The sequence below is a fragment of the Rhinolophus hipposideros genome, assembly GCF_964194185.1.
Source record: "Rhinolophus hipposideros genome assembly, chromosome: 10".
NCBI lineage: Eukaryota > Metazoa > Chordata > Mammalia > Chiroptera > Rhinolophidae > Rhinolophus > Rhinolophus hipposideros.
Window position 1 is genome coordinate 50910528 of NC_138056.1, and position 248087 is coordinate 51158614.

A 248087-nucleotide genomic window follows, 5' to 3' on the forward strand; every position below is an offset into this window, starting at 1 on the left:
CCAGCACTTGGTAACCCATTTCTGTTCTGGGCCACCTACTTGAGTGGAAATAATCCTGAAGGGGAATTCAGACTGGGTTCTCACCTGACCTTGACCACTTAAATGACATTTAATTCCGTTTCAGAAATATTAGTTATGGGCCTACTATGTGCCAGGCATTATACTTACATGCAGTGTGGTCTCAGGCAAATAATTTCTCCTCTCTGAACCTTAGTGTCCTCATCTATATATTAAAAAAAAAAATCCCTCATGTGTAGGTTAAAGAGGAAAAGGGACACCAAGTGCTTTGTAAACTGTAAAGTGGTGTGCACATTGAGTGTATTGCTACAGCTGGCTACCCCATCTTTGTGGTCTACTCCACCTGGAGCATACTTCCACCATTTGGAATTTGCTTCCTGTCTCTCTCTCCCACCACAATCCCCGAGGGAGGAATGTGCAGGGTTCATCTTTGATTATCCAGAGCCCAGCCCCAGGGGTTGGCATATGCCAGGTGGTTAACAGAGTCTGTGAATAAACAGAACACGGGATGAAATCTGATTTTCAGACCTGTGGAGACGCCAAACAGATGGGCACTGGAGGACCAGAGGAGGGAAGGGCTCCGTGAGAAGGGTGGAGAGTGAGCAAGGGTGTCCACTGTGGATGGACAGCATTTAGGTCACTGAAGAGGCAAGGGTGGAACACTCCAAGCAGTGTGAGCGGCCTGGGCACAGGTCAGGAGATGGCACTCCACGATGATTATGTAGGGACACTGGGAAAGTGGCAAGTAAGACCACAGTGAAAGGTAACGAAATAATAGTAACAATAGTAATAATAACGGTAGCACTTACTACACTCCAGGCACTGTTCAAAACGCTATAGATATATTATCTCATCAAACCCTTGCAATACTTGACGAGGTGGGTACTATTATCTCCACTTTCCAGACAAGGAAACGGACGTTAAGCAACTTGCCCAAGGTCACATAGCCATGAAGTGGCAAAGATGGGATTTGATTCCAGGCAGTCTGACTCCAGAATCTGTGCTCTTCAAGTACCGTGTTTCCCCGAAAATAAGACCTAACCAGAAAATAAGCCCTAGCATGATTTTTCAGGATGACATCACCTGAACATAAGCCCTAATGCGTCTTTTGGAGCAAAAATTAATATAAAACCCGGTCTTATTTTCGGGGAAACATGGTGGAAAGTGAAGCCTTTCTTTAAGAGCTAGGAACTTGGACTTTTCCTTGTGCTACAGTTTCAGCACCGTGGCTGCGGCTGGCTCACTCTGGCTCCCTGGAGCCCATTGTGTGCCTTTCTGCCCGGATGATCAGTGATGTCACATTGGTAGCTTGAAATTGACCGTGGTGAGAGTATTTATAGCATGGAAACTGGCCAAATACAAATTAGGGCTTTTCCTGAAGAGGGGGGCAGGGAGGATCAGATACACCTGGCCGGGCATGCACTTCCTGCTCAGACATCAGAGCCAGACAGTGGTAGCGCAGAGATCTGAGTCCGGTGGGGTCCTGGGTGCTCCTCTGATCTCCACGGACCCACTTTCGTTCTTAGGGCCTCCTTGGTGTCTGTGCCCCCACTGGGGGGAGCGTGTCTCAGACTGTCACCTCAGCTCTGCGTGGTGCCACAGTGTCCTGAAGGCGCTGAAGGACACTGAGGTCATTGGGCTGTCAGGGCAGACAGAGCTGCCAGAGCCAGGACCCTGCGGAGCCTGGAACAAGCCCCGGCCGCTCCCCTGGGAGGGGGGTGGCCTGTTATCAAAGTCATTTTGCTCTGCAGATGATCACGGGCCTCGTTTCCCTGCCAGCTGCCCCCACCAGCCCCGAGCTGTCTGGGACACAGGCAGACATAGGCGCTCAGCGTGAAGACTGCAGTTCAGGAAAGGGGTGGGTGGGCGCTCTGGCCCCGGGAGCCAGCGCATCGGTCTGAGGCTGACCTCGGCCAATCCCCCACTCATAGGAGCCTGTGTTAGGAGCCATTTGTGAAAGAAAGCTGCGAGTTTGGGGTGAACAAGGGGGCAGTTACACGAGTGCTAGGCTTTTGGCCACGTAGCCATTTACAAAGCAGAGTCACCACATCCTGGCCCTCAGGGCCGTGTTGGTCATTGATGTGTGGCCAAGGGACATAGCCACCTCTGCATAGGGAGCTCTGGCCTGAAGGCACAACAGAGGGTCACAAGGCTTTGCCCTGCATAAAACGGCAGAGAGCTTTAGGTGGTCCTAAGGGTATGAGGTAACAGGGCATCGCCTGAGGTGGGGGGTCCCTGCTGGCCCCCCACAAAATGGCCACACCATGGTGCCTCATGTCCCTCTGCGTGCCTGGAGCCACGCCTCGGGCAAACAGAAAGCTGACAAACTCACGTGTCCCCAGAACTGCCCTTCACTTGGGGCAAAGCTCTCAGCTGTGAGAAAGGCTAAATACATGGTGTCCGGTTGAGCTCCCTGGTCACCGTGGGCTTGCTCAGGGCAGTGGGGGGCTCACGCAGCAGCACATCCCTGCGTGCCAGTCTGCACTCCCTCCGGCTCAGGGGTCCCCCAGCCGGTGCTGCCTGCATCGCTGTGAGCACTGCTGTGTTTTCTCAGTTATGCGCGGCTGCACGCACCTAAATAAGATGCTGCTGAATGGCACTGTCGCTCCCCTGGTGCTGTGGCGCTGTGTGAAGGCTCACCCTTCCTCAGTCACCCACCCCGCCTGGCTGCTGGGCCTCTGCTCCAGCTATTTCCCGTCCAACTGTGCCCTCTTTAGTTCATTCTGTCACAATCCAACCGACCCTTAAAGGCCCAGCTCCACCATCTGTTAAGCCCTTCCTGAGAATTAAGCTCTCTTTCCCCAAGTTGCCACAGCACATTGTGTGAACCTCCAGGCTTTTCCCAGACTGACCGTATCGTGTCTGTGGCTGTTCCCATCCCCGGGGCCCACCAAGCACTCTGCAGGGTTTGTGAAAGGGGACTCAGGGTGACCCCTGCATGACAGTCCGTCATTCTCACCTCCTGAAAGAGCAAACATGGACTGACCTCCTGTGTACCAGGCCTAGTGAGGCATTTTCACACGCACTTCATTTAAGTTACGTAACACTGGGAGGTGGGCTTGTTTTCTGAGGAGGAAACAAACCAGAGCGGTCTAGGTGACACAGCAAGTGCTGAAGCCAGAATTGAAACCCAGGCTTAGTCTGACTCCAAGGCCAGGCTTTTCCCTGTAAAGCAGACACGAAGTAGTAACAACTGTGTATCGTTTATATGGTATTCTCACATACATTATTTCATTTGCTCCTCACAACAGCCCTGTGAGGTAGGTAGGGTTATGTATTACTGTTATGCCCATTTCACAGATGAAGAAATGGAGGTGGCTCAGTGAGGTGAGTGACTTGCATAAAGTCATACAGCACATTAGTGGCTTCATAGGTCCTGTAGTTCCTCTAAAGTCAAGCTGCTTGAATTAAGAAGCACCGAAAAAATGGAGAAAGGGAATTTTATGGAGAGGAAGAAAGGGCAGTGGTAATTTACAAGATTTCTTCCTTAAACTGTTTGGTTGTGGTCACAGCTTCAAGTACCATTGGCCTGGTGGCCTGGGACAGCTGTCAGAGACTCGGGTCCCACTGTAGGCAGAACAGGCCTTTGTTACCTAAGGGATGTGGCCTTCCCCACGGCCCAGTGTACAAGCTCCATACTCACAGGGCACAACTATGGGGAGCCCCATCCTTGGCCTGTCTCCCATGGGTGCCTGTGTCACCAGGCTTTCCTGGCTCTGTCTGAGGGTTCCTGCCCAATGGGGAGGACCTGGAGACTCCCAGGGCGTCCACACTCTGGGGACGAATCATACTGTACAAGTGTGTGACCTGCACTGCTCATCACACCCTGGGAAGAAAGTGGTGGCTTGGGGTGTCTTGCCCTGGATCTCACCCCACGTAGGTCCATGCTTATGAGCTTATGAGCAGAAACAGCACTCCAGGGGAAGGGCACCTCCTTCAGAGCAGTGTCTTAGCGTCTGGACACCTACTCCAAGGAAAGCGCTATGGTTTAGACCACTCCTGAGCTCCTCGCTGCATCTGCCCTTTGAGACCCTGGTCTGCTTCCTCTGGCAGCACTTCCTTGGGGGTGGCAAATCTTCATCCTCCAACAGAAGATGGTCATAGAGTTGTGACTGTTGAAGAAGGTGGGGGTGACAAAGGAGGTGAAGTCATAATAAAATGGGGTTGGAAGAAGGCCAACCTTGGTTCTGAAGACAGATCCCAAGCGGGAATCCTAATAATATTTTCAGACTGAGTGTGGTCTCCCAAGGTGACTATTTTGAAAAGGAAAATACACATTGGGGTGAGAAGAACCAGACCAGAAAATGGGAATGGAAGGACAGATTTCGGCTCAATATAAGAAAGAACTTTCTAACAGCCAACACCAGCCATCCATGGCAAGGGCTGCCTTGGGGGTGATGAGCTTCCTGTCACTGGAGGTATGCAGGCAGGGAGAGGTGATCGCTTAGAGGTACTGGGGACAGGCACTCATCCCCAGGTGCACTGGGGTATGCTGGGGTGGGGGAGGACTAAGTGACCATTGAATTATTTTCCAACCCTGAGAATCCATAATGTTTAAAATGACTTGTTTCAATGATATCTTCAATTCTTGGCGAAAGGATTACAAAAGTCAGGTAACAGGCCACCATATGAAGTGCCTCTCATTGCACTGGCTCCAGATTTTCAAACCTTCACAGGCACAGCAGCCATTTCTGAAGCCAGAAATTCCCAAATGCTTAACTTTGACCTACTCAAGAGGAACAGCGCCATCTTCTGAACCCTGCCTGGACGCTCACTCCCCTAGGCCATGCCGCAAGTCAAATCTGTCCCCCAAAGGGGCCAGTAACACAGTTCTAGGACATACTGCATTTCCAAGCCAGTCAAACATGGTCGCCCTCGGGCAAACAAGTCCAAGGTCCTGGCCACATCCTCTGGACAGAAGAGCAGGCGTGATGGAAATCTCTGGGTACCTTCTGTCCTGGGAAACCGAAGGGAGCATCTTGTTCTCACTCCATCCCCTCCACCAGGGCATCTTATGACAGATGGCTGAGTGAGGCACTGCCTAGTGGTACAGAGCGAGAAGGAGCCCATGACAAAACCGCTGCTCCTCTGTCCAGCCAGAAAAGTCCTCCTGTGGCCTCTTTTAGGACACATCAGCAGACTCTTCACTTGCCATACAGACTGCCCATCTCTAGCTCAAAATGGCAAGAAAAAAGGTCGCTCTGTTGAGAGGACACATGGATTCCTACAGGTGGACTGCATCATGGGGGGTGGGGGTCAAGTCCTGCTGCAATTCCTACAGATTAGTTTCGTGCCCTGCCTTAGGCCACCGGTGAGACACGCTGACATGGAGCTTCTTGGAAGCCCCCCTCCAATGTGGCGGGGGTTCTTTTTACCTGTACCGTATTAATCGAATAATCTTATTGTTCATAAAATCCAGAGCGTGGGGGTGAGAAGAATCAATGCAGAAGCCGTCGCTCAGGGCGATTTTCAGCACCTCCTCCACGAAGACCTGGAAGCTGTTGATCTGCTTGTTGGCTGGCACCACCCAGAGCCTCTTGAGGTTCTGCTTGGTATACTCCTCCTCTGGGAGCCCCTCCACATTGGCCACCCAGTCCAGAGTCAGGTGGTTGGGGTCCTGCAAGTGGCTGGTGATGGAGGAGAGATTGCCATTGGAGCAGTAGAAGAGCTTGGAGCCGAGGAGCTTGAGGAAGAGGCAGGAGGTGCTGAAGATATTGGCGTTGAAGACCTCCATGCTGGAGGAGGAGAGGCTGTATATCTGCGGGGCCTCCCGCACGGTGAAGTGCACCGTCTGCACGCGCTGATTCAGCGTGATGTTGAGCATGGCATTCTTCTCGGCCTTGGAGAGCTCCACCTCCTTCTCCTGCAGCGCCTCAATCAGGGGCTGCACCTGGTAGAAGTCAGCCTCCCTGCGGAGCAGGCCCATCTCCTGGAAGTCCTCGGGCAAGTCCAGATGGGATGTCCGCAGGAAGTTGAGGATGTAGCGAAACACTTTGCCGTCACGGTCAATGAAGCAGTTACCCTGGCTGTCCCTCTTGGTGGGCATCTTCCCGCTGAACATGGCACCCAGCATGGAGTCGGGGAAGCTGGTCAGGGTTGCCAGTGAGGTTGTGTAGAGCTTTCCCCCGACATTCAGTGTGATGGGGTCGGACATGGCAGGAGGCTGGGGTGCTGGGCAGTAGTCCTGCAGAGGGAGAGAAATGAGAAACGACCGTCACCCAGCCATAGCCGGTGTTGGAGCTGCTACAGCAGAATACCACAGACTGGACAGCTCAGTAACAAGTGTGTTCTGGAGGCTGCGAAGTCCAAGACCACGGTGTGGGCAGATCTAGTGTCTGGCAGCGGCTGTCTTCCTGCTATTTCCTGACACACTGTGTTTCCCTGAAAATAAGACCTAGCTGGACCATTAGCTCTAATGCGTCTTTTGGAGCAAAAATTAGTATAAGACTGGGTATAATATAATAAATACCAGGTCTTATGCTAATTTTTGTTCCAAAAGACGCATTAGAGCTGATGGTTTGACTAGGTCTTACTTTCAGGGAAACACGGTAGGAGGAGGAAAGAGAGCTCTGTGCAGTCTCTCTCTCTTTTTTTTTTGAAAGATTTTATTGGTGAAGGGAAACAGGACTTTACTGGGGAACAGTGTGTACTTCCAGGACTTTTTTCCAAGTCAAGTTGTTGTCCTTTCATTCTTAGTTGTGGAGGGCGCAGCTCAGCTCCAGGTCCAGTTGCCGTTGCTAGTTGCAGGGGGCGCAGCCCACCATCCCTTCGGGACTCGAGGAATCGAACCGGCAACCTTGTGGTTGAGAGCCCACTGGCCCATGTGGGAACTGAACCGGCAGCCTTAGGAGTTAGGAGCATGGAGCTCTAACCGCCTGAACCACCGGGCCGGCCCCAGTCTCTTTTATAAGGTCACTAATCCTGTTCATGACAGCTCTACACTCATGACCTAATCACCCCCAAAGGCCCCACCTCCTTATATCATCACATTGGAGGTTAAGATTTCATCATGAATTCTGGGGGACACAGACATTCAGTCCATACCATCTGGGTTGTCACAGTTCTTAACTTCTTATTGTAGGTAGGTCAAATCTATAGTCCTTGGGGTCAAAATGAATTAATATTTGATGAACAAATGGATGGGTGGTAATTGCTACACTGTCTAATGTGTATTAGGTTCACTAGGGAGTTAAAAGGGAAAAGAAAAAGAAAACAAAGCCTGGGTCCCACCCTCCAGAAATTGTTTTAATTGGTCTGGAAGGTGGCCCCAGCACTGGTATTTTTAAAACGTGCTGTCAGTGATTCTAAATGTTCAGTTGGGACAGAGAACCACTGGTCTAAGGAAAGAGAGGAAATGTGCCTGGATTGAATACTGTGTTACCTGCTCTTCCATAACGGTCATGTATCTTTTGACACAGACAATACCACCACCCGTCTGTCGTGTTCAGATGAGGAAAACTGTGCCTGGCTTCATTCCCCATGCTCAGAGAGGGGACGGGCCATGCCTGGATTCAAATCCAGGTCCCTTTACATGAGAGGGAAAAATGGGCACACTCTGGTACACTCGAAGGACCCAACAAATGCTCTGAGATTGCTCCAAGCCCAGTGTTACCTTCTTATTCATTTTCCATCCCAAAGAATTTTCAACAGTTGGCTGTGGTCAGTGCCATTTCCGTCTATGTGCCAGGCCCACAGTGGGTTCCTTAGCCCTCTGGATTCGAAATGACACCTTTTCTGAACTCTCCTCCTCCTGTAACAACTTGCTTTGCCATGAAGATGCTCCTGGCTCCTGGTGGCCTGCCCGTTCCCATCGCGATGGCACACGCGCCTCCTCTGGAACTTGCTTCAAGGTCAGTGCCAATGTGGAGTCTGCCACCGAGCACCCTTTACCCTCTCCTTAACGGAGCCTCTCCGCCCCTCACCCCCCCACAGACCTCACAGCCTCGTGTCTAGGGATGGTGTGTCTCCTTCAATCTGAAGTCTTGCGTTCTAACTTCTCTTTAATGTTCTAGAAAGCAGGAGATGTACCATCTCCGCTTCCAACATGGTACTTTCCCAACAGCCCACCTATGGGACGGACTCAGCAGTCTTTCCTTGATGCTGGTGTGGGTGGTACAGAGAAGAACTGACTTCAGAGCTGCCCTTAAGAGCTCAGCTCAGCGCTTGGTGGGGAGAAGGACAAGGGGAGTGATGGGCAATGTCCCAGGCGCTGGCGGGGGGTGAGGGGGAGGACTGGGAGTGAATCCTTGGCATGCTTACTATCCATATGGGAAAACAGAGGTCCCGGGGGGACACCCCCAAAACCACCCAGTGAGGGTGGCGAGCCGGCCAGAGTCCTCTCACAGCGTCTGCCCTCTGAGGAGGCTGCTGCACTGAGACCCCCTTACTCCAGAGGCTGGAGGCCATGCTCAGCTGCCCCACCCCACTGTCTGGTGGGGGGGGTCCCCTCGTGATTGCGTCCCTGTCTAATGGAGCACTTTGATACTGCAGAAGGGCATTAACCATCTGGAGTGTCTGAAGAGAAACAAGCTGATGATGAAGGTACAAAATCAGCAGCAGCCTGAAGCAGATGGGCTGCGAGACAGTGGGGAGGTCCAGTAGAGAAGGGGCGGGGAGGGGCCCGCGGCAGGGGGGGCTGCCGGGTGGAGACCTGCGGCTGGGGAGGGTGCGTGGCCTCGGGGCTCAGTCTGGCCAGTTGTCTCTCTGGAGTAGGCCACATCTCCCTCACTTCAGAACCTCCTTTTCTGTCTAGATAGTATTGTGCCTATTCTAGTTTTCAGTCTCTCCCTCTCCTTGATTTAAAGCCCAGGCTCAGATGTGGCTCAGCTCCATGGAAAGAGTGGGCTCAGGTGTCAGAGAGGCTGGGCTGTCTTTCCTGACAGTTCTGTGGGCTGCAGACCCTGTATCTCCTGTGTGCATTCGTGCTGAAGAGCTCAGCACTGGGGCTCGAGGAGACAGGAGCCACAGGGCATACCTGGAGGCTCTTGGGTGGGCACCCCAATTATTTCTCTGCTTGTAAAAGCAGCAGAGCACCCACCTTCCTGTCCCCAGACCCCCCAGCTTGTGGCTCCCGGTCATCTGTCCAGGGAGAGCAGCAGAGAGAGCTGCACAGTCAGTAGGGGCACAGGCTGGCTGGGAGGCAGGTCTCCTAGGGTGTCCTCTGTGGTAGTCTCCCCACACCCATGAGTCACAGAGCCCAGTCCTTCCAGCCCGTTTTCTAGTGGCAGCAGCATGGTGCCACCATCACAGATGCACAGGCCTCACTGTAAAAAGCACGATGACAGAAGGGGGCAGGAACTGGCACTTCTGGGGGGCTGAGGAGCTTTATGAATGTGGCAGAGGGTTTGTGGTCGGGGGGTGGTGAACTAACATCACTGAGCTGCAGCCCGTGGTGTGCACCCAGCTGCCTCCTAGACATCTCCCCCTGGATATCCCGTGGGTACCAGGAGCCCAACACAGAATTCCTCTTCCCCCAAACCTGCTGTGGACTCTTCTCAGCCACCCAGCTGTCTGAGCCCGAGACCCAGGAGGCAGTCCTGACTCATCCCTAAGTTTTTTCTCAACTCCGTCCCCCTGAACCCATCACTTAGCTACTCCTGGCGCTCAGGCCTCAGCCACACTCCCCTTACATCCTCACTTGGCTCCTACCATCTTTCTCTCTACCTTCCATTGCAGTCTGCAGGCTGTTCTTCCTGAAGCATACTGCCGGCCCAAAGCACCTTGCGTTTCCAATCTCACCTCCAACCTCTTCCCTCCTCACACGTTACATGCTGGCAGTCTAGACACACTGCACACACCCTCACAGTCACCTGCCATGCCCTCTGCTCTCCTTCTACCACATTCTTCACCTTTCCTGTCATCAGTCAGCCTTTCAGGCACTGCCTCTCCGTAAGGCTACCCCAAATCACTAGGTTAACAGCTCTCCTCCTGGGGCTTCCAGGTCCCTTGCACAGCCTTCTCCAGCCGTGTCCACCATTCCCTCATGTTATGACCTGCTTTGCACATGGCCCTCCTCTCCGATTTATCAACATGCAGATCTCTGGACATCCATATGCAAAAAGAGAAGCTTGACCCATACCTTGCACCATATGTGAACAGTTAAAACAGATCATGGACCTAAATGTAAAATCTTTTTAAAACTATGAAACTTCTAGGAGAAAATCTTTGTGACTTTGGGTTAGGCAGAGAGTTCTTGGACAGGTACAAACTGTAAAAAATTTGACAGGGCCGGCCTGGTGGCTCAGGCGGTTGGAGCTCCGTGCTCCTAACTCCGAAGGCTACAGGTTCGATTCCCACATGGGCCAGTGGGCTCTCAACTACAAGGTTGCCAGTTCAATTCCTCGAGTCCCGCAAGGGATGGTGGGCAGCGCCCCCTGCAACTAAAATTGAACATGGCACCTTGAGCTGAGCTGCTGCTGAGCTCTCGGATGGCTCAGTTGGTTGGAGTTTGTCCTCTCAACCACAAGGTTGCCGGTTTGACTCCCGCAAGGGATGGTGGGCTGCACCCCCTGCAACTAGCAATGGCAACTGGACCTGGAGCTGAGCTGCGCCCTCCACAGCTAAGATTGAAAGGATAACAACTTGACTTGGGACAAAGTCCTGAAAGTACACTGTTCCCCAAAAAAGTCCCGTTCCCCTTCCCCTAAAAAAAAAAAGAAAAAAAATTGACACACTGGACTTCATCCAAACCAAAAAAACCTCTTTGAAAGACACTTAAGAAAATGAAAATAAGACAAAGACTAGGAGAAAATACTTGTAAAACATATATCCAATAAAGGATGATTAACCAGAATATATAAAGAACTCTTAAAACTCAGTAAGAAGAAAACGCAACCCAATTAAAAAGTGAGCAAAAGATCTGTTTGTTCACCAAAAAAGAAATATGGATGACAATACGTGAAAAGATACCTGACATCATTAGTCATTAGGGACATGAAAATGAAAACCACGATTATTTACCATTACACACCTATTAAAATGGCTCAAGTAAGAAATCTGATAATACCAAATGCTGATGAGTACACAGACCAACAGAAACTCTCTCTCATACATTACCGGTGAGAATGCAAAATGGTACAACCACTGTGGAAAACAGTTCGGCATGCAGCTTCCAAGAGACCCAGCAGTCCCACTCATTCTTTATCCCAGACAAATGAAAACATATGTCCTTGCAAAATCCTGTATGTGAATGATTACAGCAACTTTATTCATAATTGCCCAAACTTGGAGACAACTACGATACAAGTGGATAAACAAATGGTGGTATATCCATACAATGGAATAAGACTCAGCAATATAGAAGAACTAGCTACTGACACACACTACAACATTGAAGAATCTCAAAAGCATTATGTTAAGTGTAAAAAGTCAGCCTCAAAAGGTTACGTGGTGTGTGATTCTACTTATATGACATCCTGGAAAGGGCAAAACTAAAGAGACAGAAATCAGATCAGTGATTTCTGGGGGATGGGTTGGGGAGAAGGCTGGCTTTGTAAAGGCACTGTTACCGAACTCAAGGAGTTTGCCTCTTAGCTGCTTGGGGTGTTCTAGTCAACAACTAGACGGGGTTGCTGTGAGGTAGTTTTATTTACTTGCAGCAAGTAAAGGAGATAGGATTCACATACAAAGCTCTGTCTCCCTAGAGGGAGGCATAGCCATTACTTACACAGTGGTACCTCGGTTTTCGAACGTCTCTGTTGACGAACATTTTGGTTTATGAACGCCATAAATTTTATGGATCTATATTATTAGATAGTAAAATTCATGCTAAATTTGCAGTTGTAGGTGTTGATTTTAAAGGTCTGGAACGGATTAATCTATTTTGCATTACTTTCTATGGGGAAGCCATGCCTTGGTTTTCAAACGTTTCAGAACTTGAAAGGTCTTCTGGAACGGATTACGTCCGAAAACCGAGGTACCACTGTATACACTGTTTGGTTAATTAGATGTTGATTTCTTCTTTGCAGTTAGCTAAACGTATCTGATTGGGTTCCCCTTCAAGCTCATCTGGTTACAGCTGCTTCTGCAAAATAGTGTGTTACAAGTTAACGCTTAGCAAGAATAGCATTTATCAATAGTAAGAACCGTCCATACCTTTTGATCCTGTCCTATCTAGCAGCACAAGGAAATAGCTTGGATAGAAACAGTCTGTCTTGACGTGGTGATGGTCAAATGACTGTATAAAGATTATAAAAAGCCATAACTGCCAACCTAAAAAAGGTGAATTTTACTGTATATAAATTATGCTTTCCTCAACTTGAAAAAAATCAAGATTGTGATAGTGTCATGATATCCATACAGTGGCTTATGCACCAGTTATATACATACTATATTGTTGTGAAACTTTTGTTTCAGTAGTGTGTGTGTACTGAATTGTGATACAAAGTGTATCTTCAGACTTTGGGTTGTGATAAAATTGTTTTCGCAAACCACTGCCTAGTTTGTGATCTCCTTGAGGGCAATGACACCATCTCCTGTCCCTGCATATTCACTTCCTAGCACACGCTGGGTGCTGGTGGCAGTGTGGTGGCAGAGGTGGGCAGCAGGCCCTGGGAGGGAGGGGATGAACATTTCCTGAGGGTATTCCTGCATCCAAGGCCTTTCCACTTACCAGCCCTTTTAATTCTCACAGCACACTTACAAAGCAGGCACCATTCTCCCTGGTAGCAGATAGGAAGCTGAGACTCAGACAGACTGGTGACTTGCTCAGGACACACAGCCAGCGAGCCGAAAGCCAATTCTCTTCCTACTGCACAGGCCACTAGAGTGCTAACGGTAACAAAAGGCTGTGTCATAGCTTCGACCAGTTTGAGAATGCCCAAAGCAGCCTTTAAAAAATACTGCTCTGCAGCCTGCTTGGCAAGACAACAGCCACCACTTGCTGAATACACGACTCCTGTTTTTACAATGTGAGGAGGCTCACATAACACTTGGTAGCATTTTATTTATTTAATAAAAATACATAGAAAAGTACAAAGCATGATACTATTGTGCTAACTGCTTTACATACATCCCTGCATTCGATGTCTTTCTAAGCACCCTGTGAGACAGATACTGTCATTATCTCCATTTTACAGATGAGGAAACTGATGTCAGAAAGCGGAAGAGCTGGGATTTGAATGCAGGCCCACACCTCTGGTCGTTTCCACTCCCACTGCAAGGTCCCAGTGGAGTGAGAGACGCACTAGTCTAGACCAGACGAGGGCACAGTCGGGTCTACACTGCACCAAGCTAGTCCACTGCCAGCTGCGGCTCTGCCCACTCACCTCTGAGGACATGGGGACCGGAGGGCGGATGGCCCCGAGCCCCTCCACAGCGGACACAGGGCAAGGCCACCGACAGGTCTAAACCCTTCTGTTTCAACAGCAACTCGACACCTAGTGATAAAGCAGCGGAACACAAAATGCCATGTTTCTGAAAGCCAGATTAAAAACGATGAATGGAAACTCAAACTGAACCAGGAAGTAGGAGATGAAGCCACCTCACCACTGTGTCTGAATGAATAATTTTCTTAAGTAGGAGCCTTTTCAAATTCGCCTCTCGACTTGAAAAGAACCAAGAAAAAGGCCAGCCGTGTCTCCCTCTCTGAGAAAACCACTGGTGTCAAACCAGGAAATCATGACTATGCTGATCACTGGACCATCTGACCAGGCAGGAAAGGCCAGGGGCCTGAGAACTTGGACTTGTGGCAGGAATTCTGAGGTGGGTCTGTGGCCCAAATGAGAAGAGGTCTTAAGGCCCAGCCTTGCACCACGTAAAGGGCAATTCCAGCCTGAAAATCACCTGATGACAACCTCTAATTGTGACACAGAAAATAGAATTCTTTGAGAGACGTCCCCTAAGGAAGGCAAGCCAAGACATCGCTCTAGAGAGTCCTATTTTAGAACTCTGTCCTGATACCCAGGTCCCCACAGGCCTCTCGCGGGACATAGCTTATGCTTGGTGAGTACTTATCATGTACCATACCTGTGCTAAATGCATTATATACATGTTGACTCATTTAAGCCCCAAACAAGGAAAGTACTATCTCTACTTGACAAATGGGAACCCGTGGCTCGGAGATGGTAGGTAACTTGCCCAGAGCAGTGGCAGAGCTTGGATTCATGCCTAGGGCTGCCTGACCGCAAAGTCTGTGCTCTGAGCGATAACACTTCTCCTTGGGCATTCGGCAGCCAAGACCCTTGCAGAGGTCTGTCACTTGTCCCCCTACTATCTCTTACCAGGTCTTCTCACACTTGCCATCTCAATTTGATTCTGACCTACACAAAGACCAGGGCACAGAGAATCAACCTTTCCTGAATACCTAGGACATAACCGGAGCTATGTGAGACATTTTCCTCTAGATTATTTCATTAAAGTATCACACTGATGCTGTGAGATAGGTACAATTATCCCAATTGTTAGGATTTTAAAACTGAAGCATAGAGTAGTGAAGACAGCTGCTTAAGATCACACAGCTAGAGCCTGCAGAGCTAGAATTCTAAGTGAGGTCTCCCTCCAAAGCCTGTGCTACTTTAAGTACATAGGCTGTATGACATTTTACTAAGAAGCATAAATAGGATTTGAAGAGAGACCTGTAATGTTCCTGAGAGGGAGACAAAATATCTTAAAATTGTTCTTCTAAAATTAGTTATAGTTGTTTTGCTCTCCTAATCCAAATCCTAATAATATTTTTTCAAAAGATAAAAAAAAAAGATTAAAATCTTAGTTTGGAAAAATTGATGCATGATAACCTGAAAGAATATTTGAAAAAGGGTAGTGATGTTAGTATAAGGCATTAAATTAGATTATAAATTTATATAATCTATAAAGCAACAGCATTTCTAACTGGTATTAAAACAAGGAAAAAGAGAAGGAATTTTGTAATACATGTGTCAAAAAGACTGGAGAGCAATCGAAACACACACACATACACACACACACACAAACACATGATTCTGGGACCCTGGCAGGACAAGTCACATTATCTTTATTTCACAAACTTAGGATGAATTCTTGGCTCAGGGCATTGTGTGCATTCTTGACCTCTGAGTCATGGCTTCTGGGAGATTCTGGGTTTGGACACTGCTCAGAGAGCAGTCCTTTGGAGACAGCCCGCGTCAGGGTCTTCTCTAATTTGGGTCTTGAACAAGAGACTAAACCCAGCCACAGAGGTCCCAGCCAATAGCTTGTACACTCCTGGTGCCCTAGAATAGGACCTGGAACAGGATCGGGCTCTTTCTGTGCAATTTCCTGCATTACTGCCCACTGAGTTTCCATAATGAAACTACCTTCCATGAAATCTACTCTTTTTACACATTGAGGACCAGTTGTGACAACAATGAATCTGCTAAGCAGTGTATCCATCCATCCATCCATCCATCCATTTCCATCATTTATTAGCTGTGTTGACTCAAAGAGCCCAGAAATGATACTCTAGTAATAATGAGCACACTTAACTGCAAATCTCGGTTTCTAAATGTTACCTCCTACAAAAAGAAGTCAGGGCTTCCTGGAGAGATTGATGATTCCAGAACTTTGACAGGAAAAGTTCAAGGTGAGCTTGGAACATCTTTTGCCAGGTAGCAAAGAAGCAATCAAAGATTAATAAATGAGCTCATATAAAAAAAGAGAGATCTTAAAAGTTCTCATCAAAAGAAGAAAACATCCGGTAACTACCTTAGTGTGTTGATGGATGTTAATGAAATGTATTGTGGTCATCAGTCAAAAAATACATATGTCAAATCATTATGTTGTACGCCTAAAACTAATACAATATTATATGGCCCAAAGGGACTCTTCACTGGCCAAATTTGGGATAGTTTGAGTACCAAAAATATTAATGATGATAATGGGTCATAACACATTTAATTCTTAAAAAATCATGAGTCTATGTTACTCCAAAAAGGAAAAAAAAAGGAAAGGAGAGGGTGTGAGAAAGACACAGAGGAAAAAGTTATTCTATAACAAAGAATACCAACTAATATAGAAAAAGAATGGCATAATTAGAACATCACCATTTTGCGACCCTCAATGTTGCAATTCAGGCAAGGATCATCAATGGATATGGAATGAAAGGTTATTGCAAACACACAATTCCAAATGTCTTAAAGAATCACGCCACAAACTACTTATTAATTACAAAAAGGAGAAATTTACCCTTGTACGGAGAGATCAGGCTGTCATAACCTTAACCAATAACCAGGTTTAGCATTCATGGATAGTAGGACCCTGACAGCACATGCTTCCTCATGTGATGCAATAAATACTGTATACAACATTATCAGAAAGAAATCTAATCATTGATAAAATAATCAAATTAAATAGGTAGAAGGGCTCTATCCAGATCAAGTGAGTTGCTTAAAAATATAACCAGATGCAGTGCATGAATCTTCACTGCATCTGATTAAAAACCTAAGGTTTTCTTTTTGGCCATTGGAGATATCTGAATATCAACAATATTGACTTCTTGCTAATTATCTTATGTCTGATCATGGTATTATGGTTATGTAGGAGAATTATATAATTAAATACATGCTGAAGAATTTAGAGATCAAGTGTCAAGAGGTCTATAACTTTTTAATAGTTTAGCAAAAAGTGAGTGTGAAAGCAAAACCATCAAAATGAGTTGTTACATGTAGGTGAAAGGCTATTCTTTAAACCTTTCTGTAGGCTTGAAAATTGTAAAAATATTTTGATTTTGGAAGAAGAGGGAATAAAAAACACTTCCCTCATGTTCAGTTCCAGTCAGAGTGCCCTTTTGACCCCAATAAATAGGACATTTGTTATTACTACTACTAAGAAGCATTGATATCCTAATTTTCCTCTCCAGCTGTGATTGTGGTATGGAGGATGAGGAAGCTAACCAGGGCGAAGCTAAAATAGCCCACAGTTGGTGGAGGAGTTAGAATTTAAACCTGAGTGGTCTCCCTACACAGACCCCACTACTCACAGAAACCATAACACTAGCCCTGCCTGCCTCTCTGCTGGGATCCAGGCTGGGAGAAGATGGCTATTCAGGCCTTATTTCCCGTGTCCTGAACCCAGAGACTGCTACTACAGGAGGAAAGAAACTGCTGTCATGGTTCACGGAAAATGTTCACAAATGGGGGCCACTTCTGGGCATCACAAATGTTGTGGATGGGCAGAAAGAACTGGAGGGGCTTTGTGGGGGAGAAAAAAGTGCGTGGGCTTTGACATCACCTGGGTCTGCCTTTGAATCAAGACTCTGCCACTGAACTGGCTGTGTGGGCCGAGGCCAATTCCTGGACAGATGATGTCACCACCATCATAACAACAGCAGCAATAATAATGAGAGCTGATGTTTATTGGGCAGCTATTTCTGTGCTAGGCACTTTACGCATGTTGATATCATAAATGAAGTAGATACAGACGTACGTTTTATGGAGCTTCATAGGTGTTGAGTTTTTTACAAAGGAAAGGCAAGACCCTCCACCTGCAAAAAGATGACTTGCTTTACTGTGATACTCGCTTTACTGTGGTGGCCTGGAACGGAACCTGCACTATGTCCAAGGTACGCTTGTACTATTATTATCCCTACTTTTATAGCAGGCTCTCTCCTACCTCTGTAATTTGGTACCTGCTCTCCCCTCTGCTGGCACTGTGAAGGCAAATCCCATTCATCTGCCAGGCTCTCAGCTGGAATTCACTCCTTTCTCTTCTGCATCTCCAGGGAGTTGTGCTCTCACCCCCTACCCAGGTCCATTTCACTTAAGTAGGTGGGTACCTGGCCACCCTGTTGGCCCGGGGATCTCCCCTCTCTGTACCCACAGAAACAGGTAGGGGGAGGGGAAGAAATTCTTCCCCTGTGTAGTCAGATCCATTTTCCTCATCCCAGACTGATTGTCACGTACCAATAGGGAGGTTTATCACCCTCTCCTGAATTTTCAATTTGGAATCTAAGACAACAGGGCAAGGCCCAGGTGACCACCTGGAAATAAATGCAAGAACTCCCATGGTGTAGGAGACGACAGAACATGGTTGGGTAAATCTCAAGGATGACAGTGCTCAGAGTCAGTTGTGTCTCCCAGTAAAGCAGATGCAACTTCCCCACCTACTCAGCCCACCAGGTTAAAGACTGGCTCACGGTCCTGGGGGCTGGATGGGGGCACCCCCTTCACCTCCCCTTCCTGGCCTCCCTGTACCCAACAGCTGCCTACCTTTAGCCGTTTTGCCCAGTTCATCTCTAAGAAGTTCACAGGCTGCTCCATTATCCCCACAGCCCACCCAGTAGGGGCAAAAGGTGTCACACATGCGCCCTGGAGTCAGCTGCCCTATAATAGCCCAAAGGACAGGGAAAGGTGGGCTGGAGGAGGGAAGCCACTGACCTGGCAACCTGACTTCCCCATTTGCACAGCAAAGTATTTTCTCACCTGTTACAGAGTCCCAACAACCATTTTCATCCCCCATCCTGTTCCAGAATGTTCTTTCATTCTCTCAGCTCACTCTCAGGCTTCATCTTGGAATTTTCCTCAGGCAGAAGCACCCTATTTCAACACTCTCTTCCTTATGGTTTTCCTGCTCCTAACAATTATAATTTATGAACAAAGGTCTTTTCAATCCACCTCATTTCATCCTCACAACCACAGAAGCATTGCCTTACAGGTTGGCATTCAGACGGGCTGAGGAAGCTGGTCCAGTCACACAAACTGAGAAGGGCAGGGCATCAACTTCTTTTTCTTCCCTGCCACCCATTCCAGACTAAACCTCTGCCTCCCTGCAGTGCAGGAAAAAAAGCAGGGTCTTCGGAGGAAGGAGGCCTGGGTGGTTTTGGGCAAGTCACTTCACTTCTCTGAGCATTTTCCTCACCTGTAAACAGGTACGGTGACGCCTTTACAGGGTGCAAGAGTTAAATGAGATCAACTCAGTGTGTGACGCATGGAGTTCAAGGGTTGGGCTGTTTATTTCTAGCCAGAAGGACAGGAAGGCGTTCTGTGCATCCCAAGGTATTTGCCCACTGTGGCACCCCCTTGCCCACATTACACCAGCGCTGCCGGCACCGGGCTTTCCAGGGCTGGGAGGCGTCCTTTTCATATTTTTGTCTCCGCCCCTCCGTCCTCAATGCTTTTCGGCCCATTCCACCCAGTCCAATCCAGGCCCGCCGCACCGGCTTTCTCAGCACCCACTCCCCACCCCGGGAGGGCCCCGCCGACCTCACGCACAGTCTCCCGCATTCACCTTGAGACTCCGCCTCTCTTGCCCCACCTACCAGACACTCCTCCCAACTGTCTCGACCCTCGTTATCCGGGCTCTTCCCTATCATCACCATCCATTCCAGCTCCTTCCACCAGCTCCGCCCTCTCTCCTCGATAAGCGCGCCCTCCCCTGCTGCCACAAGCGTCACCATGCCCATCGCACAGATGAGAATGGCGAGGCTAGGGTAGGCTAGATGACCTCTCATGGTAGGACAGGTACCCGGGTGGGCGCGCGCCCCCGCACCGGCCGGCCCTAAGCCCCGCGACCCCGGCCACGCCGCACCCACCTCCTGCCCTGGCTCTGCAGCCTCCCCTCCGCGGGCGGCCAGCGCAGCTTTTGCGAGGGGGGTGGAGGGCTGGAGCCCAGCTGAGGGGCGTGGCGGCGCGGGACCCGCGCGGGGCGCTCCCGGACTTGTAGTTCTCTCCGGGTTCTGCGTGGCTAGGTGCCCCGAGCGCGAACTCCATCTCCCAGGAGGCGTTGCGGTGGGCCGTCCAGCTCCCCACCCCGCCCCCGCCAGCGCTCTCGCCGGCTGGCCTTAAAGTGGACGCGGCTTCACTGGCGGTTCGCGGGGTGGCCCCCTCTCGGGCTCCGCCCTATTTCCCGCACCTCGCCCCTCCCCCCTCTTCGTCCCGCAGCCCCGCGGCTGCGCCTGTGATGTACAGACTTGTGCAGAGAGGGGTGGGGAGGTTGGACTTCGCAGTGGAAGGAGCATCCCTGCGGTCTGGGACCTGGCGGAGGGCGTCCTCACTCCGGGGGGAGCTGAGGACCCGCCCTGCCCTGGCCTGGCCTGTTCCTGCCCTGCCCAGGAGCCGGGTCTGAGGCAGGGGCCACTGGGGTCCCAGAGGTAAGCGAGCTAGGAGGCATGTGTGCGGACTGGGGGGAAGGAGTATCTGCACCCTGGATGTCCGAGAGCTCTGGACACCGGCATAGGGCTCTGAGGGCTCGGGGCTGGGAAGCGAACGGTCTGGGTGCACCCTGGGCCTCGCTGTGTGACCTTGGGTGAGTAGCTGCCCCTCTCTGGGCCTCAGACACCTTCATCAAGTGTCAAGGAGGTGATCCTGCTCCCGCTCCCCTCACGGCTGAGGGCACCAGTGCCCAGTGATACCAAGAAGCTCACCTGCCTCTCTCGGGTCCCGCAGCCTCAGCCTGGGTTAGGAGCAGGTGCACTGGTAAAACTGGAGGGAGGGGTGGCTTGGAGCCCGGACACAAGCTGGGGCCCAAGAGTCCGCCTCTGCTTGGAATGGGCTTCTGCTATTCTCAGCCTCCGGCTCAGGCGTACTCCCCTCTATGAGAGCTCAGTGAACAGGAGCCCCTGATGTGTCAGCCCGGTGCCCGCCCTTCCAGAAAACCGGGGGTGTGGGTGGGGACTCAGCCATCAGAGGTATGTGAGGGTGGCTCCCAGCGGAGATGCACGAGTGGTGGGTTTCTGCAAAGGGCATATATGCTCCCATCCTCTTCCCCTCTCGCCCTCCCCCCATACCTCTTCATTAAAAGAGCAGTTTTGTGTTTTTTGTTGTTGTTGTTTTTAACCAGTAAAACCCCTTTTTACCTTTTTTTCCAGGAGATAGTTTGGTGGCTCAGATGAGGGCCTCACAGTAGTAGGGCAAGGGGCTCCTTCTCAGGGCTGCCTTGGGTAGAAGTTTGGTTAAAAAATACACAGAGATGCTGCTGCTCAGAGACTTGGGGGGCCAGGGATGGAGGGACTTCTGGTTGTGGGGAGAGACAGCTTGGTGACCCACAGGGAGTCAAAGGAGGGAAAGTGGGTATGAGGGTCAGAGAGGGCGGAAATGGGCTGCGTAACTCCTAGGTGCTGAGCTGGGCTTGGAGGGGCTGCTGTGCTCTGGGGGAGGGAGGGGGAGTGAGACCTTGAAGCCCCCTCACCTGTCCCTTGAAATTCTGTGAGCTTTTGACCTGAGGGTTAACAGGGAAGTTTTGTTTTTCCTTCAGCTTTGGTTTGAGTCATTTCTAGAATGGCTAGAGCCTCACTCAGCCCCTCCCAGTGACCTCTGGAGGGGCGTTTTGGCTGGTGTTTAAGAGTCTCAGAGTTGTGGCTATACGAGACCAGATCTGGGCAGATGTGGGGGCAGTGACTGGACAAAGGGTTAGGCCAGTCCCTAGAAGGTGCTTTTTTGGTCATAATCTTGGTTTTATCTCATTTTACTATCACATGTGTCTTGTTGGTCATTTGGCACTCCTTCGCCTGTGCCTGGTCCTGTGTTGGGCACTGGGCACAGATAGGGCGATTGGACCTATTTCCTACCAGAGGAAGGTGGGGGAGGTAGACATGCAGTCCAACGACACAGCTGAGGGATGAGAGAAGAGGGCCTTGGGAAGCCAGAACTCAGAGACTTGGACTGCAAGGAGATTAAGCTAGGCTTCCCAGAGGAGGGGGCACGTGACTTGAGCAGTGAAGGAGTCGGAATTAACCAGGAGAGAGGAGGGGGAAGCCCTCTCTCAGCAGAGAGGACATCACCAAAGTTGGCCAGCAGGAAAAGCCCAAATTCCTGTAGATTCATCACTGAACAGTGTTTGTCAAGTTCCTCTCCACCCCAGCCCCACGTCAGCTAAGTGTCCCAGAAAGGGCTTGAATGCCAAGCTCCGGAGTTGGGACCTTTACCTGAAGGTGCTGGGAGCCTTGAGAGTTCCCAGCAGGGGCATGGCAAGATGAAGCTTACAGTCTAATGAGATTAATCTGATGATATTTGCAGGGTCGGCCAGACAGACCAGGAAAGGACGAGGAAGCTTAGGGCATGGGGGCAGGGCCAGGCATTGTGTACACACACACACACGATGCTTTGGGGGTGATGGAAATGAGTCATGCTCCACCACACAGGAACAGAGACCAATCAATACTCAGCAGAAATGCAGAGGTCATCTGAGAGGGACAGATAACGGGATCTGGGCATCTAGGGGCGGTAGCGTAATTTTGCTGTGTGCATACTGTGTGCCCTGTGGAGGACTGGGTGCTCCAGGGACTCGGAGACCGTCACGCCAGCAGTGAGAGGTGTAAGCCTAGGGCTTGGGAAGGAGCAGCAGCATTGGCTGGGAGTGGCTGGGGCTGTCATCTCCCGTTTTGGGGTTCAGAGGCTCAGAGAGGTGAAAGAGTACCAACCTTGTGTTTGGGGCCACCGTGGAGAATAGTGGCTGGGCTAGAGGCAAAGCCTGGACTGTTCTCTTGCAGGAAACGTGCCTCTATTGGAGGACGGATTGTGGGAGGGAATGAGGAGACTGGTGTGGAGACTAGTCCAGGAAAGAAGTAAAGAGCAGCTGATCTTGGGTGGGCCTGGGGCTCGGGGAGACGGTGGAAACGAAAGTTGGCAGTGAGGGCTAATGGGTGAAATTCTTTATGGAATCAGCAAGATCAGGAGTGTGTCTCCTTGTCTCCTTCCCTGACAGTGTCTGTTTCACCCCTCAGTGCCAGATGACCCAGGAATAGATTTGTGACTGCCCCAGCCTTTATCTTCTTTATACCTTGTCCCAGCCCTGTCAGTGGCAGGTGGAATGGTCCCCATTTTCCAGGTGAGAAGGCTGAGGAGCCTGGCAGGGACTCGCCCAAGGTCACCTGGTGATTCTGAAGCAGAGAACCTGGGTCTCATGCTTTTAAGTCAGGCTCAGCTGAGGGAGGACATGGCTGCCATTTGCTGCTGTGTTTGGCGTGGGGCAGCTGTCTCTTGGGTCAGAGCCAGCATCCACAGGCCACGTCTCCTGGTCCAGCACCCAGAGGGGTAATCCAACCTCCCTTGAAGAACGCTGGGTGTCTGCTTCTCCTGCCCCAGGGAGGCCAAGTGCAGGTTCTAACCCCACTCTGCTGAGGCTGTGTTCTTCTCCCTCAGGGATGCTTGGCTTCCCCATTCATGCCACAGGGAGAACAGGCCTTGTCCTGTCTCACTTCTGTGGCCCGTGATGACGTCAGGTGAGCTTTGGGCCTCTAAAACCCTTTGCATGAATGCATGGAAGATATTATTGAGTGGGTTTGTTGGTAACTATGGTGACCACTGACCTCAGCCTGTCTGTGTGGGAGTGGGGGCAGGGAGGCAGGGCTTGCCTGGAGTGGCCAGGCCATGGACTACCCAGGCCATGGACTACCCAGAGGCTGCAGGGTGGCTTCGGAGATCAGAGCTTCATGAAATGGCTCTCCTGACTAAGCCCCCAGCGGCTGGCACAAGGCATCTTATATGGTAGAAATCAGGTAGAACGATATGAAATCTGATCCTTCACTTTCATGTGGTTCAACCTGGAATCATTTATCCCCATTTTACAGAAAAGAGGCTCCTGATGTGATTTGCTCAAGGACACACAATGAGCTGCAGGAGTAGAGTAAGATTTGCTCAAGGTCACAGTGAAATGCAGGATTCCTTGTTCTTCGTCTTTCTTTCCACTTCCAGGGTCTGCCCTCGTTCCAGACCTCTGCTTCTGCCTGCCCCAGGTCTTCTTCCTCCACCTCTCTCTGATTAGGGTTTCTCCTTAGCTCCCTGAGTACAGACATACCTTGGAGATATTGTGGGCTTGGTTCCAGACCACCGCAAGAAAGCCAGTATTGCAGTAAAGCAAGTTGTAATCTTTTTGCTGGTGGAGAGTCTTGCCTTCAATTTGTAAAATACACAACATCTATGAAGTGCGATAAAGCAAAGTGCAACAAAACGGGTATGCCTGTACCTGGGTAACTTGGTTGAAAGCATATGAAATCCACTAGTACAGAGGGCATGGGTAGGGGTTTGGGCAGATGGTCTGCAGGGGAGGTGGAGCACTGCCTAGGAAAGAGAGGAGCAGGGCTGAAGGGAGATGTTTTTAAAAGCACATTGAAAGGCCTTTTGAGATTACGCATTGCCTCGGCACTCTTTGCGAACACCTCTGCCTCCACGGTCATACCGGAAGCTGCCTAGAGCAAGGACTTTGCTTCTGACATGAGGACACTGATGTTTTCTGAGCACTTCCTTGTGCCCAACAGCATGGCAAGGACTTTATATTTGTCTTCACAACAATCCTGCAGCGGGGAAACAGTCTCAGAAAACATAAGTAACCTGGATGGCAAGCAGAATGCATCCCAAGTGAATCTCATTCAGAGTAAGAAATGCGGAATCGAACACACGACTTCAGGAGGCTTGGAGAGGGCCCTGGGCCCATGAATTTATAAGGCTAGGCCGGGGCACCACTGACCTGTACCCTGGCCACACCTACAGTAATCTCTTCAGAGGCACTCAGGCTGCAGTGATTGGCATAGGAGACGCTGGCCGCTGAGAAATCAGCCTCAATCCCCGCCCAGCGGAGCTCACAGCCTGTTAAGAAGGAGACCTAAACCAATGGGCCGGTGCATTGTAACACAGGCAGTGGTGGCCAAGAGCTAGGACAGAGGAGAGAGAGTGTCTGCATAGGGCACATAGCTGGGGTGCCACAGTATCTGGTTCTGAATGAAAGTTTCTGGCCCCTCCTCTAGGAAAGTTCTTGCTTATGTTCCCACCAACTCTAGGTCTCAATCATAGTTCTTATTTTACTGAGTCTATAAGTTTAAGTGCCTACTGTGTGTTGAGCCTTATATCTGGGCCTTGCCTAGAGTGGGATTATACAGAGAAGCAAAGAAATGGCCCTGCCTTCTAGGAGCTGAAAGTTGGCTACTACGAGAGCAAGCTGTAGCCATGTGAAGTAGCATGAGAATCAGGATTCAAGTGTGTCAGTGGAAGAAGGCTTCCAGGAAACAGCCCACAGGGAGGGGAGGGCAGAGGGAAAGCTGTTATGGCTCAGGAATAAGACGGCAGTAACTCATGCTGTAGTCTCCATTGGCTCATTTAACAAATGCCTCCTGTGTGCCAGGCACTGGGCTAGGTGCTGGGGACACCGTCACCGTGGTGAACAAAACCTGATGTGGTTCCTGCCCTCAGGGATCTGTAGGCATACCTCGGAGATACCTGCAGATTTGGCTCCAGACCACTGCAACAAAGCGAGTCGTAAGCTTTTTGCTGGTGGAGGGGGTCTTGCCTTCCCTTTGCAAAAGCCAGATCTGTGAAGCGCACTTAAGTGAAGCACGATACAGGCGTGCCTGCATACTTGTCTAGTAGAGGAGGAGGCCGACTCCAGTCAAGTCATCATGATAAAGGCTAGGAAGGGGGATGGGATGCTTTGAAGCTGTTAACAGGCATTGGACCCAGGCAGGAAGGTCAGGCCAGGCTTCCTGGAGGAAGTGAGTTTGAGCTGAGGTCTGCAGGGTGAGCCCAGCTAGGAGGGGATGGCAGAACACATGCAAAGGGCCCAGTGGCAGGGAGAACACAGGGAAGGAAGATAGAAGGGCTGGTGTGGGCTGAGGCTGGGGAGGCAGGCGCGGCCCTGTGTGTGCAGAGCAGAGACCGGCTGCTGCTCCCAGGAGGGGATTTGGACGCATACGGCCCCCGGCACTATGTGAGTCCAGCTATGAGGGAGGCAGAGACTGCAGGCGGCTCTGGGAATCCAGGGTGAGGGATGAAGTGGTGCCTGGAGGTCCAAGGCTGCTCTCACTGAGGACAGCGTGTTTGAGGTGGGCTTTGAAGGAAAACAGTTTGCCTGGTTGTGTGTGTGGTGGTGGTGGAGGTCTTGGGAGAGAGGACGTTTCAGGCAAAGGCACCGCATACGCACAGAAGGGCAGTCTTGGAAAGCTGTAGGTCATTTGAGAAAGAGCGAGAAGCCAATTGGGGGCAGAATAAAGTGTGCAAGGGGTCTTGGGAAGACCTGTTGGCCCTCCCTTGGGGCCCTAAGTCCTCCTTCCCTGGAAGTGTGGGGTGTGTGGGTGTGTGTGTGTCCTATTTCATCTCTACCCCAGGACATGACTTGGCCAGAACTCTGGACAGCAGCGCCTAGATCTAGCGCTTACCTGCCCCAAGAGTGGGTGAGGTCAGCAGGGAGGCCTGGGGAGAGAAGGGCAAAGGGGTGGGAGGTGGAGGAGAGCTCAGGGGTTGCCTTTGGGAGATTAAAGGGGCACATCAGGCATAAGTACAACACACTAGGGCTTTTCATATGCCAGGCATTGTGCTTTACCTCGTTCTGACCCTTCCCAGCGAGGGAGGTATCCTGCCACATCTCGCAGACGAGCAGACGGAGGCCCAGAGAGGTTGAGTCCCTTGCCCAGCACGCGGAGGGACGCATGGGTGACGGAGCTGCGCGGCCGCGTGTGACCCTGCGCCCCGTTCCCCGCAGCGCGGCGCCATGGACAAGATTCTGGAGGCGGTGGTGACGTCGTCCTACCCGGCGAGCGTGAAGCAGGGGCTGGTGCGGCGCGTGCTGGAGGCGGCGCGGCAGCCGCTGGAGCGGGAGCAGTGCCTGGCGCTCCTGGCGCTGGGCACGCGCCTCTACGTGGGCGGCGCCGACGAGCTGCCGCGCCGCGTGGGCTGCCAGCTGCTGCACGTGGCCGGCCGGCACCACCCGGAAGTCTTCGCCGAGTTCTTCAGCGCGCGCCGCGTGCTGCGCCTGCTGCAGGGTGGCGCCGGCCCGCCGGGGCCCCGCGCGCTCGCCTGCGTGCAGCTCGGGCTGCAGCTGTTGCCGGCGGGGCCCGCGGCCGAGGAGGTGTTCGCGCTGCTGCGGCGCGAGGTGCTGCGCACCGTCTGCGAGCGCCCGGGGCCCGCCGTCTGCGCGCAGGTGGCCCGGCTGCTGGCGCGGCACCCGCGCTGCCTGCCCGACGGCCCGCACCGCCTGCTCTTCTGCCAGCAGCTGGTGCGCTGCCTCGGCCGCTTCCGCTGTCCCGCCGAGGGCGAGGAGGGCGCCGTGGAGTTCCTGGAGCAGGCCCAGCAAGTGAGCGCGCTGCTGGCGCAGCTGTGGCGTGCGCAGCCGGCAGCCATCGTGCCCTGCCTCAAGGAGCTGTTCGCCGTCATCTCCTGCGCAGGTGCGTGGGCTCCGGGGCCCCCGGGGGCGGGAGCCTGCGCGCCGAGGTCCTGGCTGCACGCCGGGGCAGGGGCTGCTCGTGCACGTTCTTCTGCGTGGCGCGCTCGCGGAGGCGTGGTGTGTGCGAGCCAGGGGCGCGTGCACAGGTGGGAGACGCTCCGTCCCAACTTCTGGTCAGCAAGCCCGTGCGGGTGCTGGGCGTGCAGGGAGCGGCGGACTGCTCGGTGTGGGGAAGGACGAACCCCATGCATCGGGCCAGAAGGAGGACCTGGACGCTGAGCGAGACAACGGGAGGCGGGGCGGGGCGGTCATCGTGCCCGGAGTCAGGTGGGCTTCTTAGCAGTGCTGACTTTTGAGCCCGATCGTGGAGAGCTGGGCAGCGGTTGGGGACAAGGTGCTCTGGGCAGGCAGACGGAAGGTCTGGAGACACAGTGCAGCCTGCCCTGTAGGTGTCACCTCTGCCGTGTAACAGTTTGGTCCTGCATTGACAACCGGAACTTGGACGATAGTATAAATCACTGAAGATGGTCCTGCGCCTTCCCTCACAGGGGAAAGGAAGGTAATGGACCTGGTGGCAGGAAGAACCAAGGCCCAGTGTGTAAGGGCCGGGCTCCTTAGACAACTGGACAACCGGTTTTTATAACTAAATGCTCTTTCTCACCTTTAGGCCTTTGTCTTTGTGGTTGCACCTGGAATGTCCTCCGTCCCCCCAAGTCCGCACAGGCCTCCTACCTGCTCATGTCAGCCCCAGTGTTACCCCTTCTAAAGGCCTTGCCTGTTCACCCGCAGTTGGGGGTCAGTGCGTGGCTGTGTGTGTGTGTGTGTGTGTGTGTGTGCGCGCGCCTAGCACACGGCTAGGCCCAAAACAGTGTCAGTGGAGGTTTGATGAGTGAATGCGTTAGTTAAGATGGACTCAGAGGCGGTGATGCTGAGGGGGTGAGGACGTGGTCCTGATGTGCTCTTTGCAGAGGCCCAGCCCAGTTCTCTGGCAGCAGGAGGGCACGGGATGATGGGAGGTGGGGGCGCGTGTGCCTTGCGAAGCTCAGCCCAGCCCCCTGTTCCAGAGGAGGAGCCCCCGTCCAGTGCGCTGGCCAGCGTGGTCCAGCACCTCCCACTGGAGCTCATGGATGGCGTCGTCCGGAACCTCAGCAATGATGACAGTGTGACGGACTCCCAGATGCTGACCGCCATCAGCAGGTGGGCTGAGGGCGGGGCGTTGGTCAGGCCCCTCTCCCTTCTAGAAGCCCCGGCCTCTGGGTGGGGGCTGGGTTAGATTTAATGTCAGAGGGCCCAGGCCCTCATGCTTCTTCATTCATCAGTCCTTTCTTGAGCCTTGCTTTGTGCCTGGCCCAGGGCTGGATGTGGGAGACACAGAGCGCCCTGCCCTAGGATTCTGTCAGGCAGGGTGTCAGCTGTGAGGCCCTGGACAGGTCAGTGAACTCTCTGAGCCTCAGTTTCCCATTCTGTAATAGCAAATGCGGGTGGTGGTGAAAGTTGTCAGGCTGCCATGGGGTAATATTAGAAGGTGAAGGTACTTAGTAATTGCTTTCTGAGTTCGACAAGCATGACAAACAGTTTGGCTGCTTTTTAGCTCACAGAGCTCTCGCGTGTCCCCCATCTCACGTGGACATCATTGAGCCTGTGATCGAGCCACACTTGCTCATTCAGCGATCCCGGAATCTGCTGCCTCCCCTCCTGCCTGCAGGCTTTTGGCTCTGCACACCCCCTTCGCCTGGCATGCCGCCCCTTGCCATTTTTTTCATACCCACGTGCAGATCCACTGTCTCCATTGGGCCGTCCTAGGTTCTTTGTCTTTAGTGGGTATATATCTTATATGATTGTTTTGAGGATTAAATTAGATAAAATCGGATAATACATGTAAAATGCCTGGAAGCTATTATATTATAGTTACTGTTACTTTGCTCTGCATTGTTTTACCTCGTTAATAGTATGGTGTACCGAGTATAAAAATAATCGTGACATTTTCGTGAGCACCTACTAGGTGGCAGCATCAAACTCTGTGTATACAGATACTACGTTGTGGGGGTCAGACGGGTTAATATGTGTAAGGCAGTGCCTGGCACAGAGTGAATGCTACAGAAGTGTTAGCTGTCGTTATCTCTTTTAATCCATACAACAACCCTGCTGTTGGTAGGCATTGTTCCCATGTTACACAGGAAGAAACGGGGGCTCAGAGAGTAAGCGACTTGTTCCAGGTCACAAGCCATGGTTTGGGGAGCCAGAGCTTTTGGCCCGGGGACAGTGCTCCTCCTGCCGTTGGGGTCTAGGCAGAGGCACCCCCCAAACCCCGTTCTTCTACTGCAGCCAGCGTATATGGGGGTGAGGTTTGGGGTGCTGAGAGGGCTTGGCTCCCCTCCTGTTGGACTTGGAGCGCTCGTCTCTGCCAGGTGCCTTACTGGGCTCAGTGGATATTCCCGAGGTGTCTTGTTCATTCCAGGGACCCCGAGGCTGCCCTGTGCAGGTGTGAGCAGTGTAGGGCCTCGGGACGTGGTGGCCAGTCCCCGGGCTGTCCCCACCCAGGCATCGGGGCCTCGATGGCTCCTGTGTCATTGTCACTCGCTTCACCAGGATGATCGACTGGGTGTCCTGGCCCCTGGGGAGGAACATTGACCAGTGGATCATTGCATTGCTGAAGGGTCTGGCTGCTGTTAAGAAGTTCAGCATCTTGATCGAGGTTTCACTCTCCAAAATTGAGAAGGTTGGTGGGCCCCTGTCCTGGCCCCTGCTATGGCTTTGCCCACTAGCCTCTTGCCAGGGGCAGTGCAGTTCTGAGGGCAGAGCACTGGCACCCCACCCAAGCGCACTGTGACCTGGGACAATTCACTGCCTCTCTTTGGGCCTCAGGTTCCCCCATTCATTCCTCTGACTACTCATTCAAGCATGTGTATGTTACTTTTGGTGTGTGTGTCCATCCCTTAGATATCTAAGTATCTAGCTGTCCATTTCACCATCTGTCTGTCCACCCAGGCGTGTGAGCACCTCTATTCTTGCTCAGGCCTGGGTCTGCTGCTTCAGCTTTAGCCGGTGGCCTTGGGTGGGCTACTCGGCCTTGGGTGGGCTAGGCCTGGAGCACTCCTGACCAGGGACTCTCTTTCAGGTGTTTTCCAAGCTTCTGTACCCCATTGTCCGGGGAGCCGCTTTGTCTGTCCTCAAGTACATGCTCCTGACTTTCCAGCACTCCCACGAGGCCTTCCACCTGGTAAGGGCCCATCCCACTGCACCCCCAATGGTTTGGCTGGAGGCCAGACGTGCTGTTTCTATTGGGGGTTAAGGGGTTGGGGCTTGAAGGCCAAGCCTTCGAAGCCCTGGATGTCAGGACTGCAGGATTCTTGGGACCCCGATTTACAGATAAGAAGCTGAGGCCAGAGAATTTGTATGGCCTCAACACGGGCCGGTAGTGGAGCGGCAGGCCTAGAATGATGGCAGTGTATGTTCCCTGGGTGCTAGCTTGTGTGCCAGTCACAATGCTAAAGGCAGTACATGTGTTCATTCATTCAACTCCCAGAGCAACTCCTCCCAAGAAGGAGGTTCTGTCATTTTCTCCATTTTTCACTTGAGGAAACTGCAGGAGGTTAAGCCACTTGTCCCGGACCATAGCTGGTGAGAAGTACAGGGAGGATTCTACCCATGTTGATCTAACTTCTGACCCAGTGCCCTTCCTGTACCCTGCTGCTTGCCAGCACCCAGGTGGCCTGGCCTCCAGCTCAGGCCCCTTTCTGCTGGCTTCCGGACCCTCCCTTGGGAAGGACAGCCTGTGGCCCTGGGGGACTGCCTTCTGAGGACCTGAGATGGGGCCCTTGATTCTGATGGCCCCTGGTCAGGGCAGAAACTCCCTGCTTCCCTATTTGCTGCAGTGGGAGAAGCACAGACCCAGCGATTGAGGTACTTAGGGTTGAGTCCCGGCTCTGCTGTTTGCCACATGTGGTGACCTTGGGGCGAGCCCTTATCTTTCAGAGCCCAAACAGGGGTGTAATCCATAGGATGGTGGGTGGGGGTCAGATGAGGTAATATTTGTCAAGAGCCTGCCACGTCCTAGGGACTTGACAGATAGTGGTTTCTTTCCATCTGTCTCCTGGGCGCCCCTGCTCCCGGTTCCTGTGGCCTCTGTCCATCCCTGGGACGTTGTGGTGTGGCACCCCCATGGGTTTGAAACTTAACTCTCCGTAGCACAGAGGAAGGAAACAGGCTTTGGATTCAGACCGACCTTATTCATGCCCCAGCTTCTCCCGTGACCCATGGTGAACTCCTTGGCAGGTTCTGGAACCTCACGAACTTTAACATCTTCGTGTAGAAAATGGGGATAATATCTCTGCCCCATAAAGTCACTGGAGGGTGACGTGCTTGACATGTATGTTTGCTGAGAGAATGATGGTGTTTGTCCCCGTGCGGCCGCCCGTGCTCCATCAGGCTGCCCGCTGGCTGGCCACTCTGCGACCCCAGCATGACTCCTGGGTGGGCAGGGGAGCCCTGCTCATTCAGGCCTTCGGGCAGGGCCGGTTGTGAAGCGTAACAGTTGGGGCTTGGGCTCAGGCCTTCCCTGTGGTGAGGAGGGAATTATAGATCCCATTTTATGGGTGAAGAGACTGAGGCAGGGCATCCAAGGTCACAGATCTTGTAAGGAGAGTCACTGCTTGAGAGCTCAGAGCCCCATGTGATCAGGGGAGCAGACGTGCCAGGGAGCTCTGGGTGTCTTCAGCAGTGACCACCTTCCCACGTCTCAGCCTAACCCCACTCTGCTCTCACAGCTTCTCCCTCACATCCCCCCCATGGTGGCCTCTCTGCTCAAGGAGGACTCCAACTCTGGGACCAGCTGCCTGGAGCAGCTGGCAGAGCTGGTCCACTGCATGGTGTTCCGGTTCCCGGGCTTCCCGGACCTGTATGAGCCTGTCATGGAGGCCATCAAGGTGAGTGACAGCCCTCTACGGCTCCCTTGCCCCACTCTGACGAGAGTGTCTGTTGGGGCCTTGCTCAGGGCCATGCCACGGGTTGGGGAGCCCCCATCATTGGTCCCTGGCTATCTCCATTACTTCCCCTGGTCCATCCTTTGCTTCAGGAACACTGAGCCATCTGCCGTTCCCTGGACTGCTCGTCCTCTCTCATGACTGCTCTCAGCTTTTGCATATGCCATTCTCTCTAACTAAACCCTTGTTTTGCCTGGATCGTTCCTACAAATTCTTTAAGGCTCTGCTCAAGTGTTACCTCCCTCAGGAAGCCTTCCCGGGTAACTCTCAATACCTTCCTCCCCCCAGCAGGCTGGGTCAAGGTCTCTCTGGGTTCCTACAGCCCTGGGGCCTTCCTCTGTCACATGTTGTCACTCACTGTGTGTCTGTGGCTCCCACCACGATGAGCACACCACAGCAGGGATTGTTTATAATTAATTGTTCACATGATTTTACTGATTCTGCTCTGTGCCAGGCCCAGCCTAGGAACTGGGGACACAGGCATTAGTCACCTCCATTGAGGAGCTTTCAGCCTGGGGGAGGAGGTGACACACTTGTATAAAAGTAACTGATCTAAGCAGCGTATGAATTGCCCGAGAGGGTTAGCCACAAGCAGTGAGGAACCAGAGGAGGGAAAGCTCGTCTCCAGTAAGAGAAGGAGGCTACAGGGAGAAAGGCTTCTGAATTAGGTGGCTGGGTTGCCAGGACAGTAGCCAACCCCTGTCGACAGTGCCACATCTAGCAGCATTTTCCCGTATATTTTCTCTTCTCATGCTCACAAGAAGCCTGTCGAGCAGATACTATTGTTACTTCAGTTTCATAGATGAGGAAAATGAGATTTGGAGCGATTTGGTGACTTGTACAAAATCATGGAGCTAGTGAGAGAGAGCAGGACGGGATTGCCTGATGCTGAGGGCAGGGCCAAGCATGCGTGGAAGATGTGTGGGTAGGTAGAGGCCCTTTCAGAGCCTCTCATGTGACTCCCATTTTTGTAGCCGGGCAGAGAGGTCACCTGAAAAGTGTCCCACTTACAAAATACCGGAAATGCTTGTTAAGATATAACAAACATCTTTTTAAATACATAGCTGAACTTGCAAGAAAGTAAGGGGGAATCCCCAGGGGCCAAAAAGGGAAACTGAGTTCCAGAATGGTAAGTGAGAGGTGATGCTTTCGCCCTGGGATGTGGAGGGAGGGTGGGTACGACAGCTGACCTCCGTCACGGAGTGGCTTGAGCTGATGGGCACATGTGGTGAGGCTTAGGGCCCGCCCCTAGAAGGGGGTTAGCACTACGAGCCCACATAAGCCAGGACCCAAGAAAGGCTTGCCCGTTCGCAGGAGTTGATCTAGAAAAAATATACACATGGTCCTAAATAGACATCAAGGGAACTTTTCTGGCTTGGTCTGGGCTCTGGATTGGAAAAAAAGAAATTTGCGATCAGTGGCCTGCTCTCATGTCAGTTTAAGGGTTCAAATTCATACCATCTTTGGGGTTGTGGGACCCCTAGGCTCAGAAACTAACATTAAAAGTGATCCTAAGCTTGTAATACCCAGGGTTGCTTAGTAGAAATGGAAATGAAACTGCTTTCAAGCCACAAAGATAAGATTCTACTGAAGATGAGTTTTTAATACAAAAATTACAAAACATACAAGGGAACAATCTACTGTGAGTGAAAGTTGGTAACAACACACAAAACCTCTGGCATTGACTTGGATCGCCTCAGTTTTTCAACTTGACATGAAAAAGTGTTTTTTAATAGTCAGTGTGCACCTACAACAGCAGGGGCTTCCTGGCTAGGTATTCAGTTCCCTGTCACGAGGTGGATGAGCAGAGGAGACGGGACTTCCACGTACTGGACGTGACTGTTACTGTTTCCTGCTAATTGTGAGCTTCTGGTGGGCAAGGGACCCCGTCATTTTGGTCTCTGTGCCCAGTAAATGTCACAGCACGTGACTGTGGTGTGAAGCCTGCTGTCATGGAAGTGTGAACCGGAGGAGGGAGCAGGGCGCTCGGTGGGCACTGGGGGAAACCCACGCTGAGTGAGGCCCAGGCTTTGAACACCAGGGGCTGTGGTCTAGTCCAGGGGACAAGGTGAGTCTGCCAATACCTGTACCACTCGATGCAGGCTTTAGGCTTTATAACACAGGCATAGGTAGTGTGAGGACCCCATTTGAGAAGATCCAGGAAACCCTGCTAGAGAGAGGACAGAGGACCTTGAAGGCTGGGGACTGGCAGAGGGCTGGGTGGGGGTGGGAACATGCAAATCCCGTTTGGCGGTAACGTGGTGGAGCAGAGTGGAGATCAGTAAGATCAGCAGAGCAGAGGGCCTTGAAAAACCAGAGCAGATCTGGGCTTTTCAAATGCTTCCGCCAAAGGACTTGACGTCAGAGGAAGGACGGGACTTACCCCCAGTAGCCTGACGCAAGCTTAGAGTTTCTCTAATATCTCATTTTATCTCAGAGACTGAAGGATGTAGTTCATAATTATATTTGTTTTAATATAAACATACATTTCTTCCTTGAATATTAGAGCATATATGTCCAGGAAAGGTTGCTACTTTTGCCCCAAGGCTTTGAATACCCACTGGTACAAGCCAGTTTGAGAGGCAAGACAGCAAATTTTCTGCAGGATTTTGTTTATAAAATTTTCACATGCATTTATTCTAGGAGTACAGAATACATATATTCTGTTTTTGTATACAGGCTCCTTTATAAATTAATTCTGGAAAGTTCTCTTAAGTAGGCAGTTGTATCAGGTAATGGCAGTTTCTCTGGGAGCTGTGGTCCTTGCTAAGGGAGACATTGTAAATTTCCAGTAACATTAGGAGCTTGAGAGCGATTTGGACGTTCTTGTTTTCCTAAGAGGACAAAGTTACCTGCTTTAGGAAGATGACATTTAATGTTTTTTTTTTTAGTGTGGATATTTTTGCGTCTTCTGTGTGTGTGTGTGTGTGTGTGTGTGTGCGTGCATGTGTGGGGTTCTCTCTGCTTTTTCATCCCTATTTGTTCATGTTGTGTGGAGTGGGGATTGGAGAGGGAATAATACGAAGATAAAAGAATGGTCTAAGAGAGATGACACTGAGCCGTATCGTCTTATCTCCCCTCTGGCAGCTCCTACATTTTTTTTATTATCTGTGAGAGATGTCTGACGACTCTGGTAAATGATCCTGAGAAATGAATGAGAAGAAGGGTTAAACTACTGCTGGAGCCAGGCCTGCAGTGGCCAGAGCATGTGCACTGGGGAGCCGTGTGCTGTCGGTGCTAAGCTGATTTGAAGCTCTGGAGCCTTGGACAAACGTAGGGACTGTTCAGGGTCTGGAATTAGGAGCAGGGCTAGAGGAACTGGCAAGAATGTTGCCTAAGTCTATGAAGTAACTCTAATCGTGCTTAGGTACATTTCTTTAAAATGTATCATCATTAGAACCAGTGCTAATATTCTTTTAGGTGCAGCTATTTAATGTGAAAAAGGATAAAGAGTGGGAAAGTGTGTCATCCCTGAGCCTGTGACTGGGGACCGGTACTTCAGACCCCTGGACCTCCCACCGTTCTGACTGTAGGATTAAGTTCTGGGGTGAGGGTGGGGTGTGGCTAATTCCAAAAGGCTGACTCTGCAAACCTGGAAGTAGGAGTGTCATTGTGTGCAAGAATAGTCCGCCAAACTGACATCAGGTGGGCGTGTCCTCATTTGCTAAAGGAGGAAACTGAGGCCCAGGGAGGTTAACCGACTGAGTCACAGAGGTGCATGGACCACCACAGCCAGAGAGCTCATGAGGGTCATAGTCGTACTAGGACTGAGATGTGGACACCACTGGATGTAGCCTGGGGGCCAGTGCTGTCATGGCTCAGAGTCTGTCAGACCCTGGGCTCTTCTAAGAACCTACAGATTCTTCTCTGACTGCCTGTATGTCCCTGGGAAATTCTTTATCTTAGTCTCAGTTTTTTCATCTATCAAATGGGGATTTTACCACCTTCTTAAGGCAATTTGACATTAATCATGTAGAATGCCCACATGTCAAGGTGAGAACCTAGAATAAGTTTGAAAGCCGGTGGCTATTCATACCCATTTCTAGAACTTTTGTGGGGGAATGTGCTTGGGTGCGTGTGGGATAGGCTGTAGTCCAGGAAGGCTTCCTGGATGAGGTGACATTTTTAGAGCTGACCCTGGTGCCCACTCTCCTGCTGACTTGTTCTCTCCTCAGGACCTCCACGTTCCCAATGAGGACCGCATCAAGCAGCTGCTGGGGCAGGATGCCTGGACCTCACAAAAGAGCGAGCTGGCTGGCTTCTACCCCAGGCTCATGGCCAAGTCAGACACGGGCAAGATTGGTTTAATCAATCTGGGCAACACGTGCTATGTGAACAGTGTCCTTCAGGCTTTGTTCATGGCTTCTGAGTAGGTGCTGCTTTTGAACTTTCTGGGTACCTCTGCTTTTCTCCTTTGGGCTCCCTGGCGTGTGAAGGTGGGGATGGGGGTTTGGAGAAACTGAATCGTGCTTTGCATTGTTGGCATAATTCCCTGAGGAAGTGTGGGTACATGAAGGACAGGAGAGCGGCCCCAGAGGTCTCCAGCCTCCCCCCAAGGCAGTGGGTCAAGACTGGATGGGAACTCGGGAGGGGGCTGCAGACGCTGGGCGGGTAAACATCACTGACTTCTGGAGTCTGTGGGGTGGGTCGTGTCTTCCAGAGTAGAACTCCCCCTCACTCTGGTATTAACCCCCCCTCTGCCCCGCCCTTTTGCTAAAACAAAATCTTCATTGTCAATGGCTACCTAACTTACGGCTTACTTAAAAATCAGTCAGGGTTTCAGCCACAGAAGTAGACATCTTTTTTTCCCCTCCGATTGTGTGTGTGTTAAAATGCACATAACATAAAATTTACCATACCATCTGAAACATGTTTAAGTGTACAATTCAGTGGTATTCAATACATTCGCTTTGCTGTGCAACCATCACCACCATCCATCCCATAACTCTTCATCTTGTAAATCTGAAATTCTGTACCTATTAAACAATAACTTCCCAGATTTCCATTCTGCCCTCCCCACCAGCCTCTGGCAACGACCATTATACTTTCTGGCACTGATTCTACCTCTATTCTAAGTACTTCATATAAGTGGAATCCTACAGTCTTGTGAATGGGTTTGTTCACTTAGCGGATGTCCTCCAGGTTCATCCATATTGTAGCGTGTTGCAGAATTTCTTCTAAAGGCCGAATAATATTCTGTTGTATACATAAACCACATTTTGGTCATCTGTTCATCCATTGATGGACACTTAAATGGCTTCCATGTTTTAGCTGTTGTGAATAATGATGATCTGAACATGGGAGTACAAACATCTCTTCGAGACCCAGCTTTAGATTCTTTGGAGTGTATATCCAGAAATGGAATTGCTGGATCATATGGTAGTTCTATTTTTAACTTTTTCCTGAACCTCCATACTGTTTTCTACAGTGACTGCACCAGTTTACATTTCCACCAACAATGCAATGTTCCAGTTTCTCCACATCCTCGGAAACACTTATTTTCTGGGTTTTTTTTTTTGATAGTAGCCATTCTAATGGGTGTGAGGTGGTATCATTGTAGTTTTAATTTGCATTTCCGATGATTAGTGATGTTGAACGTCTTCTCATTTGTTTATTGGCCATTTGCATGTCTTCTTTGGGGAACTGTCTATTTAAGTCCACTGCCCATTTTTGAATCAGGTTGTTTGTTTTTTTGTTGAATTTGAGTTTTCCATATAAAGAGAATTCAATCCCTTATCAGATAAGGGATTTCTATTTGCAAATATTTTCTCCCATTCTGTGGGTTGGGTTGCCTTTTTATTCTCTGGATAGTCTTTTTTTTTTTTTTTTTTGCTATTGAAAGAGGTTGCTTTTTATTTATTATTTTATAATTGACATTAATATATTAATTTCAGGTGTACAATATAGTGACATCCCCAGGACTTACGTTTGTTATAACTGGAAGTTTGTACCTTTTGAGCACTTGTACTGATTTTGTCCACTTACCACCCTCCACTTCTGGCAAACAATAATCTGTTTTCTATATAAGTTTGGTGGGTTTTGTTGTTGTTGTTTTTAGATTCAACATATAATTTGATCATACGTTATTTATCTTTTTCTCTCATTATTATATCTTATTATCTTATTATATCTCTGTCTTATTTCACTTCACGTCATGTTCTCCACGTTTATTCAGTTGTCACAAATGACAGGATTTCCTTTTTTCTCACGACTGAATAATATTCCTCTCTCTCTCTCTCTCCACACACACACACACACACACACACACACACACACACACACACACCACATTTTCTTTATCCATTTATCTCTCAGTGGACACTTAGGTTGTTTCCATATCTTGGCTATTATAAATAATGCTGCAAAGAACATGGGGTACATTTATCTTTTTTTTTTTTTTTTACATCTTTTCTTTGTTAAACTTTATTTATTTAAGTGTGTTTTTCCAGGACCCATCAGCTCCAAGTCAAATAGTTGTTTTAATCTAGGGGTGGAGGGCGCAGCTCACGGTGGCCCATGTGGGGATCAAACCGGCAACATTGTTGTTAGGAGCACTGCGCTCTAACCAACTGAGCTAACCTGCTGCCCCTATCTTTTCAAGTTAGTTTTTCATTTTCTTTGGATCAATACACAGAAGTGGAATTGCTGGGTCATAAGGTATTATTTTTAATTTTTTAAGGAACCTCCATACTATTTTCCATAGCGGCTGCACAGATTTGCAATCCTACAAACAGTGCAGGAGGGTTCCCTTTTCTCCACCTCCTCGCCAACCCTTATTTCTTGTCTTTGTGATAAGAGCCATTCTAACATGTATGAGGTGGTAGCTCATTGTGGTTTTGATTTACATTTCCCCGATGTCATCGATCAACTTCTCATGTACCTGCTAGCCATATGTATGTCTTCTTTGGAAACATGTCTATTTAGATCCCATGCCTATTTTTTAATTGAATTATTTTTTGCTATTGAGTTCTATACGTTTTTTATATATTTTGGACATTAACCCCTTATCAGATACATGGCTTGGCAAATGTTTTCTCTCATTCCATTGGTTGCCTTTTCATTTTGTTGGTGGTTTCCTTTGCTGTGTAGAAGCTTTTTAGTTTAATGTAGTCCCACTTGTTTAGTTTTGCTTTTGTTACCTCTGCTTTTGCTATCAAATTAAAAAAAAATCGTCACCAAGACTTATGTCAAGGAGCTTATAGCCTATGTTTTCTTACAGGAGTCAGATGGCTTCAGGTCTTACATTCAATCTTAATTCATTTTGAATTGATTCTTTTGTATGGTGTCAGAGTGTGGTCATTCTCTAGCATGTGACTGTCCAGTTTTTTTCAGCACCATTTATTGAAGAGACTGCGCTTCCCCATTGAATATTCTTGGCTCTTTTGTTGTATGTTAATTGACCATATATGGGTAGGTTTATTTCTGGGCACTCTATTCGATTTCATTGATCTGTGTGTATGTTTCTATGCCAATACCGTACTGTTTTGATTATGATAGCTCTGTAATATAGTCTGAAACCAGGAAGTGTAATGTTCCTCTATTTTTGTTCTTCTTTCTTAAGATTGCTTTGGCTATTCAGGGTTTTTGTGGTTCCTTACAAATTTTAGGATTGTTTCTTCTATTTCTGTGAGAAATGACATTGGAATGTTGATAGGGATTTCATTGAATCTGTAGGTTGCTTTGGGTAGTATGGATATTTTCACAATGTTAATTCTTCCTATCCTTCCATTTATTTCTATCTTCTTCAGTTTCTTTCTTCAGTGTCTTAGAGTTTTCTGAGTAGGGGTCTTTTTATCTCTTTGGTTAATTTCCTCCTAGGTATTTTATTTTTTTGATGCAATTATAAATGGGATTATTCTCTTAATTTATTTCTGGTAATTCACTGTTGGTGTATAAAAACGCACTGATTTCTGAATATTAATTTTGTATCCTGCCACTTTACTGAAGTAGGTGTCCTGTGGGGCCTAGTGGCACAGTCTTTCTGGTCTCCTTTATTGGGTGTCCCTTGTGTGGGTTGTGTGTGCCTTTCTGTTGTAATTGAGCCTTGATTGCTGTTGGTACATCAGTGAGTGGGATTGACCATCAGGCTGACTGGTTGTGAGGAATGGCCACGACTACAGCAGATGAGCTCTTGTGCAGGTGCTGACCCCACTGAGCACAATTCACTTTAGCAGGGCTCTAGTGCCTGCCAAGTTCACCCTTTGGGTATGTTGTTTGTGGAACTTGTTGGGTGGTGCTCTGTTGTGATCTGAAGCTGGCCGCCATGTATGTTGGTTCTGGGGCCTCTTGGTAGGGCTCTGGTGTAGGTCAAGTTCAGCTGCTGCCTGTGCCTAGCCTGGAGCCACTTTATAGGAGCTACAAAGTTATCTGCAGATGGTTGCTGCCTGTGCTGGCCTTGGAGATGCCTCAAAGAGGCTAAGCTGCAAACCAAGGCCAGCTGCCACTAGTGCCAGGCTTGCGGCCACTTAGCAAGAGGTATGTGGCATGCTGAGGCCAGATGCTGCTTGTTAGGGGTTTGTGGACCTTTGAGAGATTTTAGGTTAGTCTGCAGCATGAGGTGAGACAGGCCATTTGTGTAGAAAAGCCACTGGAAGAGGTTCTGGCCACACACTTGGGTTGGGTGAGGTGGGTTCTCAGGGAATCACCAGTGCAGGGTGAATGGTGTTAGGTTGATGGAGAGCTCAGATTTGGCACCTGCCTGTGCCTGCTGGCTGGATGGGCAGAGAGCTCAACAAAGGAACAGTGGCATCTGCTGGCACTGCTGTCCCCAGACTGAGCTGCCCTGACCCCTGCCCCTCCAGCCCTCGTCCTCAGCCAGATAGTTCAGTTCCTCCTCCTATATCCATGGCACTTTTTGAGCTGCTGCCCCAGCACTCGAGCTCAGAGCAAGTGAGTCTGTCAGTGGGTAAGTTCGTGCATGGGCCCTTTAAGAGGACACCTGGGCCTCCAAATCTGTCCCCCACCCCCTCACTCAGCCACAATCTCCACGGGCTTTCTCAGCCAGAAATTAGGGGGACTTCTCTTCCCAGCGCTGGATCCCAGAGCTGGGGATCCTGGTGTGGGGCTGGGACCCCTTGCTCCTCTGGGGGAACCTCCACAGCTGAGATATCCCTTCTATTTCTTAACCACCACATGTAGGTGTGGGGTCAGCCTTTTTCATGTTTCTGCTTCTCCTACCAGTCTCGACATGACTTCTTTAAATCCTTAGGTTATAGGACTTCTGTTCAGCTAGTCTTCAAGAGGTTCTCCATAGTATGTTTAGTTTTATAAGGAACTGCTGAATTGACTTCTAAAGTGGCTGTACGACTTTGCATCTCCAATAACAATGAATTCGAGTTCCTTTTGCTTCACATCCTCGCTAGCATTTGGTGTGGTCAGTGTTCTAGATTTTGGTCATTCTAATAGGTGTGTAGTGGCATCTCGTTGTTTTGGTTTGCATTTTCCTGATGACATATGATGGTGGAATATCTTTTCATGTGCTTTGTCATCTGCATATCTTCTTTGGTCAGATATCTGTGAAGATGTTTGGCCCATTTTTTAATTGGGTTGTTTACTTATTGTTGAGTTTTAAGAGTTCTTTGTATATTTTGGATAATAGTCCCTTTATCAGATGTGTCTTTTGCAAGTATTTTCTCCCAGTCTCTGGCTTGTCTTCTAATTCTCTTGATAGTATCTTTTGCAGAGCAGTTTTTAATTTTAATGAAATCCAGCTTATGAATCATTTCTTTCATGGATTGTGTCTTTATTGCATCTAAAAAGGCATCACTATACCCAAGGTCATCTAAGTTTTCGCCCACATTTTCTTTTGGCAGTTTTGTTTTATATTTAGCTCTGTGATCCATTTTGAGTTTATTTTTGTGATTGGTGTAAGGTTTGTGTCTAGATTCATTGTGTGTGTGTGTGCGTGCATGTGGATGTCCAGGTATTCGAGCATCATTTGTTGATGAGACTATCTTTGCTCCATTGTATTGCCTTTACTCCTCTGTCAATGATCAGTTGAGTATAATATTTTGGGGCTCCTATTCTGTTCTGTTGATTTATTTAATTATTCTTTCATTAGTACCATACTTAGAAATCTTTAATAAAAGTCAGTAAAGTAAGCTTTGCTTCTGGCTTATGTGGTATGACCTCGCTTTCTTCTCCGAGCTTTTGGTCCAGTAGGAGGAGGTTGGAGCTGATCTCTAGGACTTGCTACTGTGTGGCTGCTGTGCTTCTCAAACTGCCTGCGAACTAGTTTTAGTTTTTCTAATTTCCAGTCTGCTGCAGACTTACTTATACCAAATATCATAAAACGACTTAGCAGAAAAATGATCTTATGCTTGTATGGTCGTAGCAATGTCAAATCACTACACAAGCTTCTAAGTGTTCAATCTCCGAACTTACTTCATCACAGTCTGCTGCATGGAGCCCACTTTGGTAGCGCTGTTCCACACAGTCGGTTTAGACGGGAGAGATGCCTTACCCGTCCGTCCAGAGCTTCTTGTGGGAACAGGAGCTGAGCTTGGTCTGGGAATCTTCCTCTCCCAGGGAATGTGGTGTCAGGAGCAGCTCCTTCCCATCTTCCATGGGATCAGCTGTTCCCCCGTCACTGGGAGCTAGTACCCCGTCACTGGGAGCTAGTACCCCATCACTGGGAGCTAGTACCCCGTCACTGGGAGCTAGTACCCCGTCACTGGGAGCTAGTACCCCTGCAGCATCTTCTTTGAACATATTCCTCACATTGACCCGTTTCCCTCATTAGATGGCAGGGAAACAACTTGGGGTGGGCCTAGGGGCAGTGGCAGGGGCCTTGAGAAGGCTGTGACTTGGAAGGTTGATGTCCGAACAAGGCCTGCTGCTCTGAAAGGGTCCGAAACCATTTCCGGGGGAAGCAGGGCAAAGGGCACGAGTGCCCAGTAATGACACTGGCATGGACCCTGGAGGACGCCAGAGGGTCCCAGCCTTGGAACCTTGGGAGCACGGGACCTAGGACATTCAACTGTTGGACTCTTGGATGGGCTGGGAGAAGTGGAAGGGGCCTCAAGGATCACCTCACTGGCCACGCCCAGCTGTTCACCTCTTCCTCCTCCCTGGTCCCTGGCCCAGACTGGCGCTACAAGGGTCTGTTCAGTCTTTAGCCTGGAGGCCCCATTGCCCTCAGTATGGCCGAGTGGAGGCTCCCTGGGTGCCCTTTGCTCACACTGGACTCCTGCTTTATTTTGAAGTTTCAGACACTGTGTGCTCCGTTTGACGGAGAACAACTCGCAGCCCTTGATGACCAAACTGCAGTGGCTGTTCGCTTTCCTGGAGCACAGCCAGGTGAGTGCTGGGGTGTCGGCCCTGGTGAGGCGGAAGTTCGGTGGACAGCCTTTCCACAACCTGCCTGCATCTGGCTGTAAGCCCCCACTTCCTGGTGTAAGTTGTTAAACTCCAGTCCAGGCTGGCCTGGGTTCATGGCCGAAGCCCATGGGGCTGAGTGCCCTTACCCGGCAGGAGAGGGGGTGCCTTCTGAAACCCTCTTCTGTGCTGTCCATCAGCACATTCTCCCATCAGCAGTTCAGTCCATTGCATTAGGTGTCGCTTTGTCATTTGCTGTCATTTTTGGGCAGTCACATTGTCAGGCACCCTGAGAGCCGTTTTGCTCTGTCCACTGTCTCTGCCCTCATGGCACCAAAATCCCTTGGTCAGGCATGATGCAAGGCCGTGTGGGGGCATGGGGTGGGTAAGCAGCAGCTCCTGCCCTCGTGGAGCTCAGTCTGGTGGCAGATAACAATTATAGCTTGAACAGGGAAACGCAGTGTGTGCTGCACATGCAAGGGAGGGAACGCTGGATTCTGGTGGGGAGGGGCCACTGGGAAGACACCACGGAACAGGGGACACCATAGAACAGGAGCAGCTGGGACTTGAACTCTATAGCTAAGCCCCTGATAGGGAGGAAGGCTGTGTTAGGCCAAGGGCATGGCAGTGAGCAAGGGCCTGGAGAGAAAGGATGAGGTGCGTCAGGGAGGAACACATGCCTAGAGGAGTCTTCATCTCTGTGAGCCCTGCTCGGGGGCTGCGAGGGTGTAGTGAGATGGGTTGGGTCGAGGACAGCTTGGCGGGGGTAGGACTTCTGTGAGGAGGCTGGGAAGTTTGGGGCACAGAGTTCCCAGGTAGACCCTCAGGCCTAGCACGCCATGGAGCTGGTTAGCCAGCGGCTCCTGCTCCTGCTCCGACCCTGCCTTTCACTTGTCTCGGTCCTAGCGGCCTGCCATCTCTCCAGAGAACTTCCTGTCTGCATCCTGGACACCCTGGTTCAGCCCCGGCACCCAGCAGGACTGCTCGGAGTACCTGAAATACCTCCTGGATCGGTAAGGGAGGCCGGGCCCTGGGGAAGGCGCCGCCTCTTCAGGCTCTTTTGCCTCTTCCTGGAAATGAGGGTGCTGCACTGCAGTTGTAGAAGGCTCGGAGATGTGTGCCATGAGTGTGGGGGCGAGGGATGAGTGTGAGGGAAGTGGGGGAGATGCTGACCGGAACCGTGACCTGGGAGGGGTAAGTGTGCGTGTATACACACTGCGCTGTGCATGCCTGAGTGTGCACAGGTGTTTTCGTCACAGTTCTGGGGGCATCTGTACACAGATGTGTGTGTAACAGGTCTGTGTGCCTGTGTGCAGTAAGTAGGCAGCATGTGCACAGATGCCATTTTGCACATGTATGTATATTGCGTGTGAATACTCCTGCACATGTATGTGTCTAACTGTGGCCGGTTGAGTAAGGTAGGTGGCATGAATCACTGGAAATGGGTCCGTGTGTGTACGAAGACCCCGTGCTTCCCGCTCCAGGCTGCACGAAGAGGAGAAAACGGGGACACGGATCTGCCAGAAGCTGAAGCAGTCCAGCTCGCCGTCCCCACCTGAGGAGCCCCCCGGCCCGAGGTCAACCTCTGTGGAGAAGATGTTCGGAGGCAAGATTGTGACTCGGATATGCTGCCTGCGCTGCCTCAACGTGTCCTCCAGGGAGGAGGCCTTCACAGACCTCTCTCTCGCCTTTCCCCCACCGGAGCGCAGTCGCCACCGCCGCCTGGGCTCAGTGATGCTCCCCGCAGAGGGCGTGGGGGCCCGGGAGCCCCCCGCACCATCCCCGGCCCACGGCCCCAGCGGGGTGGGTCTGCCGAGGCAGAGGAAACACTGCATCACAGGGGACGCCCCCCACCCTGTCCTGGACGTGGAAGGCCTGAGCTCCCAGGGACCCGGGGAGCAGGGCAGTCGTGAGGAGAAGGTGGAGAGGGATGCGGAAGCAAAGGAAGAGACAGCAGAGGTGGAGGAGGTGCAAGAGGAGCAGAAGGAGGAAGAAAGGACCAGGGAGAAGGAAGAGAAGGAGAAAGAGGTGGAGGAGGAGAAGGCCGAGGAGGAGGAGGCCGAGGAGGAGGATGGCCTGGGCCCGGGGACGCCCAGGGCCGCCGGCCCCCCCCCTGGAGCCGAGGGCCCCCGCTCCGTCCTGGACCTGCTCAATTACTTCCTGTCCCCCGAGAGGCTGACGGCCGAGAACCGCTACTACTGCGAGGCGTGCGCGTCGCTGCAGGAGGCGGAGAAGGTGGTGGAGCTGAGCCGCGGCCCGCGCTACCTCGTCCTGACCCTGCTGCGCTTCGCCTTCGACCTGCGCTCCCTGCGGCGCCGCAAGATCCTGGACGACGTCAGCGTCCCGCTGCTGCTGCGCCTGCCGCTGGCGGGCGGCCGCGGCCGGGCCTACGACCTGTGCAGCGTCGTGGTGCACTCGGGCGTGTCCCCCGAGAGCGGCCACTACTACTGCTACGCGCGCGAGGCCGCCGCCCGCCCCGGCCCGGCCCCCGCAGCGGCCCACGCGCCCGAGCCCGAGCACCAGTGGTACTTGTTCAACGACACCCGGGTGACCTTCTCCTCCTTCGAGTCTGTCAGCAACGTCACCTCCTTCTTCCCCAAGGACACGGCCTACGTGCTCTTCTACCGGCAGCGGCCCGGCGAGGGCGCCCAGGCCCAGCCCGCCTCGCCCCGAGCCCGCACGGAGCCCGCCCTCCACAAAGACCTGATGGAAGCAATTTCCAAGGACAACATCCTCTTCCTGCAGGTGAGCAGCCCGGCCGGCCCCCAGGCCCGAGCCCCCCCTGGGGGGGCCCCCTCCGCTCCTGCTCCCTCTCTGCGGCGGCTCCTGTCGTCGTCCTGTCACTGTCATCCGCCACTGAACGCAGGGCTCCATTGGTGCGCCAGCCCGACAGAACCCCGTACCGCAGAGGAGCAGGCATTGAGTAATTGTTATGTACCCGTTTTCCTAAGTGCTGAAGGCGCGCGTGGCGCCCGAGTGAAGAGCTAGCGTGAGCCAGCAGAGCGAGCGCCTCTGTCACCCGGCCTCCGACTCTTCAGTGTCAAGGGTCGTGTCAAAATACTTAGCAACTGGAACAGCAAGGGCTCTGACCGGTGTGTGGGGGTGGGGAGCCAGGCCGGGGCTGACGGGCAGTCAGTGTTTCCTGGGGAGGGCGGCACCGGGGTGGGGACATTCCTGCCAGGCTGTCCAGGCAGCCCGCTGACGGGGACGCGCTTTCTCACAGGCCAGTGTGTTCCTAGCGCGTGTTCCTAGCGCCCTGGGAGGCGCCGAGCTGCACAGCCGTGCTGGGAATCCTGTGGCGAGGTCCCTGTGTGCTGGGACGGGACCTCCTGCTACCTGGTGCCCATCAGGCCCTGGTCGGCTCTTACAGCCTCGTATGAATGAGTTCCTTTCCTCCGAGGAGCTGGGATTTTAGTGGGAGGAAGAAGAGGAGGAGGAATGATTCTGAAGCCTGGATCTAGGCTGGAAGGATGGGTCCATCCCACTTAGTCTCCCATTCAGCTGGGCAGAAGCTGTGGCTCCTCTGCACTTGGCCCTGGGGACGCAAGGTGACACTCAGAAGTGCTGTGCTGGGCCCAATGGCCTTGGGGGAGGGCGTGAAGGGAGGACACTCGCTTCAGAGCCTGAACGTTAAGCTTCCTTTCCCACCTGCATCTGTGTTTCCAGGAGCAGGAGAAGGAGGCACGGAGCAGGGCGGCCTACATCTCTGCACTCCCTGCATCTCCGCACTGGGGGAGGGGCTTTGACGAAGACAAGGATGAGGATGAAGGCTCTCCTGGGGGCTGCAGCCCTGCGGGTGGCAATGGCGGTGACTTCCACAGACTGGTCTTCTAATGCGACTCCGTCCCTGGCCTGCTTCTACCTGTGGGTGTCACAGCCAACCTCCCGGGAGGCCTTGACCCCTTTCTCCTGGCAGCTGGGTGGGGGCCCAGGCCCTGGGAGAGGCACCCTGCCAGATGGGCTACGAGGGAGGCAGGCCCAGTCCTGAAGGCAGGCCCTTCCCAGGACTAGAAAGAAGGGTGCAGAGGGAACTTCTGGGACACCAGTCGTGAGCCTGCAGGTGACACAGAGACTCAGACATGGAGGTGAGAGCCAAGCCCCTTAAAATGGGCCTCCGGTCCTGGTACTGGCGTCAGCCCCCTTAGGATTTCACACCCAAGTGTCCTGGTCAACTTGAAGCAGCTTAGATGCACACTGGCCTTGCCCCCCCGCACTCCCCACAGGGCTGAACGTCACAGCTCCGGTGTTTTGCCATCAAGTAGCACTTCCCTTCCAGCTCCTGTTAGACAATCCTATTACTCTGTAGTATGAAAAGCAGAGCGGGATTCACGCCCTTGCACAAAGAAGCGGGCTCAGCTCTGGCTACCTCCTTCTCTGAGGGGGTTTCAGAGTCACGTGCATGGGTGCCTGCACCGTTTGTCCTTGTTTTGAGAGTAGAGGTGGGAAGCACCCCGGCACAGGAGCAGATACCAAGCGACAATGCATAGAGGTGAGGACAGCCCCCGTCACAGGGGGAGACCCTTAACCCCCTCGCCCCTCGCCCTTCGCCTGCCTCAGTGCCTGAGATGCCGCCGTTCGCATCCTCCGTCTGGTTGAGATGGAGAATCCTCATTTTACTGGAAATATGTGTGTTTCTCACGAAGCCATTGTCCTGAGGAACGCTGGCTGGCTCGGCTCCTCGTCAGGTGGCCAGCAGAGCAGCGGCCTGGGGGCTGGTGGGGTGGGGCTGGTAACAGTAGCCACTGACCTCACGTGCCCTGACACTGCTGTACCCCTTCTATGGAGAGAAGAGACCCGGGGTCTCAAACAGGAATAAAACTAGTTCTCTGAAGCCTTTCCCACCTTAGGGTTGTCCTGGCTGCCATACCCCCGGTTTCACACCCCTGCACACTGACCCGTGCAACGCACCACAGGAGGTGAAAGCACCCTTCACTGACGTGCTCCGTAAATGCAAGGTGAGGGCCCAGAGGGCAGAGGCAGGTGTGAGCGCACTCAGTCTCCGGAGAAGCAGGAGCCCGTTGCCTGTGCAGGGCCGGGTGGGTCCATAGGCTGCCCAATGGGGTGCGGGCAGGGGACTCACCGATAGTGGGGCGTAGCCTAGGACCTGGGGATGTTTTCAGACGATGGACTGTTGGGAAACAGCTACTACTGATGCCCCGTTCCTCCTCCCTTCTCGCTGGGAACCTAGGGGTGGGTGGCCTCTCCTGGGCAGAGGCCAGGAGGAAAGCTGGGACGCAGGGCCTCCCCACTGGTGCTGTGCTGCTCTTGGAGCTGGAGAGGCATATGGGAGCCCCTTTCTGCCCGTCCCTCCGTCCCTCCGGGAGAACAAAGGCGGGGAGGCAGGGGTAGAGGTGGTGGCGTGGCCAGGGCTGGGCTTCAAGGGCTGCCCGCCTGTGCTATAGGTGGAATTGAATTTTGCTCCAAATGTCATAGACCCTTAAATATCAGACCTCAGAGAACAGCGAAAGTGGCCGACAGTCTGTCAGAGACCAAGTCACACTCAGAATTCAGTCCCCGTCCAGGGGTCTTTCTAAGAAAGACAAATTGGCAGGTGTTACTACAATTACCGTTTTACACATCAGGAATACAGATTCTGAGGTAAGGAGGGTTCATTCTTGTTTCCAGCCAAGAAAAATACCAAATTCTTTACTGACTTCCTTCCTATTAAAATGAAAGTGGAGCAGACTGGCCCAGAGCCTTTCTGGGACCATGAAAGAAACCATATTCTCATCAAGAACATGTTGAAGCCGACACAGGGCAGCCCCCTGGCTGGCGTATGCCATCTCCCAGCCCCTCAGATGAGGCAGACTTGGCAGCCCGCTCTGGTGCCTTCTAATGGACTTTATTGTTGTCCTGTTCCAATACCACAGTATAAAGGGACCCGCAAGCACCAGGCCTGTACCATGTGTCACCATAGCAAAAACAGGACCACAAGAACGCATGCCCACCCCCAACCCAGAGCCACTCACAGGATAAATACGTGTTACAAATTTTTAAAAAGAAAACAGAATAAATTAATAACTTAAGTGATTAGGCACCAACAGTGATTTGAAAAATTAAATGTCAATTTTAAATGGTGACAGGACAAGAACCTAAGACTGGGCTTCCAGCCCATTTATCCCTTCCCCACAAATAGCAACAATTCCTTGTGAAATGATTCTAAATTTCAAGACATATGTACCAACAAACACACAAGAACACATATCACCAAATACCAGGACAGCCTGAATTTCCAGTGGGACCCCCCCCCAGCAGGGAGGGCCCACGCCTCAAAGAGCTCGGGGGGGGGGGTCCCAGAATTACGGCCCCATAAGAGGGGCTAGGGCTCCTGTGGCCAGACTTACTTCCCCCACAATTTGCAGCCAAAGGCCCAGGGAGAGGAAAGATGAGCTGCTTTCCCTCCCATCCTGCACTCGACTTCCAGAGCTCTGTCCAGGGTGTGTGTGTGGGGGGGGAGAGTTGGTCAGCGTAGCCTGGGGCTGAGGCCTTAGCTCTGTGGCACGTAACGGGGCCACAGGGCAGACCGATTTGACCCCGTGCTCCAATCACGTCAGAATGGTGGTGCTTCTGTCCTAGGAATGGGGCATACTTGAATGGTTTCAAATGTAGACGTTGCCAAAATCAATCTAGGGAGGGGACCGTGTTCACTGGCAAATACTCTGGGTGCTGTCCTTCCCTGGTAATCCACACCGTTGAGAGAGCAGTCACAGAGCTGGGAGTTCTCCCTTAAAATAGCTGCATTATCAGCCATATCAGAGGCCCCAGAGACCACCCACCTGATCCAACCACTCATTTCACAGACGGGCAAACCAAGGCCCGAAGGAACCACAGCTCCCATGGCACTCACTCCCTCTTCTCACTGTGCCTGCTCTACTTCCGTTAACCTTGCAGAGATGGAGCTGGAAGTGGGTGAGGATGGCTCCTTCTGTGGGGAGCCCCAGGCAGGGTGAATCCTGTGAGCTAAGCTGGCTGAGAAAGCATCTCCATTCTTGCCAGGCAACCAAGGGAGGTGGACTTTGAGCCACTGATAAGCCAAAGGACCCGTTTTTAAACTGAGCTAACGGGTATGTATAAAGCACCTGACAGTTGGAGCTTGTGAGTTCCTCTTGTACTACTTTCCATCTCTACCCCTGCCTCCACCCTAAGAGTTTGGGAGTTATAGGAACCAACAACTGTGGGGAGGTCTCCTTGCAGATTACATCTGAACACGCCAGCCAGTTTCATTCACATCATGGCACATTCAGAAAATGTTTCCATTATTAGGGCACCCAGGAGTCCACGGGAGGCTGCTGGAGCGGGAACTGAGGGCATCAATACCTGAGACCACCTGTAGTCATTCAGAGCACTGCCACAAGAGACCCTTCGTAGAAGGCCTTAAAGACACACAGTCAAGGCTAGGCAGAGTGAACCAGCAAACCCCACCTCCTGCAGGCCACTGTGGCCGTTACCATTGCGCCTGTGGGAACACTGGGGCATGGACACCCCGAGGTCTTTGTTCCCAAGGCACAAGATTTTGCTAGTCTCCCCTCCCTTCTGTCACTGGACCCAGCGCTGCTCTCTTTCCCTGTGAAAATCTGACACATCTTCTTCTAAGCTCCATCTCAGACACCTCTTTTTCTTACAAACTACCTTCTCTGAACCCCACCCCTGCCCCACTCGTGCCCCCAGCACCTCCCACAGAAGCAGTCTCGCTTCCTCTGCACATGCTCAGTCACGTCAGAATGGTGGTGCTTCTCTCTGAGAAGTGGGGCATCAGCATTTTAAGTCTCCGGGCCATTACCAGTATCTTGTGTCCTTGTCCTTTTTTTTCCTCACCAACTGTGACCTTCTCAAGTTCACAGACAAAGTCTGATTAATTCCTTGGTCCTCAGCGTCTAGCCCAGAGCATGGTCACAGCAGCCATGAATAAAGGCTGGTCGAGTTGATCTGAACTAATACTAAGAGGAAGAGGGTACTGTTGAGAAAATAATTTCTCCCAGGATGGGATTTCTCAGGGAATGGTCAGGCCATTGGGCTGGAGAGGGGTGTGTACACACACTCACAGAAGCTACAAGGTGAGTGGTAGCCACCTCCATTCGACATGGTGGGAAGTTTTTGTGTTTTTTTTTTTTTTAGGAGGAAAAAGGGCTACTCATCTCAGGGTAGGATGACACGCCTGGTCTGCCCAGTTGCCTCTGAAACTCTAGAAAATTTGGCCAAGTGCTTTCCACATAAAAAATTTGGATCCCCTCTCTCCGGGCTCAGGAGCAAGCCTGGGGTGAAGCCCTACCTGCTGTCCAGGGCAGGGAGGGAGGAGCGGCCTGGCCTCTCCTGTTCCTGTAGCCCGGTTTCAGTCCAGCGTGGCACCTGACGCGAGGGAGCAACACAAGGTGATCTGAGCTGAGAAAACACTCTGAGCCTGGCACTAGGCCACACGTACCTGCCCTGGGACCTGGCACAGACCCTCGCCACACGGCACACGCTGTCAGCGATTCCCACCTGTCACCCCCAGGCCCCTTTCTGCCCCACTCTCTCCCTTGCACTGCTTTACCTGTCGTCCTCAATCCGGGGACCTGCCCTCATGCCATGCCACCACGCACATGCTCTCCTGACACGACATCACCCCGTCACTTTCTGCTCCACCCTGCATCCCGGTGGGACTGCCTCGGGCACACCAGGCCCTTTGGGTGTATCGCCCCCCTTGCTACGCTGTGCCCTCATGTCCTGCCCGCCTCTCATCCCATCAGTACCTGTGCCTGCCCCTGCTGCACCGCCCCCTGCAGTGGCCCGTGCAGGGCCCTGCCTGTGCCTCTGCTCCGCGCATTCCTGTCCCAAGGTGGCCTTCAGTCCTGGCAGCCCCTCCGGTGCCCCCCCTGCGCCCACATCCCACATTGTGCGGTGCTTTCCCACAGCTCCACTAGCCTCCCTCACGTGCAGGCACTGGCACACCTCACGCCCGGTACTGACCCAGCCTTCTGGCCTGGCGCCCTCGGGGATTCGCGGTGGGGACTTGGGGACATCCTGAGCAATCTGTCCTAGAGCAGCAGTGGCCTGTGGCTGCACAGTCCAGCAGTCGGCCCACAGCGTCCTGTCTCCCCCCCTCCTGAGCTCTGAGCCCTGCTCCTGGCTCTTGGTGGCCCATAATCCTCGTTCTCCCTCCCTTTTGTCCTCATCCTTCTGCCTCTCCCACCCCGCAACAGCTGCACTGCCACTTGGCTGAACGTGGGGGGCCACTCCAGGTACCAACTGCCCCTCTGGATGTGGGGACCTAATTCCTTTGTCCCTCAAGACCACCTCTAACCTTCCTTCTCGACTCCTGCACCTTTTGGTGGCCTTGCCTCCTCTGCCGAGACGGACAGGGATGAAGTCCATGTTTGCTTTGGTGCTGGTCTCCGACTCCCTGGTCAGTGAGACCCGGCTCCTTCCAGGTCGCAGGGACGTAGCCCTGGGGCAGGAGGGAGGGGGCTGAGGGCGGGGCGGCACGTGAGGTGTGGGATCCAGCTCAGAGCCCCAGCCCTTCCGCCCCGTGTCTGGTAGGTACTCAGGTCTAAAGGGCAGGAAGAGGCTGAAGGATGCTTTTTGGCAATAGCTCTAACTAAGGTAGGAGGAGGCATGGCCATTATTGATAAAAATCAAAGGTGGGGCCCGAGTGGGCAGACGAAGAGCCTCGATCAGGCCCTCAACTCCCAGGGGAAGGGTTTAGGGTCCCTGATGTCAAGTGCTTTGAAGGCCAGAGTGGCAGAGTGGAGAGAGGCGGGCGGGAGGGGGCTGCGGGAGAGGAGAAAGGGGAGCCGGAGGGAGCCGCTGTGGCGCCTCCAGGCCCCTCTCTCGGCTTGGGGGCCCCGTGTCACAGCTTGGCGCCCTTGGAAGGCTCCGAGGACTGCCGCACGTCTGTCCACTCCTGCATGGTGCTCTGCAGGGCCTGGGTCTTCTCCTTGTCCACCTGAACGTAGTCCACCTTCTCGTCAGAGGTGACGGACGACGTGGATGGCTGAGGGACGGAGCGGGGAAGCACACATGGCTGTGAGTTCTCAGGAGTTGGGGGGCAGGCTGGGCTCTTCCTGAGCTGTTCCGGGGAGAGGAGGCAGGCCTCCGCCTGCCACCTGACTGGCCTTAGGAGCCTGTCTGCTTTTACCCAAAGTGGGCTTTAGAGCCTGAACTCCAAACTGCATCCCCCTTCCTGGTGCCACAGCAGCCCCTGCCAGCCCTGCTGACTTCGCAGCCCCTAGGAGGACCCAGGCCCTTCCATGGCCTAGTGGATGGGCCCAAGCCTCCATTTATGCCTTTACCCACTTCTCTGTGGCCACTCATAAGGGGTGCAAACAAGCACCAGCCACAGGCCCTTGTGTGTATGCACATTGAGCACGCATGTCCGCCCCATGAGGGGACCTGTGCTGAGGCGGCGTGCCCGCCTGCTGTCTGGACTGGGCCGCTAAGTGGGCTTCCTGTGGAGAGCGTTCCTAGGCCCGGGGGTCCCTCAGGAAGGCCCCTACATCAACAGCAGGGCTCTGGGACCCTCCAGACAGGGAGTCCTCCTCAAAGAAGAGCTTGGGACCAGGGCACGGGAGACCTGAGTCTTGGATCTGTAGCCCTGAGCCGATCGTGCCTCTCCGTGTGCAGTTATCTGCCCATCTGTACACGGGGGATGGACGGGCTGAGGCCGTCCCACGGACCTCGGGTGGCTGTGTGCTGAGAGGGGGGCCGTGAGCCATGTGAGACCCAGACTAAAGCACAGTCAAGTCGCAAGCTGCTGAGTGCTGCTGTTCAGGGTTGAAGGCGCCTCCCCAGAGCCCGCGGAGCTCTAGCTGACACCCTGCCCTACTGCACCCCTCCCGCCATGTACCTTGCGGTGGGGGCTTGGGGAGCTTGGCTGGAAGTCCAGGGCCAGGTAATCGACGCTGCCAGTGCTCTTCTTGGGGGCCGGGCTGTTGGTGCCACTGGGAATGGGGGACGCAGACACTGGGTTTTGCTGTCACAGGAGGAAAAAACTGTTAAGTTTAGGAAACAGACTAGAGCCATCGCCCAAAAAACACACCTCTGAGAATAAGAGCTACGAGCTCCCTGAAAGCCTCCTCGGAGCCATGCTCTGTGCTAGGGACGCTTCTTGTTCTCATTTAAACCCTCACAACAATCCTGTGATGTACGTATTATTACTATTCTTATTCTTGTTATTTTTTTAAAAGATGAAACACTGGTCCAGAGAAGTAAAGTGACTTGTTTATGGTTGCACGGCTGGTGAGCAGGGATGGGAAACGCATGTGTTTTCACACCCCCCACATGGCTGTGCCATGTCCTCCCTGCCAGGGCGTCCGGCCAAATTCCATCTGGTCTCCCTGACAGACCCAGCCTTTGCATGCTGGGCTCTAAGGAGGGAGCGTATTTCCTTTACGCACTGGACACGGGAAAGTCTCCAGTTGCAGCCAATCTGCTTCTCTGAAGCGCCTACCCACGGCCTACAGCGGGGCCGTCACGCCAAAGCAGCTGGCCCCCCCAGCCCCCGCTCCTCAGAGATGTGAACGAGCGGCCTCGTCCCCGGCTGCAGGGCGCCCTGGTCCCTTCAGCAGCTCTTCACACGACATGCCCACGGATCCTGTCTCCATCCCCACACCAAGACTAACTTGTCTGGGATTTTCTTGACGTCTTAGTCTAATGAGGAAGACAGTATCGTTCTAGTTTGGTTTTTGGCTGCTTTATTGGGTAGTTGGTTTGTTCTTTCACTACGCAGCCACTACCAGGTGCTGGACAGCTTTTCTCTTTCCGACGACAGTCTCAGGGAGGACACTTGCCCTGCACTGCCCGTGTTTCTACCTCTACTATGGCCTTCCCTGCCGGGACTCATGGATGTGTGTGTTGCCCCACCTATCAGTAGATATTCAGCACGTGTTTACAGTCACAGACATGCTCATGGGCAGAGGTACAACAGGATAGGATACGAAGGGAAGATCTTTTAAAAGGTATTTTAACAGGATGGAAGAAGGAAGGTCCCCAGCGAGTGTTCTGAAACACCTGTGTAATGACTTGGCCTGCTCACCCTTCTGCGGCACCCTCCTGCCCACAGGAAAAATCCAGACCTCCCCAGACAGCATTCGAGGTCCTTCGTGATCTGGCTTCAGTCCAACCTCCCTCGCCTACGTCACCTTCAGCCACAGTTCATGACTGTCATTCTCCACGTTCCCGCCCTGCCTGGCCACCCCCACCTCAGGGTCTCCATTTCCCAGGCTGGTATAATGACCTGTCCTGCAGGTGCACCCCCTGATGTCCTCTCCAGGGGCACTGACCATGCCCCCTGTGTCAGAGCCACAAGAAAGGCAGGCCTTCTCTGCCCCTTATGGCTGTGGCCTCCTTGAGGGCAAGGACCATGTCTTTACTGCCTCTGACAACGACCCCACAGCGCTTGTCACATATTTGGCTCAAGACAGATTTGCAGCAGCAAATGAAATCACAAAGTGGGAGTCCCTGGGCCAAGGTGAGTTAGCCGCGCCAGGAAGCAGGGACCTGGGAGTCAGAGTCTAGGGGACTCCGCTGGGAGTCGCTCCTGCAGAGCCCAGGGGACGCACCATGGGGACGTAGTTCTCTTCGCTGTCTCCCGAGTCCGTGCTGGTGATGCTCTGTGTGGAGATGGGGCGGCAGTACTGGGAGGCACTGGAGCTGAAGGAGTGGCTGTTGGAGGGAAGGCACAGGAAACCCCGGGTCAGTTACCAGCGCCGGCTGGGCCTCCGACCCTCACACGCCCGGACCGCCGCCCTCAGAGCTTCACACCCCATTATTCGATGAAGCGCTGATACAGAGTGGGTACAGTTATGCCCCCTTACAGATGAGGAAACCAAGCCCTAAGACAGCTACCGACTGCTCCGCTACTGACAGCATTACCATCGCGCAGTTTTCCTGCCGCACAGCCCAGCCACTGGTCCCCTCACCAACCCTAATGGCCCTGTGCCAAGCTCCCATTGCCAGAAAGACACTCACATGGCCCTAGACCAAGACTTGGTGACAGGTGACTTGAAGGGGAGCTCATCGATGACGGTGTTGTTTCTCAGGTCGAGTGGTGTTGGCTTTGCTGGGGCAGGAACAGAAAGTCAAGAATCAGCCAATAACCATGACGCCACACACACGTGCTTACACAGAGCACACAGGTGTATTTAGGAACGCCTTCACGTTCCCCCCTGTTTTCCAGAGGGAAACTGAGGCTCGGCAAGGCTATACACCCTTTGCCCATGTCGACAAGGCTTGAAGTCATGTCTTCAGGTTCCAAATTACATACTATTTGCCTTGTATCTATGGCAATCGTATTTTCAGAATCCAGAGTGGGGACATGGGGTTTGACAATGGATAGTCCTCCTCGATTTGTGACTGTACACAAATGAGAGATGATATTTGAATTGGAGAAGGCCACCATGAGGGCTCCTTGCCGCTCCTGGACCAGAGCTGGGGGACCTGAAGTGGAGGAAGGGGAATGCCATGAGACCCTGAAGGTTTCAGTTCAAGTGCTAAGATCTGAATTCCCTGTTGGCCAGAGCAACGGGGCTTATCTCTGCCGAAGGTGACTCTACTTCTCCTTCTGAATCCCTGCCACTGTTCCAAAGCCAGCAGCGTGAGGGCAAGACAGGCCTGGAACCTGAACTCCAGCACTTCCTCCTGTCTAGATGCAGGGGGCACTGATCTACGTTTGCTGAACACCTGAGATGGACCGAGTCAATGTCCTAGATGCTTTCCTTGGAAACAAACCCAGGAGGCAGAAATGACTACCCCCATTTCACAGATAGGAAAACTGAAGCTCAGCGAATTGGAATGATTTGCCCAAAGACACACATAGGAAGTAATGGATAAGGATTCCAACCTACATCTACCTGGTTTGAATACTCAAGCCTTTTTATTACATTATAATGTATCTTTATTTAATAGACTCCTTTGTCAGTTCTGCCCTACCCAGCCCCAGATCTAATACTAACCCTTTATCCTTGATAGATTTTATACGTTAGGAAGCACTTCCAGATAGATGACCTATGTCCCTCAGTGCCCCCGGGAGGTAAGTATGGCAGTTCCTATCTCACCAATGAAGAAACAAGGCTCAGAGACACAGAATGACTGGTCTGCAGTCACACGCGAGCAGTGTGTGGCAGAGCTGACACCGAATCTGTCCTGTCCTGGTTCCTGCAGTCCTCTGCCCATCAGGCGACTGGGCAGTCCCCAGGGTGCCAGACCACCGGGATGAGTGTGGAGCTTGTGTATGGTGGTCCAGAGGCTACCGCTTCCTTGCAAGTAAAGTCCAGGATGCACCTGATCACTGAGTGAAAGCAAACGATCTCCCTGGCCTTTGTCCAGAGGTGGGACAGAGCAGACTCACCTTTCCGGTCAGGCTTGAGGTTGCGGTTGACAGGCGGGGGCTGGATCTCACTCCCTCGGCTGGGGCCTCGGTGCATAGGAAGGGCTGCAGAAGGGTAGCCAAGCGGGTCCAAGTGATGGGGCCCCGGGCTCATGGGGATGTAGACACTCTGGGAATTATCGCCCGCTCGCTCCATGGCCAGCAGGCTGGAGGAACCTGGATTCATGGGCACGTAGTTGTCTTCGGAGTTGGTGCTGTCCGATCGGCCTATGAGCGCTTTCCCCGGCTAGGAGGGAAAAGAGATACAGCCGTCACTAGCAAGAAGAGACAAGAGGGAGTTGAGAATTTATATACGAGGGAAGACAAGTCATGACGGAGTGAGCAGAGCTGTGAAGTACGAGGCAGAGCCTGGGAAAACCAAATAAGCAAACTGGCAGACAGGAGGAAATGGGTGTGTGGGGCCCTTCTAGCTGCTGTGAGCCCTTGGGACTCACTTAGATCGTGATAAATCTTCAGGATGAAATAGCCTTGGTGGCTGGGTGCACCAGGCTTTGTGGATGCCTCGGGTAGAGGGTGGGTAGCCCAGGCTGCTAGTTTGGTTCAGGACCCACCTTCTATCTCAGGTCCAGACTCACCACTGGGAGGTGGGCAGCTCAGGCCCCGAGCTGGGCAGGGAGCAGCCCTGAGGCCTTGGCCCGGGCAACTGAGAGCTGTGCTTCCTCCTGGGCCAGCTTTCACTGTGACCGCCAAGCTGCCGTCAGACCCTGGCTATAGCCTTCCTCCAATTCGTGCCCTGTCTGTCCAGATGTACAACTAAGCTTTTCCTGCTTTGATTGCCTAATTCTCAGTGTTTCTCGTGGGACTGAAGTCAGGCCTCGTCTGCTTAGCTGGGGGCTGACTCCTTGCGGGACTGTGCTCAGTCCTGTCTAGAAGCAGCCGGAGATCCTGTGCCCAAACCATAATTCTGTCCCTGAGCCTGACTCAGCAGCTCCGTGCCCGCCGACCTCGTGGGCAGGGAGGCTTAGACCCACCACCCCACAGCCTGGTCCTCTGGATTCTAGAGCCGTCCCGCTTACCTGCAGGGTTGGGGAGCCCGTCGTCTAGTATAACTAAGCACACACATTTCTCTCAGAGCAGGACACCTGTCTCTGACTTTCTGAAAACTCAACCCAGGGTTCTGAACTGAGACAAAAAACTTGGCAGGGTCCTAGAAGGGAGATGCTGTCACCTTTTGGGCTGTGCTCTTATTTCTGTGGGCATGACTGTTAACGCACCTGAGCTGGACTGAAGACGCCTGGCTACACCACACTCACCAGGAAAGAACTGCCTCCGTCCATCGTGGACTCCACAGACCGGCCTGCACTCTCTCCACCACGCTGCGCGCACTCGTAGGACTCACAAGAGGAAGCTACGACACAGGAAGGAAAACCCCGATGGACTCACAGTTGATCTGTGCGCTGACACTCACCCAAACCCTCGCCAGCGCTACTGAAACTCCAGGAGACACTATTCTCCATTGGAGGAGATACCCAACGATAAGATATTACTCCTATCACATCGCTCCTCAGTCCCCAAAATTCCTCCCAGGCTTTCGCGCTAGCGCTAGTTCTGGCACCTACACTGAGTCTTTCCTGACCACTCTGCCCTCATCTATGCACCTGTTCTCTAACTCCTATAGCGCTGACCACGTCCCGCTCACCCTAGCTGTCACTCATACAAATACTACAGTAATACTGATACTCGAGTAATTTATAGATGTTGACTTTATTTCCCAACTAGATGTGAGCGCTCGGAAGGGCAGGGACAGGTTTTTTGTATGTGTCTATCACCTCAGTTCCAAAGCACAGGGTGATCGATCAAATAATTGATGGACTGAAAGACGACAATGAGTCCTGAGCCAGGAGTCAGGACCCTGCGTCCAAGTCCCATCTCTGCCACTGACTGACTTTCCAACCCGGAATAAGTCTCTTAACCACCAAGGGCACTGCATGTGAAATAGAGATGAGGCCTTGCCCTCCCGCCCCCACCCCCAACTCTCAGGACCATTACCTGGCTTAAAGAACAGAACGGATATAATAATAAGCTTTGCAAGCTTTAACGCAAAGGCAGAATGAAAGGAATTAATATTATTGTACTTTTTCATCAAACAGGAGATTACATGCAGAGTCGGAATACTCTTAAGTGGAAAACAGTGACAATAGAATTTAGATACATCAGATAGAAATGCAGACTTTAAAAAGAGCTTCAAGTGTGGCTTAGAAAGTATTTTGAAGATCTAATTTTGTTTTACCAGTCTGTTAGTCCACACAAGTTTGCCTACAGTTTGGACAGGTCCTATGCATTTATTTTTGCAATCTTTGGTTTCATTTGTAAATGAAGAAAACACTATGGTTTGGACTTCTAAACCCACAGTATGTTGTACTGTGGTTAACCAAGAAGGTTCTAGCTCCTTTAGTAGAATATCAACTTCTCTGAGGGAAGGTTTTGCCATTGTGGGTGCCCACTGATGGCCTCCAGTGCAGGAGGACCAATTCGTAAGGGGTCTGCGTAGGAGAAGCCTTAACCGCTGCAGTGAGCTGGGTGGTCCTTCCGTCTCCTGGGCGTGGATGACCCAGGGCTAGCAAACCACTGAGAATGCTCACACTGCCTCCCTCTCCCCTGGGCCTCAGCCAGGGCTCCTACTGACCTCGGTGAAGTCGGCTGTTGTCCATCGCAGGCAGGGTATTGCGCCTGGGGATGGTGGCGGTGGCCGGGACTGATCGGCTGTTCTCGCCGACTGGAGGTCTCTGCTGAGGGCTCCCCCATCGAGGTGTTTCTGCCTGACTTGGCTTGGGAGGTCGGGGCGGGGGAGCTATGGCTGAGTCCCCAGGAGCGGCCACTGCCATAGCATTGTGGTTCTTGTCCAGCGTGAATGTCCTGGGGATCTGGTAGGCTGAGAGTGGGGTGGCCGGAACGTCCATATTGTCCACCAGCAGGTCCCCAAACTCCCGGCACAGGGTGTTGCTGGGCGTCTTGAAGGTATACACATCCTCGTTATCTGTCTCCGAGCCTGTGAGGCTGCCCTTGGTGTGGCCCTGGGAGGCCAGGCTGCGCGGCAGGTCGTAGGCACTGTCTCTGAATTCCGCGTTGTGGCGGCTTGGCTTGGGGAGGCTGTAGAAGCCATGGAGTTGACCGCTGACCCCGTTCACGCAGTGGCCGTTGCCCTGGGCCAGTTTCTGTACGGCTGTGTCACTCCTCATGAGGAACGAGGCCCTGGTGCCCTGAGAGAAGCTGGCACTCCTGAGAGACAGGAAGAAGAGAAGGGGCGGAAGGGTTAGAGGCGGCCAGGATTGCCTGCCCAGGGCGCTGCCTGGCATGGTCAAAGCCCCTGCACCCGGCCGGTGTGGAGAAAACACAGGCTGAGGGGGCGGGCAGGCCTAAGGTGGGCCTCAGTTTACTCAGTCACACTGAGCTGTGTGACCGTGGGCAAGTCACTTTCTCTTTCTGAGCTTCACTTGACACGTCTGTAATAATGGTGATTATACACATACTTTGAAGGTTATTCAGAAATGAGACTCTGGTATTCCTAGTATATAGATGTTCAATCAGTGTGGGCCTTTATCCGTCCCCTACCCCCGAATAGCTGTGATTAGCAGGAGCTGGTCTCGGCCATCCTCTCGCCCCCAACAGCTGTCAACAAGCCAGTTACACCGCCCGCCTGTTCATTGTTGTAAGTCAGGATACCGGGGGTGCCAAAAATATGTACACAAGTGGACGCTTTGGTCAGCGTTGCTCAAGCAGTAGTTCTCTGTAATCAGAAGTGTCTGGACGCCGATGGTAACCACTTTGAGCACCTCTTGTGATTGCAGAAGTCAAACGTGACTTGTATTCATCTTTTGTTATCGGTATCGGTATATATGTTACCATTTTAATACTGTTTTCCTTTCTTAAAATGTGTATACATTTTTTTGGCACCCTCTGTATATACATTTGAATACCAAGGCTGAGAGAGAGTAGGGAGCACTATCTTTAGTCTGTCAGAAAACAGCAAGCAAACCATTTTCTCTGAGTGTCAGTTTTCCCATCGTAAAGTAAGTCAGCTAACGAATGTGGATGTAAGTTATAAAGAACGATTCAAATGTTAAGCTATATTTTTATTTTATACTGTGTTAATGGTTTGCTGAGAGGCATTTAGAGGGAGAAATCTCTCTTTCCAGAAGTCTAAATATCTGTAGGAAAAATTGTTTCCCGTTTAGGAACTCTGTTCAGGATAAAAAAACTGTAATTTTTTTTTTTTTAATTTAGGTTTTTGGGAAATAAGGCAAATCTGATCAGTTTAAAGATTCGGGAGTGGAGGGATTTGTGTTAGGTTTCAGTGCTGCCACTGCCATGCTCTGTGGGCTTCACCCAGCCCCCCGCCCCAGGTGTGAGCCAGTGGGTCGCAATGTCTCTTAGGGTCCATCCGGCTCCGAAGCTCCATAAGTCTGTGGCTTTGTAAGTGTGGTTCAAAGTGAACTCTGTGCTCTGTGCAGGGTGAAGCTGTAAGCAAGTGCTAGGGATCCAGCTCTGCTCTTCTCTCTCTTACATTATGATTCTTCATAGGATTTCATATTTGGGGGAAAAAGTGAAGAATCACTGTTTTAGAACAATCCTTTACAGTAGTGCTTCTCGGCCTTTTGGGGGCTATAAACCCCTAAGAATCTAATAAAAAGCTCCTGGCACTTCCCACCAGAATAAGGCAAATTTTGTCTACATACACATTCGCACGCTGTGTCTGAGGGGGAGGGTGTCATAACCCTCTAGGCCCATCCCAGGAACCACCCTGCCTTGTACCAGCTCTTTCAGCTTCCAGGGAGCTTGTGATTACGGATGTGGCCACCAGATGGTGGTAGAAAATAGGGCCCGGAATGAGGAAGGGAAACAGGTGTCTACGTCAGGCTCTCGCTGTGGAAACTTGCATCCATCTCAGTCCCCAAACCTTCAGCAGCCTTCCTCCCTAGCTCTCTGTGCTCTTTCTCCCCTTCTAGTCCATTCCACACACATAACCAGGCCACCTGCCGTAGGCCTGGAGCACCGAACATCGAGCCTTTAGACAGTAGAGTGCTTGGGGTAGAGGGTGTGGAAGCCGGTGGTCCGCATGAGGTATTCACGTGGTTCTCATTTGTCTTGGGTGCTTTTCATTTGTTTTCTTTGGAATTTCCAACTCTGCTGGATATCTCCACCTGGACTGGTTCACTGAACAAACATTTACTGATACCCCATTTTGCATAGGGGCACTCACGGCACAATGGATACAGAGATGCTGCCTGCCCGGGGGCAGGGCAGAGAGGCAGAGGTGGTGGGTGATACGCATGCACATCATTACAGTTAAATGGGTGAGTGTGCACTGTGCACAGATTTATACTCATCCTCCCTGGGGGAGGGGTAGGGGGTGGTACAGAATGTGAAGGACACTTCTTCAAAGATGTTGCCTTTGAGCGACAATTGGCCAGGCCAAAGGCAAGAGAAGGGAAAAGGTGTACTACTTGGAGGCACAAAGAAGTATAATACAACCTGGCAAGTTAAAGGAACTGCAAGCTGCTCAGGCTGGAGCAAGCGCCTTAGGAGGAAGGGCTGACAGATGTCAATCGTGGAGGGGCCTGGCCAGGGCTGATGGGTCTGGGAGGTCCCCTGAGGGGTTTTAAGGTGAGGGTGGGGTGGGGAAGGCATTGCAGGTATCCTGCAGTAGCCTTAAACATATTCAAGGATGAAGTCACCCTCCACCTCCTGACTCTCCTGTCTTGAGAATGGCACCAGGCATGCAGGCTTGAGAGTTACCCACATTGTGATTTCTCATTCAGTAACCCCACGAGTCCCACTGAATCCACCCCAGTTTGGGTCCTCCTGATTTTTCTGATAAGAAAAGGTCTAAGAACAAGTCTCGCCACCATCTGCCCAGGACCTTTGTGATCCTCTGTATATCCCACTGACATTTACTTTCCTAGCTTCCCAGCTTCAACATTTTCAAAACTGTTTCATTTCCTGCAGGACTAAGCTGCATTCCAATTCCCACTCACCTTTGCAATCTCTTCTCCTTAGCCCCCCTCCCACTCTGGGACCCACTCAGGCCAGCGTTCCCAGTCTGCCCCACACAGCCGAGTCTGTGCTTTGTGCTGTCGTTTGCTCTCTTTGAAAAGTTCTTACTTCAATTTGGCAAGCTCCTACTCCTATTTGTGCTTCAAACTTAGCTCAAATGGCACATCTTTGAAAGCTGTTTCTTACCATCCTCTACCCCGAAGCATAATCAATCACTCTCTCAACTCTGTTCTTGGAGCAGGAAGCAATTGTTATCTGTGTTATGTACTATTGCTACTTGGCTTCTCCAGCAGACTGTGATTTCCTCAAGGAAAGAAACTGTTATTCATTTTCTCCCCCAGCACCTGGATTCGTGCTTGTTACACAGTATTATAAATAACGAATACATGTAACGAATAAATGTTTGTTGAATGAACAACAAATGAATGTATAAACATTTTACAAACAAATGAATACAGAAAAGTGTTGGTGCTGCCACCCCCCTTTCTGAGCTTAGCCTAAACCCTTTGGATCGGCAGATGGAAAACCCCCCCTTCAGCACCCCCCCGCGATGGCCCAGCTGCCTGCTGCCCTGGTATCCTCTCCAGCTCACAGAACTACAGACTCATCCCTAACCACGCCCCACACGATCTCAGCTCCAGCCCTGGGCTTTCATTATTCACCTTTCTCTGGAATGCTTCCTTAGTGCATGAAAATCTAATACATAATGCAAAAGAAGCCTTTTTGCTCCACAAAGGTATACGGGTCCTCTAATTCTCCTTTCAATCACTCCTTCCTCTTTGCTCCCACAGCACTCCGTGCTTTCATCATAACACTCACTCTGCCTCGTGTTAAAGTTGTTCGGGTCTGTCTTTCCACTTCTACCAGACCCCGTGCTCCTAGAAGGCAGGGGACCATATCCTGTGCTCCGGCGTAGTGCCTGAGACGTGGTAGACAATATCAATGCACGTGGAGAGGGACTCAGTGTTACTTCAAAAATCAGGCGGAAGGAGTTGAACAAGAGAAATAAACTTGCCTTAAGTTCCAGACTCAGATGGCAGTAGAACTGGTTCTAACACCTCGGTCTCTGGATACCCTGCTCAAAGCTCACGCTGTTCCATGCGCTCCATTTGGGCAAGAATCGGAGGTGGCGGGGGGAACTCTGTGTATTGGGAAATTCGGTGGCCTTTACTACCTTCATGTGAACCTTTCCTGAGGACTATGTCACCATGATGTGCTGATGTGCTTTCCTGGGATGGATGGATACCTGGAAGCAGGGGATCTGGAGGGAGGCTTCTCTTCCAGGGCTGTGGGCTGACAGAGGCCTCATTAAATGGGCATTAAATGGGGCTGTGCCAGACACATCTCGTGTGACGTACCTTTTAATCTTCCTAACAGTTCTGAGAGAGAGGTATTGCCCTCACATGCCAGATGAGGAAGACAGTAAATGGTGGAGTTGGTAGAGGAAGATACATTTGAAGGCAAATGTGTAGGGGAGCCTTTGGGGGGCAGAGAGCAGTTTGGGAGAAAACCCCCCCTCAAGCCAGGAGCCCAGGGCCTTTCCTTGTCTGCGGCTGCAGCTCCCGGGGCTGTGGGTGGGTGGGACTATCACACCACCTCAGGCCCACGCTTTGGTCTTATTATCAACCCCAAACCTCGCCCTTGGCTTTGAGGAATGGTTTCCTAGTTTTCCCCGGCATTTTATTTTACACTTGTTCTTTTGCATATTTTCACATCATTGTATGTACCACCCTACACCACGATTTCACTCTTTTCCACCCTACTGGATAGATTCCCAGTACCTCAGTGAGGAAGGGCCTGGTTTGATTTTTAATGGGTACGTTCCTATTTAAGGAAACCGTATAAATGCTTGGAAGTAAATTAACCATAATTTAGAGCTCCATAGCTATCCCTGGTGATCTGAAGAGGCCATTTGGACCATTCTTCTGCATCTGACCCATCCCAAATGGATCCTTCCTGTGAGGGAAGAAAATTCACGAAGTTCTGTTTTACAGTCTCTAAGAGGTGAGGTGATCTTTGCATCTCTAACCCTTCTGGCTGCAATTTGAGTCCGCCTTCCCTCTGTGGTTATAGAGCAAATCTGTATAGGTGAAACTAAATGAAACTGAAAGTTGTATATACTGGGTTTGGTCAGTCAAAGCCACTGGAGGAATGAGTCAAAGAAGCCTTAGAAATGATTCATCATGGGTGTTCTCCACTGACGTTTCTGAGATTACTTTTCACCCCACATCTTTCTGTAGAACATTGCTGCAGTCAATGATGCCGCATCCGGGCATCTCAGCACTTGAAATTTCACTTCCCTCAACCCTCACCAGAATTATGGCTTTCCACAGCACGTGACTCACCACTGTGTGTCACCTGTTACAGGTGTAACAACCTCCTTGAAATAAGAAGACTGGTTCCAATCTGGAATGAGGCCCTCAGGACTGGAGGAATCCAGTGGAACTATCAATCCAGTGGAACTAATCCATCTTCGGAAATAAAAAGGGCTTTGCTTGTTTTCATGGTGTCAGTTCAAAACTCCTTCCATTGGAAATAGTTACTATTCTCTGTTTTAACTAAAATATAGCTAATATACAATATTATACTAGTTTCAGGTGTACACAACAGTTACTCAACATTGAAATACCTAAAGAAGCAATCACCATGATAAGTCCAGCAACTGTCTGACACAGTTCCATGCTGTCCCAATATTATTGACCATATCTCCTATGCTGTGCATTACATTCCCATGACTTATTTGTTTTATACCTGGAAATTTTAACCTTTTATTCCCCTTCACCTGTTCCCCTCCTTTTTTAATTTTTCAATTACAGCTTACATTCAATATTACTTTATATTAATTTCAGGTGCACAGTAAAATGGTTAGACATTTATATAATTTAAGAATTGATCCCCCTGGCAAGTCTAGTACCCACCTGGCACTATACACAGTTATTACCATATTGCTGACTACATTCCCTCTGCTGTACTTTACATCCTTATAACTATTTTGTAACCAGTTTGTATTTCTTAATCCCTTTACTTTATTCACCCTACTCCCCAAGCCCCCTCCCATCTATCACCCCAATAAATCTAGTCCCCATCTGATACCATATGTAGTTATCACAATATTACTGACTATAATCCTTATGCTATACCCTACATCCCCATGACTACTTTGTAACAACCAATTTGTACTTCTTAATCCCTTCCCTTTCTTCACCTATTCCCAACCCCCCTCCTGTCTGGCAACCATCAAAATGTTCTCTGTATCTATGAGTTTGCTTCTGTTTTATTTGTTTATTTTATTCTTTACTTTCCACATAAGCTAAATCACATTGCATCTGTCTTTTGCTGTCTGACATAACTCCACTCAGCACAATACACTTCAGGCCCATCCATGCTGCCACTGATGGTGAGAACCCATTCCCTTCCCTGGCTGAGCAACATTCCATTATATGCTACTTTATCTTCTGATTTGATCCTCTGCTTCATCTTTTATATACATATATGTATACATATATATGTATATATGTATATATATACACATACACACACACACACACACACACACGACACCTCCTCTTTATCCACTCTTCCATCGACAGACACCCAGGCAGCCTCCACATCTTGGCCACTGTAAACACTGCTGCAATGAACATATGGGTGCACACGTCCCCTGGAAGTAGAATTTTGGATCTCTCTGGATAAATACCCAGAAGTGAGGTTACTAGGTCCTTCTTTGTCACTTGTTATAGCCTTTGTTTGAAAGTCTATATTGTCTGGTATAAGTATTGCTACCTCAGCTTTTTGTTCGTTTGCTTGTTTCCATTTTCATGAAATATTTTTTTCCCAGTTCTTTACTTTCAGTCTGTGTGTGCCTTTCGATCTGCAATAAATCTCTTGTAGGCAGCATATGGTAAGGGTCTTGTTTTCCTATCCATTCAGCCACCCTATCTTTTGACTGGAGCATTTAATTCCTTCACATGTAAAGTAACTGTTGACAGATATGTGGTTATTGCCATTTTATTATTTATATTTTTTATCCTTTTTTTTCATGTTAAAGAATTTCCTCTAACATTCCTTGTAACTCTGGTTTGGTGCTGATGAACTCCTTTGGCTTTTTCTTGTCTGGGAAGCTCTTTATCTGTCCTTCGATTCTAAATGACAGCTTTGCTGGGTAGAGTAATCTTGGTTGCAGGTCCTTGCTTTTCATCAATTTCAATATTTTGAGCCAATCTCTTCTGGCCTGTAAAGTTTCTTTTGAGAAATCAGCTGATAGTCTTATGGGAGCTCCCTTGTAGGTAACTAACTGCTTTTCTCTTGCTGAGTTTAGGATTCTTTCTTTAACTTTTGGCATTTTAATTATGATGTGTCTTACTGTGGGCCTCTTTGGGTTCATCTTGTTTGGGACTCTCTGTGTTTTCTAGGCTTGCATGTCTATTTCCTTTGCGAGGATGGGGAAGTTTTCCGTCATTATTTCTTCAAATAGGTTTCAATTCTTTGCTGTTTCTCTTCTCCTTCTGGTACCCCTATGATGCTGTTGGTGTGCTTGATCTTGTCCCAGAGACCCCTTAAACTCTCCTCATTTTTTGGATTATTTTTTCTTTCTACTCTTCTGATTAGGTGTTTTCTGCTACTTTATCTTATGATTCGATCCTTTCATTTAATCTACTGTTGATTCCCTCTAATGTACTCTTTATTTCAGTTATTGTATTCTTTATTTCTGACTGGTTTATGTTTTCTATCTCTGTTTGTATGTTTCTTATCTCTTTGTTGAAGTTCCCTGTGAGATCATTGAGCATCCTTATAACCAATGTTTTGAACTCTGTGTCTGGTAGACTGCTTGTCTCCATTTTGTGTAGTTCTTTTTCTGGAGCTTTGTTCAGTTCTTTTATTTGGGACATGTTTCTTTGTCTCCATATATGGCTGCCTTGCTCTGTTTGTTTCTATGTATTAAATAGGGCTGCTATGTCTCCTGGTCTTAGCAGAGTGGTCTTGTGTAGTAGGTGTGCTGTGGGCCCAGTGGTGCAGTCTCCCTGATCACTAGAGCCAGGTGCTCCAGGTGTGTCCCTTGTGTGGGTTGTGTGTGCCCTCCTGTTGTAGCTGAGCCTTGGTTGCTGTTTGCATGTCAGTGGGAGGGACTGACCCTTGGGCTGATTAATTGCGAGGACTGGCTGTGACTACCGTGGAGGAGCTGTTGTGCAGGGGCTCACCCTATAGAGCAGGATTTTTTTCAGCAGGGCTCTGGTGCCTGCCCCGTCTGCCATTTGGGTGTGCTGTCCTTGGAGGTGGCTGGGTGATGCCCCGGCTTAGTCAGAAGCTGGCCACTGGGTGTGTCAGCCCTGAGGCCTCCTGGGAGGGGACCCACTGCAGGCCAAGTTCAGCCCTGTCCAGGGCCACCTGGAAGGAGCCACAAAGCAATCTACAGATAATCACTGACCATGCTATGCTTGGAGTTCCGTTGGGAGGCCAAGTTGCAAACCAAGGCTGGTTGTTGCTAGTGCTGGGCCTAGGGTTTCTCAGTCAGAGGGGAGGGCAAACAAATGGTGTTAGCCAGCTTGATACTCAGATATGGCCTCTGCCTGCCTCTGTGTGCCATGAAAAGGGAGGGCTCAACACAGAAACAATGGCTTCCACCAGCTCCTCCCTTGGGAGAAAGCTGTTCCTCTAGCCCTCGCCCTGAAGCAATTCTTCCTCATATGTCCCTAGTACCTTTTGAGCTGCTGCCCCAGTGTTGGAGCTGAGAGAGAGTAGGTTCATCAGTGAGTAAGTCCTTGCATGGGCCCTTTAAGAGGAGCTCCCGGAACTGCAGCCATCCTCATCTCACTTAGCCACAATCTCCGCTGGTTTTCACAGCCAGAAGTTAGACGTCTCTCCCTGGCACTGAAACCCTGGGCTGGGGAGTCTGGTGAGTCACTAGGACCTCTCGCTCCTTTGGGGGAAGCTCTGTAGCCAATATACTCCTTCTGATTTTTAATGGTCACACATAGGTGTGGGACCAGTCTGTTCCGTGTCTCTGCCCCTGCTACAAGTCTTGAGTGGAGGATATGCAGGCTTCTTCTGCATGTCCTTACTTGTAGGGTTTCGATTCAGCTAGACTTCAGGTTATTCTCTATGATGGTTCTGTAGTTTAGTTGTAATTTTGATGTGGTCATAAGAAGAGAACACAGTGTCTACCTACTCTGCCACCTTGACTGGAAATGGGGTCTCTTCCTTTAAGAGTCAAATCTTTCCTGGTTTCTTCCTGCTTTTTGATTGCTTTTCAGTGCTTTCAAACGGTTTTTTTTTAATGTTTTGTCCAGAGTTTATAATCGTAACAGTATGTTTAGTATCATGCAAGCGAATCCACTACTACCAGAAACTATATCGTCTTTCCAGACTGAACAATGCTTCCTTCCCACCCTCCATCCCCCTTTGGGATTCTGCAAATAATAATTTAACTTATTTTTTCCAAAAATTTCCCTGAGATCCTGCTCATTTCCCTCTTGTTCGAACACCTACACAAGTGAAAACAAAGATAGAAGAAAGCAGTTTAGTCAAGGTCCCACAATAAACGTGCTTCCCAGCTGTAGATAAGTTGTATTTCCTCTATTATGTTATCTCTCCACAATATGGATTTGTTTAAATATTTATTATGTACCTACTAGGTGTCCTGGATCTTCAAAGAGCAGTAACGCATTAATATAAAAATCCATAATATGAGACAGAAAGTTCCAGGTGATGTGAGAGAGATAATAAAAAAACACTATGGGAATTCACAGAAGAAATGAATTCCAGCTAGGAAGACTAAGAGAAGTTTTACAGAGGAGGTGGGGGTGCAGAGAGTGGGCACTAACTTCTAATTCAAGCAGAGACATTTATATATTTGTTCTCTGTAGCTTTAGCAGTTATCATGGGACTGGAGGTGGTAGCAGTTGTTAACATTACATAAGGTCTTCTACTTAAAGTGTGAACTGCAGACAATCTAAACACGCATCATCTGCAGTTTAGCAGAAAGGTAGGATCTCGGGACCCACCCCAGACCTACTCAATCAGAATCAGCATTTCAACAAGGTATGCGAGTATCTCATAGGCACATTAAAGTCTGACAGGCATTAATATGAAGCACTTTGTCTTTCACCTGAACTAGGATTCTAAGAATTCACACACATTCTCCACTCCCGGGCAATCATCTTTGTAGAAGGGGATGGTGCATAGGACAACTGGTAATACAATATGTTCTAGGTTAACTAAGGGACCGAAGATCACAAGGAAAGTGGCAGAACCTGACTTTGAACCCGTATTTGAATGACTCCAAAGACTAATATGCTTTTCCTTATAACACACTGCCTCTCTCTGGTCTGTGAGTCAGAAGGATCAGGTGCTCTTCATGGTTCTGCCACTAACTAGTTCAGTGTCTTGGCCAATGCATTCTACCTTTTTAGAACTCAGTTCTTCATGTATAAGTTGATGCAGGCTGAACTAGTGAAAGTCCACAATGAATTAGACAGCTTCAGGAAAATGGGTATTTGAGGTATCCAAGGTATCAATAAAATTGAGTGCTGGGAGCCTCTGATGGGTGATGTAAATGACTCAGAAAACCAGAACCAGTGTAGCACAGTGTAGACAAGAGTACAGGACCAGAAATGAGAAGACCTGGGTTCCAGTCCTACCTCTGTCGTTTATTAGCTGTGAGCCTCAGTTTCTTCATCTATGAAACAGATGAGATAAATGATCTTTACTGGCTATTAGTGTGTTTGACTGGCTCAAGTGAGATTATGCATGACAATATTCTGTGAAGTGATATATTGATACAGCCAGTCCTCTGTCTTAATTTTCATAACACAAATTAGATATTTCTAAATTAATTAATTAAGGAACATGATTTATAATCTGCTGGCGATGGTAGCAATTGGGAACTAGCTCTGGCCCAGCCCATCAGCTCTGTGCTTTTGTTTATCCTAACAATGGAAATAAAAGGTAATATTAATAACAACATGCACAGCGTCTGCACCTGGAGAGAGCTGGTGGCGTTAGAAAAACAAAGACCAGGACAAATACCATATGATCTAACTTATATGTGGAATCTAAAGAAAAGAATAAATGAATGAACTAATCAGAAAAAAAAAAAAAGAAAAAGGAAAAAAGAAAAACAAAGACCATTATCCTAGGGCATGGAGTCCTAGCACTAAGACTTTCAGCGATGATGCAATGTTTCATATCTGTATTATCCAGCATGGTAGCCGCTCGCCACGTGCGGCACTGAGCCCTGGAAATGTGGCGAGTGCAACCAATGAACTTAATTTTAAATCGTACTGAATTTTAATGAACTCGAATTCAAATAGCCACGTGTGGACAGCGGGTACTGTGCGGAATGGCGCAGTTCTACAGCAAATGTGGGAGGCGGATTTGTTCATTAATGTTAACGTTTTGTAACTGTACTCTTGAGGCCAACAAGTAAACTGACTGATCTTTTTTTCAGTTCTGAAACTGTAGCTCCAAATGCCTGTTCTCCCAAATTAAACAAACAAACAAAAATTTATAGTGTGATTTTGAATAAGGGGAGGTCTCTCTGGAATCCAGTCATCACTATATAGCAACACAGATGCCACCAATAAAATGTGATGGTTACCTGAACAACAGCAACAATAAATGATGTTTTGTTTTATAAATATATATTTACTCACCCTGATATGATATAAGATTTAACATTTTACCTGCTTGTCTTTAAAATGAAAAAACAGAGACTGAAAAGTATGAGGCCCTGTGACGGGTCGCGCGCCCAGCTACTGCTCCGTCTCCTACCTGGCGTTTTCTGCTCTCCGGCTGATGCACTGGTGCAAGTAGAGATACTCCTGAGGTGCGCTGGTGGACAAGGGGGGCTGCATGTGGTTCAACATGGGGGCTTCGAACGTGAACAGGGTGGGCTGGCTGGAGTGCGATGGGGCTGAGGATTTGCGTTCTCGAAGAAGGTGCTGGCTGGAGCTGCTGAGCTCTGCTGGAGAGGAGCGGGGGCCGTGACTGGCTGAGGAAATGTTTCTCAGGGAGTCTGTGAAAAGGAGAAAGCGCTCTGTGAATGAAAAAGGAAAGGAAGGTGCCCTTGTCCCAACGTGGGTTGTCAGAGGAAGAACAAATATCAGGAGCAGAGGCAACGATCCAGCAGCTGCCTCCTCCCTCTCTCACGGACCTGCTCCCTCTCTCCCCTGCCTGAAAGGAGGGTTGTGGCCTCCCGGCCATCTTGGTGAAAAGGAAATGCTCTGTACCTCGGTATTGTTCCTGGAGTCAGCTGGAGGCCGCTCCCTGTCACAACCCCAGCAGCATCTGCCCCACTCCCAGGAGGTGTGGCTACCTGTGGTCCAGGAGTACGACTCTGGCCCTGAGGAAAGGCCAGCCTCTGGCGCAGTGACTACCGCTGCCTTCCTTCTCTTTGGTGGCTCCTGCTGTCATCACCTCCTTCCAAACTAAGGCTGGCTTTGTTAAACGAAGCTTTGCTTCCCGCAGGCTCATTAATTGAGGCCCTTGGATGGTGCCTTATTGTATTAATGATAAAAGCACAAGTGCATTTGGAGCTGTTTCTTAAGACTGGTTCCAGCTCCTCCTGCCTGCCCTTCCAAGTCCGCTGTGGACAAGAGTGCTCCCCATTTCCCAACTCTTGTACCCACCACTCTCTATTGGTCTTTTTTTTTTTCTCTTAACGCTAATCTTAAGTTCTTGTCTGTGATGTCAGAAAGGAAGCGAGGTATTGAAGTCAGATAATAGCTTAGAGTGCTACACCCCAAGCCAATGGCATTATTCATTTGGCCAGCTCCCTAAGCTTGGTTCAGATTCTTAGCATAACATGCAAGGCCTTGCACAGTCTGACCTATTTCCTGCTTTTCTCCTCCCATACCCAAGGCATATGGAAGCTTCATCAGTCCTTGTACACAGCCCCTTTTATGATTCTTTGTTCTGGCTGATGCTGTTCCTTCCAACTCAATTTCACTTCTACTTTTCTGGCACTCATCTGCAGACTTGAAGACCCTACATGGATATCAAATTCTCTCTGAAACCTTCCTGGACTCCGTCATTTCTCTGGGTGTCAACAGCACTTGGCCTGTGCTTCATTACATCCACTGTCACTGTGCTTCCTTGGCTAGCGCATGAGTTTCTAAGAACGGTGACTGATGTCATTACCTCTCCAGTCTCCGCAGTCACCTAATAAAGAACAGGTACATTGGAAGTTCTCAGTCTGTGCTTGCAGAATAAGCAAACACATTCATTCAGCATGTAATAATTCCAATAGTGAAATTTCTTGTACAAAAGCAATAAAGGTTAAAAGGTGTAATTTCTGGCGATGGGATAACCAGTAGGGGATAATGTGTTAGTGGTGGTGACGATGGCTGTCTAGGGTTATTCAGATCATTTCAGAGGGGACACAGTTCTGTTCCCACTCCCTGTTATCTGACCTATTTCAATCTGTACCATTCGCAAGGCCCCAGGCAGGATCACCAACTCATTAAAGCTCCACAGCATTAATTACTCTCCAGTCTCTTCTGAAGCTGGGCAGCCAGCGTCTGCCAGTGCACAACACAAAAAGCCAGGGGCCTCTGGGGAAAAACGTTCCACTGACAGCTGTGTTGACCTCCAAAATGAATTCCCATTACAGGTCTCAGAGTGAACTGGACATGTGTTAACAGAATCAATGGCTTCATTACTCCATTAGGTTTGCAAAGTGAACTTTCTAATGGCAGAGGAGAGCAGGCTTATGCTAGGGGACGCAGTAGCCATGGCACCAGGGATGAACACAAGCTGCTGCCTGAGATGACACAGGGAAGGTGCAAAGAGAAAGCGTCTGGGGCAATTCTACATTCGCCGTGGCCCTCCGCCCACCTCTTCAATGAGCCTCTTCATTCGTCAGGATTCTGCCCCCACCTTGCCATAGCCTCACTCTCATTTAGAAGAATCTCCCGGGGTATCCTGTCCACTCTCACAGCTCCAGGTACCACCTCTGTCATGACAACTCTCAAGTCTTAATGTATAACTCAGTTCCCTCTCCAGGGCTCCCTTCACTTCTGGGCATCTCCATTCAGATGTTCCCCAAGCAGGTCAAGCTCAACGATCGAAACGGAAATTCTCAAGCTCTCCCCATGTTCTCTACCTCAGTGAGGTGCGTCAACATCACCATCTAACTCTCCAAGCCAGAAACCTGTGCGTTATCTACGACTCTGCCCTGTTCAACAACCACCTCCTGCCATTATGTCACTGCCCTGCTTAAAATTCTTCGGTGGATCTCTATTTATCCTCAAGATGACTTACAAAGCTCTCTCTCCTTTAAAAACCGTGTCCCTGCTTATTTCTTCAACCTTGTTTCTCATCAGTACCTCCTTACATTTCAAAGAGAATTTCAGGAAAAGTACCAACTTCTCTCTCATCAGTCCATACGTGAGACTGTAAACTCAGCAAGGGCAGAGATTCTGTCTCTTTTGTAACACTTCATCCCTAACATCGAACACGTTGATTAAATAAATGAAGTACATAGCGTAATAAGTCTTACTCCCTCAGGAACAGTCACTGACTCCCCACTGTCCCGGTTTCCCCAGTGTGACAAGGCATTTTGTCACAATCGACTTATCCTGCCTTGTCAGCCAGTACGTCCTTCATGCTCCCTATGCTGAATGCTTGTACTGCGGGTCTGTATAAAAGAGTGACCCGTCCTCACCTCTGGGGCCCTTCTCCTCCGGCTTAGGCTATGGAATCAAATCTGTGACACAGTCTATGGACTTGCAGACCTGGAGAAGTCACTTCGCCTCCGTGAGTCTTGGCTTCCTGATTTGCAAATTGACACAGGGTGGTTGTAAGGATGAAATGAATTAAGGGTCCGGAAAACTATGCATATTGTAAGTACTTAAAATGAGTTCTAGTCACTTCTGTATCCCTGGTGCCTAAAACGGTTTCAGTACACAGTGGGTATTCAATACGTATCTGCTGAATAAATAAAAGAATTTTCCCTGGCACAAAAATCCAAATAGGCTTGTTTGTTGTGGTCAAAGCCAGGGAGGTTTTAAGGTCAGCGAATAAGATGAGGTAGGATGAGTTGGGCCCACAGACGCTTGGAATTCCCTCTGACTAGCGTGAAGCCATGTCTATGAAACAGTCAGCTTCACAATGGTTTGCAGCCCCAGAAAAATTCTTTTGAAGCTGTTTCGGCACTACACTTGGCCAGAATTCTACTTCTGCTTACGACTTTAAAAGATTTCTACCTGAATTTATGTGATTATTCCTTGGTGCCTATACTGGGTTGAAAAGTGTCCCCCTAAACTCATGTCTACCTGGAATCTCAGAATGTGACCTTATTTGAAAATAGGGTCTTTGTGGATGTAATTAGTTAAGATGAGGCCCTAATGGAGTAGGGTGGGCCTTAATCCAATGACTAGTGTCCTTATAAGAATAGAAAACGGACACAGGGACACACAGGAAGAATGCCATGTAATGACAGAGGCAGAGACTGGATAAACAAAATGCAATGTAGCCATGGAGTGGAATACAGCCATAGAGATGAATGAAATACCGACTCTGCTACAACATGCATGAATCTTCAAAACACTCTGCTAAGTGAAACAAGCCAGTGATAAAAGACTGAAGACTGTATGATTTTATGTACGTGAAATATCTAGATTAGGCAAATCCATAAAGATAGAAAGTAGACTAGTGCTTGCCTGGGGCGTGGGGGAGTGGGAGTGGACGGGGACTGCTAATTGAGTACAATGCTTCTTTTTGGGCTGATGAAAACTTTCTAAAATCAGATTGTAGTGATGGTTGTACAACCCCGTGAATATATTAAACCAGTGAAATGTATACTTTCAATGAGTGAATTTCATGGTATGGGAAATTATCTCAGTAAATTTATAAACACACACACACAGTTTGGCAGTTCCTCAAAAAATTAAATATAGAGTTACCATGTGACCCAGCAATTCTATTCTTAGGTATGAGGTGTGATAAAAAACTACAGTGAATGTTTAAATTAAAAAAAAATATATTACAATAAAAGACACGTTGCCATTAACCCCCTCAAAATGTCCCCCTTGCTTCGAACACTTATCCCATCGTCTTGCCACTTTCTGAAACAGTTCTGGAAGTCCTCTTTCATGTCATTAGTTGTGTTGTCATGGCTGCCTCGACACCTTGAATCAATTCAATATGCTTACCTTTCATGGTCATTTTGACTTTGGAGAAGAGCCAGAAGTCGCAAGGTGCCAGATCCGGTGAATAAGGTGGATGAGGACACACTGTAATGTTTTTATTTGACAGACATTGCCATACATAAGTGATGTGTGACATGGAGCACTGCTATGATGGAGGATGAAACAAAGACACTCACGAAGGAGGACTTCCAGAACTGCTTCAGAAAGTGGCAAGAACGATGGGGTAAGTGTGTTCAAAGAGGGGGAGTAATTTGAGGGGGATTAATGGTGATGTGTCTTTTACTGTAATAAATTTTTTAAATATATTTTTTATTGGTGAATATTGGGGAACAGTGTGTTTCTCCAGGGCCCATCAACTCCAAGTCATTGTCCCCCAATCTCATTGTGAAAGGGAGCAGCTCAGCCCCAACTCCAGTCGCCGTTTTCAAGCTTTCGTTGGAGGGGGCACAACCTACCATCTCATGTGGAAATAGAACTGGCAAAGCTCGCGCTCTAACTAACTGAGCCACCCGGCCGCCCCAATACATTTTTTTTTTAATTTAAACATTCACCATATCTTCTGATCACACCTCCTAGTTATAAACCGAGGCAAAATGAAAACATATGTCCACACAAAAATTTGTACACTAATGTTCATAAAAGCATTATTCATAATAGCCCCAAGTGGAAACCCAAATGCCTACAAACTGATCAATAAATAAACAAAATGTGGCATATCTGTACAATGGAATATTATTCAGCAATAAAAAGAATAAAGTATGAACACACGTTATAACATGTGAACCTTGAAAACACTATGCTGATTAAAAAGCAGCTAGATTTCATTTATATGAAATGTCTAGAATTGGTAAATACTTACAGACAAAAAAGTAGATTAGTGATTGTCTAGGGTTGGCAATGGGAGGTGATTGGTAATGGGTATGAGATTTCTTTTGGGGATAAAAACGTTCCAAAATTAGGTTGTGGTAGTGGTTGCACAACCCTGTGGATAATTAAAAAACACTGACTTGTACACTTTAAATGGGTGATATATGGTATGTGGATTTAAAAACCACACACACACACGCACATTAGGCAGATGCCAGAGATTGACATTAAAGACAATTTGTATGCTCTGAGAAAACTGAACACTCAGTAAATACCAGGTCCTTACTAAAGTACTGAGTAAGAGACAGTCTCCCTCTCCTATCTTCGGTTCCCTGTACTTCCTCCAACCCCACTGTTCAGGGCTTCACCCCATAATCATAGCAAGGCAATGGGAATTTCAGCAAAACAAAATAGTAAGAATGCATGGTTTGGGGTCCAAGATGGAAGCAGTTTGAAATGCCACCTCTCAGTGATGGGACCTCACGCACATGACAGGAGTCAGAGATGGGGACCCAGCTCCAGCTGCCGTTCACTGGCTGCGAGGTGGCAGACAGGTCTCTCTCCGAGCTCCTCCGGTTCCACACCCATCAAGCTGAGAGGGTAAGGTCTGGCCTGCCTATCTCACTGGGCTGTCATAAAAGATGAGATACGGGTGTGAAAACACTGCATAAACTACTCAAAGGGTTTGTTTTTGCTGTGTGGGTACCTCTGGAGGGAAGGACAGAATGGTACAGAGAGAGGGAAACATTGCATTATATGTGGCTGGGCTGTTTTGGGAGGTGGCTGCAATGATGTGTCTTAGGTCATCAGGAAGGGCAGTTGTACAGCAAGAAGAAAATGGATGTTTCCAGACTCCTGGCCTGGGCTTCTATCTCCAAGTCTAGACTAAAGATAATGCCAGAAATGCCGGAGTCAATTTGTTTTCTTTTAAACAGGGTTTTATTTTTTCCTCTTCTTCCTGGCTTCTTTTTAGGGCCCTACAAAATCACTCCCCTTCCTTTCCACAATCACCCCTGGGAAGCCTGCCCAGCATACAAACACTCCTCCCACCTTCTTGCAAAACTCTAGAACAGGAAAGTGCTGAAGGATTTCAGTCGAGGAGCCCAGCCCAGCCCAGCCCAGCCATCACTGGCTAGTGATAACAGGAGCAGGAAAGGGGTGGTTGGCTGGACTTTCTGGAAAAGATGACTGGCCAAATAATGACTGGTTCTCTTATCTCAGTGCCCTTTTTATCTTTATCCTTTCCCCCCAAATCCCCACCCCAAGCCTCAGTGGGTCTCAGAACCCATAAAGTGGGAGATGACAGCACATGCTGGAGCCAGGATGGATTCAAAGCCTGGCTCTGCTAACTCCTAGTTCGGTTAGGAGTTACATAAACCTCTTTGATCCTAAGTTTTTCAACAGGGAGAATACAAACTTTGTAGGGCTGCTGCGAGGACTGGAGATCATTTACATAAAGCATTTAGCATCGCACCCCACCATTCTTCCTGCTATTCCTGGAGTACACACGGAAGTGGTTGAGGCCTTGAAACTGGCCAAGAGGAATGGAGATTCTCTCCGAGGCAGCACGAGTGCTTGGAAGGTAACTGTTGTCCCAGTTTTAGTCACAGCTATAGCCTGTTATGGGTGTTATATGAAGAATGAATGAGAACAAAAAGAACAATATTGACTATGAGAATCACAGTGGCCATTTACTAAGCACCCACGGTGTGTCTCTACCCCATGAGATAGGTATTATTACCTCCATTCATTTATTTATTTTTGCACGAGGAAAGTGAAGCTCAAAGAAAAGAACAGAAATCAAAGCTCAGAGAAGTTAATAATGAGCTCGGGGGTCACACAGCTAGCCAAGTGGCAGAGCCTAGATCTGAAACAGATCTCACTATCTTTAAAGTCAATTCTTTTCACCCATGTGTAGAGAAAAGCATTCCCACGAGATCCCTAGGACGTGAATGGTATTAGCCTTCGGGAAAGCAGAGTCAAATAACAGAATGAGGGTCTAGGCCTTGTTCTGCTGCCCACTGGCCGAGTGACCGTGGGCATGCCATTCCCCCTTCCTGGGCCTCGTTCTCTGTTTATAAAAGGAGGAACTCGGATTAGAGCAGGGATACCCATCAAAGCCATCTTTGGGAAACGTAAGAGAGCTGTTCCACATGAAACATACACACTGTGTCGTGTTTACCCAGAGATTCAGATTAAGATCCACTGGTGTGGTTTGTAACAATCTCTGTCTCTTAATTCCAAGGAAGAGGTAGAAGGGTTAGGGTCAACTGAAAAATCAAGGGCAAAGCAAGCTCTGCAAGCCAAGTGAAAGAACAAATTCTTCCAAAAATCTTTTTTTGTATCATCAAAATTTGCAATTGGAAACCGTCCATGTTCCCACCGGCCCTTCGAATCATCTGACTACGGCCAACTCCACAGGAACAACGTGTAACAGAAAGGGCACTGCTATCGGATTGCAAACATGGGAGTCCAGGTTCTGAAACTGTGTTACCCCAGGGCCTTGGGCAAAGCTTTTCTCTACTGCACCTCATTTCCATGCTGTGAAATGCCAAAGAGAACACCCATCTCACAGGGTGCTTTTGAGGAGTTGATGAGATGAAACATGGGTAAACGGTCATTATGAAGAAATACTCAATAAATGGTTGTTGGCTTGACACTGTTCATTCTACAGTTTATTTCTAGAAGTGGAATGGTGTAAAATTCTAAAGGTTCTAGTGGGGAGAAGAGGATTGATGAAATAATATTTAAAACAGTATAGATACAGGATTCTATGGGGTGAGTGATCCCTGTAGAAAGCTAACTGAAAAACATGGATTGGATGGATGGAGGATTCTAAAAACAAAAGCATGCTGGCTGGGACTGAGGGTAAGATGGGATCAACAGCTCCAGATCATTTTAACTCATCGTCACAAGCCTGAAATTATTTCAGAAGAAAAATCCCCCCAAATCTTCTGATACATATCATCATTAGAGGAGTTATTCATAAATTTAAGGCCAAACACAAAAATGGCTTCAGTCTACACAATAACTCACATAATATGGCAATTGGAAGGGACCCCGGAGTCCAACTGCTCATTTATCACTGCCACCCTCCCTACCCCTAAATCTCTCATTTATACAGTTGGAGACAACTGTGGCCCAGAAAGGTGAGGCTACTTGTCCAAGGCCACACAGTAGGTCAGACATGAACCTCGGAATTAGAATGCAGATGTCTTAGCCTGGGGGTCTTTCTACTGTACCCAGAGAAAGATGTATCAATGTGAATGAAGATGTATTCTCTATAATGCATGGTGGGGAAGGCGGCGGGGAGGGGAATCACGTAAGGAGATCTGATCACTGGGACCCTGGCTGGCAGTACTGTTATTTTGTTCTGAGTTTAAAATTTACTCACATTTGCATGGTAAGTGAACATTTGCTGGCTCAAACTACTAATGACTAGTATAAATAATTCCCCAAGTTCAAATATATAAGTCTCTGAGTGTTTATAAAAGCTGAAAAACAGAGAAAGGAGAAAGGGGAGGCAGAGATAGGCAGTAGCATGAGACCCTGTGAGATCTTTCAGGGGCTGTGCTCCCGCCCCCCACACCCAGCCTTTGCAGGAAGGAGCTGACAAAGAACACCATCTCAGAGCTCGGAGAGCCATGTCAGAACGTCCTGACCTTGTGTATATGATCTCGCTCTCGGTATACTTGAGTAGAAATCGATTCTCTGAAGGGCACAGGGGAAAGAGAGTGAGTGACTGTAGCTTAGAGGCATGTCACAGTCTCTGGCCACACATCCTCACATAACCTTCTTGGCCTCGGGGCATCTCATTTTAGAGATGGGAAGCTAAGGCCCAGAGCCAATGCCACAGGCTTTCCATAAGGTCTCTATCGCTAGAATGAATCATGCTTTCCTTTAAACCCTTTCCAGTACGTTGTTTTGCTGTTTATGTTGGGAATTCACAAATCTGTCATACAAAAGTAGGCTGTGAGCTGTCAGAAGTCAGGATCCAGATCATCTCTGTTTCTCCGACAGGTTTAGCACAATGCTCGGTGCCTTGTAAACGTCCAGATTAAAACAAGGTGTTCAATACACACACACACCACGGCAGTACGTTTTGTCGGAATCCGTTATCCTCCTCAGGTTGGAAGAATAAATGAAGAGCTTCAGGATCCAAATGTAAACTGTTCTTTAGGGTGGAAGGAACTGTTGTCCCTTCACAAGGTTTTCTGGGCTGTGTTTCTGTTTTTGGACAGCTAGTCTATATTTAGCCACGCACGGTCCTGTTCGTTTGAGAGAGATCAGGTTACAAGCTCTGCTTCTCACTTTATCTGCCACACCTACAGCACACCTCACGTCTGACAGACCTTATTCCTGCTTCTTCCAGTGGGGCGCGGGTTGGCTTGGTGGTTCCTCTCAAAGGGTTGATTTATGTTTGGCAAGAAGCACGCCTGTCATTTACTGAGGGTCATGAACACTGGCTGGGCGCTATGCTACGTGCTGCTGGCCCATCAAACGGTGGATCTTGTGCTTGCCCTCTGAGCTTGTATTGCAGTTGGAACGAGCACATTTATATTCAGGGCAGCACTTCTCCCTTCCCCCACCGGAGCTTTGGGAACCCATTAGTATTCCCACAGGGATCAATCCATCAAGTCAGCACCATAAGCTCACATGTAAATGATGCATTTGACCCCTGTGACCTTCCCACAAAAATACTGAAAATATATCACTGTACTTTCAAGCTAAACTTTAATAAGCTTTCCCCTCTTTCTTTTACAGTGATTTTCACTAAGAGATCACTGGAAATCAGTGTGAAACATGAGCGTTAGACATTACGATGGTGGCAGCTTCTCAAGAATCATCAACAGTGGCAATAAGCACAAGACCACCACCTGAAACTGCTCTAGTCCGGATGGCGAGGCTGGGATCCACGAGCGCCAGCCCACGTAGGGAATTCCGAGATCCGCAGCGTTATCTGACGCAGAATTGTGGCTTCAGGAGAGGCCGTGTGGTAGGGGGATAGCGAATGGATTTTGAAATCTGAATCTTAGCATACCAGCTGTGGAGCCCAGGGATGCTATCAGAATCTAAGAGTGCTAATCTATAAAGTAGCTACCTGTGCAGTTGTCCTAGGGAGTAAAGAAATGCCAGCCCCTGCACATCAGAGCTCCACAAATGGAAGTTCTCCCTCAGCGCTCCAGGGTGGGAGGCAACCTGGCGTGGGTGAACATCGTCAACTCTGCACTCACAAACCTTCCGGGTTTGACCCAGAGGGTGCAAATGGACTTAACTGGCCTTTGTGTGGTGCGCAGAGGACTGCAGGGGCAGAGAGCCTGGCAGGACTCAACGTTCTAATTTGCTTTGGTATCAATTAATACCAAAAAAGCCTGCTGGGATTATGTCAGAGACTGGACTGAATCTATAGATCAATGTGGGGGGAACTGACACATTGATGTATCTCTCCATTTATTGGTCTTCTTTCATTTCTCCCACCAATGTTTGTCATTTTCTGTATAGCGATCTTGCATGTTTTTCATTAAATTGATTCCTAAGTATTTTATTTTTTGATACTATTGTAAAAGTAATTTAAAAAATGTTTTCCAGTTGTAGGCAGCTCTCAACAACTTTCTCATTTATAATAGCCCTGAAAATTTGGCAAGGCGGCCATCTTCGCAAATTCATTTAATATATGAAGAGGCTAAGACTCAGAGATAAAGTGACTTACTCAGTGTTACAGAGCTCTCAGGAAACGCCCAAACCGGGATTCAAACTCAAGTCTTTTGCACACAAAGTTGAGGGCGCATTCTATTACGCAGCTCTCTGTGAGGTAAATGAGAAGCATATACTTGAAAGTCCTAAGTGCTACACAAATATCCAGTGGAATTAAAAAAGAAAACTATTTAAATATGACTGATAAAAAAACCAAGACCTAGAGAGGCCTAAATAGCTTTGTAGTTACTCCTTATCCCATTACTTTATCTTATTTTCAGCACAGCACTTACTGTTAACCATTTAAACATTTTGTTTTTGGTCTGTCTCTTCCCACTTACTTAGAAGCTCCTCTAAGAGTTGGAACCTTAACTGTCCTGTGCATTGCTGCTGCTGTCGTGTGGTGGCCATAAAAACAATGCCTCCCAGGTCTCCCGCTGTGGGAGGCATACTGGCTGGTCTTTTGCATCTCCTCAACTCCCCATGCGCTGTTCTCTTCCACTGACAAACAATGGCTGCAGTACTAATCCAGGTCTGCTCCTGTGAGACACGGGACTCCTTCAACAGGAGCTCTTGGCTTGAGAACTTCCACTGACCTGGCTGAAACCGTTTTACCATGCCCGGCAGTCTAAGCCTCCTTCCTGGCTTCTCCCCTTCACGGGTGCCACACGCACATCCCATGGGGGCTTTTCCGCTTTCTCCCACCCATTATCCCTCCCAGGTGTTTCACCCAATAAATCTCTATCACGTCAAAACACATCTTGACAGCTGCTCCTCAGAGAACCTGAACGAACACCCCCAGTGTCTAAAACAGTGCTTGATGAACAAATAATGGGCCTAGGTTCATACTGCAGGTACACCACAGACCCCAAATCAGAACCCAGATCCCTGCTTCTTCAGTCCAAAGCCTTTTCCCCTCAGATCGTCAATCTGAGAATTAGGCCCCTGGTGCCTTAGTCCAGAGGGCCGCTGCTCTGATGAATGTGAGGGGAACTGTATCCACCAATGGCCAAGCCCCACAGCTGGTGTGGGGACAGAGCCCGAAAAAGCAGTTTCCAGGCTCTCGGCCTCACATAGAAAGGTGCTGGCTCAGGTAGTAAACGGCCATCATTGTGATCAGATGGCCATCAGCTGTGGCTAGTTGGCCGTCAGCTGTAACCTGTAAGCCATTGGCCACTAATATAACTGCCGTGGCTACGCTAGCAGAAAGAATGGGGGCTAGCAAGAATATAGTGATATGACTCCCCTACTTATGGCTCCGTGGGTGTTCCTTTTTGGCCTCACCATGTCCTGCGTTCTTATGTGGGGAGCGGGAGCTGAGACCCCGCCTGACACCCCGCATGACAAATGGCGCAGCGAGCAGAGTCCCCAGCACGACACATGGTGTAGTCGGCAGGATACGGTGCTGGCCAAAGCTCTCCGAAGGGCAGCGGAGCAGTTTGTGCGTATGAAAGCTCAGTCTGAGGAAGACCAGGAGGAGCAGCTGCCGGAGAGCTCGATTCCCGTGGAGGGGTGGGAAGACGTGGACGGTTCCCCAACCAGCAGAGGCCGGAGAAAGCGGAGGTTGTTGCCGCCCTGTGGGCTGGGAACTGCTTGCTGAGGCAGCCCGGATGCAGGACTTTTAGTCCCAGGAGGAAACGCTTGCTGAGTCCTCCGTGGGAGATGAGGGTGAGGTCAAGGTCATCCCTCACCCCCAGGACAGCCCTGGTGAATGACTATGGACTATGAGGAATTGCCTTCTATCCCTGATTTAATGGACCGCTTGACTGTTTGGGAGTGGAACTGGCGGATGTTTGCTTTTGTGTCTTGACCGGCCGCCATCGAGAATATGTAAGCACCTAGATGTGAGCCGCTGTTGTTCCAGCACGGTACCTCTAGAGGCCCAGAGAGTGGCAGTGCCCTGAGAAACCCTGGCTGTGTCCAGGAAGTCTGGCTGTGCCCCGAAGCACTGGTGGTACCCTAAGTAGCCCAGGAAGTCTGGCTGTTCCCAGAAGTACTGGTGGTGCGCTGAGAAACCCTGGCCGTGCCCAGAGAGCCTGGCTGTGTCCAGGATATTGCATTCACCTCCAGCCTCCTCACACAGGGACCCTCGCGGAAGACGCTTGTCGCGTAGATTGTGAGGCGAGATCCTGTAGGGGTGGAGTGTGGGGACAAAGCCCCAAAAAGCAGTTTCCAGGCTCTCGGCTTCACATAGAAAGATGCTGGCTCGGGTAGTAAATGGCCATCAACTGTGATCAGATGGCCATCAGCTGTGGCTAGTTGGCCGTCAGCTATAACCTGTGAGCCATTGGCCACTAATATAACTGCTGTGGCTACGCTAGCAAGAAGATGGGGGCTAGCAAGAGCGGATTGCAGAGAGGCGGATGCCGCTGGCGAGAATATAGTGATATGACTCCCCTACTTATGGCTCCGTGGGTGTTCCTTTTTGGCCTCACCATGTCCTGCGTTCTTATGTGGGGAGCGGGAGCAGAGACCCTGCCGGACGCCCCGCGCGACAGCTGGACTCCCACTTCTGCTTATAAGTATGTGGGCTCTAATGGGCATGAAAACACCAATCCTCGAGCCAAAGAAAACTAAAGTTATGGCTTTGGTGAATGGAGAAAACCTGGCTCGGTTGAAATTAAAGGCAGCAAGGACTGTGTATGATGCCCTCTTAAAGGGATATAGGGAGAGCAGCCACTCTGGCAAAGCCAGAGGTCCTCACGAAAGAGTGGAGATGGCAGTGAGTCTGTCCCAAGTCTCTGTGCACAAACAGAATCTCCTGCACAGGTATGTGGCAGCTAGAGGCAAGGAACTCCAGCTAGAATTTCAACGCATGGCTTAACAGTTAAGAGCACGCGTTCTGGAGCCAGGCTGGGTTTGAATCGCAGCTCTGTTACTTACACTAGTTGTATGAACTAGGGAAAGTTACTGAACCTCTCTGTGCCTCAGTTTTCTCACCTGTAAAATGGGAATAATAATAATAGGTATCTACCTCATAGAATTATATGAGTGAAGATCTGTGAAATGCTTAGAACTCTGCCTTGTATATAGTAAGCTCTATGTAAATACTAGCTTTTAGTAGTAGTAGTACATTTATAAAGACACCTTTGTTTCTGAGCACCTTAACAACTTACGTACAATGCATCTCCAATCAGGAAAGTCAGCAAGGTTTGCTTGATAAAATATTAATCGCACACAGTAAAAGTGTTTCTGGGTTTGGGTAAAATAGAGATAGGGTTATTTAAGATGTTTCAATTTGGGGAGATAAGAATAGCACAGTATACACACTCAAAGGACTGTGTAGAGAAGGCAGCGACAATTTATTGGCCGTTACATTCAACAGGTATTTAATATGTGCTCATCATATATCAAACACTATGCTATATGCTTTAAGTGGAATCTTTTGCAATCCTCATAATAATCTTGTGAAAAATGTCTTGTGTCTATTTTTTATTTTATTTTAGCTTTTGGATTTATTATCGTTAATATCATCATCATCATCATCACAGCAACAACAATGCCATTATCTTTTGGGTAGTTATCAAATCACTTGTATAGCCTAAGTACTTTTCTAAATACTTCCCACTGATCCTCACCCATCTTTAGAAACAAAAGGATGCCATTTATTATGCACTAATTATGTGTCTGGCACTGGGCTTGGCATTATTTATTTATTTATTTAAATTTATTGGGTTGACAATTGTTAGTAAATTTACATAGATTTCAGGTGTACAATTCTGTATTACATCATCTATAAATCCCATTGTGTGTTCACCACCCAGAGTCAGTTCTCCTTCCATCACCATATATTTGATCCCCCTTACCCTCATCTCCCACCCCCCTGCCCCCATACCCTCTGGTAACCACTAAGCTATTGGTGTCTATCTTACTGATGCAGAAATTGAGGCTCAGAAAAGTATATGAACTTACCAAGACGATGTTTACACTGAACTCATCAATGCTGTGGGGTCAAGTATTTATAGGATTCCAAGACCCATGCTCTTTGTATAAAATTACCCTTTTAAAGGAGTATATACATATAAAAGCGCTTTATAAATCATATGGCCTTATTATACAAATGCAAAGTGGTATCATTATCAACATCAACTGCAATACTAGCTAAAAGTAAACAAAACGAAACACCAAAAAACTGGGTTTCAATTCTAGTCTTGCTGTTAGTTAAATCCTCTTGAGCAATTTAGCTCCCCTCTCTTCACCTCCAAGTATTCTGTCATTTGAGGAGTTTGGAGCTAAACACTCTCTAAGGGCCCTTCATGATCTAATATTGTAGAATTTTCTCATGCTATGAGATCTACTCCCTTCTCTGCCTTGGCTGTTTGGCTAAAATGATTCACTAGCCACGATGAGCTGTGTTCACTGACCTCATCCACAAAAGGGTGAGAAGGTGGGGAATAAAAGCAAACAACAAATGACAGACATGTAACATAAAGTTTAGGTTATTGACATACCCTGTCTCTTCAGCCTAGTTAGTTCATCATCCGTTTTAAATTTTCCTTCTTTTTTTGTTTTCATTGTACTTTATACCATTGTTTCAATGGACAGAATTTTTGACCCTATGTCTTGTGAATAAGGTTAGAAGATTTTTGAAACTGTTTCCCTTCATGAACAGTGAATTTCTCAAAACGACAATCTTTGAAAATAAGTTGGAATTTTTTAAACTGTCATTTTGTATAACCATTTACAAAGTTACAACCAGACACTATAAGTACATCATCATCTGAATATTCACTGGGCAGTTACTATGTGTCTCCACTAATGTGGTAATGGAATGATGAACGAGTCATGTTCTCACGCTCAAGGCTCTCACACATCTCTTTCCCTCACCCAAACTCTGTGTTCTAGCCTCAATGAACTGTTTCCAGTTCCCTATGCCTCTGGGAATTCAAGGAGAAGGCAAGAGAAAGCTGAATTTTCAGGTGTTAAATATATTAATTGACCTGTTTGTGGTAATCATTTCACAATGTATAAATATATCATACTATCACTGTGTTCACTTTAAATACATACAGTTTTTAAAATTATAATTTGACAAAGCTGGGGAAAAATATCTGGTGTATATATTTCCATTTATGTAAAAAAAAAAAAGGGGGGGAGAGAGAAGTCTGAATTAGCTGAGAAAATCCTATATTGACCAGTTTTATCCCAAGTTGATCAAAACTTCAATTTCTATCACTGGCCGGACGGGGGTTTGATACAGATGTTAAATTCAGAAATTAAAAAAACTTCTTTTCTTTTCACACTTGAAGTTAACCTCACATGTTTTATATGCTAGCTATATCTTGGTGCAAAGCCACGCACAGTCACTTAAAAGCAGGTAAATCTTGGTGTAAACTGAGGGGCCTGGGGCTTCAAACTAGATGTGGAGCGGGGAGCCGGGTCTAAGAGCTCCAACGGTAGTTTTGTGAAAGACATCAACCAGAGAACGTCAAGGCTCAGAGCTCATGGAGAGCGCGTCCATGTCTTGTGCTGTTCACACGGGACTCGGCAAAAAGAGGTACTTGGTGTGCTGAATGAGTGAACACAAAAACAGAAACTGGGCATCACCTAGACATGTGGGCAGGAGAGTCCATGAGGAGGAGGAAGCGTGTTGAGGAAAAGCAGAAGCAGATTTTCTTCGGAAATTCAGGCAGACAGGGCACCAACAACCCAGAAGTTTGCCGCTGGACAGTGGGGTCCAGCCACTGGCTTAAGGGTTTGGGTAAGACTGTGGTCTCGGAGACGGGCCAAATAAAAGCAGGGTAAGGGCCAGTACTAGATGGAATTTGAGACTACAGGCAGGTTAAAAGAGAAATGACTCAAGAACAGGAGAAGTAGGCAAAATCTCAGGGTTGACCCTAGGTTGCACACAAGTGAAAGGAACAAGGTACCTCGGAGCACTGACTGTTTGCTGGAGCGCAGGGTGGGCCTGCACCCGGAGGGGGACGTGTACAGAGCTCCAGGGTCTGGGGGTCAGGGGAGCCTGACACCAACAAAGCCTTTAGGTCATTGTTTCCCAGACTTTTCCGTTTTATGGATGTGTTAAAACACGGCCTTCTTGCTCATATGTTCACACTCTTTTTAAAATGACACACAGGGTTAGCAATTTTAATTACATCAAACATGGAAAAATTATGTCATATTTACCAGTATGACCGCCACTTCACACAGACATGAACACTTTAACAAACGCACACACTTATACAAAGAGAAAGTGAATAAAGGGAAGTTTTAAAATCTGAGTACATTTAGCTTTATGAAAACTAACTACATCTTCATGGTTTTCCTTTTTGCTGTGGACTGAGGAAGATTTTCATAGCTCAGCACTGGTCTGTGGGTCCCTGTTTGGAAATGTCTGTCACAGCTCAGTATTTCCCCAGGCTGCCATGGCAGAGAAGGCGGCGCAGGCCACTTGGGCCCAGCTCTAGCAGGTAGCACGCAGCTCTCTCCCTTGCAGTCTCCAAAGCAGCCTCCTCTCACCTGTTTCATATATAGTATTCCACGTGAGACTTGGTTAACAAGCATTGTGAAAAAAAAAAAGAACAAAAAGAAGAAAACATTGAAAATCACTGTTTTGGTCCCCAAACTCCCTGCTTACTGTTGAAGAAACGGAGGTAGGTCTCCACAGTGAATCAGCACGAAGCTGAAATTCCCAGTTCAAATCCTAGAGCTGACCATACCTACTGATTTTGGAGAGCTAAGGATCCCACGGAGGGCTGGACATAACTGGACGTGTCAAGTCATAATCGAGATCTCCATAGGTCCAAGGTATCCCCACCACGACATGCAAAGTCCTTATTGAACCTCTAGCCAAAAAATCAGAGTTACACTGGGCTTTGGAATCTGGTCTGGGATCAATCCCACAGGAGTTTTCACCCTCCTTCACTAGAGATAATCAGAAGCGCTCAAAGAACAAAAATAGGGGAAGGCCATCCAAAGCTGCTGGTGTGGAGGGGCTGGCATGAGATGCTTGCACCCAACAGTCTGTGGGTGTTGGCAGGTAGCACTAGACCCATCTAAGCTGGCTGGCTTGGGCGGAGTGGGGGAGTGTCTGGGATGAAAGGGAAAGCAGGAAAAAGGATCAAGGCTTAGGAAGAATAGGTTCAGGTTTCTCCCCGGCTCCTTTCCTCCTCCAGAGGCTCTGGACTTCCCTGCAGATCAGGGCTGCAGCCTGTTCCAGAATAATGCAGACGTGTCTGTGGGGATTTTGTGGAGTTCATGTCCCAACTCACAGCCCACTCTCAGGGTGACCAGACACAGCTGCAGACAAAAACAACAAACAAACAAAAGACTGAGGAGGAAAGCCTGCTATTCCAGGGTTATTGAGAACAGCCTTATTTTTTTTAAAAAAAGGCATGAGGATTTCAGATCTGGCTGGAAACTGGTCTGGATGTTTATTTTGCTCTTTGTCTCAGTGGAAAAACAGGGTGGGTGATTGAGACAACAGCCTCCGCCTCTGGGCTGGGGCCCAGGTCTGTCTCCACACTGTTCTCTGGCTTCTCGAGGGACCTGTGTAAGTCTGGGGAGAAGCTGCATTTTACCTCCCACGTTTGCTCTAAGCTTTCAACAAGGATCCCCCAGGGGAGTTGAGAGATCTGAGATTAGTTAAACAAAACAAAAGGTAGGGGAGGGAAGGGGCGGGAAGAGTCCTTCCAGGGATGGGGATGAGAAGAAAGAACAGGCAAGGTCTCGGAGGAAGGCCCCTTTCCTCCCCACCCTCCTCCACGCCCAGTTTCTCCCTGGCTCTCCCACTCACTGCATCTGACGGCCAAGGTCACCAGAAGGCATCTGAGTGGGCTGCCTGGCTCTACCAAAGCCCTCCCTGCTCTCAGAAATCCAGCTGGAATAACGGGTCCCAACTTTTAATCACCATTCATTCTCTCTGGAGAAAAGGAGCTGTTTGAAGAGCCCCAATAACGTTCCTCCATTGGAGGCTAAGGATTTCCCCAAAAGTATTCCTGTGGGTATTGCCTGATCTCAGATGGGGCCCAGGACTTAAAATAACTCCACTGCTGAGTTACTCAGGAGACTCATGGATTTCTACAAGTGTAAATATTTACAAAATATTTAAGAGGGGGAGGACAGCCTCACCCACAATTGTAATAGAGAAAAGGTGGGGAAAAGATAAAGAACAGTTGGTTGGAACTCTGAAAAGTCTTCATTCCATTGAGTTAGACATGTGACTGCTGTGAAATTCCTGCCAGGGAGTTTGAGAAGAAGAGAAAAATCTGAAAAAATAGCCAGGATATGGAGGCGGCTCTGGCCTTATTTCAACGTCTTCATGAGTTACAAACGGGGCTCTGGTGACCTAATGTCCGTGAGCTCTAGTTCACAGTAGTTTGTGGCTGCTCTAAGATGGATCATGTTATCTTGCTAATTTAGCCCTCAGAGATTAATACTAATGTACAGACAACACTTTACTTTCCAAATGGTCAGTTCTCAGTGATTTATAAGCTTGCTTCTCCTCCTTGCCGGCTATTTTGTGACTTACAAGCAGCCATGGTAAACAGGTCTGTGACAACCAGTTAGGATAAATGAGAGAGGCAGAGCACACAGCCTGACTGAGGATGGAGTTAAAAGCCTTGGATTCTGGACCCGGCCACACTGCTTTCTGGCACTGTCACCGAGTGCCTTTAAATCACTGCTTCCTTACTTGTGCAGTAGGAATAAAGCTAGCAGCCCTGCCTATCTTATTTTGTTTTCTTTATACTCAGAGGAGGCTGCCTAAGCGTTTTGTAGAGCATGGTAAAGTTCTCCGAAAACACCAGATACTTAAATCATATCCTGTTCATCTTGACCAACCGATACAAAAATCATTGTCACCACAACCACTACATGGAAAACGGTGCCACGGGCTGCTAATGCCCACAGTGGGCACCCTCACAGGCTCCTAGCTTCCTCCCAACAACTCTGTGAGGGAGCAGCATCTCCACCTTGCAGAGGATAAAACCTCAGACATAAAGTTACTTATTCAAGAGTATAGAGCAAATGAAGGGCAGGGCTGGGACTTCAGTGCAGCCAGCCTGCCTTTCAGAGTCCCTGCGAGAGTGGCGGGGCGGGCACTGGAACTGATACTGAGTAAACGAAGGAGGGAGGGGATGAAAGGGAAGAAGTCCTCAGCTGAGAGGATTCAAGGGGCGGGGGGCTTTCCCAACAGTGGATGACTCCTGATGCCATGAATAATTCATCAAAGCTCGGTGCTGAGAGCCAGTTCTTTTTGTGTGGGGTACATCTGGTCAGGGACAGCTGCCCGCGACTGTGCCACAAATGTGAGGACCTGGACCCGCCTGCCCATAAACACAGCTCAGAGCAGCTTTCTGCTCCCTCACTCTGGGGGCTGGAGGCTATTTTGACTCCCAGAGAATGCTGGGGTGCTTATTTTTACTTGTGCACGCGCGCGCACACACACACACACACACACCCACAAACCAAATTCCACACATGTGATATGAAATCTTCTTGATATTCATTCTTGGAATTGCTTTTCCCTCCTGAGCATCATCCCTAGATTCCTCTTGGAAAGAGTTTTCTCTCAGGAGGTTGTTTCCTCCACCCTTATGTCGATATTCAGACTCAGTTTCACTCCTGGTCTGGTCCTGATCTTAGGTTTTATCCTAGGCATTTTTGGCTGGAATATGTGAGGAATTCTAGGGTAGCAGCAGAAAGAAGCTGAGGGTGGCAAGGATTTAAAAAAAAAAAAAAAAAGAAACTCCATCTGCCACAAAACCTCTTCCAGCTGAAAGTGAAAAACAGAAATTATTTTATGGGTCCCCTTGCAACTCTTTAAAAAAAAAGAAAAAGAAAAAGAAACAAAGAAAAAGGGAGTATTTGCTTGAAGGAGAGTCCCATAGGAAGCCATTTCTGCAGAACCAAGCAGCAAGCAGGGCAGGGCTACTGCACTGCACAGCTGCAGGGGGTCCTCTCCTTAGAAAATGTGAATAAACCTTTGGGAAACAGGAAACTTGAGGTGCTGCCAGTGGGCCTAAGGTGTCCTGAGGAACCAGAGAGAAGCAGGAGCACTGGGTGAGAAGAGAATTTTATCCCTATTCGACAAAGGGAAACCAACGCTTCAGTCAGTGACTTGTTCCCATAATCCCAGAGTTGTGATTTAAACTCAGGCGTCCACGCCCCCAGCCTACAGACTCACCGATAGAGCCTGATGAGTGGATTCAAGCCTGGGAAGTGATTAAGTTAGTGGAATATTCTAGCCTTACCATTGGAGCAGTGTGGGTGGGTGGGAGGGACCAGCTGCAGGACCCCTGGTGGAGGGGATCAGGATCTGTTTCCCAGGGAAGTGTTCAAAGAGGCAAAAATGGCCGGGCTTGGTTCTGACCGGAGGTCATGTTTCAGGAGGTCAGCGAGAAAGAGGCAGCGTATTATGGTGCAAAGTCAGATCTGGGTTACACTGGGATCCTGGCTCTGTCATTTCCTAGCTGTGTGACCTTGGGTCAAAAATCATTGCTACCTCTAAATTTACTGTCAACTGTGAGTGGGAATTTATGTCAAGTCCCTACTTTACATGGGGTAGATGCTCAACACAGAGCTGCCATTTCTCTCTGTGGCCACTGGGTGTTAGGGAGCAGTGCCCCCACATACGGCAGTGCTGACACTAACACCCAGATGACTGGACTGTTCTCAACAAGCCCCTGCAGAGGGACAACCGTGCTGCAGGAAGAGTCTCAGGCAGAGGAGGGTTGGACAGCCCATCTGCACCCCGCCAGGGCAGGGGTGTGGACAGAGAAGAGCTTTAGTCCCGGAGTACTAGGCAGGGAAGCAAAAGCACTCAGTTTCCTTATTTGGAAAAAAAGGAAACACAGTTGATAAAAGCAATTAAATGAAATAAGATACATAAGTGAAAGTAGGCAGTCAAATACTAACTTCCTTTTTGCTTTTCTTCAGATCCTGACTCTCTACTAAAAAATCAGATTTGGGTGATTAAGCTCTAATTCCTTACCTGAGGGATATATGGATATAGTCCACTTTTAAGAAAACCTCTAAATGAAAACACAACCCATTATGTGGCTGAATCTTTTAACACACCAGAGTCTCCGATGAGAGGGAAGAAAAGCCTGTGGTCTTCATCAGAAAAGATCTTGTAAAGAATCCTAAAGCTCTGCCATACACAACTATTAGGTTGGTGCAAACGTAACTGCCGTTTTTGCAATTATTTTTAACCTTCTAAATCGCAATTACTTTTGCACCAATGTAATAACATTGCTCTGGGAATTAAACCACTGGACAGCTAATAAAATAATCCACTTAAAAAAGAAGTTAAACGTTTAAGGGAAAATCTAACTTCTATCTATCTATCTATCTATCTATCTATCTATCTATCTATCTGCCATCTATCTACCTACCTACCTACATAGATAGATATAGATATATAATAACATACATATTATTGGGGTGACAATGGTTAGTTAAGTTACATGGATTTCAGGGATACAATTCTGTAGTACATCATCTATATATCACATTGGGGAACATACCCTTTAATAGACAAAGCTGTTGAAAAAATATGGACTCAATTATTTGTCACCTTAATGTTCCTCCTGCTTCCTTTCCTCACGGAGCTAGTGGTCCATGCCTCTGTGACAGCATTCCCCTGTGACTGGTTACATGTCAGCCCCTCCTCTGGACTGTGATGTCTGAGTACTGGTACCCTCTCGCTTATCTCTGCACCTCAGTAGTTACGACAGGGACATAGAACAAGTGCTCTGTAAAGGTTAGTGGAATGAATGAGTGAGTGAACAAGTGAGTCTTCCTACCAAAGAAAGCAAACTCAGATAATGTGGTTCTAGACATTGGTATTTGGATGGTATGTGACTCCTATATGGCAAAAGTAAGGATTCAAACAATAACTATTTTTTAAATGTGTGATTAAGAAAAGACATTAGCACCAAGAGTAATTTTTACTACATCTCAAGGATATATTTCTCTTGGTAGGAATACCTCTAATCCCAAAAGGAAATAATTCAACTAAAAGCAATTTGCTTTCTGGTTACGTTCCCCCCTAATCATACCTATTACCTAAAAAGCTGAGGTATTCCTTGAATCTATTTCTCACATTTATGAAAGCTTTTAGACTGGGAGGTCTATGGGGGGGGGGTTCTCCCTGCCTTTTTAAAAATGCCTTTCTTATTTTCTCTCCCCCGACATTTTGTTGTTGTTTTTTTTTTTTTTTCAATGAGCACTTTATTTCTTTAACAGGAATAAAAGAAAAGAAAAAACAAAAACAAAATCCATGAAGCTTATAAATGATAAAGATTTGGGGAAAACAGAAAATTTCATACAGGAAGCAAAGATTATACCAAAGAATTTAAGAGTAAAATGGGGGCTTATAATCCTTCCTTAAAGGAAGACAAACAAAATCACAGAATTCCTAGAGCAGGACATCTAGTCCAGGCCCAACTGAATACATAATTTGCAAAGTGAAATCACGGGGCCCCTTATTCAAAAATTAACTTCCGACACAAATAAATGGAACGATATCTTGTGTTCATAAATTGGAAGAATTAACATTGTTAAAGTGTCTATACTACCCAAAGCCGTCTATAGATTCGGTACAATCCCTATCATGATTCCAATGGCACTTTTTATAGAAAAAGTAATCCTAAAATTCATATAGAACCACAAAAGATCCCAAATAGCCAAAGCAATCCTGAGAAAGAACAAAGTTGGAGGTATCACACTTCCTGATTTCAAATTATATTATAAAGTTATAGTAATCAAAACAGTATGGTACTGGCATAAAAACAGACACAAACACCAATGGGATAGAACAGAGAGCCCCAGCATATATGGTCAATTAATATTTGACAAGATAGCCAACAATACTCAATGGGGAAAAGATAATCTCTTCAATAAATGGTGCTGGGATTTTTACACACAAAAGAATGAAACTGGATACCTATCTTAACACTACTCACAAAGATTAACTCAAAGTGGATTAAAGACTTAAATGTAAGACCCCAAACTATAAAACTCCTAAAAGAAAACACAGAGAAAAAGTTCCTTGACATTGGTTTTGACAATGATTTTTCTGGATTTGACACCAAAACACAATCAAAGAAAGCAAAAATCAGTCAGTGGACTACATTAAACTAAACAGCTGCTGTATAGCAAAAGAAGCAATCAATAAAATGTAAAGACAACTAAAGAATGGGAGAAAATATTTGCAAATTACACAGCAGATAAGGGGTTAATATCCAAAATATGTAAAAATTCATATAACTTAATAGCAAAAAAAAAATTGATTAAAAAATGGGCAGAGGAACTTAGCATTTTTCCAAAGATGATATTCAAATGGCCAACAGGTACCTGAGAAGATGCTCAACATCAGTAATCATCAGGGAAATGCAAATCAAATCAAATCAAAACCACAAGGAGACATCGCCTCATACCTGTTAAATGGCTGTTATAAAAAAGATAGGAGATAAACATTAGCAAGGATGTGGAGAAAAGGGAATCCTTGTGCACTGTTGGTGGGAATATAAATTGGTACAGCCACTGCAGAAAACGGTATGTAAATGTTCCTCAAAAAGTTAAAAACAGAACTATCATATGATCTAGCAATTGCACTTCTGGGTATATATCTGAAGAATTGAAAGCACTATCACGAACAGATATCTGCACCCCCATGTTCACTGCAGCATTATTTACAACAGTCAAGAAATGGAAAAACGCATTTCTTGGGTTTTTGGCAAATAAAGAAAATGTGAGATATCTATATCTGTAGATATAGATATATAGTCAAATGGTATTCAGGCATAAAAAAGGAAATCCTGTCGATTTGGAACATGGATGAACCCTGAGGTCATTATACTAAGTGAAGTAAGTCAGAGAAAAACAAATCTAAAAATGTTAAACTCACAGAAACAGAGAGTAGATTGGTGGTTTCCGGGGCGGGGGTGGGGGAAATGGGTGAAGGTCAAAGGATATAAACTTCTAGTTATAAGATGAGTAAGTCCTGGGGGTGTAATGTACAGTATGGTGACTATAGTTAACAATACTGTATTGTATATTTGAAAGATGCTGAGAGATCTTAAAAGTGCTTATTACACACACACACACACACACACATCACACACACACACATCACACAAATCGTAACTACATGAGGTGACAGATGTGTTAACTAATCCTATTATGGTCATCATTTTGGAATATAAATGTATGACAAATCATCACATTGTACACCTTAAATGTACACAATTTAAACAAAACTAAGAACTTTAAGACCACAACAGTAGAGTGTTCAACCAAGTGTAGGGTTAAGACTGGGGCCCTGTGAGATCGCGCAGGTCACATGCCCATGAAGTTGGCCCTAACTCCAGGGGGTCCCAAACCTGGCTGGTTGTCAGAATCAACTGCAAAACTTGAAAAAAAAAAACCGAGATATAATTCACATACTGTACATTTTACCATTTTAAAGTGTAAAATCCAGCAGTTTTTCGTATATTCCCGAAATTCACAACCGTCACCACTATCTAATTCCAGAACATTTTATCACCCAAAAGAAACCTACTCATCAGTAGTCACTTCCCTTTTCCCTGACTCTCAACTACCAATCTACCTCCTGTCTCAAAGGATTTGCCTATTCCGGACATTTCATATACAGTCATCCCATGGCATACACAGGGGATTGGTTCTACAGAGGCTCAAGTCCCTTATATAAAATGGTGTACACAGTACTGGCATGTAACCTACACACATCCTCCGTATATTTCAAACAATCTCTAGATTACTTACAATACCTAATACAAGAAATGCTGTGTAAATAGCTGTTACACATTATTGTTCAGGGAATAATGACAACGGAAAAAAGTCTGTACGTGTTCAGTACAGACAACCATCACCATCACAGGCCTAACAGCATGATACTCATCAGCAACACCGGAGCATTTATTCCGAATATTTTCAACCCACAGTTCGTTGAATCTGTGAATGCAAACCAGTGAATTCAAGGGGCTGACTGTAAATGAAATCAAACTACGTGACTCTTTGTGTCTTCTTTCATTTAGCATAATTTTTTTAATCTATTTTTTTAAATTAGTTTCAGGTGCACAAGACAAAGTAATACTTAGACATTTATCATTTATATCCCTCACACTGTGTGAACCCTTCTCCCCCCATCCACTATCCCTCTGACATCGCACAGAGCCATTACATTTCCACTGTCTCTATTCCTAATGCTGTACTCCGCTTCTTGTGTAAGTATATACATACATATATATATACATATATATATAAAATTATAGTTGGCATTCATTACTGTTCAGCTTCAGGTGTACAGTGCAGTGATCAGGCATCTACATCATCCCTGAGGTGGTCTCCCAATAGCATAATGTTTTAAAGTTTCATCCATATTGTAGAATGTTATCAGTATTGCATTCCTTTTTATGGCTAAATAATACACACACACACACACACTCACACACACACACACCACACCATGTTTTATTTATTGATGAATGCTTGGGTATCTAGTTTTTGGTTATTATGAATAATGCTGCTATGAATATTCATGCACAAGTTTTTGTATGAACATATGTTTTCATTTCTCTTGAGTATATGCCTAGGAGTGGGATTGCCGGGTCATAGGCTTAACGTTTTGAAAAATTGCCACACTGTTTACTGCAGTAAATGTACCATTTTGTATTCCCTCCAGCAATGTATGAGGTCAGATGTACGACCTGTTTCCCAGAAAATAAGACCTAGCCGGACCATCAGCTCTAATGCGTCTTTTGGAGCAAAAATTAATGGAAGACCTGGTCTTATTTTACTATAAGGCCGAGTCATATAATATAATATAATAATATAATGTAGTATAGTATAATATAATATAATATAATTAATATAATATAATACAATACAATATAATATAATATATATAATATAATACTGGGTCTTATATTAATTTTGTAGGAGGAACTTTAAAAAACTACTAATTCCTCAATCCTCAGTCAGATCTACTGAATCAGACCTATAAGTTAAAAGAAAAAAAGTTTTCAGGTGATTTTGATGATCCACGAGGTTTTGGAATAATTCAGACCAGTGCTTCTTAAACTTTAATATGCACCCAAATCACCTGGGCATTTAGTAAAACGTGGATTCTGAAGGAAACAGAAAATCACCCTAGAATAACACCACAGTAGTGACTATTGCAGACATGACCCACTGATGGATGCTAGTATTAGTGGGCAGCAACTTACGGAGAAATAGGATGTTTGCACGTCACTGATGTGTTTCTTCCAAATTATTAATTACAAAAGTGAAGACAGTAGCTTTACAGGGGGGAAATCTGGCAGATGCCACCTTAACCAAAGGATTAAGGTTAACAAGACCAGTAATAAGACATATTGACATCATGTGCCCCCTGATACAACATACTTGGAAAGAAACATCATCTCTGGGGTAATGATGTCTCACCAAAATTGATAACTTCAATCTAATCATGAGAAAACACCAGAGAAACTCAAATTGAGGGACAGTCTACAAAGCTTCTAAGCAGTGCTCTGTAAAAGTGTCAAGGTCAAAACAAGACAAGAAAGACTGGAAAACTGTTACAGATTGGAGGAGCCTCTGAGACATGACCACTAAATCTAATGCGGTATCCTGGATTGAATCCTGAACAGAATACAGACACTGGTGAGAAACAGGTGACATCCAAATAAACCGTAGTTCAGTTAACAGTACTGAACCAACCTGTTTTGATAATTGTACCATGGTTAGATAAGAGGTTAACATTAGGGAAAGCTGAGGGAAAGGGACATGGGAACTTACTGTACAATTTTGCAATCCTTCTGCAAGTCTACAATTATTTCAAAATAAGAAGTTTGAAATATATGCAGATTCTGATTCTGCATGTCTAAGTGGAAGCCCTGTGCCTTTCTAACACGTTCCCAGGAGACGCTGCTGCTGGTGATCCACAAACCCCACTCTGAGTAGAAAGAGTGCAGACCAGTGGTTCTCAAGCTTCACTGTCACCTGGCAAGGGCGGGGTGGGGGGGGGAGGTTAAAAACACAGATTGCTGGGCCCTGCACCCAGTTTCTGACTCAGTAAGTCTGGGGTGGGTGCCCAATAATTTGCATTTCTAACAGGTTCTCAGATAATGCTATTACTGATGAGCTAAGAATGGTTTTTATGCTTTCAAAGTGTAAAAATTTTTTAAAAACAGAAATATATAAAAAACAGACTATATGTGGCGTTCAAGTATTTATGAAAAATGGTTCATGAGCCCCGGACCCTAGCTATTTAGAATGAAGCTTTTAAAAGACACTAATGCCTCAGATTCTTAGTTAGCTGATTTGGCATGGGTCCTCAGCATCAATATGTTTTAAAGGCTTCTCTTTAATTCTGATGTGCAACCAGGTTTAAGAATTACTGCTTTGGGCTCTCTGCCTACCTCAAAAAAAAAAAAATCCACACGAAAATCCCCTGTTCCTCAATCATCCCAGAGTTGGGGATGAATCCACTCCAATGTCAAAGAGAATTTCTGCAATTTAAAACTCATTCAAAAAGCTGAGCTATTCTTTTGTGAAGGTTAATGAAATCCAAACATAAATCAGCATTTCCCCTTCTCACCTGTCCCCTCCCAAGTGCACATAAACGAACACTGGATTATACATCAATAATAATCCCAAAGAATCCCATCCTACGCCCCACCCCAACCCAGAGTGGCAAGTGTAACTGTGCAGGATGGTATGAAATAGATGGGCTGGAACAGACAGATGGAGCAGAAAAAAGGAGCAAGGTGAGAGCTGCCCTGTGGAATGGCTGACAGGTAACAGGCCAGAGGGCTAGAGAGCTGAGGGAAATGGAGAAATGGGGTGCTGCTGAGGTCCCTGAAGAAAGTACCTCTACCTTCATCTCAACCCCCTCCCCCCTACGTATGCCAGTTTCCCATGTGAGTATAATTAGGGGCAGGGCCCCCTCTAATATTTGGCCAACCCCTTTCACACTCTTACCCTTTGCCTACGACTCCTCTGCCAAAGAGGCAAGAAAGCTTTTAGCTACAGCCTGCTCTCCTGGCGCAAGGAATCTGAAGGCCTCAGTCCAGCCCGTCGCTAAGCCTCCTCCAGGAGGCGCCTCGGCCCTTCTGAGCAAGGCCCGCATCTGTTTTCATACCTGTGCTCTCCTCAGCCTGGTTGAAGCCACAGATCTGGCAGATGCTCTGGACCCACTTGTTCATGTCCTCCTCTGTCTCGGCCACCAGGTAGAAGGTGCGCTCACTGGTCTTGATGTCAAACACAAAACTGTCCTGCAGCTCCTTCTTGTTGAAGGTCAGGCCCGCGTCCACCTGTTCACAGAAGTTGAGGTTGATGACCCTCAGGGGCTTCTTGGAGTGGTCATTCTTGTAGTATTCCAAAACGTCTGGGTCACCGCTCATCCGGCCACTGCGCAGGATAAACCAGCGTTTCTTCCAGGCCTGAACAGGAAGGAGGAAGAAGAGGGGAAAGGGCATTAGTTATTTCAAAGCTTTTCACAGGTGCTCAGATATCATGAGGTTAAAGACGGGGGCTGTTGGACCTGCAGGCTGACCATGGTCTCTATCTCCCTTTCATACTGTCCCGCGTTTCAGCAAGGGAGGACAATTTTAGAATGCGCGTTAGTGCAGCATTTCACTATGGAAATGAGGTCTCCTCACTATGAAATGAGCTGTGGCATTCCCACTTTTTAAATCAGGAAGTCACATGAGGACGAAAACACTTTAGAACAATGATCCATTAGGCTAGAATACAGACTCAAAGTCACTGTACTTTTAGTCAGGGTGGAACTTGCAAAACTATCACAGTTCAGTATATAGATGGGATCCCCACTAAGACGTGGGGAATTGAAGCAACAATGTCACATACAGCAAGTAGCAGAAAAACAGTTTCCTATAACTTTTAGTACTTTGTGTTTTTTACCAAATCATGACACCATGAAAGAATCACAGAGACACCCTTCTAAAACTTCTCTGAAGCGCACAACTGTGGGATTTTTCCCATCTCAGTCACCACTGTATCACCAGTGCTTATAATAGAGCCCTGCCCATGCTGAGCTCTCAATATGGATTACTGAATAAACTTGCATCGTTCCACACTGTACAATTTAACATTTGATTACACATTCCCCATGTTGTCTTCTACATTCCGTCTCTTCAACAAGACTGAGTAATCTGTGAGCAGACATCACACAGAGTGGTGAAAAGACGTTACATGTAACAGAAAGCCTTGGGTTGAGTGTATGTTTTACCACTGACTGGCTGCATGATTTTAGATTGATTGACCTCTTTGGCTGTTGTCTCCTTTATATAACATGAATGAACATGACCACCTGGGTGGTGAGCACACAATGTGATAAATAGAGGATGTGTTACAGAATTGTACGCCTGAAACCTATGTACTTTTACTAACCATTGTCACCCCAATAAATCTTAATTAAAAAAAGAAAAGAACATTCTGCCACCACCGACCTACCTTATAGGGTTTTTATCATGCAAACCCCCTGAAAGCACTTTGTACAAAAGCCTACTGTACTTCAGGAGCCAAGGACTCGGTTATTATCACCATCACTTAGAGCCCATGGGGACATAATCCTACCACCCTTTCTCGCTCACCTTCTTTCCCTGTCCTCCCCTCTGTACCCGATTTCATGTCTGTGATCCTTCATTATAATCATTCCCTTGCTTCTTCCTACACTGTGCTCATGTATCTGGGAAAACCATCGTCTCGGGGTAACTTGAAGCGTCTGCTGTGCCCACACAGCGGTACAGAGCGGGAGGAAACCACACAGCTCCGCTGACAGGTCCCCCTTTAAATTCCGGTGGGCGCTCGGGCTGCCCAACAAGTCGACTACATTCCTTACTCCACGTCTTCCTCCTGCTCTTTGGCAACAGTCTCTGAGCTTCTCTCTCTTGACACCTCCAACACCTCCACTCCTTCGTTTATTGTTTCATGAAGAAACAGAAGCAACCCAAAGAGAATGTACACGTTCCGTCACCACAACCCGCCTAAATCCGCTCTGTTACCAGGGAGTGTGGACAGCCTTCTTCCCTCTGTGCACCCCTTTCACCTGCATGGGGACAGCGCTTTCACAACTCTCCACCACTCTACAATCACTGTATTTCCCCTCCCTACCAGAATCCTTCCCATCAGGATACCAACTTCTCCCATCTTAGAAAAAAAAATATTAAAAGCCTGACTTGATCCCACGTTTCCCTCCAACGATGGCCCAGTGTTTCTACTTTTTACAGTAAAACCTCGAAGAGTTTTCCACACTCCTCATCTTAGTCTCCTCTCCTCCCATTCTCTTTACATTGGAAAGCAATCTCATCAGGCCGCACCCCCATCCCTTCCATGAAACTAACTCAACAAAGGCCCCAAAGACTTCAGTGCTGCTAAATCAGTGCTTGGGCCTTACTTGACTTCTCAGCAACATCTGATAACAGTTTATTATTCCATCCTCTTTGAAGCACTTTCCTCATCTGGCTTCAGCGTTCACGCTCAGTTTCCCTCCTACCTCCCTGTCCTCTCTCTTTCCATCTCTAGGGCTGGTTCCTTGTCACCTCCCCGACCTCGAAACACTGGAAGACCCCAGCGCTCAGTTCTCAGACTTTCTCTTCTACATCCACTTCTTAGATTATTTTAGTCAGTTTCACAGCTTTAAAAGCCACCCAGTTGCTGCAATTCCCAAGTGTATATCTCCAGCCCAGACTTATCTGTTGAACTCCAGAGTCTTATATACAACTCTTCACTAACAGGCATTTCAAATGTAATGTACTCAAAACCGAGCTCTTGATATCCTGCAATCCTCTGCCTCCTGTGATCTTTCCCATCGCAGTTAATAGCAACTCCAGCCTTTTAAGTTGCTCAAATAAAAAAAATTGATGTCATCCTCATCTTCCTTCTTCCACATTCCACATCTAATCCCAACAGCAAATCCTGTTAGTTCACACAGTTCAAAATATACCTGCAATCTGGCCACTTGTCCACACCTCCACTGTGACTCACCTGATCTCCTCCACCGTTTTGCACTCTTCCTGCTTCCACCCTCTCATCCTGTAATCTAGTCTTAACACAGAAGCTGATGTAAGTTGGAGGTACATCAGAACATTTCAACGTGCAAAGCCTCCAGTGGCTTTCCACCTCATTCAGAGGAAAAGCCACCTCACAATGGCAAAGGGGCTGATGTGATGGTCCCCCCTCCCACATCTCCTGCCACTTTCCACCTTGCCCATTCTGCTCTAGCCACACTGGCCTTCACCACAGGCCACACAATCCTGCCTCAGGCTCTTTGCTCTACTTGCTCCCTCTGCCTGGAATACTCCCCCCACAGACTTTCCCATCGCTTATTTTTCCTATCAAGTCTCTGTTTAGATATCACGTTGTTGGAGAGGCTGTCCCTGACCACCCAACCCTCACACTCTCTTTCCCCCTTACTTCGCTATACTGGTCTCTCTAGCACTTACACCTCCTAAAATACCCTATTTCTGTTGGTTGTCTGCACCCACCTCCAGAATGTAAACTGCACGAGGGTAGGGGTTGGTTGTTTTTTATCCATGCTGCATCCTCAGTGGTTAGGACAGTGCCTGGCACACAGCTGGTTATCAGTGAAGACATACTGAATTCATAAATGAACCATGAACTCCTTACAGCATCTAGCAGGTCCTGGGGATGGGACGGATGCCCAAAAAGCCCTAGACTGAAATGAAGATTAGTGTACAGCCAGAAAGGACAGAGCTGAGGAAAAGAAACATAAGCACTATTTATTTATAGTCACCTAAAGTCTTGCCCAGGCCACTGCTTACAGAACTCTGGGTGTGCGTGTGTGCAGGTACATGCATGTACACGTACATGTGTAAGGTGCATTTTAAAAAGTATTCTTAATAGCTTAGCTTGTGTTCAGTTGATGTATCCCTTTCAGTGCCAGTTTCTGTAGAAAGAGCTATTTTCAAATCACTGGTGTGCAGGTGCAAGCATAAACACACACACACACACACACACACACACACACACACTCAAAAACAAGAAGAAGGTGTTTGCTGCAGGTAACATCAGAGCCTGTCAGGTTTCTTCTCAAGTACACTATGAACAACATCTCCTCCAATTCCTCTTTGAATCTCCATTGCAGCATTTGTTAGATGTAACTAAGCAAGACTCTTTATCACTGAACATTTCTTATCTCTCTGGTCTCATTTGTTTCCATCCATCCATCCACCCACCCACCCACCCACCCATCCATCCATCCATCCAATATTGATTTATTGCCTACTATGCCACAGGCATTATTCTAGATGCTAAGGATACGACATAAATTCCTGGTCTTACAGAACTTACAAAAGCTTAACAAATTACTGATTATGTGCCACATAATTGCATGACTTCATGTCTTTGCACAAGCTGTTGCTTCTTCCTGGAATGCACCTCACTTCATCTATGTGGAAAATTTCTATGTCCTCTCAGTGCTTGCTTAAGTATCATTTTTCCTGGAAGGAAGGGCTTTACTAACTTTGCCAGGTAGATCTGATGCTCCTGGTTTATGTTACCTTAACAACCTGTGCTTTCTTTGGCTATGTATTCCCTCAAATTTGGCATTTCAATTGCTTCTATGTTCTCCTTCCACCCCTTCCCTTAAGCTCTGAGCACCTTGAGGCTAGGGTCCTGTGTGGCCAATAGTTACGTGCAGAGTGCTTAGCCTATAGGGCAGCTCAGTAAAGATCTTTGACTTTTTTCATTCAATTAATATATTAGTTTATTCAAACTAATAAATGCAATTTAAAAACATAAGTAAGTTGACACAGTGGGAAGTCAGAAAGAGGATTACAGAAAAGAGAATAAGAACGAGATGTATGCTGTGGATTCTCTATGATGTGAGTTCTTTAGCATCTTGTTTCTTTCATTCTGGCAAGTGCAGTGACCATATAATAAATATTTATAAGGGAGTCTGGGAACTCCGGCTTGAAAGTATCCCATGATACAGAAATGAAAAATTACTTTTGGATTACTGACACATAATGCAAAAAGAATATGGGAACACGAGTCCTGAATAAGTTATTAAAAAGAAAGCTTTTTCAGGACTATTCTTATATCTATACAAAATCTACAAAAATTAACTCAAAATGTATCATGTGATGTAAATGTAAAATACAAACAGAATTAAGCAAGATATAAAAAGTATTATATACCATGACCAAGTGGGGTTTATTCCAAAGATATAAAACTGATTCAATATTCAAAAATCAATCACTGTAATCCACCATATTAATAAGGCTAAAGAAAAGAAAACACATGGTCACATCAACGCAGAAAAAACATTTGACAAAATTCAAAATCTATTCAGGATAAAAACTCTCAAAAAAAATTAGAAGAGCAGAGGAACTGCCTCAATTTGATAAAGAGTACCAACAAAAGACCAACACCAACATTCCTTAGTACTGAAAGACTGAATGCTTTTCCCCTAAGATCAGGAACAAGGCAGGATGTCTGCTCTCATCATTCATATTTCACAGAGTGCTGAAAGTTCTAGTCAGAGCAATAAAGCAAGAAATGGATATAAGAGGGCTGGCCGGTGGCTCAGGCGGTTAGAGCTCCATGCTCCTAACTCCGAAGGCTGCCGATTCAATTCCCACATGGGCCAGTGGGCTCTCAACCACAAGGTTGCCAGTTCAATTCCTCGACTCCCGCAAGGGATGGTGGGCAGCACTCCCTGCAACTAAGATTGAACACGGCACCTTGAGCTGAGCTGCTACTGAGCTCCTGATGGCTCAGTTAGTTGGAGCACATCCTCTCAACCACAAGGCTGCCAGTTCCACTCCCGCAAGGGATGGTGGGCTGGGCCCCCTGCAACTAGTAACGGCAACTGGACCTGGAGCTAAGCTGCGCCCTCCACAACTAAGACTGAAAGGACAACAACTTGAAGCTGAATGGCACCCTCCACAACTAAGACTGAAAGGATAACAACTTGACTTGAAAAAAAGTCCTGGAAGTACACACTGTTCCCCAATAAAGTCCTGTTCCCCTTCCCCAATAAAAGAAAAAGAAAGATCTAAAAAAAAAAAAAAAAAAAAGCAAGTTGATTAAAAAAAAGAAATGGATATAAAAGGAATTTTTATATCCTTAAAAATTGAAAAAGGAGAACAAATTGTCCCTATTTGCAGATGACATAATTATCCACATAAAAAAATCCCAAGAAATTTAGACAAAACCTCCTGGGACTAACAAGTGAGTCCAGCAAGGTCACAGGATACAAGATAAACACAAAAATCAATTTTCTTTTATATGATAGCAAATTAACATATGGGCATAAAAATAAAAATACAGTTTCATTTATAAACTATTTTTTAAAAGTGAAATAAATGTAAATGTAACAAAATATGTATACACCATGTTTGCTGAAAACTATACAATGCTAATGAAAGAAAATTTAAAAAAAAATCCTAAATGGAGAGGTATACCATGTTCATGGATTGGAAGATTCAACATAGTACATCACCCTAAATTGATATTCAAGTTTAACACAATTCCTATCAAAATCCTAGCAAGCATTTTTATAGATGTAAACAAAATTATTCAAAAATGTATATGGAAAGGTAAGTAAAGTACAATAGTTAAAACAATTTAAAAATAAGAGGCGGAATCAGTCCACCAGATTTCAGTAATTAGCATACAGCTACAGTAAACAAGATTATATGGTATTAGCAGAAGGACACACACATGGACAATGGAATAGAACAGAAAACCCAGAAACAGACCCACACAAATACGCCCAACTGATTTCTGACAAAAGTGAAAAAGCAACTGTGCATTCAGAGGGGGTAAAAAATGCACCTCAATCTACATCTCATAACTTATACAAAAACTAACTCAAAACGAATCAGGAACTTAAATGTAACACGATAAAACATTTAGGACAAAAATTAGGAAATCTTTGGGATCTAGGGCTAGGCAAAATGTTCTTAGACTTGACACCAAAGCATAATCCATAAAACGAAAAACTTACAAATTAGACTTCATTGAAATTTAAAACTTTTGCTCTGCAAAAGACTTTAAGAGGATAAAAAGACAAGCTACAGAAGGGGAGAAAATATATGCAAATTATATATTCTACAAAGCGTAGTATCTAGATCATATAAATGACTCTCAACACTCAACATTTAAAAAAGGAAACAATCCAATTAGGATGTGGGCAAAAACACATGCAGAGACATTTCACTGAAGAGGGCTTACAGATGGCAAGTAAGCACATAAAAAGATGCTCAACATTAGCCATTTGGGAAACACAAATTAAAAACACAGTAAGGTATTAACACAGACCTTTCAAAATGGTTACAATAAAATTGTTTTTGTTCTGTTTTATTTTCTATTGATTTAAAATTTTTTTTTTTTATTGGGGATGATTGGGGAACAGTGTGTTTCTCCAGGGCCCATCAGCTCCAAGTCAAGTCATTGTCCTTCAATCTACTTGTGAAGGACGCAGCTCAGCTCCAAGTCCAGTAGCCACCCTCAATCTTTAGTTGCAGGGGGCGCAGCCCACCATCCCAAGTAAGAATTGAACTGGCAACCTTGTTGACAGCTCGCACTCTGACCAACTGAGCCATCTGGCCGACCCTCCGGTAGCTCAGTGGCAGCTTGTTATCTTCAATCTAGTTGTGGAGGGTGCAGCTCACTGGCCCATGTGGGAATTGAACTGACAACCCCGTTGTTCAGAGTTCACGCTCTAACCAACTGAGCCATCTGGCTGCCCATAAAATTGTTTTTAACAACACAAAATACTGGCAATAAGGCAGAGAAAATAGGTCACTCATATATTACATGTGAGAATCTAAAATGATAGCTGTTCTAAAAAACAGTTTAGCAGTTTCTTACAAAACTAAACTACATGACCCAGCAATTGTACTCCTAGGCATTTATCCCAGAGAAATGAAGATTCATATTCATACAAAAACATGTACATGAAAGTTTATGTAAGTTTTATCTACAATAGCCCCAAACTGGAACAATCTACATATCCTTCAATGGGTGACTGGTTACTTAAGCTGTAGTATATCCATCTTATGGAATACTCAGCAATAAAAAAGGAAAAAAGTATTGACACATGCAAAAATCCTCAATGAATCTCCAAAGAATTAAGCTGAGTGAACATGGTCAAATCCCCAAAGGTTGCATACTGTATGATTCCACTTACATAACATTCTTGAAATGGCAGAATTTAGGAATGGACAGATTAGTGGTTGTAGGTGTTTAAGGAGGGGGTTGGAACGGGATAGACGTGGGTGTGGCTATAAAAGGGCAGCGTGAGTGTGATGGAAATGTCCTGGATCTTGGCTGTATTAATCCCAACATCCTTGCTGTGACAGTGCACTACAGTTTTGGAAGATGTTACCACTGGGGGAATCTGGTAAAGGGCACATGGGATCGCTGTATTATTTTTACAACTACATGTGAATCTAAAATTCTCTCACAAGAAAAAGTTTAGTTTAAAAAAATGGATCCACAAGCAAATGAGAATGATCATAGATAGGAAATGTATTTAAAGAAAACCATAAGGATGAAATGCATATTTCTCTGAGAAGATCACGGAAAGGTTTTCAATAGTTGGCTAATGATTGTAGCCATATCCAGTTATCCTCAATGTTTCCCACTCATGGATGGAGATGGGTTCTTAAGGAATCACTTTGTGAAAATATGAATAAACTTTTAGAGTGCAGGCTCCTGAGCGGGAGGGTACAAGTTGGAGTGAACTAAGAGTCACTTGGTATTTCTGAACCTACCAAACGACATGTCAGCTCTAGGGAATCTTGGCTGTCAAGGCAGGCATGAGTCTCTGTCTTGGGGAATAAAAGTTCCCAGAGGAAAAAAAATATATATAAATAAGGTGCCAGTCAGTTTCTTGTATTTTTCGTATAGTAGCCAGCCTCCAAAACAGCCCCCACTGACTCTCACTTCCTAATACAGTACAGACGTATGCAGTCCCCTTCCATTGTGAATAAGGATGACCAACAGAATACTGCATAAATGACAGTGTGTCATAACTTCCAAAGCTAAGTCCTAAAGGACGTTGCAGCTTTTTTCTTGCTTTCCTTTAGATCAGTTGCTACATTGCGAGGACACTCAAGCAGTACGAAGGAGTACTAAGCACACACAGTGACCAGCTAAGGCCTCCTGCCAAGCGTGTACACGAGCTATATCCAGCCACATCCATTCTTAGAGCAGATCTTCAGCCCCAGTCAAGCCATCTGATGAATGCAGCTGTAGACAACCGTTTGACTGCATTTTCATGAGAGACCCTGAGTCAAATCCACCAGCCTAAACTGCTCATGAATTCCTGACTCACAGAAACCATGTGAAATAATTAATATTTACTGTTGTTTTTAGCCAGTAAATTTTGGGGAAATCTGTTATGCTGCAATAACTGAGACATTCTATTTTCTACTTCCAGGGCTGGGTGGGTGTAACCAATGGTAACCAATAGGAGGGAAAGCCTTGTCTGTGTAGAAGACTAAAAGCAGAACCTAAAAGATAGACTAATAGGTCAATGGAATAAAAGAATCCAGAAACAGACCCATACATATATTGTCACTAGATTTATGAAAAACATAATACTGCAGTGCTGTGGAGAGAAGAATTGTCTTTTCAATACGTGGCACCTGATCAATTCCATAACCATGGGAAAAGAAAGATTCTTGATCCTTATTTTTATGCCATCTGTGAAAATTACTTTCAGGTCATTATAAACCCAAATGTGAAAGATAAAACAATAAAACATTTAAAGGAAAATAAAGAAAAAACTATCTTCATGACTTTGGAGAAGCAAAGATTTCTTGAATACACTAAAGGTACAGATACAAGAGAACAATTGTATTGCATTAAACTTAATTTCTGGTTATCTAAAGACCCCATTAAAAGATGGAAAGCCAAGCTAAGAGAGTGAGAGGAGATATCTGCAATACATATATCCACTGATGGACTCATATTCCATATTTGAGTCCATATAAAAAATACTCCTACAACTTTGCAAGAAAAAGACAGACTACTCAATAGAAAAATGGGCAAAAGATTTCATCAGGCACCACACAAAAGAAGACATCGAAATGGCAAACAACATATAAAAAGATCTTAATTCATTAATCATTAGAAAAATACGAATCTACACCACTACACAACCACAATAATGGTGGTAAGGAAAAAAGACTGACAATAATAAGTACTGGGAAGTATATGGAGAAACTGAAATTTTCATTTCCTGTTAGTAGGAGTGTAAAACGGCATAATCACTTTGAAAAACTACTAAAGCTGAACATACACTCTGGGGCCTTAAAATTCTACTCCTAGGTACATGCCTAAAATAACTATATATAGTCACCAAAATACATACACAAGTACATTCGTCACAACACCATTCATAATAGCCCTTTTCATGGCTGCCTTTCTGTACTATTTCAAGTGTTTGTTACCTATTTTCTGGACTGTTGTCATAGCTTCCTAGTCAGTTTTCCTAATTTAATACTTGTAAGTTCTTCCAGTTTAATCAGAGCAAAACTCTGATCATGCTACTCCCTCACAACTATTCAAATATTTTTTTTAAAAGATTTTTATTGGGGAAGGGGAACAGGACCTTATTGGGGAACAGTGTGTACTTCCAGGACTCTTTTACAAGTCAAGTTGTTGTCCTTTCAGTCTTAGTTGTGGAGGGTGCAGCTCAGCTCCAGGTCCAGTTGCTGTTTCTAGTGGCAGGGAGCGCAGCCCACCATCCCTTGCAGGAGTGGAACCGGCAGCATTGTGGTTGAGAGGACGCGCTCCAACCAGTTGAGCCATGTGGGAGCTCAGCAGCAGCTCAGCTCAAGGTGCCGTGTTCAATTTAATTTTAGTTGCAGGGGGCGCTGCCCACCATCCCTTGCGGGACTCGAGGAATTGAACTGGCAACCTTGTGGTTGAGAGCCCACTGACCCATGTGGGAATCGAACAGGCAGCCTTCAGAGTTAGGAGCATGGAGCTCTAACCACCTGAGCCACCGGGTCAGCCCAACTATTCAAATATTTAATGGCTCCCCATCACCTGCATAGCAAAGTCCGAATTCTGTGGTTTAGGGTTTTTTTTTGTTTGCTTTTAGTTAAAAAAATTATTTATTTTCAATGTGGTAAAACATACATAACATATGATTTACCATTTTAAGTGTGTAGTTCTGTGACATTAAGTACATTCACATTGTGGTACAACCATCAACATCATCCTTCTCCAGAACTTCTTCGTCTTCCCAAACAGACATTCTGTATCCACTAAACACTAACTCTCCATTTCTTCCATCCTGTCCCTGAAAACCACCATTCTACTTTCTGTCTCTATGAATCTGACTACTCATATATGTGGATTCGTTTAATATTTGTTCTTTTGTGACTGGTTTATTTCACTTAGCATGATGTCTTCAACATTAATTTATGTTTTAGCATAGAAGTATATCAGAATTTCATTCCCTTTTCAGGCTGAATAATATTCCATTGTATGTATATATCACATTTTGTCTGTCCATTCCTTTGTTGATGGCCTCTTGGGTTCTGTGACTCAGGTTTAAGGCTTTCACAGTCCAGGTCAAACCTACTTTCCCATCTCATTTCTTCTCTCTCTCTCTCTCTCCACACACACACACACACACACACACACACACACACACACACACACACACACACTTTGTTAAAATCAAGCAGAATTTTCAATGTTTCTTAAACATGCCTGATGCTTTTCCACCTTCACACTCTCAATTTCCCTCTGTCTGAAAAGCCTCCCAATCTTCCATCTTTCTTCCTTTCTAAATTCTCCCAAGTTTTGCTTATACCTGAATGCTACCCTGTCATGTCACCATTTTTGATCGTCCTTCATCCAATGTTCCATCACTGAGCCCTCTCTCAGAACAGAGCTCTTCCTCTTCCCCAGAACCCTATACAGGGCCTCCCTTTGGCCCTGAACTAGGTAAATTAGCCAAATCTCATTAAATACAAGTATACTTATGCTTAAATCTCATTATGAAACTATTTTTTTTCTTGTTTCAGTAAACTATACTGTGTTTCCCTGAAAACGACACTGGGTCTTATATTAATTTTTGCTCCAAAAGACGCTTTAGGGTTTATGTCCACGGGATGTCATTCTGGAAAAATCATGCTAGGGCTTATTTTCTGGTTTGGTCTTATTTTCAGGGAAACACAGCAGTAAGTCACTTAAAAATGTCAAACAGAGGGGCTGGTCCGGTGACTCAGGCGGTTGGAGCTCCGTGCTCCTAACTCTGAAGGCTGCCGGTTTGATTCCCACATGGGCCAGTGGGCGCTCAACCACAAGGTTGCTGGTTCATCTCCTTGAGTCCCACAAGGGATGGTGGGCAGCGCCCCTGCAACTAAGATTGAACACAGCACCTTGAGCTGAGCTGCCGCTGAGCTCCTGAATGGCTCAGTTGGTTGGAGCGCGTGCTCTCAACGACAAGGTTGCTGGTTCGACTCCCGCAGCAACTGGACCTGGAGCTGAGCTGTGCCCTCCACAACTAAGACTGAAAGAACAACAATTTGACTTGGAGAAAAGTCCTGGAAGTACACACTGTTCCCCAATAAAGTCCTGTTCTCCTTCCCCAATAAAATCTTTTTAAAAAAATGTCAAACAGACAGTACGAAGCAGGAAAAAGGATATCAGTTTTTGCCTAATTCCTGGCACAACCCAGTCAGGCAAAAGAAACACTAGTAATTCAGATCAACAAAAACTCAAACCAGGGGGCTCAGGAGAAATAAGGAGAGCAGAATGCGATAGGCGATGCAGAGTGTGATGAGAAGAGCTTGATGTTAGAGTGAAAAGACCAAATTATAGTTCTGGTTCTTGCTCAACATCCTTGGACAAATTTCTTAACTTCACTAAGTCTTAACAACCAAATATATAAAAGGGGAAAATATAAAACTAACAATATTGCTTTGAGAATTAAGTAAAATTAATAAATGTGAAGGCACCTAGGACCACACTCTGAATGACAGGTGCCAAGTACACAGTCATTGAGTCTAAAGAGGCCCAAGGACATTCTGAGATCATGTAATTGGCAAAAGAGGTACCATTATAGAAGATTCCCAGAATTCCAATTTAGTGTTCTTTCTACTATAGCATCACGAAGGAGACTTTTCTTGGTCCTCCTTCTTGCCCCAAATCTCACACATCAGCACTCCTCTGAGCTCCACCTCTTTTGGTTAATGACATCACTATTCTTCCAGGCTCTCAGATTAAAAATCATTTATTGCCATTCAATTCTTCCTGCTACTTCACTGCTCATGCCAAATTAATGAGCTCCTTCTATAGTATTCAATAAGACAAACACAAATTCTGTTCAATGCTTTGGAGGATAAAGAAAAGAGGCAAGGGGAGGCTGGTTAGCTCAGTTGGTTAGAGGGTGGTGCTCTTAACAACAGGTTGCTGGTTCGATCCCCGCATGGGCCAGTGTGAGCTGCGCCCTCCACAACTAGATTGAAACAACTACTTGACTTGGAGCTGATGGGTCCTGGAAAAACATACTTAAAAAAAATTAAATTAAAATTAAAAAAAAACAAACAAAAAAAGAGGCAAGACCTAAACACTCCTTTCATGTAACTTACAATGTTTACAATGTTGTAAGAAGATAAGACATGAACACATAGCCCTAAAATAAAAAGCAGATTTTTAGAAGTAACATAAAATATAATACGTTATAAGACTACTGACGCAGGGGATCAAACCTCTGGGAGTGAGGTGGGGGAAGAGAGAGAGAGATGAATGAATATGAACAATGAAGGTAGGGTTTGGCACATGGTTTTGGGGAAGAAGGAGAAAAGGACACTTCTTATAGAGCACACAGTACCAGCAAGGCCTGGGAATGAGAAAATATAAGACCGGTTCAGAGAACGTGGAATAGTCCTTTGAATGCGGAAAACGATGGGGAAAGGGAAAGGCTGGTGGTCCTGGAAAGCTCTGGATGCCCCTCTAAGGAGCTTTCTCTTTCCTTTATTAGTAGTAATGTGGAACCAATGAAGAGTACAGATCAGCAGAGAAATGATCATGGTTGCTGTGCTCTTAATTAGCAGCATAAGGAAGACCAACCGGAGAAAAGAAAAATATGAGGCAGGAAAACGACTTAGGAAGCTGTTGCAACAGTGAGAGAAGATGGCAAGGAGACAGAAGAAAAGACAATGCAAGTCATTTTACGCGGCAATGGGGCTAAAAGAAGTACATGGCATAGGGGCCTACTCTTAGTTAGAAGCTTCCATTCACGTGTGTGGTTGAGAACACCACCACCTCTGATGAAACAGAGAAGGTGGTGGTGTACCTTTTGTACCCAAATCCAGTCAAAAACAAACTATTTCACAACGACCCAGACCACAGACATGCACTGTGGGTACATACGGCCCGGAAGTTGCATAATTCCTAGCTGTTGAGCAGAGAGTGAGCGTCCCACGTGAGCTCGTCTCTGTCATTTGGGTTCGATTACAAGCTCTCCAAGCACGGAGAATGAGGCCATGACTTCTTGCTGTTGCTCTTGCCACCTAGAAAACTCAGGTGTGCCCCAATTAAACGTGACACGGGTCAGATCACGTGGGAGTGCTTGTGTGCGATTCTGGTGGTGATGAAGGCACTTGAAATCCTGTGGTACCAGGATTCAGTGAGCTTTTGCCAGGAATCATACTGCAGTGTTCTAAGATGTAAGGGGCTGACACAGGAATAGGAGTTTGATGTATTTGGGGTGACCCCACATACTAAAGGTGAACTAGTGCCAGCGGGGGCATGTTACAGATGAGCAGATTTTGGTTCAGCATAAGAATTTTCTAAAAGCAGCGGTCTAAAGGAGGGCCCCCGGAAACTGAAGAATTATGCCTCATTGAAGATACTTAAGAGGAGACAGCCTAGGCCAAGGGTCAGCCAACTCTCTCGGTAAAGGGTGGAGAGTAAATATTTTAGGCTTTGCAGGCCATATGATATAGTCTGTCATAACTCCCCAAATCTATAGTGGCACAGAAGAAGCCACAGACAATTTGTAAGCAAACAAGAGCGGCTGCGTTCCAATAAAACCATTTAGAAAAAGAGGTGGCGAGTAAGATTGGCCTAGGCTACGGGTGGGGAGGGGGACTGAAGGGGGTGCTCAAGCAGTGGATCAGCAGACAGACAAGGGACTAAGTAAGGTCTCTTCCAACCTTGAGAGCCTTACGCTTCTTTAACCAAGAAAATCTGATATGGTTAACACCTCATTTAATCAGATTTCTCAGATTCTTGGAACAGAGCGATGCGTTCCACTGAATAACCAAGTGTTAACTAGAACCCTCTTTTAGTTTCAGCCTTGACAGTTGAAATTATTTCTAAAACTCCAGAATCTTCTGCCCTGCCTTAGGTATTATACCAAAGATTAACAGAACTTTGATGACTAAGGACTTCTCAGAGCCTCAAATCAGCTTTCCAGATACCAAATCTCACATGCCTTGTGGCTAAAGTTTTAAAAGGGTCAAGACACTTCTTGGAAGAGAGTTTTGGGTAACTCCTAGAATTGGGCGTGTCCTTTTAACTTCCCTCTTTCTTTCTTTCTTTTTTTTTTTTTTTAAGCTTATAAGAAGAGTTTATTTGAGCCAAACTGACAACAATTGCCAGGAAGCAAAATCTCAACGGATTGAGAAAATGCTCCCAACTTCCCTCTTTCTGATGAGGGTAATGCTAAAAACTGCCAGTAAACCAGGAGAATTCTGTCAACTGAGTGTTACAGTTCATCAGAATCTAACTGAGCTCACTGGATGATATCAATAAACTGAACTTATTAGTCAGGGATACTAAAAACATAATATTTGCATCTTCAAAAGCTCTTTGCTTTATATAAAAAGAATTCACCAATAAAACACACACACACACACACACACACACACACACACTCACGTCTCAGTGAAACTCCCAGGTGGTGATGTGGTTTGAGTTCCAGCTCAAACAATCACAAAGACATAGAAGAATTTGATCTGACTTGTGAGTACACGATGTACAACTATATTTCAATACACCGCAGCATGAAGTACAGGCCAATCTTATGCCCCATAAGAGTTAAGAGCAAATAACAAGGGAGTCCAGTGGGTCAAGTAACAGTCACACATTTCTGGAGGAACACTTTCTGAGTGAGGAAGGGCTTCTTGCTATCCTTCCTCTAGGAATCCTTCAACTACTCTGGACCATAGTTACTTTATACTCTGAGGGAGGAAAGAAAATGGCATTTGTTGAGCTCCTGCTATGTGCCATGTGCTTTTTATCCATTAAAACATTTAATCCACAAACCAATGCTGCATGGCAAATCCAATCTCCTTTTTTACAGATGAGGAATATGAGGTTTATCAAGTTTAAATAATTTGCAGAAATCATAGCCCCAGATATTCTGTTTCAGTGGGTCAGGGTTAGGGTACAGAAAGAACTTGAGAAGATGCTAATACAGACGAGCTATTGACTACTCTTTGAGAAAACACTGGCCACAGAGTTTATACAAAGTCAAGTTCACAGTTATTGGTGATGGCAATAGACGGATTACAATCTAGGTCTCAGCTGCTAGTCCAAAATTATTTCCATTCCTCAAATCCAAATCCCTAGGAGAGGGCAGCATAAATATACATATGCTCCTGACTCATTCTTCTGAGTAATAAAGTTTCTCTTTGACTTCAGTGAACCTTATTTGTTCCTAGGGCATAGAACGAGCTTTATTTTACCACAAGACTGCTACATTCTGAGATCAGGAGCTCTTTTATCTCCAGAATTTAGCACAGTGCTTGATACATGTTAAACACTACATAAATCAATACAAAGTATATCAAAAAACACAAAAGAATATCTATTTGCTTCTCTTTTGGTAAATACAAACAAACAAACAAAACCCCTTAGTCAGATGACCTGCTAAACACTTCCAGGATTCTTTTGTGGTTGTTTTTGCTTCATTTTATTGAGGTATAATTGAGATATAACATTATATTAGTTTTTAGGTGTACAAGATAATGATTCAATATTTGTATATATTGCAAAATGATCACAATAAGGTCAGGTTAATATCTGTCACCATAGAGCTACAACATTTTTAAAAATTCTGATGAGAACTTTTAAGATCTACTCTCTTAGCAACTTCCAAATACGCAATACAGTATTATTAATGATAGTCACGTCACCATGCTGTGTACCATATTCCCAGGACTTATTTACTTTGATAACAGGAAGTTTGTACCTTTTGACCGCCTTCATCCATTTTGCCCTCCCTCCATGCCCTCTCTGTAACTTGCTTTTCTCAGGCAGTAATACCTGGTAGAATGTTCAAATAAACTAGTATCTCTGTCTCTAATTCTCTAACTCTTTCAATGACTGGAAAACATTCCATGGTTGTAGATAAATCATGACTTACTGAACCAACTCCTCCATTGAGGTGCATTTACTCCCCCTGCCACACCCCCCATTTGCCACTTCTATGCAGAATGCTATAAAATAAGAATCCTTGTACATGTATGTGCTGGTCCTTTATCTCAGTGAACTTATCAGCTAAGAGTGGGTCAAAAGTTTGTCTACATCTTATAATAATATGTTACCAAATTGCTTTTCTTTTACAATATCTTTTATTTTTCAATTACAGTTAACACAGGTGTACAACACAGTGATTAGACGTTTATATAACTATGAAGTGATCACTTCGATAAATCTGATATCCATCTGACACCATACATAGTTATTACACTATTACTGGCTATATTCCCCATGCTATACTCTATATCCTCATGACTGCTTTGTAACTACCAATTTGCACTTCTTTTTTGTTTGTTTTAAAAATTTTGTTGGGGAAGGGGAACAGGACTTTACTGGGGAACAGTGTGTACTTCCGGGACTTTTCCAAGTCAAGTTGTTGTCCTTTCAGTCTTAGTTGTGGAGGGCGCAGCTCAGCTCCAGGTCCAGTTGCCGTTGTTAGTTGTAGGGAGTGCAGCCCACCATCCCTTGGGGGATAGAACCTGCAACCTTGTGGTAGAGAGCCTGCGCTGCCCCCAACTGAGCCATCTGGCCACCCGGGAGCTGAGCGGCAGCTCATTGCCTTCATCCTAGTTGTGGACAGTGCAGCTTGCTGGTCCATGTGGAAAATCAATGCTCTCTGTATCTATGAGCTTGTTTCTGTTTTGTTTGTTCGTTTATCCTTTTCTCTAGATTCCACATGTAAGTGAAATCAAATGACATTTGTCTCTCTGTCTGACTTACTCCACTTAGCACAATATCCTCTACGTCCATTCACGTTGTTGCAGAGGGAAAGATTTCATTCTTTTTTATGACTGAGTAATATACCATTGTACATATGTACGACCTCTTCTTTATCCACTCACACACTGAGGGACACCCAGGTTGCCTCCATATCTTGGCTATTGTAAATGAGGCTGCAATGAACACAGGGGTGCATATGTCCTTTTGAAGTAAGAGGTGTTTTGGGTTTCTTCGGATAAATATGCAGAAGTGGGATTACTGGGTCCTTTGTCTCTTGTTATAGCCTTTGTTTTCTATTTTGCCTGATATAAGTATTGCTACCCCAGTTTTTCATTGTTTGTTTCCATTTTCATGAATGATCTTTTTCCATCCCTTTACTTTCAGTGTGTGAGTGTCTTTCGATCTGAAGTGAATCTCTTATAGGCAGCATATGTAAAGGTTCTCTTTTCTCATTCAACCAACCTATGTCTTTTGATTGGAGCATTTAATCCATTTACATTTAAAGTAGCTGTTGATAGGTATGTAGTGATTGCCATTTTATTATTCATATTTTTGATCTTTTTTTTTCATCTTAGAAAAGTCCCTCTAACATTTCTTATAATACTGGTTTGGTGGTGATGAACTCCTATAGCCTTTCTTGTCCCTGGAAAGCTCTTTATCTGTTCTTTGATTCTAAATGATAGCTTCGTTGGGTAGAGTAATCTTGGTTGTAGGTCCTTGCTTTTCATAACTTTGAATATTTTCTGCCAATCCCTCTAGCCTGCAACGTTTCTGTTGAGAAATCAGCTGACAGTCTTATGCGAGCTCCCTTGTAGGTAACTAAATGCTTTTCTCTTGCTGCCTTTAAGATTCTCTTTTGTCTTTAATCTTTGGTGTTTTAATTATGATGTTTCTTGGTGTGGGTCTCTTTGTTATCTTATTTGGGACTCACTGCGCTTCCTGGGCTTGCATGTCTATTTCCTTCACCAGCTTAGGGAAGTTTTCAGTCATTATTTCTTCAAATAGGTTTTCAATTCCTTGCTGTCTCTCTTCTCCTTCTGGTACTCCTGTAATGCGAATATTGGTATGCTTGATGTTGCCCCAGAGACCCCTTAAACTCTCATTTTTTTTGGATTCTTTTTTCTTTCTCTTGTTCTGATTGGGTGTTTTCTGCTACTTTATCTTCTAAATCACTCATTTGATCCTCTGCTTCATCTAACCTACTATTGATTACCTCTAATGTAGTTGTTATTTCAGTTACTGTATTTTTTGTTTCTGACTGGTTCTTTTTTATGTTTTCTATCTCCACTTTTATGTTTCCTCTCTCTTTGAAATTCTCTGTGACACCACTGAACATCATTATAACCAGTGTTTTGAACTCTGCATCTGGTAGATTGCTTGTCTGCATTTTGTTTAGTTCTTTTTTTGGAGTTCTTTGTTCAGTTCTTTCATCTGGGACATGTTTCTTTGTCTCTCCATTTTGGCTGCTTCCTTGTATTTGTTTCTATATATTAGGCAGGGCTGCTATGCCTCCTGGTCTTAGTAGAATGGTCTTGCGTAGTAGGTGTCCTGTGGGGCTCAGTGGGACAGTCCCCCTGATCACCAGAGCCAGGTGTGTCCCTTGTGTGAGTTGTGTGTGCCCTCCTGTTGTAGTCGAACCTTAGTTACTGTTTGCATGTCAGTGGGAGGGATTGACCCTCAGGCTGATTGGTTGTGAGGACTGGCTATGATTACAATGGAGGAGCTGTTGTGCAGGGGCTGATCGTAAAGAGCAGGATTTGCTTCAGCCAGGCTCTGGTGCCTTCCCAGTCTGCCATTTGGGTGTGTCTTTTGTGGAGGTGGCTGGGTGGTGCTCTGATGTGGCCTGAAGCTGTTCACCAGATGTGCTGGTTCTGGGGCCTCTTGGGAGGCGCTCTGTTGCAGGCCAAGGTAAGTTGCTGCCTGTGCCCTGCCTGGGGCCACTTGATATGAGCTACACAGTGATCTGCAGATGGTTACCACTTGTACTGGGCTTGAAGGTACCTAGGAAAGGCTAAGCTACAGTCTACGGCCATACCACCCTGAACGCGCCCAATCTCGTCTGATCTTGGAAGCTAAGTAGGGTCGGGCCTGGTTAGTACTTGGATGGGAGAAAGGCTAAGCTGCAAATCGAGGCTGGCTACCATTAGTGCCAGGCTTGGGGCTGCTTAGCAAGAAGTATGGGGCATACTGAGGCCAGATGCCCTTTCTTTGGGGTTTGAGAACCTTTGAGAGTATTTATAAAAGTCTGCAGCATGAGCCACTGGTTTTCACAGCCAGAAGTTATGGAGACTTCTTTTCCTGGCACTGGAAGCCTGGGCTGCAGAGCCTGGTGTGGCGCTGGGAACCCTCGCTCTTCAGGGGGCCCTCTGCAGCCAAGAGATCCCTCTTGATCTTTAATTGCCACATGTGGGCATGGGACCAGACCATTCTGCTTCTCCACTCCTACCAGTCTCGATGTGGTTTCTTTAGTTATAGGACTTCTGTTCAGCTAGACTTCAGGTGATTCTTAATGATAATTATTCTGTAAGTTAGTTGTAATTTTGATGAGATTGTGAGAGGAGGCGGGTACAGCATTTACCTACTCTGCCATCTCAACTGGAACTCCCAAACTTCCAGAATGCTTAACCATCTCTGTCCTGGGTAAAATGGTACACAGACATCATAAACACAAAAGATCACTGGGAAAGGCTCATGCCTTTTATGTGACACTGACTCCAACCCTGGGCTTAAGCGGGTAGATCATGGGAGCCCAGACAAAACCAATGAATGCATTTCATCCAGTGACTGGTTCAGCGATGGGCACATGATCCAAACCAGCTCAGTCATTAAGATTCAACTCTACGACTTTTGTTTGTGTTACTCAAAGTGGGTTCTCTCTTTTATGGGACAGAAGGCTATGATGATATGAGCCTGAAGTTGAAGGGACCACCATTGGGAGTCTGAGAGCAGCCAACTTAGACAAGTCTTGCCAGTTGGAGAAAAAAAAAATGCTAGAGGGGGAACTTTTCAGGAAAAGAGAATAATATGAGAACAGTTGACTATAATTATTCATGGTAGTTATGGTCTCTAAAGTTACTGTGAACACGGAATCAGTGAACACGGAATCATTTTTCCTAGGAGAAATACAGGGTCAGGTTCTTGCAAGCCTCTGGTCACAATATTTTTTGTCAACCGATCAATACATAATCCTGCTTTATGTTTGTTTCAGTGTAGAGACACCTTATTTAACACATATCTTTGATTCATTAACATTGACTCGCAGCCAACAGCAGTATAACTCAAGTCTGAACAGCGCTTATCTAACACAAGTGTTCTCTCCATAAGGCATATCATAATCTTCTTGCTCTTAGGAACACTGAACGGCACTTCAGCAGTATACTCAGGGGGCCATTTTTAAACAGCAAAATCACCAACGAAAAGCATTAAAACGTGAAAAACATGGCATTAAATAGATGTAGGAAAGGACACCGGTTTACAGTGTGAGAGCTTAAACAAGAAGGCAGAGTGTGGCTTTGTTCTACCTTAGCTGGTAATGTGTGCGTGTGTGTGTTGGGGGGTGGGTACTCAAAAATGTTTCAGTGTTCTGCACATATGCATGTCTGTGACTGACCATGAAAGTGCTGTATTAATTTGGGGTTACAAACAAATTTTAGCAAGTAGGTGAATTCACAAAAACAGAATCTGGAATCTATGAAGAGTATTGACCTTATAAGAAAAGGGTTGGTGCGTTCAAATGAGAAAGCTAAGTTTGGTGAAGCTGAAGGGAGGATGAAAAATTGGAAAGAAAATCACTGAAAAGAAGGATGGAAAAGTGCTCTGGGGCTATTTTATGAAGGGCTTCACATGCTGAGTTTTATGTGTTTTCTGTAGGTCAATGATTCTTAATACAATTATTAATGTAAAATTGAAAATTTGAAAATTCCCCCATAAAACAAGAATATACTTTTTAGTATTTATTAACTAATAAATAAAAGATACTATAAATTCATTAAGGCAATTATTTTAAGGCAATTATTTTATTAATCACAATATCTATTTAAGTACGAGTACATTCAAAACACTTATTTGGTGTACAAGTAACGCTTGGGGTGTGTGTGTGTGTGTGTGTGTGTGTGTGTGTGTGTGTGTGTGTGTGTGAAGGACCAAGTCCACTATGTGGGAACTACTATCATGACTATCATGTATCTAGGCGAGCAGCCCAGGCAGAGGCAATAGCATGTGCAAAGACCCTGAGGAGGAATAAAGTGTGGCTCATGAGAGGACCTGATAGGAGGTCATGGCTTGAGCATAGTGGGCAAAGGGAAAGGCAGGGAGACATCATAATGGAACCTGTCTGCCATTTATGAAGTTTAGATTTTATCTTAAATAGAACAAGATCCTTCAGTGGGGCAAAATTAAATAACTGGTATATCAGCAATTGAAAAAAGCTGGAGAACAATGTAGTATGATCCTGTATTATATTACAAACCTTGTATGTTGATGAACACATATATATGTACACCACTACCTATGTATGTGTATATATAATATACATCATGTATACACACACGTGCAGGTGCACACAATCAAACACACATTTTACAAATGTTAGGAAATCATTCCAAACTGTTACCAGTGGTTCCTTGTGGACGGGCTTGGGCATACAGAGAAATGAAATACAAGACTCTCACATTTTAATTTATACAGTTCTGCATTTTTAGATAAATAGAACACGAAGCCACTGAATGATTATATATTTTTTCATATTTACATGTCTTAACGATCATTCTGGCTTGTGGCAAATCCTATGAAGGGAACAGGCGATGATAGGGAGCCCAGATAGATAACTGCTCAAGAAAAAATGGCGATGTCGACCAATTTGGACCTGCCACTTTGCCAGGACAGTGGCAAAGTATATATATATATCTCCAAGATATATATATCCAAGGTATATTTCAGAGGTTGTAGCTGTAATGACTGACCTTGGTGATGGACTGAATATGGGCGGATGGGAGAATGAAGAAGAAAGAAAGACTCGCGATTTCCCACTTGAGCAAGTAGGTGGGCAGTGTTATGACTTACGGTGGGGAAGAGAACCATAGCCACATCTCTCTGACAAACATATCACAGTGCACGCTACCCATTCTTTGCCTCAACTGTGTCAAAAACAAAGGGGTAAAATAAATTTGACACGTGTGAGAGGGAGAGGGCCACATCTGGGAGACCAAAGAGCCTTGTATCAGTGATTATACTGCCTGAACTCTATGAGATTGATTCCCCAAAGATTAGATCAATTTTTCTGCAGAGGGCTCAGGGAATCCATTAGCAGAATTACCTCTCCCATCATCAAAACAACAAATGAGATGTTGCCAACGCTTTGCATTTTGGAGAAACGGAGGTCATTCCACCGAGGGACCTCCCTTTCATGTCCTTGAATGTTCTCATCTAAGTTATCTTTAAAGCAGTGAATTAAGTAAAGGTTACCAGAGAAAACGAGGGAAAAGTTGGGGGAAGGGCAGACATAAGCAATGCCCATGAATATGATGAAACTGTTTTCTTTCCTCTAGGACAAAGGAGGCTTCTCTCATCAGCCTCCCCTGCCCCAAGTAATGGGAGAAGAGCATGGGCTTTGGTTTCCCTAAAGATCGGGTTTCACACTTTCCAACTGATTGTGTGACTCGCTACAAGAAGCTTTTAAATCTTTAGTACGCACCAGAGTCACTGAGACGCCTGTTCTAACGCAGATATTCCCAGGTCCCCATGTCGAGAGATTCAGACTCAGGAGGTCTGGAGTGGGGTCCAGGGATACAGCCCCCAAGTGACTCTACTACATCCAAGAACATCCAAGAACCCCATTCTGGAAAACACTGCACTGCACTGGTAACAACAGTTGATAAAAGGTGGTTACAGTTTAGTGAGCTGTCCTGGAGGAATAAGCGGACCGTAAAGATCTGGGCTGTACTTCCAGCTCTGTTTCTAGTTAGGTAGCTGGGCACGGAAACCCAGGTGCCGGGTGAGAGGAGGACACTTTTCTTCTCTAGGCCATAGTTTCTTCATTTATGAAGTACAAGTGTTAAATTCATGGATTTCCAACTTCCCTTCAATTTCTGACATTTTAAGACAGAAAAAGACAAAGGGTTGAAAGTGTCAGGCAGGGCTTCTTGTCCAAGTTTATCAGACTGACTCTCCCTAAGGTACTCAGATTGTGGATATACATGAACAAGAGTACAAAATCTAGTGCTTTCTGGAATTTGCTGGTCATGAGCAAACATTGTAAAAAGCTACTTCTAAGGGACAGGATGAACTGGACCTGAGGCCCTTCCAGAACCTGGCTTCTCTCCCCTAATTACACCACTCAATAAAAATGCAGGTAAGTAATTCAAAGGATGGAAGAAGAAACTGAACCTAATTCTGAAGATTAACTCAGATGCTCAAATAAATGCCCTGTCTGCTTCTTGGGAACCCTTATTTACATCAATCCAGCTGCCTTAAGTATGTATATCTGAAAAACATTCCCATATAGAGACTGTTCATCTCCTCTATATGATTTATTTAAAACAGTTTTGTTTAGTTGATAAGAAGTCAGTATACAGCATTAGGAGAATGACCTTTGAGCTAATGCCTCCATTTTCCCCCGTTTTTAAAAATTTAACATTATAGAGGTATAATTTACATATAATAAAACTCACCCACTTTAAGAGTTCAGGAAATGAGTTTTGACAAATGTGTATACCATATAACCACCACCACCACCACAAGACAGAACACTTTCAACACCCCAGAGGGGTTCCCCGGTACTATTTCCAGGTTGCTCTCCATTCCCCACCTTTGCTGGCCCCAGGCAACCACTGATTTGCTTTCTATCACTATAAATTATTTTAGTATATGTGCTGCCGAAGCGAGCACCTATCACTATAAATTAGATATGTCTTTTCTGGCATAGAAAAGGAATATATATATATATATATATATTATATATATATATATATATATATATATATATATTCTTTTTGTGGCTTTGCTTTTATTGCCTGTGCTTTTAGTATTATATTTAAAAAAATCATTGCCAAGACCAATGTCAAGGAGCTTTTTCCCTGTTTACTTCTAGTTAAAAAAATTTTTTAAAAAATTTTACAATTACAGTTAACATACAATATTACATTAGTTTCAGGTGTACAACAGTGATTAGACATTTATATACTTATGAAGTGATTGTTATGAGAATCTTGGTTCTTGCTGATACAGTGAAGAATCAAAGGTCAGCAAGCTGATTAATATGCAAACATTCTCAGGAAAGAGAATACATTCCTGAGGAAAAAGAATGGGCCTAGCAAGGTGGGAGGGAGGGGGGAAGAAAGGAGAGAAGGGGAGAAGGGGAGGGAGGGAGGGAGGAAGGGGGGGAGAGAGAGAGAGAGAGAGAGAGAGAGAACGTGTGGGCGAGAGAGCTGGCTCAAAAAGGGCCATTTTTTCATTTTTTAAATGGTGTCTTTTAAAGAGTAAAATGTCTTTAATTTTGATGAAGTTCAATTTATCATTTTTGAAATAATTCAGGCTTTTTTGTGTCATACATTTCTTTTCTAAGAAATTCCTGTCTCCTCCAAGGTCAAAAAGGTTTTCTACTCTGTTTTCTTCTAGAAGTTTTACAATTTGAGTTTTTATGTTTAGATCTATGATACATTTTGGTGCACAGTATAAGGTAAGGATCCATGTTTTCCTTACATATAGATATCTTACATATAGAGATCCAGCTGTTCCAGCAGTGTTTGTTGGAAAGAAATGTCCTTTCCTTTTCAAATTATCTTGGGCTTTTTGTTGAAAATCAAAGACCAAGTATATGTGGATCTATTTCTGGCCTTTCTATTATGTTCAGTTGATCTCTAGATATACTTATGCCAATACCACACTTTCTCTTACTATAGTTTTGTAAGTCTTGAAATCAAATAATGTGAGTTCTCCTCTTTCAAAATTGTTCTGGGTGTAGTTCCTTTGCATTTCCATCAAAATTTTAGAATCAGCTTGTAAGTTTCTACCAAAAAAAAATTCTGGGATTTTGATTGGGATTGCATTGAATCTAGAGATCAATTTGGAGAGAAATGACATTGTATCATTCCTTCTTTAAATGTTTTGCTAGCACTTACCAGAGAAGCCATCGGGCCTGGAATTTTCTTCGTGAGAGATTTTAAATTAGAATTTTATTTAATAGATATGGGGCTATTTGGATTTTTATTTTCTTCTCCGTCAGCTTTGATAATATGTGTCTGTCACAGAATTTGTCCATTGAATGTTATCCAATTTATTCAGGTAAAGCTGTTCTTAATATTCTATTATCCTGTTTTTAAAAATGAGATAATAATTACACGCCATAAAAGTCACCTTTTTGGAATACACAATTCAACAGTTTTTAGTATATTCACAAAGGTTGTGCAATCATCAATACTGTCTAATTCCTGAACATTTTCATCACTCCCAAAAGAAAGCCTGTACCCATTAGTAGTTACTAACCATTCCTCCTTCTTCCCAGACCTTGGAAATTGTTAATCTTCTATTATCTTTTAACATCTGTAGGATCTGTAGTGATGAGCTGATCTATTTTTAGTGCAGTCTGCCACAGAGATCCAGTCCTAATGCAGGAATCTAAAGAGTTGGAAGTCCCATGACAATCTGGGACTCAGGGGAGATGGAAGAAGAATTTTCCTGCAGTTTGTTAACTGGGCTCATCATTGCCTAGCAGTACTTTTCAACCAGCGAGTGTGTGCCAATTATTGAAAATTTTTTATTACATCGGCCCTAAGAAAAATGGAAGTCCTTGGGCCAGTCACTTCTGGCCACAGCTACATGTAGCCTGACATTAAAATACTTTTTTAAAATGGGGGTACAATATGGAAAAGTTTGAGAAGCAATGGCCTACAGTACCAAGCCCAAATTAATCAGGATAGCATTCAAGGACCCTCTTTCATTTTGCCCCAAACTACTTCTGATAATTGTTTTCTATACCCTCCTGCTTCTCCAGTCTTATCCTTACTCCTGCAAATATCCTCGACTCCAAGTAAAAGAAAGTGCTTTAATCCAAGAAGCCCTGCAATTGTGTGCCTTTGAGATGTTCCCTGTCAAACACTACTACTAATCCTTCTAGATTCTGCTTGAATTTATTTGGGGAACTCTCTGGAACGGCAGGGACCATGCCCATCCTCCCCTTCATGAAGCAACAGCTAAACTGAATGCTGGCTAAGGACCCAGTACTGACAGGCTCTCAGGATACAAATCTCTCTTTTGTATTTTCGAATTGTCTTACAATGAAGGCAAGAAAGGGATCATCATCACCATTTTGTAGAACAAGGAACATTCACCCAGAAAACGGTAATGACCTACTAAATTTGAACATGGAAGTTCCATTTAGAGCTGGAACAAGAGCCCAAGTCTCCTTTTGCCATGCCATGTATTGTTACACTAGCGTGTGTGTTTTATAATACTAGTGTTTTGTTGTTGTTTTTTTTTTACTCTAACAAGAGTCCAATCTTCTTTTTTTAAAAAAAAAAAGTTGGGGGAAATGTATTTATTTTTCAGCTCTACTAAGGTATAAATGACATATAAAATTGTAAAATATTTAAGGTGTACATTGTGGTAATTTGATATATGTATACATCCTACCTCTTAAATTGCAAAAGTTTCCTAGCAGTGGTCTATGATAACCTGCATTTACTTTAAGATGCCAGGTTGATAACAGATTGAAGATCAGGATGAAGGCAGGAGTGAATCCTGAAAGCGTAGGCAGGGAACAGAGAGTTCCCCGGGAAAGGCAAGGTGGCACACGGACTCTGGGTCCCCTGAAGCCTCTTTATAACTTTACAGTCTAGTGTTGGCCCTTTAGCTGATTCAGAGTTGTCTCTGTGTGTGCAGGTAGGTGCTGATCACTTCAGGAAATAGAAGCACCAGGATTTTTTCATCTTAAGTAAAATCTACCTAATCCTTTTATTTCTAGGCACTCTCTCTAACTGTCTGAATGAACACTGCAGCTGAATAAATATCAGAGTTGAAACTCAGTTTTTAGATAATGTTTCCATCTTTAGGCATCTTTACTCTGCAACACAGGAGCCTCTGGGGGGTCTAGACACTTTCTCAAGGTCTCAGTTTCTTCCAAGACTTCAGAGCAAAAGTTCGTAGATCCTAATTGGGGGGCTATGGCTTCCTCTAGGAAAAGTCAAGTATCTCCCAGGCTCAACCCTGGTGACTTTCTAAATAAAACTCTATGATTGAAACAAACCATTTCTGACCTTAACCATTCTCTGAGCAAATAATGTTACACTGTACGTAGTACTGGAAAATGCAATCAAGTCCAACAGTTTAATATGCAGAATGCATACTCCCCTCCTAAAGCTCCTATACTCACTCATTCACCACGCCTGCCCCATACTTAGAAAATGGGAACTTTATTTTGTTAGCACTTTCAACTGTACTGTACTGTACTCCCAACTGAAATAAGCTTTTCATAAATCAGAATATAACATGATTTATTCATCTGAATAAATCAATTCCAACAAAATTCAAACCTAAACACTTTCTAAAATTATCAATGTAGAGTCAAAAATGATTAGAAATTTTCTCCAAAAGGATTATAAGTAGAGATTTCATTTGTAAGCAGTCCTTAGTTTATAGCTCCAAGTTCCATCATGATGTTATCTATATTATTTCAGACGCACAAGTGTGCGATAAGCTTCTTGAAAGCAGAGACAGAAAAGATGCATGGTACAGTAGAAAATAAACAGGATTTTGAATCTGAAGATGTGGGTTCAAATTCCAGGTATCACTTACTGGCGATGTGACCCGAAAGAGTCACTTAACCTCTGTGAACCTCAGTTTCTTCATCTATGAAATGGAATAAATTTTGTGTAGCTCACACTGTGATAGACAGGAAAAAATAAGGCACAGGACGCATCTTTAAAAAATGTGTATGTATTAATATAAACTTTATCTTCTAATTGTTTTGAACATGTGTCTCATCACCCCTGCATTTGGGCATAACTCAGTGTCAGAGAGCACAGCAGGTAACTAAAAATACTTCCTGATGTCTATATAGGAGAACATCTTTGTGGTCAATAAAACTACGTATTCTAAGGTAGGTACAGCACCAATATATAAGCTCGTAAGTTTGACAAAATTCACTTTCCAACTCAGTCACGACGAGTGGCCCCGGGCAGAGCAGCACTGCCTCTCGTGCACCTGCAGTCCTGGGGGTGGGTCCTTACCATTATTCTCCGCCAAAGGAATCAGAACTCTGTGGATGGGAGCTGATTCCACGCCGTGGACCACACCATGGAGTTAAAAAAAAAATTGGAAAGGTCTGAATGTGCTGTTTACTCAATAACAAAAGCAAGGGTGCTTTAAAAATATACAGAGAACTGTCAAGGACTGCTGAAAGTCAAAAGGATTAGGTTTAAAGGGGTTTCTAATGGCCACATTGTAACATTTTAAGTTTAAGAGTACAGTGGAGCCTGTGAAAATGAGTTCGTAACATTCCAAGGAAAAAAGTGTACAAAAGTTTTTAAATTTAAAATAAAAGTGAGTAGGGGTGGCGGGTTAGCTCAGTTGGTTAGAGCGCGGTGCTGATAACACTGAGGTTGCTGGTTCGATCCCCCTTTGGCCACAGTGAGCTGCGCCCTCCCTAAAAACAAATAAATAGATAGGTTTTTGTTTGGTAATTTTATTGATTTTAATAGGAAGGGGAGTCTTATTTCAATATTAGTTTCAGGTTTGTTTAAATTATCTTAATATAATTGCAGTTACAAGTTAGTTTGGCTGATATCTCCTTTCTTCTATTAAGTAATATATTCGATATAAAGTATATAGATGTTTACCTGTTTCTCTCTGTATAAATAGAGAAAGAATCCTCACAGGGACCTATGAGTGAGGAGACCAGGACCAAGCAGAAATTACACAAAGAACAGGCAGGACTGAACAGCACTGGCAGTCACACATAGTAGCTAACACGAGGGGGGTCTAACAGTGAAGAAGCACTGGGGGTCATGTACGCTGACCAAGGGGAATGAGGCTTCAGCAGTATGTTCTAAGATAATACTTCAGCTCGCAGAGGAGACCTGACTGCACGTGAAGGTGAATTCCTTCACCTTCTTTCTAGTGGTGTTCTCAAACTTGAGCACACATCACAATTCTCCAGAGGACATGTAATGCAGATCGCTGGGCCCCTTCCCCAGGGTTTCTGATTTAGAAGGTCTGAGAATCTCCATTTCCAGCAACTTTCCAGAAGACGTTGATGCCACTGGTCCTGGAACCACCTGTGGAGAACCACTGCCCTACACGCATGACTAATTATAATGACATCAGGCCCAAGTTCTGAAAAACATTCAGGTCACTATATCATAACACCTGGACAGTGTTTTATACCTTTGGCCAAGTGAGGGACTAAAACACTCCTCCTTTCACGGGAAGAAGCTAGATTATAAGAAAGGAAAACCTATGCGAAAGGCATGAACTAAAAGTGCGGAGTTCATCTATATCAAGGAAGGTCAGCCTCAGCACCAGGGCAGGGGTCTGAAACACCCGAGAAAGCAGCCAAGACGTGCTCAATTAGTTTATAACGAGATGCCAGAACCTTGCCAATTTGAGAAGGTGTTCCTTTTACCTTCTGTTCTCGTTACGTTATTCCCTCGTTTTTTACCTGGGCAAGGTTATTTCCCTGGGAAAGTCAAAGCTATAACTTAAATCTTGGGAAGATATCAAAATAAACATTTTGTTTCATGCAAGGAGATCATGCAAATAAGTACAGAAATAATGAAGAAATTAATTAAACCTAAGGTGCTAATGTTTTAGAATAAAATTAGTAATAAGTATACAGATAAGATTTGTAATCATTATATTTATAAATGTCTTATCTCCTAGTTGAGGTTTTTGAAGTATTCAAGAGAACCAGCCAAATAAAATTTGTAGCTGCAGTTATATTAAGAAAATTTAAATCTGAAACCAATATTTAAATGTGCAATAAAAATTATTTTTCTAAGTTTTGAAGTTAAACGTTAAACAAAATATAAACAGATGACAACATTCCTCGCTGGCACAAAAGCCTCTTGGTAGTTCCTGATACCTGACAGATTGCTCACATCGGCCAGAAATTTGACCATCAGGTAAGGTGTGGAAAGACGCTCCAGAGTAGATCAAGTAATTTACAATCCCTTATACTGCTGATTTAAAGGTGGGATGCTGTCACCGCCAAAGAATTCAACTTCAGGATTGAATATTCACCATGGAAAGTGGGGAAGAAAGTAAGATTGATTGAGCGCCTACTTAGTACCAATTCAGTCTTAGCACCTGGCTCACTGTACATGCTCAATAACTGTTATCTGTTATCCTACTACAAAATTATGTTAGAAAATGGGAAGGGCATAGAGAGTTAAGGAACACAGGAGAAAGACTGACTTGAGAAGGGAGTCAAAGAATATATCAGGATGAAAGGGTAGGAAGAGATTCCAGGTTTTAGGCAGAAGGATGCACAGAAACACAAGGCATCTTCTGGAGATAGCGAGTTGTTTGGTGTGATTATAGAAAAGGATGGAAAGCCTTCAATGCTGCCACACAGGAGCATGGACTCACCACCTAGGTGATTGGAAGAAACCAGATCAGACCCAGGTTTGAAGAAAATATAACTGAACTATACACAACGTGCATGAATCTCACAAACATGAAGTTGAGAGAAGAAAGCAAAGCTGAAAATGTGATTTCTTGCATATGAAGTTGAAAACTAGACAAAAATAACAGTGTTGTTTAAAGATGTGCACACTCAAGGTAAAGCTACAAACAAAAGCAAGGAAGCGATTACTACAAAAGTCACTGTACTTGGAAGAGGGACAGAATGGAGTAAGGGACAGAATGGAGTAAGGGACAGAATGGAGTAAGAAGGATACGATTGGGAAGGGACATGCAGGGGTTTCTGAAATGCTTTCGATTTTTTGACCTGGGTGGTAGCAACATGGGTGTTTCCTTTACTGAACTGGATGTGATATAATTTTTTGTATGTGGATTATATTTCACAATAAAATGTTGAAGACATAATTGGAAGACTCCTGGGAGGATGATGAGAGTGGGCAGAGTCTGGAGACAGAGAGAGAAATTAAGAGCTGGTCACGATCATACAGGCAAAGGAAGAGCGCTTGAGTACGGTCATAAGTGGTAGGACACAGAGAAAAAAAGGGGACATCAGAATTACTTAGAAGTTAGGTCTCAGTGACCTATTAGAAACTGAGGGAAAGGAAAGAGTCATCAGTGACTGTAAGATTTTCTAAGTTTCAAGCTTGGGGAAATGGATGATAGGCAAGGAGAATACTAAGAGCAACAGACTCATACAATTTTTTTTTAAATTAATGATTCTCATACCATAAAATTCACTCTTTAAAGTTTACAATTCAGTGGCTTTCAGCATACTTACAATGTTGTGCAACCATCATCACTACCTAATTCCAGAATGTTTTCACCAACCAAAAAGAAACCCCACACACATTTACTCATTAACAGTCACTCCCCATTCCCCGTATCCCCCATCTCCAGCCCTCATGTAATTTTATGAGAATAAAATCTCGTGGCTAACCCTGTCTTGACAGAGTAACAATGCCATTCAGTTGTTCTCAGCAGCCTAATTCCCAAGGAGATCTTATTTCAGAGCCCTAATTTGTTTTTCTGCAAAGATGGGAACTCTGGAGAAGCTAGAAAACCTTCTTTTTCCAAGATGTAGAGAGTAACATTCCCATTCCTAATTCCAACTTGGACAGGTACTTAAGCCAGGGGGGATCAAGATGGCAGAGACAGGCTTTCAACCAGTGGTAGTCCTGCCCACCTTCTGGGGTACTGGAAATGCCGGTGGTGGGGGGTAAGTTGTCACAATAATTGGGGAACAGCAGGGACAGAAATACTAACTTCAAACAATGCATGCGACAATCCTGCATAACAAAGCACTGCCCCACCCCAAAGTCCAATAGAACCCCCTCTCCTCTGAGAATCCTATTATTTCTGCAAGTACAAAAACCAAAACCTCCACCTTGACTACTAGTTTAACCCCATCTCTATTTTGGGTGACCTGTTTCACCAGCAGGCCTGTTACTCTCCATGACTAACTGTTTAAGCGCTTTTAATGGAACAAATTGCTTTTCTACATTAAAAAAAACAACAACAGAGAAACAAACCCAAAATGGAGAGTTATGATTTGTAATTGGGAACCAGGCCCAGGCCCAAGAATGTGTGGTTAAGAATAGCTTAGAGAACAGAAGATTTAAATTAGCTCACAGTGAAAAGACAGTATTAATAGAAACCCAGATATTAATAGTGATGAGTCTCAGGACTTGTAGCGTTCCCATCTCTGCTCTTGAATCTATGCTGTGAGTTAGGCCTGCGGCTTTAGATGTGGGAAGGGGGAAGGCTGTCCTCCGTGGTACAAACCATCAGAAGGCGGATGGCAGGGCTGTGCCCTACAGTCCTATAGTGACGAAGGCCCACGAGGGAGGTCTATATAGGGCGAAAAGTTTCACTTGTTTTCCTCTTACAACTTTTGTTTTCTCGACACTGATTTTGTAGGAAGTTCTGCCATTGGCCACCCCTTTGATTCTGGCATCCAAGAACCCTGTTAAACAAGGCAATTTACTTTCAAACTCTTTTTTTTTTTATGTGGGAAGCATAAGCAGCAGGATGAACCAGCTCTTAGGTTAAAACGGTTTCCATTGTAGTGGTGAAGTTAAGACATGAACACCACTAAATAAAATACACATCGGCCTGTATAACATAATGCAACAGAAATAATTTAATAGCTGAAAATACATTTTTGGGTCAGTTTTGTTACTTATAAACTTCATGAACTTGGGATCTTTCATATCACCTAAATTTTAATTAGTTTCTTCAACTCTAAAATGAGTATGATAATCCTGACAAGGTTGTTTGTGAGACCCAGAAGTGAAAGATTATTTTTTTCTTTCCCTAAATAGAGACTATGAAAAATTATATATAATTATATATTTATATATATGTTTATATATGTATATAATAAATTATATAAATAATATATATTTATATAATAAATTATATACATATGTAAATCCATATTTATATATAAAAATATATTTATATATAACTATATATTACATACAATATAATGTCTAGTTATATATATATAAAATATATATTACATATATAAACTTTCCCATAAAATTCTATTAAAGAGGTAGGAGAGTTTATATTTGATATTAACAAAGGAGGAAGCATTCGAAGGCTTCAGACACATGGTTAGGATAGTAAATATGTTACACCAAAAGTAATAGTTTATTCAAAAAATCTCCATCAAACCACTGTTTTGTGCCAGGCCCTGGGCCAGGCAGTAGGTGTTAGTGACTTGGTACAGCGTATTATATTGCCTTAACATTGCCTCAATACATTTATTTATTCATTAATTCTTTCTACAAATACCTCAAATGCAATTAGTTTACCAGAGTAGCTAGACACCTTAGAAAGCCTGAGGCCACTGGACTTAGGCCCAGATGGCCATCAGAAGGGGATGGCGGGTCCTGAGAGAAGTGCCTATTAGGAAGCTCAGTCGGCCAGTTAATGCAGAGACCAGACATGTGAGACCCTGAGATGGGCTGGAAGACACAAGGAAACAGGCATAGGAGCGTTCTACCAACACAATTGTATCGCACAAATGATGCTGTCCAGTGCTGGATCTATTGATAGAAATCAGCTTCATGCCTTGCTGCAAATGACTAAGAAAACCAATCTCCCTCCCAATTCGAGGCTTGGAAACAATTCCTTTACCATGCCACACTGCAGACCATTACATATGATGCCGGAACTAAATGAATGCCTTAATCAACTGAATGCCCCCTAGTGTTTACTGTAAGTCCAAGCCAGGCTGTCCTGTGGAGGAAGGTGGGGGCGGAGGTGGGGGTGGTGGGGACGGGGAGGAGAAAGCATAGATTATGTCCCTATAATTCTTCAATAAAAAAGCATGGGGAAAGCAAGAGGGAGATTATTTTAGGGTTTTTCCATGCTGTGTGTTGATTACCGTAAGAACAACTAAATACATTCATTCTGTGCCAGGCACTGAACTAAGCACTTTACATATATTAACTCCTTTCATCCTTATAACCATGCCATGAGTAGTTGCTATTATTGTAACTATCCCAGTTTAAAGATGAAGAAACAGGGTACGGGGACAGAACCCCAGAGAGCAGTTTCCAGGCTCTCAGCCTCACGTGGAGAGGTGCTGGCTCGGGTCGTAGATGGCCATCAGAGCGACTAGTTGGCTGTTACCGGGTAGCCATTAGCCACTGATATAACTGCCGTGGTTACGTTGGTTGGTTGGTTGGCAGAGAGGCAGACAGCAGGTTGCGGATGGTGTGGCTCCTGCTTCCTGTGTCTCCAACCCAGCCGCCAGCGAGACTATAGTGGTATGACTCCCCTATCTATGGCTCCGTGGGTGTTCCTTTTTGGCCTCACCAAGTCCTGCGTTCTTGTGCGGGGAGCGGGACTAGAGACCCTGCATGACACAGGGGCACAAAGCAGCTTAGTAACTTAACTGTAGATGCAAAGCTATGAAGTGGCAAAGCAAGGACTTGTGACTGTCTCCTGAGTATCTCTTGCTAACCAAGGCTTCCGCTGTTAAACTCAGACCTGCCTTCACCTCTCAGCTAGGAATTTCGGCACCTTTCTAGGTCTGAAGTATTAAGACTCTCAACCCGGGTGGTAGAAACAGGAACTGAAAATAAGACACGGTTAGGTATTACATTATTTTATGTTGAATCTTAGAATTAGAGAATCTCTGAGGGCTGGTCTATTAGAAAACCTGGGTTCAAAGCTCAGTCTGCTATTGGTTGTTTGATCCCGGGAAAGTTCCATGATTTCTCTAAGACTCATGAAGACAGAATCACCTGCTCTAATTACGTTAAAAGGTTGTCATATGAGAATCAGATGTATCCAAGCTTTGTTGAGTGTGTTGGCTTTGGGACCAATCGAAAGACTGTCTTTTTAGTTCTTCAAGTGATGTGGAGGAGTGAGCTGCCGGGTAAATAAATAGTTCCGTACTCCAATAAAGCAGATAGTTCTGAGACTGGATCAGAGCCCTAGGTTGCTGGGAACATAAGAGCCATTCCTGTTTTACATGTGAGGCCTATTAAAGCACCTCATGCGATTCTGTCTGACTCAGGTGCTGAGTGCGTGATTCCTTTACTTCCCTTCCCAGGCTGTGTGCATTACATGGGACTTGACCCTCCATAGGATAAGGAACAATCCAGTTAGAAACAGAGTAAGAACTCTCTGGTATTCCCCCATCTCAGATCATTGGGGATCATGAGCAAGATTCACAGCCTCGCTATTATTCAGTGTCACCAACCCCCAAATAGACTGATTCATTTGTTCAGCACACACCATGGCGTCCCGCCAAATGCAAATCAACTATCTATGGGGCACATGCCAAACTATGCTGGGGGTGGGCTCATTACTGCCACAGTCACTACAACAAATAACAACACAAGCCTCTAGGTGCAAATTACCATGGATAATAAACTGAATTCAAGAAACACTGAAGAGACCCTTCGTTTCATTGTAATTTATATGGCGCCATTTATCACACAAGTGCCCTGGGGCCTCTATAAACTGAAAAGAAGACATCAGTACAGATTAGCTTCTCCTATGCCTCAGTGATCCTACCAATGTAAATCCACCTACCACAGAAAATGTGAAAAGAACACAGGGAAGACTGCTGAGTAACTGAGAAGAACTCACAGTCTGGAAAATATGAGTTCTGTGTGCTATTCCTAACTGGATCATTCCTTAGCCTGTGGATTTAGAAGAATCAAGTCCCATGTAATACACCCACAAAAGCCCCACGCCGGGAGGGGAAGTAAAGGAACCATTCACTGAGCGCCTGAGTCACACAGGAATCACATGAGGTGCTTGACATAGGACTCAGCAAGAGTGGCTGTTAGTATTCCCAACAACCCAAGGCAAAATCATTGTGACGGTACTTGCAAGCCTGTTTTCCCAAGTAATACACAGTGCGTTAAAACAGGGACAGAAACACCAGCTACCGAGACAAGTATTAATAGCCAGCGTTCGCACACTTGAGTTGCTTACAGTGCTTAAGCTTCTTGCCTGAAGTCAGTTAGCCGGGTTCCAGTCCCATCTCAATCTCCCAGCTACGTGACCTCGGCCAAATCCCTCAACTCCGCTGTGCTTTAGTATCCGAGTAGTGAAATGATGATAAAACCAGTCCTCCCTGCCATTCATGAATGTTGCAAGGACTACTTGTAATAAAGAATTAGTAAAGTGTAAAGTATGTAAAAGTATCTTGTCCTCTCCCACCTAGAATGCAATCGCTGGGAGGCAGAGACCATGTCACAGGACTTTTTTTAATCCCTGAAAGTAAGACGACATTGCACACGCTGAATGATTGTGCTTTCATCATCGTGATGAATATATGATATTAATGAGTATAATAATAATCATTATGTATTCATCATTACAGACGAACAAAAACTGTCTAACGGCCTTTTCAACACATTTGCTGAGCACCCACTTCTGTGACTGGCATTGTGCCACATGCCACAGAGACACAGAAATGAATATGTGCCCCCACCCTCAGGAGGCCTTAGAGAAAGACAGTCTTGCACTAAAGGCAGAGTGAGTAAGAAGAGTGTCAAGACAGGGCTCGTTCCTGGAGCAGTGAGAACAAACACAGCTCAAGTACAGACTTATAGTGGGAGGAAGGGAGTGACACACATAAGGCCGAGGAAACAGGTTGGGGACAGATTGTGTTAAAGCTTTAAATGACCCTCTTCTAAGAATTTCAAAAGAGAGCAAACTAAAGGAGCTACCTTGAGAGAGTCGGAGAAGCACAGTCAGAAGAGGAAGCAGGGTAAAAGTGTAGACGGAGAAGGGCTCTCCAGGGAACGCTAAACACACTTCAAAGTTCTGCTCAGGGCGAGCTGCCCACGCAATTATTTCTTTCCCCCTTTCTCCATTCCTTTCTTTTTCTCACCTTACATTATAAATGGTCTGTTTTTCCTTTCTTTTATGCCTTTGGACTGCCACATTTAAGAAGGGGCCTTTAGGGTGTTTTCAGGGATATTTCAACTTCTGTTTTCTCATCCATAAGATAGTTATAAAACATCCCAGGATTATCATGCATATAAAATGAGGGAACATATCTTTTCAACAAATGGTTCTGGGAAAACTGGATATCCACATGCAAAAGAATGAAGCTAGATCTTTATACCATATACAAAAATTAAAAAGGAATCAAAGACTTAAATGGAAGATCCCAAACTATACAACTCTTAGAAGAAAAAAGAGAGGAAAAGCTCCATGGCATTGGATTTGGCAATGATTTCTTGGATTTAACACCAAAAGCCCAAGCAACAAAAGAAAAAAATAGATAAATTAGATTATATCAAAATTCAAACTTTTGTGAATCATAGGACATAATCAATGAAATGAAGACAACCCATGGAATAGGAGAAAATATTTGCGAATTATATATATAAGGGATTAACATCCAGTACATATAAAGACCTCCCACAACTCAACAACAACAAAAAAGAAAAACCTAATTAAAAATTGGGAAAAAGATTTGAATAGACACTCCCACAAAGAAGATATACAAATGACCAATAAGCACAGGAAAATATGCTCACCATCACGAACCACCAGGGAAATGCAAACGAAAACCACAATGAGATACCACCTCACATCCATTACGATGGCTACTATCAGAAAAAAGAAAATAACGTGTTGTCAAGGATATGGAGAAACTGGAACCCTTGTGCACTGTTGGTGAGAATGTAACATGGTACCGCAGCTAGAGAAAACAGTTTGGTGATTCCTCAAAAAATTACAAATAGCATTAACATGTGACCCAGCAATTCCACTTCTGGGGATACAGCAAAAAGATTTGAAAGCCGAGACTCAAACAGATACTTGTACACCAATGTTCACAGCAGAATTATTCAAAATAGCCAAAATGTGGAAGCAACGCAGTGTCCATTAATGGATGAATGGAGAAACAAAATGCAGTATACACGCACAATGGAATATTATTCAGTCTTTAACAGGAAGGAAACTCTGACACATGCAACAACATCGATGAATCTTGAGGACTTTATGCTTAGTGGAGTAAGCCAATCGCAAAAATGACAAATCCTATATGATTCAACTTATCTGAGGTACCTACAGTAGTCAAGCTTATCAATGTAGAAAGTAGAGAGGTGGTGGCCGGGGGCTAGAGGGTGAGGGAACAGGGAGTTAATTGTTTAATGGGTACAGTTTCAGTTTTGCAAGATGAAAAGACATCTGGAGATGCTTGGTGGGGATTGTTGCACAACAATGTGAATGTACTTAACGCCTCTAAACTGTGTACTTAAAAATGATCAAGACAGCCCTTTGCCTCTTTCCACACTATCAGGTAAGCCACGATGGGCAGGTACAAGTCCATCCAGGAGCTATGGAGGAAGCAGCAGGCCGATGCAATGCGGTTTCTTCTCAGGGTGCAGGGCTGGCAGTACCACCAGCTCTCTGCGCTCCACAAGGCCCCCTACCCCATCGGGTCCTATAAAGCGCGTAGGCTGGGCCACAAGGCCAAGCAAGGTTATGTCACATATCGGATTTGTGTGCACTGTGGTAGCCACAAACGCCCAATTCCTAAGGATGCAACCTACAGCAAGCCTGTCCATCACGGGTTAACCAGCTAAAGGTTGCTCGAAGCCTTCAGTCTGTTGCTGAGGAGCGAGCTGGACGCCACTGTGGGGCTCGGAGAGTCCTGAATTCTTACTGGGTTGGTGAAGATTCTGCGTACAAATTCTTCGAGGTTATCCTCATTAATCCATTCCATAAAGCTATCAGACGGAATCCTGATACCCAAAGGATCACCAAACCAGTCCACACGCACAGGGAGATGCGAGGGCTGACATCCGCTGGCCACAAGAGCCGTGGCCTTGGAAAGGGCCACAAGTTCTCCCATACTATTGGTGGTTCTCGCCGTGCAACGTGAAGAAGGCGCAATACCCTCCAGCTCCACCGTTACCGCTAATATGAGTAATGTTTGTAAAATTCTTACCTAATAAGCACTTTAGGACAGTCATGTCTGCTTAAAAAGAAAAGGTCAAGATAGTAAATTTTATGTTATGTATATTTTACTACAATTTTTAAAAATGGAATGTTTCCAAAAATAAGAATAAGGTAACATATAGTATAAAGCACCTAGCAAAAAACTTGGCAAAGAACCTTAGTTCCTTCCTCTCTCTCTGATGCAATTCTGTATTTCAAGGTTCCTTTCCAGTTACCTAAGGAATTCAGTCCCAAACAGGTTCTCCAGCTCTGCCATTAAATCCAGCTAGCTGTGCATGGAGGGTGAATTCCTTCCCCGACTGAGCTTTGGTCTTGTTAACCATTGAAAAAAAAAGATTCAACTACATTACATTCCCTTTCAGCTCTAAAAATAAGAACACATCGAGGATTACATAGATTAAGAATAGGCTATCAGAAAGGAAGGAAAGGAAACATTTTTGAGCATTTATTATGTGCAAAATATTGTGGCAGGGGCTGGGGATTCACCAATACAGATATACAAAAGGAAGGTGATAATTCCTGATTTGGGGGAAACAAACACAGAAATCCCAATCTGTGTGTAGATGTGACTGCTAGGGGAAATCCAGGAAAAATCCATCAAAGAGGTGATAATTGAGGGGGTCCTGCTTTTAGAGAAGGGATGTGAGAGATGAGAAGGAGTTAATCAGGCAGAAGAGAGGCAGAAGGGAAAGCTGGCGGAAGGACCAGCAGGAGCACCTTACCCGGAATGAATGCACTAGTCGGGGCACAGACCAGACAGAGGTGGACGCCTGTCTGGAAAAGCAGTTTGGGATCTGATTGCAACATGCCCGAAAAGCTGGGAAAAGGAGCTTGGATTTCATCCTACAGGCAGCGGGGAACCCCTGACAGTTGAAACTGGGGAGTGACAAGATCCAAACGTGCATGGTGGAAATATCACTCTGGCAAGAACATACAAGAGGATAGATTAAAGGAAACAGGAAGCTATTGCCATAGCCCAGACAAAACAGGATGAGGGCTTGAACGAAGGCAGTAGCGGTGGGAAAGGAAAGAGAGCTCTTTTTGCCTCGCGCAGCTCCCACAGATAAAGGCAGAAATGGTGCACAAACTCCAGAAGCTTGGCTCTTATACACTGTAGACCTTGAACCACGTTCTTATTTCTGAACAGTTTCTGACTAATTCTGAATGTCCCCAGGTCCAGGGCAATCACTCAAAGGGAGGAAACTGGCATAAAAGTTAATCTGTTTCAGCTGCAAGGCAACCCCCCCACCCCCACCCCTTCACACCAGAAATAATGGAAGGCAGCGCTGGAAAAAAGGGCTTCTGCCTGCAGTGAAGACCCATCCCTTCCCGTGCTGGAGCTGTTGGCTCATCCTTGGAAAGCACAACAATCGAGAATGGAGAATCGTTCTTTTCATCCTTTCTCCCAGCATTATTCCAGCGACCTCACCCCCTAACAATGGCATGGTTTGTGTTATGTTTTCCCTCCATCGCTGCCCCTCCCCGCAATGGAATTGCGCAGATGCTGTGGCCAGAGGCCGTGAGGTGGTGAGCCCCACCACCGCTGAGCAAGGCTTTCAGGGGCAGAAAGCTCCTTCAGGAGGAGAAGCACGAAGAATCAGACCAAAAAGACCAAACATGAACTAAAAGGGATGGGGAAGACCATTTTCCTCCCTCTATTAAACTAGCAAAAAAGAGTTTAATTGACATTTCCTAGGGGTGTTAAGAGTGTGATTAAACAGACATCCCTGTCCATTGTTCAAAGCTATTTGTTGTTATCATACCTTTGGAAAACAATTTGGCAGCATTTCAAGAGCCTTAGAAATGTTCATCCTCTTTTATCCAACAATTGACTAAAGGAACGAAAAGGATATATGCATGAAGATACATATTATAGCACTAGAAGGAAAAAGAGGCAGTGAAGTTTCAGTTCTTTAGTTTGTTTTAATCCCTGCCTCCCCCTCTAATTTCCCTTAGACTTTGTAAAGTTGTTCTCTATGGCTCTGGACAGCACCAGATAAAGTGACAGAAACTGGAATCTCTTACCTGTATATACAACCTGTAAGAAATTTTACTATGTGACTAATCAGACTTACCAATGAGTTACATTAGAGGGCGTCTATTCACTTTATAGGATAGCAAATTATTTAAAAATTTATTTAAAATAATGAACTCATTTACACATTCAATAGTCTACTATGTACCAGGCACTGTGCCAGGAGAGTAAACAATACAGGCGTGGCCTGGATCTCAGAGCCTGCTATCTAGTAGAGATGCCAACAAGAAACAAACAATTACAATAGAGCATGATCAATATTAGGATAAAGGGAAATATGGTGTGCCTGGGGAATGGATTATCCTTATTGAAGGGGTCAGAAAAAGCCAGTTGAAAGAACTTAAGGAATTTGGACTTCATTCTAAGGACAACAGAAAACACTAGAATTTTTTAAAGGGGGAGTGCTCTGGCTGGCTTCGTATTCTGAAAAGAATATTCTGGCTGCTATGTGAAAAACTGGAGAAGAGCAAGACTAGGATTAGGCACGTCCCAGTGAGGAATGGTGGTGGCTTAGACCATCGTGAGGCAGTGGAGAGAAAGAGAAGGTAATGGAAAAGAGATTTAATAGCTAGAATCAACTTCTTAGTGACTGTTGGAATGTGAGGGATCCCACACAGAGAAGAATGACTTCTAGACTTCCAGCTTGAGCAAACTGTGACATCTGCTCATGCAGGTTTCCTAGAGCATGAGGAATTTTAGTAGAAGGTGCATGATAATGAGTTCAGTTTTAGACATTTAGAAATGGAGGGTCTTTAAGACATCCTTGTGCAGCTGAACTGTGGGTGAAGGATTTGGTCCTCAAAATGCATACGTGGGCTGGTGATAGAGATTTAGAAGTCATCGCATATAGGGATGGTAACTGAGGCGATGGGAGTGGATAGGATCACCCTTGTATCAAGGATTTATTGAGCTTAGCACAGCACTAAGCGCTGTGAGAGAGGAAACAAGAGGAAGAGAGTTTTCCCAGATCACTCCTTCCGGGATGGATACCTTCCCATAATCCTGGGCTAATGGAAATCACTATACCTACTGCTTCCCTCTGTTACTATTTGCACTTACCATTCTGTGTTATACTTGTTGGCTGACTTATCTCTTGCTTGTAGATTGTAAGCTCCTTGACAGCAGGAAGCATGGCTCATACCTTTTTACTCCCAGCCCACAGCAGTGTCTGCGGCCTAATATAATATGTGTTTACTGTTTGGAAAACTGATGCTATAATGAGGAAATACAGCACAGATTACACTGCATTTCCTCTAATACCTCTTGTTTTTTTAAACATTATACTGGAGGAGGGAGAAGCGTAGATGAGGAGTGATTAAAAACCATGGTGAATGCTGCTGCGGAGTGCCATCCAACGGAAAGGCAGGGATCTTCAATACGGGAAGTAGGGCATTGAACCTTAGTAACAGTGTGTGTCAAGTTTCAACTTGTTCGCTGCTGTCAGTCGGGGTGTGAGCTACAGTTGAGAGAAGGTGTGTTTTAAAGTGTGCCATATCATCCTCCAAGATGACGATGCCCGGTCACACATCACTTCTGGTATACAGCAATTTCTGTCAAATAAAAACATTACAGTGTGTCCTCATCCACTGTATTCACTGGATCTGGCACCGTGTGACTTCTGGCTCTTCCCCAAAGTCAAAATGACCATGAAAGGAAAACGGTTTGAATTGATTCAGGACATTGAGGCAGCCATGACAGAACAACTAAAGACACTTCCAGAACTGCTTCAGAAAGTGGCAAGATAGATGGCATAAATGTGCTAGGAACGAGGGAAAGTATTTTGAGGGGGATTAATGGCAATGTGTCTTTTACTGTAATATATTTTTTAAAAATGTAAACATTCACCATATTTTTTGATCATGCCGTGCATGTAATTTTAACCGAACTTTTGTTTTTGGATAACTTTTCAAGAGTACTCCATTTTCAGGAAAAAAAAAAAAATATCTTCTTAAATTGCGAAATTATTTCCAGGTGCTGTCAGGGGTTTGGTCACGAGTACATATGAGGTGTCTACCGCTACGCTCTGGACGGACTGACTGATCTTCAGCAGGCTTCTCTGGTATTCGTGTAAGAGGAGCTCCTGGCAACAGCTTTGATACAAGTTTGATCCCAAGAGTAGTGACTCATTAGCACTTAGTCGCACAGGCTGTTGTAAAGGAAGACAGTCCAAGAGGGTTAACACAGGGTTACTCCCTACCTACAAGTGTGCCTCTAATCTGACAGCACAGACTACCAAGAAAGGATTGGCTAGAGAATAAGTACAGATAAAATGTTAGGAATAGGGAAGATTAAATATTTATATTCTATTCAGACGGAAGATTACGTACATTAGAGCAGAGAGACACAGAGGAAAAGAGAATGTATAATGGTTATAAAAAGAGAAGGCCTGGAAGGAGAGCCATGACGAGCCTTTGTGAGTCTGGAAAAGATAAAGACACAATTTAACATGGCAGCCTCCCACACTGGTAAGGGAAGGGGAATATTCCAGAGGGGCAATGATTGTTAGGCCTGTTCGGAGTGATTTACACACAGTCTCTCATTCTTGACTATGGTCCTATGAGGTAGGAATCCTTCGTACCATCTTACAGAGAGTAACTGAGGCTCAGGGAAGCAGAATAATTTCACCAAGGTCTCATGATATTCAAGTATTTCCAAAGTCCCAAAGACTGTAAGGTAAGAATGATGCCTCTGGGTAAAATTCCCTGGGGAGGATGGTCATTTTTCACTTATGGCTGCGGCCAGTTAATCCAAAGTCATCGATTTTACAGACATGTGCTGGCATCAGCTTTTATCAGCTCATGAAAACAGACTGTTAAATTTATAGGAATTTTGCAATCCACTTGATTTCACCTTAGTGATTTGAAATCAGCCATGGTGGGAGTATTTATATCATGGATATTGGCAGATACTACAAATCTGGGCTTTTTTTTCTTTTTTTCTTTTTTCTGAGACTGTGTTAAACATTTACCAGCATACTGCTGCCGCCTGAGAGCCTTAAAGCATATGTTAGGGAATGACTTCCCTCTCACTGCCAAGTCCTACCCAAGTCCCACCTATTGGTTCTAGTTCCTGAGAAGGCATCTGAGACTTCACTTGTGGTTACCTAGCATAAAAAACCTGCCAAAAATGTGAAGTGATGTCTGTCACGGGAAGGGAGAGAAAGTGGTAGCAGCTATGCCATGTATCTGCCATCCCTGGCACAGTCTAATGCTCTAATTTTAGAGCTGAAGGAAGAGAGCCAGAGGGGGAAGGTGATTTGCCTGAAGCCACATAGTGAATGAGTGGCAGAGCTGAGGCTAGAAGTCAAATAATCTGACTTCTAGTCTGTTGATCTTTCCAGGCCAGCATAGAAACCACAGAGTTGAGGACCTCTTGACTTAGCTAAAAATCTCTATTAATATAAATATTAAGCAACATTGTAGTGACAACGACCACCAAGCAGGAATACTGCCGATGGCATACAAACATATAATGAGGAGTGGACTAGAATGAACTGGTTCTTTCAGCCCTGAAGTTTATGATCCTAGGTTTCTCAGAACTCTATCTATGCTCAGATGTGCCTTTCACCTGACCACAGAAACTACTATCAACCTAAAGTGTCCGATTTCTAAGAATCTTATGTGACTTAGGCACACCCCGACAACCAACCACTACACTGTCAGCAGACAAAAGATACAGAGATCACCTTAGAGGGGGATTGTACCAGAAAACATGAAATGAATAATACCATGAATAAAAAGTAAAAGTCACAATAGACTATTCCCATGAACATCAGTAATCAGTTATCTGCAAACTATTTTTGTTCATTTCTTTTTAAATGCTGCATTTTTGAAAAAGCAATACGGTTTAAGAATCAAGAGGTATGAAATGGCAAACAGTAAAAAGTCTCCTTTCACACCAACCCCAACCATCTTATTCTGCTCTGCAGAGATAATCATTGTTATGAGTTTCTTGTGTTTCATTTCAGAGATATTTTATGGGTGAAAGAGTAAATATATACAATACGTATTTTCCTTCTTATACAAATAGTCATATATTGATTTAATATCATTATAGATAGTGTAACTGAGGCTCACTTTTTTCCATTCAAATTGTACGTTGAAGCTTATTCCATATCAGTATCTAAAGAACTTCTACATTAATTTTTATGGAAGATACTTCCAACCTCGTGAGAAAGTCAGAACAGGTGTTATTTTCAGATCAATGTCTCATTGAAAATCATCACAACTTGATGCCAGAGAGCTAGTAAACAAAAGCACCATCCAGATGAGAAAATTACTTGAGCTCATGTTGATACACATTAGGGGATTTTCTCATCGCATTTATTTGGTTTTCCTTATACAATGAAGTGACATATAGTAGTCACAGGTCAGTAAGAGTAGTAAACTCTATTGAACCAAATTTGTACTAATTTTTTTTCCTGTGGTTCAAAAAAAAAAGGCTAAATGAAGAACAAACAACTAAAATTATGGTCATGAAAGTGTTTTGAAGGGCTTTCCTATAGGAAAAGAAATTGTTCCTTTAAATTAGTTCTGTCTTATCTTATTCCCAAAAAGATTCCGGTTATTTATTATTATTTGTCTGTGAAGCCGTCTACATTCTGCTAGGAGATCCTTGTGGGTACCAGTGTGTTCATCTTTATATGTCAGACACAGACAAAGTCACAGACATACGAGTAACTAGGACGCCAGGGACTGGTGAATAGATGAAATGATATTGGAGAGAATATGTAAATTACCCGAGAACTCAGTTTGCTACCCTCGAACATGTCCAAAGAATATATAGTTGAAACCCAGTGGAATGAAGGCTAAGGAGTAACTGAATAGAAATCTATTTGGGGGGCCGGACCGGTGGCTCAGGAGGTTAGAGCTCCATGCCCTCCTAACTCCGAAGGCTGCCGGTTCGATTCCCACATGGGCCAGTGGGCTCTCAACCACAAGGTTGCCAGTTCAATTCCTTGAATCCCACTAGGGATGGTGGGCTCTGCCCCCTGTAACTAAAAGATTGAACACGGCGCCTTGAGCTGAGCTGCTGCTGAGCTCCCAGATGGCTCAGTTGGTTGGAGCGCATCCTCTCAACCACAAGGTTGCCGGTTCGACTCCCACAAGGGATGGTGGGCTGTGCCCCCTGCAACTAGAAATGGCAACTGGACCTGGAGCTGAGCTGCGCCCTCCACAACTAAGACTGAAAGGACAACAACTTGAAGCTGAACGGCACCCTCCACAACTAAGATTGAAAGGACAACAACTTGACTTGGAAAAAAGGCCTGGAAGTACACACTGTTCCCCAATAAAGTCCTGATCCCCTTCCCCAATAAAATCTTTAACAACAACAACAACAACAACAACAAAAAAAGAAAACAAAAAGAAATCTATTTGGGCAGAGACCCCTTCCACGCTCTTTAACCACAGCAGGGAAACCGCCGTTTCTGCCTATGCCGAAGACCATTCCAACTTAGCCCAGATGTATCATGTCTGTAATTCAATACAATTCTACAAATACGTACTGAGCAGCTTTACGGGTACACAGTGGCAACTCAATAAATCTATATCTGGGTCAATTTTTAAACCCTATGTTATATTATCGTTACTTCTGTACATGTCTAATTCTCCTAATAGACTGTAAACAACTTCAAGGGATCTGTTTTAATCATTGCTGTATCTGAATGTGGAATGAGTATACTGGGCAGTTAAAGTCAAATATATCAACAGAATAAAGACCCATGTAACTCATTCTGGGAGTCATCGGGGGCTGAGGGAGGAAATGGTGAGGGGAGGTAAGTGATCAAAGGATTCTTCATGTGAAAGTAATAACATCTGAGAAGAGTCTTAAAGGAGGAGAAACATTTCCAGAAGCAAATTCTGGGAACAAGAGATGCAAGAGGGATGAAAGAAAAAATATTCTGAACGTAAAGGGGAAGACGACATCATTAAAATGCATGGCGGTAGGGATAGTCATGAAGTGTTCGGGAAACAACACACAATTGAGTGTTTCTAGAGCCTCCAGGGTCCCAGGAAAAGATGAGAATGAAAAAGTAGGTTGAGTCCCAATCACAGAGGGTCTTCACTAATGGCTTGAGTTTTGCCTTGAAAAAGGATGGGGAGGCTCGAAATTTGAGTAGAAAGAATATGATATAAAGAAAACACCACGATTTAAAGAAAAAGGCAGAGGTTGATTTATATCCTAAACTCTTAATCACTAGTAGTGTGACTTCAGAGAAGTAATTTAATCGCTTCGAGCTTTAGTATTTCCTTTATAAGTGTAATATATACCTTACTAGATTGAAATAGAGAAGAAATTGATGTTAAAGGGTTCTATACACTGGGAAGTGCAACATAAATATTAATTGTTGTTATAATCGTAAGCTGTGCTTTGGGAAAAAAGTCTTACAGCCTTTTTGAGGATTTGCTGGAGGTGACAGGAAAGCCTAGAAGTGGAAAAGACAGAAGTGGTGGTGGTGGTGGTGGGTGCTCACTGAAGACATAAAGCCCTATCACCTGTCCTCACCTGCAGACCCAAGGACCTGTCCTTAACCCTTCCGTAAGCAAGATTCTCAGGAATGGACGTAGACACCAACCACTAGGCATTCATGACTCTAATTTATTTGCGAAAATAAATCCTGGGTCAATAACCTCAATGGGATGACAAAAATGACTTCCCATTACAGGGCACTTACTGGTAGCACTGTATCTGCAGCCTTCCCCAACAGCAATCCATTACGCAGCCAGCCAGCCCAAAACACGAAGCCAAAGGGGCCTTAAGAAAGACATTAAGTGTAAGATATTAATGACGGGAAGGAGGATGTGGGGTACATGGGAACTCTCCGTATTATCTTCTCAATTTTTCTGTAAATCTAAAATCGAAGAAATTAAAGTCGATGTTTTAAAAAGTACATTACAGGTCCAGAATGGATTTATTTGTAACAGCCCCCAACTGGAAACAATCCAGGTATCCATCCACAGGAGCAGGATAAACCACCTGTGGTACATTTATGCGATGGAATACTACTCAGCAATAACAAACAATGGGCTATCAACACAATCAACAACATGGATTCATCTCAAAAGTGTTACACTGCGTGAAAGAAGCCTTACACAGCAGAGCACATAATATAAAACTCCATGTATATGAAGTTCTAACAGGCAAACATAATCGATGGTGGAAAAAAGTCAGAACTGTGGCCGCTTCTGGAGGGTGGGGTGGGAACTGTCTAGAAAGGGGCATGAGGAAACTTTCTGGGATGATGTTAATGTTTTATAGTTTGACAGGAGCTTGAGTTGCACCGGTATATGCGTTTGTCAAACCTCAGCGAATGCTCACTTAAGATTTAGGCGTTTCACTTCATGTAAATTTTACTTCAAAGAAAAACACTACACAAGTACTGGACTCTAGTTAATGAGTTAATGATATGCATGCAGGCTGAAATATTTAGGGAGAAATATACTGATGTTTGCAATGTACCTAAAATGCTTTAAAAAAATAAGATGGATAATGGATGAGTAAAGGGATGGATAAGTGGATAGGTATGTGATATGGCAAATATCATAAAATATGAATGGCAGAACATAGATGGTAAGTATTTGGGTATACACCATAAAATTCTTTCAACTTTGCTGTATATTTGAAAATCTTCATTTAAAAAATGTTGGGTAAAAAAAAAAAAATCATTTCGGGGTCCTGAGTCTAGGTTGGGTAATTAGGAGGAAGAGATTATATTTCAGTTTATAAGGCCAGGCTTGTAGGCTCTTAATATTAATAAAACATCTTAACATTTAACTCTTTACATGAATACAGACAGCCTTTTCATATTTATCTTCGTTTCATCCCCCAATCTGATTTATGTACCTCTCAACTGTGTTTCGAGGATACCTCATTACAGCATTTATAACATAACTTTGTGACCACTTTCATCTTTGTATCATCCTACTGGACTACCGAGAACTTGAAGACAGGGCCTTGTCTTTCTTTTTTCACTTTGTGTTCCCTTTGCCTAGCACAGTACCTGACATATATAGAGGGTACTCATTCAAGTATTTGTTGAGTACGCCCCATGGGTTACGAGGCAAGCAGGCTGGGGCCTCTTCTCAAGGCCCTGGGGAAATAAGGAAGATTTCCCACAGAGACCTGTGAGCCAAAACACATTCTATGGGAGAGATTCAGGACTTGGAAGGTAACAACTGGATGCCGAGAAACCTGTATTTCCTCATCTACTTTTATCCTCTTACTGCTACCTGAAGTACTTTCTAGATGAAGCTGGTATAGTACATACCATAGGTTGGCTCAGTCAGACTCCACACACTCACCTCTAGTTGGAAAAGCTGGAAAACTAAAAAATCACCCTTACCAGCTTGCTTGCAGTTAATCTGCCAATTATTTGCATTCACACAAGACTGGTAAATTGGAAGTGACAAAGACCATTTTCCTGCTCTGTTGGCTGTTTCTTGTTTCTTCTGGCATGCAAGGGTGTAGACACAAAAGGGTTTTACGCTGCTGAGGCATTTTCCAGCTTCCTGAGTGCCATGGGGTAGTTGCAGCAGCTTTTCAAGTCTGATCTCCCAATCGCTAGATCACAGCGTGGGAGTGGGGATGGGGTGTCAGACTGATCACTAGGGATATTCTGCTGAAGGGGTGGGCACTATTATTTGTGGACAACACCCAGCTTTAGTTCTTCCTACCACTTGGTAAGCATCTAATTCTTTGTATTAAATTCCTTCCTGTTCAAAGTATCTGGAGTAATTTCCATTTCTTACACTACTCTCTGGGTATCAAGAGATAAGCTTGAGTGACCAGGGGCCAGGCCCCCATGGATATGAAAGGGTTTGCATTCTGGAGTTTCTCACAACGAGTACCTATTCAATATTCAATTAATTATTGAACCCTACTTTGTGCCAAGCACTGGGCTAGGGGCTGGCCTCAAGAGACAAATGGGTGATTCATGCTGACGTGTGGAAGAAGAGCCCATAGCGATGGGCGTCTGAGAGAAGGGAGGAATGGTCAGGATGGAAGTGCAGGTGAAGAGGCAGCCTTAGAGGGAGATAAAATACTCACTCTCAGACCTCAAACCCAATAGTAACTAAAATGCTTAGCATTTTATGTACAGCATATTCATCTAAATTCTCTCACTTAACACCCTTTCTATCCCCCTTTGATTAGGGTTCACATGCGGCAGGCACTTTATACATTTTTTGCTTATTTAAACTTTGGCACACCCTATGAAGTAGAAACTGCCTGAGGTCTCACTGTTGTTAAATAGCAGGCCCAGCACTCAAACTCCTATCTTTTGATCCAAATCCTACCTTCTTAGGGATAACAAAGCCAGAATTTCAGGTCCTCAAGAGATATGTTTGAAACCTAACATTGTACAGACATGAGGAATTGTTATCCTTCTCATGAAAAACCCCTTTCTCCAAGTTGGAAGTCTTCAAGGAAAGGGAAGAGTGTCCACACTGCTCAGGCCCAGAAAGGGAAAACAGAGGTCCTAGGCTGGCTCCTCTCAGACCAGCTCACAATGAACAAAGGGGTGGGGGCCGAGAAGGAAAAGCAGTTACTGCTACCACAGCCTCCTCACTAAGGCAGCTCTTCATCTCCTACACCATTGTTTCCAGCTCAGAGGACACCATCCGGACCGAAGAAATGAAAGTGTCCATTGGCAAGGGGAAGGACACACACATGCCCCCTCCACATACAAAAGGACATTTGTGTCAGGCTGCCGAAGAGGCTGACACACACCACGGGCTCGCCCCTCCTCCCTTCACCCCTAGAAACAGACAAGAAAGGCAGCTTTCTGGTACCCCACAAAGGGGGGAGGCTGTGGCAGGGAAAAGAACACACACTCTCTAAATCTGCTGACTTGATTCATCCCCAAACTGACACAATGAGGAGAGGAAGACTTCAGGAAATGGGCAGATTATGTCCAAGAAAAGATTTCCTGCAAGCAGTGAACGGGAAACTTACATGAAAAGCGAGGACTAAAAATACACAGGCTATTGGAAGCTGGTGGGGAGGCCCCTAGTCGGCCCCTAGTTCTTCGCGAACTGTCTGAGGAAGCTACTGGGCTTGAACTCTCACCGCCCACCAACCCAGTGAGCTCAAGGCAGCATTGGCTTTATTCCCCAGGAAAGCTCATCAGGCACCTGAGGTGATTAACATTTCAATTTATCCTTCCTCAAGTCCTCACTGTGTTCGAGGCTCCCTATTCTTTTACAGTCGTTGCAGCACTTCAGAAGGTAAGAGCTCTAGTGCCTTAGACACATAGAAGCTTGACTCAAGTGATGAGACAAGTGGATAGGTAGTACAAACGATATCCTGTTTAAGTGAATTGTGATTATCAAGGAATAGAGCCCACAATTTAAGAGTTAGGAAGACTTAAAGGGTTAGCCAACCTGTGTAGAGGTGGCAGTGGAAGGCCAGAAATGTATCTGCACTCGAAGGCATGTACAATGACAACACCAGGAGACCAAAACGTAGCTATTAGTGAGTGTTAGTATCTGATTTTGAGAAAGAACCTTTCTGGAGGGGCTTCGCAGCAGAAGCTGGCCCATGGTGCTCCCTCCACGCGTTAGGTAGGGCCTGGCCAGAAATGTGACGACAATGGAGTTTGTTTTCAGAGCTGCCTTCTCCCCCTTCTCTTATACTTCCAGAAGCTTCATTTTGCCAAACATTTACTGAGCCCCAACATCAGGGAACTTTCTGCAGCACACAGTGCAACGGAGCAAGAACCTCACAGTCTAGCAGCAAACACTTGTCCGACAAGTAACAGAAGGGAGGGGGCCGCGCTGGGTGGCCTGGGACCCTGGCACCACTTCTGAAGGGCTCATCACCCTGCCGCCCCAACAGTATCTCCTCCCAATCCAGCAATTTCCAGTCATCACACCCAGAAGTTTTGGGCCCTGATTACAAAGGAAAATCTTATCACCAATCTTCCTTCAAACACACAGACACATACCTCAAGTCCTTCCTCAAGATTTATGATAAACAACTGGAGACCAAAGATCTTTCAGTGTCATCTTTTCATACCCAATGGGGTCCAGATGTGAAGGTACATTGGAAAACAAAACGTAGGTGGTCCTATGTGATTAGAGTCTAGGGACGCTGGGCTGGGAGAACAGCAAGTTGCTTGTGTGTGTGTGTTTTTTTTTTTTTTACATGGATGATCTAAGATTTCTTTTGTTGTAAAATCCCATGGATGTGTTTGTTGTTACTACTCATACCTTCACTGATGTCTTGGCAGTGTTTGAGGCAGGCGAGCACTCCTTTCCTAAATGCTGCTCCCAAATCCTTTGGATTAGCTGACATCACAACTTCCTGCATTTCTGCTCCTTTTCTATCTTCACGGGATCCCCTTCAGGTCTATGATCCCCAGAATTCCATCCTCAGCATCTCCTTTTCTTACTCTGCATAGTCCTTGGTGATTTAGACTTCTCAGTGCACGGCGTACTCCTAGACTTACATCTCTAGACTATACTTTAGGAGCGACTGGGCAGCTTTGAGGGGAATCAATATCGTCACTTCCACTCGGCTCCTTCTTCCTATTCTACACATCAGAAGGAAGCGGGGATTATTAACTGGCATCCCAAATCTTCCAAACCTTGGTGAACCTTGGTGAACTGCTTTATCATGTAAATAGATAATAATTAGAATTGTGTGTTTTGTTTTGTCTGTGGATGTCGGCACATTAAGTTTGTTTTAGAACTCAGAAATACAGGTAACACAGCTGTCATTTCATATTGCTATATCGAAACAATAAGCATCACGAAACCATGAAAACTGGACAGGAATAAAAAGTATGGGAACATTAGGTGGCCAAAGAGTATGAGAAACATATTAGGAAATTCTTGGGTTTTGTGCAGTTAGAAATGAAACAAAACAAACAAACTGGATCAGTGACTTAAGAAGGGATATAAACCATACGAAAATGGGTTAGCAACTACTCTTATTTCTTTCTAAAATCGCAGAGTTATGGGAAAGAGGAGAGACTCACTGGATTCAGCTGCTCTGAAATCTGGCTGTGATTACTCGGCATCTACATTTCACTATGGACTTCTGAAGACGGCAGCACTAGCAGAGAATGATGGTGAAAGAACCTTGGGCTGGGCAACAGGGTTCTCCAACTGGCTTTGCTACTGAATACTCCTTGATGAACATTCATCTAAGATCTTCAAGTTCCCAAATCCGTACATGTTCTTAGCATGTGGTCTCAGCAAAATATCAGACAATCGTTTACATCTCACGGTAGATTTCAGTCAATGGGTTTGATTTCCTTACCCAATAGTACTGGCCTCTTAAGCCAACCCTTTCAACAGACATAAGGACAGTGGCAGAGTGTCCAAAAGACACCAAAGAAGCTATACTGCAAGAGTTGCCTTTTGGCCGAAGTCTCACAGACGTGGTGAGAGGGTAGGAGTTTTTATCTTACTAGAAATCAGGGCAAAATTCCTCATAGCTAAGTCAAAGACTTAGTGAAGAAAAAGCTGGAGAGTAATAAAAAAGGAATGATAATACTTCATCCCTTGACATCCTAGTCTCTTAGAAGGAAAAGAACAAGAAGGGGGAAGTCGGAAAAAAACCAGTGGAGGTTTAAGAAAATACAATTCTCCCCCCATAGAAGAGCATCATTCTAATCACTCCTCACCCCTCCATTACGTCGAACTCAGCTAAGGATGGGAAACAGAAAACATGCTGTCAATAAATGGATAGCAATTGAGTTCATCCCTACATTCCAGAGGGCACATACTATGGAGGCCCTGAAATTCAGAAACTCCAAACCTAGCTAAGAAGCCATGCATATTTTTAAAACATAAAGTAGCAAGTAAACATTGTAAGTCATAAGCGATATTAGGAGTTTAGACCAGTGAGCAATTGCTGTGGTTCTGGGTGGTCTAGAAAGACTTTGTAAGCAACAGACCTGGACCTGGGCCAGTTCTCAATGGGAAGGCTTGGACTATGTGATCCTTTCTGGTTGACCTTTCTTCTTTGGATTAATCATCAAGGAACTTCTAAAAATACAATAACAACCACCACCAAAAAAACTTACATACGTAAGTAAAAGTACTTCATAAAACAGAAAATGTTAAATATCGTATCACTTGAATCTTAAATATCATAGCACTCATCTGTCACCATCATCATTACAAGAGCACTGGACACTAACTGAATGAATGTTGTCTCAAACACCACACCGTAGACTGGATAACATGAAACCCCTTCACAGTCTCCGTCTTCCTTATTTGACTTTATTATAGAGTCTAGAAAAGCAGAACATCTGCTTTCCTAGCTTTCCTTCTAACTGGAGGTATCCATGTGTCACGGTTCTGGACAATAAGACATAAGCAGAGATCTGCTGGGGGCTTCTGGGAAAGCTTCTGACTGGCTTGCTACCGTGAGGTTGAAAGCCAGCAGATTATGGATGCTTGAATGCAGAGATGTGAAGAATAAGCATCCTCGATCACCACACTGAGTCTCTAAAACAAAGGCAGTCGCTGCTTATTCCAGACTTCTCATAATGTGATGTTATTTAAACCACTATCAGCTTAACAAACTGAAAATATTCCTGACATAAATGCCATCTGCTTAACCAACGTTGTAAAGTAGGTAGGTGATCTAAACAGAATTCAAGCCCATGTCTGACAGATCCAAAACCCTGACTCTTAACCATTATCCTATCAAGGGTGCAATCCGTGCTGTGAAAACTTGTTTCTTAATGAACAGTGCTGTGGTGGTTTTGGTTGTAGGGACTAGACATCCTATGAGGATCACAGCCACTCTCATCATAAAACTTTATAGTCCAGGTAGATCTTAAAAATATGTTCCAAAAAACAATGACACTACGCACAAAGGTATTCAACCTATGGACTTACATCAATTATCTTCATTGATTCCCTTCTTGACAAGTCTATGACCCTCCTCTTTCATTTTAAAATTCTTGCACATTTGAAATCCAGAGAAATTTAACATTTGCCTACAGAAACTTTCCATGTCCCCTTTCTTTTTCCTGTACCCATTTGGATTTTCAAGATGGCCACAAATGAGTTCTGTCCTTGTTTTCTATACAATAGACAAGTGTCATTTAAACAAACTCAGCATCTGATAACACTTAAAAATAAACAGCTGACTGTTTCTGGAGGGTCACTTATCCCTTATAATAGAGCAAATTGGAAGATCATTCAGAAATATTTCAAAGCCTAAAACAACACTGAGCTGATGGTGACAGTGATCAGCTGCTGGCAGCTGTTAGGGTTTCCATGGCTTTACTCTCAAGTGAAACTCCTCATGTACTCCTCATCTGTGGTTAGGACTGGCCATTACATAGGAGGATTAATGGGGCTGCTTCTGGCTGTCATGGAAAGCGTAAGATATGTTCTTTATGTGGATCCCTCAGAGCACACATCCTCTCTGCAAAGCTGATAGGTCACCTCCCTCAACCAATTAGCTAATTGTCTGAAATCACTCCTCATAGATCAAGAAAAACTGTCTTGTGAATGAACTCTGTTCATGCAGTAAGCAAGAGCCTTTTGTTTCCTTTTGAAGACCCTATTCAACTCTAAGGCCCTTTCCATCTACAAAATTCTAAATTCTACAAATGCGAACAATCAGCTCCAATGAATGAATCCTTCCGGCTTTACAGCGAAAGAGTGCTTTTTTTTTTTTTTTTTACATGTTTTCTTTCTTTTCTTTTTTTTTTTTTTAAGAGAAAATTGTTTTCTAAATGTAGCTTCCTGACTGCACCAGGTGTGAAATGGTAAATAAAAGAACAAGCAGTTGTGCTGGCCATCTTTGGTTGTTTACTTTAAAACTTGCCAGACTGATGTCACCATGGGTGTGTGCTATTCTGCTGACCAAGTTAGGTCTTCCCAGAAAAACCTATAGACTAACTGCCCAATTCTAATCAAAACATAACATCAAATTCTAACAGTTCAGAGCTATCTGGAAAACTGGTAGCTATCTCTCACTGAATAAAGAGAAGTGAGTGGTCCCTTTTTTGTGGTTGATACTAGGTACTATAAAGAATCTTCATAGTTGGCCTACTGGGATAAGATGGGCTCAGAATCAATCACTTTGCATTCAGTGACAAGACACCCTGATTTACACCATTTGCATACTGTCACTCAATGACCTTCATTTTCTTGCTTCCTATTACAGCGCTATTTTGTTCAGATTTCTACATTTTCCTGTGTTATTTCCCCTGCTACTTAGACCTCTTTCTTTAAAAGGTGACAATCCGAGAAATGAAACATAAACAAAACGGAAAACCCAAATCTCTTGCATCTGGGAATACTGGAAAAGATTTCCTGGAGATGATATAAAAGCTACATAAAAATGGACAGATTTTAATAGAGAAGGGGGACGGCTTAAAAGGAAACTCGCCAGAAAAAGGAGAAAAGAATGAGTCCTTACTATGAGACAGATACCATGCTAAGTACTTTAGCATAAATTCTCATCTATACCTTATCACACGCTACGTTGGAAAAGGTAGGTATTATCATTATTCTTGCAAAATGTTTAACTAGCCTAAGCAATCTGTTCAAGGAACAGATCAAATAAGAGATGAACCTAGGTTTCAACCCCAGACCGAGCGCCCAATCATCTCTTTCCCACCACGCTGCAGCAGTGGGATGGAGGCAGAGAAGCCAGTAGGGTAGGGAATTGTGCAGCAGCTGCCGAGTATCTGCTGTCTTTGGGAATTGCCTTTTTTAAAAATAAAAATTAAAGGGGGGGGTACCCTAAGAGAAAGGCAGATGCTTCTTTCTTCAATGAGGAAAAAAATAGGCCATTAGAAATTCCAAGGAAAACAAAAAGCAAAAACAAGCTATAAATATGAAGCAAAGAATATGCGGCAAGTCATAGAATTCAGAAAGAGAATTAATTCCCTATTTGATCTTAATATTTGGAACATTTTCCTTTAAATGTCACAGGTTTAATATTATACAACTTCATTTTCTTCCTGTGGGTCAAATTATGCAACTCAACTCTGCTGTCAATATTTACATAATTGTAATATTGCAAAGGATATTTATTGGTTTTTAATTCTTAGAATCAATCCACAACTTCTGTGGGAGGAAAAGGCCAGTGTAAATTTACTGTTCGATATTTTATAGATCTGAATGTAAGATCTACTTATTTTATAGATCCGAACGTAAATGTTATTTAGCTATATAAAACATACCTTAAGATAGGAAGGGACTAATTTTCTTATCTTACTTGTTGGAGAGTCAAAATATTCTGTATACAGTTAGGGAGGGGAAACAAAATCTTAGGCATAAGTGGTAAACTGCCTAAGACAAGTCTGATTGAGGAGTTTTAATGACTCAGTGATGCCCAATTCCTTACCTAAGAATGCTGAGGCTCCAAAGTTCTGGAGGTACAAAGTGTTTCAATGAGAAACTAAGAAAATATCTAGAGATACAGACAGACTTATGCATAAAGATGACATCGTACTGTTATTCAAACAGTGAGAAAAATCAGTCAGATCTGTTTTGCACTGCAGCCATGAACTTTTCCTCAAAGTTTATAAAAAGGATTTTTAAATTTGCAACGTAAAGTGAAATAAACTGCATCCCAAAGTGTAGAGACAGTATGAAGCCTGGGCAAATGAAATAAAATTTGAGCTACATGTATGCATTAGGAGAACTTTAGGTCAGAGGTACATGATTACCAGACTTCAGAGGCAATCCTGAAAGGGCTTGGGCGTCTAGTTGAGGAGAGAAAACTAGTACAAGGAACAGTCACAGCTAAGGGCTAACACTGGTCCTGCCTCCTGTCTGTCTTTGTCATCAGTCCCCCTCCTCCAGCACATGCAGTTTGTGCTCCTTCAATAGTCACAGATTTAGGTTCTCACGACTACTTGAATGATTCAGGATGGCTGAGGATCCATGAAACTGGGCAGAGTCGTCAAGGGAGCGTCTTGGAAGAGCGAAGCCCTGAACTGTATCTCAAAGGACGTATAGGTTTGGACATGGTGAGTGGGGAGACCACAGGGTCCTTAGTGGGCAAAGCGGATGTGGTTCCCCTGAGTGAAATGCAAAGATGCCCAATGGCAAAGAGGAAACTGAGGGCAGCTGTGAGGCAGGGCATCCAGGAGGTACTTCCTGAGAGACACCCACCGCTTGTGCTCGTCCCACTGCTGACAAAGACTGACATTTTTCAGGGCTGGATTTCAGAAGATGGAGGTATGTATGAGGATACTCGTAACTCTATTAAATGCGAAAACTGGGTTCTCCTCTCCTTCCTTTCAACCTTATACTTGATCCTCTCTGTATCAGATGGACAGACTGTCTTTTCTCCTCCATCTTTTTCCTAACTCACACTTCTGCCCATCAGATAAGCTTCTCACTAGCAAATGATCACATCACAGCGGAGTTTGCTTTCAGAGACCCAAGACAATCTACTTGGCAGCTACAAGGAAAACAACAGGCAGAATGACCACAATGTTTCACCCTCTAGGACCGGACTTGGAAAGCAGGCTGCCCAGCTCCACCAAAGAGAATGCAGTGGATCTGTTACAGTCCCTTAAGCGGGGCTCTGTACTCAAAAACCATCCTTTGTAAGTCTCAAAAACTCCTTATTCAGACTTTTTATGAGTATCCCACGTCCTTACTCCTCAGAAAGAGATCGAATAAAAGAAAATAGGAAGAGATAATACAAGCACACACAAGCCAGACACTGTACAGACATTTTACAACAAATCCGTAAAGTCCATGTTATTCCCATTTTACAGACAAGGAAAAGGAAGTTGAATTCATAGAGACTGAGTGATTTGCTGTCTATGTAAATATTGGAGCTGGAATTCAAACCCACAAACCTCTCACTCCAAAGCCTCAAGCTCTTCCTTCTATACCACACACTGCATCACAAAAAGAAAGGAAGAGAGTGAATTTCCTAAAGCTACTTGGCCGAAAAGCAAGAACAGAAAGGTACAGCTGTTATCTCCACACTCCCTCCCACATTTTTAAAAAAGAAACAGAATAGTCCTGCTAAGTAAGACTCAGAGACTCTTCAAAGATGATAAAAGTGAATAGCCTTAAAAATAGACCTTTCTTTAAAAAGTGTGTGTGTGGGGCTGCATCAGAGGACAGGGGACTTTTCCCACATTATTCTGCCATGGCACAAAGGAAGTTTTAGGGAAAAGATTATTTACCTAGTGTGACCACAGCATCTAAGAGAATCCAGAAGGGGTGGTGAAAGAGAGAAGGGAGGCTGACTCACTATTTGTTTTCCAAAAATAAAAACTTAAATCAAACACAGTGGGACTCAGCCATCCAGCCGGGTGCTCTAAGGATTAACTGTCTGTGTGGCCAGGCACTTAACTTCGTATTTCTGATGGACCAGCTGTAAAATAGGAAAATAATTCAGAATAAGGCTCCTTGTCAAGAGAGTTGTATTTATAGCTTCTGACGTACAGCCCTAAGCAAATGGGCTGACATGGATCCCCAGGCCTATTAATAGTTCCCAGCATCCCTGTGGTTAAGGTCACAAGGTTGGTCTGGGATGTGAGCGTCCTCACAATGGCAGTACCGGCTCATATTTTTATATCCCCCTTACAAGTTGCAGCTAGACATTTTTAATATAGATTCGAATTCAATGTTGAAAACACAGTGCCAGCATAATAGGTAGAAAGAATATGGGCCTCGACTTCGGGAAATCATGGGCTTGAATCTTGGTTATATGATTTGAGCAAGTTACTTAATCTTTCTGAGATTTCTTTTCATCATTAAAATGGTGATATTTACCTATCTTAGACCATTTATTTACTGAGAATTAAGTAAAATTCCTGATACATCATAGACACTCAAAAAATAATTTCCATATTAACCCTTACCCCACACCGTATACAAAAGTTAACTTGACATGGATCATAAATCTAAGTATAAAAGCTAAAACTAAAAGCGCACAGAGGAAATTACATAAAAAAAAGGCTTTGTGACCTTGAGGTAGGTAAACAGAAAGCATAACTCATAAAAGAAAAATAGATTTCATCAAAATTCAAAGACTCTGCTCCTCAAATGGCACCGCTAAGAAAATAAAAAGATGAGCCAGACTGAGGGAAAACATTCACATGTTTTCATAGACATGTTTTCTTTCAAAAAAAGAAAAATTTCGTATATTTCTATTTTATGAAGAGCTGATATCCAGACCATGTAAAGAACTCCTACAACTCTATAACAAACTATACAATTTTTAAGATGGGTAAAAGATTTGAACAGAGACTACATGAAAGATACACAAAAGGCCACAAAAAGATGTTTAACATCATTAGACATCAGGAAAAACACAAACTGAAACCACAATGAAACACTTTTACCTGTAAACCCATTAGAATGATTAAAATTGAAAACACTGATTATACTAAGTGCTGGGGAGGATGTGGAGCCACCGAAAATTGCACACACTATTGGTGGGAATGTAAAATGGTACAGCCAGTTGGGAAAAGAGTTTGGCAGTTTCTTCAAAAGTTTAACAAACTTTACGACCCAGCCATTCAATTGCTGGATATTTATCCAGGAGAAATGAAAACATTTGCCCATATAAAGACGTGCAAATGAATGTGCATATCGGCTTTATTTAAAATAATCAGAAACTGGAAACAACCCACGTGTCCATCAACAGATGGTATGTCCATATAATGGAATAATACTCGGAGGCAAAAAGAACATATACAACATGGACCCACCTAAAAAGCAGTATGCTGAGTGAAAGAAGCAAGATTAAAAACATACATACTGCATGAGTCTATTCACGTAAAATGCAAATGAATTTATAGTGACAATAGGTGATTGCTTGCCTGGGACTAAGGGCACAGGAGAAGGGGCCACAGGAGTCTTTGGGGCTGGTTCCAAAAGTACATTCCGTACGTTGACTGTGGTAGGCATTTCATGGGTATTGACAACTGTCAAACTCACTGAATGTGAACAGATGCAGGTTGGTGTGTGTCAATTTCCGTGAAAGTTGATAAGGAAAAAACCATTAATTCACTCTGCCACTCTGACTGCCACTAGAATCAAGTTAGGAAGCGACCATTCCCCATCTCATGGTCACAGGGAAAAGAGAAAGCTAGCTGTACCTAAGTTGCTAAGGAAAGGGGTGGTAGTGCAAACATCTTTTAATTTATTGGGCATCTATCAGGTGTGTGGCAATGTAGTAGGCTCTTTATACACATCAGCTTATTTAATTCTAACAAATGTGATGAGGCAGGCACTGCCATCTCGGGCACAGAGGAGGAAACAGGCCTGGAAAGTTGCAGGAACTCAGTCCCAGCCTCCGAGATGGTCGACAGTTGATTTGGATTCGGTGGTGGATCTGGAACCCCACCAGGTAAGCCTGACTTCACAGACCATGCCTCAGTTTGCTCAGTGCTGGGGGCGTCCTCAGGAAGGCAGATCCCTGATGGCCTGTGCACCGGAAGAGCTCCTGGAGATTCCCTTCATCAGCACTGGGAAATCCGCTCAAGTAGGGGCACTTCAGCACTCTTTTTCAAAGGAGCCTTGGGTGGGAGATGGAGTCTGCCTCTGCTTGGGAGACTAGCATCTGCTGGTATTTTGTTAACTCTTGGCTCCTCCATATTCACCCACCCACTGGTTTCCCAGAGAAAAAAAACGCCAAAATATCTTGGCTGAACAGGCGAATGGGTCACAGATGACAGAGGTAAAAAAAAAAATTAAAAAAAAGAAAAATCAAGAAGTTCTGTAATATGTTGCTTTTTAAAAGCAAGAACAAATTGCCCACTTCCTTGTTCTGGGTTTTCCTTAGTCTCTTTGAGTTGTCTGTCTTGTGAAATATTCTGTTGTCTACATTTTCATTCATCACAGTGGAAAAAGTGAGGCAAATGGGTCATGCTAAAAGTTTAAACAAATTTATAGTCTTCCTATTTCAGACCAGCTGCCGCTCATCTCCCCTGAAGCAGGCCAAGAGATCAAGGAGAAGGTGGCTTGAGAGGCAGAAAGTGGGCGGCAGGAGTAACTACGGGAAACTCGGACCTGAGGGCTAGGTCAGGATAGAGCCAACTCTGGGGACAGAGAGTAGAGAGACCTGGGTTCTGGGATTAACTTTGTCTGACCATCTGTGAGACTTTGGCAAATAGTTTTCCTCTCCCAGCCTCAGAAGATTGGATGGATCATGTTTTTAAACTTTTAACAAAGGCCCTCCGTTTATAATCAAAAAGAATCTTCCCCCTAAACCCTTCAGATTCTCATGCACTTCCTCTTCGAGAACTGCTCTGCTTTGCTTTCTGAAATCCGCACTATAAAAACAGGCCGGTTTTCATTGTATCAGTATAAACGACAATACCAAACAAAAACTTTTAAAAAGTATATACAAATATGCACTGGAAGTCTGCCATAATCCTGTGTGTGTTGCCGAGAGCTGGGGATTAAATGCCCTGGTGCACGCTTGTTCCTCATTTCCATTCCTGTTTTAGCTGGAAGGGCAGTTTTACTGTGGAGCTCCTCTGCTCCATCCCTCTTCACACACGTTCAGAAGTCACCACAGGGACCTGTGCTTTTGTGCTCATTTAACTTGAGCCTCCTCCCCCAAACTAGGCTCTGCCAAATGGTTTCTGGTAAGCAACTTTGGAAAATAAAAATTCCCTCCACATTCTGGACAAGGGTGTGAAGGGAGGACACAGAACCCGCAGGGGAACTGAAACATTCCCCCTTGTGTCCGTTTCTGTCCTGGGAGGATGGGGGAGGGAAGTTGCGGAAGAAGCATTTAGAGGAAACAGACTTGCAGGACTTTTGCTGTTTACAGCTGGCGACTGTATCCAGCTGCTGACCGAGGCAAGTGTCAGCTCAAAACCAGGGACGTGCCAGGGGGTCAGAGTTCTAGCTCTTAAACAGGAGTACTGCGTTCCCTTGCGTGCCACATGTTACCTGCATTCTAGCTCCCAGACCTTGAGCTCAATGCCAGTGTTAGAAGGCCCCTTTGACATCATTTAGCCAGTGCCCGCCCCTGCTGTTTAAAGAAGTGGAACCCTTTATTTCTGCATATGTAATTTTGTCCATAATATACCAAAACCCCCCCCCAACACTAAAAGCAGAACTGCTCTGGGTGTAGGGGGCACGGGCGGAGAGCTCTGCCAGCTCAGCTGCCATCAGCCCTTTCATCAGGCATCTCCCTGGATTCCTAGGGCTGCAAGGAACACTATTAGGGCTTCTGATGTGCGGGTGTGCGTGTGATGGGTAGGTCTATTGATCTGTGGACTTTATAGCTAAAAACATAGACGACCAGGCCCTTAATTCGATTCCATAGGCTGGGGTGGGTGCTCTCAGCTTTTTCTCTTACGTCATCTCCTTCGATGATCTCATTAACTCTCAGTGCTTCACTTACTATTTCTACATGGAAGACTCAGTGGTATAATTTTAGACATGATCTCTCTACTTAGCAAAGCGGAGTATCAGACGCATACAGATAGGAGAAGACAAGCAGGGATCCAGGCATGTAGATGGAGGCCAGGAAGCCTGGCAGCAGAATCCGAATGTGTGGTCCCAAAAGTCAGGGCCCAGACTCTAGTTCTATGGGGACTAATGAGAGAAAAAGAATAATGGGAATTCCTAAGGAAGCAAAGTGCAAGGCAAGGGCTTGGCCAAAGGAACCAGGCAAGAACCCTTTGGAGAACTGGGGCCAAAGCCAGAGGGTGCCAGCTCCAGACTGCCTTAATGCTGACTCCAGGAGCCTGGATCCGGTTCCTACATTCCCCCCCACGTCACCCCCACTGTGAGCAGAACTGCTTTGCAGACCTTCTGTCAGGTATGAGAGGATGGAGCCAAGTAAAGCTTCACAGCTGAGCTTGTCCAGGCGCTACGTGTCTAGCAGGTTGAAAGCATGTGATGAGCTGAAAAGATGCAGACCAGGCGTTCCTAATGGTTTTTTAGGTCACTTGTTGAGCTAGACATAGATTCCTATTCACCCAATAGCCATTTCTCCCTTTATCCCTATCACAGAATATTTTGTTTGGAGAACTAGTAGAGACCCCATGGACGCAGGAAGGGGGAACCCTCAGCTCCGGGGATTATATCACAGTTGGTCTAAAAGCAATTATGTAAATCCTATTGCCTTTTTGCCAGGACTGGTCTAGAAGTGGGCATGTAACCCAGTTCTGACCAAAAAAACCTCAAGGGTTTCCTGAGGAGGTAAAGTACCTGAGCTTTTTTGGTGACATGCTTGAGCCACTGAAAGATCCCTGGAACTTCCTGCCTCTTGCTTTGCTAAATGAATATCTATGTCCTGGAGATTTAAGTCACTGTTAGATTTTCTGTTCAGTGCAGCTTACAGGTTTCCTGACTGAGCTGCTGACCCACTTGAGAATCCAGTTAAAACTCTGGGCCCCGTAACCTGTAACCTTTATTATTTAGATATGTACAATATTTTGCCTTTATTTTTAGAAGATTCACAGGTTTCAAGTCAAGAATCCTTACTGGTTCTCAAAATGTGCTCCCGGGACCACCAGCAAGCAGTCGCAGCCCCCGGGAACTCCTTATAAGTGTAAGTTCTTCAGCCCGACCCCAGAACCAATGAGTTAGAAACTCTTACGAGGGGCTTTGGGCTTTCGTAAGTTACATATTCCCAAGTCCTCCAGGTGACCTGACTCACGCTGACGTGTGAGGACTGTTTCTCGGAGCCCGGCATTATTCAATTGCTGTGATGATAAAAATGCCGATTTCTCTGCTGTCCAGTACGGTAGCCACTGGCCACATGTGTTTAGTGCAACTGAGGGGCTGAATTTTTCATTTTACTTAGTTCTAATTTCTTTAAATATAAATAGCCTCCCATGACGAGTGGCTACTGTACTAGACATTGCAACTCTAGATGAACAAAAGGGATTTTCTATTATCAAATGGTTCCTAGCAGTAACTCATAAAATAAACCAGTGGTTCTCAAACTTCAGTATGCATCTGAGTCACTAGAGGGCTTGGTAAAATGCAGACTGTAGGCACCCACCCCTAGAATTTGGGGTTCAGTAGGTGTGGCTTGGGGCCTGAGAATCTGCACATCTAATAGGTTCCTATGTGATACTGAGGCTTAGCATTTGGAGAACCACTGAGGTAAGCAAAACATGCGCATGCCTTCTACAACCTGTGTCAAAGCTCCTTTTCTACAGTTCTAACCAATGCTTCCCTTTGTGTGTATTAAATTAACAAATAGGTAAAGTTCCCCGACAGTAAGACCTGACGTCTTCTGATTCCGTATGTCCCATAGAACACACCAGCTCAGTGCCTTGGGTCCAGCAGGTGCTTGATATTACAAAAAGAGGAACGGCTCTCCCCCCAAAGAAGAAAACTTTCAGAAGGGTCTGTCATGTTCCAGAGACCATAATTACCTCCTCCTCATCATCATGTGGCAGGCTGTATGTTTTGGAAGAGGTGCATAAAAAGATTAACAGATGTACCCAAGGCACTAGGTCCTATTCCTTATTTTTCTGTATTTTAAAGTTATCACCTCATAAACTGTTTAGATGTAAGCATATTTGTAGAGGTGTGTGTGTGTGTGAATGTACATACGGAAATGCTGAAAACTAAAATATTCAAGAGTCAAAAAGATTTTTGACATTAAATGGTGGTATGAAAGGCACTAGGACTGAGAATCTGGATGGGGGCTAAGCCTTCTCAAATAACACCACATAGGAAACCACCTATGCTAAACACCTGCCCTGGCCAGCAATACAGCTTGGAAGCATTAAGGAGAAAGGCAAGAATCAAGGACAAACACACAGGGGACTTTTCTGAAGGTCAAAAAAGCAACAATAAATACCATGCCCAGAAAAGCTTTTAAATCCGACCTTTTCCTTTGCTGAAGCCATTCGCCTTCCAGCATCTTCAATCTAATAGACTGAAGTGGGCTGAAATGGCTCTTAGGAGAGAACTGGGGCTAGTCTTTTCCTTAATGCTGCCTCTCCACCACTCCTCTAGCAGCAGCAGCATTACTGGTAATTACATCATTATACCATAATGGAACACATGCGGTGCAAGTGAAACAGCCCAGCGAGCTCCCCAGTTGAGGAGAGGAGAAAAGGACTCCCACTTCCCTGTTCAATTTCTATTAACCCTGCAGGCTCTGGCTTATTCTCCAAGGCAAACAACCCTTAGGACATCTCACAATCTTAACACACAGTCCATGGAGGTAGAGCTTCGTTGCAGATCAAGAAAGAAGTCAATGTGTTAGTACAATGGAATTCCTCCACTAGAATAGGAATTAGGAGACCTGCGTACAGCTCCGGTTCTTCTACGGACACTTTACATGCCCGTAGGGAAATCCTTTGCATCTTCTACGTGTCCATTTCCTCATCTATGAAGAACAGCAAAGCTCGAAGGCGGAGGTTCCCAAAATGTCCCTGCAGGCAATTTGGTACTGGACCAAATGATCACAAGAGTTCCCCCAGCTCTGACAACTGATTATTTACAAAGACTCCATGAATAGGAGATATGAGTAAAATAGGGAAGGCCAAGTCTATTTGGCCATCAATCAGTTATTTAGATGAGGATTTTTGCCTCTGCTCTGACCCAGGTATCAGTATCAGGTCATCATCTTCAACATCCATAGCAACTTTTCAAAAGACCAAGTTCGGAACTCATTAATGGATCACAGAAAGTCACCCCAAAGAGAGAAAGGACATGAGAGCAGAAGCGAGGCAACCAAAGTTCTAGCTGTCAGACTCCTTCTGTGACCCTGAGTCAGTTGTTTAACCTTGGTTAACTCATCTTTAAGACACAGTGATCGAGGGAAGAGGGGTTTGAATTAGACCCTTTCAGCTCAAGGAGTCTACAATTTTTATATGTCTGTGCAAGTTTCAGATGCTACTACTAGATACCGGGGCATGTGGGGGTGGATGGAGGCTGACACAAACAACATGTTAAGAGGACCACATACTGCAAGACAAAGATGTGTTTTCTTACGATGCTCTATAGGTTTTCTCATAGATAAAGGAAAAAAATCATCTAACAGACCTCAACGAAAGTATTAAAACATATAAAACTATATATTAATTGTTGCGTATCTCATAATCTTCCCATCCTAGTGCCCTAAAACAAAGAATGTAAAAATACTATTTTCTGGTCTTCATCATATAAAAAGGATGTGACTTTGCAGAAAGAGAAAGACAAGTACCATCTGATCTCACTTATATGCAGAATCTAAAGAAAAGACTATGTGAATGAACTAATCAGAAACAGTTTAGGGGACACAAAGAAAACACCGAGAGTTGTTAGATGGGCGGGGGAGGGGGGGTGGGGATAAGGGGAAAGGTGAAGGGATTGGGAAGCAGCTGGTAACCACAAGATGGCCTCAGGGTGTTTTGAAAATTAATTTGGGGAACGTATTCAATAATGTTGTAAAGATTTTGTTGGGTATCCGATGGACACGTGTCCTATTTGGGAGACCACCTCAGGGATACTGTGGATACCTGATCATGGCATTGTACACCAGAAGCTAAACATTAATGAATGCCAACTATAATTTTATATATATAATGTGATGGCTCAGTGTGAGGTCGGAGGGATAGTGGATGGGGGGAGGGGGGTTCACAGTGTGAGGGATATAAATGATGAACGTCTAAGTATTACCTTGTCTTGTACACCTGAAACTAATAAATTAAAATAAAAAAAAATAATAAAAAAAAGTATGTGACTTTGGTTTTCAGAAGTAAGGTGGTTTAGATACTCTGAATGACCACTGAAAGAAAACAATTAAAAAGCTAAATAAGTTATTCCTAAAAATTAATTTAAAAAATGTATCATAATGAGCTGTCAAGAAAATAAGGACTCTGCAGAGAACAAAACTGAAATAAAATGAAAATCAGGTGGAAACAATTCAAATGTCCATGAACAATGAATGGATAAAACACAATGTGGTTTATACATACAGATAGAATATTATGCAGCTTGAAAAAGGAAGTTCTGATACAAGATGGATATCAACCTTGAAGACTTTATACTAAGTGAAATGAGTCAAGCATAAAAAGGCAAATTTTCTATGATTCCACTTATATGAGATACCTAGTGTTGTCAAAATCATAGAGACCAAAAAAAGAGAATGGTGGTTGCCAGGGGCTGGGGTCGGGGGCAATGGGGAGTTATTGTTTAATGGGGACAGAATTTCAACTTGGGACGGTTACACATTATACAACAAGTAAATGTGCTTAATGCCACTGAATTGTATACATAAAGGTAGTTTAAATGGTAAATTTTATGTTATGTATACTTTATCACCATAAAAAAGAATGAAATGAAAGCAGAAATCTTGGAAAGAGAACATCAGAGGCAGCTTTTTCTCTGAGGCTATGTAACAAACACGAGTGACCACTGTGATGACCATTTGGGGTCTGGGCAACAGAATGTGAAGCCTAGGGCCCACACTAGGTGGACAGTCTTATATGAAACCCCCTTATAAACTTGGGATACCAATGGATTATACCCTTCAGGGTAGAGATAGACCATAAATAAGTCTTTAGCACTGAAACAGGCCACATAGAAACTGCCGTCTTAACCAGTAGAAAAGGAAAAATGTCTTTCCCGAGAATCTGTAAGGAAAAGCTGGCTCTAGGGCAGGTTAACAAGGAACGAGAGTGTAAAAAAGGAACCAAATGCATTTGATAACAAACAAGGCAGAACTTCCAGAAACGAAAATTATAATTGAAATTTAAAAATTAATGCCTAGGTCAAACAGCAGATTAGATACAGTTAAAGAAATAATTAGCGAACTAGAAGAGTGATCCAAAGAAATTCCACAGAATGTGACCAAGAAATAAACATATGAAAAATATGAGAGTTTAAGAGACATGGATGATAAAGTAGGAGGGTCTAACATATATCTAATATTTTAACTGAAGTTCAAGAATGAGATCAGAGAGGATGGAGAAAGTCATTATTCAAACAGCTAATGGCTAAGGATTTTTCCAGAATTATTGATAGAACACCATACCTTAGATCCAGGAAGCTCAACAAATGTCAAGCAGGATACACAGAAATAAAGTGAACTATTGTAATGAAATTTAAGAACACCAAAACAAAAAAGAAAGTATTAAAAGAAGAAAGATTGCCTACAGAGGATTAATAGCAATTAGATTACTATGCAATGCAGACTTCTCAACAGCAACAGTAAGATTTACAAGACCACAGGATAATATTTTCAATGGGCTAAGAAAAAATAACTGTCAAGAGAATAAGAAGATAAGCCACAGACCAGGAGAAAATATTTGCAAAACACACATCTGATACAGAAATGTTATACAAAATACACAAAGAACTCTTAAAGTTCCACGGTAAGTAAAAAACCCGATGAAAAATTAGGCCAAAGACCTTAACAGATACCTCACCAAAGAGGATATACAGATGGCAAATAAGCATATGAAAACATGCTCAACATCATACGTCATCAGGGAAATGCAAATTAAAACAACAAGGAGATGCCATTATACACCCACTACAATGGCCAAAATCCAGAACACAGACACCACCAAATGCTGGCGAGGTGGTGGTGCCAACAGGAACGCTCATTCATTTTCTGGTGGGAATATAAAATGGTACAGCTATTTTGTAAAACAGTTTGCTAGTTTCTTACAAAACTAAACGTACTCTTAATAGACAATGCCGCAATCTCACTCCTTGGTATTTACCTAAAGGAGCTGAAAATTTATGTCCACATAAAAACTTGCACACGGATGTCTATAGCAGCTCTCTTCAGAATTGCCCAAACTTGGAAGCAACCAAGACATCCTTCAATAGGTGAATAAATAAATAAACTGTGGTACATTCAGACAACAAAATATTATTCAGCACTAAAAAGATATGAACTATTCCCAACACTAGAAACGAACAATGATATGTAATGCAGTGGAGGTGTTAGCTTATGCTACTACGGCAATCATATTGCAAATACATGTATCAAATCAATATGCATGCACCCTAAACTTACACAATAGGATGTGTCAAATATAACTCAATTTTTAAAAAGCCACGAAAAGACATGGAGGAACCTTAAATGCATGTTACTAAGTGACAGACGCCAGTATGAAAAGGCTACATGGTATATGATTCCAACTATATTACATCCTGGAAAAGGCAAAACTATGGAGACAGAAAAAAGAGTAATGGTTGCCACAGGTTGGGGAGCTGGAAGAAGGTAAGAACAGGCGGAGCACAGAGGATTTTTAGGGCAGTGAAAATACTCTGTATGATACCATGATAGACGCATGGGGTTACACATTTTGTTCAAAGCCACACAATGTACAACACCAGGAGTGAGCCATAACGTAAAGTATGGACTTTGGGTGATTCTGATACGTCACTGTAGGTTTACCAGTTTTCACAAATACACCACTCTGGTGGGGGATGCTGATAATGGCGAGGTTTGTGGGTCTGGGGGCAGGAGGCATATGGGAAATCTCTGTGGCTTCCCCTCAATTTTGCTGTGAACCTAAAGCTGCTCGAAGAAAAATAAAATCTTAAAAATATGAACTACACAAGTCAATGCCCAAGTCTATAGCCAATGAAACTCTTTCAACAATGAAAGCAAAATAATGCTTTTCAGACAAATACAGAGAGACTGCCACAGACAGATCCACAATGAAGGCAGTTCTAAAGGATGTACTTTAGGAAGAAGAAAAATGATCCCAGATGGAAGGTCTGACATAAAAGGAAACAAGGATAAGCAAAGACATGGACAAATATGTGGGAAATAGGAACACTGACAGTGTAATACAAGAATACTACTTAATTAATTTGTGTGGCTAGAAATAAACAAGACAGAACTAAAATATTGGACAACAAGATCATAAGTTGGGAGGAATAATCAGAATTTAAGTATTCTATGATTCATATATAATAATTCACAAGGAGGGTATAGTATATTGAGTGGTGGCTCTCCGAAAAAGACGTCCCCATTCTAATCCCTGGAACCTGTGAATATGATCTTTTTTGGCAAAAGATGTGATTATGCTAAGGGTCTTGAGAGGAGGTGCTTATCATGCATAATCCAGGTGAGCCCTAAATGCAATCACGCGTTTCCCTTTGTAGGGGAGACAGAAGGAGAGCAGACACACATAGTAGGAGACACAGAATAGGAGGAGACACAATGCCACAGAGGCGAGATCGCAATGCTACAGCCACAGCCACGGCACACATGGCGGGGGGAGACGCGAGGAAAAGGTTTTCCCCAGAGTCTTCAGGGAGAGCACAGCCTTATGACACCTTGATTTTGGACTTCTGGCTGCCAGAACTATTAGAGAATAAATTTCTGTGGTCTTCAGCCAACAACTTTGTAGTAATTTTATATAGTAACCATGAGAAACTAATACGGAAGTTAAAGATACTCCTTTAGGCCAAATTAAAATATATATGCTCATAAAGAGCTCAATTCTCCCTAAGTGGATTTATAAAATTTAACATGAACTCAATAAAAAAACATGTTTGAATAGAAAAAGGTAATTGTAAGGTTCATGTAGAAAAATAAGAATAGCAGGAAGGGGAGACTTCGGAAGCCATATGGTAAAAACATACTATAAAGCCTCACTAATTAAAACAAAGTGTGTTTCCTAATATTTAGACAGACCAACCATCGAAATTTAATATGCTGTAAGTCCACAAATAGGTACCAATGCATAAAATACTTTGGTTATTGATATGGTAGAGGTGGTATGGTATTGATACGGGGAAAAGATTTGAGGTGGTATTTGAGATTTAATTGTCTTTGTGACCAACTTGAATCTGTTCCTGTAAGCACAGATCAAGATAAATTTCAAATGGACCAGAGATTTAAATGTAATCTAAAATGAAACTATAAAAGCAATAAAAATAAAATGTAATACATTCCTTTTACAACTTCTAAGTGGGAAAGTCTTTCTATTACATGATGTCTAGGAGCCATGAGAAAGAAAAGATCGCTACAGTGACTATAGAAAAAGCTACAAATCCTGCATGGTAAGGCAAACAAATAAGCATGTGTGCAGCATACACACACACACACACACACACACACACACACGAAAACAAGAAAACAATAAACTGTTAGAAATAAATATTGTGTTTAAGCTTGCAATTCCTATTATAAAAGGCTAATAATCTCTTAACTAAAGAGTTTCTACAAATCAATTAAGACTAACAAGGCCGTAGAAAATGAGCAAAACGTATAAACACATCTTTCATGGAAAAAGAAATACAAATAATTTTCAAACATGTGAAAAGATGATCAGTGCTGACTTACAAAAGGAATGCCAATTAAAACTACAGAGAAATTCTATTTTCCACCCATTAGATGGGCAAAACCCCAGGAGTTTGATAACTACGTTGGCAACACTGTGGGGAAACAGGTGCTCTCCAACGCTGCTGCTGGTGGGAGTAGTTACAAACTCTGGGGATGGTAATATGGCAAAATTACATATATCAAAATTATAATAGTATATGTCCTTTAACCAAACAATTCTTTTTTAGAAATTTATCCCAGAGACAAACTAATACATGTGCACAATGACACATGTACATTTTGCAGATCTGTTTAAAAGAGTAAGATTGAAAACAGTGTAAATGTCCTTCAGTAAAGTCATTTAGTTATGGTTCCATCACTTGATGGAAAACTGTATGTTGCTGTTGAAAAAAAAAAATAAAAAGGAGTAGAGAATGAAACTCTTCATATGTCAATATGGAAAGCGTATGAAAATATAATATTAAGCCAAAACAGCTAATTATAAAGAAAGTTGTACTTTATGCTTCCATGTATGAAACAGTTAAATAGAATATCTATACATTTGTATCTGTATTGATAATCTATATTGGAATATATAGGCTAATCTATATTATAGACATAGATATATTGGGGGATTGGAATTGAGCAAATGGGGGCAGAAGGATAGAAGGGAGACTCTTCAGTGTATATTTTTCAAATATTTAATATTGATACATGTGAATGTCTTATCTATTACATTAAAATTTTTTAGTAAATATACATAATAGGACATCTAAGATAGCTTCTAACAAAGTAAACAGAGTATAACTTCCAAATCAATAGAGGAGTAAAAAAAGAAATGAGAAAAATAAAAATAAAATACTCAATCCAAAAGACAGAAACACACTGAAGGCACAACACTAGGTAGTTGATATAAATCTAAATATTTCCATAATCACAATAAATGTAAATCAATTAAACTGACCAGTTAAAAGACAAAGATTGTCTCACTGTATAAATAAATATGAATTATCTAAATTCCTCAGTTAAAAGACAGACTGTCAGACTAAACAAAAATACAATCCAGCCATGTACTGTTTTTAAAAGACACAACTAAAATATAAGGGCACAGATAGGTTTTAAAAATTATACAAGGCATAGACACACGTATGACTCAAAAGAATGTTACTGTATTCGGTTGGTGCAAAAGTAATGCAGTTTTTGCAATTATTTTTAACCTTTTAAACCGTAATTAACTTGTGCTCCAACCTAAATAGCTATATGAGTATCAAGCAAATAGATATTAAGGCAAAAAAAGGTCACTTTACAAAGACAGGAGGTTCAAAGGTGCAGGAAGATATATCATTCTAAAATATAGTCTCAAAAGATACAAAGCAGGAATTTCTATTACTTCAAATAGAAACTGGCAGGTCCATTGTCATAATGGAGATTTTCAGCAACTTCTGAGTGACTGATACAGAAAGGATAAGGCCCCTCCTCCTCAAATTAACCTGATTTGGAACTGCTGGATCACCATTATCAGAAACAAGGTTTCTCATTTCATTCCTGAGAAAATACATCAAGATGGAAAGACATTCTTCCTGTCTGGTTTTGGTGACCAATATTCAAACACATTATCTACGTAGCAACCATATCAATAGACACTAACACTAATGGCTTTGTTAGCAATTCTGTGCTTATGCTTTAATTTCTTAATCTCTAAGCTCCTCAAGAAAAAAATACTGCTCTTTTACACTTATTTGTATCTATCCCAGCACTTACCACATGGCTGGTATATAGTAAGTATTCAATAAGTGTTTTATTGAATAATCTATTACACGTTCCTTTAAAAAATACTTGTTCCTTTTAACATTTATGGAGGACCTATTATTTCCCAGGCACCATGATAAGTACTGGAAATCAAACAGTGTCTGTTCTCCAGCAGAAGAAAACCAGAAATATATTTTTAAAAAAGCTATAAATAGAGGTTTGAGTGAAGAGGTAGGTATTAGAGCCCAGAGAAAGTACCTGGAGATTTGAGGGAAAGTTCTTAACTATTTAACATGTAGTTATAAGTACTACTGTATTCCAGAATCAGGTAGGTGCTAGAGAAGGGACATTTGAGTTAAGTCGTACCAAGCAGATGAGGGGGTAAAGTCAGGCAAAGGATATTCAGGGCAATGAGAGTAGAAAAAATGAAGCTCCAGAGAAAATGTGATTTGCTAAAAGTCAAAGAACTTTGGTAAAGACGAGAACTGACATTCCCAGTGTCTTTTCCATGTTCCCTCTTGATATTCCTTCCCCCTCGGACCCGATTTACTCCAATACAGACCCCTGTGTAGATCATTGGCTTTTGACCACAATCCAATAATAAATTCTTTTAAAATTGCAGCATGGTACCCCTAACTTTAACCTAAAAGTTTCACGAGATACCCTTATTGGATACAATGCATGCTACTCTCTATTCTATTTCACTTTTAAAGATGCTTCTTGTAATTCACTACCACTGACTTTACCACTCACTAATAGCTCTCAACCCCATTTTGTAAAATGCTTATTGCTTGTAATGGTTCATAATGTGCTTCTCTTTGTGAAAATTAATAAACAGAAACCTCATTTAAAATGGAGCCGGGAGGGTAGAAGAGAACTCACACACTACTGACCCCAACAGGAAGAGACATACCTTGCATCTCCGACAGGAAGTGATACTACCTTCCTACCTGAGCAGGAGAAAGATTCCTTCTTGCCCAGTAACATCTTAGCCTATGAGAGACTGCCATAACTCAGCCAATAAAAAGTCACCATACCAACTTTCAGTGTCCTCCAAGGACTCTTTGTTTATAACAGCCCCTTTGAAGTCCATGAAAGAGTGGTCCTCCTCTTTGTTTCTTTGGATTTGCATATGGTTCACCATTAGACCACATGTCCTGAATTGCAATTCTTTGTTATTCCAGAATAAACCTACTTTGCTGGAAAAAATATCTGGTTGTTTGTTGTTTAAGGTTCCTGACAAACCAGAGGCTGGTGAGTAAACCGCTGTGGTACCCACAGAGCCCAGTGAACTCACTGCTTCCTCGCTGACCCTGGAGTTTGAGAGTAAGTTTTTCTCTGGTTCCGAGCTTCCGTTCTGTTTGCATTTTTAAGTTCTCCAGGCTGTATACGGGATCTATTTTAATGCTTTGTCCTTTTCTGGTTAAGACTTCATCCTTTTCTGGTTAAGGCCTTGTTTGGTTTGCAAATACCTGGTTGTCACGTCTGCCCAACTCTTTTGAAATCACACTGTTCCAATGGAACCACACTGGTCTTCAGTCTGATTCCTCTTGGAAATGGGTGGTTCCACCAGAACTGTGCTGGTCAGCCTTTGGTCTGAGTCCTTTTGGAACTGGACTGTTCCTAATGGAACCACGCTGGTAGTTGGCCTGCAGGTTGTTTAGGCTTTTGCTCTAGAGAAAAAGCCGCTGAAAAATGGGATCCAAGTTATTATGTCAACACTTTGAGGGTGACTCCCTTCAGGTACCCTGACTGATTTTATGTTTAGAAATCATGGTTCCTCCTCACACACATTTCTAACTAAGTGGAGTGATTTGACCAAAAGTAATTCAGAATATTAATGCCCATTATAGGAAACTTTTGAACTCCCCACACTTACTTTTCTTAAGACCAAGTTGGACAACTGTAGTTCTGAAATTTCAAAACTGAATGGAATGCCTATTCTGAGTGGTATTTTGAGGCTTCCAAACATTACCAGGAATCTAAAATTGCCTCTTTACAAAACAAAATTGTAAGATTAACTGAGACAAACAGATGATTAAAGACAAAATGGCTTCTGAAGCCTCATGCTCTTTTCCTCTTGCCCTTTTGTCTCAGGCTCTGTGTCTGGCACCATTTCCCTCCTCTTCCGAACCTCTCCCCATTTCCTTCTCTGAATCTATCAGAACCTGTCCCTTTAAAATTAAGCCTTCCGGAGCAGCCAGTTGCTTAGAACGCAGTGCTCTTAACAACAAGGTTGCCAGTTTGATTCCCCACATAGGCCACTGTGAGCTGCGCCCTCCACAACCAGATTGAAACTACTTGACTTGGAGCTGATGGGTCCTGGAAAAACACACTTAAATAAACAAAAGTTTAAAATAAATAAGTAAATACATAAATAAAATTAAGCCTTCTGATGATGGAAAGGCTAAACCCCTAATTTCTTATATTCCCTGCACTGAAACTGAACTGCACGCCATAGTCAAAGATTTTCCCAAAGTAACTAAGGATCCCTACAAATGTGTTGAGGAATTCAATATAGTCATTCAAACTCATCAATCCTGTTTCTCTGACTTACATCATCTAGTTCATATGTTTGTCGGTGAAGGTCAGGCTCAGCCCTGGATGAAAACTCCTGACGGAAAATTCTGAAAGGTCTCTAGGATTACAATTGGGAGACCAACCTGCTGCTTAGTATACGACCAGGCTCGTGCAATCACTAAGCGACTTCATTGGGCAATTCCTAGGGCTTTCCTAAAGCCTGCTGATTGGAGCAAAATTCAGAATCGCTCATGAAAGCATAATGAACCTGTTCATGGCTGTTATAATCGACTTCAGATTGTTTTCAAAGAAAAGCCTGGTCTTACTTCCAGACTTTTCCAAATGTTGATTCCACTTGGGTAGCTTTTAACTGTATGCTTATTTATTTATTTATTTTTATTTATTTATTTTTATTATTATTATTTTTTAATTAAATTTATTGGGGTGACAATTGTTAGTAAAAATCTGAAAGCATTTCTCTGTAGAGACACGTGTACTCCAATGTTCATTGCAGCTTTGTTTACGGTGGCCAAGACATGGAAACAACCAAAATGTCCTTCGATAGATGAATGGATAAAGAAGTTGTGGTACATATACACAATGGAATACTATTCGGCGGTAAGGAAAACTGTATGCTTATTTATGGGCGGAACTGAGACCTTTCTCTTTTAGTTAAATAGACGAGGGTGGAGTGGGAGATCACGTCCACACCATATTTGGTCACTTTGGCAAATCAGCTTTCTCACACCCTGGAGGAGTCACCTGAAAGAAAAACTGCAAAAATTCTGATTTTTAGAAGTTCTGGCAAATGGACGTCGCCCTCCTTGCTGCCATCACTGCAAAGAACCAGCATATTGGGAGAAGACCTTGTCACAAACATGAGCCCATGAGGCGCCTTCCGTCAGTCTTCTAACCAGCCCTTCCAATGTGCTCCTAATTCTCAGTGATCGGGCTCTGAGGCGCCCTTCCCTTTCCTCCCTCTTCATCGGCTTGGAGAACCCACTTTTCAGATTGGGAATAAATCTCTCTCTGTCCTTACTGTCACCAGAACCACACTTCAGTGCTCAACTCCACTGCTTAACACTGAACGATCACCTCTTGACCCCTCATCATGATCTGCAGGAAACTCCTTTGAGTAACGCTGACTTCTCATGGTTTGCTGATGGTTCTTACTTAAAAGGTGACAACGGCAAATAGTGCACAGGATGTGTGATACCAATACCCTTTGATGTAACTGAAGCGGCTCCTTTGCCTTTAGCTACCATGGCCCAACAAGCAAAATTCTATCCCCTCACACAGGTCTGCACCCTGTGCAAATTCAAAACTGCCAACATTTATACTGATAGCAGATATGTGTTCTGAGTAGCTCACGATTTTGTAATGTTGTGGAAGCAAAGAGACTTCCTTACTTTCAGCAGAAATAAAATTAAGAATGGACAGTATGCTCACGAATTATTGGATGCTGTGTTTTTACTTGCTGCTTTAGCTATTATTCTGATACCAGGGCATTTGAAACTTGACTCTCCCTCTGAAAGCTAAAGAAAATCACCTTGCTGACACTTCTGCAAGGAATGGTGCCTTTAAACAGCAGTCAAACCTCTGTCATGGTCCAAAAGGTTATTTCCCCAAATAACAACTTAGAAAAACTGGCTACAGAAGCCCAACAATTGGCCTCAGAAAAGAAAAAACAAGATTGGAAATCTAACAATTGCTGGTTTGATAAAAAGAGAAAGCTCTGGCTTAGGCCAAATAATGATCCAGTCCTACTGAAGACTCTAAAATTCCCAGTCCTAACTACTGTACATACATCAGACCATAGGTCCACTGCAAAGCGATAGCAGTCACGAATCAGCATTTGTAGAGAAATATTAATAAGGTTGAAAAAGCACCTACCTCACTTGTCCCACTTGTCCAAAGTATAACCAGGGAATCCTGCTCCTACTGCTCCCAGGCATTTTTAATTCCCTAATGGACTATTTGAGGATTGGCAAATGGATTTCATACTCGTACAGCTTTCCCTGCCTCAGGGATAGAAAGATATTTTAGTCATGGTCTGCATGTTTTCTCACTGGACTGAAGCTTTCCCTTGTAGTGAGACTATTGCTGTTTTAGTGGCTAGAAGTCCCTTTGGAAAAGAGTGTCCCTACCAAGGGAAACCCTCTTGAACTCCATAGTGATCAGGGAACCCATTTTACCGGTCAGGTGCTTTGAAAAGTCTGTGCTGTTTGGCTGGTTTGACAACACTTTCACTGTTAACCCTCAGGTTCAGTCGAATACACTAACGGCATTAGTTTAAGCATCAACTGGCAAAATTTGTGGAGCCCCTTTACGTACCTTGGCCAAAAGCTGTTGGTCCTTCTAAGTCTCAGATCCATCCCCTTTGAGACTCATAAACTCTCACTCTTTTGAACAGTTATAGGGCACCCAGGTCCTTCTTCTGATGTGCAGCTTATAGCAGAAGATATACTTCAATATTGTAAAGGCCTAATTTCTTCTATCAAAATTAACCATGTTCTGGAGGAGCAGTCTTTTCACAGTCCTTTCACTTAAAGGACCTTAAGCAACATACTTTCCAAGTGGGAGATTTTGTCTATTGGGAAAGATACCTCCAGAAAGACTCTCTTCCACCTCACTGGAAAGGCCCGCTAACCAACACTTGTGCTGCCAAACTCCAAGGAATAGACTTCTGGATTCATGTGACACACCTAAAGAAAACGTCAAACCCTGACTGGACCTGCACACCAGCTGGTGACCTGAAGGTAAAGATTTCCCCAAATTGAAATAGACAATACTTGATGAGACAGCTTTCCCAAGATGTTCAGATCAGGCCAGTTAGAAGGCTTAAAATTCATAGAAGACTCTCTTTCATTTAGACCATTAACTGACTGGATTTTCCCCCCAAATTCATAGCCTCTGAATTTTCAACCTACCAGCTGTATTACTGATATTTTGTTCTAGTTTCTTTTGAAATGATACTGTTTAATTGTTTCGTGTTTATTTCTGCATTGTCTTCCCAAAAGACTTGTTTAATTCTTCTAGTTCTAAGTCTATCTTTGCCATATTCACCATTCTAAGACACAAATAAGAAATGCCTGAGAGATCTCCCTCTTACCCCTCCTTGTGACTCCTCAAATGTGACCACAACAGGTTTCCAATCTGTGCAATTTCCCTCCAGCGTGGGGCATGATACCCAGGAAAGGTCCTTCCTTGCATCCAGGGAGAAAAGACCACTAAAACCAGAAAAGCTGACTCTTGATCGGCAATGTTTTCAGGGAAAGATCTTGTTCAAAAAGGGTAAATGTGAAAATTAGTAAACAGAAACCTCATTTAAAAATTAGTAAACAGAAATCTCCTTTAAAATGGAGCTGGGAGGCTAACAGAAAAGAGAACTCTCACACAGGTGTTATTCAACGCACATTACTGACCCCAACAGGAAAAAGTGTACCTTGAATCTCTGATAGGAAGTGACACTATTTTACCGCCTCAGCAGGAGGAAGAAAAGGTTCCTTCTTGCCTAGTAGCAGCTCAGCCAATGGGAGACTGCCATAACTCAGCCAACAAAAAGTTACTATACTGTAAACTTTGTTTCCTCCAATCGACTCTTCATTTACAACAGCACCTCCCAAGTCCATAAAAAAGCATTCCTCTTCTTTGTCTGGACTTGCATGTGGTTCATCCTTAGACTACATGTCCTGAAACGCAATTCTTTATTGTTCCCAAATAAACCCCTTTTGCTGGAGAAATATCTGGCTGTTTATTTAAGGTCACCCTCTCTGTTGCTTCTCCCCAATGGAATTCCACTTCTAGCTTCTCACTGGGCGTCCAGGAAAAGCCCCCTCCAGGTAGATTACTGAGCAAATACTAAGTGCAGAGGAAACACTGTGCCTTGAGTTTTGCTGTATGTGGCTAAGTTCTCCAAAAAAGCATAAATCAAGGATATTATCAAATTTTCTTGGGAAACTTTCCCCAGACTATATATATTTACTACAAATATACTGCATCTCCTGAGATAGCTACAGAGTGAGATTTGGATATGTGAACGTTCAGGAAAACTCACCAGGTGATTATGACTTGATGATCTGAGGCCCCTTCCACTCTTACGAAATAAGTATTTGTTTAGGAAAGGAAGCTTAGCAAAGGAGTAGACACAGACAAGAAAAATGAAACCTCAGATAAGTAAAGGGACTTGCCAAGTGGCCAAAAAGCCATTAGTAGGGCAAGGATTAGAATCCAACTCATTTGGTTCCCAGTCCACTTCGGAAAGCTGCCACTAGGAAAATTAAGTCTATCAGTGTTCCTACTCCTTCGGCTCTGACCTTTTCCTTATCAGAAATTCCCCAAGGGGCTTTGGCTTACTAAGTGCTAATTAGATTTCCTCCACCTGCTCTGGGATTTAGAGGGCAGTGCTAATGCAGTGCCCTCCTGGCTAACAAAGCCACTGGCATTCCTGGTATGTAGGGGCTGGCCTCCTGTTCTTTAGTCAACAGCAATTAAAGAGCTCCCATCCAAAGCCCTAAGGAGGAAGACAGAGAAGGGAGGGGTATTCCTTGATCCAAAAAGTAAAGTACAGCCACTGATTGGGATTGATTGTTACTGAAGAGCTGGGTGGAAACAAAATTCTGGGAGGTAGGAATGGAATCTGGGTGAGGCAAGCAAACTAATGACGACTCATCCTTCTCACTCCCCCTTAGGAATGCTATTGTCGTCCAGATTGAGGGGATAAAGTCTTGGATGGCAAAGAGCCCTCATCCCAAAATAAATTATCAAGAAACATTTCCCTTCCTCTTCTTGTTTCAAGACACAGGTCCAAATTCTCAGCCAAGAATGACAAGCCCTCCAGAATTCTATCCCTCCCCATCTAGGCACCATAATTTCGTGAATATTCAGCCACTGACTAGCAAAGTGCCTGGATGGCCAGTCATTAACTGCCACGTGACTTTACACAAGACACAGTTTCTATGGCTTTGATTTTCTTTTTTGCAGCTTTCAGAGTTGATTTGAAGATCAACTGAGACAATGAATACGAAAATGTTTTTATAAATTACAAAGTGGTGTAAAGGCTGTAACACAACTCATACTACAAACTCGAATTCAGCCATTTAATGAGTTCCTAGAACAGTGCTTCTACAGAGCTGGTGCATGAATGTTGTAACATAAATATTAGCTGTTAGATACACAAAAACAAAAGAGAATCCTTAACTCTGTGGAAATCACTGACTAGCACAGGAGATAAGATCTCTAAAATATTGAGTATTAAGTAAAGGATGCCCAATATGAGGAATGGGGAGCAAGTTATCCTGCTACTAAAGAACAGGGGTTATAAATGTCAAAAACCTTCTATGGTCTTGATGGTGAGGGTATAGAGAAAAAAGATGGAGAAGAAACTCAAATGGGCCATTAACATAGTCATGAACATCTCCCTGCTTCTATTCACAAAGTTATTTTTCATGAGAAATTAAAATTTCTGCCAATCATCCAAGGAATATTTAACCATCTATTATGGGCAAAGTATTATTAAGGATACAAGACATTATAAGGCAGGTATCTGAGCCCAATGAGTTTACCATCCAACAAGGGAGATAAGTCCTAAATGAAAATTATAATGCTAGGCCATATACAATGCCTCAAGGGTAAAGGGGCACATTCCATTTCTGGAAGAGTTCAAAGTCGAAAAGCTATCTCATTTCCCCCCATAAAGTCAGACTAAGAGTCACAGATTCATTCTTTCCATCACACAATATTCTTTAACTTACTAGATGCACTCTGGTCATGACAAAAAAAAGCAATGAACAAAACAGAAGAAGCCTGCCCTCAAAGGGCGTGTGTTCTAGAGGTATAAAGGGTCAAGCAGGTGCAGCTATGTGTGATCCCACTGCAGGGAGGGGAGGCCATACAGAGAACTGGAAAGCATATGCTTTGGCTAAAGTGGGCAACTGCCACCCAGTTCCAGCGAATTGCTGCTAAGCAGAAATTTAGGACCAATGTTCCCAGATCTGGAAGCTGGAAATTTTATGTAAAATCTCTCAGCCTCTAATAATCTACAACTAATTAAAATTGCTTAAATCTCTGCAGGCAAAGCAAAGCACTCTGTGGATGGAATTCCGGCTGAAGCTATCTGTTTCTGACCGCTGTCTTAGAACATGGATCCTGAATTTTGGTTTAGAGACACAGTCACTACATGTAAGTGTTATAAACTAGGTGTCACTGGGCTCGAGAGGAAGAGGAGAAACCAGTTCTAGCTAAGTAGGGCTGGGCCAGCATCAAGTAGGTAAAGACATTTAGCCTGAACCTTGAAGTTTCATGTCCTTCAGAAAATATCCCAGAATATTTTATAGTTCTTAATTCTCTCATAGTTTTTCATTTCTCACAGCACTTGCCGGCTACACTGAAGTGTTGACGCTTGCTTAGGTACTTCCTTGCTAAAAATGGAAAGCCCTCTTTCTTAAACCAGAAAGTCTGGAAATAGCAACACTATCAAAGCAGCTGCCTTGCTGGTTTGTCTGGTCAATCGACAGATTAACACTGCTCATTAATATGATTAATTCTCATCCACTCTGTAGTAGACTTGCTATCTGGAAAGATATTCAGAAAAGTTCTGTCACCTCCAATTCTCAAAGCAGGGACTTTAACGCATGTTATTCTAGGCCAAAAAATAAAAATTACCTTAGAAATTTATGGGGGAAAAAGTGAACCCAGTCAGCCCTCCTTTACGTCTGTCTCTTCATTCCTTTCAAAGGAATGACAAATATTTAAAATGCACATACTCTTTGACCCAGAAATTCTACTAGGACATGATCCTGTAGCTAAATCATGTTTGCCCAGAAGTCACTAAAACATGGTACTGGTGGTTGAGAAGCACACTACAATCTAAAATAAATGTACACGAATTGTTATACAGGTAGTCATAGTACAACAACTTCAATAAAAACTGGAATAAGCATACTATAAAAAGCAAGCATTTCACTAATTAGTGGTACAAAGTTAAGAGAAGAAACAATGGACTCTAATAGAAGCCGGTAGTTCAACGAATACAATTACATACCTAGATAACAAACTATACAGCATAACAAACAGGAAAAAAAAATAAGAAAAATAAATAAATTGTATACATTTTTACCTTCAACTTCAGACCCTGGAAAATCAAGGTCAGGTAAATCATTCCCAGTGCCAGGAAAAGTCATTTTCCCTGCTGGTCACCAGTTGATTCTCTTAATTAGTGGCACTCACTGCAATTGAAACAGTCGACTTTGCCTTGGAAACAGGGTTCTGTGGCCCATCACGGTAACTGGGTTGGTTTGTAGTGTACAGTTGAGCCTTGAACAACGCAAGGGTTAAAGGCACCCGTCTCTGCACAGTCAAAAATCCACGTAGAGCTTTGGTTCTATAGCCGGCTCGGGCCACTGCATCCACGGATTCAAACAACAACCAACAGTGGATCGAAAACAGTATTTTTTAAAAATTTTTTTGGGGGTCCAGCATGTCATTTATTTAAAATGATAACTAAAAGCAGGGCACTCTTTTTTTTATGCTTCTCCTTTCTTTTAATTTTATTAAATGTATTGGAGTGACATGCTTAATAAAATTACATAGGTTTCAAGTGTACAATTCTGTGATACATCATCTGTACATTGCATTGTGTGCTCACCACCCAGAGTCCATTCTCCTTCTGTCACCATATATTTGACCCCCCTTACCTTTTTCTATCCTCTCCCTCCCCCTTTCCCTCTGGTAACCACCATACTGCTGTGTCTGTGAGTTTTTGTTTGTTTGTCTTGTTCGTTTGTTGCTTTCAGTTTCATATCCCACATATGAGTGAAATCATACAATTCTTGACTTTTTCAGTCAGACTTATGAAAACAGTACTTTTGAAACACCATTGGGTATGTGAAAATACTGGTTTTTATCCGCAGTTGGTTGAAGCCACAGATTTGAAACCCAAAGATATGAAGGGCTGACTTATTTCTTGAAAACACCCCGCGTAAAAAATGGACCTGGGTAGTGCAAAACTATGTTGTTCAACGGTCAGCTGTATATGAACTTAATGACAAATCAGTGCCTCTCCTACTTCTGAGCCATTACTTAGTACAGCAAAATTTACATCTAAAATGTGATGGGAAAATCCAAAGTGTACCTCTGATGGGCTGTGTGGCCTATGGCTTCTTCAGGTTGCTAAAATTCTACAGTGGGACACTTGTATCTGTCATGTGCTGTGTTCCCATTCTCCTCCATCAGAGGAGTCACATCGGGGCAGATTGCCTGGCTGTTAAACACCTTTTGCTTTGGCCCAGAGACTTTCATATGCAAAACAGGAGCATGTGACGCAAGAGAATATCTGGATAAAATATGGGGGGGGGGAGAGAAACGTGTCTCGCGTGGCAGCAAATGACAGCAATAACAAAGGCATTTATCCTCCACAATACCCCACAGTTGAGGTTTGTGAGAGCTGCATGGAATGTTATTTGCCTCGTGATTATTTTAAAATGATGGAATTTGGGGGTGAATTTTTCAGAATTTTAAAAATTTGTAATGAACATGGTCCATTTTAACAAAAGTGATAACCATTTCTTTAAAAAAATAAAACAAATGCAATTGCTCGGTATATGCTAACGTGGACCTACCTCCCTGGTTGTTTTCTCTCCCATGTCTGTGCATGTTGATCATAAGGAGTTAGACAGTGTCTGGCACAAAGGCATCCAAATATTACCTCTTAGCACGCTGAGAAGTGAAATATAGTAAGGTGCAAGACCAGGTAAACTGGGCAAGGGTACGGGGTGGAAAGATACTTATTTTCCACTGACTACTACTCTGCCTCGGTTTCCTAGAAAACAACCAGGGCAAAACATACCTGCTTTTTATCAGGTGTTGAAATTTCAGAGCAGAGAGAGGGGAGAAAGATTAGTGAGTTAGTGTAGGAACGGAAGCAAACACAAGATAGATTGTGCATTAACAAACTGGCTACAGCTTCACATGAAAACACAGCCATTTGCCTGATCATTCAGAATGTTTCAAAGAGACTGCAGAACTACTGTACCTAAGAACAGTGTTATGTGAGGAATGGGGGTATGGTTGGGGGCTGGGGAGAAAGCAGACAACAAGTAAGTTATCTGCTGGCTTCCTTCCTTCCTTCCGCAGCAGTAACTGCTCCCCCACCCCTGCCCCTAGCCACCTCCCCACACCCAGGCTGTGTTATCTAGCCCCTCTGGACAGTCACTGGGGAATGACACACCCTACATTTGCATGTGGAAGAGGCAGGAGGAGCCAAAGCCTTCTTGGGTTTGGTCAGGTGGCGCTTCGGCCTCTGAACTGCTGTGGTTCTCTCCATGGTGGGCACACCAGAGAACAAACCAGGGCCCAGCCCTCATCGGGACAAGAGGCTGACACAGCCAGCAGTGTTAGGAAATAAGACAAAAGCAGCAGCATCTGGGACTGGCCACAGAGCAACCAACTAGGGCCTGGGGGACAGGTAGAACCAAGGGAATGTGAGTAGATATATCGCGTCCCATACAACCAATACACTTGTGTATAGAATGGAACTTTTACCATCATGTTTGTATTATTTTTATTTTTTTTCTTATTCAGAGAATATATTGTTTTTTAAAAGCTTAATAAAAATAATTTTAATATTTGTATCTATTATGTTTTGACTAAAAATTCTTTTAAAAATAATTTTTCAATTACACTTGACATACAGTATTAGTTTCCAGTGTATTACACAGTGATTAGACATTTAGGTAACTTACAAAGTGATCACCCTGATAAATTTAGTCCCCGTCTGACACTATAGTTATTACAATATTATTGACTGTATTCGCTATGCTGTGTCTTAATCCCATGACTGTTTTTAATCCCCTACCCTTTTCACGCCCCAGCCACCCTCCCAGCTGGCAACCATCAAACTGTGCTCTATTTCTATGAGTTTATGTTTTGTTTATTTTGTTCTTTAGATTCCTCATATAAGTGAAATCATGTGGTGGTGTCTTTCTCTGTCTGATTTACTCCACTCAGCACAATACCCTTTAGGTCTACCCATGTTGTTGCAGACGGCAAGATTTCTTCTTTATGGCTGAGTACTATTCCATTGTCCATATATACGACCTCTTCTTTATTCATTCATCTGTTGATGGACACCCAGGCTGCCTCCATATCTTGACCATTGTAAATAACGCTGCAATGGACATATGGCTGCATGTGTCCCGTGGAAGTAGTGTTTTGGGTTTCTTCGAATACCCAGCAGTGGGATTACTGGGCCCTTGTCTATTTTTATAGCCTTTGTTTTAAAGTCTATTTTGTCTGATGTAAGTAGTGCTACCCTAGTTTTTTTTCATTTTCATGAAATACCTTTTTTCATCCCTTTGCTTTCAGCCTGTATCTTTCAATCTGAAGTGAGTCTCTTGCAGGCAGAGTATTAAGGTCTTGTTTTCTCATCCATTCAGCCACCCTATGTCTTTTGATTGGAGCACTTAATCCATTTAAAATAATTCTCGATACATATGTAGTTATTGTCATTTTATCATTCATATTTTTGATTTCTTCTTTCCCTTCCCTTTCTTCTTCTTAAAGAATTCTCTCTAACATTTCTTTTAATACTGGTTTGGTGTTGATGAACTGCTTTAGCTTTTTCTTGTCTGGAGAGTTCTTTATCTGTTCTTCAATTATAAATAATAGTTTTGCTGAGTAATCTTGGTTGTAGGTCCTTGTTTTTTAAATCACTTTGAATATTTTGTGCCAGTCTCTTCTGGCCTGCAAAAAGTTTCTGTTGAGAAATCAGCTGACAGTCTTATGGGAACTCACTTGTAGGTAACTAACTGCTTTTTTCTTGCTGCTTTTTAAGATTCTTTCTTTGTCTTTAACCTTTGGCAAATGTTTTAATTACCGTATTTGCTGGTGTATAAGACGATTTTTTGGCCCCGAAAAATATGCCTCCAAGTGGGGGGGTCGTCTTATACGCCAGGTACACTTCAGACAGACTGCCCATAGTGCTTGCCCCGTGCCATAGTGGCCTCCCGATGCCCGCCCACTTCATTCCACATACCGTTCAGGCATCAGCAGCGCTGCTGGGTGTATGCTCGGCTGTTATGCGATTTTGCTGTTATGCGATTTTACCACACTCGCAAAATCGCACACAGCCGAGCATACACCCAGTATGATAGCGCAAAATCGCGAATCGCGATACCATACTGGGTGTATGGTCGGCTGTGTGCGATTTTGCGAGTGTGGTAAATTCGGGTTACCGTATATTTCTTTACATATGCATTGAAGATTCGCAATTTTGCGCTATCATGGTGCCTGTTAGAATGTTGAAGAGCTCGCACTTGCGCACTAGTGAGGTCCCAGGGAGATGCTGATGCAAGGGTGGACCAGACTGCTATAGTGACAGGGCGGGCAAACAGGGAGCAGGGACCAATCAAATCAGGCTTTGTATACAGCCAACAGCCAACCACAATACTGCACCGTTGTACAGTACAGCATAGAAAATGTCGACCAGTCAAACCCCTATCATCCCTATCATGGCACCAGCCAAAAGAAAGACGTATGATGCAAATTTTAAACTGAAAGTTATTTGGTGTGTGGAAGGTGTGCGAAAGAGGGGGTAGTCTTATACGGCGAGTATATAACAAACTCTGTATTTTGAGTGGAAATGTTAGGGGGTCGTCTTATACGCCCAGTCGTCTTATACGCCGGCAAATACGGTATGATGTGTTTCAGTGTGGGTTTCTCTGGGTTCATCTCGTTTGGGACTCTGCATTTGCTGGGCTTGCATGTCTATTTCCTTCAACAGGTTAGGGAAGTTTTCCATCATTATTTCTTCAGATAGGTTTTCAATTCCTTGCTCTCTCTCTTCTCCTGGTACCTGTATGATGTGAATGTTGTTATGCTTGATGTTATCCTAGAGGCCCCTTAAACTCTTTTTTTTTTTTTTTTGATTTTTTTTTCTTTTTACTGTTCTGTTTGGGTGTTTTCTACTGATTCAATCCTCTGCTTCATGTAATCTACTATTGATTCCCTCTAATGGGTTCTTTATTTCAGTTATAGTGTTCTTTATTTCTGACTGTTTCTTTTTTATGTTTTCTATCTCCATTTTTATGTTTCCTGTCTCTTTATAGAAGTTCTCCCTGAGATCACTGAGCATCCTTATAACCAATGTTTTGAACTCTGTTTCTGGTAGACTGCTCATCTGCATTTTGTTTAGTTCTTTTTCTGGAGTTCTTTGTTCTGTTCTTTCATTTGGAATATATTTCTTTGTCTCCCCATTTTGGCTGCCTCCCTGTGTTTGTTTCTATGTATTAGGTAGGGCTGCTATGTCTCCCGATCTTAGTAGAGTGACCTTATGTAGTAGGTGCTTGGTGGGGCCCAGTGGTGCAGTCTCCCTGGTCACCTGAACCGGGTGCTCCAGGTGTGTCCCTTGTGTCGGTTGTGTGTGCCCTCCTGTTGTAGTTGAGCCTTTGCACATCAGTGGAAGGAATTGACCCTCAGGCTGACTGGTTGTGTGGACTTGCCGTGACTATAGTGGAGGAGCTGTTGTGCAGAGGCTGACACAATGGAGCAGGATTTGCTTTAGCAGGGCTCTGGTGCCTGCCACGTATGCCCTTTGAATGTGTCGTCCACGTAGGCAGCTGGGTGGTGCTGAAACCAGCCACCAGGTGTGCTGGCCCTACCAAAAGCCAAGGTCAGCTGCAGCTTGTGCCCTGACCAGGGATACCTGGCATAAGCCACAAAGCAATCCACACACGGCAGCTACCCACACTGGGTGTGGAAGTGCCTAGAGGTGCTAAGCCACAAACTGAGGCCAGCTGCCCCTAGTGCTGGACTTGGGTTGCTTAGCAAGAGGTACAGGGCATGCAGAGGCCAGATGCTGCTTGTTTGGGTTTTGTGAACCTTTAAGAGATTTAAGGAAAGTCTGCAGCATGAGCCAAGATAGGCCATTTGTATGGGAAAGCCACTGGAAGTGGCTTGGGTGGGTCTGCACGTTGAGTGGAGCAGGGTCTCAGGGAATCACTAGGGTGGGGGGAACAGTGTTAACCAGGTGGATGAAAACCCAAATGTGGCAGCTTGGGAGGGCCCAACAAAAGAACAATGGACTCTGCCAGTACCATTGTCTGGGACAAGGCCGCCCTTCCAGCCCTCACCCCAAAGTCAGATAACGCAGTTACTCTGGGCTGGAGCCCAGAGCGAGCAAGTCTGTCAGTGAGTAGGTCCATTCACAGGCCTTTTAAGAGGATGCCTGGGACTCCAGCTGCCCTCCATCTCATTCAACCATAATCTTCTCTGGTTTTCACAGCCAGAAGTTGTGAGGACTTCTCTTCCTGGCACTGGAACCCGGAGCTGAAAACCCTGACTCCTCTGAGGAGATCTCTGAAGCCAAGACCTGTATGTATTAGTTTTTAAAAGAGAAGAAACTGTATTTAGATTATACTCAGTAGCCTAATAGAAAGGGCAAGAACTTGGAGCCAGATAGTTCTGAGTTTGAGAATCCTATTCACCTAGGATTTGCTGGCAAACCCTGGGTGGGTTGCTCATTCATATAATTAGGATATTACATGGTTATTGTGAAGATTAAATGAGCGCAGGTGGCTAAAAGAAATGTTAGGCTCTGAAAAACAATAAGAGAGGCTGATTATTTTCCTTCCTTCATTCAATCCCTCCTCCATGTTCCTCCAAGACTCCTCCGATTACACTACTAACATCCAGTTTAACATGATTTATATTTATTTATTCATTTAAAAACCTTTTTAGCATTATTTACATTTATGATCACTCGCTACACTAGGAGATCGTTACGGAAAGGTTGTCATTTGATTGTTTGGTGTCTCCCTTTTGGTGCCTAGCACAGACGTGCGCTTATCTGCGGCAGAGCACGTGTTTGCTGAATGGACCAGACTCCAAACACCAATTCTTAGGGGAGATAACTTTTCATATGACTATTAGTAAAGCCACTTGAAGGACCCATGAGACTTTCTAAGCACTGCCTGGCATCTGTTCTGGCTAGAAAGGTAGGAAAAAAAAAAATCAAAGGCTTTGAAGCTAGTCAGATTTGCATTGGAATCCCAGTTCCATCTCTTATTACAAGAGTGTAATTTGGGCAAATGACACAAACCCTCTAAAACTTTAGTCCCATTGAACAGAAAATGGGGATCCCACTATATTTAATAGGACTATTGTAAGGACTAAAGTTAAATATAAACTACGATTGACATGGTGTGAATCTAGGTTGCAGGGCACTCTTATCCCCTGGTACAGTCTTACCCTGACCAAGGCTAATCAGTCCTACAGCTCCTGTGATTTGAAAGGTCTCATCCTTCTCCAAATCTCTAAGGATACTTTTCTGCAAAGGGAGACCCTGTGAACCCAGGTGAGGGTGTATATGAAGCCATATTAATGACAGCGTTTCTTTCTACTGGCACAAAAGGTTCTTTCACTCCTTTGACGGACACTCACCGTCAGAGAGGCTCCAAGGGGAGGACACTTGAGCCCTGTGAGCAGCAACCTCTGACTTGCTGGTTTTCTTCTTTTCTAACAATTTATAACCAGAGAGAAAAAAATGGCCTATTTTCCTTTCTAGGAGAAAGAAACTTTTTTGAAACACTACTGGATCTTCCAGATTTCCTTCACTGTTAGTACTGTCGTATAGATAACAGAAATAGAGCAGATTTAGCAACTACCCCGGCTGTGTTTTGGACCATCTGGTCCATGTGGACTTCCGGAGCACTACTGTTATGTCTCCATTCCAGGTAGCAGCAGAAGAGAAAAGAGCGTTTCCAGCTGATTAAGAATGAAAGTCACCAGCAGCAAAGACAGCAGGAGCCTAAGTCTCTGAGGACTCCATGGATCCAAATCTCTGAACTTTTTTTTATGTTAGAGAACAATCCTTGTATATTTAAGCCACTTATTGCTAGTTTTCTATGACTAGCAGCCAAACACAATTCCTAACTTACTGAATAGTGGTCCACAAATTGGGCATCATATACATAGGGAAATCACCAGTTATGGGTGATTTGGGGAACTCCTTGGCAAATGTCCCAAGTTGCAACAGAATTTTTTCCCCCCTTGGTGGTGGGGGGACCAAAAAAGAAAAGATATTCTGGTATGAATAAAAGTTATCTGCTTCCTCCCCACTCTCATCTTTTCATTCAACAGATTTTACATGAATATCAGCTCTGTGTCAGGCTTTGTACAAAATACCATCCTTTGTAGGTTTACATAGTACTTTCACATTAGCCTCTCTTTCAGCTGATACCCTGCTGACTTTGCTTTTGACCTGCCAAGGATACCCACTACCGTGTATCCCCGAAAACAAGACCTAGCCAGACCATCAGCTCTAATGCGTCTTTTGGAGCAAAAATTAGTATAAGACTGAGTATAATATAATATAATATGACATAATATAATAAATACCAGGTTTTATATAAGACTGGGTCTTATATTAATTTTTGCTCCAAAAGACGCATTAGAACTGATGGTCCGGCTAGGTCTTATTTTTGGGGAAACAGAGTAGAAGAGCATCCACGACCCCTGGAACAGATGTGGATTGTAGCTGCAACCACAAAGGCAATAAATAAGATGTACAGGTCTTAGTTGATGATATAATAAAAAAATAATAATAACAGTATTTCAAATAAATCTAACCAGCTCCTTAAGGTTCAACAGTGGGTACTTAAGGCTTTTATTATTCCCTAGGCCTACTCTATCCCTTGAAAAGTTTTTTTTCAGGAAAAGCTCTTCAAAAAAAAAAAAGCAAGAATTTCTCATTTATCAGTTACTTGCCTAAAGAGAAAAACTATTAAGCAAGGAAAGGGACAAAACGCCAGTTAAAGTAGAGAGACATGATATGTGCAACCTGAATAAACCCCAGCAATCTAAGTGCCTTCATCCTGGGCAGAATGGCATTTAAAGACATTCCAGCAGTCGAAGGCAAAGATGAGTAATTCTAGACTTTACTTGAATTTCTCGATGGGTATCAAAGGAATCCAAGTAATAACCCACAGTTTTCATCTTCTCGTCACCAATTCCTACAGTTGTTCAAGGGTCTCTCACTTACCAATCTACCCAGCCACCAACCTTAAAAGCACTGTTTTAAATTTGCACTCTGCTCTCTCCCCTTTATCTTTTAATTCTTTATTATGGAGATCCAATGTGTCTCACCGATTTTACATCTTCACTCCATTCAGCCTATTAGAACAAAGTAGAGTCCTGGGAGAAGACCCAGAGTGCAAGGATCTGTTCAACTACGAGGACAGGAAGAATATAGGGGGAAACAATGAATACTGATGTGAGTAACTTTTCTCTGTTATATACACTAGATAGATAAGAACTAGATCAAAAGCTGCCAGGTGTTGTAACGATGCCCTCTAATCAAATAAGGGATAAAACAAAAAAGGTCAAAGGTCAAAGGTTCTAAGTATCGACATAAAAATCTTTTAATATAGTGAAGGGGCCCAAGACACCAAAAACTTCCAAAAACATAAACAAATATTACACTTAAATAATACATATAAATTGCTTAGAATAGTGTCTGGCTTGGTACTCAATTCATGTAGCCATCATTATTATTATTACTATTATTATTATTATTCTTGCCTTGTCCACCCCAGTTCCTTTGCTGTTAGATTATCTACACACACCTCTATCACAGAACTTACAGACCCGCAATCACTAAATAGCTTAATGACATATGGAGCTACCAATGGGGCCACTGACGTCGAGGCAAAAGCTTGAGATTTATCAATTACAAATGAGTTTCGGATCCAATACTAGAGTCAGATATTAATCTGAATTAAGCTAGAGAGGCAGAGAAAGGGCCCCAGAACTGGGCCACGCCAAAACCTGTCGAGCTTACAGAGTCAATGATAGTAGTAGGTCCCTCCACTTCCCTCTCTGACTCGGTGCCTGCTGTGTCACACGCAGTGTTCACATTCTCACTGCCACGTTGTCCTAGCTCTTCACTGAGGAGATCTGATTCCACTTCATTCAAAAGCCACACACACAGACTCCGTGGGGTCCCGGTCCCTGCCCCCGGTGCTCAGGGCCGCCCACTTCTTAGATCAACCTTCCGCCAAATCACCCTCAGCACCTTGGAGGCAGTAAGTAACCCTGTGCGTCCCAGACTCACGTTTCCCGCAGTCTGACAGCTCTGATGGAGAGGATTTTATTTCAACTCTTGTGTTTAAAAGATTAGTACGGAGGTGTGCTAAGGGGACGTATGGGGGACATGTTAACTGCAGATGTGTGAACAGGGCCAGACAGACAAGGAGACTGTTTCCCCTTAGAACTGTGCTCGCTGGATCATAAGTAGTTTATTTCTGCCTTAGATTATAGTAAGATGGGTTTACTCCTTTGAGAGCTAAGTGCATACATCCCAGACGTGAAAACACAAGCAGCAAAATGAAGATTCCTCAAGCAAGGAGTCTGCCTGTCTGGGCATTAACCAGAAGAGTCTGTTAATAATAACAAGCTCTAAAACAGAGAGCTGACCCTGATGCAGTACTTGCCGTGTGCTAGACTCTGCTCTAAGCACTTTCAGTATTAACTCATTTAATCCTCACAACAAACCCTATGAGCTAGGTTCTGGCATTAACCTCACTTTATGGATGAATAAATTGGGGCACACAATATGCTGCCTAGCTGGTAGGTAGTGGGATTCAAATACAGGCCATGCAGCTCTTGCTACAACTTTGCACTACTTTAATTAAATGTGTCCCCCAGTTTTAGGTTAGCACATAAGCCCTTCTGTTGCTAAGATGGGGAACACATTCTGTCTGTTATGGGATGAGGCAAGAATATCCTTGTATGTTTGAGAAGACCTAGGTTTCAAGTTCTAATGTAGGCTCATAATAGAGAGACAGCAGGAGTGACGAGGGGTGAAAGCGGGAATGGCACATTGACCAGGTAAGTGTGGTTTACTTAATTCTGAGGAGCATGACACTCTTTGGAGACTAGTGTAACCGGCTTCAGCTCTTGGGTCTATCGCTTGTATGCTTTCTGGTTTTGGGCTAGTTTCTTAGCCTGAGCTTGGTTCTGGCTGAAATGGCAATATTTCTACCTCATAGTATTGTCGTAAAGATTAAAGAAGATGAAATAGGCTAACATATGCAGAGGCTACTTACGACATACTAAGTGAACAATAAAATTCATACTTACTACCGCCCCCATCACCCCCCACACACTCTTTCCCATTTCCCTCTCTCTGTCCCCATTACAGAGATAAAGGAAATAAATATGCTTGGAAGGAAAGCAATACTGAATCCTGATGGATACTTGTTTTACTACTCAGCAGCACTGTTTGGAGGAAACTGTTTTTCATGCAATGCAAACAGTTCTGGGTGGGGCCATCCTCATCCTCCTCCACACCTGCCAAGGGAGTGTCAGGAGGAACACGTGGCCCTGGTCTGACCCACCAGGCTCTCCAAGCCCTGGCCATAGCCATTGGCCCAAGGGTGGAAGCATGGCCCAAGCTGTCAGCATCCTTCCCAACACTTTTCATTGTGGAGTTCCAGGAGTAAGGACCTTGCCTTCTGGGTCCCAGAGACGGGAGGACTGAGGGCTGCTGGTAACCCTCTTTCCTGTCACCTGGAGAAAAGAAACCCAACCACAGACAGGCAGTGATGAGACACAAAGAGCACGTGGGGGTGAGTGAAATACAATTCTGGTGTCCAAAGCCCCCAGACTTTCCCAGGTATCTAGAACATTCTCTTCAATTTTCTGAGCTTCCTTAGTATGATTCCAATACAGTTCTCATTTTTGCTTAAGTTTGTCTGAGGCAGTTTCTGTCACTCGTAGTTCAAAAAACCCTTAAAACATGAAATGACATTATGCCAGACTTTCCCCAAGGTGCTTTACAGACAAGGCCCCAGTCAATCCTCACTGCAGTCCTGAGGGGAAGGCACTGGTTCTCTTCCCCCTTCACCCCAACTGCATAACTGTAATAGTGTGAACCCCTTTATACACCTAGGGTCAGAGAACGGGAGCAACAATTCACTTCATGTATTAACTAAAACACACCCAAACACCAGACCAACTAGGATTTCCTCAGATTGTACCTGCTTAGGTCACGTGCCCCATCCAACACGATCGCGGTAGCAGGTGGATAGAATGCACTGACTAGCCAAACTTAAGGACAGAGGGAGCCAGCTTCCCTAGGACATCACAGATGTCTTAACAGAAATTAAGGCACTGCTAGGAAGGAGAAAGGGCGAAATAGATTCGGGGAAGGCAAGCAACAAGTGTTTACTATAGACTTCAAAGGAAAATTGCAATGAACAGTTTTTAAGATTATCTAGATTTCGGAAACATCTGATCAATAATTCCTTTTGTTCACTTTACTTTCTTCAGTGACCTCACAGGTCTTCAGGTTAATTTAAGACTGTCCTCCTCCAGGGGTTTAGCTAGTCTCCACAGGGAAGCTAGTTAGTTTATCAATGAGTACCAAATTGAAATGCTGATTTGGCGAGGTTATTAAGAGATCTCAAGGCACTTTCCAGAAACTGTGACACTAAAGACCTGATTAAAAGCCTGTCCCACTTGACTCAATTACAATGTCCTTGGCTGTCTTCCTTATCTGGCTTCTTCATGGGTAAGCATAAACTTAAAATCATGAGAAAACAGGAGAGGTAAGTCTTTCCTTAGAAGAGGGTTTTATCACTCAGTTGAGCAACAAAACAGACTTCCCACTGGTTGGGCTGACAACAGTAAGCAAATGGATTTTTTTACAGAAATTTGTTAGAATGTAATGAGAAGACAATATAAATTTCTAGCTCTAGACTGGGATTCAGGAGACTTGGCTTCTAGGGCGAATACTTAGTTACTCACCCTGAGCTCTTGAGTAGAAAGAATCCAAGTTTTTACGTTGAACAGATGTTCACCGTTTAGCTTCAAGGTGAGAGATGCCTCACCTCTCCTCATGACTGCCGTCCTGAACAAGCCAATTTTCCTCGGAGCTTCACTTCCTGAGGACACCACTATCTACCTCATTAGACTGGTAAGATGATTACATAAAGTTTAGCTATGATTCAAACCTATGACCTGAACATATGTTACTTAAATATTGGAAAAGAATATGAATTCTGCAGTTGCGGAATACAATACCCATTTGGGTGTTTCCCCTTTTTGACAGTTATGAATAAAGCTGCTATAAATATTCTTACACAAGACTTTTATTTTTCCCTTTTTGTAAAAGAAATCAAGGGATACAACTACCATGTTTCCACAAAAATAAGGCCTAGCCGGACCATCAGTTCTATGCATCTTTTGGAGCAAAAATTAATATAAGACCCAGTCTTATTATAATATAAGGCTGGGTATAACATAATAGAATATAATACTGGGTCTTATATTAATTTTTGCTCCAAAAGACACATTAGAGCTGATGGTCCGGCTAGGTCTTATTTTGAGGGAAACACGGTATAGTTGAGTCTTGCCTTTTTACCCAATGTGACAATCTGTAATTTAATTAGTGTTTAGTTCATTTATATGCAGTGTTTATTGATACAGTTGGGTTTAAGTAGACTTTATTCCTGTTTGTTTCTTTCTATCTTCTTTTAATCAAGTTTTAATTTTTTTAATTTTTTAATTTTTAGCTTTTTTCTCCTTTTTCCTCCCTCCTTCCTTTCCTCCCACCCTTTTTCTCTCTTTCTTTAGCGCTTGCCCTGCGGAGTATAATATACATCCTGAATTCATCACATATCTTTAATTATTATTAATATCACTTTAAATTGTAATGCAAAAACCATCAAATTCCATTTACGTTCCATCCTTTATGCTATAATATATATATTATTTGCTTTCATACGTTTTACTTCTGTATATGTTATAAATACAACAATACATTGTTATTATTTTTGGTTTAAAAGTCAATCGCCCTTTCAAAAACTGACTGAAAGAAAAACAAATTTATAGATTTAGCCAAATATTTATCATTTCCTATGTTTACTCTTGCTCGCTTCCTTTAAAATTAACTTTCTATTTGGTATTTCCTACAGCCTGAATTATTTTTTAAAAAAAATTTATTGGGGTGACAATTGTTAATAAAATTACATAGATTTCAGGCGTACAATTCTGTATTACATCATCTATAAATCCCATTGTGTGATCACCATCCAGAGTAAATTCTCCTTCCATCACCATATATTCGATCCCCCTTACCCTCCTCTCCCACTCCCCACCCCCTTACACTCTGGTAACCACTAAACTATTGTCTGTGTCTATGAGTTTTTGTTTCTCATTTGTTTGTCTTCTGAATTATTTCTTTTAGCATTTCTTATAGTAGGGTCATCTGGTAACAAATTTTCTGTTTTTTATTTTTTTTAATCTGACAATGTTTTCATTTTGCCCATATACACAGTGGGTGCCAAAAAAATGTATACACATTTTAATAAAGAAAAAGTGTATTAAATTGTAATAATATATACTGATAACAAAAGATGAATACAAGTCACGTTTGACTTCTGCAATTACAAGAGGTGCTCAAAGTGATTACCATCAGCGTCCAGACACTTCTGATTACGGCGAACTACTGCTTGAGCAACGTTGACCAAAGTGTCCACTTGTATACATTTTTTTGGCACCCCCCATATATTTATATATATTTCATTGAATATAGAGTCTAGGATGATAGTTTTCTTCTTTCAGGGCTGTAGAGATGTCATTATATTATCTTCTGGCTTCCATTGTTTCTGATAAAAGTTGGCTGTCATTCTGGCAGGGTGTATGTATGTGTTTCCCTCTTTTGGGTGCTTTTAAGATTGTTTTAAAAAATCTTTTATCTTTTAGCAATTTGACCATGATATATCTAGGTATGTTTTTCTTTTGTGTTTATCCTGCTTAAAATTAGCTGCACTTTCAAAATATGTGGGTTTCTCTTTGTGGCCAAATTTGGCAAAATTTCAGCTAATATTCCTTCAAATATTTTTTTCTGCCTTAGTCTCCCCCTTCTCCTTTCCCCTCCCGCCTTCCTGCTTTTTCTTCTGGAACTCCAACTATACATATGCTAGATTTCTTGATACTATCCCACAAGTCAATCAGTTTCTATTCATTTTCTTTTCAATTTTTTTTTTTTGTCCTTGTGCTTTGGTTTAAATAATTTCTTTTGACCTTATGTCATGTTCCCTAATCTTTTTTTTTTAAAGAGTTCATTGGGGAAGGGGAACAGGACTTTATTGGGGAACAGTGTGTACTTCCAGGACTTTTTTCCAAGTCAAGTTGTTGTCCTTTCAATCTTAGTTGTGGAGGGTGCCATTCAGCTTCAAGTTGTTGTCCTTTCAGTCTTAGTTGTGGCGGGCACAGCTCAGCTCCTGGTCCAGTTGCCGTTACTAGTTGCAGGGGGCCCAGCCCACCATCCCTAGTGGGAGTCGAACCAGCAACCTTGTGGTTGAGAGGATGCGCTCCAACCAACTGAGCCACCCGGGAGCTCAGCGGCAACTCAGCTCAAGGTACTCTGTTCAATTTTTTTAGTTGCAGGCGCTGTCCACCATCCCTTGCGGGAGTCGAGGAATCGAATTGGCAACCTTGTGGTTGAGAGCCCACTGGCCCATGTGGGAATCGAACCGGCAGCCTTTGGAGTTAGGAGCATGGAGCTTTAACTGCCTGAGCCACTGGGCCGGCCCCCCCTAATCTTTTTTTATTCAATGTTCTGTTAATCCCACCAATTACTTTTTTATTTCATATTATATTTTTTAGGTCTGGAATTTCTATTTGTTCCCCCCACCCCACAATTTCTAAATTTCTACCGAAATTTTCCATTTGTTCACTTACTATATCCACTTCTTGCTGTAGACACTAACATACCTATCATAGTTCCTTTAAAACTCTTGTCTGCTAATTCCAATATATGGGTTTTCTAAAAACTGATTTTTCTCGAGTATAGACATATTTTCCAGTTTTTTCATATATTGAATAACCTTTTATAAATTGTGGATGATACATTGAGGAGATTCTGGATTCCATTACCTTTCCTGAAGAGTGATTTTTATTCTAGCAGACAATTAAATTACTGAAGGAAAACCTTGAATTTGTGGAGGCTTTATTTCGTGCTTTATTGAGACAGATCTATTCTGGTATTGCCCTTAGACCTAGCGTGATTCCCTTTATCTGGGGAATATAATATTTAATTATAAGGTATAGCACTTCTAGGATTTCAATGAAAAGCTTGAGGTGTTTACCAAGCCTCTCCAACCTGGCACTGTCTAACTGTAAAATCTATCCTCTCCTATGTTGGGTAGCTGCTGAATCTCACATCAGCAATTTTAGCCTTCTAGTTAGTTTCCTCTGTGAATCCTGAAAGTCTCACTCATCCAAGTACTATTCAGAGATCAACCAAATATTTGAGGGGTGTTATTTATAGACTCTTGCTCTCCTTTACCAGGATTTTCTCTCTGTTTCTAGTTCTGTCAATTCCAAACTCTTCAGGACAAGACTACAGCTTTCTATTTTCATTCTAGCTACTCTGCCTTATGCATACTGGGGGAATAAAACCTTCAAAACAAAACTCACGTTAACTGTGGCTCTCACCTAATGTCATTCCCTTATTTTAAGAGTCAAATCCTCTCTAGCTTTTGCCTACTCTGGTTGCTCTTCAGTGATTTCAAACAATTGTCTTTATATATTTTGTTTGGAACTTACAATTTCTTTTTCTGCAGGAGATTTAGTATGATACAAGCTGCTTCACAATGATCAGAACTGGAAATTCTCCCACCTCAAAATTTAAGGATGAAAAACTCCAAAATCATACAAGACAAATCATCTTCAATCTAGACATACATAAAAACAGTACGAAGAAAAAATGTTTGAGGCATTTAAACCATATTTTACTCAATCATGTAACTGCTTAATGCCTTTACAATGCTTATTTCACTCAGCTATTGTGAAATTCCTCACAAAGTTTCTTATCCCTCATTACGTCTTTGACTTCACCTCCTACCATACTCCCCCTTTCTGGGGCTTTCCAAATGCTCTTCAGAACCGTTGCCCATGCAGTTCCTTCTTCCAGAAATTCCTGTTCCAGACAACGGCACGAGTCCTTCCCTCACCTCTTTTCAGTTTTTGTTCTAATGTCATTTTCTCAGTGAGAGGCCTTCTCTATCTGACTTACAACTGTACCTCACACACACACACTTCCTATTCCTCTTCTGTGCTGCTGTTTTCCTCCAAAGCATCTTTTGCTTTCTTATTGTCAGTTTTCCCCCCACTGAACTATAAACTCCATGAAGGAAAGGGTTTTCGTTTTCATTCTCTGGTGTGTTCTAGAACAGTAATTCATATAATACATGCCAGGAAATCAATAAATAGCTTTTTGAATGAATCTTGTTCATTGATTTAGCTGCCTGCTCTCAACCTCGTCCTTGCCTCTACATACCTCCCTTCTTCCTGACCGTAAGAAGCCGGTCAGGTACCTGATCTCTCATAGTTAGCTTTACATTTAGTGTCTGAGATATGGCTTCCTATATAGTACTTGTTTACTAGATATTTTTAACAAATAAGTGCTAATTTTTATTATTTATGCATAAAGTACAGGCTTTTCCAAAGGTAGGAAACTTCATTTACCCTACTGAGGCTACTAAGTACAGTGGGGGCATAACTGTCTACTGAATTAATTTAGTATGATCAGACAGAAGACAGCACTTAACTACCAAGTGACAACCAGGAATTTGCATTAAAAAATACAAGGAAAATCATCAAAATAATAGAAATAAGATGTGTGAATTCCAAACCATGGGAGAAAGAAAATGAGATATAAAGGAAACCAGATGAATCCAATGGAAGGGAGGGAAATAGAAGCAGGATGGACGACATGAAATAAGATGGCAGAAATATACCCAAGTATGTCCGTAATCACAACAAATAATTACAGTGGTTTGGGGAAAACTCTAGATAAACTGGTCAAAGAAAGTATCTCTGAGGTAATGACATTTTACAGTAATAGCAATCACTTCAACAGGGCTTTCCTCAATGCCAGGCACTATTCAAAGTGCTTTACATCTACTTTTAATTGAATCCTTACAACCGAATGAAATCGATATTATTACTCCACTTTACAATGGAAGAAACTGGGATGCAGAGCAGTAAGTTGCCCAAGGTCACAGAGCCAGTAAGTGAACTGGAATCCAGAGTCCATGCCCTTAACCACCTTGCTATGCAGATACTCGCTGACACCAGAAGGATGAGAAGGAACCAGACATGAGGAAGGGGTTAGGGGAGGGTGAAATACTCTAGGCAGAAAGAAAAGCAAGTACAAGGGCCCTCAAAGTGGGGAAGAACTTGGCTCTTCCAAAGAAAAGAGGCCACTGTGGCTGAATAGCAATGAACAATGGGGCAGTGTGGTATGAGACTGGATTTGGGAGGCAGTACAGGCCCGATCAAGTAGTCTGTCTTTGATTGCTTACTGTATGTCAGAGACTGAGCTAAATACCTTATATTGGCTTTACACTATGCGACTTTTAATACAATAGTCTTTCTCCGATCATTCCCAGTCAATTAGTTGTACCCTTTTCTGTGCGCTCATGGCACTTGGCTTATGTCTGTAGTGCGGCACTTTTCTCAGTGGATCTCAATTAACTATTGATTGACTGATCAATTTCCTTCAGGCTTCTGAAGGCCAAGGACTATATCATTTACATCCCCAGTGAGAGGCATCCTGCAGGCACTCAGTAAAAGCCTGCATTTCCTTAGTCTCTTCTGCTAGGGCCACCGTATTCCAAAACAAAGCTTTCCAGGATCCACAAATGGGAAAGGCTCAAGTTATGCTTTTTTTCAAATACAATCACAGAGATACTTATATTTTTATACCTAATGGACCTTCCAAGCACAGCAATTATGTAAGTTGCTGTGTATTGTATAGTCCCCTACACTGAGCTAAGTCACCATGTATGGAAATCAACTCATTCCTCCCTTTTCACAGTTAGTTGTAACCACGAGTGCTTTTAGATTTAGTCACAATAAAGCCTATTTTTCTAACAGCTCAAAGCACTAGGAAATACTGTTCCTCCAATTTTAATAAAGTCCCTGTAGATTTGGGAGCAGAAAACATGTATTTTATTTGTGTCTACCAATAAGAAGGAATTCCAACAGGATCAATGATTTGAGATCAAAACTTGTGGTTACGAGCCTTGAATCTTCTACTCATACTGAAAGTTTCATGCTTCTCAGATTCTCTAGAATAATGTTTCTTAAACAATAAACTTAGCTCTGACTTTAGAAATAGCCTTCGAGAGAAGGCAGTGAGTCATGTAGGGAATACTAACATTTCCATGGGGAGTAGAAGTAAGATACAGAATTCATTGATTCAAACATTGGAGCACAAGAAGTATCACAGCTAGAAGAAAATAAATCTCCTTTCTTTTCTTTTCCTCACACCAAAAGGGCTCTGAGGTGCCCACTACTCCCTTTTTGACATGGTTCCCACATGATCCCCTGGTTGTCTTCTCTGGCGACACTATGAGCACTGGACAAGATTTCAAGACACATACTTTCTGAAATACGCATTCCAAAAGTCCGAGGTACAATCTTCTCTCTCTGTACTGACAGCAAACTAAATTGATCATCACATTTCCAAGCTCTCATTGAGTTCACATCACCAAAACATTTCCCACTGGGTCAGAATTGAGTCCATAGTTATAATTGTCTCTTGGTGAATTGAGAAAGCAAGGTTGTCAACATGGTCAGAAAAGGATGGGTTGAACAACTTACCTGTTACACCACCAAACTCCAAAACACTTCAGTTGAAATCTGCTCTCACTCATATCCTGCTACTGTCAGGTTGTGTAATGTTAACAGAGATATAGCCACAAAGAAGTGGCAGAGGGAATTAAAATGGAATGAAGAACTTTAAACACAATCTGCCAACTACCCCATGTAGAAAGGAGGCTCAGAGAGATTAGATAACTTGTCCAAGGTCACATTCTTACTAAATAATCAAGCCAGGATTCAAACCCAGATCTGTCTGACAAAAACAAATGCTTATTCTATATAGAGAGGCCAGGCACTGGGGGAAGACTGCTTGGGTTCAAAATTTATTTCCTTTCTTTTCAAGTGGAGAAATCTTATCAAATTTCCTAAATTCTCTGTTCCTTATCCATAAAACAGAGAAAATAAAGGTGTCTCTCTCTTAGGGCTGCTGTGAAGATTAAGTGAGATAATACACAAGAAGTACTCAGAACAGTACCCATATATATGAATAGTATCCCACATATATGAATGTTCGCTTATCTATTAATAGGCAAATGTATGTACATGTATGTATGTAATTTTTCTATATTCAGGTGTACCTTGGAGATGCTGCAGGCTCGTTCGGTTCCAGACCACCACTATAAAACAAATACTGAAAAATTACACCATTTTCTTGGTCCCCAGTGCATATAAAAGTTATGCTTGGAGATGTCATCAAAATGGCGGCGTGAGGTGAGCCTCTGTAAATCTCACCTGGAATTTACAACAAATTGAAAAACTAACTCCACAAAGGACTCCCTGCACAGCAGAGAGGGAAGACGAAGAGTCTCACTACTGAATTCACCTAAAGGTGGGCAAATTGCATGAGCAGGGGAGGAGTGAAGGGAGAAGAGGGAAGATGGAGCCACGCGGGCACAGGACGCAGACCTAGCTCAATGTTCCGAGCTCGCTGCATCCCGGAACTACTGCAGCTGCGGGAGAGGGAAGAACTCAGACTGCTAGGGCTCCGCTTATGGCCCACAGGGCTGAGGGGGCAGCATATAACACAGCTGAACCCAATGCTCACGGCAGAGACCTCAGAGCAAGGACTGAGGGAAGAAGGCTGAAAACAGTGGTTGAAGCCCTCACTGCCATAGAGAATGGAAGCCTTCGGCACTAAGCCTAGCCGTCCGCTCCCAGAGCTCGTCCAGCCTCCACATGCCCAGTGATACAAGTGGAACAGTAGCGGTGTCAGATCAAAAGAACAGAATATTTGCAGTTCTGAGAACTGTGGTCCACAGACACAGATTCACAGCCCAACTAGTTCTGGCAAAGGGGAGGGAGCTGTGGAAGCAGGACTGGCTGTGGTGGTGGTTGCCGCCATTGCTCTGGGCCACCTCTCACAACCCACCTTGCCCCTGTCCCCACTTATCTAGGCAGATCCCTGCAGGAGTAAACAGAACTGCTGAAACACATGGGCTCTAAATCTGGTGCAGGAAGAGCTTTGGAACTTCAAAAGCTCTCTGCATCCCCACAGGGACGTAGTGCCCTATGAACCAGGTGAACTGTTAACAGAGGAGAAGCCCGTCTCCCAGGGAATCCCCCTATTGTGTGAGAAGCTGGAATAGTGCAGAGAAAACATAGCACTACTGTGTGAGAGAGGAAAAAAGGCTGCAGTTGGAGAGAAAATAAAGCATTCTACGAACACATACCAGAAAACAAAAGAAACACCTCTTCCTATCAACCTGTTGCAGAACCCACTCCTGTAGGTGTTTCGGAAGAGAAATAATAAATCATTAACTGCCATGAATAACCAAGGCAACAAGACAGCTCAGAAAGAAAGTGAAAAGTCTCCAGAAAAGGAACTTAAAGATACGGAAATGTGTGACTTAAATGACAGAATTCAAGATTGCAGTTCTGAAAAAACTAAACGGGATGAGATGCAAGAAAACACAGAAAGGCACTTTAATGAACTCAGAAACACAATCAAAGAACAACATGAATATTTTACCAAAGAGATTGAAATTTTTAAAAAGAACCAAATATAATTTCTGGAGATTAAGAACTCAATAGAAGAAATGAAGAATGAAATAGCCAGCTTAGGTAGTAGAGTTGAGCAGATGGAGTAAAGAATCAGTGACATCGAAGATAGAAACCTGGAAATGACACGGATGGAAGAAGAAAGAGACTTGAGATTTAAAAGAAATGAAAGAACTCTACAAGAACTTTCTGACACCATCAGAAAGAGCAATATAAGAATAATGGGCATACCAGAAGGAGAAGAAAGGGATAAGGGAACAGAGAGTAAGTATATTCAAACAAACAGATGATGAGAACTTCCCAAACTTGTGGAAAGAACTGGATCCTCAAATACAAGAAACAAATAAAACACCTAATTACCTCAACCCCAACAGGTCTTCTCCAAACGGCATTGTATTGAAGCTGTCAAAAATCAATGATAAAGAAAGAATCCTCAAGGCAGTCAGGGAAAAGAAGGCGGTAACCTACAAAGGAAAGCCCATTAGATTATCATCAGATTTCTCAGCAGAAGCTCTATAAGCCAGGAGGGAGTGGAACCAAATATTCAAACTATTGAAAGAGAGAAATTATGAGCCAAGAAAATATACCCAGCCAAGATGTCCTTTAGATATGAAGGAGGAATAAAGACCTTTCCAGACATACAAAAGTTGAGGGAATTCTCTACTACACGACCTGCACTACAAGAAATACTAAAGGAGGCTATTTGATCACCATCAACAGGGACAATTTGTGGCATCCAAAACATAAAAAGGGGGAGAGTAAAGGCTTGAACCGGAATATGGGAATGGAGAAAGTAGGCATGCTGAAGAAAATGGAGTACTCTAAATATCAAACTTTCTTCTACATAAACTTAAGGGTAACCACTCAAAAAAAATCCAGAACTGAAATATATACTGTAATAAAAGAAGAAACAGAGGGAAACATCATAGAATACCACCACACACAGAAATAATAGACAACAACAAAAAGGCAAAGAAACATTGGAGACACATTCTTACCAGAAAACTAAAGATAGAATGATAGTAAATCCTCACAAATCAATAATCACCCTAAATGTAAATGGACTGAACTCACCAATAAAAAGGCACAAAGTAGCAGATTGGATCAAAAAACTAAACCCAACCATATGCTGTCTCCAAGAGACACAGCTACAAGGACAAGCATAGACTCAAAGTGAAAGGGTGGAAAGTGACACTCCAAGCAAATCGTATCCAGAGAAAATCAGGTGTAGCTATACTGATTTCAGATGAAATAGACTTCAGGGTGAAAAAGGTAACAAGAGACAAAGATGGGCATTTCATAATGGTAAAGGGGACTATACAAGAAGAAGACATAACAGTCATCAATATTTATGCCCCCAATCAGGGAGCACCAAAATATACCAAGCAACTACTAGCAGAACTAAAGGGAGAAATTGACCAAAACACAATTATAGTAGGGAACCTAAATACATCATTGACAGCAATGGATAGATCATCCAAACAGAAAATAAATAATGAAATAGCAGCCCTAAATGACACATTAGATGAAATGGACATAATTGACATTTATAGAGCACTTCATCCTAAAACATCAGACTATACATTTTTTTCTAGTGTACATGGAACATTCTCAAGGATAGACCATATATTGGGACATAAAACTATCCTCGGCAAATTTAAGAAGATTGAAATCATACCAAGTATATTCTCTGATCACAAGGCTTTGAAATTGGATATCAACTGCAAAAAGAAAGCAGGAAAAAACACAAATACATGGAGATTAAACAACACACTTTTAAAGAAGGACCAGGTCAAAGAATAAATTAGAGGAGAGATCAAAAGATACATAAAAACTAATGACAATGAAAATAAATCCTACCAAAATTTTTGGGATGCAGCAAAAGCAGTTTTAAGAGGGAAGTTTATATCATTACAGGCCTATCTCAAGAAACAAGAAAAATCCCAGATAAATAAATAAGTTACACCTTAAAGAAATAGAAAAAGAAGAACAAATAAAACCCAAAGTCAGTAGAAGAAAGGAAATAATAAAAATCAGAGAAGAACTAAATGAAATAGAGAACAAAAAGACAATAGAAAAAATTAATGTGACAAAGAACTGGTTCTTCAAAAAGATTAACAAAATTGACAAACCCTTGGCTAGGCTCACTAAGATAAAAAGAGAGAAGACACTAATAAACAAAATCAGAAATGAAAAAGGGGAAGTTATCATGGACGCCACAGAAATACAAAGGATCATGCAAGAATACTATGAAGGATTATATGCCACCAAATTCAATAACTTAGAAGAAATGGACAAGTTCTTAGAAACATATAGCCTTCCTACGATGATCCATGAAGAACTGGAAAATCTAAACAGACAGATCACTAGTAACGAAATTGATTCAATCATCCAAAACCTTCCCAAAAGCAAAAATCCAGGATCAGATGGCTTCACTAGTGAATTCTACCAAATCTTCAAAAGGGATCTAATACCAATCCTGCTCAAACTCTTCCAAAAAAATTGAAGAAGAGACAGTACACTGTAACTCATTTTATGAGGCCAACATTACCCTGATACCAAAACCTGGTAAGGACAGCACAGAAAAAGAAAACTACAGACCAATATCTCTGATGAATGCAGATGCAAAAATCCTAAACAAAATTCTAGCAAATCGAATGCAACAATGCATTAAAAAGATTATTCATCACGACCAAGTGGGGTTCATCACCGGGGCACAAAGATGGTTCACATCCGCAAATCCATCAATGTGATACATCACATAAACAAAATAAAGGACAAAAATCATATGATTCTATCAATTGATGCAGAAAAAGCATTTGACAAGATACAACATCCATTTATGATTAAACAGTTAATAAAATAGGTATAGAAGGAAAATACCTTAACATAATAAAGGCCATACATGATAAACCCTCAGCTAATCTTATAATTAATGGCGAAAAACTGAAGCCCTTTGCTCTACGTTCGGGAACACGACAGGGCTGTCCCCTATCACCTCTGCTTTTCAACATAGTGTTGGGAGTCCTCGCCAGAGTAATCAGGCAAGAGAAACAAATAAAAAGCATCCAAATTGGGAATGAAGACGTTAAAGTGTTACTCTTTGCAGATGACATGATGCTATATATAGAAAACCCTAAAGACTCCACCAAAAAGCTATTAGAAACAATCAAAGAATACAGTAAAGTTGCTGGCTACAAAATCAATGTACAAAAGTCCATTGCATTCCTATATACTAACAATGATATCTTAGAAAAAGAAATATGAAAAACAATTCCTTTTGCAATTGCAGCAAAAAGAATAAAATACCTAGGAATAAACTTAACCAAGGATGTGAAAGACCTATATGCTGAAAAATACAAGATGTTTTTAAAAAGAAGTTGAAGAAGACACAAAGAAATGGAAAAACATCTGTCCTCATGGATTGGAAGAATCAACATAGTTAAAATGGCCATATTACCCAAAGCAATATACAGATTTAATGCAATCCCCATCAAAATCCCAATGGCATTTTTTAAAGAAATAGAACAAAAAATCATCAGATTTCTTTGGAACCACAAAAGACCCCGAATAGCCAAAGCAATCTTAAGAAAATAGAACAATGCTGGAGGTATCACACTCCCTGCCTTTAGCTTGTATTACAGGGCAACAATAATCAAAACAGCATGGTATTGGCAGAAAAACAGACACGTAGACCAATGGAATAGAATTGAGAACTCAAGAAATAAAACCACATAAATATGGACACATAATTTTTGACAAAGAAGCAAAAAACACAATGGAGAAAAGACAGCCTCTTCAATAAATGTGCTGGGAGAACTGGAAAGGCACGTGCAAAAGAATGAAACTGGACTGCTATCTGTCACCATGTACCAAAATTGATTCACAATGGATCAAAGACGTAAGCATAAGACCTGCCACAATAAACTGCATAGAAGAAAACATAGGTACTAAACTTATGGACCTTGAGTTCAAAGAGCGTTTTATGAATTTGACTCCAAAGGCAAGGGAAGTAAAGGCTAAAATAAATGAATGGGACTATATGAAACTTAAAAGCTTCTGCACAGCAAAAGAAACCATTGCCAAAATAAAGAGGCAACCAACTGAATGGGAGTAGATTTTTGCAAACAGTGCCTCCAATTAGGGGCTAATATCCAAAATATACAAGGAACTCATACAACTCAATAACAAAAAAAACAAACAACCCAATTGGAAATTGGGCAGAGGACCTGAAGAGACATTTCTCCAAAGAGGGCATACAAATGGCAAACAGACGTATGAAAAAATGCTCAACATCACTAATCGTCAGAGAAATACAAATAAAAACCACAATGAGATATCACCTCACCCCAGTCAGAATGGTTATCATCAACAAGACAAATAGTAACAAGTGTTGGAGAGGCTGTGGAGAAAAAGGAACCCTCATACACTGTTGGTGGGAATGCAGACTGGTTGGTGCAGCCGCTATGGAAGGCAGTGTGGAGGTTCCTCAAAAAATTACAAACAGAATTACCACATGACCCAGCAATCGCTCTCCTGGGTATCTACCCAAAAAATCTGAAAACATTTATCAATAAAGACACGTGTGCTCTAATGTTCATTGCATCTTTATTTACGGTGGTCAAGACATGGAAACAACCAAAATGTCCTTCGATAGATGAGTGGATAAAGAAGTTGTGGTATATATACACAATGGAATACTATTCGGCGGTAAGAAAAGATGATATAGGACCATTTGTGACAACATGGATGGATCTTGAGAGTATAATGCTAAGTGAAATAAGTCAGACAGAAAAAGCAGAGAACCATATTGATTTCACTGATATGTGGTATATAAACCAAAAACAACAAAAGAACAAGACAAACAAATGAGAAACAAAAACTCATAGACACAGACAATAGTTTAGTGGTTATCAGAGGGTAAGGGGGATGGGGGGGTGGGAGATGAGGGTAAAGGGGATCAAATATATGGTGATGAACTGACTCTGGGTGGTGAACACACAATGGGATTTATAGATGATGGATTACAGAATTGTACACCTGAAATCTATATAACTTTACTAATAATTGTCACCCCAATAAGTTTAATTAAAAAAATAAAGTTATGCTTACACTATACTGTAGCCTAGTAAGTGTGCAACAGCATTATATCTAAAAATGTACGTACCTTAATTTTAAAATGCTTTATTGCTGAAAACTCCTAACCATCATCTGAGCCTGTTGGAAAAATGGTGCCGACAGACTTGCTCCACGCAGGGTTGCCACAAACCTTCACTTTATAAAAAAATGCACTATCTGTGAAGTGCAGTAAAGTGAAGTACAATGAAATGAGGTTTACCTTATACCTCTATAGATATATGTGCGTGTATGTATACATCTGTATGGCTCACAATACAGTCTTATCTTTACCCAAACGCTCTCTACCAACCTCTGCCCTCAGAACCATGGAGATCCCTAAAGAACATAACTTCGTAATAAGTAATGCAATGATCCTACTCCCACACAGTCCTGCCTACTTTTGTTTCATTAAAAAAAAAAGAAAGGGAAAAAGTTAACTCCTACCTTGCCTTAAACCATATTTCTTTGGGTGGAAACATAATGAGAAACCTTAACACAGAAGTGAATTAGGGGTGTCTTGGTCACAAAAGAATTTCCTCTTAGTATCAACTTGAAAAGTCTAAGGATATTAATATAATTCAAATTAATATTTAGTTGGTAGATATTAAGCATAGGCTCCACAAGTGGTACAAACGTGAGCACAAGACTTTGTCTTTGCTCTTGAGGTCCTCATCACCCAGCAGGGAAGAGGTACAGACACTACTGGCTTCTTGGCACAGAGTGTAAAGTGTCGGGTCAGAGTGTCCATCAACGTGCTCTGAGATCAGAACAGGGAACACCACATTTTACTATGGGAGGAACTTCTGGACAGAACAAGTCCATGCTCTTCTTTTAGAAATTCTGATAGAAGGGGAGTAGCTCATCTATTGTTTTGATTCTTCCACTTTACCAAATATTAAGAGGCAACGGAACTTGGCAAATTCCAGAGAATACAATCAGAATTGGATAGACACTCTTCTTAGCATCACGTGTAATACTTTCTGTTCGGTTTTAAAAGCAGTTTAAAAATTGATTTCATAAGTACAAAAATAGTACATGAATATATACTTATTATTTAAAACTTCAGACAATTTGGCAGCTCCTCAAAAAGTTAAACATAGTTACCATATGACCTAGTAATTCCACTGCATCCTTTAGAAAGAATGGGATGGTAAACTCATTTCCATGCAACTCATCCAAGCAGTCATTTAACAATCAGATTAAACTTGTTAAACAGAATGTGATACATTCACACAATGGAATATCATTCAGACTTAAAAAGGAATGAAATATATAAGTGCTACAACATGGATGAACCTAGAAAACATTATGCAAAGTGAAAGAAGCCAGACATAAAAGGCCATAAATTACATGATTCCATTTATATGAAATATCCATAATAGGCAAATCAGTAGAGACAGAGTAGTTTCTACGTGCTTTGGGGGGGAGGGACGGGAGTGAATGGGTAGTGAATGCTTAATGGGTACAGAGTTTCCTTTACCAGTGAGAATATTCTGGAATTAGGTAATGGTGATGGTCGTACAACTTTGTGAATATACTGAAAACATTGAATTGTACACTTTAAAATAGTGAATTTTATGGTATATGAATTATATCTCAATAAAGCTGTTATTTAAGAAAAGAACCGAAATAGTATAAAATTGAAGCCCCTTTGACTATCTCTCCCAATCAAATCCCCACAGGTTACCAATATTAGCAGTTTAGTACGACTCCTTGTTATAATAACTCTTATCCCTCCCAACGCCTAGCAGTTTCTTGCACACGCAAACATTTTATGCATTTTTTTGCACAATAACTTTTTACAAAGATAAAATAATACTGCTTTGTTCTCTTCAGGATAATATAGAGCCTTTTGTATCCACCGCCACACAAATTCATTAGCGCAGGATCAGGCAGCTTTAGAGGTACGGTTTCCATCAACAGCACACACACCAAGTGCAGTAACAAAAGAACATCGCACTTACTGGCTCAAAGCTCACCAACCACACTGGTTCCCAGAAAACCCTGATGTGGACATTCATGCAAATAAGGAGGCCCTTTGCATCTGCCCCTTTGGTTTACAGAGTTTGGAAGAAATGAAATTGGGCTTGGCAAGGCCGTTATTTCGGAGCCCACAAGAGCAAGCTGTAAATAAGTGATTTCTAACTTCATCAAGTCCAACTTAAACAGAAGCCGTAGAAATCTCAAAAAAGACTTGCCTCAAGAACTCTACAATACTGTATTTCTAGTCTTTTTTTGTGTGGAAGTTTTTAAACCATAGTCGCACAAAGTCACATGAATTAACTTTTTAACATACATGTCTGGGTCCTCAGAGGTTCTGATTTACTTAGAACAGAGCAGGCTGGCATGTATATGTTTTAAAGCACCCCAGGTCATTCTGAAACAGTGTTAGGAACCTTTAGGACAACTAGGACGGAAAACTGGTTTCCATGCAAATCATGCTAAGTGTGTAATAGCTGCCAATCAGAAGACTGGCAGCATATCCTAATTTTACTGAAAAGAAAACTGAGGCTCAAGGAAACACTCCATAAAGTCAGAAACAAGGCTGGGGCAGCACTTCAGAGTCCTGACGATGTCCCAACATCTTCCTGGTGAAAACTTTCCAAACTCTCTTACAGTACTAAGTTGTGAAAATGTGGTTTGGCAGAAGAAAGCTAATCTATAATTAGTTTAGGTCGTTTTACTTCAGCCTCCGTATAATGGAGAATAATTGTTATAGTATTTTTCAAATGCTTCCTAATTTGTATCCTCTTGTTGACACAGAAGTTTCTCTTCACATACTTCATATATAAAGTACCTCCTTATTTGCAGCTAAGCTTGAGTGAAAGGAGGATGTGATATAGGAGAAGTCCCAGCCGTGGAAGGGGAAGTCGGCCCGGCCCTTCTGGCCCTATGCGGAAGGAAAGGGGCGGAACAGGTGAACAGAGAGACAGCGCTCTCTCACATCCACACTCCTTCTCACCAAGCTGCATCAACTCAGGGAGCGATGGAGCTTTAGGAATATCGAGACCCCCTTTTCCTAGACATAACACGAGGGTGGGTTGCAGGCTACCAATGTTCACTCTTCAGCTCTGGGCCAGTGTGTGGGATGGGAGCAGGTGCTTGGAGGTCGTAGTGGGAGGCCGCCAGAAAGATGAACTTGGGCAGCACTGCTCACTCCCTAAAACCTGAGCATGACAAGCAGACACCTAGAAGCTGCAGAAGTCTGTGGTGGGAGCAAAGAATTCTCAGTGCACAGAGACTTGGAGACAAACGTCTAGCACCACCACCTCCATAGTGGGTTCCTACGTGACTCCCAAAGGACAGACAGAATTGTTTACAACTCAACAGACAATTCGAGGACACATTCCAAACCGAAGCAGAGGACACCACAAATAGCCTCTTCTTTCTAACTCACACGGAGACATAGCACACATTCTCATGAAGCAGTTAGTAATAGGTATTAGGCATCAACTATTTGCCAGACACTGTTCTACGTTGATGAGGATTTGGAGATAAATGATGCAGACAAAATCCTTCCCTGCCTTGACCAAACAAGATTTGGGGGTAGAGAAAGGGAAGTGGGTGTAACTCTGAAAGATGGAGTATTTACTCAAAGATCTCTGATTAGGAAGTTGAACTTTGAAAACATTCAAAGGAGACTGTTTAGACTAAAGTTAAAATATTATTATGGTAGTTTAAAAAACATGGTCTAAAATTATTTGATGTTCTGTCTACTAAGAAGTTGGGAGTAGGGTTTCCAGGTGGGAATTCCCACTCATTCTCAGGAATTATTTTCGCATTCCCGTTCCTGAATCCCGAGATATAAACTGTTTTCTGTTCTCCATGATGAATCATTTCCACAAAGTGATGGCTGATACTACCAACCAGCTCGGTTCAAGGAACCGATTCTCCCGATTTCCCGACCAAATTTTCTCGGGATTTGGGAATGGAAAAGTGAAAACAAATTCCTGAGTATGGGAGGAAATTCCTGCCTAGAAGCCCTAGTTGGGAGTCTATGTTCCCTTTCCTTGAATCTGAGTGGGCCTGTTTATCTTCGACCACTAGAGCATGGCAAAAGCAACATGTATGACTTCTAAGGCAAGAACATTAAAAAGGTCCATGAAGTTTCCATCTTCCACTACCACATTCGGTTTTGGAGACTCTGAGCCACCGTGTAAGAAGTCTGATTCCGTAGGGGCTGCCATGTTGAGAGGAAGCCCCGGCTGTGTGCACAGGTCACGTGGAGACGCCCTAGTCAACAGCCCCTGCTGAGTGGGACCTGTGCGTCCTCCCAGCCCTGATGAGAGTTATGTGAGTGAAGACGCTTTCAGACATTCCACTTCCTAGCCACTGAGGTTCCCCTTGCCATTGAAGTCTTCCCAGCTGAGGCCCCGGGTATTGGGAAGCAGATACAAGTCCCTGCCATGCACTGTCTGAATTCCGACCCACAGAATCGGTGAGCAAAACAAAATGGTTGTCTTATGCCACTAAGTTTTGGGCATGCTTTCTCATGTCCAAAGATTTATCATGAAGCGAAAGTAACTGGAACAACAGATGGGAACTGTCACAAAAGAAGTAGATCAGTTACAGAAAAAAAGGTGAAGCTGTATTTTCTGTGATTGTCTAAGCCTGGTGTGAGAAAAACTTATCCTATCACAGGGGACTAAATAAATTTTAACACTCTTTTGATTGTTAAGAATATCTACTTTATCTACAATAATTGTCTCAGTTATTTGGAAGAAAAGAATTTGTCTAGATTTTCAATATGGGACAAACATTCCCAAGATGCATCCAGAGTTGTCCACAAATGCATTTCTGTCTCTTTCCTTTGGTACATAATAGGTATTTAGTAATTTTGCAGAGTAACTGATAGGGTCTGAGGAGTCAGGGGAGAGAGAATATATTCTAGACAAAGCAAAGGGGTCATGGTGAGTGAGTGAAGGTTAATGATGATGGGATCCTGGGAGGAACAGAGGGGTCACTTGAACCTCATTCTTCATCCTTCTCCATCTGCACATTCTCCCTCAACATTTAAGGGCCCCCATCTTTAGGTCTTTAGTGAAGCTGTTCTCATTACTTGAAATGTTCTTTTCCCATCTGCTTAATGAGCTCCTACTTACTCTTCACAGCCTACCTCCACTGTCACTTTCTCTTGCTTTCTCTGATACTGCCACACTCCACGTAGAATTAATCACTCTGTTCCATTCTCCTGCAACGCTTTCCACAACTCTGGTATAGCAGAACACGCTGCGTTATATTTAATTAGTAAATTTAGATGTCTATTTGCCTTGATAAACTGTGGCTACCAAAGAGCGAGGCTAATTCCTATTCATCACCTGATCTGCTTGTGTGCCTCTGTGCCAAACACTAGCTCTAAAAAGAAAAATAGCTGCCTTTGAGGAGCCCATGTAATTCAGGGGAGAGATCTAAAAACACAGTCACATTGCGATGTCGTAAGCACGATACAGAGGTACGGTGGGATGATGTGGGAAGTCAAATCTCCTTCAGGAGGAAATCTGGAAGTGGCACAAAGTAGGTGACATTTGAGGTAGGCCTCGAAACCAAATTAAAATCAGAACACTGCACGGGAGAACTCTATAGACTCAGAGCTGAAAAGGTCTCAGAAGGGAACTGTGAAATGAGAGGAACATCTGGTCAGCTTTGGTCAGTCTTTTCTCTCCCTACTCCTGGGGAGTCCCTGCTCAAGTTATTCCAAGTTTTCTTTTTACATTACCCATCGCCACTCAGTCTTCCCAATTCCATCAATTATTTATATCAAAAAGCACCTATTTGAACAAGCAACTCATTAAAAAACACAAGTCAATTAATAGATGGAAATGTATTCAAATCAGCAGCAATCATAGAAATCCAAATTAAAACAAGGAACTACTTTTGTACCTGTCAAATTGTCAGGTAGTTTTAAAGATCATATCGGTATCAAAGAAGAATCAAAAAACACAAAACTAGCCTTTCTGAGAGGCAATAGGGTATGATGTATCAAAAGCCTTGCAAATAACTGCACCCTTTGAATTAGAAATTCCATTTACAGGGATTTGTCCTAAGGATGAAAGTCATTGCTACAAAGATCACAGTGTTATTTAAAATAGTGGAAAATAGTCAATGATCTAAATGCCCAACAACAATGGAAGAGTCAAATAAACTTGGCCCTGCAGTAATTGTAACAGTTATCACTTATAGAGGGCTCACAATGCGCCTGACATTATTATATTTAACACAACAGCAGCTTATAAAGTAGTTGTAAGTGAACGTTGAGTAGGACTTTTCCAGTTGCACCAGAATTGGCAAATAGAAACCAAAGCTAAGAACAGAGAGGAGGGAAGTTCCCCATAAGGTAAAGAGAGCACTCCATAACTCGGGCTGCGCAGATTCAAGAATTTAGTAAGAAGCTACAGTGTGAAACCTTCTAACCCAACCATCACTGGTGTTCCCGCACTGCATTCCCTCCACCCCCCACAACACACACATACAGAGTCCACAAAGAAGAGTAGAGATGGGAAGGGGAAACCTTGTTTCCTCTGACCTAGTGGATAGTGCTGTAATTTGGGGTGGCACTCTTCCTACCTCTATAGTGGGCTCCTCTAAGAAAACTGGTTACAGAGAATAGGGATGGCACAAAAAAAGGACTGGGACAAAAAATGTTTTACGTTGCAGAGCCTGGTGAATATCTGCTCAGACAGCTGACTTACACACGGGCCCTGCGTCATTCTGGACAGGGGAAGGGGAAATGGAGCGAGAAGGGACAGCAGTGCTGTTACACTCCTGTTCAGCATGGATACAAGTCTCCTGCATCAAGCAGTCCTATGGGAACTGCCGGCCTTAGCCCTCTTGCCAGGTCCCCACCCAACAGGGTTGTCCGTTGTGCAAATGGACCCAAGCTGTGGAGCGCTGGGATAGGGAGGGGCTGGCCTGAAAGAACTTAATACCAGTTCCGTCTTCAGGTCTGGAGACCAAGCAGTGGGAGAGCCTAACCTCCAAAGAACTCACAAGTTTGGGGTGTGTACTCAGAGGCGGTGCTGGACAGACAGCCAGTAAATGTCATCAAGGAGAATCCAACAAGAACTATTCAAGAGCCACCTGTCTCTGCCCCTCTCCCTCTTGCCCTTCCCTAGACACCATAACAACAGGAGAAGACCAGAAAGACTCTATGTCCCCCCACCTCCACACTCTCCAAATAAACCAAGCCCACCTTTCCCCACTTCCATCCCAGAACCATAAGTCTGGTCAGCAACAGGAGTAGGAAAAGCTTTCAATTAGATATATTGAAATCTTAAAATGGTGGACTTTCTAAAACCCAGAATGATCAGAAGGTTTCAGACTCTGCCCAAGGTATCATCAAGGGATTTGTCTTCTAGAAGAAAAAGAGATTTTGACAAAGCACACTTGGGAGTTCTGACTGGAGAAAAATAAAAGCATTCGTATTTGTACCCCTCTGGGTTCAAACTGTTCAATTAACTGGTTAAAGTTACCATTATCTCCACTACACCGATTGAAATGAAAGCTCCTAATGATTAAGAAACTTGTTCAAGCCCGCAAACCACATGGAAGGCTTAGTGTGGATTCCAACCCAGAGCTAACCCTCAGAGCCCATGTCTTGTACAGTTAAACCAGGATTTTTCAATACAGGGTCCAAAGACACATCCGTAGGGATCTCCAAACCCACTTCAAAAAATGTTTTTCAATATTGAGTTTTCATCTCTCAAGGGTAAGGGTGATTTTAAAATACATCATAAGCGTAAGTCTCAATCGTCTGAAAGATTATTTTACAAGTGAAAGGTGCTCCTTGATTACCAGCATTGGCATTTATAATCTTATTGATATCAAGAATTACATTGTATAATATCCTACACTAATGATTAATGAGAAAGGACAGAGGTGAATGTATATGTAAATAATGGAGTCATACCAACTAAAGCCAAATGGCTCGCTATACAAACCAAAGCTTCACTGTAGTTCAAACAGAGAAAAGAATGGGACACAGAACAGACAGGCTCCATAAAAATAAGGGCCATATTTACATTTTAAGCAGCAATTTAGTTTCAGCAGAATGTCCACTGTTGTTAATATGAATTATGTTGGTTCCGAAGTTATTATTTAATTTGTAAATTTATTTCGGTTTTATAATTGTAGAAGAGCTATAAGTATACAATTATATCTCATAGTTTTTGTTTATAGACATTTCGGTTACATAATAATAATTTAATTCAACATCAAGAACCTGTACAAATGTTTGTGTAAAGTGTCCTTCTATTACACATGCTTGAGAAGCTCTGTCTTATGTCATTCTACCTAAGCAGCCATTAGCAATCCTGTCGTGGACGACTGTGACACAAGGAAATATTTTCAATACATTAGCTTAAAGCATACAAAAGGTGGTACAGTCTTACTTTGATTTTAAAAAATATACAAAGCACATATGAATACAGGAAAGGAAATACACTAAAATGTTAATATTTATGCCATAGTAAGAGTATTACAGGTGATTTTTTTTGAATATTGTTATTTTTAATGGTCTGTTTACAATAACATTATAAGAGTGAATTTCTATTACAAATAATTCAATTTTTAATAGCCTAGCCCATGAAAGTTCCAAAAACCTGTTTCTAAAAAAAAAAAAAATTGTACTTTCAATCCAATTTCAGCTCAAGTTCTTTCTTTTCCAAGGAAACGTCCCCAATCCTAACATAACCAATCCTATCTGTTCAAAACTTAAAAGCATGTAAACTCCTCGTCAACAATAACTTATAGTGCTTTAGGTGCCATGGCTACAAGGATGAATGAAGGCCAAGGTGCCATCTAGAAGCTGCCCATCTGGGGGAAGGACAGCATAAACAACAGCAAGTCAGCGGTACTAAGGCCTGATGACACAGGAGCGCGGAGAAGGGGTTCCCCAACCCTTTCTGATGGGGAGGGTGGGGCGGCACAGGCTGCCACAAGGTGACACACAAACTGAGTCCTCAGAATGAATGAGGAACTGGGTACAGAAAGGTGAAATGGCAGATTCCCCCGCATGTTAAGTCTAAACGTAGGTCTGACACGGAACTTGGGGACCACAGCAGGCCAGTCTCTCCTGGGCTCCGACAGCACTGATCTTTGCCACTCGTAAGGCCTGCCATTAGAAGCCGAAGCCCAGCTGACTCCCCCGCGAGCTCGTAAACCCGGAGGGGAACATGCACCCACTGCAGACCTCACTATTGGTTAATGACGCACCTGTAGCGAGACTACTAGTGGGCATTCAGCGCAGCACACTGTAGGTACGTAGCCTCTGTAGGTATCTCCAAGAGCATGTGTATGTCTAGCCTATATCCATTTTTTCCTCTAGAAAATTATGTCAGAAGAGCAAAGCAACAGCCTCATCCCTATAATCCTTACAAGAAAATCTACTACATAGAAAAAGCTGTTGCAAGCCTGCCAAGCGCCCAATGGCACGTTCTTCCAGAGCAGCTAAGGAAAGATATACTGATTGCCTGTCCAAGAGAAGCTTCCCAGTAAACTGTGGGGATAGCTACTGGTATCTGTCTAAGTGCTGTGGCTCATCAGCTGGGGTGAAACTCTCAGAGGTTCCACCTGTGGAAGAGAACAGGCCTGTGCTGCACGTCACAGTGAATAACGGGAAGTGACTGACACAAATGTCTCACCAAGGGAAATGTGCACATAAGGTCAGTACATTCACTCACATGATATTATAAGACCTTTGTACACATCTAGGATCTGCTTTAAAATATTCCAGAAAAGAAACAGTAAGAAGGATAGATGAAACACGTAATGAAATCTTGATAATATTTGAAACTGTGTGAAGTGGTGTTTCATTAGACCATTTTCTCTACTGTTATGTATGACTGCATTTTTTCATAATTAAAAACTGGAAAAAATACTAGGTAGAAGTAAATGAAAATATTCACAATGATGGTTTGTGGAAAAAAGCGGTACATGAAATGACAGTTCATGTCAATTATAACCATGTGAAAATTAAGTGTGACCAGCCCGACAACAATAAGCACCTCTGGGCTAATATTACCACGTGGGTTTCTAGATACCGTTTTTTGCTAAAAGAACTCTTTGAGGAAATGGCTAATTCTAGGCCTGGATCAGGAAATGGACGCGATAAGCCTGGAACACCTTGTCATACCAGACAACAAAGAAACTATCAAATACTGGTAAGGTCGTGTCCAAAGCACGCAGAAGACAACTTAAATAGGCTCCCACTGGCTAAAGATAGCACACACTGAGCATCAATAAGCGTAACAACTACAACAGATGCAAATTCATCAAATATGTGTAAATACGTGAGCTCATAACAATACTAAAAATACCCTAATTGATCACTTTGAGGCGTTCTAAGGAACCCACTCACCATTTTGACAACTGGTAGATACATAAAAAGAAGAAAGCATAAAGCTGGGGGTGGTCGTTGTAAGACATAAATGACAATGGCTTTGACAGGTGCTGCCTGGCAAGTCGCACCGAGTGCTGAGCGACGCTGACACCACCATGTAAAGTGCACATAACCTCGCAGAGCGAGACAGAAACAAGCCCAACGTGAGAAAGCCGAACTAGAAGTGGAACAAGTGCCATGGAAACAAGCCAAGCCGCGGACTCGCTGGAGGGGTGTGGCAGGTGCGAGCCACCAGCCTTGAAGGGTGATCACTTATGGGAAGAGTCCGCATTGTGAGCCGTTCTCACACACGCGCTCCAGCATCCCACACATCGATCCTTAGGTCTCTAGCACACATGTATTTCCCAGGGACTGGTCAAAGGGACAGCGCCAGACAAATCCCCAGGGGCTTTCATTTCCCTTCCTGGACAATGATCAGGAGACCTCTGAGATGTTCCTTTCAGGAAAAACTACCTCCCTAGAACCTGATGTGGTATCTAGCTGGAGAATTCCACCTACATTCTGACCTTGTAAACTTCAGGTCTGGCCCCAATTTGAAAGGGATCTGAAGACACCAAGCTCTGTTCAGCGTTCCTAGGAAAAGGGTTAGAGCAAATATAAACAAACATCAGCCCCTCCTGTCACGTCCCCCAATATTAACTACCTACTCTGGGCTAGACACTAGGTTACTCTGGGCTACGATTTTTTTCACCTAGTTATCCTAGTAAATTCTCAAACCCAGTGAAGGAAGACATATCACTCTAATTTCAGAGTCAAGGAAGTAGGCTCAGAGAATCAAGTCATTTGCTCAAGGACCCAAAGGCCTTTGAAACACTCAGACATTCTTCTGAAGATAACCAATGTCCACACACCATTGACATTTCACACTGAAGGAGTGGCGATCTGACAGGCAAAGACTAACTGAGTGATGTTCTTCATTATTAAATGTCATCCTCCCATCTCAGGCCTGTTAGGGACTAGCCCCCTCAGTTCTGCCTTTTTCAAACCTCTTTGGTTTCCACTATAGACTCTTCTACTCTGGCTGGATTTTCTCTGCCCCCAAAATCCTATGTGCACTGCCCCTTTCCTACTTGAATGGCCATGTTCCTTTCTAGGCCCTAATCTTTTAAGTCCAACTCACATCCACGCCTCCTACTCCAGGAAGCCCTTCCATTTTCCCCAGGCTCAGAGCCCTCGCCTTCATAAAACTTGTTGCCTGGACCACATAACTCCATATAAGGGCATTGTTCTGTTTCACATGTATACTTCTGGTCTCCCTAGCCTGAAAATTCTTTGAAGGCAGGGAAGGGAAAGGGTACAAAATAAATGCTTGTCAACATGAATGTGGACGCAGGTAATAGCCTGTGTAGGAACCTATATTTCTCAGCATATGTGCTAAGTCTGAGGTAACTACATTCCATCACCCCCTTCTCGCCAGAGAAAGGTCAGCTAGAGATGGAAAGCAACATCAAAGTCGTTTCATTAAGCAAAGCAGCAGGGATGTTTCCTGCTTGGTGTAACTGCACTGCCTCTGGTCCTTTAGACAGCCCCGAGAGAACATTCTATTATCATTCATGGCTGTGAAGGTTCCATCCTGTCATTTCTCCTTGGATTAGAAGTATTAGCAGGGCCAAGTACTAACCCTTAGCAAATGAGGAGTTTGGGTTTTTATTAAGATTGTGCTAACATGCATATCACAAAATTTACCATCGTAATCATTTTTACTAAGTGTACAGTTCAGTGGCATCAAGCATTCATATTTTTGTTCTACCACCACTCGCATCTGCCTGGAGAACTCTTTTCATCTTGCAAAACTGAAACCTTGTACCCATTAAACAATAACTCTCCATTCCCCCCCACCCCGCCCCCGCCCTCTCCGCCAGGCCCAGGCAACCACCATTCTCCTTTCTGTCTCTATGAATTTGAGTCCTCTAGGGACCTCATATAAATGGAATCATATAGTACTTGTCCTTTTGTGATTGGCTTGTTTTACTTAGCATAATGTCATTCAGGTTCATTCATTTTGTAATATGACCACGTGTCAAAATTTCCTTCCTTTGTAAGGTTGAATAATGTTCCACTGTATGCATATACCACCTTTTGTTTATTCATTCCTCTGTTGCTAGACAAGAATGTTGCTTCCAAATGAAGAATTCGACCCAATGCTGGTGAGAAGAAACTCAGGAGACTGGCCCTGGGTTAGAGCGGTCTCTTTGATGTTGTGAACACAAAGAACCAAACCAGTGATCAGAACCACAGAACAGAAAGCGGCTAAAAGGCATGTCCATCAGGTTGTCTGCCCCAGGAACTGGAACCAGATAGAACATTTATTTAAATACTCAAATAGGCTATTGGAATAAAGCCCTGGCTGCCTAGGATGGTCTAGAAAGAAATCTTAAATTCACTCTAGTTTCTAAAGACCTCCCCTGTTCTTTTTTGTCCCCCTGCTTTAATGAGATGTAACTGAAATATAACATATTGAGACGTAATTGAAATATAACACTGTGTAAGTTTAAGGTGTACAACATGCTGGTTTGATATACTTATACAGTGCAATAGGATTACCACCATAGCGTTAGCTAATAGCTTCGTCATATTACATAATTACCATTTCTTTTTTTGTGGTGAGAACATTTAAGAGCTACTCTTAGCAATTTTCAGGTACATGATACAATATTACCTATAATCACAATGCTTTTCATTCGATTTCTAGAATTTATTCATCTTCTAACTGGAAGTTTGTACTCTTTGGCCAACATCTACCCATTTCTTCTACCCCCCAGCCTCTGGTAACCACCATGCCACTCTCTATTTCTGTAAGTTTGGCTTTTTCAGATTCCACATGCAGGTGATATCACACAGTATTCATCCGTCTATCTGAATTATTTCACTTAGTACAATGCCCTCAAGGTCCATCTCTGTTGTCACAAATGGCAAGCTTTCCTTCATTCTCATGGCTGAAAAATATTCCTGTGTGTGTGTGTGTGTGTGTGTGTGTGAGAGAGAGAGAGAGAGAGAGAGATCTTTCTCCATTCATGCATTATCCGTAAATGGACAATATAATCCATGGTCCACCAATATAATCTTGGCTATTGTGAATAATGCTGTAGTCGACATTGGGATGCAGATATCTCTTAGGTATCCTGTTTTCACTCTTTTTGGATATATAGCCAGAAGTGGAACTGCCGGATCATATGGCAGTTCTATTTGAATTGTTTGAAGGACCGCTAGCTATACTCTTTTCTCTCATGGCTGTAGCAATTTGTATTCCCACCAACAGTGCCCGGGCTTCCCTTTTCTCCACATCCTCCTCCACACTCATCTCTTGTCTTGTTGATGACAGCCATTCTAGCAGGTGTGAGGAGACATCTCACTGTGGTTTTGATTTGCATCTCCCTGGTGATTAGGGATGTTGAGCATCTTTTCATGTACTGGGTAGCCATCTGTTTCTCTCCCCGGTTCTTACCAGCCCACCTCTTATCTCTCGCCTACCTTTCCAGCCTCACATTACCCTGCAGATAGTCCAACAACACCAAACAGTTTTTGGTGTCCCTGCATACTTAGGCAGGTCCCGCCACCTGGCCTCCACTGTCAGTGGTTTCTCTGGCTGGAAACCTTTCTTCTCTCGGCTTAATTCTAGTTACAGCCACCTCTCTAGGAGGCCTTTTCTTTTTCTTTTTTGTAGTCCCAGAACTTGAGTGCTTGGCACATAATGGCAGTTTGACAAATTATTGAACTAAAGTGTATTTGTTACACTTACATTCTCTGTTGAGAAAATAAGTTTCAAGAAAAATTCAAGGTTAATGGAATTACAGGTAATTTTTATTTACACTTTAACACTGCTGAAATTTTCTGATGAGCTGACTTTTCAAAATTACCCTTAGGCAAATTTAAGAATAACTGGATCAAGAATAAAGTGGAGGAGTTGGTTTACCAGATTTCAAGACTTTTTATACAGCTACAGTTATCAAGACTGGGTGGTATTGGCAGAGGGGATAGTGACATGGAACAATGGACCAGAACAGATAACCCAGAAACAGGCCCATACAAACACGCCCAACTGATTCCTGGTGAAGGTGCAAAAGCAATTCAATGAAGAAAGCATGGCCTTGTCAAAAATGGTGCTAGAGTAATCGAGCATACACTGCTAGAGAAAAAAAAAACAACACTAAATCTAAGTGTCACCACAAAAATGAACTCAAAACAGATCGTGGACTTAAATGAAAAATGTAAGACTATAAAGTGTTTAGGGGACAAGGAGAAAATCTCTGCAACATAGGGCGAGGCAAAGAGTTCTGAGACTTGATGAAGTCAAACAACAAAAAATTAATAAACTGAACGTCATCCTAATAAAAAATTTCTGTTGTGAAAGAACCCTGTGAAGTGAATGAAAAGACAAGCTACAGACTGGAAGCAAATACCTTCAAACCACATATTTGACAAGGACTGGTATCTTGAGCATATAAAGACCTCTCAAAACTCAATCGTTAAAAAAAGAAAAGCCATACAGAAAATGGACAGAAGGTGTAAATTACAACCAGTGGGTAAGCTGTTAAACAAATGAGTTGTGGTACATCCATACCTTGGAATACCAGACAGCAATAAAAAAGAAATGCATGCAACGACTTTGATGAATTTACAGATTATGTTGAATGAAAAAAAACTAATGCCTAAAAGTTCCACACTGTGTGAATCCATTTATGTAACACGCATGAAATGACAAAATTACACAAATGGAGAGCAGAATAGTGGTTGTCATGGGCTAAGGATGTAGTGGGGAGGGAAAGTGACTGGAAAATGGCAGCACGAGGCACCGTGTGGTGATGGACGTGTGCTGTATCTTGACTATATCATTGTTAGGACGCGACTGTGACACTGTACTAGAGTTTTTGCAAGATGTTACCACTAGGAGAGACGGGTAAAGGGTACATGGGATCTCTCTGTACTGTTTCTTACAACTAGATATGCAGCTACAATTATCGTTTTTTTGTTGTTTTTGGTTTTTTTTTACAATTATCGTTTAATTTAGACAAAGCTAGGTGATGCTGGGAAAGTCACTTCCCTTCTCCTAGGGCTAAAAGGATTAAATTACGAGATGGGTGGTCTAAGCACAGCGCCTGGCACAGGGTAAGTGCTCAACGGACAGCTATTAAAACGACAATCCTAAGAGTCATGGCAGGAGGGATGCGAAAATGTATAGTAAAAGATATCGGATGTTGGCTCTGGTGGATTTTGGTGGAAGATCAGATGTGGAATAGCGGGTGACAGGGAGTCATGGATGATTCCCAAGTTTCCCACTTGAGCCACTGGGTAGTCCGCAGCACCACTTACGGAGCAGACATGGGTAAAAAAGAGAGGGATAAAGAAGAGTTTGGTTTTGGGAGTGGTGAGTTTGTGCTGACGGGGAGACACTCAGCTACAGGGGTGCAGGTGACAACTGCATATGCAAGTCTGGAGTTCAGAACACAACCTGGGGGTGGAAATTTAACTTGATAATGACCAGCAAATGATAACTCAAGCCAGGAAGGAGAATGGACGAGATCTCTGAGGAGGAGAAAAGAGCCTAGACCTTAGCCACTGTGACTGAACAGGAGTTTCAAACTTTAAGAACTGGGTAAAGACGGTCGGTCTAGCAAAGGAGACTTGGAATGGCCAGAAAAGGAGAAAAACCAGGTGTATATGGTATCATTCAAGATCAGAGGAAGGTGTTTCAAGAAAGAGTGAGTGGTCCATTGTGACCAAGAAGTGACAAGAGAAATTAAAATGAGGAGTGAAAAATAAGCCTCTGAATTTAGTGACCTGCGTGTCACTGGTACTTTACTAAGAATAGCTTTGGTGAAAGGACAAAGTAGGTTTCACATTGGAGCTGCCTGAGAGGAAGATGGGAGACATGGAGACAATGTAAAGCATCGTTAACGAGGTTAGCCCTAAAGAAAAAGAAAGCATGGTGAGAAGGAACGGGGGCGATACTGAGGGAGAATTTTGTAAAAGCAAGTATGTTTCATGGAAAGGAATACGTACCTAGCTGGGAAAAAGTTGAAGATTCATGATAGAAAGGAGCTGCATAGGTAGGAGAGGACATCATCAAGAGCACAGGGAGCGGGCTGGCTCAGGTAGAAGGGGTACCCCATCCACTCTAGGAAAGGAGCCACGCAGATACACATACACTGGGAAATTCCGTCATAGTAGGTGCAGACAGCTACTGCCTGATAGCTTCAATGTTCTTCGTGAAAGAGAGGCAAGGTCATCTGCTAAGCCTGAAGGGCTGGCTTAATTTTTATTCCCAGCACCTAATCCAGCGCCTGGGACACAGATACTTAATAAATAAATGTATTTAATAAATAAAATAAAAACGATTGGTTTCCTTAATTCAGTTGTTCATGAGAATCAATACTCAACTTTCTCCAAATTAGCCACTAGGGGGCAGTGCTGCTGCCAATCTTTGCCCCTAAATCTTTTAACCGGTGAAATTAATACGTAAAAAATTACAGAGCAGGGTGTCATAAAATGTTTTTCCTCAAGAGAATCTGGTTTCAGCTTTATACACATGTACACATACTCTCTCTCTCTCTCTCTCTCTCTCTCTCTCTCTCTCTCTCTCTCTCTCTCACACACACACACACACACACACACACACACACACACAGACACTGAAGCGGGATGGGAGGGCTGTTCCTTCTACCCGCCTCCCAAAGCACTCACATCCTGATGCCCCAGAGGCAATATTCGCCATTTCGCAGAGGTAGCTTTCTGTGATTCCTCCAGGGCACACAGAAAACACTGAATAGATCTTTTACACTTTCTTATGATTAATAAATTAGAAAAAGCTGATAAGAAAAATCCCTAAAGCTAATTCTTGGTAACATTTGCCATAGCTTCTTTCAAGTTGTTTTCCCCTACACCTACCTACCCCCTCCCCAAATTAAATAAGAGTTAGGTTTGTTAAATTAATTTTTAATAGTTGTGATCTAGTTTATAAACTGCTTTTTCCACTATCTCAGACGCTTGATACATTCTTATAATGAAGATTTATTAATCTATAATATCACATGACTACTATATATACCAGAATAAACAGCTATTTGAGAGTGTGTGTTTAGCAATAGGGCTGTAAAATACTTCTTCCCTAGCTGGGCTCTAGTGAATTTAGGCCTCTAGTGAACAGAGGGAACTGGCAGAATTCTAACTCAAAACTGGGTGCAAAAATTCTCAGTACCTAAAAAGAAAAGAAGATATAAAAGCAGACGGTTCCTCAAGAGTTTAGGGTTACACGGATCAGCTCAATTTTAAGTAAGAGAACTACACGTCCATAGTAAGGGAGACTTCCAGTCATACTAATGGAACACATCACTCCTTAGCCTAAGAAAAACTGTTAGTTTGGTCAGACGCCTTATGGGCTAGAGCAGTGGGGAAGATGGGATGGAGGCTGAGGTCATCACATGAGTGAAGGGTGTCAAGTATGTACAGACATACCTAGGAGATAATGCAGGTTTGGTTCCAGACCACCACAATAAAGCCAGTGTTGCAATAAAGTTAATTTCTCAGTAAAGCGAATTGTAATCTTTTTGCTGGTGGAGGCCTTGTATTCCTTCTGTAAAAACACAACACCTGTGTAGTGCAATAAAGCAAAGCGCAATACAATGAGGTATGTGTAAAAAAGGTGCCTGATCCAAAAGCCTCCAAACTCGGTTATTTTGAGCTCAAGTTTTTTGTTTTTTTTTTGAAACAAAAATACCCAAGAAATGGGTCATAGAATCTGGGTGATAGAATTGAAATAGTCATTGGTCAAATGTAGATACAATATCAAATTGTTTGCAAACTGTTTCAAAAATAAAGTTTCAAGGTTCTTGGGGATAGTGTTCTAATTTGACAATTAACAGTCACATTTTTACTGGATACTTTATTCTACTAGCTGGTATGGTCTTACACTTTTCTTAGTTTTCAGAAGCTCTTTGAGGGCCAAAGATTTTTTTAAAAAACTTTTAATAAATTTATTTAAAAAAATTTTTTTTATTATGGAATATTAGGGAACAGTGTGTTTCTCCAGGGCCCATCAGCTCCAAGTAGTTGTCCTTCAATCTAGTTGTGCAGGGCACAGCTCAGCTCCAAGTCCAGTCACCGTTTTCAATCTTAGTTGCAGGGGGCGCAGCCCACCATCCCATGTGGAAATTGAACCGGCAACCTTGTTGAGAGCTGGCGATCTAACCGAGCCACCGGACGGCCCATTTTTGCTTTTTATATTTATAAAAATATTAATAGTAAATTACTGTTCCTTAACCTAATATAAAAATTCACCTTTCCTAATGAACTGATACAACCCTGAAGAGTAGAAAAGTTTCTTAGCGATTATAATTCTTTGGCTACATGGACACCCCTGAAAATGAGCTTTAAGACTGAGATGAATACTTCATTGCCACATCCCTACTATATTTTAAATCTATGTCCACTTTCAAAAGTCCTGTGCTAAATCCTTAGAATGCTTTCCCAGCAAATGATATAAATAAGAGCGTGATTTCATGTACGTACATACACATACACTTGCACTCCCCAACAACAACACTTCCTTTGAAAAACAGAATGTCACTTCCTCAATCCAGAGGCCAGAAGTCCCTTGGTTCTGATCTGGGGAGCCAAGACAGGAAACTCTGGTAAGCTTCTGCCTCTCCCCCCATGGACAGCCACTGGTGCAGCTGACAGAGGGCAGGGTCTATTCAGAGCTCCCTTGATGCACTGCAGCTGGAATGCAACAGCTAGCTCACTTCCATGCTGTGGGAATGATCCCAGAGCGTCCAGCACTACTAGTCAGTTTAACAAGGGCATTTCATAGGAAGTGAAGAGGGAAAGGATGGGAGACCTTGACACGTTTTAGCGACCTTACTTCTATTTCCAAACTCCTGCTCACCGCCCAGAGCTGATGGTAGCCAAATCTCAGTAACTGGCACCAGCTTGTACTTTGACCCCACCAAACAAGGCGTCTTGTTTTTGTTTTGTTTTTTTTGTTTTGGGTGGGGGGCAGGAGGGAGCCAGACCTCCTGACCGCTCAGCACCAGACTGTACCACCTTTCCCATGATGCTGCCCGTTTTGCACCTAGAAGGGAGGGAGTGGCTGTCCCAGCAATGTCAGTAAACACTGTCGGTTAGCACCACCTGGCAACTGGGAACCTCGATCTCCCTCGACCCCAGACCCCCAGGACTGCACAGCACAAAAACCAGGGCCAGTCACAGCAGACCAAACTGCAGTGTCACCATCGAGGAGTTGGGGGGGCGGCGGTTTGTATGTGAGAGACATACAGAATAAAGGGAAAGAAGGGGGACAAACAAATGAGTCACTTAGTACACGGGCTGCACATGCCGCTGACGCTGCCCATGATGCAGAGACCGGACTGGAAGGAAGCAGGCGGCCGCCGGGAGGGGCGAGCAGAGGCAGCGCAGGGGGAAAGGGTGTGCGGCGCCTGGCCCTTGGCGGGGCCGCACGACACAGGCCCACAGCCGACGCCCCCCTTTCCCGCCCACCCCCCAGCCTCGCAGGCGGAAGCCGCTCCGGGTTACTATCGCCCCCAGCTCCGGGAATCAACTCCGAGCTCTCCCCAAACAATCAATACAAACTTCAATACTGCACGTAGTTTACAGGGAGGCCGGCTGGGGAGGCGCTGCCGCCCCGCGGAGAGAGAGCCGCAGCCTCCACCTGCCCGCCCGCCCCGCCCCTCGGCGGCGCACCTGTGACAGGTGTGCAGGTGCCCCACACGGACCCGAGGCGCGAGGCGCGCCGGCCGCTCCTCGGCCCCGGAGGCCGCGGGGTCCGCCCCGCCCGCCCGCACGGCCCCCCCCGGGGCCCCCCGCCCCCCGCCGGCCGCCCCCCGCCCGCGCCCTCCGCGGCCGCGCCCGCGCCCGCTCACCGCCCGCACTCACATAGCGCCTCAACTTCTTCTCCGGGGGCGATTTCCGCAGCCAGCCGGTGCACACCACGTCGCCGCCGCCGCTCATGCTGTCGGTCGCCGGGAGCCCACCGCGGGGTCGGAGGCACAGGGGCGCGGGCGCCGGCGGCTGGGTCAGCGGGCAGGCGGCGCGCAGCTCGCGGGGGAGGGGCGGGGCCGGGGCGTCCCGCGGCCGCGGGGTGAGGAGGCGGCGAGGCGGCGCGGGCACGGCTGCCGCGCGCGCCCGCTGTCCCCGCGCGCGCCCGCGCGCACTGCCAGCCCGGCCGCGGGGGGGGCGCCCCGGCAGGAAGGGTGGCGCGCGCTCGCCACGCCCACAGCCCGCCGCGCCCCCGGCCGGCCGGCTTCCTAGAGGAGAACGCCGCCTCGCGTGTCCGGACCCGAGAGGCCGGAGGTTCGGGAGGGCGCCGAAGCCTGCAGCCGCGCCGCCCCGCTGCCCCGACCCCGCCTTGTTTCATCCCCGAAGCCTCCGGCAGCGCGCGGGGAAGGCGGCCGCGCCCCTAGGAGTGGGGGTGGGGTGGGGTGGGGTGCGGGGCAGGGGCTGCGCGCCCTTCGTCGCGAATCGATTTTTCGCAGAGGGTCGTCAGGAATGGACCCGAGGGCTGCTCGAGTTTCCTATCCATTCCCAGAGTTTCAGGTTTCAGTGGGTCAGGTTCTGGCTGAAATCAGTGATCCGCTTCCCAGCAACAGTTTCTTTAACTCTCGCACCCCCTTGGCGGGAGAAGGAATGATAAAAACAAGACTACTATACTGTGTGTTGGGTACTTTTCATTCCCTGTTTACATGACTGTCTCGACGAGTCTACAAGTCCGGCGGGCAGTATTGTTCCCATTTTTCAGATAGTTTAAAGTCCCAAAGCCTGTGCGACGCAGAGCCAAGTTTCGACTTCTGGGGGTATGGGGTGGTCCTACTCATCTGCTTTTTAAAGTGGGGGAGTGGCTTTCATGTATGCAGATCAACTTGGGGGCCTCTTGTCTACCAGGAAATAAAGTCCAGCTGGCTCCTTCACTGCTTCTGGGAAAAACAATTTAGTGAAAGAAAATTCATATTTGCAGAAACAAGGAAGTAAAAATAAGTCAATGTATTTCATAGTGAATTGGAAGGCAAGGTGGTGTAGAGTAACAAATTGGGTCAAAATTCCACAGCAATCCAACATATTGACACAGGTTATGAGAAGGCTCTGGCGTTCATATGAAAATTGGGATATAATGGTACCTCTCTCACTGCATTGTGGTGACGTTTATATGATATGAATGAAGTCTGTGGAAGCACACACTAGACTACCCCACATTTCAGGGGGAGTGTGGAGGGGGCAAACCTTTGGCAGGGGCTCTTTCCCACTCACAGGGTACCTTCACAAGCAATATTAAAAGGTAGATCCTCCCCTAACTTCTTTGATAAGAGTAACCCGCTATACAAACAAGGGAGTGTGTTGTGGGCAGGTGAGTGCAAGAAGCAGCATCTTGCACTCCCTGTACTTTAGACGAAGGCTGTTTTGTTCATTTCCTAACTGCAGCAAAGCTAGTTGTTTCAAGCATTTGGACATCCTTCTGGTTTTACAGATCCTGGGAGGTTTTACGTTGGGAGGTTTAGAGATCTACTCCCCTACAGCCAACATTTCACTGACTTGCTTCACTATTAGTGTGCTGCTGGATTGAATATAAAGCCAGAACTATCAGGCTATAGCTGGGACCAGAGCTCCCCTAACCTTCCAGTTTAGGGATTCTTTAGTCACACACGTGGGCCACCACCAGAATTATGACCATTTTTAACCTCTGTCTTTAAAATCCTGTACTTTAAAACCCCATGAGACATATCAAAATACTCAAGTCTGCCAAATCAATCAGGAGGCAGTGACTCCCAACCAAAATAAAGCAACTTCTGACTTCATTGACATCTGAGTCATGGTGCCAAGTCCCTGGGATTGCAGAGCCTGAGTAGTCTGCATGGTTTGTTTGCAGCTACCCTACCTTTCTCATTGCTAAGCTGCCAGTGCCCAGCTTAGGCTGCACATAGGAGGCAGGACTGCGGAGTGCTGAGGTCCCTGGCTGTACCCTGGTGTGGCTCCCGTCTTCTGAGCCTGAGGTGCGTGCCAGGTCTGGAAACAGACCTCGGACAGAACGTTCCTGCCTCGGCCCTAACTAAGTCCTCTCCACTCCCTGATTTTTTAAAAAAAATTTTTTTAACGCTCTCTGCCTTTCGCTGGGGAGAAATGGAAAACAAATTGAGTGGTTCGTTTACATGAAACTAAGCGCCATCTATTGGAATCAATTGGGATGACAGCCCCCCAACCTGTGAGGACATGCACCACTGGTCTGTAATTGAAGCAATTTTGATTACAGACCACGGGTATTTCCTGGAGGAATTAATGACCGGCTGCAAGGGGTGCTCTGGGTCATTAATTCTATATTCTCATTAAATCCCCAGGAAATGACCATCTTGTGGGGAGGGTTTCTCTGGAGGGAACATTGAAGAGATTAGACAAATGCACACCTGGGAGGAAAGCATGGGCACCACCCCCCCACCCCCCCATCCCCTCCGCCAAAGCCTGGGTTCTAAAGGGAGCACTGTGGCTTTGTGTGTCGTCAGCCACAGCCTGCAACCGTGCCTGTCTGGGCGTTGAGGGTTTGTGGCCAGCAGCAGGTGCACGGTTGGCAGACGCTCCCAGAAACGGGTTGGAAGGACTGGAAGGAGAGCTGTCCTCAACTGCACACCAGGCTGGTGTGATTAATCCCACCCACGCCAGGGCTGACGTCAGTGATTGGACTGGGGGTGGGGATGGATGCTTGTGTCCTATAGCGTCTGCCTTTTCTCCTCTTCAATTTAGTTGACAGGTTAATTTCAGAGCTGAGTGCTGCTGGCCAAGGTCAATGTGGCCGGCTGAGCCACCTTGGCTGGTGACTTTGATGACACTTGTCTCTCAGGCATGTTGAGCTTTGCACTTCTTTAACCTTTGGGTGCTTTAAGCCCACTTGGTTCTCTCCACCAAGTAATTCTGACCTTCTCAGATCAACTTCTGGCATCTGGTTGGGACAGAGATCTGGAAGTGGGCTTGGGGTGTGGTTGAAGACCTAATTGGGTTCCCTCCCTGTCTGCGGCTGCCAAACAGTCTGTTACTTGCCATTACACCCAGTGGGAGACATTTTGGAAATAAACTTCTTGAAGAGAAAAGTTTGAGCAAGTCCAGCTTCCTAATTTTCCTTTGTGAAGAACCAGAACCTGTGTTAATTACTTTGGGGCAGTTAGGCTCCTGGGACATTTCTACTGACACTGGTGGGGTGGCAACATCAGTGTTCACAGATCCTGCTGCAACATCAGTTATCATAGTCGCCCAAGAACAAAGTCTGTCAAGGTCCCTGGAGAGTGTGCCTTAATACTCCACACCGTACTTGGCACGATGGCCCCGTGAATTACATCTTGTACAGAGGTCAAGACCCCATTCCCTAAAACTCAACATCCTCATTTCCCAGCATAGTTCATTCTTTTCTTAGATCCACACTGCACTTACATAAATTGAGTCGCCACACTGGACTGCAAGTATCTGTTTCCTTAGAGCCTCCCAGCACGGTGCCAGGCACCCAATAGATACTCATGAAATATTTGTTGTGAGAATAAAGGAACCAACCCTTGCAGGATAACGCGTGGGCACCACGAGCATCTGGAACTCTCTGATCCAGGCCACCCCGGGAGGAGCACCTGTGGAGGTCTTCACGAGCAGTGGAGCGTTTAAACCCACAGGGACTGGCCTGGGGGGGAAGGGCTGAGCAGGTGGAGGTAATCCTATGCACTTTCACTTTTAAAAGGTGGTTAAAACCCTTGGGTAGTAGCAAAAACAATGGCTCCTTAGACCTTTTGACTTCTACCCCCAGGCGCCAGAGAGCTCACTATGCTAACTCTTGGTTTCCAATCCCTGACCCTGTTGTACAGACTACCCATACACCCTCCTCTCTGGGACTAAGAATGTAATCACTTATGGTTTACCTGATATCTGGCGTCAGTGTGACAGTCCTAGAGGAGCTCTAGCACGTAACCCCTTGTACCCACACACAATACTAGCAAAGCTGGAAAAATCAAGTCCCCTGACTCAAAATGGGTTTCCTCCAACTGCTGACCAGAACTACTATTTTCTCTTGTACTGAGTGCAGCATAGTGACTGTGCAGATTTACTAGTCTTTGCTGGGCTGGTAACCCAAGGCCCACAGGACATCATCTCATCTAATGCTCTAATTCTACCAGAGTCACCCAAGACGACTGTCTGACCCATACAGCTGGTAAATGTTTAAAAAGCGGCTGTCTAGTGGTGGTGGCTTTGATTTGTAGTATGTGACAATTTTTGTGGAGAACATACTATGCCCTCCCCAACTCTGTGCCGACCACTTTCAAGCTATCAACTTCATGTTTTTTAATAGAGTTAAGAGATACACGGTAATACACCATTATTTAATATTTCCAAATATAAAAATACAAGGCATAAATAACACCAAGAGCAGAGATTATAGCAAATGTAGTAAAATAACTGATGAGTTTTTGTTTTTAATATAATTTAATTATAAGTTTATATGACTTAATTTTTTTATTAAGATTATCATTTATCTACCACAAAAGTCACCCCTTAAAGTGTACAGTTCAGTGTCTTTTAGTACAATCGCCAAGTTGTGCAACCATTATTGCTATCTAATTTCAGAACATTTTACCTCAAAAAGAAACTCCACATCCATTCGTAGTCACTCCTCATTCCCCTAGTCCTAACCCCTGGCAACCACTAATCCACTGTCTATCTCTATGGATTTGCCAGTTGGGGACATTTCGTATAATCAGAATCATACAACATGTGGCCTCTTGTGTTTGCCTTCTTTAATGTTTTCAAGGTTCATCCATGTTGTGGCATATGTCAGTTTTCCTTCAATCCTTCTTATGGCTGAATGATATTCCATTGTATAAACTCATTCATTCATCAACTGATGGACATTTCAGTTATTTCCACTTTGTGGCTATTACAATGTTGCTGTGAACATGCGTGTACAAGTCTGTGTGAACCTACGTTTTCAGTGTTCTTAAGATAAAAACAAGAATACTTAGGATAAATACAGGAATACTTAGGATAAAAACAGGATAAACACAGGAATACTTAGGAATTGAATTGCTGGATCATACTCTTTGACTCTGTGTTTAACTTTTTATGGAACTGTTTCCCACAGTGTGTACACCATTAACATTCCTACCAGCAATGTGTGAGGGCTCCAATCTGTCCACATCTTCAATACTTATTTTCCATTTTTTAAATTATAATTGTAATGTTATTTTTTTAACAACCAGCTTGCAAATTTTTCATAATTTAACAATCTACTCTCAGAGGCTGGGAGGAGGCAGCGCTAGCTAGCACAAGGTTGCATGTAGCTGACCACAGAAAGCCCCACCGACCTTCTCTGTAGTCAGTTCCACTTCTTTCGGTTGACAAGATCATACTCAACAGATTTGAATTTCCTTCTTCTTACATTCTTCCTATTGAAACCAAAACAAGAGGTCTCAGGTTTTCTTCTCTTTCAGAATTAAGAGGATTTTTGATGCTGGAGAATTGCAAAATTTTCAGCTCCCACCGAGCATTCTGGGAAGAACAGAGTGTTTTCGACCTAAATTTGTGTTGAGAAACCAAAATAAAAACCAAAATGTATCTTCCTGACACCCAGATGTATCTTCTGGATGAGCTCTCAAGCAGTTGCTTCAACAGGGCAAACAGCTGTGGTCGGCTTCAACATAATTTGATGTAATCAGGGTTAATTTTGATGATGCAGTAACTCTGAAGGCTGTTTTTTAACTGGATTATTGTTGGGTCAACAATCATGTGGCATTACATTTAGTGGCTGAAACAAAAGCCAGAATTAAAACAGCTTCCCCTCAACTCCTTTCTAAATGACAGCCCCACTGGGATTGGAAGTTATGAGGCACATCTAACACAATTAACTAAAAAAGAAAAGTACTTGCAAGTCAAATTACATGCAGGCTTCTTCAAAGTCCACAGCATTGACCAGAAAAGCTGGAAACTTATTTGTTGTTGTTTTCTTTTCCTAGAATGATTAGAAATAGGTTGGTAGCAATCATTATAACTTAACATTTTCTTAACATTCTAGGAAAAAGCCCTAAGATTTTCCTCTGAAATTTTCTTGAACCAAATAATTTTAGCAGTCCACACAATTCCCTCTATTTTCCATGTATGTTTTCAAGATGATTAGTTTAAGGGAGGACTAAATTCAGGGTGTGGCATGCCAGGGTTGAATGAATGTGGTCACAAAGCCCTACACACATGTGGGACTGTTTCTGAAGAGCAAAATCTTTTATCTTTGATAATTTTGGCCATCCTTGTTTATAGCCAGCCCAACAGCAGGGTCTGGGCTGCTCTAGGCACACACACTTTTTTATTTAGTCTCTTCCAGTTTTTGGCTTTGGCTTGTCTGAAACACAGCTAAGGCCCATGACAAAAGCCATTCTTATACAGTTCTGGAAAGCAGAATCTTCAAAAATAGATGTCTTGGGAAGCTGCCAAATGTGTTGGTTCTTCAAAACCTCTCTAATCCAGTTTTGTAGTTCAAAAAAGGTCTGATATGTGTCCAATTCCCTCTGTAAACAAGCCTCCATGCATTTGTTTTCTGTTTTTGTGATTTAGGGGATCAAGAAACTTGAAAAGCAAAAAAAGTCGCTTACCCTCCTATTGCATCTTATTTATCAGAAATTCCTCATCTAAATAATTTCCTGATCCACATTTTTTGCGATAATATGTGGGTGCAACTAAAAGGTAATCTGACAAGAAAAAAAAAAGTAGCGAATTCTTTCCAGAACTCAGATAGTGTATTAGTATCTTTTTAGTTGCAAAAGAAGATACCCATTTTATATTCACTTAAACCCCAATAGGGAAATTATTGGTAAGAAAATGAGGTATATCCCGTGTAACTAAAGAAAAAGTTGAATAATCTGGCCTCAAGAAGGGTAACAGCCGAAGGAGAAATAGAGTAAAAAGTAGGCAGCCAGTTTGTATGTGCATGCCTAGCTCTCTGTCTGTCATGGGCCCTATAGTTTTTCATCTCTGAGCAGTGTGCCTTCCTTTCTTTTTCTCTGCAGACTGCTTCCTCCACCTCGTCAGGTATGACTGCCCGGTACCTCCTAAGTTTACATGTTCCTGGTTCAGACTCTCTAGTGTTCTCAACCCCCGTTTTCCAAGAGAAAATGAGACTGTTCCATTTTGGCTCTGGTGTCCACCTGGATAGTCCAGTCGGTAAGGGAAGCTCATGTCCCTTATGTCTGCTGGGGACACATTAGCTAGGGTGGGGGTGGGGAAATTCTTAGAGGAGGGATGGGCTTGATAACTAAGCAGACCTCTTGAAGGGTATTTAATAGAGACATGAAAACCAGTCTTGTTTCTTTTAGGACATACTGAATATCTATCATTTGGAACTCTGAAAACCCTTACAATGGCATATGTTTCCATTCAAATACAAAACATACTTATATTCAAATATGCTACTTAGGAAAGATTATTTAATGTACTTGTTATTCAATTCTTTATAAGGATTTTCAAAGAACCTACTACCCCAGGTTCAGTGTAGGAACAAAAAGATGAGTAAGTCCAGGGTCTTAGGTTCAGGGTTTTTCTGGGGAGAGAAATAGGTAGGCAGATATCTACAGTAGCATGTGGGCAATGTTATAATGGAGATACGTTCAAAGGATTGTGGGAGCACAGAGAAATTAGCAACCAACTGTACGGGGACTGAAACTGGAAGTGCTTAGGTTTGACTTGTTTTTCGGTGCCCCAGAGAGCTGGGCACACAGTAGGCACCAGTGAACATTTGCTGAATTAAATGATGTTAAGCAGTAGCTACGTCAATTTGGAGGCAAGAAACTTGTTTCGATTTAGAGTGAGGTGGAGAAAACAACTAACTGAAAATCCAAACTCTAAGTTCATCTGGGACTTGGCTTCTGAATTTCTTGTCAATCAAATACATTCACTCAACAAACATTTGCTGAGCATCTGCTGTGTGCAAGGCACCTGGCTAGGTGCTGGTCATACAATGACGAACAGCAAAGTGAGGTCCTTCAGAAGCAGCCTACTAGGTCACGGCACTCCAGAAACAGCGCTGGGAGAGATGCCCTAGAAACTCACCTTTCGTAACAGATCATAAAGACAAATACAGTTACTTTCGATTCCTGATTTTTTGTTCTACGTTAGGCAATGGCTCCAGTCCTGGATTTATGCTGAAAGGGCTAGTTTAAAAATTTATGAAATATTTCAGACACATAAAGAGGGAAAAGCCAGCTTGGGAATTACTCTTTAAGGACTATTGCACTTTTGTCTGATGGACCTATTTCCTTTTTTTGGACACCTCAATGACACCTAATTCATTCCAGAATTATTTAATGTGTACCTACTATGTGCTAGATACTCTCCAAAGGCACTGCAGATACCAAGATGAGTCCACTTTCCTCTCCATTTTCGTGGAGCTCTCGTTCTGTCAGAGAAGACAAATGACAGCAGAATACAACCAGAATTTGCGTATGGTGGTGAGGGAGCAGAATGAAAGGAGTGAGTCTGGAAGTCATTGTCCAACACTTGGTATCTTAAAGCACAAGTAATATAAACACTAACATTAGTAACGCAAACATGTGAAAATGGAGAAATCCTAGCTGCATTTTGGAGTGTCACCACTCTTAAAATAAAGCCTCATAGCCCCAGACAGTGTGATTACAGTTGTAATATCTTAATTCTGGGTGACTAAGAAGTGACAGGTGTGTAGCCTGGGAAAGCCACCCAAGCCATTCATAGGCATGTGCTGAGTCAGGGTGCAGGGCAGGGCAGGAACCTGCTGAGGGCTGCCGACACGCTGGAAACAAGCTGATCAAGATCTAAATGCCAGTCACACAGAAAACACACACACAAGTTTCCCCACATAGTAGTTTTTTGTGGTTGTTGATCAATGAATAGCCCCTCCTAAGTTTTCTGAGAAATGTTACCATACATGAGGAGCCTTCAAGCACAAGCCAGTGAACTAGAGATAAGTTGGTTTGTTTTTTATTTCAATAAAGTTGATATATCTGGTTGGGGGTGGGGTGGAGAAAGGAAGGGGGAAACATCTAGATAATGATAAGTTATTAGGAATAGGAGGAATCAGAGTGGGAGAGAAACACATGCGCAGAGAAAAAAACAGGAGAGGTGGTGGAAGAGAAAGGGAGTGAGGAAGAGAGATGAAGGTTGCAAGGTGTGGTACGTTCTATGCTGCATAGTAACTTCCAGAGAGCTGTCACTCTGCAGGCTGGCTTTCCTGTCCTGGATATTCTAACACACAAACCAGCTCAAAGGTGCAGACAGAACAATCAGAGTATGAAGATTTGTGGAATTAGCACTTATCTTTTACCATAAAAATATTAAAACCTCACTGAAGGTTTCTCACAGGGTGGAATTAAAGCACCTACATTAGAATCATTAGAATCACTCAGGGTAACTGTTTAAGAAGTGCACATTGTAGGCTGTTCTACCCCAAACCTACTGAATCAGGCTTTCTAAGGTGGGATCAGCATAATCTGAATTACTCAGGTGATTCTTTTACACAACAAACTTGGCAAAGAATGAATGAAACGGGAGTCCCTGAGACATGGGAGCATGTTATATTTCTCTCTATATATGTATCCGGAGTCCAGCACCGGACCTGGCAATATGTTTACTGAACTGAACTGAATATACCAAAGAGATTTTTAAAGAAAAAGTGACTCAATTCCACAGCCCGAAAACAGCTGATTTCATTTTTCCCCATATGCTTCTAGTTCTTGTACATAGCTTTTATACCGTTGTAACTGCAAACTACACTTACATTTTTTCAATACATTTTCTCATAATTTTTAATGGCTGTAAAATGTTTCATTTGACATGCAATAAAATAAATTTCTTAGTTCACACAGATTTTGAGTTTTTAAAAGGTTTTGCTTAGAAGACCTTACATTTGTGTAGTGCTTTCCAGTTTATGAAATACTTTGACACAGTCTTGACTGTTCCTCACACTTTGTAAGTATTACCCTCAGACTGCGGATGTGTACACAAACTCAGAGATAAAATAAGTTGCTCAAGGTTCCACAGCTCCTAAGTAGAGTATCAGATCTAAACTAGAGTCTTCTCCCTCTATGCCTAATACTCTTTCCAAGACACCAAACATGCAGCACACTTTCTGGCAGGAATATGACCCCAGTTTCCTGATGCAAAAACCTAATGCAGAATGTGGAAGATGGAAATTACATTTAAAGACATCACTGGCTAGCCATATCCTAACTGTACAGGAATCAGTTCCTACCTTTGGGGGCACTGTAAATAAAATGTGTATATTAGTGGAAATCTTCAATGAAAGAACTTTCTATTCTTCAACCCAAGTCCATTTCTGCAATCCCCAAATTAAGGGGGTTGGGATGGCCCTGAACATTCTAAAATTGTAATTACGATGATTCAGTAGTATTACACACACAGGAAGAGGGACAGCTACTACAGCCTGTATGACGGATTCAAAGAAGGCGCTGGATACCTCAAAGCTTTTATAATATCAAGTATCACAGGATAGTTGGAGATCAGCTGAGTAGATAGTGGAGGGAAGTACTCGTCTACCAAGAGAAAGGCCTATTTAAAGGAGGATATACTGCCTGATGAATAACCTAATGGGGTGCAGGTTGCCCAACTGAGCAATTATAGAGATCCTATTTTGGAGAAGGCTGGGGAGAAGAAAATGTGCTGCTCTGTTTCCAATTTATTACATTTTGCATGCTATGGAGCGGCAAATTTTATTACTATCATGTCACAATCAGAGTTCTCCAAGAATAGTTATCTCTTAAGGTTAGAAAGCTCCTATTCACTGAAGGGACAGTGGATAAAAGACTAGGAAGTGGGGAAAATGACTAGAAGCTCTCTAACCTTAAGCAATAACTTGTAAAAAGAGGAGGGTAGTTTATACATCATAGACAGGGAAAGAGATACGATATGTAAGAGTTTTCAAATCTAGGATCCTAAGAAAACAGCAAACCAGCAGTTCTTGTTGAGCCAATGTACAAAGAAGGTTGTGAGTGACCCGAGTACAACTGTGACTCACAGTTGTAAATGGCCCAGATTCTGCAAAATACAGTTCTAGCTGTGTATACGTATATTTGCAGTATGAAAAATACCTTTCCTGGATGGGCCCAACAAGTTTCTATTCTCAGTGTATCATCTTGAAATATTAAAGGTCCATCACTTTGGGGATGATATTAATAATTCCCACCAAAATTCTTTCATCTGTATTTCTATGTATATTCTAGGATGATCCTAAAAGGAAGGTAGGGGAAATATGAGTATAAACTCATAGGAAAAAATGAGGCATAGTAAGTTTAAGTATATTGCTGGATCTAGGGCTCTTTACTCCATTTTCAATGTTTCTCTTTATGAGAATCTATTTGAGTTCAATCAACATTTCTTCATATTCTTAAGTCTCTTCTTTCTGCACAGAACAATGAAATCAGAGGCCAAAGTGTTTTGCAACATGTCCAGTAAATTCTGGGGCTTAAGATGCAAGAGTCTTTAATTACTATAAAAAGTTCTGTGCTTTCAGTTTCTCTGGAGGCTGAGAGCAGTGAACTTTACTTGCAGTCTTACTCTCTCTCAATATTAGGAATTCCAAACAACCAATCTTCATAACAAAGAAACCAATCTTTCATTAAACCAGATGAATCTGAGGCACAGTAAACTATAATGGAACAAGGTCCACATTATATTGTGAATACGTTAAAAAATTTCGTACACTATAAAGCAATGTACAAAAGATAGTCATTCTATTAATAGCAATTATGAACAGTAAAGATGCAGCAGAAATTATTGAAGGGTCATGACCTATGTTAATTCAGTTGCTGCCTGAATGACAGTTTAAGAACCGCCTCAACTCCTTACTTCTTTACAAAGATACCCTAGAAACTCCCACCCAATGTGCTAATAATGGCTATAAATTCACCGGACTATAGCTAACTGGACAAGAGCTATAACTGGAGCCTTAGCTGACCAGAGGGGCAATCTAGGTCTCCTGGTAAGGGCAGAATGTCTAGGTTTCTGGAGGGGTGCTGACCACGATCTAATAAGATCTGTCTTATGGAAGTCCTATGAATCATTTTGGTGTAGGGTGATTACGGATGCTTTCTGCTCTTTTCTTAATGCTTTTTCTATGTTTTAATTTGGAATATAGACTGGGAAGAAACTACAATCAGATATTACTCCCACCTGTTTTCTTTTTATTATGCATACTTTAGATAGCATACTGACTACAAATATTGATCAGAAGCCAAAAAGCCACACACATTTCTTATCAATTCAATCCAGGCCAATCTGTCTTTCAACTCTGCATTTTTATGTTCTTGCCTCATCACTTACTAAAATAAATATATGAATAAATAGCAATCCTATCCAAGTAAGCATCTTTCATTTATAATTATCTGAAACAAGAGATTTAAAGAAGAGTAGAATTAATACATCTCACCAATTGCATCTTCAATGCCTGTTCAGTCATGCTTAAATGACTAGATTCAATTTATAGAGAATATGAATGTGTAATATTGTAGAGGGACGTTTCTGGCAGATCCTGTCTGAGAGGGACAAAAGGTCAAACAGTTCCTCTGCTGTTCTGTGACAGTCTCTGGGCTGGGTCAGAGGGTGGGAGAGTTATGTCTAGATCTGGAATGGATCACTCACACAATTAAGGTCCTGTCAGACTTAAAAAAAAAAAAGAGAGACAGCACAACTTCCCCAGGCCAGAGGACAGCCAGATGGAAAGTAACTATTTTTCTCTACCTAATTCAAAATTTGAAATGAAAGTGAGAATTAATGATGGAAAAAACATTTCTAAGTTTTAGATACACTCTTTCTTGGGTGGCTGGGGTTACTATTTTGAGGTGATGTTAGGAAATCTTGGGAAAACAAAATCTGATTTTTTTCCTCACTGGAAACTGGTTATTCAAGTAAAACAAAAACAAAGAACAAAAGAAACCCCCAAACACCCTCAAATCACCTTTTAAATCACAAATTAAGCCCTATAAGAATATCATTATAATATAGATGATCCTCAACTATTAAATCCATACTTTTATTTGTTTATACATAGAATTATATAATGCTGTATGTAGAATTTGGATATTCATATATCAGCTGACAAGTGGACATTTTACAGTTTCTTCCTATTGATGCTACCTGTAAGCAACACTTTAGTTTTGGCATTTTCATACTTATCTGATATTAATGTTTGCTTTTGTTCAATTAGTGATAAAACAGAAGTATTGAGCCAGAGATGAAAATGATTGTTATAAGTGGCAAGTGTTTGGCTTCAACCAGAAACTCACTGTGATCAATTGGAAAGGAAAAGAATAACCAGGGAAGTATGAAAGTTTAGGACTATATTGCTGAAAACGATCCAAAAGGTAAGGAACACGTATGTTTGACTCCGTGAGCAGGACCTACTCCCACCTCACACACACACACATACCCAATATACTTAAGTCTGTTGTTACAATTTCAGTGATTTTGATTTCCCTATACATTTTCCGAGTCCTTGTATGTACTAACATAACGTCTAAAGGTTAGACTGCAAATCAATTATTATTAGTGACAATGTCCAGCAGTGACAATGTCCAGCACAGATTCATGGAAGATTAAGAGACAGAAACCTCCTGAGAGTTCATCTCCTTCGAAAGCTGCAGGTGAAATAACTGGAGGCCACAAGGTTATTCTTACTCGCCTAAGGCTCCACAGCTAAATTAATGGTGGCACTGGGACCAGAACCTGGGGTTCCTCTACTTCAGTATTCTTTCTATCACTATTGTTTGTGATGCCCTGCCAGCGTGTTAACATTACAATTCTGTCTGGTTCTTCAAATCACTGCAGGCATGATTCCTGATAGCCTTGGAAACCGTTAGTGCCTCCAGCTTTGGAGCCTGTGAACGTTTGTGATTCTTGATCCACAAAATCAATGCAGTATCAAGACCTGAAAGCCAAATCAATATTGGCTGATGTTGCAAATGTTTTAACATGGTTTTTGCATTTTATCTTCCAGGTCTAAGGTTAAACATCACCTTTTCAGAGACGCCTTCTCTAGCGAGCTTATTTATGCTTGCCCTGTTCTTCATAAAATTTTATAGCACGTGTACTATTTTGAAATAATATATTTTGTTTACTTATTGATTGTGTATCTTTTCTAATAGACTGTAAATTCCACGAAGGCAAGGGTCATTTGTTTTGTTCACTACTGTTTATCTAGCACCTAGTGTAGTTCTTGGCATGTATATGGCATATGCTCAAATAGTATTTGGTGAATAACAAATGAATTTCTCTCTTTAACCCATGGTGGAGGTAAGCCTTACTGAAGCCCTAATTATCTCTTTTATTCTATCCTAAAGTTGGTATCTAAGCCCAAGGGATTAATGTTCCAGGGGAGTAGATTTTAGCTCAGCAAAAGCTACCAATCAGAGAGATTCAGAAGTAAAATGAGCGATTTTGTGGGATACTTAACTCTTTGCCCAAAGAGGCCACCCAAGTTCACAGGATGTGTCTGCATTAGGCAGAAGTTTGACCTTGACAACCTCTCAGTAACTTCTATGACTGCCAACTCAAAGATTCTGGAGTTCTTTTCAGCTATTTGATTTTAAGTTAGGTTAAAATACAGTACATATACGAAATCATTGGGAAATAACCTAAGATAAATCTAATGAGACTTAGAAAGTCGATTAGTCAGGCACGCATGCCCTTTTACAATTATTTGATAATACAAATTCTACTGAATATACAATTTGCT

At 44.2% G+C, this 248087-nt stretch overlaps 3 protein-coding genes and 1 pseudogene across 9 annotated transcripts; 2 read left to right on the top strand and 2 right to left on the bottom strand.

The window, feature by feature from the left end:
* Window positions 1-3202: 3202 nt before the first annotated feature.
* On the bottom strand, window positions 3203-19766 carry KCTD21 (potassium channel tetramerization domain containing 21). 4 transcript variants are annotated; one of them, XM_081064083.1, is made up of 2 exons: window positions 19499-19766; window positions 3203-6202 (listed from the first exon to the last, which is right to left on the bottom strand). In XM_081064083.1, the coding sequence occupies exon 2, from the start codon at window positions 6170-6172 to the stop codon at window positions 5390-5392; it is 783 nt and encodes a 260-aa protein (XP_080920209.1). In that variant the 5' UTR covers window positions 6173-6202; window positions 19499-19766; the 3' UTR covers window positions 3203-5389. The 4 variants fall into 4 exon arrangements, with proteins under 4 accessions (XP_080920209.1, XP_080920207.1, XP_080920210.1 ...); XM_081064081.1 differs by lacking the exon at window positions 19499-19766 and adding an exon at window positions 19226-19305; XM_081064084.1 differs by lacking the exon at window positions 19499-19766 and adding an exon at window positions 18390-18582.
* Window positions 19767-19883: 117 nt separating this feature from the next.
* Window positions 19884-48181, top strand: USP35 (ubiquitin specific peptidase 35). 3 transcript variants are annotated; one of them, XM_081064077.1, is made up of 11 exons: window positions 19884-20056; window positions 26374-27055; window positions 28119-28251; window positions 29644-29773; window positions 30173-30274; window positions 31821-31979; window positions 36212-36405; window positions 43241-43334; window positions 44259-44365; window positions 44837-46097; window positions 47019-48181. In XM_081064077.1, the coding sequence occupies exons 2-11, from the start codon at window positions 26383-26385 to the stop codon at window positions 47184-47186; spliced, it is 3021 nt and encodes a 1006-aa protein (XP_080920203.1). In that variant the 5' UTR covers window positions 19884-20056; window positions 26374-26382; the 3' UTR covers window positions 47187-48181. The 3 variants fall into 3 exon arrangements, with proteins under 3 accessions (XP_080920203.1, XP_080920204.1, XP_080920205.1); XM_081064078.1 differs by lacking the exon at window positions 19884-20056 and adding an exon at window positions 26167-26287; XM_081064079.1 differs by lacking the exons at window positions 19884-20056; window positions 26374-27055 and adding an exon at window positions 27390-27849.
* Window positions 48182-51465: 3284 nt separating this feature from the next.
* On the bottom strand, window positions 51466-233484 carry GAB2 (GRB2 associated binding protein 2). The gene is made up of 10 exons (XM_081064080.1): window positions 233240-233484; window positions 101527-101827; window positions 72478-72721; window positions 60341-60933; window positions 58968-59062; window positions 57676-57940; window positions 56298-56388; window positions 55889-55991; window positions 54175-54300; window positions 51466-53322 (listed from the first exon to the last, which is right to left on the bottom strand). The coding sequence occupies exons 1-10, from the start codon at window positions 233312-233314 to the stop codon at window positions 53179-53181; spliced, it is 2037 nt and encodes a 678-aa protein (XP_080920206.1). The 5' UTR covers window positions 233315-233484; the 3' UTR covers window positions 51466-53178.
* LOC308504070 (large ribosomal subunit protein eL15-like) lies at window positions 141050-141663 on the top strand (annotated as a pseudogene). The gene has a single exon. The product of its transcript is annotated as a large ribosomal subunit protein eL15-like (transcript).
* Window positions 233485-248087: the final 14603 nt, after the last annotated feature.

Coding starts and splice junctions, on each gene's coding strand:
- KCTD21 (XM_081064081.1), bottom strand. CDS start 19,285: ATGGTGATGATAGGGAAGAGCCCGGATAACGAGGGTCGAGACAGTTGG. Junction 6,203..19,225: donor ACAGTTGGGAGGAGTGTCTG/GTAGGTGGGGCA, acceptor CTCCCTCTGCAG/GACTACTGCCCAGCACCCCA.
- USP35 (XM_081064077.1), top strand. CDS start 26,383: ATGGACAAGATTCTGGAGGCGGTGGTGACGTCGTCCTACCCGGCGAGC. Junction 36,406..43,240: donor GCTTTGTTCATGGCTTCTGA/GTAGGTGCTGCT, acceptor TTTATTTTGAAG/TTTCAGACACTGTGTGCTCC. Junction 43,335..44,258: donor CTTTCCTGGAGCACAGCCAG/GTGAGTGCTGGG, acceptor TCTCGGTCCTAG/CGGCCTGCCATCTCTCCAGA.
- GAB2 (XM_081064080.1), bottom strand. CDS start 233,314: ATGAGCGGCGGCGGCGACGTGGTGTGCACCGGCTGGCTGCGGAAATCG. Junction 59,063..60,340: donor CAACAGCCGACTTCACCGAG/GTCAGTAGGAGC, acceptor CCTGTGTCGTAG/CTTCCTCTTGTGAGTCCTAC. Junction 54,301..55,888: donor AAGAGAACTACGTCCCCATG/GTGCGTCCCCTG, acceptor CTCCTGTGACAG/CAAAACCCAGTGTCTGCGTC.